The sequence below is a fragment of the Aegilops tauschii genome, chromosome 1, assembly GCF_002575655.3.
Source record: "Aegilops tauschii subsp. strangulata cultivar AL8/78 chromosome 1, Aet v6.0, whole genome shotgun sequence".
NCBI classification, from domain to species: domain Eukaryota; kingdom Viridiplantae; phylum Streptophyta; class Magnoliopsida; order Poales; family Poaceae; genus Aegilops; species Aegilops tauschii.
In genome coordinates, this window is record NC_053035.3 from 450,438,763 (window position 1) to 450,697,550 (window position 258,788).

General features: G+C 44.7%; 2 protein-coding genes and 2 pseudogenes across 3 annotated transcripts; all 4 read right to left on the minus strand.

Moving 5' to 3' along the window:
* Positions 1-33,541: 33,541 nt before the first annotated feature.
* On the minus strand, positions 33,542-34,724 carry LOC141042476 (uncharacterized). Its single transcript, XM_073510909.1, has one exon. It carries the CDS (start codon positions 34,651-34,653, stop codon positions 33,796-33,798), a length of 858 nt encoding a protein of 285 aa, XP_073367010.1. The 5' UTR covers positions 34,654-34,724; the 3' UTR covers positions 33,542-33,795.
* A 5,878-nt stretch (positions 34,725-40,602) lies between these two features.
* Positions 40,603-217,120, minus strand: LOC120972804 (uncharacterized; annotated as a pseudogene).
* LOC109781012 (uncharacterized) lies at positions 105,183-110,086 on the minus strand (annotated as a pseudogene).
* Positions 217,121-234,301: 17,181 nt separating the features above from the next.
* LOC109744310 (chaperone protein dnaJ C76, chloroplastic) lies at positions 234,302-237,110 on the minus strand. 2 transcript variants are annotated; one of them, XM_020303417.4, is made up of 9 exons: positions 236,737-237,110; positions 236,397-236,525; positions 236,178-236,307; positions 235,953-236,073; positions 235,682-235,763; positions 235,406-235,456; positions 235,164-235,202; positions 234,911-235,007; positions 234,302-234,691 (listed from the first exon to the last, which is right to left on the minus strand). In XM_020303417.4, exons 1-9 carry the CDS (start codon positions 237,004-237,006, stop codon positions 234,564-234,566), a joined length of 1,047 nt encoding a protein of 348 aa, XP_020159006.1. In that variant the 5' UTR covers positions 237,007-237,110; the 3' UTR covers positions 234,302-234,563. The 2 variants fall into 2 exon arrangements, with proteins under 2 accessions (XP_020159006.1, XP_020159005.1); XM_020303416.4 differs by having other exon boundaries at positions 234,302-234,694; positions 236,737-237,108.
* Positions 237,111-258,788: the final 21,678 nt, after the last annotated feature.

Consider the following 258,788-nt stretch of genomic DNA (forward strand, 5'->3'; position numbering starts at 1 on the left):
TTTACCTATGTTAGCTCTAAAATGACCCATTTTACCTAGGTTAGCTCCAAAATGACCCATCTTACCTAGGTTAGCTCCAAAATGATGCATTTTACCCAAGTTAGCTCTAAAATGACCCATTTTACCAAGATTAGCTCATAAACGATCCATTTCACCTAGGTTAGCTCACAAACGATCCATTTTACCTAGTTTAGCTGCAAAATGACCCATCACACCTAGATTAGCTCTAAAATGATGCATTTTACCAAAGTTAGCTCATAAACGATCTATTTCACCTAGGTTAGCTCATAAACGATCCATTTCACCTAACTTAGCTAAAAAACGATCCATTTCACCTAGGTTAGCTCCAAAATGACCCATCTTACCTAGGTTAGCTCTAAAATGATGCATTATACCTAAGTTAGCTCAGAAACGATCTATTTCACCTAGGTTAGCTCATAAATGATCCATTTCAACTAAGTTAGCTCATAAATGATCCATTTCACCTAAGTTAGCTCATAAATGGCATATACTTCTTCTTCTAGTCACCTTTTTCTAACTTTCTTATTTGCCTTTTTGCAGATTTCATTCACTTCACGGAAGCTAGCTTGCTATGATGGAGTGCTTGTTTTTTCTTTCATTCTCCTCTAGTATTCTTCTAGCTTGCTATGATGGAACTTGCTATCTTGATGAAACTTTGCATTGTAATATGTATGGATGGAACAATGTGTATGTGCAACTTGCTATGTATGAATGGATGGAACTATATATGTATGCACGATGAAACTTATGTGCTGGATATGTCATATGTTTGCTGTTAAATAGCCCTGTGAAATATATATATATATATATATATATATATATATATATATATATATATGTCATATATTTGCTGTGAAAATTGCTGGATTTAAAAAAACCAGAAAAAAGACGCACCTTTGCCGTCAGCCGCTGATGGCAAAGGCGCCTTTGCCGTCTGCCGCAGACGGCAAAGAAGCCACGCGGCGGCCACCTGTGCTCCCTGGGAGCTGACCCATTTGGTCAGTTTGCCTACAACGGCGGACGGCAAAGGCTTTGCCTACAGTGGCAGACGGCAAAGGCTTGTCCCGCAGTGACGTCCAGCTGACGTCATTCGGCGGACGGCAAAGGCCGGATGCTCTTTGTCGTCAGCGGTGGACGGCAAAGGCTACGGTTAGCCGCCTAACGGACTAACAGCACATTTATTGCCGTCGGCTTTCTTTGCCGTTAGCCGCTGATGGCAAAGGCCCCTTTGCCGTCCGCTTCAGAAAGCAGACGGCAAAGAAGCTCTTTAACATAGCCTACTTTGCCGGAGCCTTTTGCCGTCCGCGGCAGACGGCAAAGGCTTTGCCGTCCGCCATCCTTGCCTTTGCCGTCTGCCGTGTAATTTTTATTTTCTGTTCTTAGTTGTTCTCTATCTTTAGTTATGGATATGGAACACGAAATACCAAAAAAACTAGGTTTACTTGCTACTCATGGAGATGGGGAACCTCCTAAAACCCTCGAAGCTAGTTATGTGAAAAATATTATGTACTACTTTGATAATCTTGAGAAAACCCCATTCAATTATGTAATGGGAGACACGTTGGATCAACGTGAATACTTTAGGGATTATCGCTTGATTCAAAAATGGAAACTATTATGGGATCAAATTCATATGTTGCATTGTTATGCTCAGGAACTATGCTTGAGATATGATTATACTTGTTGCTCTCGGATGAAGGCTCCACACCTTTCCTTTTCATGCAAATTTAATGATGATAAAACCTTGGCTTCTTATGCTAATGGTATATATGATTACTATGATGTGGAACAAATAGAAGAATTTGTTGCTTTTATGGGTGCTTATGAAATTGAATATTTGTTTAAAGAGTGTGAAAATTTTGATTATTCAGTTTATAGACCTGAAAATTTAGCTATCCATAAATATTGCTATGAGAATTATGAATCAATTCGATATTGATGATTTTATTGAGAGAGTCTCCGTTGTCCAAGAAGAGACTAATATTTTGCAGGAGTCTATGGAAGAATAAATTAATGACATTGTGAGCTCATTGGATGAAAAAGATGAGGAGGAGAGCGAAGAACAAAAGGAGGAAGAGCGGATTGATCACCCATGCCCACCTTCTAATGAGAGTAACTCTTCGACTCATACATTGTTTAATTTCCCTTCGTACTTACCGATGGATGATTGCTATGATGACTGTTATGATCCCGTTGATTCTCTTGAAATATCCCTTTTTGATGATGCCTGCTATGCTTGTGGCCAAGATGCCAATATGAATTATGCTTATGGAGATGAACTTGCTATAGTTCCTTATGTTAAACATGAAATTGTTGCTATTGCACCCATGCATGATAGTCCTATTATTGTTTTAAATTCGCCCGACTACACTATTTCAGAGAAGTTTGCCCTTATTAAGGATTATATTGATGGGTTGCGTTTTACTATTACACATGATGATTTTGATAGATATAATATGCATGTGCTTGCTGCTCCTACTTGCAATTATTATGAGAGAGGAACTACATCTCCGCCTCTTTACGTTTCCAACACGAAAAAATTGCAAGAAACTGTTTATACTATGCATTGGCCTTTACTTTGTGTGCATCAATGTTCTTTTATGACATGCCTATGCATAGGAAGAGAGTTAGGCTTCGTTTTTGCATGATATATGTTACCTTGTGCTCACTACTAAATTACAAATCATTGCTAATTCGAATTGGCTTTGATATACCTTGGGATCCGGGTAGATCCATTACTTGAGCACTATATGCCTAGCTTAATGGCTTTAAAGAAAGCGCTGCCAGGGAGACAACCCGGAAGTTTTAGAGAGTCATTTATTTCTGTTGCGTTCTTTTATAAAGTTTAAAAATAAAAATAACGTGCCAAGGTTTGCCTTTAGGATGTTTTAGATTACTTGCTGGTTTGTAGGTCCAGGACAGAAACTTTGGCTGTAGTGCGCGATTTTACATTTTTTAATGGAACGTCAAATGGTTCTGAAACTTTTTGCATTGTCTTTGAATACAAATTTTTTATTTTTCCTAATTTTCGTAGAATTTTTGCAGTACCAGAGGTATTGTGAATGTTCAGATTCTTACAGACTGTTCTGTTTTAGACAGATTCTGTTTTTGATGCATACTTTGCTTGTTTTGATGAAACTATCAATTTCTATCAGTGGTTTAAGCCATGAAAAAGTTATATTAAAGTAGCTACAAGGCAAAAACAAAATATGAATTGGTTTGCAACAGTACTTAGAGTAGTGATTTGCTTTATTATACTAACGGATCTTACTGAGTTTTCTGTTGAGTTTTGTGTGGATGAAGTTTTCTTAGATCGAGGAGGTCTCGATGTGAGAAGAAGGAAGAGAGGCAAGAGCTCAAGCTTGGGGATGCCCGAGGTACCCCAAGTAAATATTCAAGGAGACTCAAGCGTCTAAGCTTGGGGATGCCCCGGAAGGCATCCCATCTTTCTTCAACAAGTATCGGTATGTTTTCGGATTCGTTTCGTTCATGCGATATGTGCAATCTTGGAGCGTCTTTTGCATTTAGTTTTCATTTTTCTTGTATGCACCATGCTGGTATGAGATAGTCCTTGGTTGATTTATAGAATGCTCTTTGCACTTCACTTAAATCTTTTGAGTATGGCTTTATAGAATTCTTCATGTGCTTCACTTATATCATTTGAAGTTTGGATTGCCTGTTTCTTTTCACATAGAAAACCGCCATTTGTAGAATGCTCTTTTGCTTCACTTATATTTGTTAGAGCGTGGGCATATCTTTTATAGAAAGAATTAAGCTCTCTTGCTTCACTTACATCTACTTAGAGAGTTGACAGGAATTGGTCATTCACATGGTTAGTCAGAAAATCCTACATAAAACTTGTAGATCACTGAATATGATATGTTTGATTCCTTGCAATAGTTTTGCGATATAAAGGTGGTGATATTAGAGTCGTGCTAGTTGAGTAATTGTGAAATTGAGAAATACTTGTGTTGAGGTTTGCAAGTCCCGTAGCATGCACATATGGTGAACCGTTATGTAATGAAGTTGGAGCATGAGGTATTTATTGATTGTCTTCCTTATGAGTGGCGGTCGGGGAAGAGCGATGGTCTTTTCCTAGGGGCATGCGTAGTAGTACTTTGCTTCGAGGGCTAATAAACTTTTGCAATAAGTATATGAGTTCTTTATGACTAATGTGAGTCCATGGATTATACGCACTCTCACCCTTCCATCATTGCTAGCCTCTTCGGTACCGTGCATTGCCCTTTCTCACCTCGAGAGTTGGTGCAAACTTCGCCGGTGCATCCTAACCCCGTGATACGATACGCTCTATCGAAGTGTGTCAGTTTCTCCATGCACCTACCTCAGCTCATTGGACTGCTGCTAAGCGCATTTTGAGATATGTAAAGAATACCCTGAGTGTTGGACTTACTTTCAGCAAGTCCTCCTCTACTCTTGTTAGTGCTTTTTCTAACTCTGACTGGGCAGGATGCTAGGATGACAGAAGGTCCACATGTGGTTTTGCTGTTTTCTTTGGACCCAATATTATTTTCTTGGTGCGCCAAGAAGCAAGCAATAGTGTCACGATCTAGTACTGAGGCAGAGTACAAAGCACTGGCTAATGCAACAACAGAGATCATATGGGTTAAGTCTATGCTCACGGAACTTGGAATACATGCTCAAACACCATGTCTGTGGTGTGATAATCTTGGTGCCACATATCTCTCTTCGAATCCTGTGTTTCATGCGAGGACTAAACACATTGAGATTGACTATCACTTTGTCGGAGAAAGGGTTGCAAGCAAGGAGTTGGAGATTCAATTTATTCCTTCAAAAGACCAAGTTGCAGATGGGTTTACAAAGGCCTTGGCTACAAGACAATTTGAATAGTTCAAACCTAATCTTAACTTGAGAAGTTCATATTAAGGGAGGGTGTTTGCTACCTCTTGAGCACTGCATTGGTTTTCCCTTGAAGAGGAAAGGGTGATGCTGCAAAGCAGCGTAAATATTTCCCTCAGTTTTTTAGAACCAAGGTATCAATCCAGTAGGAGACCACGCGCGAGTCACCTCGTACCTACACAAACAAATAAGAACCTCGCAACCAACGCGATAAAGGGGTTGTCAATCCCTTCACGGCCACTTGCAAAAGTGAGATCTGATAGAGATGATAATAATAAGATAAATATTTTTGGTATTTTTATGATATAGATTGAAAGTAAAGATTGCAAAATAAAATAGATTGGAAACTTGTATGATGGAAAATAGACCCGGGGGCCATAGGTTTCACTAGTGGCTTCTCTCAAGATAGCATAAGTATTACGGTGGGTGAACAAATTACTGTCGAGCAATTGATAGAAAAGCGAATAATTATGAGAATATCTAGGTATGATCATGTAAATAGGCATCACGTCCGTGACAAGTAGACCGACTCCTGCCTGCATCTACTACTATTACTCCACACATCGACCGCTATCCAGCATGCATCTAGAGTATTAAGTTCATAAGAATAGAGTAACGCCTTAAGCAGATGACATGATGTAGAGGGATAAACTCATGCAATATGATGTAAACCCCATCTTTTTATCCTCGATGGCAACAATACAATACGTGTCGTTTCCCTTTCTGTCACTGGGATCGAGCACCGCAAGATTGAACCCAAAGCTAAGCACTTCTCCCATTGCAAGAAAGATCAATCTAGTAGGCCAAACCAAACTGATAATTTGAAAAGAATTGCAAAGATAAACCAATCATACATAAAAGAATTCAGAGAAGATTGAAATATTGTTCATAGATAAACTTGATCATAAACCCACAATTCATCGGATCTCAACAAACACATCGCAAAAAGAATTACATCGAATAGATCTCTAAGAGAATCGAGGAGAACTTTGTATTGAGATCCAAAGAGAGAGAAGAAGCCATCTAGCTACTAACTATGGACCCGAAGGCTCGGAGATACCTCTTCGATACACGGAGTGACAAATCCTAATCTCGATCTATGCCAACTCAACAAACACCATCGGAGACACCTGTAGAGCATCTTTATAATCACCCAGTTATGTTGTGATGTTTGATAGCACACTAAGTGTTCCTACGGTATTCATGAGTTGCATAATCTCATAGTCAGAGGAACATGTATAAGTTATGAAGAAATCAATAGCAATAAACTAAATGATCATAGTGCTAAGCTAACGTATGGGTCTTGTCCATCACATCATTCTCTAATGATGTGATCCCATTCATGAAATGACAACACATGTCTATGGCTAGGAAACTTAACCATCTTTGATTAACGAGCTAGTCAAGTAGAGGCATACTAGGGACACTTTGTTTTGTCTATGTATTCACACATGTATCAAGTTTCCGGTTAATACAATTCTAGCATGAATAATAAACATTTATCATGGTATAAGGAAATATAAATAACGTCTTTATTATTGCCTCTAGAGCATATCTCCTTCAGTCTCCCACTTGCACTAGAGTCAATAATCTAGTTCACATCGCCATGTGATTTAGCACCAATAGCTCATATTACCATGTGACCAACACCGAAAGGGTTTTAATAGAGTCAATAATCTAGTTCACATTGCCATGTGATTAACACCCAAAGAGTACTAAGGTGTGACATGTTTTGCTTGTGAGAGAAGTTTAGTCAACGGGTCTGCCACATTCAGAGCCGTATGTATTTTGCAAATTTTCTATGTCTACAATACTCTGCACGGAGCTACTCTAGCTAATTGCTACCACTTTCAATATGTATCTAGATCGAGACTTAGAGTCATCTAGATCGGTGTCAAAAGCTTGCATCGACGTAACTCTTTACGACGAACTCTTTTATCACCTCCATAACCGAGAAATATTTCCTTAGTCCTCTAAGGATAACTTTGACCGCTGTCCAGTGATCTACTCCTAGAGCACTATTGTACTCCCTTGCCAAAATCATGCTAAGGTATACAATAGGTCTGGTACACAGCATAGCATACTTTATAGAACCTATGACTGAGGCATAGGGAATGACATTTCATTCTCTTTCTATTTTCTGCCGTGGTCGGGTTTTGAGTATTTACTCAACTTCACACCTTGCAACACAGGCAAGAACTCCTTCTTTGACAGCTCCATTTTGAACTACTTCAAAAACTTGTCAAGGTATGTACTTATTGAAAAATTTATCAAGCGTCTTGATCTATCTATATAGATCTTGATGCCCAATATGTAAGCAGCTTCACCAAGGTCTTTTGCTACCTCTTGAGCACTGCGTTGGTTTTCCCTTGAAGAGGAAAGGGTGATGTAGTAGAGTAGCGTAAGTATTTCCCCCAGTTTTTGAGAACCAAGGTATCAATCCAGTAGGAGACCACGCGCGAGTCACCTCGTACCTACACAAACAAATAAGAACCTCGCAACCAACGCGATAAAAGGGTTGTCAATCCCTTCACGGCCATTTGCAAGAGTGAGATCTGGTAGAGATGATAATAATAAGATAAATATTTTTGGTATTTTTATGATATAGATTGAAAGTAAATAAAGCAAAATAAACGGCGCCAGGAATAGCTTGTTGACGGGAGATTAATATGATGGAAAATAGACCCGGGGGCCATAGGTTTCACTAGTGGCTTCTCTCAATATAGCATTAGTATTACGGTGGGTGAACAAATTACTGTCGAGCAATTGATAGAAAAACGAATAATTATGAGAATATCTAGGCATGATCATGTATATAGGCATCACGTCCGAGACAAGTAGACCGAAACCATTCTGCATCTACTACTATTACTCCACACATCGACCGCAAATCCAGCATGCATCTAGAGTATTAAGTCCATAAGAATAGAGTAACGCCTTAAGCAAGATGACATGATGTAGAAAGATAAACTCATGCAATATGATATAAAACCCATCTTTTTATCCTCGATGGCAACAATACAATACGTGTCGTTTCCCTTTTTGTCACTGGGATCGAGCACCGCAAGATTGAACCCAAAGCTAAGCACTTCTCCCATTGCAAGAAAGATCAATCTAGTAGGCCAAACCAAACTGATAATTCGATGAGACTTGCAAAGATAAACCAATCATACATAAAAGAATTCAGAGAAGATTCAAATATTGTTCATAGATAGACTTGATCATAAACCCACAATTCATCGGATCTCGACAAACACACCGCAAAAAAGATTACATCGAATAGATCTCCAAGAGAATCGAGGAGAACTTTGTATTGAGAACCAAAGAGAGAGAAGAAGTCATCTAGCTACTAGCTATGGACCCGAAGGTCTGAAGTAAACTACTCACACATCATCGGAGAGGCCATGGAGTTGATTTAGAGGCCCTCCGTGATCAATGCCCCCTCTGGGGAGCTCCGGAAAAGGCCCCAAGCTAGGATCTCTTGGGTACAGAAGGTTGCGGCGGTGGAATTAAGTTTTCGTGGTGCTCCTGGATGTTTGGGGGTATGTGGATATATATATAGGAGGAAGAAGTACGTCGGTGGAGCAACGAGGGGCCCACGAGGGTGGAGGGCGCGCCGAGGGGGGTAGGCGCGCACCCTGCCTCGTGGCCTCCTCGATTGTTTCTTGACGCCCACTCCAAGTCTCTTGGATCACGTTCGTTGAGAAACTCACGTTCCCGAAGGTTTCATTCCGTTTGGACTCCGTTTGATATTCCTTTTCGGCGAAACACTGAAATAGGCAAAAAAACAGCAATTTGGGTTGGGCCTCCGGTTAATAGGTTAGTCCCAAAAATAGTATAAAAGTGTAAAATATGCCCATTAACATCCAAAATAGATAATATAATAGCATGGAGCAATCAAAAATTATAGATACGTTGGAGACGTATCATCTTTCATTGAAAAATTCTTATTCAAATATCCTTTTATGCTATCCAGAAACTCAGTATCATTTCTGATCAACAATATGTCATCCACATATAATATCAGAAATGCTACAGTGCTCCCACTCACTTTCTTGTAAATACAGGCATCTACAAAAGTCTGTATAAAGCTATATGCTTTGATCAACTCATCAAAGCGTATATTCCAACTCCGAGATGCTTGCACCAGTCCATAGATGGATCACTGGAGCTTGCATACTTTGTTAGCACCTTTAGGATTGACAAAACCTTCTGGTTGCATCATATAAAACTCTTCTTTAACAAATCCATGAAGGAATGTAGTTTTGATATCCATTTGCCAGATTTCATAAAATGCGGCAACTGCTAACATGATTCGGACAGACTTTTAAGCATCCATACGAGTGAGAAAATCTCATCGTAGTCAACACCTTGAACTTGTCGAAAACCTTTTTTGCGGCAATTCGAGCTTTGTAGACAGTAACACTACTATCAGCGTCCGTCTTCCTCTTGAAGATCCATTTAATCTGAATGGCTCACTGATCATCGGGCAAGTCAATCAAAGTCCATACTTTGTTCTTATACATGGATCCCATCTCAGATTTCATGGCCTTAAGCCATTTCGCGGAATCCGGGCTCCTCATCGCTTCCTCATAGTTCGTAGATTCGTCATGTTCTAGTAACATGACTTCCAGAATAGGATTACCGTACCACTCTGGTGCGGAACGTACTTTGGTTGACCTACGAGGTTTGGTAGTAACTTGATCTGAAGTTTCATGATCATCATCATGAACTTCCTCACTAATTGGTGTAGGCATCACTGGAACTGATTTCTGTGATGAACTACTTTCCAATTCGGGAGAAGGTACAATTACCTCATCAATTTCTACTTTCCTCCCACACACTTATTTCGAGAGAAACTCCTTCTCTAGAAAGGATCCACTCTTAGCAACAAAGATCTTGCCTTCGGATCTGTGATCGAAGGTGTACCCAACAGTTTCTTTTGGATATCCTATGAAGACGCACTTCTTCGATTTGGGTTTGAGCTTATCAGGCTGAAACTTTTTCACATAAGCATCACAACCCCAAACTTTAAGAAACGACAGCTTTGGTTTCTTGCCAAACCATAGTTCATACGGTGTCGTCTCAACAAATTTAGATGGTGCCCTATTTAACGTGAATGCAACTGTCTCTAATGCATAACCCCCAAAACGATAGTGGTAAATCGGTAAGAGACATCATAGATCGCACCATATCTAATAAAGTACGGTTACGACGCTCGGACACACCATTATGCTGTGGTGTTTCAGGTGGCGTGAGTTACGAAACTATTCGACATTGTTTCAACTGAAGGCCAAACTCGTAACTCAAATATTTTGTCTCCACGATCAGATTGTAGAAATTTTATTTTCTTGTTATGATGATTCTCCGCTTCACTCTGAAATTCTTTGAACTTTTCAAACATTTCAGACTTTTGTTTCACTAAGTAGATATACTCATATCTGCTCAAATCATCTATGAAGGTCAGAAAATAACGATACCTGCCACGAGCCTCAACACTCATCGGACCGCATACATCGGTTTGTATTATTTCCAATAAGTCAGTGGCTCGCTCCATTGTTCCGGAGAACGGAGTCTTTAGTCATCTTGCCCATGAGGTATGGTTCGCAAGCATCAAGTGATCCCAAAATCCCATCAGCATGGAGTTTCTTCATGCGCTTTACAACAATATGACCTAAACGGCAGTGCCACAAATAAGTTGCACTATCATTATTAACTTTGCATCTTTTGGCATCAATATTATGTGTATCACTGTGATCAAGATTCAGTAAACCATTTACGTTGGATGTAAGACCATAGAAGGTTTTTATTCATGTAAACAGAACAACAATTATTCTCTGACTTAAATGAATAACCGTATCGCAATAAACATGATCCAATTATATTTATGCTCAACGCAAACACCTAATAACATTTATTTAGTTCCAATACTAATCCCGAAGGTACAGGGAGTATACGATGGTGATCTTATCAACCTTGGAATCACTTCCAACACACATCGTCGCCTTGCCCTCTCTGTTCATTTTGTAACACCTGTTTCAAGTTACTAATCATAGCAATTGAATGAGTATCAAATACCCATGGGCTACTATTAACACTAGTAAAGTACACATCAATAACATGTATATTGTATATACTTTTTGTTCACTTTTCCATCCTTCTTATCCGCCAAGTATTTGGGGCAGTTCCGCTTCCAGTGACCATTTCCATTGCAGTAGAAGCACTCAGTTTCAGGCTTGGGTCTAGCTTTGGGCTTCTTCATGGGAGTGGCGACTTGCTTGCCATTCTTCTTGAAGCTCCCTTTCTTTCCCTTGCCCTTTTACTTGAAACAAGTGGTCTTGTCAACCATCAACACTTGATGCTTTTCTTGATTTCTACCTCCGCCAATTTCAGCATCGCGAAGAGCTCGGGAATCGTTTTCGTTATCCCTTGCATATTATAGTTCATCACAAAGTTCCAGTAACTTGGTGATAGTGACTAGAGAACTCTGTCAATCACTTATCTTATCTGGAAGATTAGCTCCCACTTGATTCAAGTGATTGTAGTACCCAAACATTCTGAGCACATGCTCACTAGCTGAGCTATTCTCCTCCATCTTGTAGGCAAAGTACTTTGTCAGAGATCTTATACCTCTTGACACGGGCATGAGTCTGAAATACTAATTTCAGTTCTTCGAACATCTCATATGCTCCATGGCGTTCAAAATGTTTTTGAAATCCCAGTTCTAAGCCGTAAAGCATGGTACACTAAACTATCAAGTAGTCATCATACCGAGCTTGTCAAACGTTCATAACGTCTCCATCTGCTCCTGCAATAGGTCCGTCACCTAGCGGTGCATCAAGGACATAATTGTTCTATGCAGCAATGAGGATAATCCTCAGATCACAGACCTAGTCCGCATCATTGCTACTATCATCTTTCAACTTAGTTTTCTCTAGGAACATATCCTAAATAAAACGGGGAAGCTATACGCGAGCTATTGATCTACAACATAGATATGCAAATACTATCAGGACTAAGTTCATGATAAATTAAAGTTCAAAATCATATTACTTAAGAACTCCCACTTAGATAGACATCCCTCTAGTCATCTAAATGATCATGTGACCCATATCAACTAAACCATGTCCGATCATCACGTGAGATGGAGTAGTCTTCAATGGTGAACATCTCTATGTTCATCATATCTACTATATGATTCACGTTCGACCTTTCGGTCTCCAGTGTTCCGAGGCCATATCTGCATATGCTAGGCTCGTCAAGTTTAACCCGAGTATTCTGCATGTGCAAAACTGGCTTGCACCCGTTGTATGTGAACGTAGAGCTTATCACACCCGGTCATCACGTGGTGTCTCGGCACGATGAACTGTCGCAACGGTGCATACTCAGGGAGAACACTTATACCTTGAAATTTTAGTAAGGGATCATCTCATAATGCAACCATCGTACTAAGCAAAATAAGATGCATAAAAGATAAACATCACATGCAATCAAAATATATGACATTATATGGCCATCATCATCTTGTGCCTTTGATCTCCATCTCCAAAGTACCGTCATGATCTCCATCGTCACCGGCATGACACCATGATCTCCATCATCTTGATCTCTATCAACGTGTCATCACTTGGTCGTCTCGCCAACTATTGCTTTTGCAACTATTGCTATCACATAGTGATAAAGTAAAGCAATTATATGGCGCTTGCATCTTATGCAATAAAGAGACAACCATAAGGCTCCTGCCAGTTGCTGATAACTTTAACAAAACATGATCATCTCATACAACAATTTATATCTCATCATGTCTTGACCATATCACATCACAACATGCCCTACAAAAACAAGTTAGATGTCCTCTACTTTGTTGTTGCAAGTTTTACGTGGCTTCTATGGGCTTCTAGCAAGAACCGTTCTTACCTACGCATCAAAACCACAACGATTTTTGTCAAGTGTGCTGTTTTAACCTTCAACAAGGACCGGGCGTAGTCAAACTCGATTCAAGTAAAGTTGGAGAAACAAACACCCGCCAGCCACTTGTGTGCAAAGCACGTCGGTAGAACCAGTCTCATGAACGCGGTCATGTAATGTTGATCCGGGACGCTTCATCCAACAATACCGCCGAATCAAAGTAAGACATTGCTGGTAAGCAGTATGACTATTATCACCCACAACTCTTTGTGTTCTACTCGTGCATACAACATCTACGCATAGACCTGGCTCGGAAGCCACTGTTGGGGAACGCAGTATTTCAAAATTTTACGTACGATCATGCAAGATCTATCTAGGAGATGCATAGCACCGAGAGGGGAGAGTGTGTCGATGTACCCTCGTAGACCGAAAACGGAAGCGTTTAGTAACGCGGTTGATGTAATCGGACGTCTTCGCGATCCAACCGATCAAGTACCGAACGCACGGCACCTCCGCGATCTGCACACGTTCAGCTAGGTGACGTCCCTCGAACTCTTGATCCAGTTGAGGCCGAGGGAAAGTTCTGTCAGCACGACGTCGTGGTGACGGTGATGATGAAGTTACCGACGGAGGCTTTGCGTAAGCACTACGACGATATGACCGAGGTGTGTAACTGTGGAGGGGGGGCACCGCACACGGCTAAAAGATCAACTTGTGTGTGTATGGGGTGCCCCCTGCCTCCGTATATAAAGGGGCGAGAGGGAGAGGCCGCCGGCCCTAGGAGGGCGCCAAGGTGTGGAGTCCTACTAGGACTCCCTTGTCCTAGTAGGATTCCACCTCCCACACGGAGTAGGAAAGGGGCAAGAGAGAAGGAGAAGGAAAGGGGGGGCCGGCCCCCTTCTCCTAGTCCTAATCGGCCTCCTTCCCAAGGGGGGGTGCACCAGCCCCTTGTGGGCTAGTGTGCTTCCCTCTTATGGCCCATAAGGCCCATAACTTTTCCCTGGGGGTTCCGGTAACCTCCCGGTGCTCCGAAAAAATGCCTGAACCACTCGGAACCATTCCGATGTCCAAATACAACCTTCCAATATATGAATCTTTACCTCTCAACCATTTCGAGACTCCTCGTCATGTCTGTGATCTCATCCGGGACGCCGAACAAGCTTCGGTCATCAAATCACATAACTCATAATACAAATCATCATCGAACGTTAAGCGTGCGGACCCTACGGGTTCGAGAACTATGTAGACATGACCAAGACACATCTTCGGTCAATAACCAATAGCGGAACCTGGATGCTCATATTGGATCCTACATATTCTACGAAGATCTTTATCGGTCAAACCGCATAACAACATACGTTGTTTCCTTTGTCATCGGTATGTTACTTGCCCAGGATTCGATCGTCGGTATCATCATACCAAGTTCAATCTCGTTACCAGCAAGTCTCTTTACTCATTCCATAATGCATCATCCCGTAACTAACTCATTAGTCACTTTGCTTGCAAGGCTTATAGTGATGAGCATTACCGAGAGGGCCCAGAGATACCTCTCCGATACATGGAGTGACAAATCCTAATCTCGATCTATGCCAACTCAACAAAAACCATCGGATACACCTGTAGAAGTTATGTTGTGACGTTTGATAGCACACTAAGTGTTCCTCCGGTATTCGGGAGTTGCATAATCTCATAGTCAGAGGAACATGTATAAGTTATGAAGAAAGCAATAGCAATAAACTAAACGATCATACTGCTAAGCTAACGTATGGGTCTTGTCCATCACATCATTCTCTAATGATGTGATCCCGTTCATCAAATGACAACACATGTCTATGGCTAGGAAACTTACCCATCTTTGATTAACGAGCTAGTCAAGTAGAGGCATACTAGGGACACTTTGTTTTGTCTATGTATTCACACATGTATCAAGTTTCCGGTTAATACAATTCTAGCATGAATAATAAACATTTATCATGATATAAAGAAATATAAATAACGTCTTTATTATTGCCTCTAGAGCATATCTCCTTCAGCTCTCAATGCGTTGGCTCTTTTCGTGTTATCCTAGGTGGTGCAAGAAAATTAGAGACAACCGCCACAATGCATTGTTTCTTATGTGTTGTGTTCTAACTAAGTGAATTGCATTTAATGAGTTTAGTTGCGTCTTGACATTGTGGCCAAGTTGTAGAGAGATGGAAGGAAGATGAACATAGGGAGAGAAAGTCACACCGGATCAAGGCATTAGTTACACCGTGTAGGGAAATGTGCTTTTTTGACGAAAATGTCGCAGAGCAGCTTCTTACCGAAAAAGGAGTTCGTCCCACTTTATATAAAAAGAAACGCTAGCATACAAACGATCCAAACAACATGACACCACACACATCCAAGACAAGATACATATGTGTTGAGATTCAGCAACACCACCCCATACAACTCCAAGATAATCAACATATGTACTATAAGCATGACTATGGTGACAATGGAGGTCTCAACCGGGAACAAGCACCGCAAAGAGACGAAGCTGAGTGCTGACGTACCATGAGCTTCAAGACGGTGCCTTTATGAAGGGCACGACACCAAAGCGTCGCCACCGCCCGACCCAAAGGGTCAAGATTTTCATCTAGAGCAACATGAAGGGAAAGGAGCAACCGCGACGAAGCCTTCAAAAAGGGGGCGACACCCAAGGACGCCGCCATCTTCGGTCTAGCCAGAGGTAGACAAGGTTTTCACTAACGGCGGAGCAGCTTATTATCTGTATGAGCTCCATTGTCTCCATCGGTGCAGCAGCTTTTCATTGATGATTAGAGGGAAACATAGTAAGACAAGTTATAAAGGCGATGATGCGTCAAGCAAATGCCGAGGAGGCATTCTCCGCCTGTAGCCCATAGGCATTACAAACACTCGGTTTGGTTCTAAAGGTCTGTGGATTAGAGTGCTGATCTTATTTCTACCAGCCATTGCGCAAGTGGCATGTCCTCCGCTAGTCTAGAGAAAGTTTGCATCGTGGTAGACCATTTTTTCTCGAAAACAGTCTTGCTAAGTTTTAGTCGACTAAGACTTCATTTTGTCTCAGTCGATGCTATATTCGTAAGATCTTACATTAAGATCTATGTTCCAGGAGCTAGATGGTAGTATTAAATTTGGTTTAAACTTTAAAAACTCGTATGTTACATCACAAAGCAAAATCATAAATGTTTTTCATAATTTTTGAAAACTTCGACGTGCCTCCACTGATATCCGGTCTATACAAGTTTAAAATCTGCATTCCCACAAGAATAAAAGTTTGAAAATATGCACACTTCGAAACTTAACTTCGATGAAGCCCATGCGAGTGATAACCCTCTCACCCGTGCTCTCCATGCTTGGGAGCAAATCACGACCGTCAGATCAGAGAGGCTGCAGATGAGTCTCTGCGAAACTGAGGAACCAAGAACCACCAGAGAACATGCTCTCGGATATCCTACGTATCACCCGCCTTTCTTGCTCGTGCTATATTCCGCCCTTATTTATTCCAGTGGTCTCAGTTGAGAGGAATAAATCCGCAGGATCTATCCCGGAAAGTAGCTAGCGATGCTCAGAGATCAGTCTGCTGCTAGATCCCGTTTACTTTGCTCCAAATCTGGATTACATATTCCATTATTACAGATTAAAGTCCAAATCCGAAAGTTAAACTTCGATGAAGTCTATGGAGTATAGTTAGCAGTATATCACTAACCTGTCGTGCGGCCACGTCTGAATGTCGGAGCAAAGTTGCAGCGGCCGAACCGAAGAGCGTGGACGAGTTTTCGCGTTCGTGCAGTGTCCATCCAAAGAACATGCTCTCGGATATCCAATTTCCTTTCTCGCTAGCAGATAGTGTCGCCTTTCGCCTTTCCACGATTCCATTCCAACTTTATGCATGTGAGGTGCTCTGGGGGAATAATAAAGGCGCGCGCTAGGCGCCGGTCAACCGGCCCAAAATTCGGCCGGTCAACCCTCGACCGTGCGATTAGCGCATCCTGTGTTGTTCAGATCTTACCCCCCCCCCCTCGCATCCTGTTTTCCTCCTTGCACCTTCGGTATACCTTGCGTCGCGCACCAAATTCAATGTGGCACGCCGCTCCTCCACACACTCCCCTCGCCACACGTCAGACCATCGTGGACCTCCACCCCTTGTCTTCGTAGGTCGTGATGGTCACGGGACCACGCCGCCGTCCTTGGAGCACCAGCAGACCGAAATAAATAGAACCTCCATATATGGCTTAAAACAGACAAGCTTATGATATTTATTGAGACGTTACCACTGTAATACTACACTTTATACTATCACTTTCATTACTAAGTGTTTGACTGTCAAGTATAGTAAATAAACTTGTTCTATGCTTTGTGCTAACATGCTTATGGACAAACATCGTTATTGTTGTGACTTTTTAGTGTACTGCATAACGCACTTTTTTTTGTAAGAGTGTTTTGTGTAGTGCAACTAAAATGTCACATAAGGGGGTGTTTCTCTATTTGAGATGCACTAAATAAAAAGTTTCAACCAAATCGCACAACCACTGCAGTTTGAGTTAGGCCCTTGGCTATTTTTAAAGCAACCGTAAGTTTGCCCGTTTACTTTAGTTCCTCTAATTTTATCAAGTTGCTATTTATTATGCATTGCCGATTACCCACTTGAAACCAACCCAATCCTCCTGAAACTCAAGCGAGGGGGAGGGGAGTCTATGCATAGCCCAGTGGGACGCACTCAAATTTCACTAGAGCTACAGTGTATTTCAAAGAAAACCGGAACTCAATATGGGTCTTAGGTCCACATGCTCCCATTACCTGAGCTTGAGCTGTTGACATGTCTCGGGTACTTAATATTTTTAGATTTATACAGTTCTTTTTTGCAATGAGATTTGTACAAGTAGTTTTCTCCACTAAAAACATACGAGTCCATATGGTTTTCACTTTCAATTTCAGAAATATTTCAGCAACAACCGAAATCACCGCAGTGAATTTAGTGATCTCTGTATTCACAGGCTACCAAAAATCAAACATCACCCCTTACATTATAGATTTACAATCCTGCTATATTGCTTGGACGTGCTATTACTGTGCTAATTGTCATGGCCCCGCCCTTTAATGATAACTAGCATGGTGTCCGCACAATTGTGAGGAAAACGGTTCTAATTGTCTTAGAACAAAGGTCTGGCGTATTTACTTATTTGTGATTTTTCATAATCATGCGCAATTATAGTTCATGGGGAAACTACACATCATTAAAGTTAGACGATGGAATTTAGAGGACACTACCCATCATTAGATCGATACACGGAATTAGAGCTCGCATATCCCGCAAAAAAGAACATAGCAAGGGTCGCAAAGCTCTGGCTGATTGTGTTTTTGTACATTAGGTCATCAAGATTTCTGCATGATGTTAGATCACGACGCTAAATTAGAGACTAGCTTTTACGATTGTACTTAGGAAGCAGATGGATTGAGGAGATGCCCATAACCTGATTTCTTAGCAGGTATCTGATTCTTCTTTACATGCCTCTCCTATTCAGCCTTGTATGAAGCATCATTCAGTCTAGGCCTGGCATTGTCCTAGAGTATATCCTCAGTTCGATCCTCATTGTCCCATTTGCAGCCAGAGCACAAAAAGGTGCATAGCTGCTGCAAAGCACGTTGTTGCCTTGCACCGTGCAACACGAGAATGGGTATAAATGCCCCTGCTGCCGGATGATCCCTAACCATGTGTGCTCCCCAGATGAAACATAGTGCCACACGAGGGGGAGCACGGAGAGTTGGCTGTGATCATGATTGGATAGAAGATGTGCAGCTGAATTGCTGGGCAGGGTCTCCTTTGGCAGATGTTGGCGCCGTCCGACACCAATGTGTGTCGGTGGTTGGCGGCCGGGCTGCTGCCAAAGGAAATTTGTCCCGGAATTCATCTGCACAAACACAGACCGGAGAAGAGAAGATGGGTCTCAAGTTGCCTATGTGTGAATGTACATTATATATATTTGGTGTTACATTCTGAATGTTTTACAATTTGGTCTGTGTACTCTACAGGTCGTCAACATGGGCTGCATTACCATTTACAGATGAAAAATGAGAATCTTGGCAGAAAGAAAAAGGGAGCTACATCTTCTTGGTTATCTATCTCTACACACCATTAGACTATACTATGCAGGTAGCTAAATGTGATGAAACGATATAAGTAGGAATCAAAATAAATATTCCTCTGTTCTGCTACTACTCTTTGTTGCCTACTGCATCTAGAAGTTTGTATCCCGGAGGCCTATCGGCACCTTTCATTTAGTATTCTCTCCATGGACTAGCAGCTGTCATTGCTTTGTTCGCTCTCTCTGATGCTTCTTCGTCTTCTGTTTGGTTTTGATTAATCAGACTCAGCAAGACAACCATATAGGAATGGATGGACAGTAAAGGGAACACATTCGTTTCGAGGAAGGTGTTCCGTTATCGCGTCGGAGATCCCCAGATATCACTCCAAGGGCTAGTCACGTCTGAATTACTTTGGTTTATCATTGTGTTCTGATTCTTTTCTGTAAACACAAATAGGTATACATACTTGTTTTAGTTGCTTTGTTAACCATGACACATCTTACGTTCTGGTCAAATATATTGAAAGTGGGAAACCATCATGAAATTCTGAAGGGCATATCCTCATATGGTATCATAAAGATGAACAAAACAGGAAGGGAGTATACAAAGACTTTTGCTTGTCTCTTTTCCCAAGTCCCAACTTGCATTTGCCTGCCAGATAAAAAGCATCCTTAACCAATGTCGTCTTACATTCGCCCTCTCTATTCTTCCGGTTTCATTCTTGAGGAGTGAATGTTGTCGAGCAGAAGTCTAGCGAATACAGTCAACTGGGATGTAAATAGATATATAAGAAATTTCAGTGCAACAACCTGAACATGTGCCCTACTTCATGGAAATGGCAATAATACATTCAGTAAAATTATTCCGAATCCGAACATCTTGCAAGAACTTCAATATAGTGGTGGGGATAATTGGCAGGCTACAAACTCCTAATTATAAAATAAAATATCATGGTGGGCATTGTATTCTCACCAACTATCAATGGCATCCGACATCCTGAATCAACTCCATGCTACCCGTCTAGGAATAGACTCTTGCCCTCCCAAAGTCATCCCCAATTTTAAAGGAATTGGGGCACACATTGGCACAAAAATTTCATCACACACGCAAAAGAAAAAAAAAGTTGCATCCTAAAACGGAGTGAAATGGGAAAAAAAACACCCAGTACATGCGTCACTAGGAGAAAAAAACACCACAGTACATTTGGTGACAAACTGCACCGCACACGATGCTCAACAGCAGAAAAAACACTAACACGTGGACCTAGAGGTTGATTGATTTGATGACAAATATTGGCTAGTTCTTGGTTGGTTACCATATTAATTTACTTGCCAACCTCACAGGAAGTTATCAATTTTTAGTAACTTTTGATATTGTCAATTGTTGGCTTGCCAAGTATTGGCAATGCCAAGTGTTGGCATCAAACCAATTATCCTTCTAATTTCTTTGGTAATGATTCTGACTATGGGGCCTGCCCATCAGGCTGAGTCGACAAAGAAAAGTGCCATGTGGGCGTGTTGACTTAGTCTTCTTATTCCTCCTCCTCACTGGCTGGGGCATTACATCAAGCACCTCACATGCATCAGAGATGGCAGCACCATCCTCGCTCTCGTGCCCGACCCGACTGCTCCGGCCAGTCCAGGACGCTGCCTCCGTCCCTCTGCGTCATAAACTCCATGCACCCACCTGAGCAGCAAGATACTGTGAGGCTGTGCACATCCATACGTCCATGGCTTGGGCTCCAGGCACGGATGCATACGTGCATGGCTTGGTCATCCGCTACGGACCCAACTGCATCGCCACGTCTGTGACCCAAGCACTCCGACACTAGCGAGCGACAAGGATGCAACGAGAAGCATTGGAATCATGTTCCATCACAAGTCAAAGTGATCGGTGCAAGCATGCGTCAAGGAGTGAAGCACATCCTGGTAACATGGGACAGACTTGAGGCTAAAGATGGGATATCCCTAAAGATGTCATGGAGGTGGAGTCTTTTTTCCCAATGCCGCTCATACATAAACATGGTTGTGTTAAAATAGCAATTGCAACAGGGTTTTTTCTCACTTGCAAGATAGGAAGCTCGGGCAAACAGATGGAGAGACCGTCTGCATATTTGTTTATGTGGGTCATGTCACCACTCACGACTCTAGTATATAAACAGGACAAAGGTATATATGATGATAGGACTAGTAGGAGTTGCAACTTTACTGATTGCATCAGAGAAATGGAGGGCAAAAAATCCATTGTATTTACTTTTTCAAGTACAATGATTGCCACGTGTACCATGCTCATACCCACGAGGATAAAACACACCCACCGGCGATTCCCGCCGTCGTCTACCGTATCTGCGGAAGAGTTATGCTACAGCTATACACTAAATCATTACTCCTACAAAAAATGTTGGAGTATCTGGGGACTTCGTGGGCGAGAGTGCCCTCAGTACCGTCCGTTCCCACGTGGCATGCCGCGGGGGCCTCTCGGGGTTTCTCTGCGACGTATGATTTGCCTAGACAGCATGCACCCGGGCGACCCGCCTCGAAGGTCCATCACGGGTGTATCGCAAGCACGTGCGGGTCGACCATCGTGTGGGTTTTTCAGTGCACCCGCATGTGAGGCCTCGTGCATGATCGACCATTCGGACCCGGCTATTGGCGTCTTCGGCCACGCTAGGCTAGTTCAGCCGCGACAAGTGCGTCACGCCACACTCACGTGTTGCCCGGTACACGCAGGGAGAGGCCACAGTCTTTTCCTTAAGACGGTTGTGTTGTCTTGTAAGTTCACTGGTTTATGCCGCAAGCTAGGTGCCGCCCACACTGGGCTTCCTCTAGACTTCACTCTACTCCTGCCGGCGGCGAATGCAACCACGAGGTGGACATTCTTAGGTGCAATGGCGGGCAGTTAACGGCCCACCAGGGGTGGAACAAGTCATCACCATGGAGGTCGGCATGGCGCCAACATGGCATGTCACTGATGATGAAATATTACTGTTGGCGTCGGACACATGGCACGCCATGAGTATTTGTATTACGAGTGGCTTGGGTTACCAACGTCACCACTGTTTTTATCAATGGCACCATATTGATAGTGTGGGGTGTCCATGCCACCAAGTCATTTTTTGCCACGCCACCAATGGGCTTTTCTCTACTAGTGTCATAGAGTGAAAACTGAACGTAACTCAGATGGTTATGTTCCTTGTGGTTGAACTGGACCATCAGCGTTCAAGTCTTAGACTTGACACTCATGGTTGCACTATTCTGGATTTATTTCAAACCTTTCGGCGATGTGTATTTAGTGGGTGTGTGTGGGGGGGGGGGGGGGGGGGGTGTTCCGTCAACTATGAAGGCATCTTTGGCGAATTCATCAATCTCAAGATGTTATGCCGTCATGGTATTTTAGAGGTGCTCAAAGGAATATTGTGTGTGTGTGCGTACATTCGTATGGTCGAGTATATGTGTGTGTTGTGAGCATCTGCGTGTTACGTACCGCTCTAAGATGATTCAATTATCTCTCTCATGATACAAATCTGAAGAAGTTTGGGGCAAGGACAGGAATAATAGAGGGGGAGGCCAGGCGGAAGGAAGATTGGGAAGGGGAAAGAGCCTTTCAGTCTTTACATCACCGTAACCCCACACACAAGAGCACAGCTCCCAGGTGGCTAGGTCGAACCCGGAGCTGAACCTTCTCTCCTCTTAGGCCGTGCCACACCGGTAGTTACTAATGGGTCTTCATGTGTAGCCAGGGTCGTGACACTACGTTCGTAATGTGTTAAAACATAAATTCATCGACTGTGACTCCATGCATGACGCTGGCGGATGAACACGTATAAATGTCGAAGAAGAAAAAAAATGGTGCGACCGAATCGAAGAACGCGGACAAGTCTCTGCGCGCGAGAGAGGAGGGTCCATCCGTGCAGGGAACCAAAAGCCAGCCCGCGGAAACATGCTCTCGGATATCCAATGGAACAATAATTTCCTTTCTTTGTCACAGATCGTCGCATCATCTTCCGCCTTTCCGCGATTCGGTTCCATCTTTATGCCATCAAAGGTATGTAGAGTGGTTGATAAGACATTCTTATCTTAAGAGGTAATAGCACTGCAGGTCCCTGAACTTGCACAACATGTGATGGTTTGGTCCTTGTACTTGCAAAAGCAGATTATTTCATCCCTGAACTTGTCATAGAGGTGCAAGTTTGGTCCTAGGCCAATCATAGCGCGCCAAGTGGATGCCAAGTGGACTAGTTGATCAGCACGCCGCATTTTGCATTTAGGCCCCTGCCTTCTTTTCTTATCAACCCGCAGTGCACCATCAAGTGGCACCTGTGTTCTTTGAAATTATGTTGAAAGGTGTATGTTGAAGCTTTCTGAAAGGTATATGCCCAGTTGAGGTGTGCTTGCCAAGTCGCCATATATATACACATATACTAGGTACCAAAGAGAAAATTAGGCCCTGATGCATGCCTTTCAGTGAAAAGTACTATATGTGATTTGTCTAACTTGGTTGGTGTTGCTGGCGGCAGATACAGCGGAGGCTGCAGGTGAGGATCGAGGAGCAGGGCAAGAGGGTGCAGAAGATGTTCGAGGACCAGCTCAAGGCCAGCGGCAACAGCGCGCCGGCCGCGGACCCAAACGTCGTCCTCCTCCCGATGGCGGTCCCGGCCGAGCAGTACGGGGAGGAGGAGGATGCCGTGTTCATCGACGTCATCCACGACGACGACGACGGCGAGGTGCAGATCAGCTCCGTGGCCAGCGGCAGCTACGCCTACGATGACGAGTTAGCCTTGTGAAAATTGCAGATGCTCTGTTCTGTAGTGATCTAGGCTTTTTGATTTGACAAATGTTTGATGTTGTAGTTGTCGATGCATATTAACGATGATGGGTTGGCCATGTCTGTGTGCATAGATCGATGCAGAGGCCGGGGTTCTTCTTTTTTTAAGGTGAAAAAAGGAAAATACCGAGTGTGCTAGTGTAATTTGCCAGGGCAGGGGAAACCCACGCCCACGCGTTTCTGAACAATTCTCCGTCGATGTTTTCCGTCAGAGTTTTAAAACTCAAAACAGGAACGCACGACGTGTACAGTAAGGGCTTTGGTTCAGTTATTAGGTGAGGTGTCAGCTCAGTTAACAAACACTGCGAGCGAGGACCCGTGGAAACTCTGCCTGTGCCTAGCGTGTAGTAGTAGATTATGACGAAGAAAAATGCATATAGTAGTATAAAACCCAGCCACCCCAACATAGAAGAATTGGACCGTCTACTAGTAACATTCAGTTCAATTTTTTTGGTGAACCCCTTTGTCAACATGCACTAGTTTAACTAGCTCATCACAGCACAACTAGTGCTACCTTATTATCTTGACAGAGCACGAGCAGCTGCTACAGAGAAGATGCCGTCCCTTCTCCATCTTATTTTTGGGGAACTACAAGAGTACAGGTTCATCTGATTCTTTCGGACGCATCGAGAGAACACTAGCTCTGGAAACTAATATAAGACCGTTTAGGTCTGTTATGTTTTGTCCATCTTATAAATAATCTTGGTTAAGTACAGGTTCCATTCCTAGAGACAAGTGGACAGGTTATCTGTTGTTCAGCAATTCTGCAAGAATTGCAACAAGGGAATTAGTTAGGACCTAATCGGTGACAATGGAAGGCCGAACGAAAACTTCAGCATGCACCTTTCAGAAAACTTAATTGGGCATATACCTTTCAGAAAGCTTCAACATAACCTTTCAACATAATTCCAAAGAACATTCCAAAGAATATACCAACACAGGTGCCACTTGGTGGTGCACTGCGGGTTGATAAGAGAAGAAGGCAGGGGCCTAAGTGCAAAATGCGGCGCGCTGACAAGTTAGTCCACTTGGCATCCACTTGGCGAGCTGTGATTGGCCCAGGACCAAACTTGCACCTCCATGAAAAGTTTAGGGATGAAATAATCTGCTTTTGCAAGTACAAGGACCAAACCATCACATGTTGTGCAAGTTCAGGAACCTGCAGTGCTATTACCTCTTATCTTAAGCCTTGCATATAATTTAGAGATCACAACAAAAGCATGTCTACAATGGTTATCTCTTAGCTTTATCTTAAATAATTAATTATTCCTAAAACCATGGTGAGACATGTTGTGCTATGAGATCATCTCTTAAATAAGAGAAGACAAGTCTTTTCTTATGATTTCTCTCTCCTTCACCCTAACACCCTAATATTTATCCTACTTGATACTCATAAGATAACATCATTGTATGCCCTAACAAATCCGCGGGGCTTGGCTCTCTAAATTCGCTGGTCCAGAGAGGTGTTTGCGACAAAACAGTGACACGTCAAGATCCCCCTAAAAAAAGGCATGTCCAGCTTTGGATCACCGGCTCTCTTCTCATAATTGTTGTTGTTTACTTTGTTTTTTTATAGCGATAGCGAGAGAAAGAAACAGGGTCCATTGAAATTGTCCAATATGCCCTGGCGCACACCAACTGGTGCATGGGCAAAACACTAGTAGAAAACAGGGCTTTGGTCACAGGGCAGTTTTTACATTAGTCCCGGTTCAGTCACGAACCGGGACTAATGTGAGCATTTATCCTGGTTCGTGCGGCTAAGGCATTAGTCCCGGTTCACTTGGGCCCTTTAGTCCTGGTTGGTGCCACGAACCGGGACTAAAGGGTGCGATGCCCATTAGTCCCGGTTGGTGGCACCAACCGGGACTAATGGGCTTTGAGGCATTAGTACCGGTTCATGGCACGAACCGGTACTAAAGGTCTCATTTTCAAACTCTAACCCCCCCCCCCCCCCCCCCCCGTGGACCGCCTTTTCAGTTTTAGAAAAAACAAAAGAAAATGATGGAAGTGTCCCATGTGATATGTGGTATAGTTGTTGGGAAAATTAACAAATATGAATTTCGACTTTATTTGCAAAACCTCTCTGGAATTCCTTAAAATGGGCATAACTTTTGCATACGAACTTGGATGAAAAAGTTTTTTATATGAAAAATCATCTACTCGAAAAGTTACATCCGAATTTAACCGGGGGAACCCCGTTAAACATTTTCAAAATCCTCAAAAACCTAACAAAAAAAAAGATACGAGGCTTTTAAGATCTGGAGAGGCAAAAAAATTCAAATTGTGGTCAAACTGTGGTCAAACTAATTATTCTAGAATATTAGTGTTACTAAATAATTATTTCAGTTGTTTTGAATTTTGGTCAAATCTGGTCAAACTGTGGTCAAATCTGGTCAAACTGTGGTCAAACTGTGGTCAAACAATGGTCAAACTAATTATTCCAGAAATATTAGTGTTACTAAATAATTATTGTTTTTTAAAACAATAGTTTCAAACTCAAACAGTGAAATGTGTCACTTCATGCTCAAGCTAAAATCCTGAGGGTTAATAGGATTGACATCTTACTATTGTCAGGAAAACAACATGTGCAGACTTAGAAACGAGGGAGAATAGAACCCGGAAGTTAAGCGTGCTCAGGCTGGAGTAGTGAGAGGATGGGTGACCGTCCGGGAAGTTAGATGATTTGGAATGATGAGGGGTGATTAGAGATTAGAGGATAAATTGAGCAGTGATGAGGGGTGGTGATTAGAGATTAGAGGTTAAAATAATTCAGAAATTTGAAAATAAAAAAAATTAAAAAAAATTCGCAAAAGAAATTTCAAAGAAACATCACTGAAGCCCGCTGCTGGGATATGGAGCAATGGAGCATAGCTGGAGCAAAATGCATCGAGCACCACTTCAGGGACATACCATGAGAAATCGCGATCAGACAAAATCGCTAGCTTAGGAGCCCGCGAAGCTGGCAATGTACTTTTCTTTTTCAACCCACTGATCTCTTGATCAACACTTGTTTTCTGCTCTCTTCATGCTAATGAAATGAAAGCCAGCAATGGCCCTTTCAAAAAAAATGTGTATTACATATTTTTAGGGATGAGACCGGATTGGATTCGGATAGGTAATCCTTTTACCGTATCATACTTCATATTTATTTTTGAATTTGAAAGCTGAATGAACGCGGATTCCAATACTGGATTACGTTGATTCAGGCGTCGTGCAGTAACGGAACAGCGTCAGATCGGAAATAATCATTTACCATATTCATATACGAGGAATACATAAATGCTTCAAATAAAATTATACATAAACACTAGATGGTATTAAAGTAAGCCAAATAAATCACTAACAATCATTTGTCCTGTATCATAAGCAGCATTCATGTATTGCTAGCTAATACTAAAAACTTCACCCATAAATCGGTTTACGAATTTAAAAGGTTGATTACCCGGCTAGAAAAAAGGATTATCCTACTGCATCGTATATTAGCAAGAACATATCCTATACCGTATCCAGATCAGAATGTTGTGGGATGTCAAAATCTCTTACCGTATCCTATAAAAACAGATCCGGAACAGTTTCGAGCGGAAATTATCCTAATCACTTTGGAGTTGTGCCAAATAATAGTTGATTTTTCCATCACAACTGTTTTGTTGTTGTTGTTGTGCTAAATCATACTTGAATTTGGTCTTTTATTTTATTAGATTAGTTTAAGAAAACATTTACAATATATTTATAGCATTAGTTCGTAAATTATTTATACATCTGGATTTATTTATGTGCCCTTGTCCATAGTATTTGGTAGAGCATACTAGATTGCACAAATCAAATACATTGTTTGATACAAGTTTCTAGTGCAAGAGTATCAAATTTAGGAGTAACTAAATAATGAATTCTAGTTGACTGCAACAAATATTAATGAACTCTAGAGTGTTTATGAGTTGCCAATATTAGGTTTCCCCTCAAGCCCCTTCTACGATCTCGCTCATTGGTGGTACCCCTTTGTACATCCAACTGCTTAACTAGGGGTCAACAGTTAGTCATGGTCACATGCCTATTGTCCATTGTGTTTGTATGAAAATCTTTATTTTGTAATAGGCCCATATATTTAGAATTGGAACAATAAATTATTGTAAGCTACCTACAATGTGTACTCAGCCTAGATGATGCGGAGCATCCCTCGACCATCCCCGTGGACGTCACACCATCACCGCAAGCACGGAGTGGACCTAGGACGAGTGCACACGCACGTGCCGTCGAAACCGAGGTTAACTCTTTCCTCTTCGAGTTTCATTCAGATTCACACGAAAGTCGGATTCTACATCAAATGGAAACTCTATGCACTCTTAGGTACCAAGAAGAAGACCGTGAAGAGGCAAGGACGGAGACACAAGAACCTATGGAGGAGGAGAAGAAAGAAGGATGCACGAGGCGCGAGGAAAGAGAGGTCTCGGACCTCCTCGGGTGCCCGGCCACCCTCAGCCGCCGGCTGGCCTCGTCTCTGGACAACCCGGGTGCCCGGTCCTCAGCCCCGGGTGCCCGGCCTCGGCCTGGGCCGCGCCCCTACCTGCCCCGGGTGCCCGGCATTTTGGCCCCGAGTGCCCAGCCCCTCGCCCAGCCGCCGCCTGGGCCTCACCCCGGGTGCCTTGCCTTTGGCCCCGGGTGCTCGGCCTCCTCTCCTGCCGCCACCCCAGGTGCCCGGGCCATCACCCCCGGGTGCCCGGCCCTGACCGCGCCTAGGCCTCGGCCCTCCTGACCGGTCCGGGTGCCCGGGCCATCAGCGCCCGGGTGCCCGGCCCCCTCCGGCCACCTCCACTCCGGATGTGCGGGCCCCTTTACCCCGGGTGCCCGGACACGTCCGATTTGTGCCTGCGTGCACTAAGGGCAAATGACCCATGTACCCTTATTTTACCCTCAATTCGTCCCTAGCCTATATATACTCGTCACCTAGCTCATTAGAGGGGATAGCAAAGTAGTTGATAGACAATAGAGAGCTTTTCTCCTTGTATCCACTCCTCTAGGAGATCATGACCTCCTTGGAGAAGATCCCCTTGGGATTCAAGACCCCCTCTTGGGGAAGACTATCATCAAGACCTCATTCCTCATAGGATTGGGATGAACTAGTTACCTTGTATCTTTCCTTTGTTTTCCTTGAATCATTGTGACCTCTTGTATGTTCTTGGAGCTACCATATGTGTGATTGGATCTAGTCAATTTGAGTGTTTCCCCTCTCTTGTGTTCTTCGTGTTCTTGGGGATTTCCTCTCCAATTCGTGAAAGATCCCCATCTAGAGTTCCACCCTACAACATCTTGGTATCATGAGCCATGGTTTCTCACGAAATTAGAGCCCCCCTTCTTGTTCTCTAGCCTAATTTTGTTGTGTTCTTCCCCAATTTCGAAATTTCCCCTCCAAAAATAGCCTCAAATATTTTTGTGATTTGTTGGTTTCATGAGGTTTTGTTGGATTTGATCCATGGATTTGCTTGGTTTCAAGTGGATCTAGCCTTCCCCCCATCCATCTTCACCTTTTCCTCAACGAAATCCACCAATTTCTCCCATTTTCCCACAAATTTCCGCCCAATTCCGTGACCCACGGGCACCCGGACCCCCCGCCCATCCCCGCTGACCACCCCGGGTGCCCGCACCCCTTCCTCCCGGGCACCCGGACCCCCGGGCCACTTCTTCCGCCCAACCCCGCTGACCACCCCGGGTGCCCGCACGTCCGACCCCCGGGCACCCGCACCTCCCAGAATTAGCCCACCAACAAAAATCGTTTCGGCCATAACTTTCACTCCCGGAGCCCGATTTTGATGTTCTTTAGCTCGTTGAGTAGCTATTGACATCTCCCATCCATCTAGATAGGTTCCAACACCATTTGAATCCATCAAAATGTTAGAATTTTAGCATCTTTGCCTAGGCCATCCACCATATCATCCGCAAAACCACCATAGCTTTCCGGAACCTAACCCATTTTGATCCATATAGCATTTATGGTTGCTTGAGGGGTGACTTGAGTCTCCTGAGGTGTTTCGGCTACTTAGGGACGGTTGCTTCTTCATCAACCATCGCCACCACTTCCACATCGCTAACTCCGGAACCACCAACGCATTCCGCTACCACCATTTGACATTTTCCTTTGAGATTTTGAGTTTGCGGTTTTTCCGTTTCCTAGGGTGTTTCGGCTAACTAGGAACGGTTCGACTTCGACAACACCGCCGCTCACCTTCGACAAGGATTCGACATCGACCAATTCACCATTTTGACACCCTAACCGTAAGCAAGAACTGTAACCTCTATATTATCATGTTATCGTGGTATCCCATCATTGTACATTCTTGCCATTACATTGTTAACGCCTTAGCCCATTTTTCGTCACTTGCCTATCGAGACTAGCCTTTGAGTATTGCCGGCCGGCAACGTTACTTGTGCACATTACTGATCATTGATCTACACCTTCCATTGCATACATACCATATATATCATATTGCTATCATCTTGGTATCATATCATCCCTTGTGTCACAAGATTGTTCCCGCATATACACAATTGCTATCTTGGTTTGTACATTTCGCATAAGTGGCCATACAAAAACAAAAGAGAATAAGCTTTTCAGCTAAAAAAACAAAGAGCTTGTAAGCAATAGCCATAGCATCGCCACATTGCGTATCATACTACCATATTGATCATCTTGGATCATCGTGTGCGAAACATCGGAACATCATACATATATAGCATATTGGGATAGAAAGTTGCTACACTTGGCATCTAACTTCCCGGCCGGTCACCCATCCTCTCACTACTCCAGCCTGAGCAGGCTTTAACTTCCGGGTTCTATTCCCCCTCGTTTCCAAGTCTGCACTTGTTGTTTTCCTGACAATAGTAAGATGTCAATCCTATTAACCATTAGGAGTTTAGCTTGAGCATGAAGTCACACGTTTCATTGTTTGAGTTTGAAACTATTATTCTAAAAAACAATAATTATTTAGTAACACTAATATTTCTTGAATAAGTAGTTTGACCATAGTTTGACCACAGTTTGACTGGATTTGACCAAAATTCAAAAAAACTAAAATAATTATTTAGTCACACTAATATTCTTGAATAATTATTTAGTAACACTAATACTTTTTGAATAAGTAGTTTGACCATATTTAACCAAAATTCAAAAAAACTGAAATTTGAGCATAACTTTTTTTCCTCTTAGAATTTGAGGATTCTAAAAATTTGCAAACAGGCCTACAGCAGTCAAAATTGGATGCGGATTTTCATGCTCAACATTTTGATATATTATACGTTTTTTTCAGACATCGTATGCAAAAGTTATAGCCGTTTTACTTTTTCATAACACTTTTTTGCAAAACATGTCCAAATATAAGTTTTTTAATTTTCCTAACTAGTAGATGTAGTAATATAACTACATCTCGAAGGATTTTATTTTTTGAAGTTTTTATCATTTTCTTTTGGTTTTTTCAAAACTAAAATGGCGATAAGGGGGGTAGAGTTTGAGACACGAACCCCTTTAGTCCGGTTTGAGACACGAACCGGGACTAAAGGGCATCGCACCCTTTAGTCCCGGTTCGTGTCTCAAACCGGGACTAAAGGTCTAATCTTTAGTCCCGGTTTGAGAAACGAACCGGTACTAAAGGTCATCGCACCCTTTAGTCCCGGTTCGTGTCTCAAACCGGGACTAAAGGTCTACCAGGACTAATGCCTTTAGCCGCTCGAACCGGGACTAATACTCACATTAGTCCCGGTTCGTAATGCAACCGGGACTAATGTGTATATTGAGCTGTGACCAAAGCCCTGTTTTCTACTAGTGATTGATGGCAATCATACCAGGCTGATTAACGTGACCCGAAGATGGAGCATGATTATGGGAAATCAAATGATCCGATGCAGATCTGTAAGTGCTATGATTTTGAGTGGAGTAGATACCTGGCGATCTAAGAGCTTGGAGGTATGATTTCCTAGGACGTTTACGGTAGATATGGGTCGATTCATCCTCCTTTTCTTGAATATATTGATCTAGCTCCTAGGCGGAGTTAGGACCCCCATTACCCCATAGTAAGAAATTGACATTTAGGATGGGGAGTGATATGTTACCTCCTTTGATGATAGAGAAACCCACTTCCTTCAATAAGACAGAGAATTTGAAGGACCAGTTCTGAAGGCGTTGGACTTTGAAAAGGGATCCTCTGCCTCCAAAACATGAAAGCATAATAGTGCCAACGGACTATTCAGTGAGTCGAATTTGAGAACGAGTGAATTCGGTGAGCAAGAGGAACTCCTCAAGATCTTTACCTTCTTCATAGTTGATCGGGACTCCCCACTTATTCCAAACTTCTGCTGCAAAGTCCTGACTGTTGTCAAAATTGAGATCTGCCAGCGCCATGAGGAGTTGATGAATCCGATGTGAAATGTTGTGGATATGGGTTGGGGAAAGGGAGTGTCCGCCAAACTCCGGCAGAGCTTTTTGTGGACGCCGGGGCTGGAATGGCCACCGGCGGGCTGCGTCTGGGGCGCCGGGGCTGGAATGGCCACCGGCGGGCTGCATCTGCAGAATCTCTATCCAAGAAAGTAGCTATCGTGGCTCACAGGGATGAGTTTGCTGTTATATTCCGTTTACTTTGGCCCAAATCTAGACTACATATTGCATTATTACAGAGTAAAGGCAAGTATGGCCTTATTAAGTCAAAGAGATGAGATTATATGGTAACATGATCTCTTTTTAGTTAGCACCTAGCAGTATATCAGTAACCTGTCTGAGAATGTGCACATCGATGTGTCGTGCGTGTACGCTGGCGTGCAGACACGTCTGAACATCGGAGCAAAAGTTGCAGCGACCAAACCGAAGAGCGGGGGCGATTCTCCGCGCGCGTGATATAGCCTGGAACATGCTCTTGGATATCCAGTCGTGATTTCCTTTATCGCTCGCAGATCGCATCATGTTTCACCTTTCCGCGATTCCGTTCCATCTTTATGCCGGTGTGTTAATCCGAGGGTAATAACAAATCTGCAGGCCTGTCTTTCTTAAATCACGAATCCGGAGAGGCGTTTGCGACAAACCAGTAACCTGTCCAACTCTGGGTCACCGGCTGGTGGGTGGGTTTCACTTACTAGCCTCCCTAAGATCAGCTCTCTTCTCATTAGTGTTGTTGTTTACTTCGTTTTTCGTAAAGAGGCGGAGAGGACCTTGTACCGCAAGAGATGTTCTCGCCATGTCAAGTGTGAGCCCGTTCACACTACTCTCTGTAAATTGTTGTAAATGGAACAAAATATGTTGCTGTTGAAAATAACAGTTCCATTGAAACTCTCCAATATTTGTATTACGTATTTTGGAGTAGACGCTCATAGTTACATCTTTCTTGACTGAGCGATCTGACCCATCTGATCTGAAACTACAGCTTTGACTGAGCCATCTGAAGTTAAACTACCCCCTTGATTCCAGAACATATATTTAATTCTGGATTTCCAAATTTGTTGCTAAGATGCAACGTTCTTCAACTTTGACTATTTCGCTTCCTTTTACACTATGTGCAAGTGATTTTCTACAAGAGAGCACCATGTGTTCGCGCAGCCCTAGCTAGCTCTCTCTCATAGCTGGACAGAGGTAGAAGAAAGAAGAACGAGAAGGACACAGCAGGATTTTGCCCGGCGCACGAACGCCGCCGGCCGCACGAACGGCCACTTAGTTTCTTTCCTGAGCACGAACTCAGCTGCAAAACCACCTGCCGATACACAGAGGCTAGCGAGCCTTTATACGTGCGCTCGTACGCACGCCACGCCGCTCCATACGGCGCTCCAAGTCGCCCACATCCCGCGTCCCACGCCATACCTGGCCTGCGCTCCCGTCGCGCCCGTACGCGGACGACGCGGCCACCAACAGCCCTGGACGCGTTCTCCTCCGGCTCCATCGGCAACAAGCTCACACACGCGCACGTACACGTGCTGCTACACACACAGGCAGCTACGGCCCTGACTATGCCCGGCTCGTCTGGCACCCGCACGCACGTGCGCCTGACTCGCCCTGGCCGAGCCACGGTTTATTTGTCTAACATTCACCCCCTAAGCCGTGGCTCAGAGGAGTCCGCCGTCTTCGACCCCGACGACGTCCGCCAGCAGCGCGCGCTCCGCCGCCGGTTCCCTCCGCAGCTGGGGGCAGTCGCGCTTGAAGTGCCCGCGCTCGCCGCACTTGTAACAGCGCCCGCGCCGATTGCCGCCGAAGCCCGACGCCTGGCTCCGCATGTCGTCGTCGTCCCGAGCTCCGCCGTGCCGACGCTCCCGCGCTGCCCACTGCGCCGCCGTCATGAGAAGCTTCTCCTCGCCGCGCTCGCCGCCGTCTTGTGCACGGCGCCGAACACGCTCGTCGAACGCGCGCAGCCGCCCGAGCGCCTCGTCGAACGCCATCGTCGTCACGTCGTGGAACTGCTCGATGCCGGCGACGACGGGGAAGAGGCGATCCGGCACCGTATCCAGCAACTTCTTGACAAGTGCTGCGTCGCCCAGCGTCTCCCCGAGGTTGGCGTACCTCGCCGCCATCGCCGCGAGCCTCCCGCCGTACACGTCGAGCTCCTCGCCATCCGCCATCTTCAGGCGGTCGAATTCGCCGCGTAGCGTCGCGAGCCTCGCCGCACGGACCCGATCGGCGCCGACGAACCTCACCTTTAAGGAGTCCCATACCTCCTTGGCGGTGAGCTTCGTCGACACCTGCAGCAACACGTCCTCCGGTAGCGCTCCGAGCAGCAACGCGCGCGCCGTCTTGTCCTTCCGCGCGTTCACCGCCGCATCACCCGGCGCCACCGCCTCCCACACGGTGTGCACGTCGAGGATGGCCTGCGCCTTGATCGCCCAGACGGTGTAGTTGTCCACCGTGAGCATCGGCATCGCTATCGACGCCGATCCGCCCGCGCCTCCGCCATGTGGGACGAGCGCCATGGTCGCCGGTGATCGCCCGAACCGAAGCTCTGTATACCAATTGTTGGCGCAGCCCTAGCTAGCTCTCTCTCACAGCTGGACGGAGATAGAAGAAAGAAGAACGAGAAGGACACAGCAGGATTTTGCCCGGCGCACGAACGCCGCCGGCCGCACGAACGGCCACTTAGTTTCTTTCCTGAGCACGAACTCAGCTGCAAAACCACCTGCCGATACACAGAGGCTAGCGAGCCTTTATACGTGCGCTCGTACGCACGCCACGCCGCTCCATACGGCGCTCCCAGTCGCCCACATCCCGCGTCCCACGCCATATCTGGCCTGCGCTCCCGTCGCGCCCGTACGCGGACGACGCGGCCACCAACAGCCCTGGACGCGTTCTCCTCCGGCTCCATCGGCAACAAGCTCACACACGCGCACGTACACGTGCTGCTACACACACACGCAGCTACGGCCCTGACTATGCCCGGCTCGTCTGGCACCCGCACGCACGCGCGCCTGACTCGCCCTGGCCGAGCCACGGTTTATTTGTCTAACACCATGGACTGAAGCACATAAGGTGACACAACTGAGTTGTACATCTACACTAAGTTGAATCATTTTTCCCAATGCCGCTCATCCCTAAGTCACGGTCAAGCCAAAATAGTGTTACGAGCAGAGATTTTTCTCATATAAAAATATGAAAGTTGGACTTGCCGATAAAATGGTCTGCTTATTTATTTGCTTTGGTCACGTCACCCTTCACATCTCTAGCATGTAAAGAGGGAATGCTCAAGAGGAAAAGAATAGCCATATATAAAGACACACATGCGCGTGCGTGTGTATATATGATGGAACGTAGTAGGCGTGGCTTTACTCATTGCATTATCAGGGGTACAATAGCCATTAATTGATTTTTTACTTTCACAAGTAAAGTGGTTGGCATACTGCTAATACCCCCGAGGGTAAAACACAACACCCATCGGCAATTCAGACTGCCCGTCACACGCATCAACCTTACTTTGAGTTGCTTTCTTCAGCATATGCTAGTGGGCATAGAGGTTATCCAAGATCTATGATCGATCACAAGTTCACAGCTAGCAAGCCTGATCGTTCAGCCGGTCACCCAATCCAAACGTGATGTACTAATGTGTAGTTGTGCACACAGGGCCGTCGAACAGTAGGGATAGACGTTTTGTTCAAGCCGGTCAGCACATATACTTTGTAGGAGATCTTCCCTTTCTTTTACGTACCAGAAAAACTAGCTAGCATATCTTCGGATATATCAAGCTACCTTGTGCTGCGCATAATGTTGGTTCCATCTCCCGTTCTGGAAAACACGGCCGTGCGCACCCTACACCTATAAATTCCTTGATCAATGAGGAGAAACCTCAAAGCATACAATGGTGAGCTTGTAGCAACCGCGGAATGGGCCCATGCATTACTGGGCGGGTCTCCTTTGGCAGTGGCCTCATCAAATAACCAACCACTGCCAAAGGAGACTTGCCCAGCGATGCAGCTTTTGCGCCCCATGGAAAGGTCATGCGCGGTGTATGGTTTGCATAGCCACATAGTGCTTCCTTTCAGTATTTTGTGATATGTGTAGTTGCAATTTCAAGTGTTGCTCAGGCCTGAACAGTCTAGAACCTGATCAAGGTGTGACAAGAATTGGTATGCTCCTATACGTACGCAGGCCGGCTGTAGACAGGTGCGGTTGCGGTTGTTATCAGCAACTTCGACAAGTGACACATTGTTGAGCTAACATCTCAGTGTGCATGTAATCAGTACTTTGTACTTGTGGAAGCTACAAACGTTTCCCAGACTTTTTGTGATACAAACCATGCTAAGTTGTATGATTAACACATACGACAATAATGGCGACCTCTAAATTTGTGAGTGTAAGACATAGAGAACAAGTGCTACAAAAATGTTTGACCGAAAGTGACCCCGCAAAAAAAAAGTTTGACCGAAAGTGACTTTTGCCCTGTTTTAAATATAAGCAACAACCAAGCATTACAACCAGCATTATGATACCAGAGTGCACCACACAAACGACAAAGAAAACTGCAAAATATTAAAGTGATGATGATGGCAAGAAAGCCCCAAAACAACAAGCAAACAACAAAATGAAGATTAAAGCACCGCTTGGAGTCCTAGGAGCCCGTATCCACGATCAGGTAACCAGAGCCGAGAATGGAGCCAATTTGAATGGGGGACTAGCCGTCCCATGAGCCAAGTGTTTAGTTGTTCTTCTACCCGATTGACCTATGTTTAGTTGGGGCTGAGCAACCATTTAGTTCTTTCGCTCATGCAACACTAGCTTTGCATGTCAGTGTACGTTGCTAGTTGTTGCCCTTACAACCCAACTTCTTCTTTCTACCTACCAATGAAATAATACGCATTCTGTGTATTCGCGATAAAAAATCCTTTTCCCAATGCCTCTCGTTCCTAACTCATGGCCATGCCAAAATAGCGATGGGAGCAGGATTTTTTTTCTCAACTGATTATATGAAGCCTGGAGAGAAACAGTAATAAAGAGATAGTCTGCATATTTGTTTCCTTAGCTACATGCATGGCTCACGGCAGCACTCACATAGTCACATCTCTAGCATATGTAAAGAGAGGATAGAGATATATATACAGCTTTACACTCATTCTACCAAAATTCTTCAAGGGCAAACTGACCATTGGTTTTTACATTTCAAGTACAAGTACAGTGCTTGGTACGGTGTACCATGCTCTCATCACGCAAGAGTAAAACACACCCAACAACAATTCCCACTGTCTTCGTCACATGCAGCAGTAAGTTGCTTTCTTGGGGATATTCTAGTGGACGTCGAGCATATCCAAGATCAGTGATCGATCACAAGTTCACCTACACGTATGCATGCAGATTGATTTTTCCCAGGATCAACATCTAGCAAACCAGGTTGACTGGTCACCGAATCGAAACAAAATATAGTACTACAATTGGCTGTGCAATGCAGAATCCTCAAACAGAAGAGAGAGATGTTAGCTAGCATGCACAAACTTCATGGGAAGATCTTCTTTTTCTTCCACGTACCGGAAACGCCAACGTATCTTTAGATACAACTATCCAGCTTGTGTCGAGCATAATGCTGGTTCGATCTCCCGGTCCGGCGAACACGGCCCCACGTGCCATGTTGCCATGCGCCTATATATTCGCAAGCTGAGGAGGATAAACCTTGATCTTGGAGAGTAGGTAGCGTGAGCCTAACATACGCAAGCCGCGGCGAAGGACCCAACGACCGACATATGGGGCCATGCTTTACTAGGCATGTCTCCTCTACTCTGTGCATGGGGAGCAAATCACGACCGTCAGATCACAGAGACCGCAGATGAATCTCTGCGAAGCTGAGGAACCAAGAACCACCGGGGGACATGCTCTTGGATATCCTACCTATCACCCGCCTTTCTTGCTCGTGCTATATTCCGTCTATTTATTCCAATGGTCTCAGTCGGGAGGAATAAATATGCAGAGTCAACCCCAGAAAGCAGCAATCGTGGCTCAAGGATCAGTCTGCTACTAGATCCTGTTTACTTTGGTCCAAATCTGGATTACATATTGCATTATTACAGAGTAAAGTCCAAATCTAAAAGTTAAACTTCGATGAAGTCTATGGAGTATAGTTACTAGATCCTGTTCACTAACCTGTCGTGCGGCCACGTCTCAACGTTGGAGCAAAGCTGCACCGACCGAACCGAGGAGCGTGGACGAGTCTCCGCGTGCGAGATCGAGCAGGGTCCATCCAAAGAACATGCTCTCGGATATCCAATTTCCTTTCTCGCTAGCAGATTGTGTCGCATTTCGCCTTTCCGTGATTCCGTTCCAACTTTATGCCGGTGAGGTGATCTGTGGGGAATAATAAAGGCACGCACTAGGTGCCGGTCATCCCTCGACCGTGCGATTAGCGCATCTTGTGTCGTTCAAATCTTACCCCCTCGCGCCCTGTTTTCCTCCTCGCGCCTTCTGTATACCCCGCTTCGCGCAGCAAACTCAATGTGGCGCACCACTCCTCTACACGCTCCCCTCGCCACTCGTGAGACCACCACGGACCTCCACCCCTTGTCTTCGTAGGTCGTGATGGTCACAGCACCACACCGTCGTCGTTGGAGCACCAGCAGACCAAAATAAGTAAAATCTTCATACGTAGCTTAAAACAGACTAGCTTATGATATTTCTTGAGATGTTATCACTGTAATACTACACTTTGTACTATCACCTTCATTACTAAGTGTTTGACTATCAAGTATAGTAAATAAACATGTTATTGTTGTCACTTTTTAGTGTACTGCGAAAAACATTTTTTTTCGTAAGAGTGTTTTCTGTAGTGCAACTAAAATGTCACATAGGGGTGCGTTTCTCTATTTGAGATGCACAACACAAAAAGTTTCAACCAAATCACACAACCTGCGGTTTGAGTTAGGCCCTTGGCAATTTTTAAAGAAGTTATAAGTTTGCCATTTACTCTAGTTTCTCTACTTTTATCAAGTTGCTATTTATTATGCATTGCCTATTACCCACTTGAAACCAACCCAATCCTCCAAAAACCCAAGCGAGGGGGGGGGGGGTACGCATAGCCCAGTGGGACCCACTCAAATTTCACTAGAGTTAGCTTGTATTTCAAAGAAAATCGGAACTCAATATGGGTCTTAGGTCCACATGCTCCCATTACCTGAGCTTGAACTGTTGACATGTCAGTTCTTTTTTGCAAGGAGATTTGTACAAGTAGTTGTGTCCACCAAAAACATACGAGTCCAAATGGCTTTCACTTTAAATTTCAGAAATATTTCAGCAACAACTGAATCACCTTAGTGAAATGAGTGATCTCCATTTGCATTTTGTCCAAAGGGCCAAAACATTTACTTGAATTCAACCAAATATTTGGAATTTCTTAAAAATATCTTGAAAAATATTGAAATTCCTGTGCACTACTAACATTGTTGAAATATTTTAACCGAAAAAGTGTTTTGTGTACTACCCATAATTAGATAGATACACAGAATTAGAGCTCGCATATCCTGCAAAAAGAAATAAAGCCAGGATCGCAAAGCTCTGGCTCATTGTGTTTTTGTACATCAGGTCGTCAAGCTTTCTGCAGGATGTTAGATTAGGACGCCGAATTAGAGACTAGCTTTTACGATTGTACTTAATGAAGTAGATTGACCGACGATATGCCATAACCTGATTTCTTAGCAGGTATCCAATTCTTCTGTACAGGAAATGAGGTTGACTTGCAATGCCCTCTCCTATTCAGCCTTGTATGAAGCATCATCCAGTCTAGGACTGGCATTGTCCTAGAGTATATCCTCAGTTCGATCCTCATTGTGCTTTTGCAGCCAGAGCTGAGAAAGGTTGCAAAGGACATTGTTGCCTTTCACCATGCAAGACAAGAACGGGTATATATAAATGCCCCTGCTGCAGGGATCCCTAACCCTGTGTCCTCCCCATATGAAACAGAGTGCCACACAAGGGGGAGCAGGGAGAGTTGGCAGTGAACCTGTGATCAAGATTGTGTATATTGTAGAAGATGTGCAGCTGAATTGCTGGGCAGGGTCTCCTTTGGCAGATGTTGGCGCCGTCCGATACCTGTGTGTGTCAAGGGTTGCCGGTCGGGGATCTGCAAAAGGAAATTTGCCCCGGAATTCATCTGCACAAGCACAGACTGGAGAAGAGAAGATGGGTCTCAAGTTGCCTATGTGCGAATGTACATTATATATACTTGGTGTTACATTCTGAATGTTTTACAGTTTGGTCCGTGTACTCTACAGGTCGTCAACATCAGCTACATCATCATTTACAGATGAAAAATGAGAAGCTTGGTAAAAAGAAAAAGGGAGCTACATCTTCTTGGTTATCTATCTCTACACACCATTAGACTATACTATGCAGGTAGCTAAATGTGATGAAACGATATAAGTAGGAATCAGAATAAATATTCCTCTGTTCTATTTTTACTCTTTGTTGCCTACTGCATCTGGAAGTTTGTATCTCGGAGGCCTGTCGGAACCTTTCCTTGAGTACTCTCTCCATCGCCTTGCAGCTGCTGCCCCTCTACTTGCTCTCTCTGAAGCTTCTTCTTCATCTATTAGGTTTGGTTAATCAGATTCAGCAATATAAACCATATAGCAATAGACCGACAGTAAAGGGAACACGTTTGTTGTGAGGAAATATTAACCCATCTACTTCGTTGGGAAGGTGATGCGAATTTATCATGGTGTCGAGGTGTTGCTGCAATATATGTTATTTGCAGAAACATTACCGTTGCTTTGGTATCATGTTGGGGATCCCCACATATCACTCCAAGGGCTAGTCATGTCTGAATTATTTTGGTTCATCATCCGTGTTCTGATTTCTTCCTGTAAAAACACACAGGTTAACATACAAAACATGTTTTAGCTCCCTTGCACTTCTTCAGTTCTGATCATACAATGAAAGTTGGAAATAATCATGAAATTCTCAAGAGCATATGGCATTATAAATATGAACAAAATGGAAAGGAATTATACCAAGACTTTTGCTTGTCGCTTTTCCCAACTCGCACTTGCCTGCCAGGTAAAAGGTATATTAATAGCAAGTAACGACATAATAAAGCAGGCAGTATTTGCAGAACCCCAGATATTGAACAGAAGTAAACGGCATTTGTATTCAGGTAGCCTGAAGCCCTCGACATTGAGAAGGAATACATAATTTTGGGAGGATGCCTAAAGAGTAAATTAGATAAGAAAATAAACTCACATGAATGAAGAGACTATTACCATACGAAATACGTTGACTGAAACTCCCATCCCAGCATTCATCAGCCCAATCTGCCCAAATACGATACACACTTTGCATATTAGCGATTAAAAAATCATTTTCCCAATGCTGCTCATCCCTATGTTATGGTCATGCCAAAATAGCTATGGGAGCAGGATTTTTTTTCTCAACTGACGTATGAAGCTTGGAGATAAATGAATAGAGATAGTTTGCATATTTATTTGCTTAGCTACATGCATGGATCACGGCATCACTCACAGATCTAGCATATGTAAAGAGAGGATAGAGATATATATAATGGTAGACTAGCAGGTGCGGCTCTACACTCATTGTACAAAAATATTGAAGGGCAAAATAGTCATTGATTTTCATGTTTTCAAGTACAAGTACAGTGGTTGGGGTACCAGGCTCTCATCATGCAAGGGTGAAACATACCCATCGGCAATTCCCTCTGTCTCCGTCACATGCATCATCCTTAATTTGAGTTGCCTTCTTCAGCATATGCTAGTGGACGTCGAGCATATCCAAGATCAGTGATCGATTACAAGTTCACCAACACGAATGCTTGTAGAACCATCGAGCCCAGAATCGACAGCTAGCGGACCCAATCTCCTGGTCCGACGGACACCGCCTATATATTTGTCGGCCGAGAAGGAGAAACCTCGGATTTGAAGAGTAGGTGGCGTGAGTCTAACATGTGCAAGGCACGGCAAAGGTCCCAACGACCAATGTACGAGGCCATGCATTCCTGGGCGGGTCTCCTTTGGGAGTAGCCTGATAAAAAATCCAGCCACTGCCAAAGGAGACTTGCCCAGCCATGCAGCTTTTGCGCCCCCATATGGAAACGTCATGCACGGTGTCTGGTTTGCATGGCCACGTAGTTGCTTCCTTCACTAGTAGAAAAAGGGCCTATTGTTCCGGTTCGTAAGGCCCATTTGTCCCGGTTGTTGAACCGGGACTAAAGGATCGTTACTAAAGTCCTAGGCCTTTAGTACCGGTTCTTACACGAACCGGACAGATGGGCCTCCACGTGGCCGGTGCGGCAAGCCCAGGCAGGAGGGCCTTTGGTCCCGGTTGGTGGCACCAACCGTGGACCAATAGGCGTCCACGCATCAGCAGCTGGCAGGAGCTGAGTTTTTTTTGAAAGGGGGTGGGTTTAGGGGGTTTGGGGGGGGGGGGGGTAATTTGGGTGTTTCATATATTGTGTTAGCTAGCTAATTAATAGAGAAGTGTCCTCTCTTATCTCCGTGCTTGGTCGACGCTACGTGCTATACGTATAGAGAGGACTCGACACGCTAGCTAGTAAGCAAATGAAGGAAACAGAAGATCGTCATGAACATATGCATACAGACATAAGTGATATCGACCTCTCCTTCCCCGAGAGATTGGTCGAACAACAAGTTTCGCATATCTATCCGACGCTACTGGCTACATATATACAATATAAGATCTCCTACAATATAATCCCCTAATTATATATGAACTCAGGGTCCACATGGTGTTCTCCATCTTTATTGATCACGTGGTCAAGAAAGAATGCCGCCAATTCCTCTTGAATTGCTCGCATGCGATCTGGTGGAGTTCATCTCGCATCTGAAACATCTAATTTGAAGAAGGTGGTCAATACATATATATGAATAAACGAAACTCAACACAAATGATGGTAATAAAATAAAACTGTGAATATTATTGCTTACACACTTCATATTGTTTGTTAGAGTAGCCCCGCTCACAGGTCGTGTCGTCGATGGACTCGCAAACGTAGGATCCACAGTAATTATTCCCGGCTTCCTGCCAACAACCACTTTACAAGAAATAGAGGTCAATCAAACTGATAAGCAAGCATGCTATAAATGGTATTGATGAAACTAGCGCTTGAATCACTAGGAGATGCGCGGAACATGCTAGTAGTACTTACTTTCGGGTGTCTAAATTGCAGCTTCTTCGGTAGTCTCGGAGCTTTTGAGGTGAATTTTGTCCAAACCCTGCCAGACAAAGAAATAATTACTTGATATCAGGAAATGAACAAAGTTGCCGATATAGTGCGATAATGATCGATTTAACTTACTTCTCGAGCATTTCAGCCATGTCCGCATACTCCTGTGGATCTTTTCGTCTCGAGTCTAAGACGGTTACTAGTCCCTGCTCAAGCATAATCTCTAGGAGAATACAGTGGACCGTGCGCACGCATGCATAACTCATCAACTACATTACTATAACCTGGACTAATAAGGGAAACCGAATATGCACAAGATAGTAACACTCACTTGAAGTTGTAAGGAAAGAGTATTGTATCTTTGTTTTCATTTATTACCAACGATCGTAGCAAGTTGGCCTCGGTCTCTGTGGCCTTAAATTCAACCGTATATGCATCTATGAGTTTTGTGTTAATGAACCCAATATCACCGATTTATCTTTTCTTCAATTCGGCGATCTTCAATCTGCATAATATAGTGAGGATAATTATATATACATGCAATGAAAGAGCTGACCTATATATAGAGACTTAATGACTGAAGTAGTACTTACAGACAATAGCAAGTGACCATTAATTTATCGAGGGCCTTTTGATTGAAAAACTGGAAAAACACCTCAAATGGAACATTCAACAGATCAATTCCAACGAGGTCATGCTCCTCTTTAACTCTCAGCATCAAAATATTCATCCCCCAGGCTCTCTACAAGTTTTCATGTACCAATCATGGAATCTTCGCATCATCGTTGTTAGAGATCTTTCATCTTTGACGAGAGGCTTCCCGTAATGGTATCTGTGTTCATCCACCTCCAAGAAATCATAATGTACATCGTCGGGCAGGTAATCTCCAAGATTGGTATAACCGGGCACCATCCTCGGATCATTAGCGACGATATCGCTAGACACCTTCAGCGGGGGGCACGATTGGTTCGCTTGTTCGCCGAGCTGGGCAATTTTATTCCCAGCTCGTCGTTCTGCTAACCTTTGATCACTGATAGTACTTCCCGACCGCTCCGCTTCGATAAATGACCTTTCAATAATGCGCTCATAGTTGCCTTTCGGCGGAGACTTTGGTGGTTTCTTCAGGGCAGCCAGAGTGCGCTTCGCTTTCACCGGATCTATCTTCTCCTCCGGAGGTGGATGTTTCTTCGCTTTCACCCCCTTCAAAGAAGTTCGTCACTTCGGCTTGCACGATCTTCGTGTTTTACGCCACGCTCCTCTCGTATGGTAACTTCTCCAGAGCCTTGAGAGATGGACCGAATTTGTATTGCATCCCGCCTCTGGCTGTACTGCTAGACGCCGGAGCAGATGGAGCGGACGAGGCGGAGAAGGAGGAGGCTGGCTGCTCGGGCGCGCCGGCGCAGGCGGATTGCCGCCACACGCCGAAGAAGGAGGCTGAGTGCCCTGATCAGTCGCCGGAGGAGGAGGCGGAGTGCCCTGACTCACCGGAGGAGGAGGAGTAGGCGTCCAGTTCGGAAGGTTGATGAGTTCCTTCCGCCATAGGCATGGAGTCTTCAGAGAAGAACCCAGCCGAGTCTCCCCTTCACCCGTAGGGTGGTCAAGCTCGAGGTCCTCAAATCCGTCCGTTATTTCATCCACCATCACCCTAGCATATCCTTCTGGAATCGGCCGGCAGTGAAAAGTTGCGCCAGGTTCAGGAGGTGCAACAGAGCCAACAGCCGCCTTGACTTTAAATTTCATCCATTGCGTCATAAGGTGGCAAAGTTGAGACTCCGTGGTAGCATCCACGGGATAGCTAGCAGGAGCCGTGAAGACAGGCTCCAGCTGAAGCTGCTCGGTGGAAGCCACGCTGCTTCTCCGCTGAGATGGCGGGGTAGCTTCGGGGGATGCTTCGGCAGGTCGTTTCCTGCGATCTGCTTCTCGTTCCTCTATCGCTTGTACCCTTGCGTGCAACGCCTGCAGCTGGGTATGCTCCACTTTCTTCCTCCTCTCCTGGCATTTGTAACCGCCTGCGTCCGGAAACCCAGCCTTCCATAGAACGGAGCCTGGCGTGCCTCGTGTCCGTCCAGGGTGCTCAGGATTCCCGAGGGCCATTGTGAGCTCGTCGTTCTCTCTGTCTGGAACGAACGTCCCTTCTTGCGCTGCATTGATATACTCCTGAAGCCTCGTGATGGGTATTCTCAGTTGCTCGTTCGTCCAAACGCACTTCCCTACTACAGGGTCCAAGGTTCCGCCAACACCGAAGAACCAAGTCCGGCAATGGTCTGGCCAGTTCAATGTCTCTGGTTCGACCCCTTTATCAACTAGGTCATTCTCAGCCTTGGTCCACAACGGCCGGGCTATGAGGTAGCCACCTGACCCCGTGCGATGGTGAAGCTTCTTCTTCGCAGCATTTTTCTTGTTTGTCACTGACATCTTCTTACTCTTGTCCGATGTCTTGTGGGCCACAAATGCGGGCCAGTGATCTTTGATCTTCTCATACCGGCCGATGAATTCTGGTGTCTTTTCTTTGTCGACAAATGTTGTTTTCAGCTCATTCTTCCACCTCCTGAATAGTTCTGCCATCTTCTTAAGAGCATGAGACTTGATTAATTGCTCTTTAACTGGCTTCTCCGGATCCTCCTCTGGCGGTAGGGTGAAATTTGCCTTCAGCGCGGTCCGAAGATCATCTTTCTGCATATCGTCGACATATGACACCTCAGGGTCTTCCTTCTTAGGCTTAAACCATTGGTGGATGCTGATCGGGATCTTGTCCCTAACAAGAAACCCGCACTGAGCAGCAAATGCTTCCTTTGTCCGGATGGGTTCGATCGGCATGCCATCGCGCGCGATTGCTGTGATCTCAAACCTTTCATCCGAGCGCAACTTTTTCTTCGGGCCTCGTCTCTTTACCGAAGTTGTGCTCGATCCGGAGGGCTAGAAAAAAGAAGAAATTAAGACGAGAGTTAATTAATATGTGTACATACCAAAACAATGAATGCATCAATTAGCTAGTCAGCACAGGCTTAACTAATATATATACCTGGCCGGACTCGGTTCGGTCACCGGAGCCGTCATCACGGTCTCCTTCTTGCACCGGCATTGGGTCACCGGAGCCATCATAATCATGTCCTTCCTCCTCCATTGTTCGATCACCATAGCCTGCTTCTTCACCCTGTCCTTCTAGACCATCGGTGTTGTTGAGAAATGACAAGGCGACATCACTTCCGGCTGCGATTATGTCCCCCAACACCGCTTCTGTTGCTTCGTCTCGGGGGTGCTCCATAGTTTCTGCAAATATTTACAACATGGCAATTATTATTCAAACATGACAGATGGATATATTAGTGGCAAACGTAGAACTAGCTAGCTAATCACAATAAGGAATCATATTAGTGGCCTCGACGCTGCTTCTCTAGGGTTTGGAGTGGCCTCGGCAACGCTTCAAGGGTTTGGGGTGGCCTCGACGACAACGCTCTTTTAACTTGGTAAATTTGGGTATCCTCGAGAGAGTTTGTCGGGTAGGGGCGCGACGGGAGGGGGTACGAGACCGACATCGTTTTTTCTAGGGTTTGGGTGTCCTCGAAAGTTTTGGTCGAGCGAGAGGGACGGGGGGTGCTCCCGTGATATATGTTTTGGTCGAAAGAAGGAGAAGAAGAAGAGAAAGAAGAGGAGATGAAGGAGAGGAGAAAAAAATAAGAAGAGGAAGAAAAAGAAAAAAAAGGAGAAGAAGAAGGAATAGAGGAGCTAGGAGAGGAGAAAAAAATAAGAAGAGGAAGAAAAAGAACAGGGTGAAGAAGCAGGCTTTTTTTTCTTCTTCTCCCTTTTTTTCTTTTTCTTCCTCTTCTTATTTTTTTTCTCCTCTCCTTCCTCTCCTCTTCTTCTCTTCTTCTTCTCCTTCTTTCTCATCTTTTTTTTTCTCCTCTTCTTCTCTTTTTTCTCCCCTTTTTCCTCTCCTTCTTTTTCTTCCCTTCTTCCTTCTTCCTAGATAAAACTTTTCTAAAAATGTAACTTTTGTATATATAAAAGTTCTTCTTATCCTTCCTTCTTCCTTTCATCCTATCTAGATATATAAAACTTTTCTAAAAAATGTTATCAGGGAGGGGGTATATCGACCTCCCCTCATGTCGAAGTTATCGGAGAGGGGGTATATCGACCCCCCCCCCCCTCATGTCGAAATTATCGGGGAGGGGGTATATCGACCCCCACCCCCCTCATCATGCATATATAGCTACCACATACATATATACATTCAAAAAAAATTACATATATGCAACAAAAACATTAATGCACATATGGACAAAAAAATACATATATGAACAAAAACATGCTCTGAACAAAAAAATTAGTCTCATAAATCTAATAAGAAATTAATCTAATCAAAAACATGCTCTGAACTTACATATAGCCACATACATACAAATATACATTTTATATATATGAACAAAAAATTAATGTAATACAAAATAAAAAACAGAGCCGGGGCGGCGATGGCGACGGCGGGGGTGGCGAGGGCGCCGGCGCGCGGGGGCGGGCCGCGGGCAGGGGCTCGGGCGCGGGGCAGGGGCTGGCGCGGCGACGGCGTCGGAGGCAGGGACGATAACGGCGACGGCGACGAGGAGCAGCGCTGGGGCGTCGGGCACGAACTGACGATGAAATTGTGAAAATTTCCTAAGTGTTGCTTATATAGACAGAGCATTGGTCCCGGTTGGTGCCACCAACCGCGACCAAAGGTCTATTTTCAGCAGCCCAAAGGGCGGGAAGCGGAGGCCTTTGGTACACCGGGACTAAAGGGGGTGCATTGGACCCGGTTGGTGCCACGAACCGGTACCAATGCACACATTTAGTCCCGGTTGGTGGCACCAACCAGGACCAAAGGCCTCTTGCTGCCCGCGTCGCGGCCATAAGTTTAGTCCCTCCTCGCTAGTTGAGAGGGCTCGAGAGTGGTTTATAAGCGCTGCTGCGCCCACCCTCTCGAGCTCCTCTCAACTGCAGGCTCTCGGGCCTAATCTGTCACTATGTGCTTGTGGGCCTACTGGGCCTCCTGCGGGCCTGAATCCTGGCCCATGGATGGGTTTCTAGCCGTATTCACGCCGCGTTGGCCCAGTAGTTGGCACTTTTTTATTTTTATTTTCCTTTGTTGCTTTATTTATTTTATTTTGTTTCTACTTACAACAAAATACTTACTGTTGCTATTTTTATTTACTTTATTTAGGTTTAGTTAGTTTACTTTATTAAAGTTTATTTTGTTTCTACTTATTTATTTTATTAAAGTTTATTTTGTTTCTTTCTCTTTTTCATGTTTTGAACAGAAAATACTTATAATACTAGAGGTTTATAAAAGCTTTTTAGTTGATTCCTTTTGGTGTTAGAGTTTTATAAAAGTTTTTTAGTTGATATTATTTTTTCTATTAAAGAATATTATAGTTTTGGTTTAGTTGATCATAACAGAATATTTTAATTGATTATTTTTGAGCTAAATGATGTGGCTTTTTAGTTGATCAGGGTTTCATACGGAAACTCATCTGTTACAAAGGGATTTCATTTTTTTAAAATTATTTAAACTCCATACTTTTTGTGTGTTCAAAATGCACCATTCAAAGCCACATCATCAATTTTCAACCCTTTCTGACTTTATTTGTTATTTTTCATGCATTTACTGATTATTTTGAGCTATAAGACCCTGAAATTCAAAAGCATTTCAAATGAACTCTGAAAAGGTTGAAAGTTCGCATGGTATCATCATTTCATCCACATAGCATATGCTAAAAAGTTGAGAGGGTTACGACAAAAACTAGATGCACTTCGTGTACAAAATGGACAATCTCTTTCGAAGTATCAGGGTTTCATACGGACACTCATCTATTACAAAGGGATTTCATTTTTTAACTTATTTGAACTCCAGACTTTTTGTGTGTTCAAAATGCACCATTCAAAGCCACATCATCAATGTTCAACCCTTTCTGACTTCATTTGTTATTTTTCATGCATTTACTGATTTTTTTGAGCTATAAGACCCTGAAATTCAAAAGCATTTCAAATGAACTCTCAAAAGGTCGAAAGTTTGCATGGTATCATCATTTCACCCACACAGCATGTGCTCAAAAGTTGAGAGGGTTACGGCAAAAACTAGATGCACTTCGTCTACAAAATGGACAATCTTTTTCGGAGTATCACGGTTTCATACGGAAACTCATCTGTTACAAAGGGATTTCATTTTTTTAACTTATTTGAACTCCAGACTTTTTGTGTGTTCAAAATGCACCATTCAAAGCCACATCATCAATGTTCAACCCTTTCTGACTTCATTTGTTATTTTTCATGCATTTACTGATTTTTTTGAGCTATAAGACCCTGAAATTCAAAAGCATTTCAAATGAACTCTCAAAAGGTCGAAAGTTTGCATGGTATCATCATTTCACCCACATAGCATGTGCTCAAAAGTTGAGAGGGTTACGGCAAAAACTAGATGCACTTCGTCTACAAAATGGACAATCTTTTTCGGAGTATCACGGTTTCATACGGAAACTCATCTGTTACAAAGGGATTTCATTTTTTTAACTTATTTGAACTCCAGACTTTTTGTGTGTTCAAAATGCACCATTCAAAGCCACATCATCAATGTTCAACCCTTTCTGACTTCATTTGTTATTTTTCATGCATTTACTGATTTTTTTGAGCTATAAGACCCTGAAATTCAAAAGCATTTCAAATGAACTCTCAAAAGGTTGAAAGTTTGCATGGTATCATCATTTCACCCACATAGCATGTGCTAAAAAGTTGAGAGGGTTACGGCAAAAACTAGATGCACTTCGTCTACAAAATGGACAATCTTTTTCGGAGTATCACGGTTTCATACGGAAACTCATCTGTTACAAAGGGATTTCATTTTTTTAACTTATTTGAACTCCAGACTTTTTGTGTGTTCAAAATGCACCATTCAAAGTTGGCATGGTATCATCATTTCACCCACATAGCATGTGCTAAAAAGTTGTGAGGGTTAGCCTCAGCCACTTCCAGAAACATAATTATGTGTGTCTGTCACATTAAAACCAAAGTACATACATAAGTTCACATGGATAGATAAGTGACCAAATCAATAGTAGTTCATCATCACATTAAAACCAAAGTACATACATAGTTCAAATTGAACAACATATAGCTCTCCAGAGCATCTAATTAAACCATACATTGAAACTATGTAAAACCTTTCAATGCAACAACAAATGCGATCAGAATCACAACCAAGGTAACAATTGATCCAACGGCATAATGATACCAAGCCTCGGTATGAGTGGCATATTTTCTAATCTTCAACCACATTGCATCCAACTTGATCTTGTGATCATCGACGACATTCGCAACATGCAACTCCAATATCATCTTCTCCTCCTCAATTTTTTTATCTTTTCCTTCAAGTAATTGTTTTCTTCTTCAACTAAATTTAACCTCTCGACAATAGGGTCGGTTGGAATTTCCGGTTGAACCACCTCCTAGATAAATAAAATCTATGTCACGTTGGTCGGCATAATTGTCATAAATAATAAATGAACCAAATAGTTATAAAAACATAATATATACCACATCCGAATCATAGACAGGACGAGGGCCGACGGGGGCGGATACCAAAACCATCTCACTATATAATAACAAGGAATAATAAAAGTAAGAAAATTAGACAAGTATCTATCTGAAGTAAGAATTTTTTCTTTCAGAAAGAAGATAGGAACAAGAGGCTCACCACGGTGGTGCCGGTGACGAGATCGGCGCAGGCGATCGACGACGGTGAAGACGGGGACGGGACGTGATGGACCGCTAAACCTAGACAAATCTCGGGGAAAATGGAGCTCGGAGGTCGAGTTTCGAGAGGATAAAGATTAACTAGTGTGGCTCGGACATTTCATCGAACACCTCACACTACCAGAATAACTGGCGATGCCGACGGCCGAACCTATGCCGACGGCCCCCATGGGCATAGATTGGCCTATCCCGACGGCCCAGCCCAAGCCGTCGGCATAGAAAAGCCGTCGGCGTACATCCATCTATGCCGACGGCCCCCGTCGGCAGAGCTCAGCCGTCGGTGTCGCGAGAAATATGCCTACGGCGGCCGTCGGCATAGAGGAGCCCGTCGGCATAGAACGTGGGCCCGGCTACCCGGGCAGAAATGGCCTTTTGACGGTGTCAGTCTACGCCGATGGGCTAACGGCGGCCGTCGGCAAAGCCCCCACGTCACCGATCCGCGTTGCCCGCCACGTCATGGATCCGCCTCGCTCGCCGGTCCGTGGGGTGGAAAATCTATGCCGACGGCCTGGCCGTCGGCATACGCCTGGCCCATGGATGTTGCCACGTCATAGATCCCCGCCCTTTGCCACGTCATCGATCCGTGGCCGTGTGCGCAGGTATGCCGACAGCCTTGCCGTCGGCATACCTCTATTTTTTATTTTTTATTTATTTTTTATTTTTTTATTTATATTATTTACTTTTTCCTGTTTTTTTCACAACATAAATGTGCCTTATCTAACAAAAAAACATACCCCGATGGTATATCGATTGCCCCCCTCACGAATGTTGCTGCCGTCGTGCCCCACAGCGACGCCGGTGAGGGAGGGGGCACACCCCGGAGCTGTGTGTCGGGTGCCTGCGCCAGCCACCACGCTTCCACAACCGTAGGAGGGCCCAAAGCAACACCTAGCGGCATTACTACCCCCCCAGGTACACCGTCCCGTCTAACCGGGCCCTCATACATGCGGGGCGGTGTGGTGCCATGTCTGAAGAGGCGGTATGGGGGCCCTGGGGGGATAGCAATACCACCGGAGCGTCGCACCGGGCCCTCATACATGCGGGGTGGTCTGGTGCCATGTCCAAAGAGGCGGCGCGCATCTCCAGGGTGTGCCCCCCTCATGGACGGCGGCGGCGCCGGCACCTGGATGGGGGAAACGGACGCGTCGGGTCTACACGGGCGGGATCTTGCTGTGGGTCTGGCCCGGATGTTGCTCCAAAGTGTTCCAGGAAAATGGCGACAAAAGCTATGTTGGTATCGACCCAAGGTAAGTAATTAAGTAGTACTAGCTAGCTAGCTACCATCTCTTTAATTCTTGTTTCAATACCATTAATTAATTAACATGCTTGATTAATTATTATCTGATTAAATTATATTATCGTAAAGGCCCTGAAGCAGGCACCGGGGACTGAAGTGTGTGCATACTACGTTTGCGAGAACATTCGCATGATGGCGTCCGAAAGGAGCAGATCTGATAGATAGGACTGGGTACGTTTGCCAGAACACTATTCACAAATCTTACATGATTGTCGATATCTAGTCACACAACTAATACACATGCATATTGATCTCCTTCTTAACAGTTCAAAGAGGTGCGGGACAAGCTCCTATCAGAGGAGCGCATACGAGCACTTCAAGAGGAAATAGCGGGATTTTTGCTCGACCAGGTCATAGATCGCAAAGGAGAATACTATTACCCGCTACCACCCCCATGAACCACTTGTCATCGTGCTCCGAAGGCACCAAGGCAACATGTAGGAGAAATTGTGTATATATATATATACATGTGTATGTGTGAATAATTAATGGTGGTTGTGAGACATTCGATTATATATATATGATCAGTTCTACGAGAAAATCTATTTATATACATGCATAACGTGTACAATATGTAGTATCGTAAAATACCAGCAAACAAAAAAGAATTAAATGGAAAACACAAAATTAATGGAAAAATAAAAATTAAAATGAAAATCCCCCAAAACATTTAGTACCGGTTGGTGCTACCAACCGGTACTAATGGTCTACCAGCACCCGGGCCTGGCTCGTGCCACGTGGTGGAACTTTAGCGCCGGTTCGTGCCGAACCGGTACTAATGGGGGGCCTTTAGTCTCCACTCCATAGTGCCGGTTGCAGAACCGGCACTAAAGGCCCTTATGAACCGGCGATAAAGGCCTCTTCTACACTAGTGCACCACAACACCCCGCATGTATGAGGTCCCGATGCGACGCTCCGGTGGCATTGCTACCCCCCCAGGGCCCCCGTCCCGCCTAACCCTGTAGCGTTTGACCACGTGATCTAGCCCTTTGACTTTGCACGGACGGGCCTTGACCAGTGGAACTCTCCACCCGGTCGTGTTAGGTCAGCCCATAGGAACACTTTGGAGCAACATCCGGGCAAAAGCCACAGTAAGATCCCCTCCGTGTAGAACCGACGCGTCCGTTTCCCCCCTCCAGGTGCCGGCGGCGGCGCCGTCTGTGAGAGGGGGCACACCCCGGAGACGCGTGCCGCCTCTTCGGACATGCCAGCACACTGTACGGCATGTATGAGGTCCCGGTGCGACGCTCCAGTGGCATTGCTACCCCCACGGCCCCCGTACCGCCTAACCCCCAGGGTCTCGGTGTCACGGGCGTCGCACCGGGTACCGGGTCCCATACAGACGGTAAACTAAAATTCTAAAAATGTAATAATTGAATTGATTAAACACTCCGGTATTCATCATTGAAAACGTACTATCACTGTGAAACCTTTAGTGCCCGGGCACCTGGCCGGCTGCCCGGGCACTGAAAGTTTCACAGTAATTGTCCGTTTTCTTCATATAAGTCGACATATGTCCACGTTATCCACTCCCCCCGGGTTGCTGACATGTGGGCCGAGCCTATGCCGATGGCCATGCCGTCGGCATAGGGCCAACCTTATCCCCTCGGCCACCCTCCTCCTCCACTCATTTCTCTCCCTCACCGCACCCGACCCCGACCCCTACCGCCACCGCCCACCTCCTTCGCCGCCCACCCTGAGCATGCCACCGCCCGCGCCGCCCCGCCCTGACCCCGGGCCGGCCGCCCCGCCCCGACTCCGCGGCGCCCCGCGCCGGCCGCCCTGCCCCGACCCCCCTCCGGCCTCCCCGCCCCGACCCTGCGCCGCCCCGCCCCGACCCCCCTCCGGCCTCCCCGCACCGACCCCACGCCGGCCGCCCCGCCCCGACCCACCGCAGGCCTCCTCGCCCCGACTCCGTGCCTCCCCGCCCCAACTCCGGCCGACCCTCTTGAAGGTGAAAATTTTATGTATTTTTTAGTGTTTTTTACTAATTTTGTAGCTAGTTAGATAGGTATTTAGATAGATATTTAGATAGTTAGATACATAGTTAGATGGATAGTTATATAGATAGTTAGATAGGTAGATAGTTAGATAGTGAGATAGGTAGTAAAAAAATTGGTTAGATGAGATGCTATATGTTGCATATCTTGCAAAAAAAATTGGTTTGATGAGATGAATCAATGATTATGACGAATAGGTGATAATGATGATGATGAATATGTGATGACGATGATGAATATATTGTTAATGTTGTTATTTTTTTGCCTACATGATGCAAAAATAAATGAATGGATGTTTAAATGTTTTAAATATGCTATATTAGTCGTGATGTTCTAATTTTTTGTCGCGATGGAATTTGTAGGCTTTGTGGTGTCGCATTTCATCGGAGTGACCGTTGTCCAACGCGTTGGTCCCCTTGAGCATCCCTCTGCCGTTCGACTACTTCCTCTACAGCCAAGGGTGAGCTACAAGTCCATCTCCTCCCTTTTTTCATATCACTAGATTTCATTCTCAAGTCACCTGGCGTAACCTAGGCGTCTCCCATACGAAAGCGTTGCATCGATAAATATGCATTCAATTGCATATTTATCACCGCAGCTCTTTCGGATTGTCCAGCGTTTTCCACGGACAGCCCGAGGATGTGTAGATTGGGTATGTTCTCCATGTTCTACCCTGTTTCGAGGCAGGATTTCGGCGGCGCCTCCCCATTGTTCTCCGGAGCACATTCTCTCGGCTATTTGCCGAGACGCGTATCTGGAGAACAGCGGGGAGGTGCTGCTGAAATTTTGTCTCGGAACAGGGTAGAATGGAGAACGTACTCAATCTACACATCCTCGGGTGGGATTAGGACCCATCTTTACCTATTAGAGATGTAGGTGGATTCAACGCGGTAGAAACTAAAAATTTGATGTGATTAATTTAAGTGAATCCTTAATTATGTTGTGTGGCTTGCAAAAAAGCAGAGGATGGCAGATAATCAGTGGATGTACAGTGGTTTTATCCATCGGAATCGAGTAACATCAGAGTGGATCACGAAAACCGATGTGTATTTGAAGGAGATATTCCGTCGTCCAATGAGAATTATCCCACCATGCCCCTGTGCGAGATGTGCCAGACGTCACCGTAGAAATCAGACGGACATGAGTGAGCACCTTCGCACGCACGGATATATGCCAAACTTTGACATGCCGCCGATAAACATAGCCGAGCAGGACCTGGTAGAGAGAAGGTGATGCGACAACGCATCGATGGATATGAGGACGACGGGGTCAGGGACATGCTAGATGATGTCATTGTTGCAGAAATGGCAAATGCGACACCTTCAGAGAATGAACTGGAGGAGCCGGAGGCAACCGCAAAGGCCTTCTTGGAGGTCTTGGCCTCGTCGAAGAAACCTCTTTATGCGGGTGCGAAAATATCTCAGCTGGATGCCATCTCGCAATTGATTGCAGTCAAGGCTGAGTACGGTTGTAGCCAGAAATGCTTTGAAGCATTCTTGGGAGTATGGGCTAACAGCCTCCCTGAGGGTCATGAACTGCCGAAAAGCATGTACGATACAAGAAAATCATGAAGGCACTCTCTATGGATTATGAGAAAATAGATGTTTGCCCAAAAAATTGCCTTTAGTTTAGGCACGAGTATGCGGATGACAAGTACTGTAGGCAGTGCGGTTCGTCTCGGTACATTGAGGTGGTCGATGAGGATGGTGAGAAAAAGCAGCTAACCATCCCCGAACGAAGGAGTCTGCCAAAATGATGAAGTGGCACAAGGAAGGTATAAGGTACAATCCAAAAAAATCGTACATCCATCGGAAGGGGAAGCATGGAAGTCGTTCGATGAAGAATACCCCGAGGAAGCAGCCGAGGCTGGGAATGTCAGAATAGCCATATCAGGTGATGGGTTGAATCCATATGGTATGTCGTCCAATCCATACAACTGCTGGCCCGTGTCTGTAATTCCGCTCAATCTTCCTCCCGATGCCCTAATGCAACGCAAGATCATGTTCTTGTCGCTCATCATTCCGGGGCCTGATTATCCGGGGAAGCAATTGGGTGTGTTTATGCAGCCGCTGGTGGATGCTTTGCACCATTCTTGGTACTTTCCGACGTTGACATACGACCGGGATCTGCAGAGAAATTTCTTGATGAAAATTTGGTTGCACTATTGCATGCATGACTTTCCCGACTATGCTCTATTCTGCGGATGGTGTACAAGTGGGAAGATGCCATGCCCAGTGTGCATGCAGGCTCTGCGAATGATTTGGCTGAGTAAGGGTGGCAAGTATGTAGCCTTTGAACTGCATCGACAGTTCCTCCCTCCAGACCATCTTGGTGGAGGAGGAGGACGAGGAGGAGGAGGATGAGGAGGAGGTTGAGGAGGGGGAGGCAGGCGAGGAGGAGGGTGGTGGCGGGGATGATGGTGGTGGCGGGGAGGGGGTTGACAACAAGGGGTGGCTGCGTGGTAACGCAAAGCTACCAAAGCAGGTTCCTGCTACTGAGGAGCAGAAGTGGCTCATTGAGCCCACGGGGAAAGAGTAAGTGCCACTTTATAATAATTTCATTATTTTTCTTGTCACATGCTCATTCGGTTGTTATTTATTTTGCTTGTCACATGCTAATAGTTCATTCTTTCGCAGCAACTGGATATATTCTAAAGGGGTCCGTATTCCCAATGGCCTCATCACCGTCTTGCTGAAGTTACACTGGCCGGGGTTGTACTGTCTGGACCCAGTCAGGCACCCGGACCATCGGGTCTTGGCCACGAGCTGGGAGCACTGGGAAGCGGCCCTCCACGCGGACCATGGGACCCATGCCAAGGCCGTGATCACCACTTTCTGGGTGAGTTCTCTTCAGAAGCACAAGTCCATTCTAGTTTCATGAATGATTTAACTCATGGCTTCTTCCATTCTTGTTTCATGCATGATTGTAGAAATTCTATCGAGTTCTTCCGGAGCACAGGGCCAGAGCGGACCAGATCGTGCTGCGCCAATGCAAGAAGAAGGCCCGCCAGATGCAGTACGAGGTGCGGTATGTGGCCATCTCAACATACCATCACGACTATCTTGGTGTGAAGATGACCAAGGAAGACGCGCGGAGGATGGGCATTACCTTGGAGAGGGACGAGTTCTTGAAGGTAAGTATAAAAGATTTTTCATTATGCTTTCATTATGCTTTCATAACATTGTGGTACATTTCACCGTTTCGTGTTGACATGCCATTATGCTTTCATTATGTAGGTATTACCAAATTGGTGTTATGGAAAAGACGAGTCCCGGGCGGCATTGGTGGATCTTTGGTAGTTCTATTAAAGGAATAACCCTATCTGCCCTAGGTTGTGAAGCAACCTATATTTCCATCACTCCTAAAATTACCAAATAATTCTCATAAATTGTTTGGATCATATCTTCCTCAAATGTGGCAAAATATTTCATTGGCCATGTCTCCCATCATCCTCAAATAATTCTTTTCATATTCTGTCCTGAATGGCAGATTGTGAAGCAAGTGTCATTTATCTTTTCCCAATTGACTCCAAACTTCTTGGACAACTTTTCATGTCCAAATAATTGCCTCATGACAAATTGCAACTTAATTTGCCTAGTAAATATTCCTGAGCAATTTTTCAAAGTTCCTGTCTGAGGGAATTAGTTGTAAAGGAAGTACTAGCTAGGTTAATCCAATTGAGTTGAATTTTTGCATGGTCTTTCATATCATCAAATAAAAGCTATCCACAAGATTTGAGCTCATGCAATGCATCTATGTGAGCTGAGCATCAATTCTTTGTTTCTGTCCAAATTCTCAGTTAGTGAAGCAAGTATATTTTATCTTGCTCCATTATGGCTGTAATTTTCCTCGGCCTTCTCTTATTCATATATCCTATCTCCACCCAATTTGGGCATATTCCATCTAGCCATTTTGCCTCTAGAATTTTTGCAAGTTTCTGGTCAGTGGAAATGTTTGTGAAGGAAGTACCATTTTGGTTTATTCAATTGGTATGAAACCTTTTGCAGCATCTTCATATGGCCAAATAACCCTGCCTTGCCAAATTTCAGCTCAAGTGGCTTCTCCATTTAAGTGCACCATCATGATCTTGATTCTGGACCAAATATTCAGTTGTGAAGCAACTATGATTTATCTTGGTCCATTTCCCCTAAAAGTCTCCAGGATCGTAGTCTTTCCTATCTTAAACCTCCCAGACATCTCATTTGGCTCTAATCTCACCTTAGTTGATCACTGTTTCATGATCAAGTTTACAACAGCAAACTTCAGACGATCACACACTTCTCTCCTTGGCTCCTTCTCTTGATCTATCAACTCCCTCGGCCTCTATTATGCAGGGACTAGTCAATAGACAGCTTGATGCAGCCTCTTGCGTCCCCTCCTTGCCGGTCACAGTGGTGACCACCGTTTTGGCATGGCGTTTCTCGCACTCTAGCGCCTCTGTCTTCTTCTCCTTCATTGCGCGCTGGTCCCCCCCATTGCCTAGCTATGTCCGGAGCCTTCCCCGAGCAGTCGTCGTCCCTCTGGAGCCCTTGCCCCCCCCCCCCCGTCTTCTTATCGGTGAGCAGTCCCCCTCGCCGCACAGTGCACGCCCGTGACCGCCTCGCCTTCCTCCTCTATGTCTTCTTCCTCCCTTGTCCGCGAGCTTTGCCTCGTCTCCCTGAGCTCTGCCACTCGTTCGTGCCCTCCCTCTCCTCCTGGCCACCACTAGAGACCTCCACCACACCCCTAGAGCCTCCCCGCCGTTTCCCTCCTCCTCTGGTAGCCCCTGGCCGCGATGCCCAACCCCACCCGAGGCCATCTCCGCCGGAGTCCACGCCCTAGTCGCTCCGGTCCTCCTCGGCGTCCGTGTCCTTGCTGACTGGATGCGCCTCGTCATGCCGAGTTCGCCGGGGGGTCGCACGCCACGGGAAGTGGCCGGGATCGCCAGCGAGCCTCGTCGGGGTGAGCTCCCCTGCTCGGCCTGATGCGTCCAGGCAGGAGGAAGAAGACGACCCTAGGCCAGGCTGGCCCCACCTTCCGCGAGGCCCACCCGTCAGCCGCATGAGGGGTTGACCCCGGGCACTGACGTGGATAAGTGGCCGCGCATTTCACGAAATAGGCTTTCACCAAATCAGAAGCGTGTTTTCCCTCTGCTTCAGCTCAAAGTACGTTTTCGTTCTTCTGAAAGCGTATTCCTCTCTGTTTCAGCCCAGAAAACGTTTTCTTAGTCAAAAAGCATATTTCTAATTTTGCGCCTCTATCTTATCCACTCAGGGACCCGGCTGGGAATATTATTTTTACAGAAAAGTCCCTGATGTTGCAACCCTCGTATCTCCGCAATCGTAACTCCGATTGAGGTGAATCCAAAGCCCACTTCTTCGTCTCATCGAGCCCGAACTTTGGTATCATTTTCACTATGTTTGCAAATTCAGAAAATGACCACTTTGCCCTTGCCCTAATCAGCCTCCTCCGAGAGAGTACCCTTTTCGGCGATTCTTTCCGCGGTCGTTCCGCACTTCTCCCCGGAGCCTTCTTCATCCCCAGGCAAGCCAAAACCACCATTTGCATGATAGCCATGCAGAAGCATTGGTTTTCAACTTGAATCTTTAATAACTGTTTGATTGTTTTGCTACTGCTGTCGTTATTTCGGTTATGCTTATGGATCGGTGTTTACCGTCATGTTTTCTTGCACTGTGTTATTATGTTCTTCATGCTAGTATTACGTTAATATTGGCAATGCTTGGTAATAGTACATGTTGGTGATGGTCTTCGGTGCATGACTATCGTCTGTCCCGACTACCGTTGTTATGCATGTTCCTTTGCACCCAGTTGGTAAAATGCTTGCATGGTAGTTTATCGTTATGTTATTACATGGTATTTATTGTTGATGCTAGTGGTCATGTTATGCTTTGAGTAGTGTTCTAGTTGTGATATTCATGCGCGTCAGTATGCCATGCTCATCTGGATAAATGATTAATTGTTGTTGTTATGCTCGTTGATTATGCTGCACCTCCATGCTTATTTTGATATCATGTTCATGCATCATGTTATTTTATCATGGCTCAGCATATTGCATTCAAGTTTAACCGGATTAAATTGAACTTGAACAACTGTTGGCTGAGTCATGGTGCCACCATATCGATCTGACCAGTGCAACCACGCTTACCCTATGGGGGTCCTAACTGGGTCTATTGTCATGCTTCTCACCGGTGCCTCCCGCAAGGGAAGGTTATGCGTGGGCGCTACCCTGATCAGGTAGGACGGCATAAGCCTTGTGTGCCTGTTGTTGAACATGGATCCTTGTCCCTGTTTGGGACCATTTTGCCACGACGGTGGTCGTTGGTGCCTTTGGTAGGCACAGGGCCACCCAGGACTTAGCCCAAAGGGGAGTTGGTCGGAGTGGTTGGGATTGAGAGTGTCATGGCAGTAGGACGGTTTTTTCGGAACGTTTTGGTCCACCCGAATGGGAGTGCGAGGCTAGGGTTCCGTGGTGTGGGTAAAGAGTGCTAACCTCTGCAGAGTGTGTGTGTTAAATCTATCGATAGCCGCACCCGCGGATATGGGCCCAGTTCATAGTTGGTCACACTGTGGGTCAACAGTAATAATAATGTGCTTAATAACAACCCTGGTTCGATGATGAAAGAGGTTGTTTGATATTTATGTGATCATAAGAGGATCACTGTGGTATCGTGACTACCGACTCGTTGTATATTTGTGGTGTTATGCGAGAGTCAAGGGTAAAAGTCAAGCTCATTTTCATCATAAATGATTACTACGGTATTGTTAATACCAAGCTTGATTGGATCCAGAGATGATCGTGTGATGTCCGTGATGGTAAGTGATGCATGTGATGGTTACGAGATAACCCGAGCAGAGTAAGTTGGTGCATGATAGTTGCATGCTAGTCTCATCATGTTCATATGTTTATGCCATGCTCATATTGTTCTAGTTGTATCGTCTTGATCATGCTATGATTCATCTGATAGTATCATGTCAAACCTGGTTAACCTGTAATTGCCATGCTATTGTTTCTCTTGATTGCTTTGGTTGCTGTGAGCTTGCAATTACATTCCATGTACTGACCTGGCGTGTCATGCCAATTTGCAGGTCATGCCGGATATGATTGCTTGTTTGTCGTGGATCTGTTGTTTGCGCGCTAGGATAAGCGTTCCAGCCAGAGTCCCTGCGGAGTGGAGTTCATCACTACCGTCGTTGTTCCGCTGCCAGTAGTCATTCCGCTGCGTCGAGTTGTTCTGCTGTTTACATGGAGCAACCGTGGCAGACGTAGTGTCACCGTGCCGATGTAATCCCATTGTACCCAATATAGCTTGCAATAAAGAGCTAGTTTGTTCTATGCTAAGCATTGTCGTATTCCAGAAGACGTCTCCTTGATCTCTTGGCTGGAATACGGGGTGTTCCGGTTTCTCTGAGCCGGGATGCCACAGGCTTGGTATCAGAGCAGGTCTGGCTGTAGGATGCCCTAGCTCGCACGAACGTTAGAAACGGTAGTATTGACCCTAGTTGGTTTGTTGCACTTGATTGCCGCATTTGTTTGTTGCATAGCATGTATATAGATTATTATCTTGTCGCTAGCGGTTAATCTTGTGAGTGTAGGTGGTATCGGTTTCGATCCACTACCTGTACCCTCCTTCTTTGCATGCCTGCTCTTCGGTGTTTGGCGTCATCTCTGTCCCAGCAGAGTGATGCCCTGGTACCAAGTGTTTGCTACCTCTTGAGCACTGCGTTGGTTTTCCCTTGAAGAGGAAAGGGTAATGCAGTAAAGTAGCGTAAGTATTTCCCTCAGTTTTTGAGAACCAAGGTATCAATCCAGTAGGAGACCACGCTCAAGCCCACGCACCTACACAAACAAATAAGAACCTCGCAACCAACATGATAACGGGGTTGTCAATCCCTTCACGGTCACTTACGAGAGTGAGATCTGATAGATATGATAAGATAATATTTTTGGTGTTTTTATGATGAAGAGTAAATAAAGATGCAAAGTAAAATAAACGGTAATAGAAATAGCTAAGTGTTGGAAGATTAATATGATGGAAAATAGACCCGGGGGCCATAGGTTTAACTAGTGGCTTCTCTCAAGATAGCATAAGTATTACGGTGGGTGAACAAATTACTCTCGAGCAATTGATAGAATTGAGCATAGTTATGAGAATATCTGGGTATGATCATGTCCGCGACAAGTAGACCGAAACAATTCTGCATCTACTACTATTACTCCACACATCGACCGCTATCCAGCATGCATCTAGAGTATTAAGTTTATAAGAACAAAGTAATGCTTTAAATAAGATGACATGATGAAGAGGGATAAACTCATGCAATATGATATAAACCCCATATTTTTATCCTCGATGGCAACAATACAATACCTGCCTTGCTGCCCCTGCTGTCACTGGAAAAAGGACACCGCAAGATTGAACCCAAAGCTAAGAACTTCTCCCATTGCAAGAAAGATAAATCTAGTAGGCCAAACCAAACTGATAATTCAAAGAGACTTGCAAAGATAACCAATCATACATAAAAGAATTCAGAGAAGATTCAAATATTGTTCATAGATAATCTTGATCATAAACCCACAATTCATCGGATCTCGACAAACACACCGCAAAAGAAGATTACATCGAATAGATCTCCAAGAAAATCGAGGAGAACTTTGTATTGAGATCCAAAGAGAGAGAAGAAGCCATCTAGCTAATAACTATGGACCCGAAGGTCTGAGGTAAACTACTCACACATCATCAGAGAGGCTATGGTGTTGATGTAGAAGCCCTCCGTGATCAATGCCCCCTCCGGCAGGGCGCCGGAAAAGGCCCCAAGATGGGATCTCACGGGTACAGAAGGTTGCGGCGGTGGAATTAGGTTTTCGTGGATGCCCCTGATGATTTGGGGGTACGTACGTAGGTATATATAGGAGGAAGAAGTAGGTCGGTGGAGCCACAAGGGGCCCATGAGGGTGGAGGGCACGCCTAGGGGAGGTGGGCGTGCCCCCCTACCTCGTGCCATCCTCGTTGACTGCTTTACGTAGACTACAAGTCCTCTGGATCACGTTTGTTCCGAAAATCACGTTCCCGGAGGTTTCATTCCGTTTGGACTCCGTTTGATATCCTTTTCCTTCGAAACACTGAAATAGGCAAAAAAAACAGCAATTTGGGCTGGGCCTCCGGTTAATAGGTTAGTCCCAAAAATAATATAAAAGTGTATAATAAAGCCCAATAAACATCCAAAACAGAATATAATATAGCATGGAACAATAAAAAATTATAGATACGTTGTCAAGCATCCCCAAGCTTAATTCCTGCTCGTCCTCGAGTAGGTAAATGATAAAAACAGAATTTTTGATGTGGAATGCTACTTAGCATAATTTTCAATGTAACCCTCTTAATTGTGGTATGAATATTCAGATCCGAAAGATTCAAGATAAAAGTTTAATATTGACATAAAAGTAATAATACTTCAAGCATACTAACTAAGCAATTATGTCTTCTCAAAATAACATGGCCAAAGAAAGTTCATCCCTACAAAATCATATAGCTTGGTCATGCTCCATTTTCGTCACACAGGAATGCTCTCATCATGCATAGCCCCGATGACAAGCCAAGCAATTGTTTCATACTTTAGTAATCTCAAACTTTTTTCAACTTTCACGCAATAGATGAGCGTGAGCCATGGATATAGCACTATGGGTGGAATACAATATAATGATGGGGGTTATGTGGAGAAGACAAAAAAGGAGAAAATCTCACATCAACGCGGCTAATCAACGGGCTATGGAGATGCCCATCAATTGATGTTAATGTGAGGAGTAGGGATTGCCATGCAACGGATGCACTAGAGCTATAAATGTATGAAAGCTCAACAAAAGAAACTAAGTGGGTGTGCATCCAACTTGCTTGCTCAAGAAGACCTAGGGCATTTGAGGAAGCCCATTGTTGGAATATACAAGCCAAGTTCTGTAACGAAAAATTCCCACTAGTATATGAAAATGACTGATCATGGTGCTACTTTGAAGCACAAGTATGGTAAAAGATAGTAGCATTGCCCCTTTTTTGGGCCTTTCTTTTTTTCTTTTGGCCTTTCTCTTTTTTTGGGACAATGATCTATGAATGATGATCATCACACTTCTATTTATTTACAAATCAATGATTACAACTCAATACGAGAACCAAGTATGACTCTATATGAATGCCTCTGGCGGTGTACCGGGAATGAATCAAGAGTGACATGTATGAAATAATATGCATGGTGGCTTTGCCACAAATACGATGTCAACTACATGATCATGCAAGGCAATATGACAATGATGAACGTGTCATGATAAACGGAACGGTGGAAAGTTTGCATGGCAATATATCTCGGAATGTCTAAGGAAATGCCATAATAGGTAGGTATGGTGGCTGTTTTGAGGAAGATATAAGGAGGTTCATGTGTGATAGAGCGTATCTTATCACGGGGTTTGGATGCACCAGCGAAGTTTGCACCAACTCTTAAGGTGAGAAAGGGCAATGCACAGTACCGAAGAGGCTAGCAATGATGGAAGGGTAAGAGTGCGTATAATCCATGGAATCAACATTAGTCATAAAGAACTCACATACTTATTGCAAAAATCTAGAAGTCATCAAAAACCAAGCACTACGCGCATGCTCCTAGGGGGATAGATTGGTAGGAAAAGACCATCGCTCGTCGCCGACCGCCACTCATAAGGAGGACAATCAAAGAACACCTCATGTTTCATATTTGTTACACAACGTTTACCATATGTGCATGCTACGCGATTTGCAAACTTCAACACAAGTATTTCTCAAATTCATAACTACTCAACTAGCACAACTTTAATATCACTACCTCCATATCTCAAAACAATCATCAAGCATCAAACTTCTCTTAGTATTCAACACACTCATAAGAAAGTTTTTACTAATCTTGAATACCTAGCATATGAGAACCAATTTCACAATTAAAGCAAATTACCATGCTGTTTTGTAGGACTCTCAAAATAATATAAGTGAAGCATGAGAGAACAATAGTTTCTGTAAAACAAATCCACCACCGTGCTCTAAAAGATATAAGTGAAGCACTAGAGCAAAAACTATATAGCTCAAAAGATATAAGTGAAGCACATAGAGTATTCTAATAATTTCCGAATCATGTCTGTCTCTCTCAAAAGGTGTGTACAGCAAGGAAGATTGTGGCAAACTAAAAAGCAAAGACTCAAATCATACAAGACGCTCCAAGAAAAACACATAGCATGTGGTGAATAAAAATATAGCTCCAAGTAAAGTTACCGATAGACGAAGACGAAAGAGGGGATGCCTTCCGGGGCATCCCCAAGCTTTGGCTTTTTGGTGTCCTTAGATTACCTTGGGGTGCCATGGGCATCCCCAAGCATAGGCTCTTGCCACTCCTTGTTCCATAATCCATCAAATCTTTACCCAAAACTTGAAAACTTCACAACACAAAACTCAACAGAAAATCTCGTGAGCTCCGTTAGCGAAAGAAAACAAAACACCACTTCAAGGTACTGTATTGAACTCAATTTGGGCTGGGCCTCCTGGTAATAGGTTAGTCCCAAAAATAATATAAAAGTGTATAATAAAGCCCAATTAACATCCAAAACAGAATATAATATAGCATGGAACAATCAAAAATTGTAGATACGTTGGAGACGTATCAGTGTTCCAGACACCATTTGCGGGAGTTATGCTCAGGTATCGCGTCGATATCTTTCCGCCACCCCCCTCCCGTATTATTTCGGTGATAGCCATGCCTCTATCCCAAATCGTGCCATCCATCTCGTCCCTTTGGCAATCCTTACTAGTACCTGTTATCTGAAAAGGGCAATGCCATCAAGCCTTGCTTTTCCTCCACTATATTGCCCTGTCATTCCGTTGTTTGGACGTGGACAGTTCCCCTTCGTACGCTTGATGATGACGTGGTCGTGACCTTGTGTCTCGCTACTTGATCACCAAGTCCGTCCTCGCCCCGTATCCATCTGGTTGCGACCGGTGTTCAGCCAGCGCTTGGTGTAGCCTTGGTTACGCCAACTCTTTCCACACACAGACTCACTTTCGTGCACACCACCACAGCATATTAGACCATAGTACCAGAGCTTCAGCGGCAATTGTGTGCTTAGGTATGCATGCATATTATTGTGTGAGTAGCAGTAATATGTGATGTTGCTTGTTTATTTATATTATTTGTATGCTTGTGTGTTTGTTTTGTTGTTTTCGTCGTTTCTTTTGCTTCTTTCTTTGGGCCTTCGATGTGGCATCATTTTCCCCTCATTAAAGTTGCTCGTCAACCGACACCGGACCTGAAGAATCGGTAAGGAATTCAAATACTTGGAAGCTCAGATAAATGGAATGAAGTTATCAGCAAATTGCAGTGAAATTTGGAATATCTCGTCTGAATGCAAAAGGAATCCTGGATGGACAGTCAGTATCATGTTTGCATCAGCGTGCACTCCTTACAACAATACGGATAATCAAGTTTGCCTCAGTGTGCACTCCTTACAACTATGCGCTAGACCAACAGTGCAATTTCAATCAAAGGTATGGTTCAGATACAAGTTTTGATTCTTTGTGGAGGATGATTTTGAAACATCATATGCCTGGAAGAAAGCAAGGATGTGCCACATACTCAGAAAGGAGGATGGTCCAGCAATTCTTGTTTCAGCACAAAACCCAGTCTTCCTCAGCAAGATAGTCTCGATGGTTTTCAGCATAAGCCATCCAATCGTCCTTAGTACGACACTGGTGCAAGATAGTACATTGTGAATTGACAGCAGATGTCAGAATCAGATCCGCAACAGTTGGTCAGAAGCAAGAATCAGTCAGAACACAAGTCTGCCTCGGGAATCAGATTCTCAGATATATGTGAAGGAAGCCAGATATACACCTCAGTGTGACAAAGGACTATGAAGATTGACGACAAAACTGAGCTCTGTACAAGTACTGGTGAACCTAGAATATGATCCTGACGAGCCCTTGTCTTCTTTTCTCTGGTAACGGCGCCACGCCTGTGTTCTAAGCCGTTTTTGGTCGTCCAGGGTGGATGCCGACTTTATATTTCTCTATTCAACAACTATCACGAGTTCTGAGCTGCTTTCTGGCCGTCTCGTACAGCTGTTGAGTTTCTTTTTGTGATAGTGGCCCTATGCTCTGAGCTGCTTTTCAGCCGTCTTAGGGAACTGCCACCTTCTTCTTATCAACACGGTCTCATGCTCTGAGCTGCTTTTCGGCCGTCTTGAGCCGTGGTTGAGCTATTTCAGTGATGTCCTAGATCTGAGTTGTAAAGACCGTTCTGGTGGCTACTGATTTATTTGCCGACTTCTTGCAAGGGTTCAGATGATCATTTTCCCCCGGTCAGAATGTTGCACCCGACAGAACCTATGGTCACCCGAAGAAGTAATATGACCCCGCTCTTTCAACCAGGGATCCAGATCAAGAACACAATAATGAAGGAGCCAGAATGATATTTGTTGCATGACTCACATGGTGCAGATACCCCGGACAGTCTGAGCCAGTATCGACCGCAATGGATATTCACTTAACAGGTCTACTCAATTCCGAACCAACGTCAGCCAAGGATAATGATATTATCATATAAGGTCATACCCCTTATGCTGGCCACGACAGGCGACAATCAAATATTTGGTAGGAATCTGAGACTCAAGACAGTGGAGCCAGTCAACCGGATTCAGAAATTCCTGTGATAAGTCAGAATCTGTGGAAAAAATGGTTATGCCTCAACTCACTGTTTGGAAACCGAAGGACCTGCATTTAGTGGAGAAACCCAATGCAAGGAGTCAGAGCTTGGGTATGCTTCAGGAAAATCTGATCACCAGTTCATGGACAGTTGTCAGTACAAACACAGCAATCGGAAATCACCCTCGGATTTGTGAGACAGACATATATTTCAGTCATGGCAATCTCAGATAAGTCAGCGGATATTAACAGAATTGGAGCCAGTATAAGCAAGAAAATGTGAGGTAAGATCTGTCAGGATATGAATACAGTGAAGCCAACCACTCCAGAGCCAGTCAGATAAAAATTTAGTGGGAGCAATCAACAATGGAAAAAGGATACTCGAGTTGGAAACGGTTTCCTTAAGGCAGTATATTCATACTTGTTCCCTGAGCAACCAAATCTCGAGGACGAGATTTCTTTAAGGGGGGAAGGTTTGTCACAGCCTGATTTTTGGCCCTTTCTTTTTCATTTGATTTTCTGAGAATTTTGCTTGAGTTTCCTTTTTCCATGGCTTTGTGGTCTGGAAACTGAGTAAGATGACCTCTTCTTTGCTTCCAGAGTGGATTGTCGACCCCAAATCCTTCCCTAGACCTTGCCATTTTTATCCTAGCCCAACCCCAATATTCTTTTGCTTGGGAATATTTCCTTTTTCTATTAAAGGAATGACCCCATCTGCCCTAGGTTGTGAAGCAACCTACAGTTCCATCACTCACTCCTAAAATTCCCAAATAATTCTCATAAATTGTTTGGGTCATATCTTCCTCAAATGTGGCAAAATATTTCATTGGCCATGTCTCCCATCATCCTCAAATAATTCTTTTCATATTCTGTCCTGAATGGCAGATTATGAAGCAAGTGTCATTTATCTTTTCCCAATTGACTCCAACTTCTTGGACAACTTTTCATGTCCAAATAATTGCCTCATGACAAATTGCAACTTAATTTGCCTAGTAAATATTCCTGAGCAATTTTTCAAAGTTCCTGTCTGAGGGAATTAGTTGTAAAGGAAGTACTAGCTAGGTTAATCCAATTGAGTTGAATTTTTGCATGGTATTTCATATCATCAAATAAAAGCTCTCCACAAGATTTGATCTCATGCAATGCATCCATGTGAGCTGAGTATCAATTCTTTGGTTCTGTCCAAATTCTCAGTTAGTGAAGCAAGTATTTTTATCTTGCTGCATTATGGCCGTAAATTTTCCTAGGCCTTCAATTATTCATATAACCTATCTCCACCCAATTTGGGCATATTTCATCTAGCCATTTTTCCTCCAGAATTTTTGCAAGTTTCTGGTCAGTGGAAATGTTTGTGAAGGAAGTACCATTTTGGTTTATCCAATTGGTATGAAATCTTTTGCAGATTAAATTAGAGCCAAATAACCCTGCCTTGCCAAATTTTCAGCTCAAGTGGCTTCTCCATTTGAGTGCACCATCATGATCTTGATTCTGGACCAAATATTCAGTTGTGAAGCAACTATGATTTATCTTGGTCCATTTCCCCTAAAACTCTCCAGGATCATAGTCTTTCCTATCTTAAACCTCCCAGACATCTCATTTGGCTCTAATCTCACCTCACTTGATCACTGTTTCGTGATCAAGTTTGCAACAATAAACTTCAGACGATCACACACTCCTCTCCTTGGCTCCTTCTCTTGATCCATCAACTCCCTCGGCCTCTATTATGCAGGGACTAGTCAATAGACAGCCTGCTACAGCCTCTCGCGTCCCCTCCTTGCCAGTCACAATGGTGACCACCGTTTTGGCATGGTGTTTCTCGCACTCTAGCGCCTATTTCTTCTTCTCCCTCGCTGCGCGCTTGTCCCCCCGTCGCCAAGCTATGTCCGGAGCCTTGCCCGTGCAGTCGTCGTCCCTCTGGAGACCTTTCCCCCCCCATCTTCTTCTCCGGTGAGCCGCCCCCCTCGCCGCACAGTGCGCGCCCGTGACCGCGTCGCCTTCCTCCTCTGTGTCTTCTTCCTCCCTTGTCCCCGAGCTTTGCCTCGTCTCCGTGAGCTCTTCCACTCGTCTGTTCCCTCCCTCTCCTCCTAGCCACCACCAGAGACCTCCACCACACCCCTAGAGCCTTCCCGTCGTTTCCCTCCTCCTCTGGTAGCCCCTGGCCACGATGCCCAACCCCACCCGAGGCCATCTCCGCCGGAGTCCACGCCTAGTCGCTCCGGTCCTCCTCGGCGTCCGTGTCCTTACTGACTGGATGTGCCTCGTCGCGCTGAGTTCACCGGGGGTCGCATGCCACGGGAAGTGGCTGGGATCACCGGCGAGCCTCGTCGGGGTGAGCTCCCCTGCTCGGCCCGATACGTCCAGGCGGGAGGAAGAAGACGACCCCAGGCCAGGCTGGCCCCACCTTCCGTGAGGCCCACCCGTCAGCTAAACGAGGGGTGACCCCGGGCGCTGACGTGGATAATTGGCCGCGCATTTCGCGAAATACGCTTTCACCAAATCGAAAGTGTATTTTCCCTCTCCTTCAGCGTATTTCTAATTTTGCGCCTCTGTCTTATCCACCCAGGGACCCGGCTGTGAATATTATTTTTACAGAAAAGTCCCTGACGCAATCGTAACTCTGATTGAGGTGAATCCAAAGCCCACTTCTTCGTCTCGTTGAGCCTGAACTTTTGGTATCATTTTCACTATGTTTCCACATTATGAAAATGACCACTTTTCCCTTGCCATAATCAGCCTCCTCCGAGAGAGTACCCTTTCCGGCGATTCTTTTCCCGGCCGTTCCGCACTTCTCCCCGGAGAATTCTTCATCCCCAGGCAAGCCACAACCATCATTTGCATGATAGCCATGCAGAAGCATTAGTTTTCAACTTGAATCTTTAATAACTGTTTGATATTTTTGCTACTGCTGTCGTTATTTCGGTTATGCTTATTGATCGGTGTTCACCGTCATGTTTTCTTGCACTCTGTTATTATGTTCTTCATGCTAGTATTACGTTAATATTGGCAATGCTTGGTAATAGTACATGTTGGTGATGGTCTTCGGTGCATGACTATCGTCTGTCCCGAGTACAGTTGTTATGCATGTTCCTTTGCACCCAATTGGTAAAATGCTTGCATGGTAGTTTATCGTTATGTTATTGCATGGTATTTATTGTTGATGCTAGTGGTCATGTTATGCTTTGAGTAGTGTTCTAGTTGTGATATTCATGCTCGTCAGTATGCCATGCTCATCTGGATAAATGATTAAATGTTGTTGTTATGCTCGTTGATTATGTTGCACCTCAATGTTTATTTTGATATCATGTTCATGCATCATGTTATTTTATCATGGCTCAGCATATTGCATTCAAGTTTAACCGGATTAAATTGAACTTGAACAACTGTTGGCTGAGTCATGGTGCCACAATATCGATCTGACCAGTGCAACCACGCTTACCCTATGGGGGGGTCCTAACTGGGTCTATTGTCATGCCTCTCACCAGTGCCTCCCGCGAGGGAAGGTTATGCGCGGGCGCTACCCTGATCAGGTAGGACGGCATAAGCCTTGTGTGCCCATTGTTGAGTATGGATCCTTGTCCCTGTTTTGGATCGTTTTGCCACGACGGTGGCCGTTCGTGCCTTTGGTAGGCACGGGGCCACCCAGAACTTAGCCCAAGGGGGAGTTGGTCGGAGTGGCCGGGAGAGTGTCATGGCACTAGGACGGTTTTGTCGGAACGCTTTGGTCCACCCAAATGGGAGTGCGAGGCTTGGGTTCCGTGGTGTGGGTACAATGTGCTAACCTCTACAGAGTGTGTGTGTTAAATCTATCAATAGCCGCGCCCGCGGATATGGGCCCAGTTCGTAGTTGGTCACACTGTGGGTCAACAGTAATAACAATGTGCTTAATAACAACCCCGGTTCGATGATGAAAGAATTTGTTTGATATTTATGTGATCGTAAGAGGATCACTTTGGTATCGTGAATACCGACTCATTGGATATTTGTGGTGTTATGCGAGAGTCAAGGGTAAAAGTCAAGCTCCTTGTGGTCATAAATGAATACTACGGTATTGTTAATACCAAGCTTGATTGGATCCTGAGATGATCGTGTGATGTCCGTGATGGTAAGTGATGCATGTGATGGTTACGAGATAACCCGAGCAGAGTAAGTTGGTGCATGGTAGTTGCATGCTAGTCTCATCATGTTCATATGTTTATGCCATGCTTGTATTGTTCTAGCTGTATCATCTTGTTCATGCTATGATTGATCTGATAGTATCATGTTAAACTTGGTTAACCTATAATTGCCATGCTATTGTTTGTCTTGATTGCTTTGGTAGCTGTGAGCTTGCAAGTACATTCCATGTACTGACCTGGCATGTCATGCAAGTTTGTAGGTCATGCCGAATATGATTGCTTGTTTGCGGTGGATCCGTTGTTTGCGCGCTAGGATAAGCGTTCCAGCCAGAGTCCCTGCGGAGTGGAGTTCATCACCGCCGTCATTGTTCCACTGCCAGTAGTCATTCCGCTGCGTCGAGTTGTTCTGCTGTTTACATAGAGCAACCGTGGCAGGCGTAGTGTCGCCGTGCTGATGTAATGCCCTTGTACCCAATATAGCTTGCAACAAAGAGTTGGTTTGTTCTATGCTAAGCAGTGCCGTATTCCAGAAGACTTCTCCTCGATCTCTGAGCTGGAATACGGGGTGTTCCGGTTTCTCTGAGCCGGGGTGCCACAAGGATGATGCATTATGGAACGAGTAAAGAGACTTGCTGGTAATGAGATTGAACTAGGTATTGAGATACCGACGATAGAATCTCGGGCAAATAACATACCTATGACAAAGGGAACAAGGTATGTTGTTATGCGGTCTGACCGATAAAGATCTTCCAGAATATGTGGGAGACAATATGAACATCCAGGTTCTACTATTGGTTATTGACCGGAGATGTGTCTCGGTCAGGTCTACATAGTTCTGGAACCCGTAGGGTCCACACGCTTAACGTTTGGTGGCGATCGGTATTATGAGTTTATGTGTTTTGATGTACCGAAGGTAGTTCGGAGTCCCGGATATGATCAAGGACATGACGAGGAGTCTCGAAATGGTCGAGACATAAAGATTGATATATTGGACGGCTATATTCGGACACCGGAAGTGTTCCGGGTGATTTTGGAGAAAACCGGAGTGCTGGAGGGTTACCGGAACCCCCTTGGGGAACTAGTGGGCCTAGATGGGCGTTAGTGGAGAGAGAGAGGGGCTGCTAGGGTAGGCCGCACGCCCCCTCCCCCTTGAGTCCGAATTGGACTAGGAGGGGGGTGGCGCCCCCCCCCTTTCCTTCCCCTCTCCCACTCCTTCCTTCCCCCGCCTAGTAGGACTAGGAAAGGAGGAATCCTACTCCTACTAGGAGGAGGATTCCTCCCCTCCTTGCCGTGCCCTAGGGCCGGCCAGCCTCCCCCTTGCTCCTTTATATACGGGGGCAGGGGGCACCCTAGAACACACAAGTTGAATTGTCTTAGTCGTGTGTGGTGCCCCCCTCCACCATAATCCACCTCGGTCATATCGTTGCAGTGCTTAGGCGAAGCCCTGTGCCGGTAACTTCATCATCACCGTCATCACGCCGTCGTGCTAACAAAGCTCTCCCTCGACACTCAGCTAGATCGAGAGTTTGTGGGACATCACCGAGCTGTACGTGTGCAGATTGCGGAGGTGTTGTACTTTCGGTACGAGGATCGGTCGGATCATGAAGAAGTACGACTACATCAACCGCGTATTCATAACGCTTCCGCTTTCGGTCTACGAGGGTACGTAGACAATACTCTCCCCTCTCGTTGATATGCATCACCTAGATGGATCTTGCGTGAGCGTAGGATTTTTTTTTGAAATTACTGCGTTCTCCAGCAGTGGCATCCCAGCCAGGTCTATGCGTAGATGTTATATGCATGAGTACAACACAAAGAGTTGTGGGCGATAATAGTCATACTGCTTACCAGCATGTCATACTTTGATTCGACGGTATTGTTGGATGAAGCGGCCCGGACCGACATTACGCGTACGCTTACGCGAGATTGGTTCTACCGACGTGCTTCGCACACAGGTGGCTGGCGGGTGTCAGTTTCTCCAACTTTAGTTGAATCGAGTGTGGCTACGCCCGGTCCTTGTTGAGGGTTAAAATAGCACACTTGACGGAAAATCGTTGTGGTTTTGATGCGTAGGTAAGAATGGTTGTTGCTCAGCCGGTAGCAGCCACGTAAAACTTGCAACAACAAAGTAGAGGACGTCTAACTTGTTTTTGCAGGGCATCTTGTGATGTGATATGGTCAAGACATGATGCTAAATTTTATTGTATGAGATGATCATGTTTTGTAACAGAGTTATCGGACACTGGCAGGAGCCATATGGTTGTCGCTTTATTGTATGAAATGCAATCGCCATGTAATTGCTTTACTTTATCACTAAGCGGTAGCGATAGTCGTAGAAGCAATAGTTGGCGAGATGACAATGAAGCTTTGATGGAGATCAAGGTGTCATGCCGGTGACGATGGTGATCATGACGGTGCTTTGGAGATGGAGATCAAAGGCACAAGATTATGATGGCCATATCATATCACTTATATTGATTGCATGTGATGTTTATCCTTTATGCATCTTATTTTGCTCAGTTCGCGGTAGCATTATAAGATGATCTGTCACTAAATTTCAAGGTACAAGTTTTCTCCCTGAGTATGCACCGTTGCGAAAGTTCGTCGTGCCGAGACACCACGTGATGATCGGGTGTGATAAGCTCTACGTTCACATACAATGAGTGCAAGCTAGTTTTGCACACACAGAATACTCGGGTTAAACTTGACGAGCCTATCGTATGCAGATGTGGCCTCGGAACACTGAGACCGAAAGGTCAAGCGTGAATCATATAGTAGATATGATCAGGATAGTGATGTTCACCATTGAAAACTACTCCATCTCATGTGAGTATCGGACATGGTTTAGTTGATATGGATCTCGTGATCACTTAGATGATTAGAGGGATGTCTATCTAACTGGGAGTTCTTTAGTAATATGATTAATTGAACTTTAATTTATCATTAACTTAGTACCTGATAGTATTTTGCATGTCTATGTTGTTGTAGATAGATGGCCCGTGCTTTTGTTCCATTGAATTTTAATGCGTTCCCAGAGAAAGCTAAGTTGAAAGATGATTGTAGCAACTACACGGACTGGGTCCGTAACTTGAGGATTATCCTCATTGCTGCACAGAAGAATTACGTCCTCGAAGCACCACTAGGTGCCAAACCCGCTGCAGGAGCAACGCCAGATGTTATGAACGTCTGGCAGAGCAAAGCTGATGACTACTCGATAGTTCAGTGTGCCATGCTTTACGGCTTAGAACCAGGACTTCAACGACGTTTTGAACGTCATGGAGCATATGAGATAGTTTGAGGAGTTGAAGTTAATATTTCAAGCAAATGCCCGGATTGAGAGATATGAAGTCTCAAATAAGTTCTACAGGTGCAAAATGGAGGAGAATAGTTCTGTCAGTGAGCATATATATACTCAAAATGTCTGGGTATAACAATCACTTGATTCAACTGGGAGTTAATCTTCCTGATGATAGTGTCATTGACAGAATTCTTCAATCACTGCCACCAAGCTACAAGAGCTTCATGATGAACAATAATATGCAAGGGATGGATAAGACAATTTTCGAGCTCTTCGCAATGCTAAAGGCTGCGGAGGTAGAAATCAAGAAAGAGCATCAAGTGTTGATGGTCAACAAGACCACCTGTTACAAGAAAAATGGTAAAGGGAATAAGGGGAACTTCAAGAAGAACAGCAAGCAAGTTGCTGCTCAAGTGAAGAAGCCCAAGTCTGGACCTAAGCCTGAGACTGAGTGCTTCTATTGCAAAGGGACTGGTCACTGGAAGCGGAACTGCCCCAAGTATTTGGCGGATAAGAAGGATGGCAAGGTGAACAAAGGTATATGTGATATACATGTTATTGATGTGTACCTTACTAATGCTCGTAGTAGTGCCTGGGTATTTGATACCGGTTCTATTGCTAATATTTGCAACTCGAAACAGGGACTACGGATTAAGCGAAGATTGGCTAAGGACGAGGTGACGATGCGCGTGGGAAATGGTTCCAAAGTCGATGTGATCGCCGTCGGCACGCTACCTCTACATCTACCTTCGGGATTAGTTTTAGACCTGAATAATTGTTATTTGGTGCCAGCGTTAAGCATGAACATTATATCTGGATCTTGTTTGATGCGAGACGGTTATTCATTTAAATCTGATAATAATGGTTGTTCTATTTATATGAGTAATATCTTTTATGGTCATGCACCTTTGAAGAGTGGTCTATTTTTATTGAATCTCGATGGTAGTGACAAACATATTCATAATATTGAAACCAAAAGATGCAGAGTTGATAATGATAGTGCAACTTATTTGTGGCACTGCCACTTGGGTCATATTGGTGTAAAGCGCATGAAGAAACTCCATTCTGATGGACTTTTGGAATCACTTGATTATGAATCACTTGGTACTTGTGAACCATGCCTCATGGGCAAGATGTATGCGGTCCAATGAATATTGAGGCTCGCGGCGGGTATCGTTATTTTCTCACCTTCACATATGATTTGAGCAGATATGTGTATATCTACTTAATGAAACATAAGTCTGAAATATTTGAAAATTTCAAAGAATTTTAGAGTGAAGTGGATAATCATCGTAAAAAGAAAATAAAGTTTCTACATCTGATCGTGGAGGAGAATATTTGAGTTACGAGTTTGGTCTTCTTTTGAAACAATGCGGAATAGTTTCGCAACTCACGCCACCCGAAACACCACAATGTAATGTTGTGTCCGAACGTCGTAATCGTACTTTACTAGATATGGTACGATCTATGATGTCTCTTACTGATTTACCGCTATCGTTTTGTGGTTATGCTTTAGGGACGGCTGCATTCACGTTAAATAGGGCACCATCTAAATCCGTTGTGACGACACCTTATGAACTGTGGTTTGGCAAGAAACCCAAGTTGTCGTTTCTTAAAGTTTGGGGCTGCGATGCTTATGTGAAAAAGCTTCAACCTGATAAGCTTGAACCCAAATTGGAGAAATGTGTCTTCATAGGATAGCCAAACGAGACTGATGGGTACACCTTCTATCACAGATCCGAAGGCAAGACATTCGCTGCTAAGAATGGATCATTTCTAGAGAAAGAGTTTCTCTCGAAAGAAGTGAGTGGGAGGAAAGTAGAACTTGATGAGGTAACTATACCTGCTCCCTTATTGGAAAGTAGTTCATCACAGAAATCAGTTCCTGTGACTCCTACACCAATTAGTGAGGAAGCAAATGATGCTGATCATATAACTTCAGATCAAGTTACTACTGAACCTTGTAGGTCAACCAGAGAAAGATCCGCACCAGAGTGGTACGGTAATCCTGTTCTGGAGGTCATGTTACCTGACCATGACGAACCTACGAACTATGAGGAAGCGATGATGAGCCCAAATTCTGCAAAATCGCTTGAGGCCATGATATCTGAGATGGGATCCATGTATGAGAACAAAGTGTGGACTTTGGTTGACTTTCCCGATGATCGGCAAGCCATCGAGAATAAATGGATCTTCAAGAAGAAGACTGACGCTGACGATGATCGGCAAGCCATCGAGAATAAACGTTTTGATAGTGTGATCAAAGCATATGGTTTTATACAGATTTTTGGAAAACCCTATATTTACAAGAAAGTGAGTGGGAGCTCTGTAGCATTTCTAATATTATATTGTTGGGAAACGTAGTAATTTCAAAAAAAATCCTACGCACACGCAAGATCATGGTGATGCATAGCAACGAATGGGGAGAGTGTTGTCTACGTACCCTCGTAGACCGTAAGCGGAAGCGTTTTATCAACGCGGTTGATGTAGTCGTACACCTTCACGATCCATCCCGGTCAAGTACTGAACATACGACACCTCCGCGTTCAGCACACGGTCAGCTCGATGACGTCCTCGCCTTCTTGATCCAGCAAGAGGGGCGAAGTAGTAGATGAGTTCCGGCAGCACGATGGCGTGGTGGCGGTGTTGGTGAAGAACAATCTCCGTAGGGCTTCGCCTAAGCACTACGAAAACTATGACGGAGGATAAACTGGAGGGGACGGGGTAGCCGGCACACGGCTTGGTGTTTCTTGATGTGTCTTTGGTGCTAGCCCTGCCCTTCTATTTATATGTTGAGCCCTCGGGTCGAAACTTGGAGCAAAACCCTCCTCAAAGTCGGTTTTGCCCGAAAGGCAAGAGTCCCACTCGGACTCCAGGACCAAACGCCACAATCCTTGGCGTCTGGCCCAGACGCCAGGGTCTCCGGCGTTTGGCCCCATGGCCTCCGCAAAACTCCTTTTGCACTGACCTAAAGCCTCGTGGGCTTCACCCCTTGGCCGAACCATATCATCCTATATATCAATCTTTACCTCCGGACCATTCCGGAGCTCCTCGTCATGTCCGTGATCTCATCCGGGACTTTGAACAACATTCGATCACCAACATACATTACTCATATAATACTATATCATCAACGAACGTTTAAGCGTGCGGACCCTACAGGTTCGAGAACTATGTAGACATGACCGAGACACTTCTCTGGTCAATAACCAATAGCGGAACCTGGATGCCCATATTGGCTCCTACATATTCTACGAAGATCTTTATCGGTCGAACCGCATAACAACATACGCTGTTCCCTTTGTCATCGGTGTGTTACTTGCCCGAGATTCGATCGTCGGTATCTCAATACCTATTTCAATCTCGTTACCGGCAAGTCTCTTTACTCGTTCCGTACTACATCATCCCGCAAATAACTCATTAGTTACAATGCTTGCAAGGCTTATAGTGATGTGCATTACCGAGAGGACCCAGCGATACCTCTCCGACAATCGGAGTGACAAATCCTAATCTTGATCTATGCCAACTCAACAAGTACCATCGGAGACACCTGTAGAGCACCTTTATAATCACCCAGTTACGTTGTGACGTTTGGTAGCACACAAAGTGTTCCACCGGTATTCGGGAGTTGCATAATCTCATAGTCATAGGAACATGTATAAGTCATGAAGAAAGCAATAGCAATATACTAAACGATCAAATGCTAAGCTAACGGAATGGGTCAAGTCAATCACATCTCTCTCTAATGATGTGATCCCGTTAATCAAATGACAACTCATGTCTATGGCTAGGAAACTTAACCATCTTTGATTCAACGAGCTAGTCAAGTAGAGGCATACTAGTGACACTCTATTTGTCTATGTATTCACACATGTACTAAGTTTCCGGTTAATACAATTCTAGCATGAATAATAAACATTTATCATGAAATAAGGAAATAAATATAACTTTCTTATTGCCTCTAGGGCATATTTCCTTCAGTCTCCCACTTGCACTAGAGTCAATAATCTAGTTCACATTGCCATGTGATTTAACACCAATAGTTCATATCACCATGTGATTAACACCTATAGTTCACATCGTCATGTGACCAACACCCAATGGGTTTACTAGAGTCAACAATCTAGTTCACATCGCTATGTGATTAACACCCAAAGAATACTAAGGTGTCATCATGTTTTGCTTGTGAGAGAAGTTTAGTCAACAGGTCTGTCACATTCAGATCCATAAGTATTTTGCAAATTTCTATGTCTACAATGCTCTGTACGGAGCTACTGTAGCTAATAGCTCCCACTTTCAATATGTATCTAGATCGAGACTTAGAGTCATCCAGATCGGTGTAAAAGCTTGCATCGACGTAACTCTTTACGACGAACTCTTTATCACCTCCATAACCGAGAAATATATCCTTATTCCACTAAGGATAATTTTGACCGCTGTCTAGTGATCTACTCCTAGATCACTATTGTACCCTCTTGCCAAACTCATGGTGAGGTACACAATAGGTCTGGTATACAACATAGCATACTTGATAGAACCTATGACTGAGGCATAGGGAATGACTTTCATTCTCTTTGTATCTTCTGCCATGGTCGGGCTTAGAGTCTTACTCAATTTCACACCTTATAACACAGGAAAGAATTCTTTCTTTGACTGTTCCATTTTGAACTACTTCAAAATCTTGTCAAGGTACGTACTCATTGAAAAAACTTATCAAGCGTCTTGATCTATCTCTATAGATCTTGATGCTCAATATGTAAGCAGCTTCACCGAGGTCTTTCTTTGAAAAAACTCCTTTCAAATACTCCTTTATGCTTTCCAGAAAATTCTACACTATTTCCGATCAACAATATGTCATTCACATATACTTATCAGAAATATTGTAGTGCTCCCACTCACTTTCTTGTAAATACAGGCTTCACCGCAAGTCTGTATAAAACTATATGCTTTGATCAACTCATCAAAGCGTATATTCGAACTCTGAGATGCTTGCACCAGTCCATAGATGGATCGCTGGAGCTTGTACATTTTGTTAGCACCTTTAGGATCGACAAAACCTTCTGGTTGTATCATATACAACTCTTCTTTAAGAAATCCATTAAGGAATGCAGTTTTGACATCCATTTGCCAGATTTCATAAAATGCGGCAACTGCTAACATGATTCGGACAGACTTTTAAGCATCGATATGAGTGAGAAAATCCCATCATAGTCAACACCTTGAAATTGTCGAAAACATGTTGCGACAATTTGAGCTTTGTAGATAGTAACACTACTATCAGCGTCCGTCTTCCTCTTGTAGATCCATTTATTCTCAATGGCTTGCCGATCATCGGGCAAGTCAACCAAAGTCCATACTTTGTTCTCAACATGGATCCCATCTCAGATTTGATGGCCTTAAACTATTTTGCGGAATCTGGGCTCATCATCGCTTCCTCATAGTTCGTAGGTTCGTCATGGTCAAGTAACATGACCTCCAGAACAGGATTACCGTACCACTCTGGTGCAGACCGTACTCTGGTTGACCTATGAGGTTTGGTAGTAACTTCATCTGAAGTTTCATGATCATCATCATTAATCTTCCTCACTAATTGGTGTAGGCATCACTGGAACTGATTTCTGTGATGTACTATTTTCCAATTCGGGAGAAGGTAAAATTACCTCATCAAGTTCTACTTTCCTCCCACTCACTTCTTTCGAGAGAAACTTCTTCTCTAGAAAGGATCCATTCTTAGCAACGAATATTTTGCCTTCAGATATGTGATAGAAGGTGTACCCAACAGTAACTTTTGGGTATCCTATGAAGACCATTTCTCCGATTTGGGTTTGAGCTTATCAAGATGAAACTTTTTCACATAAGAATTGCAACCCCAAACTTTAAGAAACGACAACTTTGGTTCCTTGCCAAACCACAGTTCATATGGTGTCGTCTCAACAGATTTAGATGGTGCCCTTTTTAACGTGAATGCAACTGTCTCTAATGCATAACCCCAAAACGATAGTGGTAAATCGGTAAGAAACATCATAGATTGCACTATATCCAATAAACTACGGTTATGACGTTCGGACACACCATTATGCTGTGGTGTTCCAGGTGGCATGAGTTTGTGAAACTATTCCACATTGTTTTAATTGAAGACTAAACTCGTAACCCAAATATTTGTCTCTACGATTAGATCGTAGAAACTTTATTTTCTTGTTACGATGATTCTCTACTCACTCTGAAATTATTTGAACTTTTCAAATGTTTCAGATTTATGTTTCATCAAGTAGATATACCCATACCTGCTCAAATCATCTGTGAAGGTGAGAAAATAACGATACCCGCCACGAGCCTCAATATTCATCGGACCACATACATCAGTATGTATGATTTCCAATAAATCCATTGCTCGCTCCATTGTTCCGGAGAACGGTGTTTTAGTCATCTTGCCCATGAGGCATGGTTCGCAAGTACCAAGTGATTCATAATCAAGTGATTCCAGAAGTCCATCAGTATGGAGTTTCTTCATGCGCTCTACACCAATATGACCCAAACGACAGTGCCACAAATAAGTTGCACTATCATTATCAACTCTGCATCTTTTGGCTTCAACATTATGAATATGTGTATCACTGCAATCAAGACCAACAAACCATTTTCATTGGGTGTATGACCATAGAAGGTTTTATTCATGTAAACAGATTAACAATTATTCTCTAACTTAAATGAATAACCGTATTGCAATAAACATGATCAAATCATATTCATGCTCAATGCAAACACCAAATAAGATTTATTTAGGTTCAACACTAATCCCGAAAGTATAGGGAGTGTGCGATGATGATCATATCAATCTTGGAACTACTTCCAACACACATCGTCACTTCACCCTTAACTAGTTTATGTTCATTTTGCAACTCCCGTGTCGAGTTACTACTTTTAGCAACTGAACCAGTATCAAATACCGAGGGGGTGCTATAAACACTAGTAAAGTACACATCAATAACATGTATATCAAATCTACCTATGTTCACTTTGCCATCCTTCTTATCCGCCAATTACTTGGGGTAGTTCTGCTTCCAATGACCAGTCCCTTTGAAGTAGAAGCACTTAGTCTTAGGCTTAGGTCCAGAACTGGGCTTCTTCACTCGAGCAACAACTTGCTTGCTGGTCTTCTTGAAGTTACCCTTCTTCCCTTTGCCCCTTTTCTTGAAACTAGTGGTCTTGTCAACCATCAACACTTGATGTTTTTCTTGATTTCCACCTTCGCCGATTTTAGCATCGCAAAGAGCTTGGGAATCGTTTCCGTTATCACGTGCATATTACAGTTCATCACGAAGTTCTAGTAAATTGGTGATAGTGAATAGGGAACTCTGTCAATCACTATCTTATCTGGAAGATTAACTCCCACTTGATTCAAGTGATTGTAGTACTTAGACATTCTGAGCACATGCTCACTAGCTGAGCAATTCTCCTCCATCTTGTAGGCAAAGTACTATCAGAGGTCTCATACCTCTCGACACGGACATGTTGGAAATATGCCCTAGAGGCAATAATAAATTGGTTATTATTATATTTCCTTGTTCATGATAATCGTTTAGTATCCATGCTAGAATTGTATTGATAGGAAACTCAGATACATGTGTGGATACATAGACAACACCATGTCCCTAGTAAGCCTCCAGTTGACTAGCTCGTTGATCAATAGATGGTTACGGTTTCCTGACCATGGACATTGGATGTCATTGATAACGGGATCACATCATTAGGAGAATGATGTGATGGACAAGACCCAATCCTAAGCCTAGCACAAGATCGTGTAGTTCGTTTGCTAAGAGCTTTTCTAATGTCAAGTGTCATTTCCTTAGACCATGAGATTGTGCAACTCCCGGATACCGTAGGAATGCTTTGGGTGTACCAAACGTCACAACGTAACTGGGTGGCTATAAAGGTGCACTACAGGTATCTCCGAAAGTGTCTGTTGGGTTGGCACGAATCGAGACTGGGATTTGTCACTCCGTGTAAACAAAGAGGTATCTTTGGGCCCACTCGGTAGGACATCATCATAATGTGCACAATGTGACCAAGGAGTTGATCACGGGATGATGTGTTACGGAACGAGTAAAGAGACTTGCCGGTAACGAGATTGAACAAGGTATCGGGATACCGACGATCGAATCTCGGGCAAGTAACATACCGATAGACAAAGGGAATTGTATACGGGATTGATTGAATCCCCGACATCGTGGTTCATCCGATGAGATCATCGTGGAACATGTGGGAGCCAGCATGGGTATCTCGATCCCGCTGTTTGTTATTGGCCGGAGAACGTCTCGGTCATGTCTGCATGATTCCCGAACCCGTAGGGTCTACACACTTAAGGTTCGATGACGCTAGGGTTATAGGGAATAGATATACGTGGTTGCCGAATGTTGTTCGGAGTCCCGGATGAGATCCCGGACGTCACGAGGAATTCCGAAATGGTCCGGAGGTAAAGATTTATATATGGGAAGTCCTATTTTGGTCACCGGAAAAGTTTCGGGTGCTATCGGTAACGTACCGGGACCACCGGGAGGGTCCCGTGGGTCCACCGGCCCCAGAGGGCTGCGTGGGCCAAGTGTGGGAAGGGACCAGCCCCTAGGTGGGTTGGTGCGCCTCCACAAGGGGCCCAGGGCGCAGGAAGGGGGGAAAGGGGGAAACCCTAGGCTAAGATGGGCCTAAGGCCCATCTAGTGGGGCGCCCCCTCTCTCTCCCCCTTTGGCCGCCCCCCAAGTCCCATCTAGGGCTGGCCACACCCCTTTGGGGGGAACCCTAGATGGGGGCGCAGCCCCTCCCCCTCCCCTATATATAGTGGGGGTTTTGGGGCTGCCATACACATGAGACTTCCTCTCTTTTGGTGCAGCCCTACCCCTCTCCCTCCTCCTCTCCCGCGGTGCTTGGCGAAGCCCTGCAGGATTGCCACGCTCCTCCATCACCACCATGCCGTCGTGCTGCTGCTGGATGGAGTCTTCCACAACCTCTCCCTCTCTCCTTGCTGGATCAAGGCGTGGGAGACGTCACCGGGCTACACATGTGTTGAACGCGGAGGCACCGTTCTTCGTGCTTAGATCGGAATCAACCGCAATCCGAATCGCTACGAGTACGACTCCTTCATCCGCGTTCTTGCAACGCTTCTGCATCGCGATCTACAAGGGTATGTAGATGCACTCCTCTTCCCCTCGTTGCTAGATTACTCCATAGATTGATCTTGGTGATGCGTAGAAAATTTTGAATTTCCGCTACGTTCCCCAACAGTGGCATCATGAGCTAGGTCTATGCGCAGTTTCTATGCACGAGTAGAACACAAAGTAGTTGTGGGCGTCGATTTTGTCAATTTACTTGCCGTTACTAGTCTTATCTTGATTCGGCGGCATCGTGGGATGAAGCGGCCCGGACCGACCTTACACGTACTCTTACGTGAGACAGGTTCCACCGACTGACATGCACTAGTTGCATAAGGTGGCTAGCGGGTGTCTGTCTCTCCCACTTTAGTCGGATCGGATTCGATGAAAAGGGTCCTTATGAAGGGTAAATAGAAATTGGCATATCACGTTGTGGCTTTTGCGTAGGTAAGAAACGTTCTTGCTAGAATCCCATAGCAGCCACGTAAAACATGCAACAACAATTAGAGGACGTCTAACTTGTTTTTGAAGGGTATGCTATGTGATGTGATATGGCCAAAAGGATGTGATGAATGATATATGTGATGTATGAGATTGATCATGTTCTTGTAATAGGAATCACGACTTGCATGTCGATGAGTATGACAACCGGCAGGAGCCATAGGAGTTGTCTTAATTTATTGTATGACCTGCATGTCAATGAAAACGCCATGTAATTACTTTACTTTATTGCTAACCGTTAGCCATAGTAGTAGAAATAATAGTTGGCGAGACAACTTTAGGAAGACACGATGATGGAGATCATGGTGTCATGCCGGTGACGAAGGTGATCATGTCGCGCCTCAAAGATGGAGATCAAAAGGCGCAAGATGATATTGGCCATATCACATCACTTTATGATTTGCATGTGATGTTTGTCATGTTTACAGCTTATTTGCTTAGAACGACGGTAGCATAAATAAGATGATCCCTCACTAAAATTTCAAGAGACGTGTTCCCCCTAACTGTGCACCGTTGCGAAGGTTCGTTGTTTCGAAGCACCACGTGATGATCGGGTGTGATAGATTCTAACGTTCGAATACAACGGGTGTTAACGAGCCTAGCATGTACAGACATGGCCTCGGAACACAAGAGACCGAAAGGTCGAACATGAGTCGTATAGTAGATACGATCAACATGGAGATGTTCACCGATGATGACTAGTCCGTCTCACGTGATGATCGGACACGGCCTAGTTTGACTCGGATCATGTATCACTTAGATGACTAGAGGGATGTCTATCTGAGTGGGAGTTCATTAAATAATCAGATGAACTTAATTATCATGAACATAGTCAAAAGGTCTTTGCAAATATGTCATAGCTTACGCTTTAGTTCTACTGGTTAAGATATGTTCCTAGAGAAAATTTAGTTGAAAGTTGATAGTAGCAATTATGCGGACTGGGTCCGTAAACTAAGGATTGTCCTCATTGCTGCACAGAAGGCTTATGTCCTTAATGCACCGCTCGGTGTGCTGAACCTCAGCGTCGTCTGTAGATGTTGCGAAACATTGACATACACGTTTTGATGACCGCGTGATAGTTCAGTGCGTAATGCTAACGGTTTAGAATTATGGCACCAAAGACGGTTTTGAAACGTCGCAGAACATATGAGATGTTCCGAAGACTTAAATTGGGATTTCAGACTAGTGCCCACGTCAAGAGGTATGAGACCTCTGACAAGTTTCTTAAGCCTGCAAACTAAGGGAGAAAAGCTCAATCGTTGAGCATGTGCTCAGATTGTCTGAGTACCACAATCGCTTGAATCGAGTGGGAGTTAATCTTCCAGATGAGACAGTGATGGTTCTCCATAGTCACTGCCACCAAGCTATTAGAGCTTCGTGATGAACTATAACATATCAGGGATAGATATGATGATCCTTGAGCTATTCGCAATGTTTGACACCGCGAAAGTAGAAATCAAATAGGAGCATCAATTGTTGATGGTTAGTAAAACCACTAGTTTCTAGAAGGGCAAGGGCAAAAGGGATACTTCATGAAACAGCAAATCATTTGCTGCTCTAGTGAAGAATCCCAAGGTTGAACCCAAACCCGAGACTAAGTGCTCCTGTAGTGAGGGGAACGGTCACTGAAGCAGAACTACCCTAGATACTTGGTAGATGAGAAGGCAGGCAAAGTCGACAGAAGTATATTGGATATACATTATATGAATGTGTACTTTACTAGTACTCCTAGCAGCACCAGGGTATTAGATACCGGTTCGGTTGCTAAGTGTTAGTAACTCGAAATAAAAGTTGCGGAATAAACGGAGACTAGCTAAAGGTGAGATGACGATATGTGTTGGAAGTGTTTCCAAGGTTGATGTGATCAAGCATCGCATGCTCCCTCTACCATCGAGTTTGGTGTTTGCGTTGGGCATAAACATGATTGGATTATGTTTATCACAATACGGTTATTCATTTAAGGAGAATAATGGTTACTCTGTTTATTTGAATAATACCTTCAATCGTCTTGCACCTAAAATGAATCTCGATCGCACCGATACACATGTTCGTGCCAAAAGATATAAAATAGTAATGATAGCACCACATACTTGTGGCACTGCCATTTGAGTCATATTGGTATAGAACGCATGAAGAAGCTCCATGTAGATGGATCTTTGGACTCACTCGTTTTTGAAAAGATTGAGACATGCGAACCATGTCTATTAGTATATATGCATGAAGAAACTCCATGCAGATGGATCGTTTGGACTCACTTGATTTTCAATCACTTGAGACATGCAAATCATACCACATGGGCAAGATGACCGAAAGGCCTCGTTTTCAGTAAGATGGAACAAGAGAGCAACTTGTTGGAAGTAATACATTTGATGTGTGCAGTCCAATGAGTGCTGAGGCACGCAGTGGATATCGATATGTTCTTACTTCACAGATGATTTGATTAGATGCTGAGAATATTTACTATGAAACACAAGTCTGAATTATTGAAAGATTCAAGTAATTTCAGAGTGAAGTTGAAGATCGTCGTGACAAGAGGATAAAATGTCTATGATATGATCATAGAGATATCTGAGTTACGAGTTTGGCACACAATTAAGACATTGTGGAAAGTGTTTCACAATTAATACTGCCTGGAACACCACAGTGTGATGGCGTGTCCGAACATCATAACTGCACCCTATTGGATATGGTGCATACCATGATGTCTCTTATCGAATTACCACTATCGTTTATGGGTTAGGCATTAGAGACAACCACATTCACTTTAAATAGGGCACCACGCAATTCCGTTGATACGACACTGTTTAGAGAAACCTAAGTTGTCGTTTCTTAAAAGTTTGGGGCTGCGATGCTTATGTGAAAAAGTTTCAGGCTAATAAGCGCGAACCCAAAGCGGATAAATGCATCTTCATAGAATACCCAAAACAGTTGGGTATACCTCCTATTTCAGATCTGGAAGCAAAAGTAATTGCTTCTAGAAACGGGTCCTTTCTCGAGGAAAAGTTTCTCTTGAAAGAATTGAGTGGGAGGATGGTGGAGACTTGATAAGGTTATTGAACCGTCACTTCAACTAGTGTGTAGCAGGGCACAGGAAGTTGTTCCTATGGCACCTACACCAATTGAAGTGGAAGCTTATGATAGTGATCATGAAACTTCAGATCAAGTCACTACCAAACCTCGTAGGACGACGAGGATGCGTACTACTTCAGAGTAATGCGTGATCCTGTCTTGGAAGTCATGTTGCTAGAAAACAATGAACCTACGAGCTATGGAGAAGCGATGGTGGGCCCATATTCCGACAAATGGTTAGAAGCCATGAAATCTGAGATAGGATCCATGTATCAGAACAAAGCATGGGCTTTGGTGAACTTGCCCGATGATCGGCAAGCCATTGAGATAAATGGATCTTTAAGAAGAAGACGGACATGGACGGTAATGCTACCGTCTATGAAGCTCGACTTGTGGCAAAGAGTATTTTCACAAGTTCAAGGAGTTGACTATGATGAGATTTTCTCATCCGTAGCGATGCTTAAGTCCGTCGGAATCATGTTAGCATTAGCTGCATTTATGAAATCTGGCAGATGGATGTCAAAACAAGTTTCCTTACCAGTTTTCATAAGCAAAGGTTGTATATGATACAATCAGAAAGGTTTTGTCGATCCTAAGGATGCTAAAAGGTATGCTAGCTCCAGCGATCCTTCCATGGACTGGAGCAAGCATCTCGGAGTCAGAATATACGCTTTGATGGAGTGATCAAAGTTTTTGGATTTATACAAAGTTTGTTAGAAACTTATATTTACAATAAAGTGAGTGGGAGCGCTACAACATTTCTGATAAGTATATGTGAATGACATATTGTTGATCCGAAATGATGTAAAATTTCTGGAAAGCATAAAGGGTTGATTGAAAGGAGTTTTTCAAAGGAAGACCTGGATAAAGCTGCTTACATGTTGGCCATCAAGATCTATAGAGATAGATCAAGACGCCTGATGATACTTTCAAAGAACGCACACCTTGACATGATTTTGAAAGAGTTCAAAATAGATCAGCAAAGAAGGAGTTCTTGGCTGTGTTACAAGGTGTGAGTATTGAGTAAGACTCAAGACCTGACCAGAGCAGAAGAGAGAGAAAGGACGAAGGTCGTCCCCTATGCTTTAGACGTAGGCTCTACAGTATGCTATGCTGTGTACCGCACATGAAGTATGCCTTGCCATGAGTTGGTCAAGGGGTACAATAGTGATCCGGGAATGGATCACATGACAGCGGTCGAACTTATCCTTAGTATCTAGTGGACTAAGGAATTTTCTCGATTATGGAGGTGAAAAGGAGTTCGTCGTAAAGGGTTACGTCGATGCGAACTTTGACACTAATCCGGATGACTCTGAGTAGTAAACCGGATTCGTATAGTAGAGCAGTTATTTGAAATGGCTCCAAGTAGCGCGTGGTAGCATCCACAAGATGACATAGATATTCGCAAAGCACACACGGATCTGAAAGGTTCAGACCCGTTGACTAATAACCTCTCTCACAAGCATAACATGATCAAACCAGAACTCATTGAGTGTTAATCACATAGTGATGTGAACTAGATTGTTGACTCTAGTAAACTCTTTAGATGTTGGTCACATGGTGATGTGACCTGTGAGTGTTAATCACATGGTGATGTGAACTAGATTATTGACTCTAGTGCAAGTGGGAGACTGTTGGAAATATGACCTAGAGGCAATAATAAATTGGTTATTATTATATTTCCTTGTTCATGATAATCGTTTATTATCCATGCTAGAATTGTATTGATAGGAAACTCAGATACATGTGTGGATACATAGACAACACCATGTCCCTAGTAAGCCTCTAGTTGACTAGCTCGTTGATCAATAGATGGTTACGGTTTCCTGACCATGGACATTGGATGTCGTTGATAACGGCATCACATCATTAGGAGAATGATGTGATGGACAAGACCCAATCCTAAGCCTAGCACAAGATCGTGTAGTTCGTTTGCTAAGAGCTTTTCTAATGTCAAGTGTCATTTCCATAGACCATGAGATTGTGCAACTCCCGGATACCGTAGGAATGCTTTGGGTGTACCAAACGTCACAACGTAACTGGGTGGCTATAAAGGTGCACTACAGGTATCTCCGAAAGTGTCTGTTGGGTTGGCACGAATCGAGACTGGGATTTGTCACTCCGTGTAAACGGAGAGGTATCTCTGGGCCCACTCGGTAGGACATCATCATAATGTGCACAATGTGACCAAGGAGTTGATGACGGGATGATGTGTTACGGAACGAGTAAAGAGACTTGCCGGTAACGAGATTGAACAAGGTATCGGGATACCGACGATCGAATCTCGGGCAAGTAACATACCGATAGACAAAGGGAATTGTATACGGGATTGATTGAATCCCCGACATCGTGGTTCATCCGATGAGATCATCGTGGAACATGTGGGATCCAACATGGGTATCCAGATCCCGCTGTTGGTTATTGGCCGGAGAACGTCTCGTTCATGTCTGCATGATTCCCGAACCCGTAGGGTCTACACACTTAAGGTTCGATGACGCTAGGGTTATAGGGAATAGATATACGTGGTTGCCGAATGTTGTTCGGAGTCCCGGATGAGATCCCGGACGTCACGAGGAATTCCGGAATGGTCCGGAGGTAAAGATTTATATATGGGAAGTCCTGTTTTGGTCACCGGAAAAGTTTCGGGTGCTATCGGTAACGTACCGGGACCACCGGGAGGGTCCCGGGGGTCCACCGGCCCCAGAGGGCTGCGTGGGCCAAGTGTGGGAAGGGACCAGCCCCTAGGTGGGCTGGTGCGCCTCCACAAGGGGCCCAGGGCACAGGAAGGGGGGGAAGGGGGAAACCCTAGGCTAAGATGGGCCTAAGGCCCATCTAGTGGGGCGCCCCCCTCTCTCTCCTCCTTTGGCCGCTCCCAAGTCCCATCTAGGGCTGGCCGCACCCCTTTGGGGGGGAACCCTAGATGGGGGCGCAGCCCCTCCCCCTCCCCTATATATAGTTGGGGTTTTGGGGCTGCCATACACATGAGACTTCCTCTCTTTTGGCGCAGCCCTACCCCTCTCCCTCCTCCTCTCCGGCGGTGCTTGGCGAAGCCCTGCAGGATTGCCACGCTCCTCCATCACCACCATGCCGTCGTGCTGCTGCTGGACGGAGTCTTCCCCAACCTCTCCCTCTCTCCTTGCTGGATCAAGGCGTGGGAGACGTCACCGGGCTGCACGTGTGTTGAACGCGGAGGCACCGTTCTTCGGTGCCTAGATCGGAATCAACCGCGATCTGAATCGCTGCGAGTACGACTCCTTCATCCGCGTTCTTGCAACGCTTCCGCATCGCGATCTACAAGGGTATGTAGATGCACTCCTCTTCCCCTCGTTGCTAGATTACTCCATAGATTGATCTTGGTGATGCGTAGAAAATTTTGAATTTCCGCTACGTTCCCCAACAGGGCATGAGTATGAAATACCAATTTCAACTCTTGGAACATCTTATATGCTACGTGGCGTTCAAAGCATTTTTTATGTCCCGGTTCTAAGCTGTAAAGCATGGTGCACTAAACTATCAAGTAGTTATCATACCGAGCTTTGTCAAACGTTCATAACGTCTGCATCTGCTCCTGCAATAGGTCTGTCACCTAGCGGTGCATCGAGGACATAATTCTTTCTGTGCAACAATGAGGATAATCCTCAGATCACGGATCCAATCCGCATCATTGCTACTAGCATCTTTCAACTTAGTTTTCTCTAGGAACATACCAAAAATAAAACACGGGAGCTACACGCGAGCTATTGATCTACAACATAGATATGCTAATACTACCAGGACTAAGTTCATGATAAATTAAAGTGCAATTAATCATATTACTTAAGAACTCCCACTTAGATAGACATCCCTCTAATCATCTAAGTGATCACGTGATCCATATCAACTAAACCATGTCCGGTCATCACGTGAGATGGAGTAGTTTTCAATGGTGAACATCACTATGTTGATGATATCTTCTATATGATTCATGCTCGACCTTTCGGTCTCAGTGTTCCGAGGCCATATCTGCATATGCTAGGCTCGTCAAGTTTAACCTGAGTATTCCGCGTGTGCAAACTGTCTTGCACCCGTTGTATTTGAACGTAGAGCTTATCACACCCGATCATCACGTGGTGTCTCAGCACGAAGAACTTTCAACGGTGCATACTCAGTGAGAACACTTATACCTTCAAATTTAGTGAGAGATCATCTTATAATGCTACCGTCGACCTAAGCAACATAAGATGCATAAAAGATAAAAATCACATGCAATCAATATAAGTGATATGATATGGCCATCATCATCTTGCGCTTGTGATCTCCATCTCCGAAGCACTGTCATGATCACCATCGTCACCGGCGCGACACCTTGATCTCCATCGTAGCATCATTGTCGTCTCGCCAACTATTGCTTCTACGACTATCGCTACCACTTAGTGATAAAGTAAAGCATTACAGGGCGATTGCATTGCATACAATAAAGTGACAACCATATGGCTCCTGCCAGTTGCTGATAACTCGGTTACAAAACATGATCATCTCATACAATAAAATATAGCATCATGTCTTGACCATATCACATCACAACATGCCCTGCAAAAACCAGTTAGACGTCCTCTACTTTGTTGTTGCAAGTTTTACGTGGCTGCTACGGGCTGAGTAAGAACCGTTCTTACCTACGCATCAAAACCACAACGATAGTTCGTCAAGTTAGTGTTGTTTTAACCTTCACAAGGACCGGGCGTAGCCACACTCGGTTCAACTAAAGTTGGAGAAAGTGACACCCGCCAGCCACCTCTGTGCAAAGCACGTCGGAAGAACCAGTCTCGCGTAAGCGTACGTGTAATGTCGGTCCGGGCCGCTTCATCCAACAATACCGCCAAACCAAAGTATGACATGCTGGTAAGCAGTATGACTTGTATCACCCACAACTCACTTGTGTTCTACTCGTGCATATAACATCTACGCATAAAACCTGGCTCGGATGCAACTGTTCGGAAACGTAGTAATTTCAAAAAAAATCCTACGCACACACAAGATCATGGTGATGCATAGCAACGAGAGGGGAGAGTGTTGTCTACGTACCCTCGTAGACCGTATGCGGAAGCGTTTTATCAACGCGGTTGATGTAGTCGTACACCTTCACGATCCGTCCCGATCAAGTACCGAACATACGGCACCTCCGCGTTCAGCACATGTTCAGCTCAATGACGTCCTTGCCTTCTTGATCCAGCAAGACGGGCGAAGTAGTAGATGAGTTCCGGCAGCACGACGGCGTGGTGACGGTGTTGGTGAAGAACAATCCCCGCAGGGCTTCGCCTAAGCACTACGAAAACTATGACGGAGGATAAACTAGAGGGGACGGGGTAGCCGGCACACGGCTTGGTGTTTCTTGATGTGTCTTTGGTGCTAGCCCTGCCCCTCTATTTATATGTTGAGCCCTGGGGTCGAAACTTGGAGCAAAAGCCTCCTCAAAGTCGGTTTTGCCCGAAAGGCAAGAGTCCCACTCGGACTCCAGGACCAAACGCCACAATCCTTGGCGTTTGGCCCAGACGCCATGGGCCTCGGCGTCTAGCCCAGGGCCAGACGCCAGGGTCTCCGGCGTTTGGCCCCCTAGCCTCCGCAAAACTCCTTTTGCACCGACCTAAAGCCTCGTGGGCTTCACCCCTCGACCGAACCATATCATCCTATATATCAATCTTTACCTCCGGACCATTCCGGAGCTCCTTGTCATGTCTGTGATCTCATCCGGCACTCCGAACAACATTCGGTCACCAACATACATAACTCATATAATACTATATCGTCAACGAACGTTTAAGCGTCCGGACCCTACAGGTTCGAGAACTATGTAGACATGACCGAGACACTTCTCTGGTCAATAACCAGTAGCGGAACCTGGATGCCCATATTGGCTCCTACATATTCTACGAAGATCTTTATCGGTCGAACCGCATAACAACATACGTTGTTCCCTTTGTCATCGGTATGTTACTTGCCCGAGATCGATCGTCGGTATCTCAATACCTAGTTCAATCTCATTACGGGCAAGTCTCTTTACTCGTTCCATTATACATCATCTCGCAACTAACTCATTTGTTACAATGCTTGCAAGGCTTATAGTGATGTGCATTACCGAGAGGGCCCAGAGATACCTCTCTGACAATCGGAGTGACAAGTCCTAATCTCGATCTATGCCAACTCAACAAGTACCATCGGAGACACCTGTAGAGCACCTTTATAATCACCCAGTTACGTTGTGACGTTTGGTAGCACACAAAGTGTTCCTCCGGTATTCGGGAGTTGCATAATCTCATAGTCATAGGAACATGTATAAGTCATGAAGAAAGCAATAGCAATATACTAAACGATCAAATGCTAAGCTAACGGAATGGGTCAAGTCAATCACATCATTCTCTAATGATGTGATCCTGTTAATCAAATGACAACTCATGTCTATGGCTAGGAAACTTAACCATCTTTGATTAAACGAGCTAGTCAAGTAGAGGCATACTAGTGACACTCTGTTTGTCTATGTATTCACACATGTACTAAGTTTCCGGTTAATACAATTCTAGCATGAATAATAAACATTTATCATGAAATAAGGAAATAAATAATAGCTTTCTTATTGCGTCTAGGACATATTTCTGGATGACATATTGTTTATTATTTCCTTATATCATGATAAATGTTTATTATTCATGCTAGAATTGTATTAACCGGAAACTTAGTACATGTGTGAATAGATAGACAAACAGAGTGTCACTAGTATGCCTCTACTAGACTAGCTCGTTGAATCAAAGATGGTTAAGTTTCCTAGCCACAGACAAGAGTTGTCATTTGATTAACGGGATCACATCATTAGAGAATGATGTGATTGACTTGACCCATTCCGTTAGCTTAGCACTTGATCGTTTAGTATGTTTCTATTGCTTTCTTCATGACTTATACATATTCCTATGACTATGAGATTATGCAACTCCCGAATACCGGAGGAACACTTTGTGTGCTACCAGACGTCACAATGTAACTGGGTGATTATAAAGGTGCTCTACAGGTGCCTTCGATGGTGTTTGTTGAGTTGGCATAGATCGAGATTAGGATTTGTCACTCCGATTGTCGGAGAGGTATCTCTGGGCCCTCTCGGTAATGCACATCACTATAAGCCTTGCAAGCAATGTGACTAATGAGTTAGTTGCGGGATGATGCATTACGGAACGAGTAAAGAGACTTGCCGGTAACGAGATTGAACTAGGTATTGAGATACCGACGATTGAATCTCGGGCAAGTAACATACCGATGACAAAGGGAACAACGTATGTTGTTATGCGGTTTGACCGATAAAGATCTTCATAGAATATGTGGGAGCTAATATGGTCATCCAGGTTCCGCTATTGGTTATTGACCAGAGACGTGTCTCGGTCATGTCTACATAGTTCTCGAACCCGTAGGGTCCGCACGCTTAATGTTCGGTGACAATCGGTATTATGAGTTTATGTGTTTTGATGTACCGAAGGTAGTTCGGAGTCCCGGATATGATTACGGACATGACGAGGAGTCTCGAAATGGTCGAGACATAAAGATTGATATATTGGACGGCTATATTCGGACACCGGAAGTGTTTCGGGTGATTTCGGAGAAAACCGGAGTGCCGGAGGGTTACCGGAACCCCCCGGGGAACTAGTGGGCCTAGATGGGCCTTAGTGGAGAGAGAGAGGGGCTGCCAGGGCAGGCCACGCGCCCCATCCCCCTTGAGTCCGAATTGGACTAGGAGGGGGGTGGCTCCCCCCCTTTGCTTCCCCTCTCCCACTCCTTCCTTCCCCCTCCTAGTAGGACTAGGAAAGGAGGAATCATACTCCTACTAGGAGGAGGATTCCTCCCCTCCTTGGCGTGCCCTAGGGTCGGCCGGCCTCCCCCTTTCTCCTTTTTATACGGGGTCAGGGGGGACACCCTAGAACACACAAGTTGAATTGTCTTAGCCGTGTGCGGTGCCCCCCTCCACCATAATCCACCTCGGTCATATCGTTGCAGTTCTTAGGCGAAGCCCTGCGCCGGTAACTTCATCATCACCATCATCACGCCGTCGTGCTGACGAAGCTCTCCCTCGACACTCAGCTGGATCGAGAGTTCGTGGGAGGTCACCAAGCTGTACGTGTGCAGATCGCGGAGGTGCCGTACATTCGGTACTAGGATCGGTCGGATCGTGAAGACGTACGACTACATCAACCGCGTTGTCATAACGCTTCCGCTTTCGGTCTACGAGGGTACGTAGACAACACTCTCCCCTCTTGTTTCTATGCATCATCTAGATGTATCTTGCGTGTGCGTAGGAATTTTTTCGAAATTACTGCGTTCCCCAACACAAGCATGACACAACATTAGAATGAAAGGAGGAATGAAATGTTTGATTAATGATTATCATAGCTATTTTCATTCATTGTAAAGGTACAACGAATGACTCAACATTATAATAATAAAGTACAACTCCAAATATGAGAGGTCACCCCAATAATGCTAAGCATAGAAAGGTTTCTGTAGTTACCATTAATGTAATCAGCAAGCACCAACTATTGCTTGATGCATATATAAATAATAAGAAGGTTGTCTACATAAATCTTCCTACCTAAATTTCCTTTACCAGCAAGGAGGAACTGTTATTTTGCGCATATACAAACAATAAGAAGATAGAAAAAATCCAAGTGACTATCAATAAAATCACACTTATATCCACACTCGATTACCTGAAAGTGTTTATATGTGAGTTATTCTTGTGCTAATGGAGAATAAAGGAGCTATAACTAAAACTACTTGGTCCATTGGCATGGGCGGCAAGTAGAGACGGCCGAGCAAGCATTTGGGCTAGCACCATAGTCAACTAAGCAAGGTTCCTATATGCTAATGTTCTTTCATGGTCATAATCTGTAACCACAAACCCATGAATACGCTATAAAAGCATAGCCACTTGGATAGCAGCATGATCATAAAAAGAACTCAACCCCTTACACGTGCAACCCCCAGAAAAGGTACTCCACTAATGTAGTGATCTAAACGTTGTTATATTTCTTTACAGAGGGAGTACTCAACAGCAAAACATGGGAGTGTATCAGCTACCATACTGGGATCATATTAGAACCATACGAAGGAAAAATTAAAATCTTTATTATGGAGAGCATAGTATTTATGAAATCTCTTACAGAAACCTAAGATTTTGAATATAATGAATTATAATGTGTGGTTGTACATGCAACAATATCTCTCTCACGTTACAACTATGAAATACTATTGGATTTCATATGAACGCTTGTTCACATTTAGAATGTAGTAATAAAAGAAAATACATTTTTATTTCGGCCACATCATTGTGAAATAGGCCATGGAACACAGAGGGGGATCCTGCATGGGTGCGTGATACTCTCTTACATGAGCTCGTGCTACTGGTTCTCGTCAGTCATCACACCTTCCGATCTTGTGCCCACGGAGGCAACCTATGGCTCAAACTACAACACCTCGACACCAGCAAAGAGCCATACTCATCATTAATTTCACATTGCCAAGTGCACAAAAGGGTTGGTTGACTACTACAAAGTTTCCAATTATATAACAAAACATAAAATACACCAAAATGTCTTGATGAACAGAAGGTCAAACACAGACTTCCATTAAATAGTAACAACATGAAAATATTAAACTTATACCTCCATTTTGTTTAGAGCGAATTGTAGATATGAGTTTTTCTCCTCCAAAGGATCCCCAACACTTATTTTTAGAGGATGAGAAAAACTCTTATATTAATTCTCAAGCTTCTAATTTGCTTTTTGATCCCCAACACTTTTTGATTCTCATGCTCATTTCCATTTTGTGATGCTAATGATTTGTGGACAAAGCTTCAAGATAAATATGGTGTGTCCAAGATTTGTGGGGATGATTTCTCTCCCTCCACCTCTGGTCGTGTAGTGTTCTCAACTTCTTCTACTTCACCTACATGTGGATTTCCACAAGGTAATGACGTGGTGAGTAGTGTTGGTCATTCCAATGAGTTTAGTGGGCTTATTGTTGATTATCCTTCATCACTATCTTATTGTAATGCTTGATGTTTGGACTTCAACACTTCGAGCACCCGAGATGTTTCACATGCTTGTGTTGATAGTCCTTGCATATCATGTAGAAATTGCTTGACTAAATTTCATGATGATATGCTTGCTATGTCTTGTTGCCATGATAAAAATGCATATATTTCCTCTAGTTGTTGTGCTAACAATGTAGAGGGAACCCAATGCTCTATGGTACAAGATATGGTCTTGAATGGCGCCTCACGGGATTCTACATCATCATCCCTTGTTTTCCACTTTTGCCTTATGGCTAAGGCTTTAAAGGTATCTCCTACTTTGAGACTCAATTTATCTTGTGATGATGATGATGAAGGTAATGAGCATGATTATAATGATGAAGAGTATGATAATGTTTCTTCTTTAAAGATTAAGGATGAAATTATTTACCAAGCTCTTCATAAGAATAAAATTGCTCGTTCTAACTTCATTGAAATTTTGTTTATTGCTATTGGGAGAAGAAATAAATTGAGGAGTTGGATTCTCATCTTGAGGAGCATCATAACACCATTGAGAAAATGGAAGGTCATGAGCGTGATTACGCAAATGAGATCGCATATCTATATGAAGCTTTTGAGGAGAATTTTGCTCTAGAATTATCTAAAGTGAAGGAATCCCGTGATATAGCCCTTGAGGTGGCCAATGATTTCAAAACTAAAAATGACAAGCTTGAAGTCGCACATGCTAAACTTCTTGAGGACTTTGAGCACCTCGAAAATGGCTCAGGGGTCATTAAGAGTGAGCTCATCGAAATCACCGGGTCTCGTGCTCAACTTAAAGCTTTATATTTAAAAGAGCTTGCCAAGGTGCCTTTTTCTCTTGATATTCATGATGATGCGTGTTCTACTAACTCTATTTCTTGTGAAGCATCCATATTGAAGGAGAATGTTGAGCTACGGTCTCAAATTGCGTTTCTGTCTAGAAATTATGGGGATTTGGAAGAAAGTCATGAAAAGCCCTCAAGCTCCCATGGTGATCTTATAATCTCCTATAATGTGCTAAAGTTAGCTCATGAGGCTAGTACTACAAAGGTAACATCTAGTGAGCCTCATGTGGACATAAGCACTACTTCTACTATAAATGCTATCTTTCCTTGTGCAAGTCCTAGTAATTCATCTACTCATAACATTGGTACATCTTGTGATGAATTACTTTCTTTGTCGTCTTGTTCAAACAACGAAGTTTATAGTTCCTCTAGTTCTTGTGCTGATACTAACCATGCAGAGGAAATCAAAGAGCTAAAGGCCCAAGTCACTTCTTTGAAGAAAGACTTGGAAAAGAGTCATGAGGGGAAGTCCACACTCAACAATATCCTGAGTGTGCAAAAATCTCCCAATGACAAGGGTGAACTTGGATTCAACTCAAATAATAAGAAGTCCAAGATCAACAAGAAGAAGGACCAAGAACAAGTCAAGAATTCGGTCAAGATTGTTTGCTTCAAGTGCAATATTGAAGGTCATCTTATTAGATCTTGCCCATTGAAGAAGAAACCTCATAGTGACAAGCAACAAGGGAAGAGGCCTCAAGTTCAAAGTCAAGTTGAAGAAAGGCCACTTCCCAAGAAGACTCAAGTTAATGATCTTCAAGTTGAGAAATCAATTAAGAAGAAACAAATTTGGAACATACACCATAATCTCTAACAGACAAAAGGTAAGTAAACAATCACTTGTGTTTTCTTATATTTGCAATGTTTACAAATGGCTAATGGGGAATAACTTTTATGAATACATAGAGTCTGCTTAAGGCAATAAATAAGGTGTTCCCTGACTATCCTCAGAGATACTGTCTTATGCACATCTATGCAAACTTTCAATCTGCTGGTTTTAGATCTGAAGAACTAAAGAAGTGTGTGGACAAGGCAAGGTATTCCTACAGTAAACATGGCCATGAAATGGACATGACAGAGCTGAAAGCAGAGTGTGAGGAAGCCTGGGTGTGGCTAAAGAAAATTCATGTTTCTTCTTGGGCTAGGTTTGCTATGGATCATGATTTCAAGACTGATCTGGTTCTGAACAACCTTAGTGAAGTGTTCAACAAAATTATATTGTCTTTGATTGTATGTTCCGATAGCCATATTTGGAAGTACCAATGCCATCTTATTTTTGTTGTACTCCCTCCGTAAACTAATATAAGAGCGTTTAGAATACTAAAGTAGTGATCTAAACGCTCTTATATTAGTTTACAGAGGGAGTAATATTTATTTTATGATGTTCGTAACATCTATAATAAACAAGCAAGAAATTATACAATGTATAAATTAAGAATCACACAATTACACTCCATGTATTTTTCTTCTAAAAATAAGCTAAGGGACAGAAGAACTGGTAACACAGTTTCTCAGGGCTTCTCTATGCCACAGCTCCTGTGGGTAGAGAAGCTTAAATTGGTTCCTAGAGTAGTCTGGGCCGAAAACAATTGTCTTTAAGTACGTTTTATTCATACGCATCTCCTACTCGAGGAATAAATAATGTCTTAAGTATTTGCGTGTACTCTGAACTTCTATCTCACTGCAGTAATTCATAATTTGCTCCATTTTCTTACTTTGATGTTGTGAATATAGGGATGAAATATTGTGTGAGTCAAGAGCTCAAAGATGAACAGGGGAAGATTTTTAAGCTAGCTAAGGGATTCAGAGGCAGGGCTAAAAACTGCATTAGAATTGCCAGGGAGCGTGTAGAAAAGGCATTGCAATATTCGTATAGGGATCGGCGCATTAAGAAAAGGGACATGCGATCTCTCTGGATCGCGCGCATCAACGCTGGTACACGAGTCCATGAGGTATGTAGTATCTATTTACATACGAGTTTTGACAAGGAAATGTGTTTGTTGCATTCTCATGTTAATTTTTTTCTGAAATAAACAAGCAGAATACGATAACCAAGTGGCAAATATAAGTTATCGGGTTTCTAGTTTTGCTACTATACGCACATACATGAACGTGTGTTTGATATATTGTCTGAACTGACTGCCCAGGTGAACTATGGCAACGTCATGCATGGACTGATGAAGGAGAATGTCCAACTCAACAGGAAGGTACTTTCGGAGCTGTAGATGCATGAGCCATACAACTTCAAGGCTCTCATTGATGTATCTCGCACTGCATTCCCTGGGAACAGGCCGGCTGCCAAGAAGGAAGGACTAGCAAGTATTCTATAAGAAATTTCCTCATCGACAGTTCAGTCTACTGGCTACCGTTTCATCTGAAAGTAACTGCTAAATGTTACCCCCCCCCCCCCCCCACCCCCCGTCTTCCCTAGCTTGAAACCTTGCAATGAACTCATGTGATGGGTATATCATCAACTAGTATGTTATTCTATCTTTTAGCCTGTTGAACAGAGGTAACATGAATTACCTGCTGCTGGCAGTATTTCATGCATGGCTCTGCAGTTCTGTTCATTTATTTACATCCTTTTACCTGCCTACCTCTGTAACCCTGCTGCTTTGAACTTCTCCCTTCTGCTGATCACTACCGGAATCACGGCCGATGCCGACGGCCTTTTGTTGGGGCCGTCAGCATACCCGGACATATGCCGACAGCCTGGTCGAAGGCGTAGGCACAAATAAGCCGTCGGTGTAACTCCGTCTACGCCGACGGTAGCCGTAGGCATAGATAGGTCGTCGGAATACCTCCTTGTATGCTGACGGCGGCCGTCGGTATATATCGGCCGTCGGCACATATGTGGGCCCGCCGACCCGGATACAGACGGCAGGCCGACGCCGTCAAATCTATACCGACGGCCCCGACAGCAGGCTATCGGCATAGATATTATATGTTTTCTGTCCACTGTCGGCACCACGTGCCACAAATGCCGACGGCCTTGCCATAGGCATATATATTATCTGTTTTCTACATTTTTATTTCAATTTTTGTAAAGCTAAAATTAGATTAATTTTAATCTAACTTACCAATACTTAACATAAACAAAGTATATATCGATTTGGGGTAGAATTTTCCATAGATTATGAATATGCAGTATGTTTTTGTTTTTCATTATATTAGAATTTTTTGATTCGTTTGCAGTAATTGGAACGTTCATGGAAAGGGCCGTAAACCGAACAGCATTATCACTGTCCCATTGAAGGTTTTTTGGCCGAGCCTATTCTGCCCGCGACCAGACTGGGACCCGGAGCTGCGGGTTTTGGCCATGACCTGGGACCACTACGAGGCTCCCAGCCTCGCGGAGTACGGGACGGCCGCTAAGGCCGTGATCACAAATTTTTGGGTAAGTTCTCTTCAGAATCATTTGTCTTGAGTTTTGTTCATATTTTATCAGCGAATCACTCAACTCATGCCTTGTTTGATTATGGTTTTATGCATGATTGTAGCAATTATATAGGGTTCTTGAGGAGCACAAGGCCAGAGCCGACATGGTCTTGCTGGCGGCTGCGAGCAAGAAAGCTCGCCAGATGCACTACGAGGTGCGCTGGGTTGCTATCTTGCACTACTACCATAACTACCGTCATCAAAAGATGAGCAAGAAAGAAGCACAAAAGCAACGACTTACCTTGAACAAGGAGCAGTACATGAAGGTAAGTATTACATACTTTTCATTCCGGCGTATAAACAGTCAATTTCATTGTTTTGTGATGACATCTCATGCTTCCATTATTTAGGTTATTCCTACTTGGTGCTACGGAAAGGATGAGGGATGGACGAGTTTGGTGGATAGGTGGCTCAGTTAGGATGCAGAGCTTTCTGCCAAGAGCAGCAAGAACCGGTCTAACCGTGGAAAAGATGAGCTACAAGGCCATGAAGGTATATCTATATGCATGATGCATTCTTTTTCTTCTTTTTCCATCATGTTCTTATGTATGGCTAACTTCTGTTTGACATTGCAGGAGGACAAGTTGAACAAGCCGCTCTCAGACATGGAGTCGTGGAAGCTGGCCCGTGCACGAAGTAAGCGCAAGGAAGGCGAGAGCGAGTACTACGGCAATACCGAGGAGAACCTAGAGTCTTACAAGGAGTCATTTGAGAGCTTGCATCTTGGTCCGGATGCTCCTGACGTCGTCCAGCTGTCTCAGCTCGACGAGACGGCGGTGGTGGCCATCCAGCTGAAGTACCATGGCTGCTACCCGTGCTTCGATGGCTTGATCACTCCTTCTATCTCCTACACACGGCTTCGAGCTTCCAACCCGAGCCCGAGCGGCGATACGGGCCATTCGCGCCTAGCTTAGCCAGCCAGCATGATGTAAGTATTTCCCGCCTTGTTTCTTTCTCACGTTCTCACTTTATTTTCAGCATTGCCCACTTACAAACAACCTAAATTTTTTAGGCATATCAGGCCTTTGTCGAGCTTAAGGATGTCCAGGTGCGGGAGTACGTGCAACGAGTAAAGGCAAACTAGGATTACAACCGTCGGATGATGATGGTTAGTTTTGCCCACTTATAACCAAGCTAAAATTTTCACTTTCATTTCTTCTGACCTTCCTGTTTTCTTAGTTAACAAACATCCAGGCTATGTTCTCGTCTATGCAAAACCACATGGATCCACCATCAATGGGACCCCAACCACCACCTTCTAGAGAACCCCCATATGTGCCCATGTTCGATGAATGGGTGGCACTAGGCGGTGGGACTCCGGTTAGTACATTGCCTAACTATTCACCAACTAGTTCTCATTGATTCAATACTATCATACTTACCCTTACAATCTCTTTTCAAATATTGGCCCCCACGGTTAGCATCATCGGTTTTTCCAACTGGTGTTGGTGGCTCGACTCCTGCTTCAGAGAGCCCAGTCACTCCGATCTGGCAAAGTGGTTCTGGTCTTGGCGGTGCTCATGGCGATGATCCTAGTCTTGGCCGATGATGTGTTCCATGTCTTGCAATATTTTCCATGTTCCATACTTCTTAGCGTTCTTTAGATGACGATTATGATGTCTGTGTCTCATACTTATGTTCATGAAGTTTCGCCGATGATGATGTTGATCTTTAGATGATGATGATGTTGATCTTTTGATGATGATGATGTTGATGATCTTTAGATGATGACGTTGATGATCTTTCATATTTCTGTCTAAATATGGTTTGATGTGAATTCAAATGTTGTCAATTTGAATGGAAAATGCAAAACAAAGCCTATTTAAAAAAACAGAACAGAACTATGCCACGCCTAGGAGAAGCCAGAGGCCACCACGTGGCAGGGGTATGCCGACGGCCTGGCCGTCGGCATATCCCGCTGTTAGAAACAACCAGAGACCGCCACGTGGTCAGGGTATGCCGACGGCTTGCCAGAAGCAACTAGAGGAGGCCACGTGGCAACGATAAGCCGACAGCCAGGGCCGTTGGCTTATCCTTGCCATGTGGCCTCCTCTGGTTGGTCACGCTCGGTGACGGCGCCGTCAGTTGCCGTCTGGTGGTTTTTTGTGCCGGCAGCGTTTCTATGCCGATGGCCGTACCGATACCGTCGGCATACACCTCTAAGCCGACGGTATGACAAGACTACGTCGTCGAGATGGATGCCGACGGGCCTATGCCAATGGCAGCCGTCGGCATAGGTGTACACCGGTATACGGCCTATGCCCGGTAGTGACATGGTCGCTGTATCTCCTGGGGCTCTTTCAGCAGCCAAAAGCTATGATTCTTGAGTTTCATGTCATTATTTGACAAGTTAAATACTAGCAAAAGATACTGGCAGGAAATACTTGGAAGGAAATTGTACTTGAAGTCTAAAACAAGTTGTACTGGCAGGAAATGCTCAGATAGTTTCAAGTTTTCTCACAAACCCACACAAGGGCTCAACAATTGTACTGGAGTCTCAATAGCCCATACACACATACAGTACACTACTACAAAGTTCAGCACACACCGCCGTCCCATGCATATATAGTCACGCACGGCTGCCATCAGTTGTCGACATGAGCCTCTCCGTCGGTGACCGGGACGCCGTCGCCGTCTTTGTTCACCGCCTCTGGCGCTGCCTCCGATGCCCGCTTCTCCTCGGCGAGACGGGCTCTGCGCCAGTGGTCCCTGGTGTAGATGTGATTGATCATGCCGCGCTTGTCACAGACGTGCACAGCACACAGACCACACGAGAGGCTGTCGTCCGCCTGGCGCAGCGTGACGAACAGCTTGCCCTCCGCCTTGATGTAATACTCCTCGCCGGTCACGGCGGGGCCTGCGTCGATCTCCACGGCTCCCTCTTCCTCGGCATCAGCTTTCTCTTGTTCTTCAGCTTTGGCAGCACCATCTCCGGCCTCTGCACCTTCATCTACTTCCATGGGAACCACGGAGGAGACATGGACGCAGACCGGGGCGGCGACATCCACTTGAGGCGTTGCCGATGACACTACCACCTCCATCTCTCCCGCTGCTGGTTTCTTAACGGAGTCATCGCTGCCGTTGACGACAATAGAGGCGGCCTCCTTGGATGAGCTGCCGACCGTGGCGGCGGCGGCAGCCTTCTTCACCTCCTGTCCTGCGCGGGTGTCAGCGGTGGCCTTCTGTTTGTTGGTGTGCTTCCGGCCGGACAGGTGAGTCCGCATGACACACTCCGACGAGGCCTTCATGTCACAGAGCTCGCATAGCAGGATGCCGCCGTCCAGTCGGCGCACGCCATTGGCCTCCATGGGCACAGTTTTTGACCCTGACCCGTTGCCACATGCACCGACAGCAACTGCGACCACCTTCGCCTTGTTGGTGTGCTTCCGGCCGGACAGGTGGGACTGCATGGCACACTCCGACGGCACCTTCACGTTGCAGAGCTCGCAGAGTAGGGAGCCACCGTCCACCCGGCCCACGCCATTGGCCTCCATTTCTGATCCTGGCCCATCGCCATCAGCAGCGACGGCAGCCGGTGGTTCCACGGCTTCGCATTGCTTCTGCTTGGCCTGCTTGGATATGTGCTTGCTCCCCTCGAGGTGGCACATCATGGTGACGCGGTCGGGGCCTCGGGGGTCTGCTTGTCACACACCTCGCAGATGACGGAGCCGTTCAGCTTCACCACCTCGCACAATGTCCCGGAGTCGGTCAGCATCTCGAACTTCCACGGCTTGTAGCCGCCTTCCACCTCTGCCTCTTCCTCCGCTTCCCCAGGCGCAAGCGAGGCCGCCATATTCATGTGAGCCTTCCCTTTGAGGTGATCCTGCATGCCCTTCTCGCTGGTCGCCGTGCAGGTCAAGTCTTGCTTCTGATTCTTGCTGCTTGGCCCAGCTGAAAGGGTTGATGAGGCAGGGACAACGTTGGAGTTCTTCCGCTTGGCCGGTAGCACGGCTGCTGATGCATTTGGTTTTGAGCAGACCTGCATGAAAAAAACACAAACTCCACTAAGCAGACACTCGTTTAGGTTATGGAGACCCGAGGAAGAACAGAGGCAAAATCCCTCATTGTAACAAAAATGGTGTATTCAGACATATGCCACTAATGTTTTCATAGCTTTGTGCTAGTGCCATATCAGTCCCGTTTCTATCACTCTCTCCTTCTCCGACCATGTGATGTTTCATGTTTTGCTGTCTTTTCAAACCGTTCAAATCGATCAACCTTGCCTGGTTTTTCCTGATCACGTCTTGATAAATGACAAGATGTCAAAATATAATGTCGGATAAAACCAAACAAGGTTGATCGATTTGAACCGTTTGAAGGGACGGTGCAAAACCGAAACATCATATGGCCAGGGAAGGAGAGATTGACAGGAAAGGGACTGAGATGGCACTAGCACAAAACTTGAAAAGACACTGGTGGCACATCCCTCGCTGCAACATTGATAGTGGAATTTCCTGAAATACCAAGTTTTTGAAGTGGCATTGACGATGAATCTATGTTTTTGAACTTAAAGCAAGACAAGAATCATGGAATGAAGGGAGTACATCTGAACCTTATACACCCTAAAAATATGCGCATAAGTTTAGGAAAATTATGACATAAATATGCACGTGCAAACTTTAAAACTTAAATGACTGTATGAGACCTAGATGAACAGGGAACGGTGAAAATTATGACATAAATCATGCAATTAGGGATGGATACAAGTATGAATTTTAGATGCATATACTTGTACCCATCCTCTATGAGCATGATTTATTTAGTATTTTATCCAACTTCTACAATAATGATTTTTAGCCGTATAAGGCTATAGGGTTCATATGTCCCTAGGTTTAGAAAACCCCTTCTCGCAAGCTCCCGTGCTTCTCACGCCTCTTAATGTTCAAAGATAATGGAAGAATGCAAACACTTTACTAGACTAGAAATTAGCACCAAAGACATTTGTAAGAACATATAAAATTGGTTTCTCCGCAATCATGCTTAAATAGCCTTTGGGACCTCTTTATATATGTTCAAGAAATCGTGATACACTTTGGCCTTGTATTATTACTGGATTTGCAGTTTGGGCCCTTTTGTATACAAAAGAAAGAGCACTATTCACTAATAGGATCAGAATAATACCTGATTTCAAGCATATAAGACCCTCTCCAACTTTGAGCCTAACTTAAACAATAAATTGGACTAATAAAATGTCAGCTATATGCCACAAAAACTATAGAATTTGTAACTTCTTTTACATACAAAATCAATGATATATTTTTTATGGCATACAACTCAGATTTTATTAGTCAAATTTGTAATCAAAGTTAGGCTCAAAATTTGAGGGGGGTGTTACATATTTGTAAGGAGGCAGTATTGTGGTCAATAAATGAGTTGGAAAGACAACCGATTCAAGCAGCCTCCTATGAAATTTTGAATATTATAGTTAACCATGCTACCGTAAAACACATATGTTGTTTTGTTGAATTTGGGTAGTGTTGGAAAAGTCCAAACCATATTCCTTACCCCATTCTCCTTGGGATATGGCTGCGCGAGCATGGCAGTCTTCCTCATATGAATTTTCCCTTTGAGGTGATCTTGCATGTTGTTCTGAGTGCTTGCTATGATGCCGCAGACCATGCAGTTCAAACCCAAGTTGTTGCAACTTTTTTCAGCGAGAGCCATCGAAGCGACAACAACACCAGGGTTTTCCCCCATGGCTGGTAAGGCTGGCGACCCATTTACCTTCAAGCTGAACTGCATCAAACACAAAACCGGTCAATTCTTTGGCACATATAAGAAATAATCTTACGTCTATCTGTAGATATAGAATTGTTGTATGTATTCATGGTGAAATTAGAAGCAGTCGAGACCTATTTATGTTTGTGATTTACTGGTTTTACAAGTTACACCTAACCAAGCCACTCTAGCTAGCAGGGCTGTAAAATGAAGGTAATCCAAGAATACTAGTGAATTCAACAACATTGCTAGTAGGGTATCAAGGTGTCAACAAAAAAAGAATTGCAGTGGTCTGGACTATGGACTCAAGCCCAGACCAAATACGTGTTCATGTATTCTTTTTTCTAAGATACGCACAATATACCTGGCCATACCTCGGCCGGGACGGGCTTCGGGGCGGGCCTAGCCAAGCCCGACGCAAAAAACCCAGGCCTGAGCCCGGTCCGGCCCGGCCATCGGGCCTGTTTTCTGGGCCCGAGCCCGGCCCGAACACGTAAAAGCCCGTCGGGCTTCGGGCCGGCCCGGCCCGTCCTTCAGGAAAACGTGAAAACGATGGGCCCGGGCCCGGCCTTCGGGCTCAAAATCTAGGCCCAAGCCCGGCCCGGGAGCGGCGTCGGGCCGGGCTGGGTCGGGCTTTTTCGGGCCGGGCTGCCCATGGCCAGGACTAACGCACAAGCATGCGTATCTTTCATTCATAGGAAAACAAACATGAATTCATATATACTTACGAAAATGTAAGGCTAGTGCAAATGGAAACCCAATTCAGGTGGGTTTGATTTGGAGATAGTATGATGCTTTTAACTATATATATACTAGCACACTTGACCATTATTCTATCTTTTTTTTTCACCTAAAGAGCATGTTAGTTCGACCAATCAGATATATGGATATCGCAATGAAACATATATTTTACATTCTTATTAATTCCAGTCCGGATACGAGACTAGATAAAACTGAAATGTGTATATATATGATGTATTTTATTACCACATCCTCCTCTGGGTGAGGCTGCGCAGGTTTACCGGCCTTCCACACGTGGCTCTTCCCTCTGAGGTGCTCTTGCAGGGCAACCTCACTGGTTGCCGTGATGTTGCACACCGTGCAAGTCAGATCAGGCTTCTGTTTCTTTTGCCTGTGGCCGCCGAAACAACGGATGCAGCAGCGACATGATGGGTTTTCCGCTTGTTGGCTGGCACGGCCGCAGACACGTCTACTTTGGATCCAACCTGCACACACTGAACAACACGCATATTCCAATAGTTAAGTGATGAAAAAGATCCACGTGATGAAATCCTCAAGAGGACAGCAGAGCAGAGCAGCAGACCTGGTGATCGATCGGCGCCGTCTTCAGCGGTGGCACCGCCGGCGCTGCCCTAGTTTCCGACCCGCCGGCCAACCGCGCGAGCAAACTGGCGCGCTCTTCCATGAGCTCACGCCGGACCTCGAACTCGAGCGCCATCGCCTCCGCCTCCTCGCGCAGGATCCGCTCCCTTATCCTCTCCTTCGCCGCCCGGCGCCGCAGGCCGTCCGGATCCGACGCCGGCGGCGGTAAGCTCTCCCCGTGGTACCCCGTGCCGTCGCAGCCGACGAGACCGTCATGCACGCGCGTGGCTTCACCAAAGGGAATAAGATCAGCGGGAGAGAGGCATCAAGACCAAGAGTCGGCCGTCATCAGCGAGGAGAAGTCACCTGCTGTCTCGGACTTGGCCGACGTAGCCACGGCCCCCATCGACGGACAGCGCTCCTCGCCGGCGGGGAAGTGGAACTCCATGGTGCGGCCTCGTGATATACACGAACATAATATTGTAGGAAATTCAACCATCTCGTGCATATCAGAAGTTGAGAACCGGCTAACGCGTACCAAGTGCAAGTGTATGAATTAATGAACGTACACAAAGCGCGCGACTGCAATCACACTGTGGTGTGTGGACACATATAGACCGTCGTAGCTAGCAAAAGTTACAGCCAACGCGAAGAGCACAGCGCCTTTGGCCTTAATTTGACCTTTATTCCGGCAGGTGGTCTCAGTGGAATAAATATAGAAGATATTTGCATTTACTCTGTCAAGTTTCTGCAGTGTATGGACTAGTACTAGTGTACTAGTGTGTTGCCTGTAGGTTGCATCGATCGAGCTGAAGCAAACTGCAAACGCAAATGTAACAGCTAATGGTTTCGCAGCTGGCGCCCAATGCTGCTTCACATGCATGTTTGAACCATCCTAGGAGCAAAAATCACAGCCACCGAATCAATTCAAATGGCACATATATAAGAGCCTTCACGCATGAAACCTGTCAACTGGGCTGTAAATGGAAATATAAGAAAGTTCACTGCAACAACCTGAACATGTGCACTACATCATGAACATGTCTGTTGAATCATTTTTCCCAATGCCGCTCATACCTAAGGCATGGTCCTGCCAAAATAGCAATTGTGATAGTGTTTTTTCTCACTTCAACGGCGAACAGGTGCAGAGATATTCTACATATTTGTTTATGTGGGTGATGTCACCATCACATCTCTAGCATATAAACAGGCCGAGGTATATATTGAAAGTTGGAGAAGGAATAGACCACACCTGGGCCTTTCCATTACGTTATATAGACAAGTATATGCAATCCTACCTAATCTTACCATAAATGGGAGATCACAAATATTCGATTCTCCTCAATTTAGGCGATTAGGATTATATCACGATCCCGTGATATATTAGTCTAACACTCCCCCGCAGTCACAACGGGAGGAGAGCGGACGTTGATACTGGACAGAAAATCCAGAAACAACAGTGACGTAAGACCCTTCGTGAGGATGTCGGGAAACTGGCGAGACGATGGAACATGCAATACACGCACTTGCCCCAAGGGTCGATCTCGATGTGCACTGGTAGAAAAAAGCCTTTAGTCCCGGTTCGCAACAGCCTTTAGTCCCGGCTGTGCAACCGGGACTAAATATGCGCGACTAAAGACCCCCCCCCCTTTAGTCGCGCCTCTTATGGACCGCGACTAAAGGCTTTAGTCCCGGTTCTTGTGGCTGACCGGGACTAAAGGCCCGTCCACGTGGGCGCCCGTGGTCCGTCGGGGCGGAGGACCTTTAGTCCCGGTTCTCGTGGCCAACCGGGACTAAAGGGCTCCTCCACAGGTTTAGGGTTTTAGCCCCCCTAAACCTGGTTTCTTTTTAGTTTGGAGTGTTTTATTTCTTTTATATTATATTTTGTGTTTTATTTTAATTTTGATAAAGTTTCAGTACACATATTTTACGCTACTATATACATGCATATGAAATTTCAAACAAGAAGAATTCAAGAGGAATATATAATATATATTCAATCTCGGGTGACCATATACAACTTCGAACAAGTTTCCATACACAATTAGGATGGATGACCATATACAACTTCGTACAAGTTTCAATCTCGGGTATGCATATAAATTTCTTCGTCCTCGGTATAGTGTTCTCCTTTAGGATTGATGACTTCCCTCATGAAAAATCCTGCTAATTCTTCTTGAATTGGTCGGAAGCGAGCTTCTGGACTAAGCCTCCTCCGCAAGTTATCCGTCGCGTTCCGCACGCTATCTGATGCCTTCCGCTCAGTGGTGTGTCTCCGGATGTTCTCACAAACATAGTATCCACATAGATTGGTCCCCGGTGGCTGCTTATCCACATTAACTAACCTTCTGAAATCTAGCTCATGTTTGAATTCACCGACAATTTCTTCTGAGAACCGTCTCCAAACCCTACAGGGCAAAGAAAATTAAATGAATAAGGGAGTTATTAGTTACTTGATATTAGGAAATGAACGAAAGAGACCGATCGATATAGAGCTCAAATGATTGAAAATAATTACTTTTGCAGCATTTTTCTCATGTCGGCCCAACGCTTTGGATCCGAATCCATAGAGTCCATGATTAGAACTCTGGAGGTGTGAAGTTTAATATTTAGCAGAATCCAGAGGAACCTGCGGACACGTTACATGCACAGTCATGCATAACTCATCGATTAGACATACCATGCATGGAGTAAACAAAAGAGAATGGGCACAAGAGAGAAACACTCACCAAAAATGGTAAGGAAATAGAATATGACTTTTGAGTTGATGCTTTCTAAGAAACTTGTACAGGTCTTTCTCCACGTCTTCGGAGTGATGTTGTAACACATATCCATTAACGATATGTGGGTCAATGAACCCAACATCATGGATGTTTCTTATTTTGCATTCCCAAATCTTCAATCTGCATAATAGCGTACGCAACAATATAGTTAGGACAATATATATATATATAGTGCAGGCAATGAAGAACGAGATGAGGTAGAAATAAATCACTTACAGAACGTAGCAACTCAGCATAGATTTGTCGAGGTCGCGCAGATTGAACAGCTGGAACAATTCACTCATATGAACTTCTACAGAGTACCGTTTGGTGTGATGCTCATCTGTAACATCCGCATAAACATATTCTTTGTCGGCCCATGTTATGAATTGCTTGTACCAACGTAGCCGATTTCGCATTTGTGGTGGTAGACTCTTTTCCCGCGCAGGCTCGACGAGAGGCCCATTCCGCACATATTGTAATGCTATCTCACATACTGGCGCATCCTCAAGGCCTAAGAAGGCACGAAGAGTCAAACCCATCTCGGACGCTTGTTTCATGGCACCCGCTACAGTCAATCCAAGTGCTGCCGTAGCTGCTATGATCTCGGGGTCCTCTTCCGGACCGGCTTTCACTATGAGCGGGGGGATCGATTGTTTCTTCTGCATCCCGAGCTGGTCAACTTGTTTCCCGCTTTTTTTACTTTCTTCTTTCTCCTCCTTCAATATTTTTGCTTGCCTACGAAGTTCATGTCCATAGTCGTCAGGCATATTCAGCTCGGCTTGGGACGGTGTCGTCAAAAAATCCTTAGCCCACTTCTTTTGCTTCTCAGTGAATACTTGCTTGGGCTCAGGCTCTTTTTTCGCCTTCATATCCGCCTTTCATTTCTCATAATCAGCAGACGCGGCCAATTTGGTTTCAGCTTCACTAAGTTCCCCAGGCCTTGGGAGGAGAGGCTTCAGTGATGGCTCCGGTGCCCTTGTGGTCTTAGGTACATAAGGGTCCGGGTTAATAGTCCAGGAGCGGGTTTCCTTGCTGTCCGCCTGCTTCTGCTTCTTCGCCGGAGGTGGATTGGGGGGCGTCGTACCCGCCGGAGGAGGATTGGGGGGCGTCGTACCCGCCGGAGGTTGTGGATCGGGGGACGGCGTCGAATGGCGTGAAGGAGGTGTAGGTGAACCACCACGACCACCACCACCGCCACCACCACCACCATCGGAGGGGGGTGGACTTGTTAGCCTTGGCGCCTCGCCTGGAAACACTATGTACTTCTTTTTCCATAGAATGAACTGGCGCTTGACATCTCCAAGTCTTCTCTCCCCTTCGGGTGTAGGTTTGTCAATCTCCAGGTCCTCAAACCCTTGGACTATGTCTTCCACCGTGACACGAGCATAGCCATATGCAATGGGGTTGTTGTGGTGGAGTGCTCCAGGTGTACAGGGTAAAGCACTGCCGCTAGCTACCTTCGTGGAAACGTTCCCCACGGGATAATGCACATCACATTCTTTCATCTCCTTTACATCATCCACGGGGTAGTGAGGCTCCGGTGCACGAATCTCGATCATCGGTGCACTAGCACCAGGCGGGGCATCCGTGGAAGCCACGCTGCTTCTCCGCTGCTGGCTTCCGCGATCCGCTTCATGATCTTCATGCGGCCCTGCAGCCGATTTTTCTTTCACTAGTTCATGCACGGTCTGCTTCAACTCATGGAGTTCCGATGCAAACTTCGTCATAAGATCTGCATCCCGGTCCGTCTTTCTCTTACGGCTTCTATAACAGTACGGGTCATTGTCCTGGGAAAACCCTACTTTCCACGGAACTTTGCCTTTGCCTCGTACACGTCCTCCGTGTTCATCATTCCCGAGGGCTGTTGTCAGTGCGTCTTTCTCTCTGTTGAACTTGATCAAGCCCTCTTGAGCTTGGGTCATTGCGTCAATAAGGGCTTGGGTGGGAGCAAACTGTCTCTGCCGGTGAACACACACCCCTGTCTCCGGGTCTAGCGATCCCCCATGCCCGTACCACCAGCTTTTGGCCCTTGGGTCCCATCCCTCTGTACCTAGAGGGATTCCTCGCACCCTCAGGTCCTCCTCCATCTTCTGCCACCTAGGCTCCGAAAGGCGGTATCCTCCTGGCCCCATAATATGATGGAACTTTTTCTTACTCGCATTATCCTTATTTTTTTCGATATTTCCTTGAAATGCTCCGATTGCTTTTGCCTCACAAATTCTGGCCAATCATCTTTCAGTTTCTCATGTTGTCCATTGAAATCCGGAGTCTTGCCCTTGTTGACATAGTCACGGGTTAAATTTTTCTTGAAGTTCCGGAATGCTTCGCCCATCTTCTGAAGAGCGAACTCTTTAACTAGCCTCCTCCTCTGACGTCCACCCGGAACCTCGTTACCGAATTCATCGACTTTGTTGTATTCCGGAGGTAGAATGAAATGTTCCATAAGCTTTCTCCAGCAATCCTTTTTCGTTCTCTTGTCGACAAAACTGAAACCAAGACGTGCCTTCTTTGGCTCCTTCCATTCCTGGACGGTGATCGGGACGTTGTCTCTAACAACGACTCCGCATTGGTTGATAAACTTTGAGGTGTGCTGTAGGGGCTTGCCGGTTTCACTGACAAACTCAATGGCATATGTTTCTCCTGTTTTCATCGCCTTGGATTTGCCACGCTTTGTCGTACTCGATCCGGAGGGCTAAAAAAAGAAAGAGAGTCGCGCGCGTTAATACATATGTATTCACATTTCAGTAAGTTTGTATCACGAGAGGCTCTCAATGTATATATATACCTCGCCGGAGGTGGTTGCTACTTGCAATTCGAGATCGTCGGTTGTTGACGGTTGACCTCCGTCGACAATGTCCGTTCCTTCACCTTCTTGATCATCGACAATCTCTGTTCCACCGTCAAGGTTCAGATAAGAAGAGACTACATCCTCTTGTTGCTCATATTCTGAGCCCGGCACATAAGGAATCTCGTTGTTGATGATGCCCATTAAATAACGTTCAGCCTCCGGATCCCTAAGCGGCTCGGTTCTATCGTCCGCCATATGTCACTCCTGCATGTAGTAAAAATTCTTTAAGTATAAAGGAATTAAAAAATAAGATTAAGGGGACATAGAGGAGGAGGAATTAAAAAATAAGATTCTTTAAGTAAAAATTCTTTTTTTTCTTCTTCTTCCTTTCTTCTTCCTCTTTCTTCTTTCTTTCTTCTTCTTCCTTTCTTCTTCCTCTTTCTTCTTCTTCCTTTCTTCTTCTTCCTTTTTCCTTTCTTCTTCTTTCTTCCTTCTTCTTCCTTTCTTCTTCTTCCTTTCTTCTTTCTTTCTTCTTCTTCCTTCTTCTTTTTTCTTTCTTTCTTCTTCTTCCTTTCTTCTTCCTTTCTTCTTCTTTTTTTCTTCTTCCTTTTTCTTTCTTCTTTCTTTTGGTTTTCATTTGGTTTTCATTTTTTTCTTCTTCCTTTTTCTTTCTTGTTTTTTCTTCTTCCTTTTTCTTTCTTCTTTCTTTCTTCTTTCTTTTTTTCTTCTTCCTTTTTCTTCTTTCTTTTTTTCTTCTTCCTTTGTTTTTCTTCTTCCTTTCTTTTTCTTCTTCCTTTTTCTTTCTTGTTTTTTCTTCTTCCTTTTCTTTCTTCTTTCTTTCTTCTTTCTTTTTTTCTTCTTCCTTTTTTTCTTCTTTCTTTTTTTCTTCTTCCTTTGTTTTTCTTCTTCCTTTGTTTTTCTTCTTCCTTTTTTTTCTTCCTCCTTTGTTTTTCTTCTTTCTTTTTTTCTTCTTCCTTTGTTTTTCTTCCTCCTTTTTTTTTGTTTTCTTTTGTTTTTTTCTTCTTCCTTTGTTTTTCTTCTGTTTTTTTGTTTTTTTTGTTTTCTGTTGTTTTCTTCCTTTTTCTTTTTTTTCTTCCTTTTTCCTTTTTTCTTCCTTTTTCTTGTTTTTCTTCTGTTTTTCTTTTGTTTTCTTCTTCCTTCTTTCTTCTTCTTCCTTTTTCCTTTTTCTTTCTTCTTCTTCTTCCTTTTTCTTCTTCCTTCTTCTTCTTCTGCCGACGCGCGGAGGACGGCAGGCAGGGCCAGCGGGCGGCGGGCGGCAGGGCGTCGGGCGGCGGGCGGCGGGCCGACAAGGGCGCAGGGCACGGGCGGCGGGCAAGGGCAGGGCACGGGCGGAGGCGGCGCTCACTGGGGACGGGGACGGCGGCGCGCAGGGCTTCGGCGTCGGCGTCGGCGTCGGGGCAGGGCTTCGGCGTCGATCGGCGTCGGGGCAGCGCTTCGGCGTCGAGAGAGAGGAGAATGGGAAGTGGCGAAACTGCTAAGTGCAGTATTTATAGACGCACCTTTAGTCGCGGTTGGGGAGGCGGACCGCGACTAAAGGTACCCTTTAGTCGCGGCTGGCCACACCAACCGCGACTAAAGGGTACCCTTTAGTCGCGGTCCGCCTCCCCAACCGGGACTAAAGGGTTTTGGCGCCGCTTTCGCTCCCGCGCAGAAAGACCCTTTAGTCGCGGTTGGAGACAACAACCGCGACTAAAGGGTACCCTTTAGTCGCGGTCCGCCTCCCCAACCGGGACTAAAGGGTCTGTGCTGGAACTGGCGCGGTGCGGTGGGATGTTTAGTCCCACCTCGCTAGCCGAGAGGCTTCGACAGTGGTTTATAAGCGCGGCTGCGCTCACCACTTCGAGCTCCTCTCAAATGCAGGCTTACGGGCCTATTCTGTCACTGTGTGCCTGTGGGCCTACTGGGCCTTCTGCGGGCCTGAATCCTGGCCCATTAATGGGTTTCTAGTCGTATTCAGGCCGTGGTGGCCCAGTAGGTGGCATATTTTTTATTTTTTGCCTGTTTTTTGTTTTATTTATTTTGTTTTGTTTTTCTTCTTTTTTTCTTCCTTTTTTCCTTTTTCCTTTTTTCTTCTGTTTTTCTTCTGTTTGTTTTTTTCTTCTGTTTTTTTCTTCCTTTTTCCTTCTTTCTTTTTTGCTTTATTTATTTTGTTTTGTTTTTCTTCTTTTTTTTCTTCCTTTTTTCCTTTTTCCTTTTTTCTTCTGTTTTTTCTTCTGTTTTTTTCTTCTGTTTGTTTTTTTCTTCTGTTTTTCTTCTGTTTGTTTTTTTCTTCTGTTTTTTTCTTCCTTTTTCCTTCTTTCTTCTTCTTCCTTTTTCCTTTTAAAATCACAAAAATAAAACTAATTCATTTTAAAATCTTAAAAATACAATTATATATCAAAAAAATCAGAAAAATAAAACTAATTCATTTTAAAATCCCTTGAAGGTTTGACAAAAGGTTTGATACATCATTCAGTTCATCGACCAAATACAAAGTTTGGTACAATAAATTATTACACATCAATTCTTCCCTTGTGTCCCTGCTTGCTTACGATTGTGCCGTATCCATGGAGCATCCTCATCATTTAACTTAATGCTTGGGTCAGTGTTCACTTTGAAGGGCGCAATTTCACCAAACATATTATAATCTTCTGACATGTCTGTCTTGTCCTCCACTCCCACGATGTTTCTTTTCCCTGAAAGAACAATGTGGCGCTTTGGATCATCGCATGATGTACTGATCGTTTTCTTATCTTTCCGTTTCCTCGGTTTGCTACTCATGTCCTTCAAATAAAAAACCTGAGCGACATCTTTGGCAAGGACGAATGGTTCGTCAAGGTAACCAAGATTGTTGAAATCCACCATTGTCATTCCGTATTGCTCGTCCACCTTTACCCCACCTCCTGTTAGCTTGAACCATTTGCACCGGAACAAAGGGACCTTAAAGGAGGGTCCATAGTCAAGTTCCCATATCTCCTCTATGTAACCATAATATGTGACCTTTTGCCCATTCTCGGTTGCTGCATCAAAGCGGACACCACTGTTTTGGTTGGTGCTCTTTTTATCTTGGGCGATGGTGTAAAATGTATTCCCATTTATCTCGTACCCTTGGAAAGTCGTTATAGTCGAAGATGGTTTCTTGGCCAACATGTACAGCTGATCTCCAACATCATTGTCATTCATTAAATGTTTTCGCAACCAACTGCCGAAAGTCTCCATGTGGGCCTTTCTAATCCACGATTCAGGCTTCCCCGGGTTGTCCGAGCATAAAATATTCTTGTGTTGCTCGAAGTACGGAGCCACCAAGCTGGAATTTTGCAGAACTGTGTGGTGTGCTTCAGTCATAGAATGACCGTCCATACATATCGTGGATTCCCTTCCGATCTTGCCTTTTCCACTTAGTCTCCCCTCGTGCCGCGATTGAGGAATACCAATCGGCTTAAGGTCAGGAACATAGTCAATACAGAACTCAATTACCTCCTCATTTCCATAGCCCTTGACGATGCTTCCTTCTGGCCTAGCACGGTTATGAACATATTTCTTTAATACTCCCATGAACCTCTCAAAGGGGAACATATTGTGTAGAAATACAGGACCGAGAATGGAAATCTCTTCGACTAGGTGGACCAGGAGGTGCGTCATAATATCGAAGAAGGATGGTGGGAACACCAACTCGAAACTGACAAGGCATTGGACCACATCGTTCTGTAACCGTGGTAGATCTTCTGGATTGATTACCTTCTGAGAGATTGCATTGAGGAATGCACATAGCTTCACAATGGCTACTCGAACATTTTCCGGTAGGAGCCCCCTCAAAGCAATCGGAAGCAATTGCGTCATAATCACGTGGCAGTCGTGAGACTTCAGGTTTTGGAACTTTTTATCCGCCATGTTTATTATTCCCTTTATATTCGACGAGAAGCCAGACGGGACCTTCATACTGCTCAGGCATTCAAAAAAAATGACCTTCTCTTCTTTGGTAAGAGCGTAGCTGGCACGACCTTGAAACCATTCCGGATGCCGGTCATCTGGGTCTTTCAAAAGTTGCTGGTCCTGCCGTGCTTCCTTTGTATCATTTGTCTTCCCATACACGCCCAAGAAGCTTAGCAGGTTCACGCAAATATTCTTCGTAACATGCATCACATCGATTGCAGAGCGGACATCTAGGACTTTCCAATATTCTAGCTCCCAAAATATAGATTTCTTCTTCCACATGGGTGCGTGCCCGTCAACTCCCCGCGGAACTGATTGTCCGCCAGGACCCTTTCCAAAGATGACTTTCAAATCCTTGACCATATCAAATATCTCAGCACCAGTACGTTCCGCAGGCTTCGGCCGGTGATCTGCCTTGCCGTTGAAATGCTTGCCTTTCTTTCTTACGTTATGATTTTGGGGAAGAAATCGACGATGACCCAGGTACACGTTCTTCTTACAATTAACCAAACGTACACTTTCAGTCTGATGTAAGCAGTGCGTGCATGCATTGTATCCCTTATTTGTCTGTCCCGAAAGGTTACTGAGAGCAGGCCAATCGTTGATGGTTACAAAAAGCAACGCTCGTAGGTCAAATTCCTCTCCTTTGTGCTCATCCCAGACACGTACACCAGGTCTGGCCAACAACTGTAAAAGTTCTTCAACTAATGGCCTTAGGTACACATCGATGTCGTTGCCGGGTTGCTTAGGGCCTTGGATGAGAATTGGCATCATAATGAACTTCCGCTTCATGCACAACCAAGGAGGAAGGTTGTAGATGCATAGAGTCACGGGCCAGGTGCTATGGCTGGAGCTCTGCTCGCCAAAAGGATTCATGCCATCAGTACTTAGACCAAATCTTATGTTCCTTGCGTCAGCTGCAAAATCTTTGAACACTCTGTCGATCTTTCTCCATTGTGTTCCATCAGCGGGGTGTCTCAACTCCCCGTCGGACTTACGGTCCTCTTTGTGCCATCGCAACGACTTGGCATGCTTTTTGTTCATGAACAGACGTTTCAACCGTGGTATTATAGGAGCATACCACATCACCTTGGCGGGAACCCTCTTCCTGGGTTTCTCGCCCTCAACATCGTCACCAGGGTCATCGCCTCTGATCTTATAACGCAATGCAGTGCATACAGGGCATTCATTCAAATTCTCGTATTCACCGCGGTAGAGGATGCAGTCGTTAATGCATGCATGTATCTTCAGAACCTCTAAACCTAGAGGGCAGACAACCTTCTTTGCTTCGTACGTACTGGCGGGCAACTCGTTATTCTTCGGAAACATATTCTTCAACATTTTCAGCAAATTTTCAAATGATGAGTCACCTACACCTTCCTGTGCCTTCCATTTTAGCAAATCCAGTGTGCAGCCCAGCTTTTTCAGACTATTATCGCATCCTGGATACAACGACTTTTTGTGATCCTCTAACATGTGATCCAAATTCTCCCTCTCCTTGTCAGTTTCGCAGCGTCTCCGTGCATCAGCAATGGTCCGACCAAGATCATCAGCGGGCTCATCATGTGCCTCTTCTTCACCTTCACCTAACCCTTCCCCACCTTCAGCATCATCCTCCATGAAAGTATCACCGAAATGATCATGATAGTTGTCATCGATATCATCCCCTTCTTCATCATCTTCCATTCTAACCCCTCTTTCTCCATGCTTGGTCCAACAATTATAGCTTGGCATGAAACCGTGCCGAAGCAGGTGCATGTGAACGTCTCTTGAGGAGGAGTAACCCTTCTGATTCTTACAGACAGCACATGGACAAATAATAAAACCTTGCTGCTTGTTCGCATTTGCCACTACGAGGAAAACTTTCAAACCAGTAGTGAACTCGCCGGAGACTCGGGGACCGTACATCCATTGCCGATTCATCTGCATTATTATTATATAAAGTATATAATTAACCATCATGCATTTGTTAAACTAACTAGCTAGAAATAATACAAATTAAACAATGAACTACACACATGCATATTTTATCAATGACACATGAAAGGTTCAAGTTGCTAACCGCGATCGCGGAGGAAAAATAAATGAGAAAGCTCAAGTGTGGCTCGGACACTTCATATCATGTTTGTTTCAGGCTCTCGGGCATTTCATCAAACACCTTGTGTGCATAGGAGGAACCAAAAGCAAACCCACCACCCCCTTCTGAAAATTGTGAAGTGAGCTGAGTGAAGTGAAGTGAGCTGAGTCCTATATATAGGGATGGGCCTTTAGTCCCGGTTGGCCTGGCCAACCGCAACTAAAGGCCTTCGGGGACCTTTAGTCGCGGTTGGCCAGGCCAACCGGGACTAAAGCCCCTCCCGTCCGCCAGCTGGATGGGCCTTTAGTCCCGGTTGGCCTGGCCAACCGCGACTAAAGGCCTTCGGGGACCTTTAGTCCCGGTTGGCCAGGCCAACCGGGACTAAAGCCCCTCCCGTCCGCCAGCTGTCGACCGAGCGCGCTGGGCCCAGATAGTTGGTCGCGGGTCTCCTCCCGAACCGCGACTAAAGACCCCTTTGGTCGCGGTTCGATTGTTTTGGGGACTAATGGGGGCGTATGGAAGCCTCTTTTTCTACCAGTGGTGCTTGGTGCGCTGATGCTGGACAGGGTTCGTTGACATGTAGACGGCGCTGACGTTGTCACAAAAGACAATCGTGGCGGTCGGTGAAGGGCGATGGAGCTCGTGGAGATGCTGCCGAATCCAGCTGGCCTCAGCAACGGCATTGGCCACAACTCGATATTCAGCTTCGGCACTAGAACGAGACACCGTATGCTGGCGTTTCGACGACCAAGAGACGTGGTTATCATCAAGAAAGACGCAGAAGCCCGATGTGGAACGACGAGTGTCAGGGCATCCAGCCCGGTCGGCGTCGGTGATCATGGAATCCGACAATGTAGAGTAGAGCTGGAGGCCATGAGAGAGCGTGCCCTTGATGTACCGCAAGATTCGCTTGATGGCCGCAAGGTGTTGTTCACGAGGATCATGCATGTGGAGGCAGACCTGCTGAACAGCGTAGGCGATATCGGGGCGCATGAAGGTGAGGTGTTGCAATGCCCCAGCAAGACTCCGATACTCTATCGGATCAGCCACAGGAGGGCCAGCGGTGGCGGCAAGCTTCGGTGACATGTCAACCGGTGTCGTCGCGGACTTGCAGGCAGACATGCCGACCTTGTAATGAATCTCCGCGGCATACTTGGCTTGCGAGAGATGCATGCCACAGGAGTCGCGGGTGACCGCAATGCCGAGGAAGTAGTGGAGACTGCCCATGTCCGTCATGGCAAACTCGGAGCGGAGGGAGGCCGTGATCTTGTCGAGAATCCAACTCGACGACGTGGTGAGCACAATGTCATCCACGTAGAGTAGGAGGAAGGCCGTGCCCGCCTCACACAGGAGAACAAACAACGAGGTGTCGAACTTCGCGCACGTGAAGCCGGTCGAGATGATGAAGGTCGCGAAGCGGTGGTACCATGCGCGGGGTGCCTGCTTGAGACCGTATAGGGTTCTAGCGACATACATGGTGAGGACGTGTAGAGTCGATGAAGCCGGATGGTTGTCGACTGTAGACGACCTCGGAGAGAGTGCCACGGAGGAAGGCGTTCTTGACGTCGAGCTGGCGAGTCTCCCAATTGAGGGAGAGCACGATGGAGAGAATAACCCGCACCGTCGCCAGTTTGACAACCGGCTGAAGGTCTCATTGAAGTCAACACCTTGCTCCTGAGAGAAACCACCAAGTACCCAACGAGCTTTGTAGCGATCTAGAGAGCCACCCGGTTTGAGCTTGTGGCGATAGACCCATTTACCGGAGACGACGTTCGCATTCTTGGGAGGAAGCATAAGATCCCAAGTATTGTTCACGAGGAGAGCGTGATACTCCACGTTCATGGCATCTAGCCAATTAGGATCCTTGAGAGCAGCACGGACGGACGGACGTGGGAACCGGCAAGTACCTGTTAACAGAAGTAACATGCAGGTTAAGCCGCTCGCGGGCGGCCACATGGATGCCAGAACGGCTGCGTGTGCGCATGGTATGCGAGGGTGCAGGCGAGGGCGTCGGCCGCCGTCTTTTGTATATGGAGATACTCGCTGACAGACCGGTCACCCTGCTTGATGCTGCGGAACTCCTCAGCGAGGTATATCTCCCGCGTCTTCTTGTTGTAGTTGAAGAGCGCATCGACGTCAGTCCAGACCGTGTAGGCGCTGGCGTCGGCCTTCATGACGAGATCGACGATGTCCAGCGCCATGGAGCCGTACAGCCAGCAGAGCACGGTAGCGTCGAGGCGAAGCCATGTGGGATCGGACGGGGCCGTCTCCGTGGTGAGGTGGTCCTCGAGGGCGTAGGTCCTGATGGCGACGTTGAAGAAGCAGCGCCACTTGGGGAAGGATGGCACCTTGAAGTCGAGGGTGACTGGGACGAGAGAGCGGACGCTCTGGATGGCCGTGGCCTGCGCCCATAGGTGGGCGTTGGGGTGGACCTCCGTCTCGGTCGTGGTTTTCGTCTCGGGCGGGGCCATGCAGGGCGGTGGAGAAGAGAAGCCGGCGGCTGGAGCTGGAGGTAGAGAAAGAGCAGCGGAAACGATCAAGATCGATCGCAAACTGATACCATAAAAGTTGGAGAAGAATAGACCACACCTGAGCCTTTCCATTACGTGTTAATTATATAGAGAAGTATATGCAATCCTACCTAATTTTACCATAAATGGGAGATCACAGATATTCGATTCTCCTCAATTTAGGCGATTAGGATTATATCACGATCCCGTGATATATTAGTCTAACATATATGATGGTCGGAGTAGTAGGTGCGGGCTTGGTCATTGCACCAAAAATTTGAAGGGTAAAATAGCAATTGTATTTACCTTTTCAAGTACATTGGTTGGCATGTACCATGCTCATACCACAAGAACACACCCACCATCCATTCCTACTATATATCATAGCTACAAAATAGTTTCCCACATCTACAGTCTAAATCAAACATAATTGAACTTATTGAGTGAGATGGCAACATCTAGTGGAAATAGGGGGAGGGGGACCCGCACAATAAAAATCAAGGTGGAAGCATTAGTGAGGGTGATAACATATACATCTGTATCCTACATCAAGATGGAAGCATTAAGGGAAACTCTAACACGGTTCACCAAAACGGAAACCACAAAATGTTTGTGGACACGTCCAAATGTGTCCGCATATAGGAATGGGGACGGAGGCCATGCAATCGCAGGCATCAAATCTGGACCGTTTGACATGGCTAATAGTGGGTCAAATGGACCAGGCGAAAAAAGAGACAAAGCAGGGTAGCAGTTGAACATGACCGTGGAGGGGCGCGGTCCAATCAATGGACCATGCGGGTTGGCGGACTCCCCGAAACCACTTTTAGGCGGCGGGGGGGGGGGGGGGGGGGGGGGGGGGGGGTTTCAAAATATTGTTTGGTCTGGTTTGAGGGATTTGAGGCAACCGGATTCCATACTGGTCGACGGACATTTCGTGACTCCTGTTGATTAACCAAAGTGTTTGGTCTGTCCGGTCAAGACATTTATACATCTATCTACCTTGTGTTGTGCATATCGGTGCTACGATCTGCCGGCCCGACGAACGTGGCAATTCGTCGCTAGAGGAGGAGCAACCTTTATCCTGTAGAATAGATGGCGTGAGCTTAGTGCAGTGTCTAACGACCAATGTACTCATTTGGCAATGGCCAGATCAAACAACAGCCACTGCCAAAGGAGATTTGCAGGTCTGAACCCGCACCCGCGTCGCTCTCCAGGGGGGCGGCTCGGGTGACCTAACCCCGCCGCCGCCGCCACCCCCTCCTGCTCCCTCCCCCTCGCCGCCGTCGGGCGTCCCCGCCGGGTAAAGCCCGTGCGGCTGCCGGCGGCGGCGGGCCTTTTCTCTCCCGTCACGCATGGAGGCCAGCCCTGGACGGCGCGCCGTGCGTCGCGGAGTTGCACGCCGGCGTGGATCTGCCCTCCGGCCTCTTCTATGGCACGGTGGCGCTGGATGCTGGGGCGGCGGCCCCCTCCTCTCTTCCTCGCGGTGGAGGAGCGGCGGCTGACTGTTTTGGCGGCGGATCGGGGCGTTTATGCTCGGATCTGGTGGGCGTGCGCCGTCGGCGGGATGCGGCGGTGCTGGCCGTCCTGGGCCGCGTGGGTGGCAGGGCGGCTGCGCGTGGTGGAGGCCCCGGCGCCTCTGGCCCTTGGCGGCATGGAGGGCCTGGTGGTTGGGTCGGCGCCATGTGTGGTTTGCCCTCCAGACAGATCTAATCTGGCCGGTGCGACCTCAATGTGCGGCGGCTCAGATCGGCGGCGACCCGTGCACACAATGCTTGATGGAGGTTCCTTCAGCGGATCCGGGTGAAAACCTAGTTCTCGGCTTGATGCCAAGACCGGCGTTGGCGACACTCTTTTGTGTCATTACCTTCTTGAAGGCCTCGCCATGGAGAAGCTCCAGACCTCTATCTGCTACCTCCGGGGCAAACCCTAGATCAGTAGATCAGATGACGGCAGCGCGTTGGCGTCGTTTCCTCCTTGGGGGCGTCATTCTTGGAGGCGTACACGGGTTCGAGGGACCAGTGGGCGGCTTTTTTTGGTGGAGCGGTGCTTCATCCTGCACATTGATGACGGCGGATCTCGACGGCGTGGTGCAGCGGAGACTCGGCGCCCGATGCGCGGTGCTGGACTCGCGCAGGAGGGGGTTGCTGTCTGACGTCATGGTGGCGTCGATGGCCGAGTGGCCTGACAAGGTAGAAGCCTCAATATCTGCTCTGAAGACGGACCAGTGGAAGATGACGGTGACGACACATGTGAGTGCGTCAAACCAGTTCATGCCCCAGACCCGGTATGTGGCTCGGCTGGGGCCACTGGCTTTTGATGATAGGCTTAGGTGAGTGGACTGGGTATTTGGCCCAGCTAGCGCCCGCGCCCCTTCATCATATGGATAGGAGTAGTGGCATATGATGCCAAGATGGCGGATTCAAGCATATTGTTGTAATACTTTGTAAGGTCCTCAAGAATAATCAATAAAGTGGCCGCATGCATCTCCCAGATGCAGAGGCCGGGGCTCATCCTCCTTTTCTAAAAAAAAAGACCTGATCAAGGTGCGGAAAGAATTGGTATACCCTACACGTACGTATACCGGCCATCGGTCGGCGCACACGCTATTCATTTCAGTAGCTTGGACAATTGAGACACTGTTGCATTCATGTCCCAATGTGTATGTTCTCAGTGTTCTGCACTAGTGGAAATTCTAAATGTTTTGAGATGTTTCTTCTTATGCCGCAAAATTAACCACGCTAAGAGTGTGATTAACAAATACAATGGCAAGACAAGGTTAACGAAGGTACAGGATGTGAGATTAGAGTCTCTCGTTGTGGTACAGGATGGCAAGATTTGGTGTCATATGCTTCAGACCATTTCAATGGTTTGATGGTGACGATGTGTTGGTCCTTAGCAGCACGTGCACAAAGACTTTATGACCGCCATTGACAATGTCAGGCTGGCTCTGGTAAGGGAGCGCCGACGGCGGCACCTTGACGGCTTGTCCTGATGGCGGTAGTTGTCTAAGGACCATAATATAATTATTAATATGTTTGGGTGCTTTGCACCAACCTTTACAATAGATCCGAGTGTTTCTTGCAAAAAGCAAAACAAATACAATGATAGTACAGAACCCCCAACCCCCCCCCCCCCCCCCCCCCCCCCCACCCCCCAAAAAAATTTAGTGTTATAAAAATTTACACATATGACATGCGTGTACACCAATGTTTTAAATAGCCGGCTATAGCTCCGCTATAGCCTGCTATATAGCCTTTTCCCTAGGGTGCCGCTAAATAGTCCCATGTACAAATAGCCCGCTATAGCCTGCTATAGCTGATTTTGAGGTCCGCCGCTATTTAGCAATAGCCCGCTATTTAAAACATTGGTGTACACTGGTGTGCGAACACGTCTGAACGTCGGAGCAGAAGTTGCAGCGACTGAACCGAAGAGCAGGGACAATCCTCCGCACGCGAGATAGATCTTGGAACATGCTCTTGGATAACCAATCGTGATTTCCTTTCTCGCTCGCAGATCGCATCGCTTTTCGCCTTTCTATGATTCCGTTCCATCTTTATGCCGGTGTGTTGATCCGAGGCGATTAACAAATCTGCAGGACCTGTCTTTCTTAAATCACGAGTTTGGATAGGCGTTTGCGACAAACCAGTAACATGTCCAGCTCTGGGTCACCAACTGGTGGGTGGGTTTCACAGACCTCCGTATGATCAGCTCTCTTCTCAATAGTGTTGTTGTTTACTTCGTTTTTCATAAAGAGAGGGAGAGGACCTTATACTACGACAGATGTTCTCGCCATGTCAGGTGTGAGCCCTCTCGCACTACTCTCTGTAAAATGTTGTAAATGGAATAAAATCTGTTGCTGTTGAAATAAACAGTTCCATAGAAATTCTCCAATATTTGTATTACGTATTTTGGAGTAGACAGTGATAATTACACCTTTTTTGACTGAGCCATCTGACGCATCTGATCTTGAACTACAGCTTTGACACACCTTTAATTTTGGATTTTCAAATTTGTTGCTAACATGAAACGTTCTTCAACTTCGACACTATTTCGCTTCCTTTTCCACTATGTGCAAGTGATTTCCTACAAGAGAGCACCATGGACTGAAGCACATAAGGTGACATAACTGAATTCTGCAGCCGAAGAATCTCACTAAGTTGAATCATTTCTCTCAATGCCGCTCATCCCTAAGTCACGGTCAGGCCAAAATAGCGTTTGGAGCAGAGATTTTTCTCATATAAAGATATGAAAGTTGGACTTGCAGATAAAATTATAGTCTGCTTTTTTGTTTACATGGGTCAGGTCATCCTTCACATCTCTAGCATGTAAAGAGGGGATGCTCAAGAGGGAAAGAATAGCCATATATAAAGACACACACGCGCGCGTGTGTATATATGATGGAAAGTAGTAGGTGTGGCTTTACTCATTGCATTATCAGGGGTACAATAGCCATTAATTGATTTTTACTTTCACAAGTAAAGTGGTTGGCATACTGCTAATACCTGAGATGGTAAAACACAACACCCATAGGCGATTCAGACTGCCAGTCACATGCATCAACCTTACTTTGAGCTGCTTTCTTCAGCATATGCTAGTGGGCTTAGAGCATATCCAAGATCTATGATCGACCATAGGTTCACAACTCATGCATGCAGATCATCCAGCCCGGGTCGACAACTATAGCGAGCCTGGTCGTTCAGCCGGTCACCCAATCCAAACGTGATGTACTAATGATGAGCTGTGCACATAGGGCAGTGGCGTAGCCAGCCCAATACGCCAGGGTGGTCCATTGATAGAAATATTTACATAAGATTATTTATTTTTAAAGAAATATTTTTTTACTGCACTATATACAAGCTATGGGGAAATTCCAGGGTGGTCCATGGACCACCCTGGCCACCCCCTAGCTACGCCACTGACATAGGGCCGTCGAACAGTAGAGATAGACGTTTAGTTCAAGCCGGTCAGCACATATACTTTGTAGGAGATCTTCCCTTTCTTTTACATACCAGAAAAACTAGCTAGCATATCTTCGGATATATCTAGCTACCTTGTGCTCCGCATAATGCTGGTTCCGTCTCCGGGTCCGGCAAACACGGCCGTGCGCGTGCTACACTTATAAATTCCTTGATCAACGAGGAGAAACCTCAAACAAGCATACAACGGTGAGCTTGTAGCAACCGTGGTACGGGCCCATGCATTACTGGGCGGGTCTCGTTTGGCAGTGGCCTCATCGAACAACCAACCGCTGCCAAAGGAGACTTGCCCAGCGATGCAGCTTTTGCGCCCCATGGAAAAGTCATGCACAGTGTATGGTTTGCATAGCCACGTAGTTGCTTGCTTTCAATACGTTGTGATATGTGTAGTTGCAATTTCAAGTGTTGCTTCTTGTCTGTAGGCGCGAACAGTCTAGGACCTGATCAAGGTGTGAGAAGGTACAAATGTTTCCCAGATTTTTTATTACACAAACCATGCTAAAGCGTATGATTAACACATACAACGATAATGTAGACCTCTAAATTTGTGAGTGTAAGACATACAGAATAAGTGCTATATAAAACAGTTTGACCCAAAGTGACTTTCGCCCCGCTTTATATATAAAGCAACAACCAAGCATTATGATACGACAACGCACCACACAAACGACAAAGGAAACTGCAAGATATTACGGTGATGCATGATGATGGCAAGAAAGCCCCAGCACAACAAGCAAACAACAAAATAAAGATTAAAGCACCGCTTGGAGTACTAGGAGCCCTTATCCATGATCAGGTAACCGGAGCCGAGAATGAAGCCAATTTGAAAGTGAGACTAGTCGTCAGATGAGGATATGCTGTAGCCAAGTGTTTAGTTGTTCTTCTACCCGGTTGACCTATGTTTAGTTGGAGCTGAGCAACCATTTAGTTCTTATGTTCATGCAACACTAGCTTTGCATGTCAGTGTACATTGCTAGTTATTGCCCTTATAACCCAACTTCTTCTTTCTACCTATCAATGAGATGATACGCATTCTGTGTATTCGCGATTAAAAATCCTTTTCCCCATGCCTCTCGTTCCTAAGTCATGGCCATGCCACGATATCGATGGGAGCAGGATTTTTTTTCTCAACTGATGATAAGAAGCATGGAGAGAAAAATTAATAAAGAGATAGTCTGCATATTTGTTTGCTTAGGGGGGCCTTGGCATTGAGAATCTTGAAGTCAAGAACAAATGTCTTCTCAGTAAGTGGCTGTATAAGTTATCAGTTGAGACTGATGCCACGTGGGCGCAGATTCTCCGCAGTAAGTATCTGCAGTCCAAAACTTTGTCCCAGGTGACAGTGAGACCGACGGACTCGCCTTTTTGGAAGGGGCTCATGGGAGTCAAAGCAGCCTTCTTCAATAGGACAAAGTTTATAATCGGTAGTGGCACTACCACGCACTTCTGGGAGGATACTTGGCTTGGAGAGACGCCGCTGGCGCTTCAGTATCCGTCCCTGTATAGTATTGTTCAACGACGTGATGCTTATGTTGCAACGATACTGCAGTCCATCCCCCTTAATATTCATTTTAGGAGAACGCTTGTTGGCAACCGGTGGGAAGCGTGGCTTTATTTAGTGAGTAGACTGATGGAGGTTCAGCTATCTCATCAGCCCGATCAGTTGTGCTAGAAGCTTACTAGGTCTGGAGAGTTCACAGTTAAATCGATGTATATCGATGTCATCTATTCTACCGCCATTCCTAGTTCCAAATATGTTTGGAAAGTCAAATTGCCTTTGAAAATTAAAGAGTTTATGTGGTTTGTACATAAACAAGTCATATTAACAAAGGATAACTTGGTAAAGCGCAACTGGACAGGATCTACTAGGTGTAGTTTTTGTGATCGGGATGAAACTATCAAACACCTTTTTTTATTGCCCGTTGGCCAAAGTTTTGTGGCAGACGGTGCACATTGCCTTTAACATTACTCCTCCGAATTCTGTCAGTACGTTATTTGGAACGTGGCTTGTTGGGATAGAGTCCGAAACAACTAGACACATTCGCGTAGGAGTATGTGCTTTGTTGTGGGCAATTTGAAACTTCAGAAATGATTTGGCTTTTAACAGAACAACAAATATTCATGTTTTGCAGGTTATATTCCGAGCCACTGCGCTGATCCGTATGTGGTCGTTACTCACTCCGACGGAGGCCGGGGAGCGTTTGGTTACTGGATCTATCCGGTGGGAGATGGTAGCACGGGATATCTTCAACCGGTTTGGATGGCGGTCATGTAATAGGATAGGCGATTAGTTTTCCTATCTTTGTTATGCCAGCCGGTTGTGGCCTCTTGGCTTTTGTGTTTTCGGCATTGTGGCTCTTTGTGAGCTTGCCGTTACTTTGTTTCAGACTGTAAGACCTTGTTGAACCTATTTGCTTATTTATAAAGTTGGCCGTATGCATCGTTCTGATGCAGAGGCCGGGGAGTCCCCCTTTTCGAAAAAAAAGAAAAAAAAGCTACATTCATGGATCACGACAGCACTCACATCTCTAGCATATGTAAAGAGAGGATAGAGATATATACGACGGCTTTACACTCATTGTACCAAAATTCTTCAAGGGCAAACTGACCATTGGTTTTTACGTTTCAAGTACAAGTACAGTGGTTGGTACGGTGTACCATGCTCTCATCACGCAAGAGTAAAACACACCCAACAGCAATTCCCACTGTATTCGTCACATGCAGCATTAAGCTGCTTTCGTCAGCATATACTAGTGGACGTCGAGCATATCCAAGACCAGTAATCGATCACCAGTTCACCAACACGTCGCCGAATCCAATCGAAATGTAATACACTAACAATTGGCTGTGCAACGCGGAATCCTTGAATATATCTTTCACGTACTGGAAACGCCAACATATCTTTAAATACACCTATCTAGCTTGTGCCGAGCATAATGCTGGTTCATTCTCCCGGTCTGGCAAACATGGCCCCGCGTGCCATATGTGCCTATATATTCGTCGGCGGAGGAGGATAAACCTCGATCTTGGAGACTAGGTGGCGTGAGCCTGACATGCGCAAGCCACGATGAAGGGCCCAAGGACCGACGTACGGGGCCATGCATTATTAGGCGGGTCTTCTTTGGCAGTTGCCTGATCAAACAACCAGACATTGCCAAAGGAGACTTGCCCGACGATGCAGCTTTTGCGCCCCATGGAAAGGTCATGCACGGTGTACGGTTTGCATAGCTAGGTAGTTGCTTCCTTTTAGTATGTTGTGATATGTGCAGTTGCAATTACAAGTGTTGCTTTCTGTCAGCATGCCTGAACAGTCAAAGACCCGGTCAAGGTATGAGAAGAATTGGTATGCCCAGCATAAGTAAGCCATCTGTCGGCAGGTGCGCTCTCGGTTGATATCAGTAACTTGGAAAATTGACGCATTGTTGAACTCGCATCTCAGTGTGCATGCAATTGGTATTCTGTCCTAGCAGAAACTACAAATATTTCACAGTTTTTTTGTGACACATTTATTTTGACACAAAACACTGCTAAGTTGTATGATTAACACATACAATGATAAATGTAGACGTCCAAATTTGTGTGTAAGACGTAGAGAAAAAGTGTTACAAACAAGTTTTTGACAGAAAATGGCTTTCGCCCCGCTTTATGTATAAAGCAGCAACCTAGCATTACAACACGACACTGCACCACACAAACGACAAAGGAAATGACAAGATATAACGGCGTCAAGGATGGAAAGAAAGCCCCAAAATGACAACCAACAACAAAAGAAAGATTAGAGCACCGCTTGGAGTCCTAGGAGCCCTCATCCACAATCAGATAACAGGAGTCGAGAATGGAGCCAAGTTGAGAGGGAGACTAGACTTCGGACGAGGCTATGCCATCACCAACACCTGGAAGTCAAACACCATTGTGCCAACCAGCTCCATGGCCGAATGAACACTCTGCCCTCTCACCCTGGATCGAAGGGTGCCACATCGTTGGATGATGAAGACACTCACCCCAGAGCTGACTAGGAACGATTGATGGGATCCCAAGTTGAGGCCTCCGAACATAACTCCTCGTCGAACTAGCTCACGCTGAGAGCATAACCGTCGCGGTGACGGAACAATCAATGTGAGGAGAACATGCTATAATAAACAACCGCACCCGATCACAGGCAAGTAGGAACCTTGCTCACAACGGAGCCTCAAAGGACGGAATGACATCGTAGCGCCACCGCCGTCAGTACGAAACTATATTTACTTTCCTTTAAAATAGAAATATTATACAGGAGTATGATTTTATGCCTACCATAAAAGGCTTTGGCCCCGCTTTATAAATAAAGCAAACCACCACAGCCACAGAGTATCACAAAGGTCCACACACACACCCAAGTCGCACGAATAGTACAGAAGGAGCAGCTGAGGGCACAACTCAACAAGCCCTTAAAAAGGAAGAAGAAGAAGAAGAAGAAGAAGAAGAAGAAGAAGAAGAAGAAGAAGAAGAAGAACAACAACAACAACAACAACAACAAAAGCGGTAACACTGCGGCCCCGCGACGAAGGGGCTAATCTAGCTCAGGTGGTGGCGGAGGGAGCAGCGGCGCCAAGCGTAGAGCCATCGCACAAAGGTCAGCAATGATGATGTTGATGGCGTCCCGGTCCTGGGGGCAGCTAAGCGGCCGCCAAAACTACAAGTACCCACACAATTTGAACACTGCGTCAGTAGCACGTCGAAGAGGAACACGCTGGATCACAAGCTTATTCCGAACCGTCCAAAGCGTCCACGCAAGGATCCCAATGATCAGCCACCTAATGTGGCGGTTCGGAGGGGGCAAGGCCTGGATTTCGGCAAAGAGATCTAGGAAGTTGGTGTTGCACCAACGACCACCAATCACCTCGCGCAGGCAGCTCCAGAGAAACTGAGCGGAAAGGCAAGAGAAGAAAATACGATTGGAGTCTTCTGCGGTCGCACACAGAGGGCACGTCCCATCACCCGGTCCATTTCGTTTTAACACCTTTGGTTTGTAGGCATAGAATTCCAAAGTGTCCCAAAGGGATACAAATCCTACTCTTTAGAATTCTTCCAAAATTTCCCAAATCAAAGGACGCCTAAAATTTGGTTCTTGATCAAAGTTAAGCCACAAACCATATAAAATCACCGTATTAGCAAGACACCCGAAATGATAAGTTTATTTGGGGTTTTGTTTAATTTAGCATCTCAAGGTTCCAATAATAAAGTGCAAAAAATCAAGAAATCTCATAAATGCTAATTATGTCCGGGGTCAAGAACACAATAGTGTAGCAAATTCAAGTAGTTCATTCGACTTGAGCCATGAACTATGATGATGAAATTGTTCGTGCTAGCAAGAAACATGAAACTGACAGCTTTTGGGGGTTTTGGTTAGTTTTGTGCCTCCAATGGTTCCAAGATAATAATATTATACATGAACATAATAGTGTATGAAATTCAACTATTTCATTCGTATGAGAATCGTCTAACGCGTACCAAGTGTATGAGTTAATGAACATACATAAAGCACATGACTACGGTGACATTGGTCTGCGGGCACATATAGACCGTCGTAGCAAGCAAAAGTTACACACAACGAGAAGAGCGCTTACGAGCCTCCGCGCGCGAAAAGGAAGCGCATATCATGCTCTTGGATATCCTATCCTTCCTTTATCTCACTAGCTTGCACATCGCAGAGCCATTGGCCTTATCGCAGAGCCATTGTATTAAACGGAAACTTAGTACATGTGTGAATACATAGACAAAACAGAGTGTCCCTAGTATGCCTCTACTTGACTAGCTCGTTAATCAAAGATGGTTAAGTTTCCTGACCATAGACATGTGTTGTCATTTGATGAACGGGATCACATCATTAGAGAATGATGTGATGGAAAAGACCCATCCGTTAGCTTAGCATAATGATCGTTTAGTTTTTCTGCTATTGCATTCTTCATGACTTATACATGTTTCTCAGACTATGAGATTATGCAATCCTCGAATACCGGAGAAACACCTTGTGTGCTATCAAACGTCAAAACGTAACTGGGTTATTATAAAGATGCTCTACAGGTGTCTCCAATGGTCTTTGTTGAGTTGGTATAGATCGAGATTAGGATTTGTCACTCCGTGTATCGGAGAGGTATCTCTGGGCCCTCTCGGTAATGCACATCACTATGAGCCTTTCAAGCAATGTGACTAATGAGTTAGTCACGGGATGATGCATTACGGAACAAGTAAAGAGACTTGCCAGTGAAGAGATTGAACTAGGTATGATGGTACCGACGATTGAATCTCAGGCAAGTAACATACCGATGACAAAGGGAACAACATATGTTGTTATGCGGTTTGACAGATGAAGATCTTCGTAGAATATGTAGGAGCCAATATGAGCATCCAGGTTCCGCTATGGGTTATTGACCGGAGATGTGTCTCGGTCATGTCTACATAGTTCTCGAACCTGTAGGGTCCGCACGCTTAACGTTCGATGACGATTTGTATTATGAGTTATGTGATTTGATGAACGAAGTTTGTTCAGAGTCTCGGATGAGATCACTGACATGACGAGGAGTCTCGAAATGGTCGAGACATAAAGATTCATATATTGGAAGGTTGCATTTGGACATCAGAATGGTTCCGAGTGGTTCGGGCATTTTTCTGGAGTACCGGGAGGTTACCGGAACCCCCCGGAAGAAGTATTGGGCATAGTGGGCCTTATTGGAAGAGAGGAGAAAGGGCCACAAGAGAGGGGCGCGCCCTCCCCTTGGCCAAACCGAATTGGACTAGGGGAGGTGGTCGCCCCCCCTCTTTAATTTCCTTCCCCCTACTCTGGCGCGTGGCGGCACTCTGCATCCTTCTCCTCCTCCTCCGGCGCATCCGAGCAGCCCGCCTCCTCCTCCGCCTCGTCAGCAACAGCGAAAGACAGCCGCCGCAGATCCGGCTGCTCCGGCGCGTCGTAGCACTCCGCCTCCTTCTCCGCCTCGTAAGCAACGAAGGAAGACAGCCGTCGCCACTCTGGCTGCTCCGGCGTCTAGTAGTACAGCCAGAGGAGGGAGGCAATATAGATTTGATCCGTCTCTCAAGCCTGTAGAGAAGTTACCATACGAGATGACCGGGAAGGAAAACGCGGAGATCTGTCAAGCCCAAGTGAGGGACTTCTTTGAAACGCGAAGAGCTATGAGGCATCCACCTCCGGAGGAGAAGATAGATCCCGTGAAAGTTCAACGCACTGTCGATGCCCTGAAGCGACCACCACCGTCTCTGCCGCAAACCAACTATGAGCGCATTATTGAAAGCTCGTATATCGAAGCGGAGCGGTCGGGAAGTACTTGAAGTGATCGAAGATTAGCAGAACAAAGAAGTGGGAAAAAATTCCCCAGCTCGGCGAACAAGCGAACTAATCGTGCCCCCCGCTCAAGGTGTCTAGCGATATCGTCGCTAATCATCCGAGGATGGTGCCCGGTACCAATCCTGGAGATTACCTGCCCGATGATGCACATTTTGATACAATGGAGGTGGACGATTTCAAATACCGGTACGGGAAGCCTCTCGTCAAATTTGGTCATCCTCCTCTAAAAACGATGATGCGAAGATTCCATGAGTGGTACATGAAAACCTGCAGCGAGTCTGGGAAGGATACTTTGACGGTGAGAGTTAAAGAGGAGCACGACCTCGTTAGAAATGATCTGTTGTCTGTTCCATTTGAGGAGTTCTTCCAGTTTTTCAATCAAAAGGCCCTCGATAAAATAATCGTCACTTGCTACTGTCTATAAGTACTACTTCTGTAATTAAGTCTCTATATATAGCTCAGCTCTTGCATTGCATATATATATATATATATATATATATATATATATATATATATATATATATATATATATATATATATATATATATAATTATCCTCACTATGTTATGCAGATTGAAGATCGTCGAATGCAGAAAAGCAGAAATCTATGATGTTGGGTTCATTAACCCAAATCTCATAGATGAATGGATGGTTAAATATGATGCCGCACAAACCGAGGCCAACTTGCTACGACCGTTGCTCCGAAATCAAAATAAAGATAAAATACTCTTTCCTTACAACTTCAAGTGAGTGCTACTGTCTTGTGCATATTCGGTTTCCCTTATTACTCGAGGTTATAGTAATGTAATTGATGTGTTATGCATGCGTGCGCAGCTTCCACTTTATTCTCCTAGAGATTAAGCTTGAGCAGGGACTAGTAACCGTCTTAGGCTCGAGACGAAAAAATCCCGAGGAGTATGCGGCCATGACTAAAATGCTCGAGAAGTAAGTTCAATCGATCATTATTGCACCATATCGGCAACTTTGTTCATTTCATGATATCAAGTAATTGTTTTCTTTGTCTGGCAGGGTTGGCAAAAGTTCACCGCACAAGCTCCGGGACTGCCGAGGGAGCTGCGATTTACACACCCAAAAGTAAGTACTACTTGCTAGCTAGTTCCGCGCATCTCCCGTTGATTCTAGCTCCTTTCATCAATACCATTTATAATGCTTCATTATCGGTTTGATTGACCTCTATTTCTCGTAAAGTGCTTGTGGCAGAAACCGGGAATGATTACTATGGATACTACGTTTACGAGTTCATCTACAACGCAACGGCCAAGAATAAGCATGGCTACTCTAAAAGACAATTTGAAGTGCGTAAGCAATAATATTCACAATTTCATTTTATTACCATAGTTTGTGTTGAGTTTCATTCATGTATATGTATTGACCCCCTTTTCCAAATTAGATATGGCAGCTGCGGAATGAACTCCTACCACAAGATCGCATACGAGCAATTCAAGAGGAATTGGCGGGATTCTTTTATGACCACGTCATCAATAAAGCCGGAGAATACCATGTGGAACTTGAGTTCAGATGTTAGGGATTGTAAGAGATCTTATATTGTATATATGTAGCCAGTAGCGTCGGATAGATATACGAAAACCTGTTGTTCGACCAATCTCTCGGAGAAGGAGAGGTCGATCACTTCTCTCTATATATGTTCATGACGATCTTCTGTACTTAATGGTTTCCTTCATTTGCTTACTAGCTAACGTGTCGAGTCCTCTCTATACGTATAGTACGTAGCGTCGACCAAGCACGGAGATAAGAGATGTCACTTCTCTCTATTAGCTAGCTAACACAATATATGAAACCCCTAAATTAAAATTAACCCTACAAAACCCCCCAAACCCCCATCCCACCCCCGCCCCCCCCCCCCCCCCTTAAAAAACCCAGCCCCTGAACTGCTGACGCGTGGATGCTTTTTGGTCCCGGTTGGTAGACAAAAGGTCCTCCTGCCTGGGCAAGCCGCAGCGGCCACGTGGAGCCATCTGTCCCGGTTCGTAGGCGAACCGGGACTAAAGGTAATGGGCTTTAGTACCGACTCTTTAGTCCCGATTCCGGAACCAGGACAAATGGGTCTCTAGAACCGGGACAAATGTGCCTTTTTTCTACTAGTGTACCCGGATTACGGTTGCCCGGGGCGGCCGACCATACCAGCCCCTATGGTGGCATCGCCCTTGTACCTATCAACAAAATGATACGCACTTTGCGTATTAGCAATAAAAAATCATTTCCCAAATGCCGCTTATCCCTAAGCCATGGTCATGCCAAAATAGCTATGCTGGGTGCATGATTTTTTTCTTTCTCAACTGACGATCTGAAGCTTGGCGAAAAGGATGAATAGATATAGTCTGCATATTATTTGCTTAGCTACACGCATGAATCACGGCACCACTCACACCTCTAGCATATGTAAAGAGAGGATATATATATATATAATGGTAGACTAGTAGGTGCGGCTCTACACTCGCTGTACAAAAATTATTCAAGGGCAAAATAGCCATTGATTTTTTATGTTTTTTTTTTGCAGGGAGATTTTTTATGTTTTCAAGTACAAGTACAGTAGTTGGCGTACCATGCTCTCATCATACAAGGGTAAAACATACCCATCAGCAATTACCACGGGTTCCGTCACATGCAGCATCCTTAATTTGAGTTGCTTTCTTCAGCATATGCTAATGGACGTCGAGATATCCAAGATCAGTGATCAATCACAAGTTCACCAACACGTATGTAGTGACGGAGCTTCATGGGGCTAAAGGGGGCCATTGTCCATCTACTTAAAAAAATCTTAAGTGTACATCTAATTATTAGATTTGAATATTAAAGATTTCTCAGAGTTCATGCATAACTTATCTTCTTCACCTCTTGAAGATTTGCCCCCTGAACAATCGTCATCAAGCTCGCCATTGCACGAATGCATGCAGAACGATAGAGCCAAGAATAGACAACTAGCGAGCCCGGTCGGTCGGCCGGTCACTGAATCCAAACAAAATGTAGATCTAATGATTGGCTATGCAACGCGGCGTGGTCGAAGAGAAGACAGAGACGTATTGTCCAAGCTGGCACACAAAAACTTCATGGGAAGATCTTCCTTTTCATTCACGCACCGGAAACGCCAACATGTCTTCAGATACATCTACCTAGCTTGTGCGGCGCACAATTCTGGTTTGATCTCTTGGTCCGACGAACCCGGCGCATGCACCATGCGCCCATATATTCGTCGTCCAAGAAAGAGAAACCTCAGAGGTGAAGGGCCCAACGACCGACGTACGAGGCCATGCATTACTGGGTGCGTCTCCTTTGCGAGTAGCCTGATCAAACAACCAAACACTGCCAACGGAGACTTGCCCAACGATGCAGCTTTTGCGCCCCCATGGAAAGGTCATGTACGGTGTATGGTTTGCATAGCCATGTAGTTGCTTCCTTTCAGTATGTCGTGCAGTTTCAATTTCAAGTGCAGCTTGTCTGCAGGCCTGAACAGTCATGGACCTATTCAAGGTGTGAGAATAATTGGTTTGTGTCCTGCATACGTAAGCCGGTTGTCAGCAGGTGCGCTCGCCCGGTTATATCAGCAACTTGGACAACTGACAAATTTTTTAAGTCACGTCTCAGTGTGCATGTAATCGACATTCTCTGTACTAGTGGAAACTACAGATGTTTCACATATTTTGGTGACACATTTATTATGACAAAAAACAATGCTAAGTTGTATGATTAACACATATAATGATAATTTAGACCTCCAAATATCTAAATATGACACATAGAACAAGTGTTACAAAAAAAGTTTGACGGAAAAATTGCTTTCACCCCACTTCCCCACTTTATATATATAGAAACAACCGAGCATTACAATAGGACACTGTACCACACAAAAGAACCAAGGAAACGACAAGATACAATGATGGGGAGGATGGCAAGAAAAGCCCCCAAATGACAAGCAAACAATTAAAGAACAATTAGTGCACCACTTGGAGACCTAGGAGCCCTCATTTACAATCAGGTAACAGGAGCCGAGAATGGAGCCAAATTGAGAGGGAGACTAGCCTTCGGAGGAGGCCATGCCATCACCAACGCCCAGAAGTCAAACAACACTGTGCCAACCAGCTCCATATAGATTGTCGAATTGACATCCTGCCCTCTCGCCATGGATCGAAGGGTGCCACGTCGTTGGACGATGATGAAGACACTCACCCCAGAGCTTAGGAACGGGTGATGGGATCCCAAGCTGAGGCCTCCAAACATAACTCCTCGTAGAACTAGCTCACGATGGGAGCATAGACGTCACGGCCACGGAACCCTCAACACAAGGAGAAGTTGCTATAATCCGCAACCACACCCAGTCATAGGCAAGTAGGAACCTTGCTCACACAACGGAGCTTCCAAGGACGGAATGACGCAGTAGCGCCGCCACCGTCACTATGAAACTATATTTACTATCCTTTGAAATAAAAATCTTATACATGAGTATGATTCTATTCCTACAAATCAAAGGGATCCAAAGGGCTACAAAACCTATTCTTTAGAATTTTTACAAAATGTCTCTAAATCAAAGGACGCCTAAAATATGGTTCTTGATCCAAGTTAAGCCATGAACTATATTAAATCATCGGTATTAGAAAGACACCTGAAATGATAAGCTTGTTTGAGGTTTTGTTTAATTTAGTATATCCAGGTTCCAAATTAATAAAGTGCAAAAATTCATGAAATCTCAGAAACGTTAATTATGTCTGTGGTCAAGAACACAATATATCGTGTAGAAAAATCAACTATTTCATTCAACTTGAGCCATGAACTATGAAGAAGAAATCGTTCATGCTAGCAGGACACATGAAACCGGCGCGTGAAATGCAAGAGCGGATCATGCTCTTGGATATCCTATCCTTCCCTTTTCTCACTAGCTTGCAGATCGCAGCGCCTTTGGCCTTATCGTGATTTGACCTTTATTCTGGCCGGTGGTCTCAGTGGAATAAATATAGAGGATATTTGCATTTACTCTGTCAAGTTTCTCCACTATATGGACTACTACTAGTGTACTACTGTGTTGCTTGTAGGTTGCATCGATCAATCTGAAGCAAATTGCAAACGCAGATGTAACAGCTAATGGTTTCGCAGCAGGCGCCTGATGCTGCTTCACTTGCATGTATGAACCATCCTAGTAGCAAAAATCACAGCCACCAAATCGAATCGAATAGCGCATGTATACGAGCCTCCGTGCGCGAAACTTGGATTCGAAGAGAGGAACATGCTCCGGAATACCCACACCCTTCGTTTTTCTCGGTACCTCGCAAATTGCAACGGACGCCTTTGGCCTTTCCGTGGTTCCATCTTTATTCCTGTGGTCTCAGGGGAATAAGGATGAAAGAGATTTGCGTCTGCTCCGCCCAGTTTCTGGAGCATGCATCCATCCTCGATTAGCCTGGGCTGTCATGCATACAATGCACTGCTGTGACCTCCCAGGCTCTCACATTTTGCCTTTGTTCTTCGCTCTCATTCCGGGTATTGTTCTGCGGCATATCAATCCATCCTCGTTCAGATTTTCTGCCCTTGCAGTTGGGTCGAGTAGATTACATGGGTTGAGCGTAGCTGCTGCCTCCCATATCATGCAAGATGAGCAGAGCTAGCGGGTATAAATACCCCTGTTGCGCCGCGGTGATCACTAACCTTGTGTGATCCATGCATGAAACAAGGTGGCACGCAAGTGGGGAGAGTTGGCTGTGATCATGATCAGGTAGAAGATGTGCAGGTGAATATTTGAGCAGGGTCTCCTTTGGCAGATGTCGCCCCCATCCAACACCGGTGTGTGTTGGAGGTTGCCGGCTGTCTGCTGCCAAAGGAAATTTGCCTCGGAATTCATGTGCACAGATGGAAGAAGAGAAGATGGGTCTCAAGTAGCCTAGATTACATTCCGAATGTTTTACTGGTCGGTGTGTACTCTACAGATTTAGCCACATCACCATTTCAATGAGAAATGAGATCTTGGCTAAAGAAAGAGGGAGCTACATCTTCTCGGCTATCTATACACACTGTTAGACTATATATACAGGTAGGCGAAATGATCAGATGATGTAAGCAGGAATAAGAATAAATATTACACTGTTCAGTTATTACTCTTGGTTGCCTATGGCATCTATGTTGGGGGCTTGTCGACACCTTCCCTTGAGTACTCTCTCCAATGCCAGCAGCTGTTGTTGCTCCCTTCGCTTTCTCTGATGCTTCTTATTCTTATGTTATATTTTAGTTAATCAGATTCAACAATATGACAAAACAGGAATAGATTGATAGGAAAAAGAAAGGGGCGTGCTACGCGTCGGTCGGATGATCTTTTCCGGATCGTAAGCCGTAAGATTTGCCGCATTGAGCGAGCCCAGCGCGTCTCCACCACTATAACACAGGTCTTGTTGCAAACTTATTTCCGCAATATCGGTCTTGTTGCAGAATGTTTTTGCAACAACTGTTTTGTTGATATTTTTTTACAATTCGGGTTTTGTTGCATTTTTTTGCAACTAAGGTCTACTTGCAGAAAAATTGCGCAACAAAGATTTTGTTGCAGAACATAGACTCGTCGTGGACCATTGCAACACCACCCATGTTTCAGAAGCATAGCGTCTGTTGCAGAAGCGTGTTCAACGAAGGACAGTATGCGAGCCCTCACTTGGACACGTGTCATGCAAGGGAGGTGGCAGATGCAACCTCTGCGATCCGCCGGGTGATAGTAAGTTTTTCTGAAAAGGAAAACAATTATTTTGAGGAAATATTGTTCAATCAGGGAAGTGATGCAGTATCATTATGGTATCCAGGTATTGCCAAAAAAATTCTTTTTAAGGAAATGGAAGCATTTTAATGATTATATGTTATTTGTAGCAACATTACCGTTGTTTTAGTGCAACGTTGGGGATCCCCTGATATCACTCCAAGAGCTTGTCGTGTTTGAATTTTGGTTCATCACACATGTGTCCTGATTTTTTCCAGTATAAACAAACATATTTAAAGATAAAACATGTTTTAGTTTCTCAAGGCCATATCTACATATGGCATTATAAGATGAAAAAAGGGCATGAATTATACAAGACTTTTGCTTGTCTCTTTTCCCAATTTTCATTTGCATGCCAGATAAAAAGCATCTTAATAACATAAGTCGTCTTACATTTACCCTCTCTATTCTTCACATTTCATTCTTGAAGAGTGAAAGTTGTGCAGACTGAATACTGTCAACTGGGCTGTAAATGGAAATATAAGAAAGTTCACTGCAACAACCTGAACATGTGCAGTACTACATCATGAACATGTCCGTTGAATCATTTTTCCCAATGCCGCTCATACCTAAGGCATGGTCCTGTCAAAATAGCAATTGTGATAGGGTTTTTTCTCACTTCAACTTATGAAGCTTGGGAGAACAGATGGATAGATATTCTACATATTTATTTATGTGGGTAATGTCACCACCACATCTCTAGCATGTAAACAAGATGAGGTATATATGATGGTAGGAGTATTAGGTGCGGGCTTAGTCAATGCACCAAAATTTTGAAGGATAAAATAGCAATTGTATTACTTTTTCAAGTACATTGGCTGGCATATACCATGCTCATACCCACGAGGGTAAAACACACCCACCATCTATTCCTACTATATATCATACCTGCAGAATAGTTTCCCGCACCTGCAGACTAAATCAAACATAATTAAACCTATTGAGTGAGATAGCAACATCTTACTGGAAATAGGGGGATGTGGATCCGCACAATAAAAATGAAAGTGGAAGCATTAATGAGGGTGATAACATATACTCCCTCCGTCTAGGTTTATAAGTCACCTTACGAAAACCAAATAATCCCAAAACACTAAGGCGCGAAAGAGTAGTACTAGTTGCATGCATATTAATTAGACCCCATCTATTAATTGAAGGACAAATGCATGCAATTTCTGCGGCATGCTATTGGTATTTGAAGAGGACTTCTAATTAATAGCACGTTTTTAGTTGAGAAAAGAATGATGTGATTGGCTTCATCCGCCATTCAATTATTTTTCCTAGTCGAATCTCTTTGCGCCTAGGTTGCGCTGCACCTTCTAAGATGACTAATGCACCTAGACGGAGGGAGTACATATGTATCCTGCATCAAGATGGAAGCATTAAGGGAAACTCAAACACGGTTCACCAAAACGGAAACCACCGAATGTCCGTGGACACGTCCAGATGTGCCCGCAGACAGGAATAGGGAACGGGGCCATGCAATCGCAAGCATCAAATCTGGACTGTGTGACATGGCTAATAGTGGGTCAAACAGACCAGGAGAAAAAAAAGAGACGGAGTCGGATAGCAGTTGAACATGGGCTGGGGGGCGACGTGGTCCAACTGATAGTGGGCTCCGCGGGCTGTTGGACTCCCCAAAACCGCCCGGCCTGGGGGGGGGGGTGGGGAGGGGGGGTCAAGAAAACTTCTATGTTTGATACGCTTTGAGGGATTTCAGACATCCGTACTGGTCCACAGACATTTTGTGACTCCCATTGGTTGACCAAAAGTGTTTAGTTTGTCCGTTCCGGAGATTTAGAGGCGATCTGAATTAATGAAGTACCAAAAACATCAATATATCTTCAGATACATCTCGGCCCGACGAACGCGGCAATTCGTCGCTAAAGGGGGAGCAACCTTTGACCTGTAGAATAGATGGTGTGAGCTTAGTGCACAGTCTAACGACCAATGTACTCATTTGGCAATGGCTAGATCAAACAACAGCTGCCAAAGGAGATTTGCATATCTGAACAACCAAGGACCTGATCAAGGTGCGAGAAGAATTGGTATGCCCTACACGTACATACGTATATCGGCCATCGGTCGGCGCACATGCCATTGATATCAGCAGCTTGGACAATTGACACATTGTTGCATTCATGTCCCAATGTGCATGCTGTCAGTATTCTGCACTAATGTGGAAGTTATAAATGTTTTAAGATGTTTTTTCTCACACATTTCTTATGCCACAAAATTAACCATGCTAAGAGTATGATTAACAAACACAATGGCGGTACAAGGTTGACATAGGTCCGGCTTATATCCTGACATCTCCTCGGGATGGTGAGGTTAGGGTCTACCATTTTGATACAAGATGGCAAGATTTGGTGTCATATGCTTCAGACCATTTCAATGGTCCTTAGGAGCACGTGCACAAAGACTTCATGACTGCTATGGACAATGTCAGGCTGACTCTGGTTAGGGAGCGCCGACGGCGGCACCTAGACGGCTCGTCCTTACGACGGTAGTTTTCTAGGGACGATAATGTAATAACAATTATGTTTGGGTGTTTTGTACCAACCTTATAATAGATCCGAGGGTTCCTTGCAAAAAGAAAAACAAATACAATGATAGTACAGAACACCAAAAAACATAGTTTAATAAAAAAAATTACACATATATATGTAGAACACATTTGTATACACTTGTGGAGCGGGGTTTTCAGTCTCTGCACTTCTAAGTATGGATGTCAAATTTTTTTGGTAAAAAATGGCTCCCTGGAGCTAGGGCTTCAAAACATTTGCACCTATAATTTTTTTTAAATATTACTTGTTGTGGTGTAGCGACCAGACCTCAAACAGTCTGATCTCTGTGCATCAGTGTCATCCCTGGATCGGTAATACTGATACGCACAGTACTTGAGGATTTATAACAGAGTAGCAATCACACACTTATTACATCGCATGTCTCAAAAGAGAACTTATTACAATAAATATGGCTTAAGTCCATCTAATACGATAACAGCGGAAGGCTTGGAAGATAAAGTGAGCCCATCAACTCCAACGGCATCACTGAGTGAAAGACCACTACCTAAGGCACCTTACTCGTCGTCTGAAATGTCTGCAACATGATATGTTGTAGCCCGAAACGGGTCAGCACATGGAATATGCTGGCAATGTAACACAAAAGAGTAATAAAACGGAAATAATGCTATCACTACATGCATATATGGTTGGTGGAGGCTGTATGGTTAATATGTTTTGCGAAAAGCCAATTTTTCCCTACAACTCAATCCCAATTAACCATCATCATTAAACCCAATCAAATTATATTAAGAGTGATGAGATCCACATAATAATCCAAGAACTAGATACTCAAGATGTCCATAACCAGGGACACGGCTAACCATGATTAGTTTGTACACTCTGCATAGGTTTGCGCACTTTTCCCCACAAGACTCGAATACATCCATGGTCGGAGATTCGAGACACAGTCTTTCTGAAGCATTAACTCTCTACTCTGGATAGACAGTACCACCTACAACCCACTACATCTGCTAGTCTACCTCTTCGAGAGCTTCACGCAACTTACTCAACTATGCCAGAGCCCATAATGGCTTGTGGCTGCACACGGAAGTTTCTAGCATGAATAATCTTATGATCCCTTTGAGCCTGGGTGGCGAGCCGTAGGATGATCACACGGGTCCTCCGGGATATCCTTAGGACAACACTGGATTCTCCAGGTGCCCGCAACCAATCCACCCAGATGTGTATTTAAGTTGCCACCTTAAGTCACTAGTAGAAAACTGGGCTTTGGTCACAGGGCAATATTCACATTAGTCCCGGTTCAGTCACAAACCGGGACTAATGTGAGCATTGGTCCCGGTTCGTGCGGCCAGGGGCCTGCCGGGCCTCGTGGGGGCATTGGTCCCGGTTCGTTCGGACCCTTTGGTCCCGGTTGGTGGGACAAACCGGGACCAATGGGCCACGCTCCTAGCCCACCACCCTTTAGTCCCGGTTCATACCACAAACCGGGACTAAAGGGCTGGTCCTAGTTGCGGCCAGTGTTTAGTCCCACCTCGCCAACCGAAGGGCGCTCACACCAGTTTATAAGCCCGTCCCTCTCTGCCTTGTTGAGCTCCTCTTAAAGTGAAAATAGATGCCCTTATACAGGGAATTTGACCTAAATTCACAGTAAATTTCATAGAAATTTATTATGAATTTAGGTTGAATTTCCTCTATAAGCGCATCTATGTTCATTTTTTTATAGTAAATAAAATAAATAAACCTTAATAAAATAAAATAAAATAAACTATAGTAACTAAAATAAATAAACCTTAATAAATTAAATAAAAATAGCAGCAGTAAAATAAATAAAAATAGCAGCAGTAAAATAAATAAAAATAAAATAATTAAAGTAAAATACATAAGTAATTAGAAATAAAATAAATAAGTTTTTTGTTGTAAGTAGAAACAAAACAAAACAAATAAAGCAAAAGAGAAAACAAAAAACAGAGAAAAAAATTATGCCACCTACTGGGCCACCACGGCCTGAATACGACTTGAAACCCATCCGTGGGCCAGGATTCAGGCCCGCAGAAGGCCCAGTAGGCCCCACAGGCAAAGAGAACGGTTAGGCCCGAAAGCCTGCAGTTGAGAGGAGCTCGAGAGGGTGGGCGCAGCAGCGCTTATAAACCACTCTCGAGCCCTCTCAACTAGCGAGGTGGGACTAAACTTTTGACGCGGGGCAGCACAAGGCCTTTGGTCCCGGTTGGTGCCACCAACCGGGACTAAAGGGGGCATTGGTCCCGGTTCGTGGCACCAACCGGGACCAAAGGCCTTTAGTCCCGGTTGGTGCCACGAACCGGGACCAATGAGTTCCCTATATATACCCCATCGCCACAGCAGAGCACTCCACAGTGCTCTGTTTTTTCTGGCCGGCGAGGGGAGGGCATTTGGGTGCTCTAGCTCACCTCCTATGCACATGAGGTGTTCGATGAAATGTCTGAGCCACACTAGTTAATCTTTCTCCTCTCGAAACACGACCTCCGAGCTCCATTTTCCCCGAGATTTGTCTAGGTTTAGCGGTCCGTCACGTCCCATCCCTGTCTTCACCGCCGTCGATAGCCCGCGCCAATCTCGTCGCCAGCACCACCGTGGTGAGCCTCTTGTTCTTATCTTCTTTCTGAAAGGAAAAAATTTCTTACTTTAGATAGTTACTTGTCTAATTTTGTTACTTTTATTATTCCTTCTTATTACATAGTGCGATAGTTTTGGTATCCGCCCCCGTCGGCCCTCGTCCTGTCTATGATTCGGATGTGCACTAGTAGAAAAGGGGGCTTTTGTCCCGGTTGGTAAGGGGACTAAAGGGTCGTTACTAATGCCTCCACCCTTTAGTCCCGGTTCTTACACGAACCGGGACTAAAGGCCGTCCACGTGGACGCAGCCTGGAGCTGCACCTTTAGTCCCGGTTGGTGTTACCAACCGAGACTAAAGGAAATTTTATGATATTTTTTTTGAAATTTTTTTTTGCGAATTTTTTTATTTTTTTTTATTTTCAAATTTCTGAATTATTTTAACCTCTAATCTCTAATCACCACCCCTCATCACTGCTCAATTTATCCTCTAATCTCTAATCACCCCTCATCATTCCAAATCATCTGACTTCCCGGACGGTCACCCATCCTCTCACTACTCCAGCCTGAGCACGCTTAACTTCCGGGTTCTATTCTCCCTCGTTTCCAAGTCTGCACTTGTTGTTTTCCTGACAATAGTAAGATGTCAATTCTATTAACCCTCAGGAATTTAGCTTGAGCATGAAGTGACACATTTCACTGTTCGAGTTTGAATATTGTTTTAAAAAACAATAATTATTTAGTAACACTAATATTTCTGGAATAATTAGTTTGACCATTGTTTGACCACAGTTTGACCACAGTTTGACCAGATTTGACCAAAATTCAAAAAAACTGATATAATTATTTAGTAACACTAATATTCTAGAATAATTAGTTTGACCATTGTTTGACCACAGTTTGACCACAATTTGAAATTTTTTGAATTTTTTTGCCTCTCCAGATCTTAAAGGCCCCGTATCTTTTTTTTGTTAGGTTTCTGAGGATTTAGAAAATGTTTAACGGGGTTCCCATTTTAAGAAATTCCAGAGAGATTTTGCAAATAAAGTCGAAATTCATATTTGTTAATTTTCCCAACAACTAGACCACATATCACATAGGAAACTTATTTTATTTTATTTTTTTGACATTTCCATCATTTTCTTTTGTTTTTTCTAAAACTGAAAAGGCGGTCCACGGGGGGGGGGGGGTGGTAGAGTTTGAAAATGGGCCCTTTAGTACCTGTTCGTGCCATGAACCGGTACTAATGCCTCAAAGCCCATTAGTATCGGTTGGTGGCACCAACCGGGACTAAAGGTCTAACCTTTAGTCCCGGTTGGTGCCACCAACCGGGACTAATGGGCATCGCACCCTTTAGTCCCGGTTCGTGGCACCAACCGGGACTAAAGGGCCCAGGTGAACCGAGACTAATGCCTTAGCCGCACGAACCGGGATAAATGCTCACATTAGTCCCGGTTCGTGACTGAACCGGGACTAATGTGAAAACTGCCCTGTGACCAAAGCCCTGTTTTCTACTAGTGGTGGTATATATTATCTTTTTATAACTATTTGTTTCATTTATTGTTTATGACAAATATACCGACCAACGTGACATAGATTTTATTTATCTAGGAGGTGGTTGAACCGGAAATTCTAACCGACCCTATTGTCGAGAGGTTAAATTTAGTTGAAGAAGAAAACAATTACTTGAAGGACAAAATAAAAAAAATTGAGGAGGAGAAGATGATATTGGAGTTGCATGTTGCGGATGTCGTCGATGATCACAAGATCAAGATGGATGCAATGCGCTTGAAGATTAGAAAGATTAGAAAATATGCCATTCATACCGAGGCTTGGTATCATTATGTCGTTGGATCAATTGTTACCTTGGTTGCGATTATGATCGCATTTGTTTTCGCATTGAAATGTTTTACATAGTTTCAATGTATGGTTTAATTAATTAGATGCTCTGGAGAGCTATATATATGTTGTTAGATGAGAACTATGTATGTACTTTGGTTTTAATGTGATGATGAACTTCTATTAATTTAGTCACTTAATAATCTATTCATGATGTTCTGTAATGGTTTTTGACACACTTAATTATATATAATGCACGCAGATGAACCGGCAATGGATGTACGGTGACAGACACACCTCCGAGTACATTAAGGGCGTGCATGATTTTCTCGAAGTGGCTGAGGCAAACAAGCAGAATGGTTTTATGTGTTGTCCATGCCCTATATGTGGGAATACGAAGTCTTACTCTGACCGGAAAATCCTTCACACCCACCTGCTTTACAAGGGTTTCATGCCACACTATAATGTTTGGACGAGGCACGGAGAAATAGGTGTTATGATGGAAGACGGCGAAGAAGAAGAGGACGATGACAACTATGTGCCCCCTGAATACGGTGATGCTGCAACGGGGGAAGCTGCTGAAGATCAAGAGGAACCAGACGATGTGCCCAATGATGCTGCAAGGGGGGAAGCTGCTGAAGATCAAGAGGAACCAGTGCCCGATGATGATGATCTCTGCCGGGTCATAGTCGATGCAAGGACGCAATGCGAAAGTCAAAAGGAGAAGCTGAAGTTCGATCGCATGTTAGAGGATCACAAAAAAGGGTTGTACCCCAATTGCGAAGATGGCAACACAAAGCTCGGTACCGTACTGGAATTGCTGCAGTGGAAGGAAGAGAATGATGTGCCTGACAAAGGATTTTGAGAAGCTATTGAAAATATTGAAGAAGAAGCTTCCAAAGGATAACGAATTGCCCGACAGTACATATGCAGCAAAGAAGGTCGTATGCCCTCTAGGATTGGAGGTGCAGAAGATACATGCATGCCCGGTATGCGGTGCATTGCGGTATAAGATCAGACGAGATGACCCTGGTGATGTTGACGGTGAGCCCCCCAGGAAGAGGGTTCCTGCGAAGGTGATGTGGTATGCTCCTATAATACCACGGTTGAAACGTCTGTTCAGAAACGAAGAGCATGCCAAGTTGATGCGATGGCACAGTGAGGACCGTAAGAAAGACGGGAAGTTGAGAGCACCCGCTGACGGGTCGCAGTGGAGAAAAATCGAGAGAAAGTACTGGGCTGAGTTTGCAGCTGACCCAAGGAACGTATGGTTTGGTTTAAGCGCGGATGGCATTAATCCTTTCGGGGAGCAGAGCGGCAATCACAGCACCTAGCCCGTGACTCTATGTATGTATAACCTTCCTCCTTGGATGTGCATGAAGCGGAAGTTCATTATGATGCCAGTTCTCATCCAAGGCCCTAAGCAACCCAGCAACGACATTGATGTGTACCTAAGGCCATTAGTTGAAGAACTTTTACAGCTGTGGAATGGAAACGGTGTACGTACGTGGGATGAGCACAAACAGGAGGAATTTAACCTGCACGCGTTGCTGTTTGTAACCATCAACGATTGGCCCGCTCTCAGTAACCTTTCAGGACAGAAAAACAAGGGATACCACGCATGCACGCACTGTTTAGATGACACTGAAAGTATATACCTGGACAAATGCAGGAAGAATGTGTACACTGAAAGTATATACCTGGACCAACCATCAATGTCGAAAGAAAGGCAAGCATTTCAAAGGCGAGGCAGATCACCGGAAGAAGCCCGCCATGCGTACCGGTGATCACGTACTTGCTATGGTCAATGATTTACACGTAATCTTTGGAAAGGGTCCCGGCGGACTAGCTGTTCCGAATGACGCTGAGGGACACGCACCCATGTGGAAGAAGAAATCTATATTTTGGGACCTACCCTACTGGAAAGAGCTAGAGGTCCGCTCTTCAATCGACGTGATGCACGTGACGAAGAACCTTTGCGTGAACCTGCTAGGCTTCTTGGGCGTGTATGGGAAGACAAAAGATACACCTGAGGCACGGGAGGACCTGCAACGTTTGCACGAAAAAGACGGCATGCCTCCGAAGCAGTATGAAGGTCCTGCCAGCTACGCTCTTACGAAAGAAGAGAAAGAAATCATCTTTGAATGCCTGCTCAGTATGAAGGTCCCGACTGGCTTCTCGTCGAATATAAAGGGAATAATAAATATGCCAGAGAAAAAGTTCCAGAACCTAAAGTCTCATGACTGCCACGTGATTATGACGCAACTGCTTCCGGTTGCATTGAGGGGGCTTCTACCGGAAAACGTCCGATTAGCCATTGTGAAGCTATGTGCATTCCTCAATGCAATCTCTCAGAAGGTGATCGATCCAGAAATCATACCAAGGCTAAGGAGTGATGTGGTGCAATGTCTTGTCAGTTTCGAGCTGGTGTTCCCACCATCCTTCTTCAATATCATGACGCACGTCCTAGTTCATCTAGTCGACGAGATTGTCATTCTGGGGCCCGTATTTCTACACAATATGTTCCCCTTTGAGAGGTTCATGGGAGTCCTAAAGAAATATGTCCGTAACCGCGCTAGGCCAGAAGGAAGCATCTCCATGGGCCGTCAAACAGAGGATGTCATTGGGTTTTGTGTTGACTTCATTCCTGGCCTTAAGAAGATAGGTCTCCCTAAATCGCGGTATGAGGGGAGACTGACTGGAAAAGGCACGCTTGGAGGGGACTCAATAATATGCAGGGACGGATATTCTTGGTCTCAAGCACACTACACAGTTCTACAGAACTCTACCTTGGTGACCCAGTATGTCGATGAACACAAGAACAATCTGCGCTCCAAACACCCGGAGCAGTGTGACGACTGGATTACATGTGAACACATCAGGACTTTCAGCAGTTGGTTGGAAACACGTCTCAGAGGTGACACCACTGTTTGTGATGAGTTGTACTCGTTGTCCAGGGGACCATCGACTGTATTGACTTACAAAGGATACGAGATAAATGGGAATACATTTTACACGATCGCCCAAGATCAAAAGAGCACCAACCAAAACAGCGGTGTCCGCTTTGATGCAGCAACCGAGAGGGGAAAGGACACATATTATGGTTACATAATGGACATATGGGAACTTGACTACGGACATGATTTTAAGGTCCCTTTGTTTAAGTGCAAATGGGTCAATCTGTCAGGAGGCGGGGTACAGGTAGACCCCCAGTACGGAATGACAACAGTGGATCTGAACAATCTTGGGTACACTAACGAACCGTTCGTCCTAGCCAATGATGTGGCACAGGTTATCTATGTGAAGGACATGTCTACCAGACCGAGGAAAAGAAAAGATAAGGAAGCGAATACATCATACGATGAGACAAAGCGCCACATAGTTCTTTCAGGAAAAAGGGACATTGTGGGAGTGGAGGGCAAGACAGACATGTCTGAGGATTATGAAAAGTTTCATGAAATTCCTCCCTTCAAAGTCAAGGCTGACCCAAGCATCCTGATAAACGATGAAGATTATCCATGGTTACGGTGCAATAAGCAAATGACACAAGCGAAGAAAAAGTGAAGACTTTCTCCCGCAACTATTATGATGATACCATGCCAACTTTGTAACAGACGAGTATGATACCATTATCCGTTTTGTACAAGAAGTGCATCTAGTTTTTGCCGTAACCCTCTCAACTTTCTTGCACATGCTATGTGGACGAAATGATGATACCATGCAAACTTTCAACCTTTTCAGAGTTCATTTGAAATGCTTTTCAATTTTAGGGTCTTATAGCTCAAAATAATTAGTAAATGCATGAAAAATAACAGGCCAAAAATTAAAAATTATGCCACCTACTGGGCCACCACTGCCTGAATACGATTAGAAACCCATCCATGGGCCAGGATTCAGGCCCGCAGAAGGCCCAGTAGGCCCACAGGCATGTACAGAGAGGTTAGGCCCGTAAGCCTGCTTTAGAGAGGAGCTCGACAGCTCAGGCGCACCGCACCTTATAAACATGTGCGGCTCTCTCTCAGCTAGCGAGGTGGGACTAAACTCACCACCACGCCACTGTGCAAGGCCATTGGTCCCGGTTGGTGGCACGAACCGGGACCAATTCCACCCTTTGGTCCCTGTTGGTGCCATGAACCGGTACTAATGAGGTCTTGGCCCCACGAGCACCTTTAGTACCGGTTCGTGGCACGAACCGGTACTAGAGTTTCTTAATAAGCAATTTTTTAGTCCCACCTCACTAGCTGAGAGGCACTAGGAGCGGTTTATAAGCCCTGAGTGCAGAGACGATGAAGAAGAGGCGCAATGCTCACGTTGCTTAGCTTCAAGCCTTGAGGAATAAGGTAGACTGCATGGAGCTATGTGCAGTGCAGTCTACACTATTCCGAAAGGCTTGAAGCAAATCAACGAGCATTGCGCCTCTTTTTTATTTTTTATAACATATTACAACTCCGGACTTCTTGTGTTCCGACAAAATAAAATAAACTTTAATAAAATTTATGAAACTAAAATTAACAAAGTATTTTCTGTTCAAAACATTATAAGAAACATCTATTATTATTGAAACTAGAATCATATAAAATTGATGCAACTAAAATTATCGAAGTATTTTTTTGTTCAACATCATTAAAAGCAAAAAGAATTTTCATAAAGAACTTTTTTTGATAGAAACTTTAATAGCAAAAAGAATTATCATAAAGTAAAATAAATAAGTAATTAGAAACAAAATAAAATAAAATAAATAAGTTTTTTGTTGTAAGTAGAAACAAAACAAAATAAATAAAGCAAAAAAGAAAACAAAAAAACTAAATACAGCAAAAAGATTTTTCATAAAGAACTTTTTTTGATAGAAACTTTAATAGCAAAAAGAATTATCATAAAGTAAAATAAATAAGTAATTAGAAACAAAATAAAATAAAATAAATACGTTTTTTGTTGTAAGTAGAAACAAAACATAATAAATAAAGCAAAAAAGAAAACAAAAAAACTAAATACAGCAAAAAGAATTTTCATAAAGAACTTTTTTTGATAGAAACTTTAATAGCAAAAAGAATTATCATAAAGTAAAATAAATAAGTAATTAGAAACAAAATAAGATAAAATAAATAAGTTTTTTGTTGTAAGTAGAAACAAAACAAAAAATAATGCAAAAAAGAAAGCAAAAAAACTGGGAAAAAATTAAAAATTTGCCACCTACTGGGTCACCACGGCCTGAATACGACTAGAAACCCATCCATGGGCCAGGATTCAGGCCCGCAGAAGGCCCAGTAGGCCCATCAGGCATAGCAGTCACAATTAACCCGTAAGCTTGCAATGGAGAGGAGCTCGAGAGGGGTGCGGCAGTGGGGCTTATAAACCACTGCGCGCCCCTCCCAACTAGCGAGGTGGGACTAAACTCCCACCACCACCCCGCTGTGCAAGTCCTTTGGTCCCGGTTGATGGCACCAACCGGGACTAAAGGGGGGCATTGGTACCGGTCCATGGCACCAACCGGGACCAATGCCCCCCTTTAGTCCCGGTTGGTGCCACCAACCGGGACCAAAGGCCGCCGCTTCCCACCCTTTGGGCTGCTGAAAAGAGGGCTTTGGTCCCGGTTGGTGGCACCAACCGAGACTAATGCCCACCTTTAGTCCCGGTTGGTGCCACGAACCAGGACTAAAGGCTTCTCTATATAAGCAAACACTTAGGAAATTTTTCAGAGTTCATCTACAGTTTGCCCCGACGACGCCGACGCCGCCAGGCTGCCCCGACGCCGCCCGCCGCCCCGACGCCGCTAGGCTGCCCCGATGCCGCCCGCCGCCCCCGCCGTTGCCGTCGTCGTCGCACGTGCCCGTCGTCGCCGTCGCCGTTGCCCGCGCCCTCGCCGTCAGCCGCGCCCCTGCCCCGACGCGCCGCCTCAGCCCGTCCCCGTCGTCGCCGTCGCCCTGCCCCGCCCTTCGCCGCCGTCGCCCCCTACCCCGAGCGCGCGCCCACTGCCCCGTCGCCATCCTCGCCGCCGACCCCGCGGTCCTCCTCACCTTCGTCCGGCCGGCGCCCTTTTTTCATATATATGCTTGTTTTTTCATATATATTATGATATGTTCATGTATGAGTATATGTATGTATATATGTTCTCTGTGTATATATATGTTCATGTATATATGCAAAAGATAGATTTTTAGAAAAGTTAGGATTTTTTTCTGTTCATAGATTTTTTTGGTGATATTAATTATTGTAGAATATGCAAATGTTTGTATATTCATATGAACAATGCATTAGGCAAAACATTTACTTTTTTCGAAATTTTCTATTTGAACATTTTTTTATGAATGAGAGGAAAAAGGAAAATAAGAAGAGGAAGAAAGGAGAAGAAGAGGAGAGGAAGAAGAGGAGAAATAAATAAGAAGAGGAAAAAAGAAGAAAAAGAAGAGGAGAAGAAGAAAGGAATAGAAGAGAATAAGAAAAAATAGAAAAAATTCTATTTTTCTTCTTCTCTCCTCTATTCCTTTCTTCTTCTCCTCTTTTTCTTCTTCTTTTTTTTCTTCGATCTTCTCCTCTATTCCTTTTCTTCTTCTCCTCTTTTTATTTCTTCTTCGTTTTCTTATGTTTTATCGGGTCTGTCGTCGTCGATATACCCCTCTCCCGATAACTTCAACACGAGGGGGGGTCGATATACCCCCTCCCCGATAATATTATTTTCCCATGTACGTATGTCGTCGTTGTCGATATAACCCCCTCCCGATAACTTCAACACGTGGGGGGTCGATATACCCCCTCCCCGATAACATTATTTTCCCATGTATGTATGTCGTCGTTGTCGATATATATAACTCCCTCCCAGATAACTTCGACATGATGGACGATCGATATTTATAACCCCTCTCGACCGTGATAACTTATACCACAGGAGCACCCCCCGGCCCTCTCGCTCGACCAAAACTCTCGAGGACACCCAAACCCTAGAAAAAAAAGATGTCGGTCTCCTACCCCCTCCCGCCGCGCCCCTACCCTTGAAGCGTTGCTGAGGCCACCCCAAACCCGGAATAAGCTAGGTCTACGTTTGCACTAATATATCCACCTGCTGTCATCTTTGTGTAATAATTGCCATGTTGTAATATTTGCAGAAACAATGGAGCACGGACGAGACGAGCAAGCAGAAGAGGTGTTGGGGGACATAATCTTAGCCGGAGGTGATATCTTGTCGTATCTTAACGACAATGATGGTCTGGAAGAACAGGGTGAAGAAGCAGGCTACGGTGATCGAAGAGTGGAGGAGGAAAGACATGATTATGATGGCTCCGGTGACCCAATGCTGGTGCAAGAAGGAGCCCGTGGTGACGGCTCCGGTGACCGAACAGAGTCCGGCCAGGTAAATATATTAGTTAAGCCTGTGCTGACTAGCTAATTGATGCATTCATTGTTTTGGTATGTACACATATTAATTAACATTCGTCTTTCTTCTCTAGCCCTCCGGATCGAGCACAACTGCGGTAAAGAGACGAGGCCCGAAGAGAAAGTTGCGCTCGGATGAAAGGTTTGAGATCACAGCAATCGCGCGCGACGGCCAACCGATTGAACCCATCCGGACAAAGGATGCATTTGCTGCTCAGTGCGGGGTTCTAGTTAGGGACAAGATCCCGATCAGCATCCATCAATGGTATAAGCCTAAGAAGGAAGACCTTGAGGTGTCTTATGTCAATGATATGCAGAAAGATGATCTTTGGACTGAGCTGAAGGCAAATTTCACCCTACCGCCAGAGGAGGATCCGCAGAAGCCAGTTAAAGAGCAATTACTCAAGTCTCATGCTCTTAAGAAGATGGCAGACATATTCAGGAGGTGGAAGAATGAGCTGAAAACGTTTGTCGACAAAGAAGAGACACCAGAATTCATCGGCCGGTATGAGAAGATCAGAGATCACTGGCCCGCATTTGTGGCCCACAAGACATCGGAAAAGAGTAAGAAGATGTCAGCGACAAACAAGAAGAATGCTGCGAAGAAGAAGCTTCACCATCGCACGGGGTCAGGTGGCTACCTCAAAGCCCGACCTAAGTGGGCCAAGGCTGAGAATGATCTGCTTGAAAAAGGGATCGAACCACAGACAATGAACTGGACAGACCGTTGCCGGACTTGGTTCTTCGGGGCTGGCGGAACCTTGGACCCTGTATCAGGGAGGTGCGTTTGGACGAACGAGCTTTTGAGAATACCAGTCAAGAAGATTCAGCAATATATCGATGCAGCGCAGGAAGGGACGTTCATTCCAGACAGAGAGAACGACGAGCTCACAATGGCCCTCGGGAATCCTGAGCACCCTGGACGGACACGAGGCACGCCAGGCTACGTTCCGTGGAAGGCTGGTTTTCCGGACGCGGGCGGTTACAAAAGCCAGGAGAGGAGGAAAAAAGTGGAGCAGATCCAAATTCAGAAGCTGCATGAAAGGGTTCAAGCGCTAGAGGAACGAGACGGCAATCGACATGCCGAAACTGCCCCGAAGCTACACCGCCATCTCAGCGGAGAAGCAGCGTGGCTTCCACCGAGCTGCTTCAGCTGGAGCATGCGGCTCCTGCTAGCTACCCCGTGGATGCTATCACGGAGTCTCAACATTGCCACCTTATGGCGGAATGGTAGAACTTCGAAGTCAAGGCGGCTGTTGGCTCTGTTTTACCTCCTGAACCCGGCGCAACCTACCACTGCCGGCCGATTCCAGAAGGATATGCTAGGGTGATGGTGGATGAAATAACGGAGGGATTTGAGGAGCTCCAGCTTGACCACCCTACCGGTGAAGGGGAGACTCGGCTGGGTTCTGCTCTGAAGACTCCATGCCTATGGCGGAAGGAGCTCATCAAGCTTCCGAACTGGACGGCTCCGGCGAGTAAGGGCACTCCGCCTCCTCCTCCGCCTCCTCCTCCGGCGAGTGATCAGGGCACTCGGCCTCCTTCTCCGGCGCGTGGCGGCACTCCGCCTCCTCCTCCGCCTCCTCCTCCGGCGAGTGATCAGGGCACTCAGCCTCCTTCTCCGGCGCGTGGCGGCACTCTGCCTCCTTCTCCGCCTGCGTCGGCGCGCCAGAGCAGCCAGCCTCCTCCTCCGCCTCGTCAGCAAGGGTGGAAGAGACCCGCCGCCGCTGCGGCTGCTCCGGCGCGTCGTACTCCTTCTCCTCCGCCTCGTAAGCAAGGAAAGAAGACAGCCGCAGCCGCTCCGTCTGCTCTGCCGGTGTCTAGCAGTACAGCTGCCAGAGGCGGGAGGCAATACAGATTCAGTCCTTCTCTGAAGACTCCAGAGAAGTTACCATGCGAGAGGACCGAGGAGGAAACAAGGAAGATCGTGCGAGCCGAAGTGACAAACTTCTTTGAAGGGGTGAAAGCAAAGAAACATCCACCTCCGGAGGAGAAGGTAGATCCGGTGAAAGCAAAGCACACTCTGGCTGCCCTGACAAAACCACCAAAGTCTCCGCCGAGAGGCAACTATGAGCGCATTCTTGCAAAGACATATGCCGAAGCGGAGCGGTCGGGAAGTACTGTCAGTGATCAAAGGTTAAAAGAACGACGAGCTAGGAAAAAAATTGCCCAGCTCGGCGAACAAGCTAACCAATCGTGCCCCCCGCTCAAGGTGTCAAAAGACATCGTCGCTAATGATCCGAGGATGGTGCCCGGTTATAGCAATCTTAGAGATTACCTGCCCGACGATGTACATTATGAAATCATGGAGGTGGACGAACACAAATACCATTACGGGAAGCCTCTCGTCAAAGATGAAAGATCTCTAACAACGATGATGCGAAGATTACATGATTGGTACATGAAAACCTGCAGAGAGTCTGATGGGACGAGTACTTTGACGCTGAGAGTTAAACCGGAGCATGACCTCGTTGGAATTGAACTGCTGAATGTTCCATTTGAGGATTTCTTCCAGTTTTACAATCAAAAGGCCCTTGATAAAACAACGATCACTTGCTACTGTCTGTAAGTAGTACTACTTCTGTCATTATGTCTATCTATATAGGTCAACTCTTTCATTGCATGTATTTATAATTATCCTCACTATATTATGCAGATTGAAGATCGCCGAATTGAAGAAAAGACAAATCGGTGATATTGGGTTCATTAACACAAATCTCATAGATGCATATACGGTTGAAAAACATCCCAAAGAAGCCGAGGCCAACTTGCTACAATCGTTGGTATTAAATCAAAACAAAGATATAATACTCTTTCCTTACAACTTCAAGTGAGTGTTACTGTCTTGTGCATATTCAGTTTCCCTTATTAGTCCAGGTTATGGTAATGTAATTGATGACTTATGCATGCATGCGCAGCTTCCACTATATTCTCCTAGAGATTAAGCTAGAGCAGGGAGTAGTAACCGTCTTAGACTCGAGACGAAAAGATCCCCAGGACTATGCGAACATGACTCAAATGCTCAAGAAGTAAGTTAAATCGATCATTATCCACCATATCAGCAACTTTGTTCATTTCCTGATATCAAGTAATTGTTTTCTTTGTCTGGCAAGGTTTGGAGAAAATTCACCACAAAAGCTCCGGGACTGCTGAAGAAGCTGCAATTTAAACACCCGAAAGTAAGTACTATAGTAGCATGTTCCGCGCATCTCCTTGTGATTCAAGCGCTAGTTTCATCAATACCATTTAGCATGCTTGCTTATCAGTTTGATTGACCTCTATTTCTTGTAAAGTGGTTGTGGAAGGAACCCGAGAATAATTACTGTGGATACTACGTTTGCGAGTCCATCCGCTACACGACCTGTGAGCGGGGCTACACTGAAGAACAATATGAAGTGCGTAAGCAATAATATTCACAATTTTATTTTATTACCATCATTTGTGTTGAGTTTCATTTATTCATATATATATGTATTGACCCCCTTCTTCAAATTAGATGCTTCGGAAGCGGGATGAACTGCTAGCACCAGATCGTATGCGAGGAATTCAAGAGGAAAGTGTGGCATTCTTCCTTGACCACATGATCGCTGAAAACGGAGAATACTATGTGGACCCTGTGTTCTTACAATTTAATTAGGAGATTGTATGGTAAGAGATAATTATTGTATATATGTAGCCGGTAGTGTCGGATAGATATACGAGAACTTGTTGTTCGACCAATCTCTCAGAGAAGGAGAGGTGGTCGATATCACTTCTCTCTGTATGCATATGTTCATGACGATCTTCTGTTTCCTTCATTTGATTACTAGCTAGCGTGTCTAGTCCTCTCCATACGTATATAGTACGTAGCGTCGACCAAGCATGGAGATAAGAGAGGACACTTCTCTCTATTAATTAGCTAGCTAACATAATATATGAAACACCTAAATTAACCCCCCAAAACCCCTAAACCACCCCCTTTCAAAAAAACAAAAACCTCAGCTCCTGCCAGCTGCTGACGCGTGGATGCCTATTGGTCCCGGTTGGTGACACCAACCGGGACAAAAGGCCCTGCCTATTGGTCCCGGTTGGTGGCACCAACCGGGACCAAAGGCCCCCCTGCCTGGGCTGGCAGCAGCGGCCACGTGGAGGACCTTCTGTCCCGGTTCGTGTAAGAACCGGGACGAAAGGGTTAGGGCTTTAGTAACGACCCTTTAGTCCCGGTTCGAAAACCGGGACAAAAGGCCCTTACAAACCCGGGTAAAAGCCCCTTTTCCTACTAGTGAGTTGAACCATTAATTAACAAACTCACATCTGTCATGAATACACTCAAACTCAAACCACGTCTACGAGCATAGCATAGCAGTATAAGCAACGTAGAAGTAACTCCCAAGGGTTTGATAATAAACAGGTGAATAGGTACTACCTCATCTACTTCCCAAACCCACAATTTAATCAGATCCTAACCATGCAATTGTTTGAGGATTGATCTAATTCAATAAAACTAGGTAGTAAAGAGGTATGATCAAAGTGTTACTTGCCTTGCTGATGATCCACGAAACCTAGAGACTCGTAGTAACACGCTTCGCACTCCGGGTACACTATCGCAAATAAACAAACATACAATAAGCAATCAAGCAAGAAGCACGGCAAAACTCAAATAAGAGATCTAACCAGAAAGTTCAACTTAAGAACTTCGGTTTGCAAAAAGAATCAAATCAAACGAAATAACGAAACTCAAACTGCGAAAGAAACAAGATCCGATTACTAATCTGGACCAAAGTCAAATTTTACAGTGGCCAAATCTTGTTCAAGTTGGATAAACAGAAAGAGGGCTTCGAGACGAAACTCTAGGCGCTTGAATCGCCTGATTCCGATAAATCGGGTCAGAAATCTTGATCAAAAATAATCGCGGAAAGCCCTGGAAAAAGAAAACTGACGAAGAGGCTAACGAACGAACGTTCGCTGTCTGCGATTAAACGATGAAAACCATTCGCTAAAACGAACGTATGGACGAACGTCCGCTATTTAACCGAACCGAAATAAAAAAACCGATCTAATAATAAAAAAACCGAAACTAGGGTTTAAAGAAAAACCGAACGGTTTTAACAGAAAAACAGGCGGCTACCTCGGGTCCGGCGGGCGGCGGCGGCGAGCAGATCCGGCGGCGGGGCGGCGGAACGGGGCGGCGGTGGCGGGAGCGGGGCGGCGGCGCGGCGGCGCGAGCCGCGAGGCGAGGCGAGGAGACGGATGCGCGGGCGGCGGCGGCGCGAGGCTGGCGGTGGCGGCGCTCGGGCGGCAGGGCTAGGGTTTCAGGAGGCGGGGCGGCTGGGCTGGGGTCTCGTTCCCCCGGCTTATAAGGGCCGGCCGGGCCAGGAGTCCTAGACGGACACGGCCCAGTTAGGTCGGTTGACTTTTTTTTAATAATTCCGCTCAGAAAAACGAATAAAAGAAATACTAAACGGACTCCAAAAATTCTGAAATAAATGTTCTCCGTCCTCTAAAAATCTACCGGACAAGGTGAACATTTATTTGGGACTCTAATGCAATTTTGAAAAACGCATATTTTCCTAATTCAAATAAAATAGCGATAAAACTCCGAATAAAATCTTATTTGATTTTAATATTAAATCTCCAATATTTCTTTATTTTTGAGGAAGTCATTTTATCCCCTCTCTTTTATTTTCATAAAAGAAATATTCGAAGAGAAAATAATTAAAATCAAACGATCCTCTTTTCAAAATTTGAGAAAACTCAAATATGAAAATAACGAAATCCCCAACTCTCTCTGTGGGTCCTTGAGTTGCATAGGATTTCTAGGATCAAGCCAAAATGCCATAAAAATATGATATGCAATGATGATCTAATGCATAACATTCCAAATTGAAAATTTGGGATGTTACAAACCTACCCCCTTAAGATGAATCTCGTCCTCGAGATTCGGGTTGGCTAGAAAATAGGTGAGGGTGATCCTTCCGTAGGTCTTCCTCTCGTTCCCAGGTGCCTTCATCCTCGGTATGGTGGCTCCACTGAACCTTGCGAAACTTGATAACTTTGCTGCGTGTAACTCGGCTGGCAAACTCGAGAATCTTGACTGGTTTCTCCTCATATGTCAAATCACTATCCAATTGAATCGCTTCCAGTGGCACTGTATCTCTCAGAGGGATATCAGGCATCTCTGTGTGGCACCTCTTTAACTGGGAAACGTGGAAGACATCATGAACTCCAGACAATCCTTCGGGCAATTCCAACTTGTAGGCAACTTCTCCCATATGTTCCAAAACACGGTAAGGTCCTACAAATCTTGGGGCTAACTTTCCCTTAACTCCAAAACGCTTCACTCCTCGAAGTGGTGATACACGAACATACACCCTGTCTCCAACTTCGTAAACTGTTTCCTTGCGTTTAGAATCCGCATAGCTCTTCTGCCTTGACTGGGCTACCTTGAGTCTATCGCGTATCAACTTAACCTTCTCTTCAGACTCTTTAATCAAATCGGGTCCAAACAACAGGCGATCTCCAACTTCATCCCACAACAACGGTGTCCTGCACCTCCTTCCTACAATGCTTCGAAAGGGGCCATCTTCAAACTGGCTTGATAATTGTTGTTGTAAGAGAACTCTGCATACGGCAAATTATCGTCCCAACTACATCCATAGTCTAGCGCACAGGCTCTCAACATGTCCTCCAGAATCTGATTGACTCTCTCAATCTGTCCATCTGTCTGCGGGTGAAAAGCTGTACTGAACTCTAGCCTGGTTCCCAAAGTCTCATGCAACTGATTCCAAAACTTGGAGGTAAACTGGGTTCCTCTATCTGATACAATGGTCCTCGGAACTCCATGCAGACACATGATCCTGGTCATGTATATCTTTGCCAACTTAGCACTGGTGTAAGTGGTCTTCACTGGGATGAAATGAGCTACCTTCGTCAAACGATCGACTACAACCCAAATCGAGTCATAGCCTGAACAAGTCCTGGGTAATCCCGTGATAAGGTCCATGCCTAGTTTATCCCACTTCCATCCGGGTATCGGCAATGGTTGTAGCAATCCAGCTGGCTTCTGATGTTCTGCCTTCACTCTCTGACATACATCACAAACTGCTACATACTCCGCAATGTCCTTCTTCATTCCGGTCCACCAGAAACTATCCTTTAAATCCAGATACATCTTGGTATTTCCTGGGTGAATCGAATACGGCGAATCATGGGCCTCTTGCAGAATCAACTTCCTGATCTCCGGATCATTTGGCACATAAACGCGGAACTCAGACCATAGGGTATCGTGCTCATCTTCACGAAATCCCTTAGCTTTTCCTTTGCTCATTCTTTCCTTTATCTCGGCTATCTCCTTGTCCGTCTTCTGAACTTCCCTGATCTTATCCATCAAAGTTGACTGAATTTCCAGTGCTGCTACATAACCTCTCGGAACTATTTCCAAACATAGCTCACGAAGATCCTCCGCTAACTCCTTGGGTAACTCTCCGGTCATGAGTGTATTGACATGACTCTTGCGGCTCAATGCATCGGCTACTACGTTAACCTTTCCGGGATGGTAATGCAACTTCATATCATAATCCTTAATGAGCTCTAACCATCTCCTCTGCCTAAGATTCAACTCCTTTTGCGTGAAGATGTACTTCAAACTCTTGTGGTCCGTGTACACCTCACAATGGTTTCCGATGATAAAGTGTCTCCACGTCTTCAACGCATGCACTACGGCTGCTAACTCCAAATCATGTGTAGCATAATTCAACTCATGGGGTTTAAGCTGTCGGGAGGCATATGAAACAACTCTTCCCTCCTGCATAATCACTGCTCCAAGTCCTCGACGAGAAGCGTCGCAATACACCTGGTAATCCTTGCGTTGATCTGGAAGAATCAACACTGGAGCTGTAACCAAGCGTTTCTTCATCTCCTGAAAACTGGCCTCACATTCCTCAGTCCATTTCAACTTGGTGTCCTTCTTCAACAACTCCGTCATGGGTTTTGCAATCTTCGAGAAATTCTCAATGAACCTCCGGTAGTATCCTGCGAGTCCAAGAAAACTCCGGATCTCTCCAACTGACGTGGGTGCTTCCCAATTTGTCACAATGACAACTTTGGTGGGGTCTACCGCTATTCCTTCTCCGGATATAACATGTCCAAGAAATTCAACTTCCTTCAACCAAAACTCACACTTGCTGAATTTGGCGTATAGCTGATGTTCTCTGAGCTTCCCAAGTACCAAACGCAAATGCTCCTTATGTTCCTCTTCATTCTTCGAGTAGACCAGAATATCATCAATGAACACCACAACGAACTTATCCAAAAACTCCATAAACACTTTGTTCATCATGTTCATAAAATAGGCAGGTGCGTTAGTCAGACCAAATGACATAACGGTATACTCATATAGCCCGTACCTTGTGGTAAAAGCTGTCTTAGGTATATCCTGCTCTCGAATCTTCAGTTGGTGGTACCCTGATCGCAGATCGATCTTGGAAAACACCTTAGCTCCTTGCAGCTGGTCAAACAAGTCATTTATCCTCGGCAGTGGGTACTTGTTCTTGATCTTCACCTCATTCAATCCTCGATAATAAACAACCATCCTCAACGATCCATCTTTCTTCTCCACTAGAAGTACTGGTGATCCCCAAGGTGACGAACTTGGGCGAATATAGCCTTTATCCAGTAACTCCTTAATCTGCTTCTTAATTTCCTCCAAATCCTTTGCGGGCATTCTGTACGGTCTCTTAGATATTGGCCCTATGCCTGGCAAAAGCTCGATCAAAAACTCAATGTCTCTATCCGGTGGCATGCCTGGCAACTCTTCTGGAAATACATCCGGAAAATCCTTCACCACTCGTACTTCCTCCTGTACAACTCCTGCTAAGGAATTCACTTGAGTCCTACTCGGCACATGCCGGGATACATACTTGATCCTTCTTCCTTCTGGGGTGGGAAGCAAAATCGACTTACTGGCGCAGTCAAAGTTCCCTCCATACTTTGATAACCAATCCATGCCTAATATCACATCCATTCCTTGTGACTCCAATACTATTAGGTCCGAGGGAAACAGGTAGTTACCAATCCTTAATGGTAATCGATCACACCATAAGCTAGCCATATACTCTGCTCCTGGCGAGGTTACTAACATGGGTGACCTAAGGGCTTGGGTTGGCAGTTTAAACTTATCCACAAATCCCCTTGATATGTACGAATGCGATGCACCAGTATCAAAAAGAACGATTGCAGTAAATGACTTAACCAAAAACTTACCTATTACAGCATCGGGTTGCGCTTCAACCTCCTCCATGCTAACGTGGTTTACTTGTCCCCTGTCGAAAGGGTTGGGCTTCTTCCCAGAGCTTCCATTGCCATTTCCATTCTTTGCTTCAGAACACTCCGTGGCATAATGTCCATTTTTCCCGCACTTGAAACAAGTAATGTGACTTAGATCCTTCTTGGCGGGCGTTGCTGGGTTGGAACAGTTCTGTTCGTTGCTTCCTCCATTACCATTCCCGTTCTTGGGGCTACTATGGTTGTGTGACATCCCTCCATTGTGATTGTGGCCTCCATGGTTATGTTGAAGGGGTCCTCCCGAGTTCGGGGTAAAACAGGGTCTCTGCTGAGCTCCAGAATTGTACTTCCCTTGTCCATACTTTCTCTTGCGGTTGCCAATCTGCTGCTGCTTCCCTTCAATCATGAGAGCTCTATCTACCAACTCCTGGTAGTTATTAAAATTTGCCACCATCAACTTCATGCTCAACTCATCATTCAGTCCTTTCCGAAACTTCTCCTGCTTAGCTGCATTCGTAGCAACGTCATCTGGGCATAATGTGCTAGCTTACTAAAGTCATCCACATACTAGCCAACGGTGCGTCCTTCTTGGCATAAGTTGGGAAACTCGGGCTTCTTGTAGCGACCAGACCTCAAATGGCCTGTGCTGCTGTGCACCAGTGTCATCCCTGGATTAGTAATGCTGACACGCACAGTACAATGGAGGATTTATAACAGAGTAGCAATCACACACTTATTACATCGAATATCTCCGAAGAGATAAGTATAATAAACATGGCTTAAGGCCATCTAATAACGATAACAGCGGAAGACTTGGAAGATAAGTGAGTCCATCAACTCCAGCGGCATCACTGAGTATAAGACCACGACCTAAGGCACCTTACTCGTCGTCTGAAAAGTCTGCAACATGAAACGTTGCAGCCCGAAAACGGGTCAGCACATAGAATATGCTGGCAAAGTAACACATAGAGAGCAATGAACAATGGTAATGCTATACTATATGCATATATGGCTGGTGGAAAGGCTCTATGGTTACAGTTTTGCGAAAAGCCAATTTTATCCTACTGCAAAAGAATAAATTTTATTTAACTATCATGGTGGTTGAAACATTGAGAAGGTACCTCCAACTCAATCCCAATTAAGTAACATCATTAACCCAACAAAATTAATTATAGGTATCACGGTGATGAGATTCAAATGATAATCCAGATACTAGATACTCAAGTTGTCCATAACCGGGGACACGGCTAATCATGATCCGTTTGTACACTCTGCAGAGGTTTGTGCACTTTTCCCCACAAGACTCGATCGCCTCCGCTTGATTCTCGCACTGCATGATGTTTGAGAAACGGATGACCGAGACACAGTCTTTCAGAAACAGTCACTCTCTACTCTGGATGGACCGGTACACCTACTTTCCCCTACATCTACTACTCCACCTCTTCAAGAGATCCTGTAACCTACTCAGCTATGCTAGAGCCCATAATAGCTTGCGGCTGCACATGGAAGTTTCCAGCATGAATAATCTTATGATCCCTTTGAGCCTGGGTGGCGGACCTTATACATACAGACAACACTGGGTTCTCCAGGTGCCTCAGTCCACCCAGATGTGATTTTAGTTGCCACCTTAAGTTGAACCATTAATTAACATCTCACATCTGTCATGGATATCACTCAAACCCAATCCACGTCTACGAGCATAGCATGGCAATAATAAAAGCAACGTAGAAGTAACTCCCAAGGGTTTGTTAGAAAACAGGTAATAGGTACTACCTCAACTACTTCCCAATACCCACAGTTTAATTAGATCCTAATCATGCAATGTGTTTGTGGAAAAAGATCGAATGCAATAAAACTGGGTATGAACGGGGTATGATCAAAGTGTTACTTGCCTTGCTGATGATCCGCAAAACCTAGCGAGTCGAAGTAACAAGCGTCACACTCCGGGTACTCTATCGCAAACAAACAAGCATACAATCAGTACTCAACTAATGCACAGGTAAAACTCGAATGAAAGGTCCAACCAGAAAGTTCAACTTAAAAACTCTGGTTTGCAAAAAGAATCAACTCGAAAGAAGCAACGAAAGTCAAACGGCGAAAGAAAGAGACTTCGTTTGCTAATCTGGATCTAGGTCAAATTTTACTGTAGCAAAAACTTGTTTGAGTAGGTTAAACGGAAAGAGAATTTCGAGACGAAACTCTAGGCGCTTCAATCGCCTGATTCCGATAAACGAGCGAAAAGTTAAACAGATTCGAAAATTCGATCAGAAATCGAATCTGAGAAAATAACGAGAAAATCCGACGAAAAAGAAAAACGGACGAACGGTTAAATAACGGATGTTCGTTAACAGAGAAAACCGATGAACGCGTTCGTTAAAACGAACGGTTCGGTGAACGCTCGCGAAATAAGAAAACCGAAAAAAACCGATCTAGGGTTTTTTTTTAAAACAAAAGGTTTTTTTTACAGAAAACCGGTCAACAACGAGACGGCCGGCGGCAGTACCTCGACGGCGGCTCGGCGAGGGGCTCCGGTGGCGGGGCTCGGGCACGAGGGGCGGCGGGGCTCGAGGGTGCTCCGGCGGCGAGGGGGCGGCGGCTCCGGCGACTCCCGGCGGCGGCGGCGAGGCAAAAAGCAGCGGCGGCGGCGGGCTCCTCCGGCGGCGGTGGTGAGGAAAACGGAGGGGGGGTCTATTTATGGAAGGGGGGCTAGGGAGGCTTGGGGAAGGGGCATCCGAGGCGGCGGCGGCTACCGTGGCCATGGCGGACTCCGGCGGCGAGGCGTGCGGAAAGAGGAGAGAGGCGACGGGGCGGGCCGTCGGCTTGGGCTCGGCCCAGCCGGCGCGGGCGCGTGTTTTTTTTTAAATAAGTTCCGCGGAAAATATTGCGTAGAAAAATAAATAAAAATCAGAAAAATATGAAATAAATTTTCCCCGTCTAGTTAGAAAATCTAGAATAGGGTGAACATTTTTTAAAATCAAAAATAAATAATTTGAAAACATGCATATTTTTTTAAATGCAATAAAAATTGCAAATAAATTCCAAATAAATTCCAAATAATGTTTTTAACATTTTTCCTCCAGTATTTCAATGTTTTGGAGAAGTCATATTTTCTCCTCTCGTTTATTTAAAATGAAATATTTTTCCGGAGAGAAAAATAATTAAAACCAAAATCCTCGTTTGAAAAATCAAATTTGAAAATACGAGAAAATCCCCAACTCTCTCCGAGGGTCCTTGAGTTGCTTAGGATTTATCGAGGATTTGTCAAAATGCAACAAAACATGATATGCAAATGATGATCTATGTATAACATTCCAAATTGAAAATTTGGGATGTTACAAACCTACCCCCCTTAAGATGAATCTCGCCCTCGAGATTCGGGTTGGCTAGAAAACAGGTGGGAGTGGTTTTTCCGTAGATCTTCCTCTCGCTCCCAGGTGGCCTCATCTTCTGTGTGGTGACTCCACTGAACTTTGCAAAACTTGATAACCTTGCTGCGGGTAACTCGGCTGGCATACTCGAGAATCTTAACTGGTTTCTCCTCATAGGTCAAATCACTTTCCAACTGAATCGCTTCCAGTGGCACAGTATCTCTCAGCGGTATCTCAGCCATTTCTGCGTGGCACTTCTTCGACTGCGAAACATGAAATACATCATGTACTCCAGACAATCCTTCGGGCAATTCCAGCTTGTAGGCAACCTCTCCCATACGTTCCAACACTCTGTATGGTCCGATAAAACGAGGCGCTAACTTTCCCTTAACTCCAAAGCGCTTCACTCCTCGAAGTGGCGATACTCGAAGATACACTCTGTCTCCGACTTCGTGAACTGTCTCCTTTCGTTTAGAATCAGCATAACTCTTCTTCCTGGACTCGGCTACCTTGAGCCTATCGCGAATCAACCTTACTTTCTGTTCAGACTCCTTAATCAAATCCGGTCCGAACAACTGACGATCTCCAACTTCGTCCCATAACAACGGTGTTCTACACCTCCTTCCGTACAAAGCTTCGAAAGGGGCCATCTTCAAACTGGTTTGATAGCTGTTTTTATAAGAAAACTCCGCATATGGCAAATTTTCGTCCCAACTAGATCCATAATCTAGTGTACATGCTCTCAACATGTCCTCCAAAATCTGGTTGACTCTCTCGGTCTGTCCATCTGTCTGCGGGTGAAATGCTGTACTAAATTCCAGCCTGGTTCCCAATGTTTCATGTAACTGCTTCCAAAACTTCGAGGTAAATTGGGTTCCTCTGTCTGATACAATGGTCCTCGGAACTCCATGCAAACATACTATCCTGGTCATGTATATCTTTGCCAACTTAGCACTGGTGTAAGTGGTTTTCACTGGAATGAAATGAGCCACTTTCGTCAAACGGTCGACTACAACCCATATCGAGTCATAGCCTGAACGAGTCCTGGGTAATCCCGTGATAAAATCCATGCCTATTTTATCCCACTTCCATTCGGGTATCGGCAATGGCTGTAGCAATCCTGCTGGCTTCTGATGCTCTGCCTTCACTCTCTGACATACATCACAAACTGCTACAAACTCCGCAATATCCTTCTTCATTCCGGTCCACCAGAAAGTATTCTTCAAATCTAAATACATCTTGGTATTCCCTGGGTGAATCGAGTACGGTGAATCATGGGCTTCTTGCAAAATCAACTTCCTGATCTCCGGATCATTTGGCACATATACACAGTCTTCAAACCATAAGGTATCGTGCTCATCCTCACGAAATCCCTTGGCTTTTCCTTTGCTCATCTTCTCCTTTATCTCTTCAATCTCCTTGTCTGTCTTCTGAGCTTCTCTGATCCTTTCCATCAAGGTAGACTGAATCTCCAATGTCGCTAAATAGCCTCTAGGGACTATCTCCAAACATAGCTCACGTAGGTCCTCGGCTAACTCCTGAGGTAACTCTCCTGTCATGAGGGTGTTGACATGACTCTTGCGGCTCAACGCGTCTGCTACTACGTTAGCCTTTCCAGGGTGATAATGCAATCTCATATCATAGTCTTTGATGAGCTCCAACCATCTCCTCTGTCTGAGGTTTAACTCCTTCTGCGTGAAAATGTACTTCAAACTCTTGTGATCCGTGTACACTTCACAATGGTTTCCAATGAGAAAATGTCTCCATGTCTTCAATGCATGCACCACGGCTGCTAATTCCAAATCATGCGTAGCATAATTCTTCTCATGGGGTTTAAGTTGTCGTGAAGCATACGAAACAACTCTTCCTTCCTACATAAGCACTGCTCCAAGTCCTCGACGAGAAGCGTCGCAATAAACTTCATAGTCTTTGCGTTGATCTGGCAGAGTCAACACTGGTGATGTAACCAATCGTTTCTTCAACTCCTGGAAACTAGCTTCACACTCCTCAGTCCAATTGAATTTGCTGTCCTTCTTCAATAGCTCAGTCATGGGCTTAGCAATCCTTGAGAAATTCTCGATAAATCTCCGGTAGTATCCTGCAAGTCCAAGGAAACTCCGGATTTCACCAACTGTCGTGGGCGATTCCCAACTTGTCACTGTGTCAACCTTGGCAGGGTCTACTGCTATTCCTTCTCCAGAAATAACATGTCCAAGGAATCCAACTTCCTTCAACCAAAACTCACATTTGTTGAACTTGGCATATAGCTGATGTTCTCTGAGCTTCTCAAGTACCAATCGTAAATGCTCCTCATGCTCTTCTTCATCCTTGGAAAAGATTCAAATATCATCAATGAACACCACGACGAACTTATCCAGAACCTCCATAAACACTTTGTTCATCAGGTTCATGAAATAGGCCGGTGCGTTGGTCAGTCCAAATGACATAACGGTATACTCATACAATCCATATCTGGTGGTAAAAGCCGTCTTAGGTATATCCTGCTCTCGAATCTTCAACTGATGGTATCCCGATCGTAGGTCGATCTTGGAAAATACTTTAGCTCCTTGCAAGCGATCAAACAAATAATTTATCATCGGCAGTGGGTACTTTTTTTTGATGGTCACTTCATTCAATCCTCGGTAATCAACAACCATCCTTAGTGATCCATCTTTCTTCTCTACTAGAAGTACTGGTGATCCCCAAGGTGACGAACTTGGGCGAATGTAGCCTTTATCCAGTAACTCCTTGATCTGCTTCTTAATTTCCTCCAAATCCTTTGCGGGCATCCTGTACGGTCTCTTAGATATTGGCCCTGTGCCTGGCAAAAGTTCAATCAAGAACTCAATGTCTCTATCTGGTGCCATGCCTGGCAACTCTTCTGGAAATACATCCGGATAGTCCTTCACCACTGGTACTTCCTCCTGTACAACTCCTGATAAGGAATTCACTTGAGTCCTCTTCGGCATATGCCTCGATACATACTTGATCCCTTTTCCTTCCGGGGTGGTAAGCAAAATAGTCTTGCTGGCACAATCGATGTTTCCTCCATACAACGATAGCCAATCCATTCCCAAAATCACATCCAAACCTTGCGATTCCAAAACAATGAGGTCTGAGGGGAAAACATGCCTTCCAATGGCCAACGGTATCTGAAAACATCCTTGGGTGGCCATATACTCTGCTCCTGGCGAGGTTACTAACATGGGCTTTTGAGGACTTGGGTGGACATCTTAAACTTGTTTACGAATCCCCTTGATATGTATGAATGTGATGCACCAGTATCGAAAAGAACAGTTGCAGTAAATGACTTAACCATAAACTTACCTATTACTGCATCAGGCTGAGCTTCAATCTCCTCCACGCTCACGTGGTTCACATGTCCTTTGTTGAACGGGTTCGGCTTCTTCCCAGAGCTTTCATTGCCATTTCCATTTTGGGCTTCGGGACAATCAGTAGCGTAATGTCCCGTCTTCTGGCACTTGAAACAAGTAATGTGACTTAGATCTTTCTTGGTTGGGGTAGATGGGTTGGTGCGGTTCTGTCCGTTTCCTCCTCCATTCCCATTACCAATCTTGGAGCCATTATGGTTGTGCGAACTACCTCCTCCATGGGTATGCTGAAACTGTCCTCCCGGCTTCGGGGTAAATCGTGGCTTCTGCTGGGCTCCAGAATTGTACTTCCCTTGTCCATACTTCCTCTTGCGGTTTTCAATCTGCTGTTGCTTCCCTTCAATCATGAGAGCTCTATCTACCAGCTCCTGGTAGTTGTTGAAAGTTGCTACCATCAACTGCATACTCAGCTCGTCATTCAATCCTTCCAGAAACTTCTCCTGCTTGGCAGCATCCGTAGCAACGTCATCTGGTGCATAACGTGCTAACTTACTGAAATCTTCCACATACTGGCCTACGGTGCGTCCTCCTTGGCGTAGGTTGCGAAACTCACGCTTCTTCATAGCCATAGCTCCTGCTGAAACATGAGCTGTACGGAAAGCTTGCTGAAACTGGTCCCATGTGACAATGTCAATAGGGTGCGTGGCTGTATAATTCTCCCACCATGATGCTGCGGGTCCATCAAGCTGATGTGCGGCAAAACGCACTCTTTCCGCATCTGTGCATCCTGCAGTGGTCAACTCCCTTCCAACTTTGCGGAGCCAATCATCTGCAACAATCGGCTCGGTGCTACTGGAAAACACCGGCGGGTTTAGCCTTAAGAAACGGGCTAAGTGATCAACAGGTGGTGGTGGCGGTGGGTTATTGTTGTTGTTGCCTTGGTTCTGAACTAACACTTGCATCAGGGCATTCTGTTGCTGAATCAACTGGGTGATCTCTGGCGGGAAAACAAATCCGGGGTCGCGTCTCGGAGGCATCTGATAGGTTTAGAAAAGATGAGAATTAAGAATAGAATGAGGTCTAGAGAGAAAACACTACCCATATGCTCATGAGACAAATTCAATCAATATCACTCAATCAATCCAAACAAGGCAAAACAATCGATCTAACTAGCGTTACAAAGTGATTGAGCTATACTACTAAATGGGGGAAAAACTACTACTGATATGGTGGTCTACTAAAAATTCTGATCCGTTGAAGACTCCATGATGTCTGCCCCAGCTTCATCAATCCATTCGTCTTCACTTGGTTCCGAGTCGGTGTCGTCGATGATGATGTAGTTATCCGGACAAGTGCATTCGTCGACTTCTGCTTTTGGCACTGGATTTCCCACGAATGCTCCAATCTTATTCTCCAGGTCGTCAATCTTCCCGACTAGTGCGTTGATTTCCTGCAAATAATCTTCGCGTGTAGCCTTGAGTTCTTCTTGGAGCTCCTTGATCTTCGTGAATGCCTTCTTTAGTTCTTCCTTGTCCGTGCACATCTGGTTCTCCTGGCGTCGAATATGTTGGTTCTGCTCCTGGATGAAAGCTGCAATTGATCCATCCTTCTTGGTCTTGATCATCTCCCATTGCGCGTCTCGACGTCCACAAATTTGGTAAATTGTATCCTTAAGCTCCTGGTGGTAGACTTCTCCAATGCGTCCCATGGCGATATGTGCGGCCATGCTCTTCCCTAAACTCCAAGTTGGTGCTTCGAAAACCAATCTCATGGGTTCCGTAATTGGCGCAAACGTTCTTCCTGGAATGATAACTTGAAACTTCCAGCTCTCCTCTTCAGGTAATGTAGCGTTGTAGGTTCCGGTGACGCTTGGTATTCCTATGTTCAAGTACTTGGTGACTTCCTTCAAATGTCGTCCAAATGGCGTATCTTCATCTGGTTGCATGAACTTGCTCCTTGCATTCGCCATTCCTAAAAGAGAGAAAGTGGAGAGGGGTCAGAAATAAGAAGAGAGAAGTTTTCTAGGGCTTAAGCTTAGTGGTCGTGTCCTATTGTCAGCGTGTGCTCTGATACCAACTTTGTAGCGACCAGACCTCAAATGGCCTGTGCTGCTATGCACCAGTGTCATCCCTGGATCAGTAATGCTGACACGCACAGTGCAAATGGAGGATTTATAACAGAGTAGCAATCACACACTTATTACATCGAATATCTCCGAAGAGATAAGTATAATAAACATGGCTTAAGGCCATCTAATAACGATAACAGCGGAAGACTTGGAAGATAAGTGAGTCCATCAACTCCAGCGGCATCACTGAGTATAAGACCACGACCTAAGGCACCTTACTCGTCGTCTGAAAAGTCTGCAACATGAAACATTGCAGCCCGAAAACGGGCCTGCACATATAATATGCTGGCAAAGTAACACATAGAGAGCAATGAACAATGGTAATGCTATACTATATGCATATATGGCTGGTGGAAAGGCTCTATGGTTACAGTTTTGCGAAAAGCCAATTTTATCCTACTGCAAAAGAATAAATTTTATTTAACTATCATGGTGGTTGAAACATTGAGAAGGTACCTCCAACTCAATCCCAATTAAGTAACATCATTAACCCAACAAAATTAATTATAGGTATCACGGTGATGAGATTCAAATGATAATCCAGATACTAGATACTCAAGTTGTCCATAACCGGGGACACGGCTAATCATGATCAGTTTGTACACTCTGCAGAGGTTTGTGCACTTTTCCCCACAAGACTCGATCGCCTCCGCTTGATTCTCGCACTGCATGATGTTTGAGAAACGGATGACCGAGACACAGTCTTTCAGAAACAGTCACTCTCTACTCTGGATGGACCGGTACACCTACTTTCCCCTACATCTGCTAGTCCACCTCTTCAAGAGATCCTGTAACCTACTCAGCTATGCTAGAGCCCATAATAGCTTGCGGCTGCACACGGAAGTTTCCAGCATGAATAATCTTATGATCCCTTTGAGCCTGGGTGGCGGACCTTATACATACAGACAACACTGGGTTCTCCAGGTGCCTCAGTCCACCCAGATGTGAGTTTTAGTTGCCACCTTAAGTTGAACCATTAATTAACATCTCACATCTGTCATGGATATCACTCAAACCCAATCCACGTCTACGAGCATAGCATGGCAATAATAAAAGCAACGTAGAAGTAACTCCCAAGGGTTTGTTAGAAAACAGGTAATAGGTACTACCTCAACTACTTCCCAATACCCACAGTTTAATTAGATCCTAATCATGCAATGTGTTTGTGGAAAAAGATCTAATGCAATAAAACTGGGTATGAACGGGGTATGATCAAAGTGTTACTTGCCTTGCTGATGATCCGCAAAACCTAGCGAGTCGAAGTAACAAGCGTCACACTCCGGGTACTCTATCGCAAACAAACAAGCATACAATCGGTACTCAACTAATGCACAGGTAAAACTCGAATGAAAGGTCCAACCAGAAAGTTCAACTTAAGAACTCCGGTTTGCAAAAAGAATCAACTCGAAAGAAGCAACGAAAGTCAAACGGCGAAAGAAAGAGACTTCGTTTGCTAATCTGGATCTAGGTCAAATTTCACTGTAGCAAAAACTTGTTTGAGTAGGTTAAACGGAAAGAGAATTGCGAGACGAAACTCTAGGCGCTTGAATCGCCTGATTCCGATAAACAAGCGAAAAGTTAAACAGATTCGAAAATTCGATCAGAAATCGAATCTGAGAAAATAACGAGAAAATCCGACGAAAAAGAAAAACGGACGAACGGTTAAATAACGGACGTTCGTTAACAGAGAAAAACCGATGAACGCGTTCGTTAAAACGAACGGTTCGGTGAACGCTCGCGAAATAAGAAAACCTAAAAAAACCGATCTAGGGTTTTTTTTAACAAAAGGTTTTTTTTACAGAAAACCGGTCAACAACGAGACGGCCGGCGGCAGTACCTCGACGGCGGCTCGGCGAGGGGCTCCGGTGGCGGGGCTCGGGCGCGAGGGGCGGCGGGGCTCGGGGGTGCTCCGGCGGCGAGGGGGCGGCGGCTCCGGCGACTCCCGGCGGCGGCGGCGAGGCAAAAAGCGGCGGCGGCGGCGGGCTAGATGCGGGCGGCGGCGGCGGGCTCCTCCGGCGGCGGTGGTGAGGAAAACGGAGGGGGGGTCTATTTATGGAAGGGGGCTAGGGAGGCTTGGGGAAGGGGCATCCGAGGCTGCGGCGGCTACCGTGGCCATGGCGGACTCCGGCGGCGAGGCGTGCGGGAAGAGGAGAGAGGCGACGGGGCGGGCCGTCGGCTTGGGCTCGGCCCAGCCGGCGCGGGCGCGTGTTTTTTTTTAAAAAAAAATAAGTTCCGCGGAAAATATTGCGTAGAAAAATAAATAAAAATCAGAAAAATATGAAATAAATTTGTCCCGTCTAGTTAGGAAATCTAGAATAGGGTGAACATTTTTAAAATCAAAAGTAAGTATTTTGAAAACATGCATATATTTTTAAATGCAATAAAAATTGCAAATAAAATCCAAATAAATTCCAAATAATGTTTTTAACATTTTTCCTCCAGTATTTCAATGTTTTGGAGAAGTCATATTTTCTCCTCTCGTTTATTTAAAATGAAATATTTTTCCGGAGAGAAAAATAATTAAAACCAAAATCCTCGTTTGAAAAATCAAATTTGAAAATACGAGAAAATCCCCAACTCTCTCCGAGGGTACTTGAGTTGCTTAGGATTTATCGAGGATTTGTCAAAATGCAACAAAACATGATATGCAAATGATGATCTATGTATAACATTCCAAATTGAAAATTTGGGATGTTACACTTCTTCATGGCCATAGCTCTTGCTGATACATGGGTAGTGCGAAAAGCTTGCTGAAACTGGTCCCATGTAACAGTGTCAATGGGGTAAGTGGCTATGAAATTCTCCCACCATGATGCTGCGGGTCCATCAAGCTGATGTGCGGAAAAACGCACTCTCTCCGCATTTGTGCATCCTGCAGTGGTCAACTCCCTTCCAATCTTGCGGAGTCAATCATCTGCAACTATCGGCTCGGTGCTACTGGAGAACACCGGCGGATTCAGCCTTAGAAAACGGGCTAAGTGATCAACGGGTGGTGGTGGTGGGTTGTTGTTGTTCCCCTGATTCTGATTCTGGACTAGTATCTGTATCAATGCATTCTGCTGCTGGATCAACTGAGTGAGCTCCGGTGGGAAGGCAAATCCATTGTCGCGTCTCGGAGGCATCTGCTGGGTTTAGAAAAGGTGAGAAAACAGAATAGAATGAGGTCTAGGGGAAAACACTACCCATATGCACATGAGACAAACACAAACATATCACTCAATCAATCAAGCAAGGGCATACAATCGGTCTAACTGTCGTTAAAAAAAGTGCTCGGACTATACTATATACATGGGGGAATAATACTACTGATATGGTGGTCGACTAGAAAAAATTGCTCGGTGGAAGACTCCATAATATCCGCTCCAGCTTCATGAACAAAATCATCATTGTTATCGTCAGGGTCCGAGTCGGTGTCGTCGATGATGATGTAGTTCTCCAGGCAAGTGGAATCGCCGTCTTCTCCAACTGGCGCGGGATCTCCCATGAATACTCCTATCTTCCTTGTCAGGTCGTCATTCTTCTCCACTAGTACGCCGATTTCCTCCTCATAATCTTCGTGAGTAGCCTTGAGTTCTTCCTCCGGCTCTGTGATCCTGGTCATTGCCTTCTTCAGATCCATCATGCCTGCGCACATCTGATTCTTCTGGCGGCGAATGTGTTGGTTTAACTCCGGGATGAAAGCTGCAATAGATCTACCCTTCCTGGTGCTGATCATCTCCCATTGCTCATCTCGGCGCCCACAAATCTGGTAGATAGTATCCTTGAGATCCTTGTGGTAGACTTCTCCAATGCGTCCCATGGTGATGTGGGCTGCCATACTTTTGCCTAGACTCCAGGTGGGTGCGTCAAAGGAAAACTCTATGGGCTCAGTGACTGGCGTAAATGTCCTTCCTGGAACTTGAACTTGAATCATCCAGCGCTCCTCTTCTGGTAAAGTGGCGTTGTAAGTCCCGGTGAAGCTTGGTATTCCGATGTTCAGGTACCTAGTGACTTCCTTCAAGTGTCGTCCAAAAGGTGTGTCTTCATCCGGTTGTGCAAACTTGTTCCTTGCATCCGCCATCCTAAAGAGTAGAAAATGGAGAGGAGTCAGAAATGAGAAGAGAGCAGTGATCTAGGGTTTTAGCTTAGTGGTCGTGTCCTACAGTCAGCGTGTGCTCTGATACCATCTTGTAGCGACCAGACCTCAAACAGTCTGATCTCTGTGCATCAGTGTCATCCCTGGATCGGTAATGCTGACACGCACAGTACCTTGAGGATTTATAACAGAGTAGCAATCACACACTTATTACATCGAATGTCTCAAAAGAGAACTTATTACAATAAATATGGCTTAAGACAATCTAATACGATAACAGCGGAAGGCTTGGAACATAAAGTGAGTCCATCAACTCCAACGACATCACTGAGTGAAAGACCACGACCTAAGGCACCTTACTCGTCGTCTGAAAAGTCTGCAACATGATACATTGCAGCCCGAAATGGGTCAGCACAAGGAATATGCTGGCAATGTAACACAAAAGAGTAATGAAACGGAAATAATGCTATCCCTACATGCATATATGGCTGGTGGAGGCTGTATGGTTAATATGTTTTGTGAAAAGCCAATTTTTTCCTACAACAAAGGAATAAATTTTATTTAACTATCATGGTAGTTGTTAAACATTGAGAAGGTTCCTCCAACTCAATCCCAATTAAGCGTCATCATTAAACCCAATCAAATTATAGTAAGAGTGATGAGATTCACATGATAATCCAAGAACTAGATACTCAACCGGGGACACGGCTAACCATGATTAGTTTGTACACTCTGCAGAGGTTTGCACATTTTTCCCCACAAGACTCAAATACATCCATGGTCGGAGATTCGAGACACGGTCTTTCTGAAGTATTAACTCTCTACTCTGGATAGACAGTACCACCTACAACCCACTACATCTGCTAGTCTACCTCTTCGAGAGCTTCACGCAACTTACTCAACTATGCCAGAGCCCATAATGGCTTGTGGCTACACACGGAAGTTTCTAGCATGAATAATCTTATGATCCCTTTGAGCCTAGGTGGCGAGCCGTAGGATGATCACACGGGTCCTCCGGGATATCCTTAGGACAACACTGGATTCTCCAGGTGTCCGCAACCAATCCACCCAGATGTGCATTTAAGTTGCCACCTTAAGTTGAACCATTAATTAACAAATTCACATCTGTCATGAATACACTCAAATCGAAACCACGTCTACGAGCATAGCATAGCAGCATAAGCAACGTAGAAGTAACTCCCAAAGGTTTGATAATAAACAGGTGAATAGGTACTACCTCATCTACTTCCCAAACCCACAATTTAATCAGATCCTAACCATGCAATTGTTTGAGGATTGATCTAATGCAATAAAACTGGGTAGTAAAGAGGTATGATCAAAGTGTTACTTGCCTTGCTGATGATCCGCGAAACCTAGAGACTCGTAGTAACACGCTTCGCACTCCGGGTACTCTATCGCAAACAAACAAACATACAATAAGCAATCAAGCAAGAAGCACGGGTAAAACTCAAATAAGAGAACTAACCAGAAAGTTCAACTTAAGAACTCAGGTTTGCAAAAAGAATCAAATCAAACGAAATAACGAAACTCAAACTGCGAAAGAAACAAGATCCGATTACTAATCTGGACTAAACTCAAATTTGACAGTGGAAAAATCTTGTTCAAGTTGGTTAAACAGAAAGAGGGCTTCGAGACCAAACTCTATGCGCTTGAATCTCCTGATTCCGATAAACGAGCGAAAAGTTATACTAGAACGAAAATCGGGTCAGAAATCGCGATCGACAATAATCGCGGAAAACCCTGGAAAAAGAAAACTGACGAACAGGCTAACGAACGAACGTTCGCTGTCTGTGGTTAAACGGTGAAAACCATTCGTTAAAACGAACGTACGGACAAACGTCCGCTATTTAACCGAACCGAAATAAAAAAAGTTCTAATAAAAAAACCAAAACTAGGGTTTAAAGAAAAACCGAACGGTTTTAACAGAAAAAACCGGCGGCTACCTCGGGTCCGGCGGGCGGCGGCGCGGCTCCGGCGAGTCATCGGCGGCGGCGGCAAGCAGATCCGGCGGCGTGAGCGGCGAGGCGAGGCGAGGCTGTCGGCGGTGGGGCTAGGGTTTCGGGAGGTGGGGCGGCTGGGCTGGGGTCTCGGGCCCCCGGCTTATAAGGGCCGGCCGGGCCAGGAGTCCTAGACGGACACGGCCCGGTTAGGTCGGTTGACTTTTTTTTAAATAATTCTGCTCAGAAAAACAAATAAAAGAAATACTAAACGGACTTCAAAAATCCTGAAATAAATTTTCCCCGTCCTCTAAAAATCTACCGGAAAAGGTGAACATTTATTTGGGACTCTAATGCAATTTTGAAAAACGCATATTTTCCTAATTCAAATAAAATAGCGATAAAACTCCGAATAAAATATTATTTGATTTTAATATTAAATCTCCAAAATTTCTTTATTCTGAGGAAGTCATTTTATTCCCTCTCTTTTATTTTCATAAAAGAAATATTCGAAGAGAAAATAATTAAAATCAAACGATTCTCTTTTCAAAATTTGAGAAAACTCAAATATGAAAATAACGAAATCCCCAACTCTCTCCGTGGGTCCTTGAGTTGCGTAGGATTTCTAGGATCAAGCCAAAATGCAATAAAAATATGATATGCAATGATGATCTAATGCATAACATTCCAAATTGAAAATTTGAGATGTTACATGTGGTCTACACGAAAAAACAAGCTTTAACTTAATAAATAACAGAATTTAGAGTGTTATAACTGTTTTCATTTCCTATGGTCTTAAATTTGGTTCAAAGTTAAAAAACTCATGTGTACATCACGGAGCAAAATCACAGAAGTAAATCACGGCCACATCGGAAAGACCGCAGACGAGTCTCCGCGAAACTGAGGAACCAACAAGCACCGGGGACATGCTCTTGGACTACGTCATCCGCCTTTCTTGCTCGTGCTATATTGCGTCTTTATTTGTTCCAGTGGTCTCACTTGGGAGGAATAAATCTGCAGAGTCTAATTCTCTATCCCAGAAAGTAGCTACCGTGGCTCGCATAGATCAGTTTGCTGCTAGATTCAGTTTACTTTGGCCAAATCTAGACTACATATTGCATTATTACTGAGTAAAAGCCAGTACGGCCTTACTGAGTCAAACATGATGTCCTTTCGGTTAGCAGTATATCACTAACTTGTCTGAGAATGTGCACGTCGATGTGTCATGCGTGTACACTGGCGTGCGGACACGTCTGAAGGCCGGAGCAAGAGTTGCAGCGGCCGAACCTAAGAGCAGGGACGATCCTCCGCGCGTGAGATAGAGCCTGGAACATGCTCTTGGATATCCAATCATGATTTCCTTTCTTGCTCGCAGATCGCATCGCCTCGTGCCTTTCTGTGATTCCGTTCCATCTTTATGCCGGTGTGTTGATATCTGAGGGTAATAACAAATCTGCAGGGTCTGTCTTTCTTAAATCACGAGTCCGGAGAGGCGTTTCCAACAAAGCAGTAACATGTCCAGCTCTGGGTCACCGGCTGGTGGGTGGGTTTCGAGAGATGTTCTCGTCATGTCAAGTGCGAGCCCTTTCACACTACTCTCTGTCAAATGTTGTAAATGGAATAAAATCTGTTGCTGTTGAAAAAACCAGTTCCATCGAAATTCTCCAATATATGTATTACATATTTTGGAGTATATGCTCATAATTACACCTTTTTTGACCGAGCCATCTGATATGAAACAACAGCTTTGACTGAGCCATCTGAACTTAAACTACCCCTTGATTCCCGAACTCACATTTAATTCTGGATTTCCAAATTTCTTGCTAATATGCAACGTTCTTCAACTTTGACACTATTTCTCTTCCTTTTCTACTATGTGCAAGCGTACAAGAGAGCACCATGGACTGAAGCACATAGGTGATATAACTGAGTTGTGCAGCCAGAGAATCTCAGTTAGTTGAATCATCTTTCCCAATGTCGCTCATCCCTAAGTCAGGGTCAGGCCAAAATAGCGTTTGGAGCAGAGATTTTTCTCATATAAAGATATGAAAGTTGGACTTGCAGATAAAATGATAGTCTGGCTTATTTGTTTCCTTGGGTCAGGTCACCCTTCACATCTCTATCATGTAAAGAGGGAATGCTCAAGAGGTAAAGAATAGCCATATATAAAGACACGCACACACACGCACGCGCACACGTGTATATATATATGTGATGATAAAGTAGTGGGCGTGGCTTTACTCATTGCATTATCAGGGGTACAATAGCCGTTAATTGATTTTTACTTTCACAAGTAAAGTGGTTGGCATACTGCTAATACCCGCGAGGGTAAAACACAACACACATGGCGATTCAGACTGCCATTCACAATTTCACAACTCATGCATGCAGATCATCCAGCCCGGGATCGATAGCTAGCGAAGTAGCGAGCCTGGTCGTTCAGCCGGTCACCCAATCCAAACGTGATGTACTAATGACTAGCTGTGCACACAGGGCCGCCAAACAGTAGAGATAGACGTTTTGTTCAAGCCGGTCAGCACAGATACTTTGTAGGAGATCTTTCTTTTCTTTTACCTACCGGAAAAACTAGCTAGCATATATCGGATATATCTAGCTACCATGTGATGCGCATCAGGAATGCTGGTTCCATCTCCCGGTCCGGCAAACACGGCCATGCGCACCCTATGCCTATAAATTTCTCGATCAATGAGGAGAAACCTCGAACAAGCTAACAATGGTGAGCTTGTATAGCAGCCGTGAGCCGCGGCGCAGAGTCTGTCCGCCGATGTCGTACGGGCACATGCATTACTGGGCGGGTCTCCTTTGGCAGTGACCTCGTCAAACAACCAACCACTGCCAAAGGAGACTTGCCCAGCGATGCAGCTTTTGCGCCTCATGAAAAGGTCATGCACGGTGTATGGTTTGCATAGCCACGTAGTTGCTTCCTTTCAATACGTTGTGATATGTGTAGTTGCAATTTCAAGTGTTACTTCCTGTCTGCAGACCTGAGCAGTCTAGGACCTGATCAAGGTGTGAGAAGAATTGGTGTGCTCCTGTATGTACGCAAGCCGACTGTACACAGGTGCAGTCGCGGTTGATATCAGCAACTTCGACAAGTGACCCATTGTTGAACTAACATCTCAGTGTGCATGTAATCAGTATTCTGTACTAGTGGAAACTACAAATGTTTCCCAGATTTTTTATTACCCAAACCATGCTAAGGTGTATGGTTAACCCATACAACGATAATGTAGACCTTTAAATTTTTGAGTGTAAGACATAGAGAACAAGTGCTACAAAAAAGTTTGACCGAAAGTGACTTTCGCCCGATTTTATATATAACGCAACAACCAAGCTTTACAACCCGCATTATGATATGACAGTGCACCACACAAACGACAAAGGAAACTGCAAGATATTACGGTGATGAGAATGGCAAGAAAGCCCAACACAACAAGCAAACAACAAAATAAAGATTAAAGCACCACTTGGAGTCCTAGGAGCCCTTATCCACGATCACGTAACCGGAGCCGAGAATGAAGACAATTTGAAGGGAGACTAGCCGCAAAAAGAAGGGAGACTAGCGGTCCGATGAGGCTATGCCGTAGCCAAGTGTTTAGTTGTTCTTCTACCCGGTTGACCTATGTTTAGTCGGGGCTGAGCAACCATTTAGTTCTTCTGCTCATGCAACAGTAGCTTTGCATGTCAGTATACATTGCTAGTTCTTGCCTTTATAACCCAACTTCTTCTTTCTACCTATCAATGAAATGATACGCACTATGTGTATTCATGATAAAAATTCCTTTTCCCAATGGCTCTCGTTCCTAAGTCATGGCCATGCCAAAATAGCGATGGGAGCCGGATTTTTTTTTCTCAACTGATGATATGAAGCTTGGAGAGAAAAAATAATAGGGATAGTCTGCATATTTGTTTGCTTAGCTACATGCATGGATCACGACAACATTCACATCTCTAGCATATGTAAAGAGAGGAAAGAGATATATATATGACCGCTTTACACCCATTGTACCAAAATTCTTCAAGGGCAAACTGACCATTGGTTTTTACGTTTCAAGTACAAGTACAGTAGTTGGTACGGTGTACCATGCTCTCATCACGCAAGAGTAAAATACACCCAGCAGCAATTCCCACTGTCTTCGTCACATGTAGCATTAAGCTGCTTTCTTCAGTCCACGCAAAAAAAAGCTGCTTTCTTCAGCATATGCTAGTGGACGTCGAGCATATCCAAGATCAGTGATCGATCACAAGTTCACCAACACATGTGCATGCAGATTGATTTTTCCAGGATCAACGTCTAGCAAGCCAGGTCGACTGGTCGCCGAATCGAAACAAAATACAATCCTAACAATTGTTGTGCAACGCGGAATCCTCAAACAGAAGAGAGACATGTTAGCTAGCACGCAGAAACTTCATGGGAAGATCTTCTTTTTCTTTGACGTACCGGAAACGCCAACATATCTTTAGATACACCTATCCAGCTTGTGTCGAGCATAATGCTGATTCGAGCTCCTGGTCTGGCGAACACGGCCCGCGTACCATGCGCCTATATATTTGTAGGCCGAGGAGGATAAACCTTGATCTTGGAGAGTAGGTAGCGTGAGCCTAACATGCGCAAGCCGCGGAGAAGGGTCCAACGACCGACGTACGGGGCCATGCATTACTAGGAGGGTCTCCTTTGGCAGTAGCCTGATCAAACAAAACCAGCCACTGCCAAAACTTGCCCGGCAATGCAGCTTCTGCGCCCCCATGGAAAGGTCATGCACCGTGTATGGTTTGCATAGACACGTAGTTACTTCCTTTTAGTATGTTTTCATATGTGCAGTTGAATTTCAAGTGTTGCTTTCTGTCTGCATGCTTGAACAGTCAAATACCCGGTCAAGGTATGAGAAGAATTGGTATGCCCAGCATAAGTATCCCGGCTGTTCGCAGGTGCGCTCTCGGTTGATATCAGTAACTTGGACAACTGACGCATTGTTGAACTCATGTCCCAGTGTGCATGTAATCGGTACTAGTGAATTAGTTTATTTATTAGTATAGTGCATATGGAAGATTTGGAACTTTACAAACTGAGTCATTAGTGGCTACCTATTCTTTTCAAACTTTATTGGATAGCTATTCTTTTTGTGGGTAACGAAAAGCGAATCCGCTATCAGTCGTCGATGCACTATGCTAGTAGTTTTCTCTTGTTTAGTTTCGGCTTGTGAACGAAGGTCCTCTTAAGGCTTGTATCGAACTTATTTCTTTTCTGTTTTTTATTTCGGACCTAACTTGTATAATGCTTTAAGGGATTCAGTTTGCTAAAGCCGGGCAAACGCTTATTCTCAACATGGGTGTGCTGCCATCCTCTCTACAGACAATTGTTTACAAAGGGGTGAATGTATCTCATTAATCAAATTAAAGAGGTAGATCTGCAATTTGGACCAGATAGTACATGGGAACTTTATATAGCTGTAAAGGAAGTACAGCGTGCAGCATTCCGTCGGGAGGAAAGCACAGCCATGCAACTGGATGTGGCCCTGGCGCGCTGGTGCTCGGTGGCAATCAAGAAGCAGGCGCCAGCAGCTGTACATGTAATCCTGCTCACTCGACGAGGGATGCGGCGGCCTATGAGAAGCTTTCCCCTCGCCCTGATTCTTATGTGGACAGTCGGTCTTCAGGGCTAAAACTGATCTCCACCAGTATTGAAGATCGATGGACCAAAATACCCTTGTAGAGATATTGAAAGGGGGTGTATTGTGTCCGCCTGCCCGATACCTGCTGTTCCCAAATATAGTGATAAGAAAATTTGGTTTATATTTTTAGCACCTTGCATTTGATTTGGCTCTTAGCTAATCCCAGCTATGCATAGGTGATTTTATAGCCACTAGCAGGCAGAAGGCGCGGCACGCCGCGCCCGTGGTTGAGCCTATGCGTATGTGTTGTTTTTATATTTTGAAGTAATAGAAGCCGTGGTGGTGGTATAGTGGTCGAGCTGGGGGCAGACACTATTCTTATTTATTACATCAAGAAAACAAAGTACATTCAACTTAAGTAATTTATAATTCTGCATGGTACATCCAATAAAAATAAGAGTATTAATTAACGATATTCAAACCCATCACCATTAACTCTAAAATAAGCATAATACTAGCAAGATGCCCGTGCATTGCACGGAACATCAAGATGCATTTTTTTTACAAAACACCTGTTGTGATTGCCCTATGCAGGAGTAATCCCATGTGTAAAAACTAATGATATCTGAATAATGTTATCGGAAAAATAGTATCTCAAGAATTTCATCGAAAAAATGAAAGATGAGAGATAAGGTGAGCAGGAGTGGGGCGTGGTGGTGACTGGTGATCGGACTGGGCGAAAGCATGGGGATGGACGTCACCGGCAGGCGGCACGGGCCACCATGCTAGATTGTTCCAGAGACATCTTTTTTTAATTGCTCAGCAATGAGGTTGTGGGAGATAAGGATGAACGAGGAAAGGCCTTATCTGTAAATGTGGAGGGAGGTGCGGTTATCTTTTATAAAATTGTCATAGTTTGCTTTCTATCCGTCAGATATAGATCGAACGGTCTATATTACAAGATGGCAGGCACACCATCATCACCAACTCGATTTTTTATAAGAGTAGAGATATGGGACTGAACTTTTTAACATATATGCAGAGGGCAAAAACTTTTTACATTCTTTCTCTCTATCCCTCTGCATATATGTTAATGTGAATGTCATTTGAAGCAAATGGATTATTTCTACCTAGAGAATAGCCCCTCGTGGGAATCACAAGGACAACCATTCCTATTCTTTTCTAATTATGTGTATTATGGAAACGCTAGCCGGAACAGTAAGAGCTTCTCAGCGAGCATGTGAGCAAGCTCCTGGATAATCAATAATTCAAATAGGACTTCCAGTAGGCATGATCTTGCCATTGCAACTATAACTACTCAATACCTTTTTGGATTTTGAATATACTCCATGGTTCTATTTATAGAGACAATAGATTAATGATAATCTTATGAGAAACCAAGTTGTCTGGTAAGAATGATCAGCAAGCTGCAAAACAAAAATGCACTTTGTCATTTCAAAATGAAAACAAAAAGAATTGGACAATCAGCATGAACCATACAAAACACCTACATTTTGTCTTCCTCTGAATTTCTATTGATCGGTTGCTTTCTCTTAATGAACAGACACAAAACGCAACAAAATTGACCCTAGAGTAACAACGGTGCACGAAATAACAACAAGGAACATTGAGCAAGGTAACCTTACCCTTCATTACAAATAGTATTCTGGTGACCTATGCCTGAAACTACTGTCAGGATAAAACACACAAATTTGTAATACTGTGGGTACTCAATATATTGTTTTCCAAAGATATCAGGACTTCTCAGTTTTCTCTTTCTCTTGACTCACCCAAACGGAGTATATTAATCTAGAAAGATATCTAGAGCAAAGAATATCACATAGTGGGATTATAGAAGACTCCTAATATATGTTGAATGTACACAAATATGGTGCTTAAACAATAAACCATGAGACATAGGATTTATGTGCAAATCAAAAAAAAAACTGATGGATACATCAAAGTTTTTCTTTTCATAAATATGCAAGGGCATCTGTGCTTGGGTACCTAAAACAACCTAAACTGAAGTTCATAACCCTTCATAACCCAGATGTTCCTTTCTACCTATCCCTCCCTATCTTAAAAAGGACCACACCATACCAACAGATTGAGAAACTTGGTTAAGGTAAGTCCTTAACTTCTTTATTTAATATGAACATGATGCAATCTTGATTTAAATTAGTTCTTGGTCACATCTTATCTTAATATATTTTTTCTCAAAGCTGGTAATTTGATGTTGATAAATAACACCAAAGCCAAGTTATGATTAAACTAAATTGAAGCTTATAAAGATCATGAATGGGGATGTCATGGGAACCAACTCCTCCTTTGTCGTGTTGGTGGTGGCGGGCGTTCAATGTTGGTGCAAACACAAAGTGAAATAAGGCGTGAATAGTGTTTCTCTGATTTTAAGGGCAAAGGGTGAACCTTTACCACATACCATACGAAACATTAATTTGACACTCTGGTGCACCAAACTTGAACTAATTTTTTTTTACTTGTTCCATAACTATTTAGTTTCCATAGACATCATTTATTGTTAAACCGAATGCATACAATGATACGGTGACTGCTATCTTCTATAAGAAAATTTGGAGCCAATTTGGTCGTAATGACCTCACATCTTTTATACTACATTCCAGAAGAAATAACTCAACATAGTGTATGTTGTCTTTTTAGGATCCTTCCGAAGCTACTAACGGGGCAAAGGTTGGGTGTTGGTATTATGAGATGACACAAATGAACTTTTCCCAAGTGGGTAGGTACTATGAGATGACTCAAATGAACTCATGTTCGTGGATGTCGCCGAGGAGAAGGGCCTCATGTGTGACACCGCCGTGCCCCCCCCCCCCCCCCCCCGCGCCCCACGCGTATAGCTGCTCGTCAGCGCTGAGCAGTGAGGCCGCCATCGCCGGGTATACCGGGTTACGCTGGGTGAGGTCGGCATCAGTGGTCGTTGACTGGCGGCACCGTTCACTGCTCGATCTGGACCCAAGTCACTGGCCGCGGATCGGGTGGCTAGTAGTGCTTCGGGGTAACGCGCGGCACTGACGATGTGGTCCGCGGAGAGTGTGTGTGTGTGTGCGCGCGCGCGTGTGTGTGTGGGTTTCGAGACGGGAGGAGGACTCTCGAGAGATAAAACAAAGTGGTGAGTGGACATGCATCTTTTGTTTGGCTCGGTTGCCTGGCTATAGAAAAACCGTTGCGCAAAATACACCGAGAAGCTGCCTACCGAGTATACCGCGGTGAGTGTATGTGTGTATATATGGGCGTCTGCGTGTGTACTGTTTCTAAAAGAGAAGTTGCCCTCCCATCATCCCAAGTAAATTCCTTAAGAGGCAGTAAAAATATAAAAAAGTCCTGCCGGGTAATACCGCGGTGAGTGTATGTGCGTATGTATGGGCGTCTGCGTGTGTACTGTTTCTAAAAGAGAAGCTGCCCTCCCATCATCCCAAGTAAATTCCTTAAGAGGCAGTAAAAATATAAAAAAGTCCTGCCGGGTAATACCGCGGTGAGTGTATGTGCGTATGTATGAGCATCTGTATCGGTACTGTGTTTAAAAGAGAAGCTGCCCTCCCATAATCCCACGTAAATTCCTTAAGAGGCAGCAAAAATATAAAATCAAAAGCCTGCTAGGTATACCGCGGTGAGTGTATGTGTGTATGTATGAGCGATTGCATGTGTACTGTGTTTAACAGAGAAGCAGCCTTCCCATTATCCCACGTAAATTCCTTTAGAGGCCGTAAAATATGTAAAATAGAAAGCCTAGCCAACGGTTTGGTGTGAACACGTGGCAGCTAGTGAAGCATCAACACCCAACACTTCAAATGCTTAGCATTGAGGCTAGCTTAGCCACTTTAGTTCTTTTATGCATATTCTGTACTAGCAGAAACTACAAATATTTCACAGATATTTTGTGACACATTTATTTTGACACAAAACAATGCTAAGTTGTATGATTAACACATACAATGATAATGTAGACGTCCAAATTTGTGAGTGTAAGACATAGAGAAAAAGTGTTACAAAATTTTTGACCGAAAATAGCTTTCGCCCCGCTTTATATATAAAGCAACAACCTAGCATTACAACACGACACTGCACCACACAAACGACAAAGGAAATGACAAGATACAACGGTGTCAAAGATGGAAAGAAAACCCCAAAACGACAAGCCAACAATAAAAGAAAGATTAGAGCACCGCTTGGAGTCCTTGGAGCCCTCATCCATAATCAGGAAACAGGAGTCGAGAATGGAGCCAAGTTGAGAGGGAGACTAGACTTCGGATGAGACTATGCCATCACCAACACCTGGAAGTCAAACATCACTGTGCCAACCAGCTCCATCGCCGAGTGAACACTCTGCCCTCTCGTCCTGGATCGAAGGGTGCCACGTCGTTGGACGATGAAGACACTCACCGTAGAGCTGACTAGGAACGGATGATGGGATACCAAGTTGAGGCCTCCGAACATAACTCATCATCAAACTAGCTCACGATGGGAGCATAACCGTCGCGGCCACGGAACCCTCAACGCGAGGAGAAGATGCTATAATCAACAACCGCACCCAATCACCGGCGAGTAGGAACCTTGCTCACACAACGGAGCCTCCAAGGCGGCAATGACATCGTAGCACCACCGCGGTCACTACGAAACTATATTTACTATCCTTTGAAATAGAAATCTTATACATGAGTATGATTCTATTCCTCCAAAACAAAGGGTTCCAAGCGGATACAAATCCTATTCTTTAGAATTCTTACAAAATTTCTCCAAATCAAAGGACACCTAAAATATGGTTCTTGATCCAAGTTAAGCCATGAACCATATAAAATCATCGGTATTACCAGGGCACCCAAAATGTTAAGTTTATTTCAGGTTTTGTTTAATTTAGCATGTCAAGGTTCGAAATTAATAAAGTGCAAAAAATCATGAAATCTCATAAATGATATCACTAGTAGAAAACAGGGCTTTGGTTCGGGCCTGGCCAGCCCATTAGTCCTGGTTCAGTCGTGAACCGGGACTCATAGGGGCATACATCCCGGTTCGTGAGCCCAGGGGGGCGGCCGGGGCCTCGTGGGCATTGATCCCGGTTCGTCTGGACACATTTGTCCCGGTTCCTGGCACGAACCGGGACCAATGGGCCTCGCTCCTGGCCCACATACATTGGTCCCGGTTCGTGCCACCAACCGGGACAGAAGGGGGAGCTTTAGACCCAGTTCCAGCCACGAACCGGGACAAATGAGTTGCCTATATATACCCCATCGCTGCAGCAGAGCACTCCACAGTGCTCTGTTTTTTCTGGCCAGCGAGGGGAGGTCATTTGGGTGCTCTAGCTCACCTCCTATGCACATGAGGTGTTCGATGAAATGCCCGAGCCACACTACTTAAGCTTTCTCCTCTCGAAGCTCGACCTCCAAGCTCCATTTTCCAAGAGATTTGCATAGGTTTAGCGGTCCGTCACGTCCCGTCCCCGTCTTCACCGCCGTCGATCGCCCGCGTCGATCTCGTCGCCGGCACCACCGTGGTGAGCCTCTTGTTCTTATCTTCTTTCTGAAAGAAAAGAATTCTTACTTTGCATAGATACTTGTCTAATTTTCTTACTTTTATTATTGCTTCTTATTATATAGTGCGATGGTTTTGATATCCGCCCCCGTCGGCCCTCGTCCTGGCTATGATTCGGATGTGGTATATATTATCTTTTTATAACTATTTGGTTCATTTATTGTTTATGACAATTATGCCAACCAATGTGACATAGATTTTATTTATGTAGGAGGTAGTTGAACCAGAAATTCCAACCAACCCTATTGTCGAGAGGTTAAATTTAGTTGAAGAAGAAAACAATTACTTGAAGGAAAAATAAAAAAAATTGAGGAGGAGAAGATGATATTGGAGTTGCATCTTGCGGATGTCGTCGATGATCACAAGATCAAGATGGATGCAATGCTTTAAAGAGAAAGATTAGAAAATATGTCATTCATACCGAGGCTTGGTATCATTATGCCGTTGGATCAATTGTTACTTTGGTTGTGATTATGATCGCATTTGTTGTTGCATTGAAAGGTTTTACATAGTATTAATGTATGGTTTAACTAGATGCTCTGGAGAGCTATATGTTGTTCAATGAGAACTATGTATGTACTTTGTTTTTAATGTGATGATGAACTTCTATTAATTTGGTCACTTATCTATCCATGTGAATCTGTAATGGTTTTTGACACACATAATTATATATAATGCACGCAGTGCATCCAGTTTTTCCTGTAATCCTCTCAACTTTTTATCTTAAGCTATGTGGGTGAAATGATGATAACATGCCAACTTTCAACCTTTTCAGAGTTCATCTATAGTGCTTTTCAATTTTAGGGTCATTTAGCTCAAAAAAATCAGTAAATGCATGAAAAATAACAAATGAAGTCAAAAAGGTTGAAAATTGATGATGTGGCTTTGAATGGTGCATTTTGAACACACAAAAAGTCTGGAGTTCAAATAAGTTCAAAAAATGAAATCCCTTTGTAACATATGAGTTTTCCTCCGAAACCCTGATACTTCGAAAAAGATTGTCCATTTTGTACACGAAGTGCATATAGTTTTTCCCGTAACCCTCTCAACTTTTTAGCACATGCTATGTGGGTGAAATGATGATACCATGCCAACTTTCAACCTTTTCAGAGTTCATGTGTAGTGCTTTTCAATTTTAGGGTCATTTAGCTCAAACAAAATCAGTAAATGCATGAAAAATAACAAATGAAGTAAGAAAGGGTTGAAAATTGATGATGTGGATTAATGGTGCATTTTGAACACACAAAAAGTCTGGAGTTCAAATAAGTTCAAAAAAATGAAATCTCTTTGTAACAAATGAGTTTTGGTCCGAAACATTGATACTTCGAAAGAGATTGTCCATTTTGTACACGAAGTGCATCCAGTTTTTGCCGTAACTCTCTCAACTTTTTAGCACATGCAATGTGGGTGAAATGATGATACCATGCCAACTTTATACCTTTTCAGAGTTCATTTGTAGTGCTTTTCAATTTCAGGGTCATTTAGTGCAAAATGAATGAACTAATAGCAAAAATAATGAACTTAAAATAATCAATTAAAATATTATGTTATGATCAACTAAAAAAAACCATAATATTCTTCAATAGCAAAAACAATCAACTAAAAAGTTTTTATAAAACTCTAATAGCAAAAGGAATCAACTAAAATTTTCATAAAGAATTTTTTTGATAAAAACTAAAATAACAAAATCTGTTTTTATAGAAACTAATATAATGATAAAACACAGTAATATTAAATAGCGGGAAAAAGAATCACTCAAAATATATTTTTATAGTGAAGTTATTCACAAACTAGTGATTCACACAAATTTCAAAGAATTCAAATTTAAACTATTCAAATTTGGAAACTAATGGCACTAACAGAAAGTTTATAATTATTCTGACCTAGAAGTAAAAAGAATAAAAAATTAAAGCAAAAATCAAAAGAAAATAAATAAAGCAAAAATCAAAAGAAAAAATAAAAAAATACCGCCTACTGGGCCACACGGCCTGCATACGACTAGAAACCCATCTATACATGTGCCAGGATGCAGGCCCACAGGCCCAATAGGCCCAACATGGCAGTGACAAGGGTAGGCAAGTACTGCCTGCATATTAGAGAGGAGCTCAGCACCTGAGCCGCAACACAGCTTATAAACAGGTGCTGAGCTCTCTCAGCTAGCGAGGTGGGACTAAACTCCCACTACACCACCGCTGTGCCACCCTTTGGTCCCGGTTGGTGGAACGAATCGGTACGAGTACCCCCCTTTGGTCCCGGTTCGTAGCACCAATCGGGACCAATACTCCCCTTTGGTCCCGGTTCGTGCCACCAACCGGGACCAAAGGTCTCTGTTTCCTGCCCTTTGGGCTGCTGAAAAGAGACCTTTGGTCCCGGTTGGTGGGACGAACCAGGACCAAAGGGCGGCATTGGTCCCGGTTGTTGCCACCAACCGGGACCAAAGGGTTTGCTATATAAGAAACACTTGTGAAAAATTTGGTTTTCATCGCCAGTTGCCCCCGACGACGCCGACCTCCTCGACGCCGCTAGGCTGCCCCGACGCCGTCCGCCGCCCCTGCCGTCGCCCCCGGCCGCGCCGTCGCCGACGTCGTCCCCGAGCCCGCGCGCCCCTGCCCCCGCCCCCGAGCGCGCCTTCGCCGTCCGGCGCACCCGAGCCCGCTCCTCGTCCCCGACGCCACCTCGCTGTGAGCGCCGCCCCGATCCCCTCCTCCTCCTCCCTGGACTAGCGGTCGTCGCCGCCGCCGCGCGCCGCCCCTACCCTGGGAGGCCGCTGTGCCGGCGCCCCTGCCCTGCGCTGGCGCCGCGCGCCGCCCTGCCCTGCATTTTTGTTTCATATCATTTTTTCATAAATGTATTTTTTTTTGTATATGCATGTGTGTGTATGTGTATATATGTGTGTACATGTTCATAGCATTTTTTCATAAATGTATTTTTTGTCAATTTATGTATATGTTCATATATATGTGCATATTGTAAAACAATTGTGTATGTATAGGAAATTTTATGTATATGTTTTTGTGCATATTTTTTGTCAATTTATGAATATGTTCATATTTAGAAGAAAAAGAAGGACAGGAAAAAGGAAAATAAGAAGAGGAAGAAGTAGAAGAAGAAGGAGGAGAAGAGGAGAGGAAGAAGAGGAGAAATAAATAAGAAGGGGAAAAAAGAAGGGAAAAAAGAGGAAGAAGAAAGGAATAGAGGAGAAGAAAGAATACTATTCCTTTCTTCTTCTCCTCTATTCCTTTCTTCTTCTCCTTTTTTTTTCTTCGATCTTCTCCTCTATTCCTTTCTTCTTCTCCCCTTTTTTTTCTTCTTCCTCTTTTTTTTTTGTTTACATGTTTTTAGATGTTCTTATATGCTGTTTTCAGATGTTTTTAGTTGTTCATAAAAGAAATTTAGATGTCAAAAATGTTTTTTGTTCATATATAGAAATTTTTATATATGACTATGGATATATGAGCAATGATGATCCATGGATTTATGCATTGATATAGAAATGGTGTTCATAGAATATTTACCAAGTATATATGTATTTTTGTTCATATATGTATTTTTTTCATAGCATTTTTTCTATTTATATATGTATGTGACTATAGATGGATATATATGAGAAATGATGATCCATGGATGTATGCATTTTTTTCCAATGATGATCCATAGATGGATGTATGTATGTATAGATGTATGTATGTGGATACATGAGGGGGTCGATATAGAAGGAAAATAAGAAAAAAAATAAGAAGAGGAAGAAGGAGAAGAAGAAAGGAGAAGAAGAGGAGAGGGGAACAAAATAAGAAGGGAAAAAAGAAGAAGAAAAAGAGGAGAAGAAGAAAGGAATAGAGGAGAAGAAGAATAAATAAAATGATATTCTATTTTTTCTTCTTCTCCTCTATTCCTTTCTTCTTCTCCTCTTTTTTTCTTCTTTTTTTTCTTCGATCTTCTCCTCTATTCCTTTCTTCTTCTCTTTTTTCTTCTTCGATCTTTTTCCTCTTCTTACATGAGGGTGGGGGTCGATATACCCCCTCCCCGATAACTTCGACATGAGGGTGGGGGGTCGCCGAGGGTTCGAGGGGCGAGGGTCGGGAACTAGGGTAGACGTTCGAGGGTCACCGAGGGTTCGAGGGTCGCCGAGGGGTCGAGAGGTTGCCTAGTGTCAAAGTATTGAAGAAATCCATGGCTTCATCATTAGCCGGAAGTAACCGGGGCATGATGATACGAAGTTGTGCAAAGTTGTTTTGGAACGGAGTTCTGGATAGAATAATTTGCCTTTTTGTACGAATTTCAGCAAAGGCCTTCCAAATAGCGATATTCGGAAGGCTCTTGCTGAACTTTGTACCAAAAAGCGAATTATCCTATCTGGGACTCCGTTCCAGCACAACTTTGCAGAACTTCGCACCATCAAGCGCCTATTACTTTTGCCTAATGATGAAGACATGGTTTTGTTGAATCCTTTGACACTAGACAAACGTGACAAGTTGATCCAAACCCTAGAAGCGTTGCCGAGGCCACCCCAAACCCTAGAGAAGCGTCGAGGCCACTAATATGATTTCTTGTTGTGATTAGGTAGCTAGGTCTACGTTTGCCACTAATATATCCACCTGCTGTCATGTTTGTATAATAATTGCCATGTTGTAATATTTGCAGAAACAATGGAGCACGGACGAGACGAGGCAGCAGAAGAGGTGTTGGAGGACATAATCTTAGCCGGAGGTGATGTCATGTCATATCTTGACGACAATGATGGTCTGGAAGGACAGGGTGAAGAACCAGGCTACAGTGATCGAACAATGGAGGAGGAAACACATGATTATGATGGCTCCTGTGACCGAATGCCGGTGCAAGGAGACCGTGATGACGGCTCCGGTGACCGAACAGAGTCCGGCCAGGTATATATATTAATTAAGCCAGTGCTGACTAGCTAATTGATGCATTCATTGTTTTGGTATGTACACATATTAACTCTCGTCTTTCTTCTTTTTTCTAGCCCTCCGGATCGAGCACAACTTCGGTAAAGAAACGAGGCCCGAAGAAAAAGTTGCGCCCGGCTGAAAGGTTCACGATCACAGCAATCGCGCGCGGTGGCCAACCGATTGAACCCATCCGGACAGAGGAAGCATTTGCTGCTCAGTGCGGTGTTCTTGTTAGGGACAAGATCCCGATCAGCATCCAGCAATGGTTCAAGCCTAAGAAGGAAGACCTTGAGGTCTCTTATGTCAATGATATGTAATAACCCACAAGTATAGGGGATCGCAACAGTTTTCAAGGGTAGAGTATTCAACCCAAATTTATTGATTCGACACAAGGGGAGCCAAAGAATATTCTCAAGTATTTGCAGCTGAGTTGTCAATTCAACCACACCTGGATAACTTAATATCTGCAGCAAAGTGTTTAGTAGCAAAGTAATATGATAGTAGTGGTAACGATAGCAAAAGTAATATTTTTTGGGTTTTATAGTGATTGTAACAGTAGCAACGGAAAAGTAAATAAGCGAAGAACAATATAGGAAAAGCTCGTAGGCATTGGATCGGTGATGGAAAATTATGTCGGATGCGATCGATCATGTAACAGCCATAACATAGGGTGACACAGAACTAGCTCCAGTTCATCAATGTAATGTAGGCATGTATTCCAAATATAGTCATACGTGCTTATGGAAAAGAACTTGCATGACATCTTTTGTCCTACCCTCCCGTGGCAGCGGGGTCCTATTGGAAACTAAGGGAAGGCCTCCTTTTAATAGAGTACCGGACCAAAGCATTAACACATAGTGAATACGTGAACTCCTCACACTACGGTCATCACCGGTAATGATCCCGATTATTGTCACTTCGGGGTGAATGGATCATAACACATAATAGGTGACTATAGACTTGCAAGATAGGATCAAGAACTCTCATATGTTGATGAAAACATAATAGGTTCAGATCTTAAATCATGGCACTCGGGCCCTAGTGACAAGCATTAAGCATAGCAAAGTCATAGCAACATCAATCTCAGAACATAGTGGATACTAGGGATCAAACCCTAACAAAACTAACTCGATTACATGATAAATCTCATACAATCCATCACCGTCTAGCAAGCCCACGATGGAATTACTCACGCACGGCGGCGAGCATCATGAAATTGGTGATGGAGGAAGGTTGATGATGACAATGGAGACGGATTACCCTCTCCGGAACCCCGAACCGACTCCAGATCAGCCCTCCCGAGAGAGTTTAGGGCTTGGCGGCGGCTCCGTATCGTAAAACATGATGAATCCTTCTTCCTTATTTTTTTTCTCCCGGAACACGAATATATGGAGTTGGCGTTGAGGTCAGTGGAGCATCAGGGGGCCCACGAGGCAGGGGGCGCGCCCCCACCCTCGTGGACAGGGTGTGGGCCCCCTGACGTGGATTCTTCTTCCAGTATTTTTAATATATTCCAAAAATAATCTCCGTTGATTTTCAGGTCATTCCGAGAACTTTTATTTCTGCACAAAAATAACACCATGGCAATTCTGCTGAAAACAACGTCAGTCCGGGTTAGTTCCATTCAAATCATGCAAGTTTGAATCCAAAACAAGGGCAAAAGTGTTTGGAAAAGAAGATACGACGGAGATGTATCAACTCCCCCAAGCTTAAACCTTTGCTTGTCCTCAAGCAATTCAGTTGATAAACTGAAAGTGACAAAGAAAAACTTTTACAAACCCTGTTTGCTCTTGTTGTTGTAAATATGTAAAGCGAGCATTCAAGTTTTCAGCAAAGATTATGAACTAACCATATTCACAATAACACTTAGGTCTCATGTTTACTCATATCAATGGCATAATCAACCAGCGAGCAATAATAATAAATCTCGGATGACAACACTTTCTCAAAACAATCATAATATGATATAACTAGATGGTATCTCGCTAGCCCTTTCTGAGACCGCAAAACATAAATGCAGAGCACCTTTAAAGATCAAGGACTGACTAGACATTGTAATTCATGGTAAAAGAGATCCAGTCATACTCAATGTAAACTAACAGTAATGAATGCAAATGACAGCGGTGCTCTCCAACTTGTGCTTTTTAATAAGAGGATGATGACTCAACATAAAAGTAAATAGATAGGCCCTTCGCAAAGGGAAGCATGGATTTGTAGAGGTGCCAGAGCTCGGTTTTGAAATAGATATGAATAATATTTTGAGTGGTATACTTTCATTGTCAAAATAACAACCGAGAGATCTCGATATCTTCCATGCTACACACATTATAGGCTGTTCCCAAGAAGAATGGTAAAGTTTATACTCCCCCACCACCAACACGCATCAATCCATGGCTTGCCCGAAGCAACGGGTGCCTCCAACTAACAACAATCCTGGGGGAGTTTTGTTTGTAATTACTTTGATTTTATTTGCTTAAAGCATGGGACTGGGCATCCCGGTGACCAGCCATGTTCTCGTGAGTGAGGAGCGGAGTCCACTCCTCTTGAGAATAACCCGCCTAGCATGGAAGATACCGACAGCCCTAGTTGATACATGAGCTATTCGAGCATACAAAACAGGATGTTTATTTGAAGGTTTAGAGTTTGGCACATACAAATTTACTTGGAACGGCAGGTAGATACCGTATATAAGTAGGTATGGTGGACTCATATGGAACAACTTTGGGGTTTATGGAATTGGATGCACAAGCAGTATTCCCGCTTAGTACAGGTGAAGGCTAGAAAAATACTGGGAAGCGACCAGCTAGAGAGCGACAACAGTCATGAACATGCATTAAAATTAATCAACACCGAATGCAAGCATGACTAGGATATAATGCACCATGAACATAAATATCGTAGAGGCTATGTTGATTTTGTTTCAACTACATGCGTGAACATGTTCCAAGTCAAGCCACTCGAATCGTTCAAAGGAGGATACCACCCCATCATACCACATCACAACCATTTTAATAGCATGTTGGCACACAAGGTAAACCATTATAAACTCATAGCTAATTAAGCATGGCATAAGCAACTATAATCTCTAATTGTCATTGCAAACATGTTCCTTTCATAATAGGCTGAATCGGGAACGATGAACTAATCATATTTACAAAAACAAGAGAGGTCGAGCTCATACCAGCTTTTCTCATCTCAATAAGTTCATCATATATCGTCATTATGCCTTTCACTTGCACGACCGAACGGTGTGGATAATAATAATAGTGCATGTGCATTGGACTAAGTTGGAATCTGCAAGCATTCAATTCATGGGAGAAGACAAGGTAATATGGGCTCTTTGTTAGATCAACAATAATGCATATAAGAGCCACTCAACAATTTAATCTTGGTCTTCTCCTTTCGACCCCCAAAGAACAAAAAAGAAATAAAAATATTTACACGGGAAAGCTCCCAACAAGCAAAATAAGAACGAGAAATCTTTTTGGGTTTTCTTTTTAATTACTACCACTACAGGCATGGAAAGTAAACTAGCTAAAAGCTACAACTAATTTTTTTTGTTTTTCTTAAGGTTTATTAAACACTCAAGAAGAAAGCTTAAAAAGAAATTAAACTAGCATGGATGATACAATATAAAAGTATGACCACCGGCAATTGGCATGAGTGTGTGAACATGAATGTAATGTCGGTGAGAAATACGTACTCCCCCAAGCTTAGGCTTTTGGCCTAAGTTGGTCTATGCCCATGGATGGCCTGGTGGATATCCGAAGTTGAAGCTGGGGTCGTACTAAGATGCATCAGCTATTGCCTGACGAGCTGCAGCTTGGAGGCGAGCTGCCTCTGTCCTCCTCTCGTACTCGGTCGCCTCCTCCCTGGTTATAACATATCTCCCTTTTGCCTGAAAGTCAAAGAAGGCAGGAGCAGGGAGAGCGAAGTGATAGGTGCGTCGTCTGTCAAAGATTAGTCGGTACTGGCGGAACTGATTGTTCCTCTCAACAAACTGATGACGAACCATGGCATTATAATCTAAATAAGCAGGAGGCAACTCAATATCATCTCCACGTATGGGCATCTCAAGAAAATCAGCTAAACGGGTTGTGTAAATTCCACCAAAGAAATCTCCATTAATTTTGTTGTTATGCAGCCTGCGTGCAACAATGGCCCAAGTTATATTGTCTATCTCCTAATACAGCACTCTTGAGAACACTAAGATCTGGCACACACATGTGACATGCCTCATCCTTAACATTTATGCATCTACCTATAAAGAGAGCAAAATAATGTCTAGCAGGAAAATGAATGCTCCCTATGGTAGCTTGTGTGATTTCCCTAGATTCCCCCACAGTTATACTAGCAAGAAAGTCTCTATATTCAGATTTGCGAGGTTCACTAACATTACCCCACTATGGGAGTTTACAAGCAGTGTTAAAATCTTCTAAGTCCATGGTATAAGATTTATCATAAAGATCAAACAGGACAGTTTGAGAATTGCGTGATGATGAAAATTCAAACCTTCTCACAAAGGAATCAGTGAGGTAGTGGTACTGACGGCACTTATCTGCCATGAAGCTCTCAAGATCGGCATTACGCACATATGCTTCAAATTCCTCCTTGATTCCTGCTCGAACCATGAAGTCCTCTGACGGCCATTCACAAGGCCGCACTTGAGCATCCCTTGGTGGTTCATTGTCCAGCTCGCGTATTGCGGGCCTGGGTCCTTGCTTCCTTGAGGAACCACCTTGGTACGTTTTCCTAAACATATTTCTTCCTCTAAAAATTTTCTGAAATTTTTAGTAACTTAAAAATAAAAGTGAACCAAACTCAACAAAATAGATAGCAACTACTCCTACAAGTGCCTTGAGGCCATATCATGCATTAAAACTACTTTTGACCACATAAATATGACATGCATGCTCAAGAACAGGGTCACCTAAGCAGCAAAAATTTGCAATAAATAAAGCACTAGAACAAAAACTAATTGGACCATTGGAGGAGTCACATACCGAAGAACAATCCCCCAAAGCAGTTTTGTGAATGGAGCTTTGAGCAAGGAGATCGAAAATGGCAGCAAGATGAGCTAGAACACGGGTTTGAGCTAGGTGGTGATTTTTTGGGAGGAAGAAGGAGTGTGTGGTGGCTGGAATAAGTGGAGGGGGCCACCAGGGGCCCACGTGGCAGGGGGCGCGCCCTGGACCCTCGTGGCCAGGTGCTGGCTCCCCCTGATGTGTTCTCAGTACCAGATATTCTCAAATATTCCAGAAAAAATCATATTAAATTTTCAGGGCATTTGGAGAACTTTTATTTTCGAGGTATTTTTTATTGCACGGATAATTCAGAAAACTGACAGAAATTACTATTTTTGCTTTATTTAATATAAATAACAGAAAAATAAAAAGGAGCGTACAGAAAGTTGTGTTTTCTAAATTCACCCATCTCATGTTCTTCAAAAAGGAATCCACTAACAAGGTTGATCAAGTCTTGTTAACAAACTCTTTTCTAATAACATGGAACCGGAGAATTTTCGAATAACACTAGGTTACCTCAACGGGGATATGCATGTCACCAACAATAAGAATATCATATTTCTTCTTGACAGTAGGAAGAGGAAATTCAAAACCTCCAATAGTAATAGTTGGAATTTTTTCAATAGAATTGATAATGTGGACTTGAGGTTGTTTCCTCAGAAAGTGTACCGTATGCTCATTACCATTAACATGAAAAGTGACATTGCCTTTGTTGCAATCAATAACAGCCCCTGCAGTATTCAAAAAGGGTCTACCAAGGATAATCGACATACTATCGTCCTCGGGAATATCAAGAATAACAAAGTCCGTTAAAATAGTAACGTTTGCAACCACAACAGGCACATCCTCACAAATACCGACAGGTATAGCAGTTGATTTATCAGCCATTTGCAAAGATATTTCAGTAGGTGTCAACTTATTCAAATCAAGTCTACGATATAAAGAGAGAGGCATAACACTAACACCGGCTCCAAGATCACATAAAGCAGTTTTAACATAGTTTCTTTTAATGGAGCATGGTATAGTTGGTACTCCTTGATCTCCAAGTTTCTTTGGTATTCCACCCTTAAAAGTATAATTAGCAAGCATGGTGGAAATTTCAGCTTCCGGTATCTTTCTTTTATTTGTAACAATTTCTTTCATGTACTTAGCATAAGGATTCATTTTAAGCATATCAGTCAAATGCATACGCAAAAACATAGGTCTAATCATTTCAGCAAAGCGCTCAAAATCCTCATCATCCTTTTTCTTGGATGTTTTAGCAGAAAAGGGCATGGGTTTCTGAACCCATGGTTCTCTTTCTTTACCGTGCTTCCTAGCAACAAAGTCTCTCTTATCATAACGTTGATTCTTTGATTGTGGGTTATCAAGATCAACAGCAGGTTCAATCTCTACATCATTATCATTACTAGGTTGAGCATCAACATGAACATCATCATTAACATTATCACTAGGTTCATGTTCATTACCAGATTGTGTTTCAGCATCAGAAATAGAAATATCATTGGGATTCTCAGGTGTGTCAACAACAGGTTCACTAGAAGCATGCAAAGTCCTATCATTTTTCTTTCTCTTCCTTTTAGAAGGACTAGGTGCATCTATAGTAGTTCTCTGAGAATCTTGCTCAATTATCTTAGGGTGGCCCTCAGGATACAAAGGCTCCTGAGTCATTTTACCACCTCTAGTCATAACTCTAACAGCATTATCATTCTTATTGTTTAATTCATTGAGCAAATCATTCTGAGCTTTAAGTACTTGTTCTACTTGAGTGGTAACAATAGAAGCATGTTTACTAATAAGTTTAAGTTCACCTTTAACACTAGCCATATAATCACTCAAGTGTTCAATCATATAAGCATTATGTTTCAATTGTCTACCAACATAAGCATTGAAGTTTTCTTGTTTAACAATAAAATTATCAAACTCATCTAAGCATTGGCTAGCAAGCGAGATTTCAGCTTTATCATATCTATAGAGAGAATTTACCTTTACTACCTCTGTCGGGTTATCAAGACCATGTATTTCTTCAACAGGCGGCAAATTAAGACCATGTATTTCTTCAATAGGTGGTAAATTCTTAACATCTTTAGTTTTAATACCTTTTTCTTTCATAGATTTCTTTGCCTCTTACATATCTTCGGGACTGAGGAATAGGATACCCCTTTTCTTCAGAGTTGGCTTAGGAGTTGGTTCAGGAAGTGTCCAATTATTTTTATTTGTCAACATATTATTCAATAGCAATTCAGCTTGATCAACAGTTTTTTCCCTGAAAGCACAACCAGCACAACTATCCAGGTGGTCACTGAAAGCATCGGCTAGTCCATTATAAAAGATATCAAGTATTTCATTTTTCTTGAGAGGATGATCAGGCAAAGCATTAAGTAATCGGAGAAGCCTCCCCAAGCTTGTGGGAGACTCTCTTCTTCAATTTGCACAAAATTATATATTACCCTTAAAGCAGCTTGTTTCTTATGAGCGGGGAAATATTTAGCAAAGAAGTAATAAATCATATCCTGGGGACTACGCACACAACCAGGATCAAGAGAATTAAACCATGTTTTAGCATCACCCTTTAATGAGAACGGAAATAACTTAAGGATATAATAATAGCGAGTTTTCTCATCATTAGTGAACAGGGTGGCTATATCATTTAATTTAGTAAGATGTGCCACAAAAATTTCAGATTCATAGCCATAAAAAGGATCAGATTCAACCAAAGTAACTATCTCAGGATCGACAGAGAAATCATAATCCTTATCAGTAATAAAGATAGGTGAAGTAGCAAAAGCAGGGTTATATTTCATTCTAGCATTCAAAGAATTTTCTTTAAGCTTGGCTAATAATTTCTTAAGATCGGATCTATCATTGCAAGCTAAGAAATCTCTAGCAGTTTCTTCATCCATAACATATCCCTCAGGAACAACATGCAATTCATATCTAGGGGGAGAATCTTCATCATCACTTTCATCACTAATATCAGTTTCAATAATTTCATTCTCTCTAGCCCTAGCAAGTTGTTCATCAAGAAATTCACCTAGTGGCACAGTAGTATCAAGCATAGAAGTAGTTTCATCATAAATATCATGCAAAGCAGAAGTGGCATCATCAATAACATGCGACCTATCGGAATCAATAGCAAGTGTAGGTGTCGCAAGTTTACACAAAACAGAAGGTGAATCAAGTGCAGAGCTAGATGGCAGTTCCTTAACTCCCCTCGTAGTTGAGGGAAAAATCTTGGTTCTTTGATCTTTCAAGTTCTTCATAGTGACCAGCAGATATAAATCTCAAGTGACTTAAAGAATAGATCTATGCTCCCCGGCAACGGCGCCAGAAAATAGTCCTAATAACCCACAAGTATAGGGGATCGCAATAGTTTACGAGGGTAGAGTATTCAACCCAAATTTATTGATTCGACACAAGGGGAGCCAAATAATATTCTCAAGTATTTGCAGCTGAGTTGTCAATTCAACCACACCTGGATAACTTAATATCTGCAGCAAAGTGTTTAGTAGCAAAGTAATTTGATAGGAGTGGTAACGATAGCAAAAGTAATATTTTTGGGTTTTATAGTGATTATAACAGTAGCAACGGAAAAGTAAATAAGCGAAGAACAATATAGGAAAATCTCGTAGGCATTGGATCAGTGATGGAGAATTATGTCGGATGCGATCGATCATGTAACAGTCATAACATAGGGTGACACAGAACTAGCTCCAGTTCATCAATGTAATGTAGGCATGTATTTCGAATAGTCATACGTGCTTATGGAAAAGAACTTGCATGACATCTTTTGTCCTACCCTCCCGTGGCAGGGGGGTCCTATTAGAAACTAAGGGATATTAAGGCCTCCTTTTAATAGAGTATCGGAGCAAAGCATTAACACATAGTGAATACGTGAACTCCTCACACTACAGTCATCACCGGTAATGATCCCGATTATTGTCACTTCGGGGTTAACGGATCATAACACATAATAGGTGACTATAGACTTGCAAGATAGGATCAAGAACTCTCATATATTGATGAAAACATAATAGGTTCAGATCTTAAATCATGGCACTCGGGCCCTAGTGACAAGCATTAAGCATAGCAAAGTCATAGCAACATCAATCTCAGAACATAGTGGATACTAGGGATCAAACCCTAACAAAACTAACTTGATTACATGATAAATCTCATCCAACCCATCACCGTCCAGCAAGCCTATGATGGAATTACTCATGCACGGCGGTGAGCATCATGAAATTGGTGATGGAGGAAGGTTGATGATGACGATAGCGACGAATTCCCCTCTTCGGAGCCCCGAACGGACTCCAGATCAGCCCTCCCGAGAGAGTTTAGGGCTTGGCGGCGGCTCCGTATTGTATAACGCGATGAATACTTCTTCCTTATTTTTTTCTCCCTAAACACGAATATATGGAGTTGGAGTTGACGTCGGTGGAGCGTCAGGGGGCCCACGAGGCAGGGGGCGCGCCCAGGGGGGTAGGCGCGCCCCCCACCCTCGTGGACAGGGTGTGGGCCCCCTGACGTGGATTCTTCTTCCAGTATTTTTAATATATTCCAAAAATAATCTTCATTGATTTTCAGGTCATTCCGAGAACTTTTATTTCTGCACAAAAATAACACCATGGCAATTCTGCTGAAAACAGCGTCAGTCCGGGTTAGTTCCATTCAAGTCATGCAAGTTAGAGTCCAAAACAAGGGCAAAAGTGTTTGGAAAAGTAGATACGACGGCGACGTATCAATATGCAGAAAGATGATCTTTGGACCATGCTGAAGGCAAATTTCACCCTACCGCCAGAGGAGGATCCGGAGAAGCCAGTTAAAGAGCAATTGATCAAGTCTCATGCCCTTAAGAAGATGGCAGAACTATTCCGGAGGTGGAAGAATGAGCTGAAAACATCGTTTGTCGACAAAGAAGAGACACCAGAATTCATCGGCCGGTATGAGAAGATCAGAGATCACTGGGACGAATTTGTGGCCCACAAGACATCGGAGAAGAGTAAGGAGATGTCAACGAGAAACAAGATAAATGTTGCGAGAAGGAGCATCACCATCGCACGGGGTCAGGTGGCTACCTCAAAGCCCGGCCTTTGTGGGCCAAGGCTGAGAATGACCTGCTTGATAAAGGGGTCGAACCAGAGACATTGAACTGGCCAGACCGTTGCCGGACTTGGTTCTTCGGGGTTGGCGGAAGCTTGGACCCTATAACAGGGAAGTGCATTTGGACGAAAGAGCAATTGCGAATACCCGTCACGAAGCTTAAGTACTATATCGCCGCAACGCAGGACGGGACGTTCATTCCAGACAGAGAGAATGACGAGCTCACAATGGCCCTCGGGAATCCTGAGCACCCTGGACGGACACGAGGCACGCCAGGCTCCGTTCCGTGGAAGGCTGGGTTTCCGGACGCACGCGGTTACAAATGCCGGGAGAGGAGGAAGAAAGTGGAGCAGACCCAACTGCAGGCGCTGCACGCAAGGGTACAAGCAATAGAGGAACAAGAACGAGAAGCAGTTCGCAGCAAGCGACCTGCTGAAGCTACCCCCGAAGCTACCCCGCCATCTCAGCGGAGAAGCAGCATGGCTTCAACCGAGCTGCTTCAGCTGGAGCCTGTCTTCACGGCTCCTGCTAGCTACCCCGTGGATGCTATCACGGAGTCTCAACATTGCCACCTTATGACGCAATGGCAGAATTTCAAAGTCAAGGCGGCTGTCGGCTCTGTTCGACCTCCTGAACCCGATGCAACTTTTCACTGTCGTCCAATTCCAGAAGGATATTCTAGGGTGACGGTGGACGAAACAACGGAGGGATTTGAGGACCTCAAGCTTGACCACCCTACCGGTGATGGGGAGACTCGGCTGGGTTCAGCTCTGAAGACTCCATGCCTATGGCGGAAGGAGCTCATCAACCTTCCGAACTGGACGTCTCCGCCTCCTCCTCCGGCGAGTCAGGGCACTCCGCCTCCTCTTCCTCCTCCTCCTCCTCCTCCGGCGAGTCAGGGCACTCCGCCTCCTCCTCCTCCTCCTCCGGTGAGTCAGGGCACTCCGCCGCCTCCTCCGCCTCCTCCTCCGGCGAGTGATCAGGGCACTCTACCTCCTTCTTCGGCGCGTGGCGGCACTCTGCCTCCTTTTCCGCCTGCGCCGGCGCGCCAGAGCAGCCAGCCTCCTCCTTCTCCGCCTCGTCAGCAAGGGCGGAAGAGACCCGCCGCCGCTCCGGCTGCTCCGGCGCGTCGTACTCGTTCTCGTCCGCCTCGTAAGCAAGCAAAGAAGACAGCCGCAGCCGCTTCGTCTGCTCCGGCATCTAGCAGTACAGCCAGAGGCGGGAGGCAATTAAGATTCGGTCCATCTCTAAAGCCTTTAGAGAAGTTACCATACGAGAGGTCCGTGGAGGAAAACGCGAAGATCATGGAAGGCGAAGTGAGGGACTTCTTTGAAGCGGTGAAAGCAAAGAAACATCTACCTCCGGAGGAGAAGGTAGATCCGGTGAAAGCAAAGCACATACTCGATGTCCTGAAGAAACCACCACTGTCTCCGCCGAAAAACAACTATGAGCGCATTATTGGAAAGTCATTTATCAAAGCGGAGCGGTCGGGAAGTACTATCAGTGATCGAAGGTTAGCAGAACGACGAGCTGGGAAAAACATTGCCCAGCTCGGTGAACAAGCGAACCAATCGTGCCCCCCGCTCAAGGTGTCAAGTGATATCGTCGCTAATGATCTGAGGATGGTGCCCGGTTATACCAATCTTGGAGATTACCTGCCCGACGATGCAAATTTTGATATAATGGAGGTGGACGAACACAAATACCAGTACGAGAAGCCTCTCGTCAGAGATTGAACTATTCTGACAACGATGATGCGGAGATTCCATGATTGGTACATGAAAACATGCAGCGAGTCTGGGGGAAGAATACTTTGACGCTGAGAGTTAAAGAGGAGCACGACCTCGTTGGGATTGAACTGTTGACTGTTCCATTTGAGGAGTTCTTCCAGTTTTTCAATCAAAAGGCCCTCGATAAATTAGCGGTCACTTGCTACTGTCTGTAAGTACTACTTCTGTCATTAAGTCTCTCTATATATAGCTCAGCTCTTTCATTGCATGTATATATAATTATCCTCACTATATTATGCAGATTGAAGATCGCCGAATGCAGAAAAGCAGAAATCTATGATATTGGGTTCATTAACACGAATCTCATAGATGAATTTACGGTTAAAAAGAATGCCAAAGAAGCCGAGGCCAACTTGCTCCAATCGTTGGTAATAAATCAAAACAAAGATAAAATACTCTTTCCTTACAACTTCAAGTGAGTGTTACTGTCTTCTGCATATTCGGTTTCCATTATTACTCGAGGTTATAGTAATGTAATTGATGAGTTCTGCATGCGTGTGCAACTTCCACTATATTCTCCTGGAAATTAAGCTTGAGGAGGGACTAGTAACCGTCTTAGACTCGAGACGAAAAGATCCCGAGACCTATGCGGACATGACTAAAATTCTCAACAAGTAAGTTCAACCGATCATTATCGCACCATATCGGTAACTTTTTGTTCATTTCCTGATATCTCAAGTAATAATTATTTTCTTTGTCTTGTAGGGTTTGGGAAAAGTTCACCGCAGAAGCTCCGGGACTGCCGAAGGAGCTGCGATGGACATACCCGAAAGTAAGTAGTACTAGCTAGCTAGTTCCGCACATCTCCCGTTGATTCTAGCTACTTTCATCAATGCCATTTATAATGCTTCATTATCAGTTTGATTGACCTCTATTTCTCATAAAGTGCTTGTGGTAGGAACCCGGGAATGATTACTGTGGATACAACGTTTGCGAGTTCATCTACAACATGACTTGCAAAAAAACCCGGGGCTACTCTAAAAGACAATTTGATGTGCGTAAGAAATAATATTCATAACTTCATTATATTACCAACATTTGTGTTAAGTTTCATTCATATATATGTATTGACCCCCTTCTTCAAATTAGATGTGGCAGATGCGTGATGGTCTCTTACCACAATATCGCATGAAAGCAATTCAAGAGGAATTGGCGGGATTCTTTCTTGACCACATCATCAATAAAGCCGGAGAATACCATCTGGAAGCTGACTTCGTATATAATTAGGGGATTATATTGTAAGAGATCTTAATATTGTATATATGTAGCCAGTAGCGCCAGATAGATGTACGAAAACTTGTTGTTCATCGGAGAAGGAGAGGTCGATATCACTTTCCTCTGTATGAATATGTTCATCACGAACTTCTGTACTTAATGGTTTCCTTCATTTGCTTACTAGCTAGCGTGTCAAGGGCCTCTCTATACGTATAGTACGTAGCGTCGACCAAGCACGGAGATAAGAGAGGACACTTCTCTCTATTAATTAGCTAGCTAACACAATATATGAAACACCTAAATTAACCCCCCCCCCCAAAACCCCTAAACGTACCCCCTTTCAAAAAAAAACCTCAGCTGCTGACGCGTGGATGCCTATTGATCCCGGTTGGTGCTACCAACCAGGACCAAAGGCCCTCCTGCCTGTGCTCGCCGCAGCGGCCACGTGGAGGCCTATCTGTCCCGGTTGGTGCAAGAACCGGGACTAAAGGTTTAGGGCTTTAGTAACGACCATTTAGTCCCGGTTCTGCAACCGGGACAAATGGGCGTTACGAACCAAGACAAATGGCCCTTTTTCTACTAGTGTATGTCTGGGGTGAAGAACACAATAGTGTAGCAAATTCAACTAGTTCATTCGACTTGAGCCTTGAACTATGAAGAAGAAAGGTTGGTGCTAGTAAGAAACATGAAACCGGCAGCTTTGGGGGGTTTTGGTTAGTTTTGTGCCTCTCATAGTTTCAAGATAATAATATTGTACACGAACATAATAGTGTAGGAGATTCAACTATCTCATTCATATGTGAACCGGCTAACGCGTACCAAGTGTATGAATTAATGAACATACATAAACCGTGTGACTGTGATGACATTGTGGTGTGCGGACACATATAGACCGTCGTAACTAGCAAAAGTTACAATCAACGAGAAGAGCGCATACGAGCCTCCGTGCCCGAAATGGAAGCGCGGATCATGCTCTTGGATATCCTATCGTTCCCTTATCTCACTAGCTCGCGGATCACAGCGCCTCCTTTGGCCTTATCATGATTCGACCTTTATTCCGGCCAGTGCTCACAGTGGAATAAATATAGAAGATATTTGCATTTACTCTGTCAAGTTTCTGCACTGTATGGACTAGTACTGGTGTACTACTGTGTTGCTTGTAGGTTGCATCGATCGAGCTGAAGCAAACTGCAAATGTAGATGTAACCGCTAATAGATCCGCAGCAGGCGCCTGATGCTGCTTCACATGCACGTATGAACCATCCTAATACTCCCTCCTATCCATATAACTTGCCGCTCAAATGGATGTATCTAGACATATTTTAAAGCTAGATACACCCGTTTGAGCGACAAGTAATATGAATCGGAGGGAGTAGCAAAAATCACACCCACCGAATCAAATCGAATAGCATATATACGAGCCTCCGTGTGCGAAACTCGGATTTGAATAGTGGAACATGCTCCCGGATATCCACACCCTTCATTTTTCTCGGTAGCTCGCACATTGCAACAGACATCTTTGGCCTTTCCGTGATTCCATCTTTATTCTTGTGGTCTCAGGGAATAAATATGAAAGAGATTTGCGTCTGCTCCGCCCAGTTTCTGCAGCATGCATCCATCCTCGTTTAGAGCATTTCTAGCCGTTGGCCCCCCAGGGGCGCTTAAAATCGCCGCCTGGGGTGGCCAGCGCAAAAAAAGGGCCTGGGGGCGAGTTGGTCCCCAGCCGCCGGCCCCAGGGCCGCCCCCAGACGCGTCTAAATTTTTTCAAAAAAGGAAACGTTCGGCGAAGTTTGGCTAAAACACGTCTAAATTTCGGCAAACGTTGGCATATATTAGACATGTTCGCGGCTTTTTACATAGCAAATATATCTAAAAAAAGAACTTCCTGAACGCGGAGTAGTCGCCATCGTCATCGTCGGCCTTCTCCTCCTTGACGCGGCCGTCCCTGGTGGACCCCTGACCGGCGTCGCCATGGCGGACTGGAGGCGGCGGCGGCGCGTCGTCGTTGAGGACGACGACTAGTCCTTCGTCGCGGCCCCGGCGGCGCTGCTCGAAGCGCCGCAGGGCGGCGCACTGGCGCTCCCTCGCCATCTTCAGGGAGTCCTTGCGCGCCCATTCCAGGGCCGCGTCGTTGTCGAGCTCTACGTCGCTGTGTTCCGTCTTCACGGCGGGGAGACCCGGCTCCGTTTTCACCGGCGCGAGCCCCGGCTCCGTCTTTGGCTTGACGAAGCGCGGAGGAGCCGACGAGGAGGCGCGCCGGCCGCCCTCGTTGATGACGATGCCGGCGTTGCGAGTGCGCCGGCCGAGCGGCGTCTCCGCCGCGGGCTCGGCCTTGACGCCAAGCAGCGCCGGAGAGCCGGAGGAGTGGGAAGAAGACCATGAGGAGAGTGCGAGGAGGAAGACGAGGAGGAGCCGAACATCCTGGGCATCCATTGCCCAGCGCGTCGGCGGTGGGCCGGGACGGCCGCCCTCGCCGGGGGAGGGTATGCCAGCGGCGGGTTGTTGCCGCCCTCAAGGTGCGTCAGCACGCCCTCGAGCGTGCGGCCGGGGACGCCCCACCACAGGTGGTGCCCCTCGCTGTTCTTCGTGCCGCCCATCACCGGCGCCCCGTTGGTGGACGCCAGCCTCTCCTGCTGACTGCGCTCGAAGTACGCCGCCCACGCCGCGTGGTTGTCGGCGGCGTACTGGGGGAGGGCGAGCTGCTCGTCGGTGAGGGGGGCGCGCACGATCTCTACCTCGGCGGCGAAGTAGGGGCGCGCGCCACGGCGTCGGGCAACGGGGGAATGGGCACTCCCTCGTTGCTGAGCCTCCACCCCGTCGGCCCGACGCGCATGTCCGGCGGCGCCGGGATGTTGGCCTCGAACAGGAGCCACGACTCTTGTTCGCGGAGCGAGCGGCGGCCGAAGCCGTTGGTCGCCGCCTCGTCGCCGGGGAAACGTTCGGCCATCGGGGCTGTCGGAGTGAGGGAGGGGAAGGGCTCGAAGGCGGCGCACGGGAGAGGGAGAGGGAGGGCTCGGCGGCGGCGCACGGGAGAGGGAGAGCTCGGCGGCTAGGGCTGGTGTGGCCAGGGGCAAAGGAGGCCACCGGCTTATATAGCCGCGCCTGTGTGTACGCGTGGCGGGAGGGGAGGCGTCGCCGCGCCGCCCCCTGACGCGCCACCCGTGAGGAATCAATGGCAAGGCTGACCGGCGGCGGCAGCGCGGCAGCCTTGGCATTGATTCCCGCGGGAACCGATGCGATAAGGGCGACGAAGCGCCCGTCTCACTGACTCGCGGGCCCGCGGCTGTTTCGCGCCAAAACAACTCGCCCCGGCACGTCGGGTTTGGCCTGGGTCCACCGGCGCTGATTTCGGCCCAAGCCGGTGAAAAACCGGCTCCTAGAGGCGCGACTGGGCCGTTTTTTCGACGCCGGCGCACAAAAATCGTCTGGGGAAGCCGTTCTGAAGGCGCGGCTGGAGATGCTCTTAGCCTGGACTGTCATGCATGCAATGCACTGCTGTGACCTCTCACATTTAGCCTTTGTTCTTGGCTCTCCTTCCGGGTATTGTCGTGTGGCATATCCATCCATCCTCGTCCAGATTTTCTGCCCTTGCAGCAGGGTCGAGGAGATCACATGGGCTGAGCGTAGCTGCTGCATTCCATATCGTGCAAGCTGAGCAGAGTTAGTGGGTATAAATACGCCTACTGCGCCGCGGTGATCACTAACCCTGTGTGCTCCATGCATGAGACAAGGTGGCACGCATGGCGGGGAGGGAGAGTTGTTGTGATCATGATCAGGTAGAAGATGTGCAGTTGAATTTCTAGTCAGGATCTCCTTTGGCAGATGTCGCCACCGTCCGACACCGATGTGTGTTGGGGTTTGCCGGCTGGGTTGTAAATGAAAATATATGAAAGTTCAGTGCAACAACCTGAACATGTGCACCACATCATGAACATGTCAATAACACATTTAGTGAAATTATTCTGAATCTGAACATCTTGCAAGGATTTCAATATAGTGGTGGGGATAATTGGCAGGCCACAAACTCCTAATGATCAAATAAAATAGTAAAGTGGGCTTTGTATTCTCACTAACTACCAATGGCATCCTGAACCAGCTCCATGCTACCCATCTAGGAATAGACTCTTGCCTTCCCAAAGTCGTCCTCAATTTCAAAGACATTGGAGCAAGAGTTAGCAGAAATGTTCCATCCTAAAACAACATGAACGAGGTAAAATACACAGACTCTACACCAACTCTCTTACAAATAACTAAATGTTTAATGAAATAATCATCAGTACCTATGCAGCTAATATCATCTAAGAACACATGATCCTTGACTACACTATCATCAACGAAAGGATTGTTCGTTGTTGCCGTGTACCCATGGTCCTCATTATACACTGCATGTTGCACTGGATCGCTCAACACCTTATGTTCAATTCCACACTCTTGTTAGCTTTGTCAACAAAGACCATTTCAGTGCAAAAGCAAGCATTTTCGAGAAGATATGCATGTTAAGTACAAAAATATAAACATTATTGTTCACTGAACATTTTCGATGGAACACGTACTAAGTAAAAGATGTAATCATCAAAAATTATGTCTCTATGATACACATAATATTTTTCTTCTATAACTGAGAATATGATGAGAAACATTGGAATCACATTTCAATTTATAATATATACACCTAAAGTCATACAGTACTTTATTTTGATCGAACAGGTAGTATATACGGAAGTATATATTCAAAGATGGCATTATATCTCTTAAATTATTTGCTTTTAATTTTGTTATACTTACCATATTTGTATACCACAATATATCCTTGACAAGTCGAGAGTTGAGATTAAATTATCCCTCTTCGGAAACAAATGGAGGTCTTCAAATTCCTCTTGCAAAATATATGTCACCCACACATCTAAGAATTCAAAGTTAGCAAGCAATTAGGCTAATAAAATTTGGTTCATGTAACAGAAAATCATATAATTGGAGTATAATCTGAATGAGCTATCATGCTATTTCAGTATGTTACAATTGTCCAATACATGTTATTTAAGCTTTCCAAATCTGTGCCATTTAAGCTTTTCAACTCTCAGACTAACTTCACATTAGCATTCCACTTTGTACCATATATACATGATCCTTCTGAAGAAATACAGGATGGTGTTTCCTCTAGTCCAATGTAGAGCTTTCGATGACCGAGGATGGATGTGGCAATCCATCACAAGTCAAAGTGATCAGCGCAAGCATGCGCTAGAGAGTGAAGGATATCTTGGTAGCATGGTAGAGGCTTGGGGCTAAAAGCTTCCATGGTCGTTGAATCATTTTTCCCAATGCCGCTCATACATAAGGCATGGTCTTGTCAAAATAGCAATTGTGACAGGGTTTTTTCTCACTTCAAGATATGAAGCTAGGGTGAACAGAGGGAGATATAGTCTGCATATTTGTTTACATGGGTAATGTCGTCAATCACACATCTCTAGCATATAAGAACGATGAAGGTATATATGATGGAAGGACTAGTAAGTGCGGGTTTACTCATTGCACCAAAATTTCCAAGTGTGAAATAGCCACTTTATTTACTTTTCAAGTACAGTGGTTAGCATGTACTATGCTCATACACACAAGGGTAAAACACACCCACCAGCCATTCCCAATGTATCATAGCTACAGAAGAGTTTGTCCACACCTACAGATTAAATAAAATGGAGTTAAACATATTGAGTGAGATGGCAACATCTTACTGGAAATAGGAGAAGAGAGACCCGCATAATGAAATTTAGGACGGAAGCATATACATCTGTATCCTACGTTCATAACAACCATCACATAGGTTTAGGATTAATGATGTGCCGAAAACTCCAATATGTCTTCAGATACATCTATCTACCTTGTGTTGTGCATAATGGTGCTTCGATCTCCCGGTCTGGTGAACATGGCAATTGGTCGAGAGAGGAGGAGAAACCTTTGACTTGTAGACTAGGTAGCGCAACCTTAGGATGCTCTCAATGCATTGGCTCTTTTCCTTTTATCCTAGGTGGTGCAAGAAAATTAGAGACAACCACCATAATGCATTGTTTCTTATGTGTTGTGTTCTATCTAAGTGAATTGCATTTAATGAGTTTAGTTGTGTCTTGCCATTGTGGCCAAGTTGTAGAGAGAAGGAAGGAAGATGAACACAGGGAGAGAAAGTCACACCGGATCAAGGCATTAGTTACACCGTGTAGGGAAATGTGCTTTTTGACAAAAATGCCGCGGAGCAGCTTCTTAGCGATAAAGGATTTCGTCCCACTTTATATATAAAGCAACGCTAGCATACAAACGATCCAAACAACACGACACCACACACATCCAAGATAAGATACATAGGTGTTGAGATTCAGCAACACCACCCCATACAACTCCAAGATAATCAACATATGTACTATAAGCATGACTATGGTGACAATGGAGGTCTCAACTGGGAACAAGCACCGCGAAGAGACGAAGCTGAGCGCTGACGTACCATGAGCTCCAAGACGGTGCCTTCATGAAGGACACGACATCAAAGCGTCGCCACCGCCTGACCCAAAGGGTCAAGATTTTCATCTAGAGCAACATGAAGGAAAAGGAGCGACCGCGACGAAGCCTTCAAAAAGGGGGCGACACCCAAGGACGCCGCCATCTTTGGTCTAGCCAGAGGTAGACAAGGTTTTCACTAACAACGGAGCAGCTTATCGTCTGTATGAGCTCCATTGTCTCCATCGGCGCAGTAGCTTTTCATTGATGATTAGAGGGAAACATAGTAAGACAGGCAAGTTATCAATGCCGAGGAGGCATTCTCCGCCTGTAGCCCATAGGCGTTACAAACACTCGGTTTGGTTCTAAAGGTCAGTGGATTAGACTGCTAATCTTATTTCTACCAGCCATTGAGCAAGTGGCATGTCCTCCGCTAGTCTAGAGAAAGTTTGCATCGTGGTAGACCATTTTTTTCTCTAAAACAGTCTTACTAAGTCTCAGTTGACTAAGACTTCGTTTTGTCTCAGTCGATGCTATATTCGTGAGATCTTACATTAAGATCTATGTTCCAGGAGCTAGATGGTAGTATTAAATTTGGTTTGAACTTTAAAAACTCGTATGCTACATCACAAAGCAAAATCATAAATGTTTTTCATCATTTTTGAAAACTTCAACGTGCCGTGCCTCCACTGATATCCGGTCTATACAAGTTTAAAATATGCATTCCCACGAGAATAAAAGTTTGAAAATCTGCACACTTTGAAAGTTAACTTCGATGAAGCCCGTGCGAGTGAGACCCCTCTCGCCCGTGCTCTCCATGCTCGGGAGCAAATCACGACCGTCAGATCAGAGAGGCTGCAGATGAGTCTCTGCGAAACTGAGGAACCAAGAACCACCAGGGGACATGCTCTCGGATATCCTACGTATCACTCGCCTTTCTTGCTCGTGCTATATTCCGCTCTTATTTATTTCAGTGGCCTCAGTTGAGAGGAATAAATCCGCATCTATCCTGGAAAGTAGCTAGCGATGCTCAGGGATCAGTTTGCTGCTAGATCCCGTTTACTTTGGTCCAAATCTGGATTACATATTCCATTATTACAGATTAAAGTCCAAATCTGAAAGTTAGACTTCGATGAAGTCTATGGAGTATAGTTAGCAGTATATCACTAACCTGTCGTGCGGCCACGTCTGAATGCCGGAGCAAAGTTGCAACGGCCGAACCGAAGAGCGTGGACGAGTTTCCGCATGCATGCAGTGTCCATCCAAAGAACATGCTATCGAATATCCAATTTCCTTTCTCCCTAGCAGATCGTGTCGCCTTTCGCCTTTCCACGATTCCATTCCAACTTTATGCCAGTGAGGTGCTCTGGGGAATAATAAAGGCGCGCGCTAGGCGCCGGTCAACCGGCCCAAAATTCGGCCGGTCAACCCTCAACCGTGTGATTAGCGCATCTTGTGTTGTTCAGATCTTACCCCCCTCGCATCCTGTTTTCCTCCTTGCACCTTCGGTATACCTTGCGTCGCGCAGCAAACTCAATGTGGCGCGCCGCTCCTCCACACACTCCCCTCGCCACTCGTCAGACCACCGTGGACCTCCACCCCTTGTCTTCGTAGGTCGTGATGGTCACGGCACCACGCCGTCGTCCTTGGAGCACCAGCAGACCGAAATAAATAGAACCTCTATATATGGCTTAAAACAGACAAGCTTATGATATTTATTGAGACGTTACCACTGTAATACTACACTTTATACTATCACTTTCATTACTAAGTGTTTGACTATCAAGTATAGTAAATAAACTTGTTCTATGTTTTGTGCTAGCATGCTTATGGACAAACATCGTTATTGTTGTGACTTTTTAGTGTACTGCATAACGCACTTTTTTTGTAAGAGTGTTTTGTGTAGTGCAACTAAAATGTCACATAAGGGGGTGTTTCTCTATTTGAGATGCACTACATAAAAAGTTTCAACCAAATCGCACAACCACTGCAATTTGAGTTAGGCCCTTGGATATTTTTAAAGCAACCGTAAGTTTGCCCGTTTACTTTAGTTCCTCTAATTTTATCAAGTTGCTATTTATTATGCATTGCCGATTACCCACTTGAAACCAACCCAGTCCTCCCGAAACTCAAGCGAGGGGGAGGGGAGTCTATGCATAGCCCAGTGGGACCCACTCAAATTTCACTAGAGCTACAGTGTATTTCAAAGAAAACCGGAACTCAATATGGGTCTTAGGTCCACATGCTCCCATTACCTGAGCTTGAGTTGTTGACATATCTCGGGTACTTAATATCTTTAGATATATACAGTTCTTTTTTGCAAGGAGATTTGTACAAGTAGTTTTCTCCACTAAAAATATATGAGTCCATATGGTTTTCACTTTCAATTTCAGAAATATTTCAGCAACAACCGAAATCACCGCAGTGAATTTAGTGATCTCCGTATTCACAGGCTACCAAAAATCAAACATCACTCCTTACATTATAGATTTACAATCCTGCTATATTGCTTGGACTTGCTATTACTGTGCTAATTGTCATGGCCCACCCTTTAGTGATAACTAGCATGGTGTCCGCACAATTGTGAGGAAAACGGTTCTAATTGTCTTAGAACAAAGGTCTGGCGTATTTACTTATTTGTGATTTTTCATAATCATGTGCAATAATAGTTTGTGGGGAAACTATACATCATTAAAGTTACACGATGGAATTTAGAGGACACTACCCATCATGAGATCGATATACAGAATTAGAACTCGCATATCCCGCAAAAAAGAACATAGCAAGGGTCGCAAAGCTCTGGTTGATTGTGTTTTTGTACATTAGGTCATCAAGATTTCTGCATGATGTTAGATCACGACGCTAAATTAGAGACAAGATTTCTGCTTTTGCGAAGCAGATGGATTGAGGAGATGCCCATAACCTGATTTCTTAGCAGGTATCTGATTCTTCTTTACAGGCCTCTCCTATTCAGCCTTGTATGAAGCATCATTCAGTCTAGGCCTGGCATTGTCCTAGAGTATATCCTCAGTTCGATCCTCGTTGTGCCATTGCAACCAGAGCATAAAAAGGTGCATAGCTGCTGCAAAGCACGTTGCTGCCTTGCACCATGCAAAACGAGAACGGGTAGAAATGCCCCTGCTGCCGGATGATCCCTAACCATGTGTGCTCCCCAGATGAAACAGAGTGCCACACGAGGGGGAGCACGGAGAGTTGGTTGTGATCATGATTGGATAGAAGATGTGCAGCTGAATTGATGGGCAGGGTCTACTTTGGCAGATGTTGGCGCCGTCCGACACCAATGTTTGTCGGTGGTTGGCGGCCGGGCTGCTGCCAAAGGAAATTTGCCCCGGAATTCATCTGCACAAGCACAAACCGGAGAAGAGAAGATGGGTCTCAAGTTGCCTATGTGTGAATGTACATTATATATACTTGGTGTTACATTCTGAATGTTTTACAATTTTGGTCTGTGTACTCTACAGGTCGTCAACATGGGCTGCATCACCATTTACAGATGAAAAATGAGAATCTTGGCAGAAAGAAAAAGGGAGCTACATCTTCTTGGTTATCTATCTCTACACACCATTAGACTATACTATGCAGGTAGCTAAATGTGATGAAACGATATAAGTAGGAATCAGAATAAATATTCCTCTGTTCTGCTACTACTCTTTGTTGCCTACTGCATCTAGAAGTTTGTATCTCGGAGGCCTATCGGCACCTTTCATTGAGTATTCTCTCCATGGACTAGCAGCTATCATCGCTCTGTTCGCTCTCTCTGATGCTTCTTCGTCTTCTGTTTGGTTTCTATTAATCAGACTCAGCAAGGCAACCATATAGGAATGGATGGACAGTAAAGGGAACACATTCGTTTCGAGGAAGGTGTTCCGTTATCGCGTCGGAGATCCCCACATATCACTCCAAGGGCTAGTCACGTCTGAATTACTTTGGTTTATCATTGTGTTGTGATTCTTTTCTGTAAACACAAATAGGTATACATACTTGTTTTAGTTGCTTTGTTAACCATGACACATCTTACGTTCTGGTCAAATATATTGAAAGTGGGAAACCATCATGAAATTCTGAAGGGCATATCCTCATATGGTATTATAAAGATGAACAAAACAGGAAGGGAATATACAAGGACTTTTGCTTGTCTCTTTTCCCAAGTCCCAACTTGCATTTGCCTGCCAGATAAAAAGCATCTTTAACCAATGTCGTCTTACAATCGCCCTCTCTATTCTTCCGGTTTCATTCTTGAGCAGTGAATGTTGTCGAGCAGAAGTCTAGCGAATACAGTCAAATGGGATGTAAATAGATATATAAGAAAGTTCAGTGCAACAACCTGAACATGTGCCCTACATCATGGAAATGGCAATAATACATTCAGTAAAATTATTCCGAATCCGAACATCTTGCAAGAACTTCAATATAGTGGTGGGGATAATTGGCAGGCTACAAACTCCTAATGATAAAATAAAATATCATGGTGGGCATTGTATTCTCACCAACTATCAATGGCATCCGGCATCCTGAATCAACTCCATGCTACCCGTCTAGGAATAGACTCTTGCCCTCCCAAAATCATCCCCAATTTTAAAGGAATTGGGGCACACATTGGCACAAAATTTGCATCACACACGCAAAAGAAAAAAAAGTTGCATCCTAAAACGGAGTGAAATGGGAAAAAAACACCCAGTACATGCGTCACTAGGAGAAAAAAACACCACAGTACATTTGGTGACGAACTGCACCGCACACGATGGTCAACAGCAGAAAAAACACTAACACGTGGACCTAGAGACTGATTGATTTGATGACAAATATTGGCTAGTGCTTGGTTGGTTACCGTATTAATTTACTTGCCAACCTCACAGGAAGTTATCAATTTTTAGTAACTTTTGATATTGTCAATTGTTGGCTTGTCAAGTATTGGCAATGCCAAGTGTTGGCATCAAACCAATTATCCTTCTAATTTCTTTGGTAATGATTTTGACTATGGGGCCTGCCCATCAGGCTGAGTCGACAAAGAAAAGTGCCATGTGGGCGTGTTGACTTAGTCTTCTTATTCCTCCTCTTCACTGGCTGGGGCATTACATCAAGCACCTCACATGCATCAGAGATGGAAGCACCAGCCTCGCTCTCGTGCCCGACCCGACTACTCCGGCCAGTCCAGGACGCTGCCTCCGTCCCTCTGCGTCATAAACTCCATGCACCCACCTGAGCAGCAAGATACTGTGAGGCTGTGCACATCCATACGTCCATGGCTTGGGCTCCAGGCACGGATGCATACGTGCATGGCTTGGTCATCCGCTACGGACCCAACTGCATCGCCACGTCTGTGACCCAAGCACTCCGACACCGGCGAGCGACCAGGATGCAATGAGAAGCATTGGAATCATGTTCCATCACAAGTCAAAGTGATCGGTGCAAGCATGCGTCAAGGAGTGAAGCACATCCTGGTAACATGGGACAGACTTGAGGCTAAAGATGGGATATCCCTAAAGATGTCATCGAGATGGAGTCTTTTTTCCCAATGCCGCTCATGCATAAACATGGTTGTGTCAAAATAGCAATTGCGACAGGTTTTTTTTCTCACTTCCAAGACATGAAGCTCGGGCAAACAGAAGGAGAGACGGTCTGCATATTTGTTTATGTGGGTCATGTCACCACTCACAGCTCTTGTATATAAACAGGAAGAAGGTATATATGATGCTAGGACTAGTAGTTGCAGCTTTACTGATTGCATCAAAAAGATTGAGGGCAAAAAATACATTGTATTTACTTTGTCAAGTACAGTGATTGGAACATTTACAATGCTCATACCCATGAGGATAAAACACACCCACCGTCATCTGTCCTATTTACAAAAAAGTAATGCTACACCTACAGACTAAATCATTACTCCTCAAAAGGATGTTAAAGTACCCGCCTCCTGGGGGTTCGTGTGCGAGAGTGCCCTCCACGCCGTCCACATGCTGCGGGGGTCTCTCGGGGTTGATACCAGCAACTTGGTATGTCCCGAAAGATGTCAAGGAGCTGGAGTCTTTTTTCCCAATGCCGCTCGTACATAAGCATGGTTGTGTCAATATAGCAATTGCGACAGAGTTTTTTCTCACTTCAAGACATGAATCTCGGGCAAACAGATGGAGAGACGGCCTGCATATTTGTTTATGTGGGTCATGTCACCACTCACGGCTCTAGTATATAAACAGGAGGTATATAGGACTAGTAGTAGTTGCAGCTTTGCTGTATCAAAAAAATTGAGGGCAAAAAAGCCATTGTATTTACTTTTTCAAGTACTCCCACCGATTGGCACATGTACCATGCTCATACCCACAAGGATAAAACACACCCACCGACGAGTCCCGCCGTTATCTACGAAATAGTTATGCTACACCTATAGACTAAATTATTACTTCAATAAAGAATGTTGGAGTATCTGGGACTTAATGGGTGAGAGTGCCCTCGGTACCGTCAGTTCCCAGGTGGCATGCCGTGGGGCCTCTCAGGATTTCTCTGCGGCGTTCAATTTGCCTGGACAGGGCGCACCCGGGCGACCCGCCTCGAAGGTCCATGACAGATGTATCGCGAGCACACATGGGTCGACCATCCTGTGGGTTTTTCAACTCACTCGCGTGTGAGGTCCCGTGCATGATGAGCCAGTCGGACCCGCCTATTGGTGTCTTCGGCAACACTGGGCTAGTTCAGCCGCGACAAGTGGGGCGTGCACCATGCCACCCTCATGTGTTGCCCCGCACATGCAGGGAGGAGGCCACGGTCTTTTCCTTAAGACGGTTGTGTTGTCTTGTAAGTTCGCTGGTTTATGCCGCAGGCCAGGCGCCACCCACACTGGGCTTCCTCTCGCTTCACTCTATTCCTGCCGGCGGCAAACACAACCACGAGGTGGACATTCTCAGGTGCAATGGCAGGTAGCTGCTGGCCCACCAAGGGTGGAACAAGTCATCACCATGGAGGCCGGCATGGCGCCAACATGGCATGTCATTGATGATGAAATATTACTGTTGGCGTCGGACACATGGCACGCCATCAGTATTTGTATTGCAGTATTTGCATTACGAGTGGCGTGGGCCGCCAACACCACCACTTTTTTTTATCAATGGCGCCATATTGATGGTGTGGGGTGTCCAAGCCACCAAGGCATTTTTTGCCACGTCACCACTGGGCTTTTCTGTACTATAGTGTTATAGAGTGCAAACTAAACGTAACTCAGATGGTTATGTTCCTTGTGGTCGAATCAACCCATCAGGGTTCAAGTCTTAGACTTGACACTCGTGGTCACACTATTCTGGATTTATTTTAAATCTTTCGGCAATGTGCGTTCAGTGGGGGCAGAAGTTTCCGTCGACTATGAAGGCATCTTTGTCGACTTCATTAATCTCAAGATATTATTCCGTCTCAGTATTTTAGAGGTTCTCAAAGGAGTAGGATGTGTGTATGTGCGTTCATAGGGTTGAATGTATGTCATGTTGTGAGCATCTACATGTTACGTACTTTATGTAAGTTGATTCAATTATCTCTCTCACGATACAAATCTGGAGAAGTTTGGAGCGAGGACGGGAAGAATAGAGCGGAAGGCCAGGAGGAAGGAAGAGTGGGAAGGGAAAAGAGCCTTTCAGTCTTTACATTACCGTAACCCCACACACAAGAGCATAGCTCCGAGGTGGCTGAGTCGAACCTGGAGCTGGACCTTCTCTTCCTCTTAGCACGTGCCACGTCAGTAGTTACTAATGGGCCTCCATGTGTAGCCAGCGCAAAGTCATTTTGCGCGGTTGGTACATCTGAGGTCATCCATTTTTTCTGAGATTTGTGAGACTGTATGGCCCACCTAGATGTATATTATTAGTATATTTCTTGTATCTTCCTTTCTAGTCAAATCAGTGACAGCATAATGGACCTCAAAGTACACCTTTTGTTAGGGGAAGGTATGCATGCAGGTCTCTGCTCTCACTCTACCTACAGAACAAATCCATAGATTTATTTTCTCTCAGACAATTTAAATCAACCATATCTTTTAAACAATACACTCGTTTTTGAAACTTTTTATATATTTGGACTCGTGGCGTCAAGAACTTCAAAATTAGACCAATTTTGGATACATTTCGAACACATTCAATTTTCAATGTTGCACATTTCATATGTGAAATAAACCCATTTCACTAGAAAAATCTAAAACAAACCTATTTCATTAGAAATATGTGATAATAAATTTTTCACATAAACCTATTTAACTCAAATATCAACTTGTGAAACTAATTATTTGGAAGTGTGTAACATTTTATTTCAAAAGAGTAAAATATGTTATTTCAAAAAATGTGCAATTGAAATAGATGTGATTTATGTGAAACAAGCCAGTGAAAAGTAAAATGCATCTACTGAAAGTGAAAAAAAATGTGAAACTAAAATCTCAACTTGTGAATTTGAAAATTATGAAATGTATAATGGTTTACTTCAAAAGAGCAAAATATGCTTCTTCAATTATATGAAATTGAAATAGATGTTTTTATTTAAACAAGCTAGTGCAAAGTGAAATGTAGGTTCTGAAAGTGAAAACCAATATGGACTGAAATGTCAACTTATGAAACTGATTTTTTTTAAATGTGTAACAGTTTATTTCAAAAAAGTGAAACACCATCTTATTTAAAACATGTGCAATTGAAATATATGTGTTTTTGTGAAACAAGTCAATGGAAAGTGAAATATAGGTTCTGAAAGTGAAAAATAATATGAAACTAAAATGTTAACTTGTGAAACTGATTATTTTGAAATGTGTAAAAGTTTATTTCAAAAGAGTGAAACATGTTATTTCAAACATGTGCAATTGCAATATATGTGTTTTTTTTTTTTTTGTGAAACAAGCCAGCACAAAGTGAAATGTAAGTTCTGAAAGTAAAACAATATGAAGTGAAAAATCAACTTGTTAAACCGATTATTTTGAAACGTGTAACATTTTATTTCAAGAGTGTGAAACATGTTATTTTAAAAAATGTGCAATTGTAATATATGTGATATTTGTCAAGCTAGTGAAAAGTAAGATATAGCTTCTGAAAGTGAAAAACAATATGAACTGAAATGTCTACTTCTGAAAGTGATCATTTGCAAATGTGAGATGGTTTATTTTAAAATTGTCAAATATGATCTTCCAAAAATGTGTAATTGAAGTAGATATGATTTATCTAAAACAAGCAAGTGAAAAGTGAAATTTAAGTTCTGAAAGTGAAAAACTACATAAAACTGAAATTTGAACTTGTGGAACTGATTGAAAACATTTTATTCATAAGATTTCAAGCGGGTGAAATATGTGAAAAGTGTTTCACGAATTTTAAACTTGTTTTAAATGTATCCAAAATTGGTCTTGTTTTAAAGGTCTTTGCGACATGAGTTCAAATATATATAAATCGGAAGTTTGGTTTAAGAGATATGAATGATTTTCATTTAGCAAAGGTGAAATAAATGGATGGATTATTTTGGGAGAGAGAAGAGAGAGAATGGGAAGCTCATGCATGCAAGACCATGTGTTATCTGACCAAAAGCTGACATTGGTGGAACCCGTGTACACTATTTGCAGGTTGTATCTATGTATTGCTGAAACAGAATGCTTTGCTTTTTATACTGCACTAATCTTCAGATTGCAATGAGTGGCTTCAGATCTATCAGCACATGCCGGAACCGCTCAATTTTCCATTTTGGTGTAGCCAGGGTTGTGACACTACGTTCGTACTATGTTAAAAAAATAAATTCATCGACTCTGACTCCATGTATGACGCTGGCGGACTAACACGTATAAATGTCGGAGAAGAAAAAAATGGTGTCTCTGAATCAAAGAACACGAACAAGTCCCGCGCGTGAGAGAGGAGGGTCCATCCGTGCAGGGAACCAAAAGCCAGCCCGCGGAACATGCTCTCAGATATCCAATGGAACAATAATTTCCTTTCTTGCTCGCAGATTGCATCGTCTTCCGCCTTTCCGCGATTCAGTTCCATCTTTATGCCACTAAAGATATGTACAGTGGTTGATAAGACATTCTTATCTTAAGTCTTGCATGTAATTTAGAAATGACAACAAAAGCATGTCTACAATGGTTATCTCTTAGCTTTATCTTAAATAACTAATTATTCCTAAAAGCACGGTGAGACATATTGTGCTAAGAGATCATCTCTTAAATAGGAGAAGACAAGTCTTTTCTTATGATTTCTTTCTCCTTCACCTTAATATTTATCCTACGTGACACTCATAAGATAACATCATTGTATTCCCTATCAAATCTGCAGGGCTTGTCTCTCTGAACTCGCTAGTCCAGAGAGGCGTTTGCGATAAAACAGTGACACGTCAAGATCCCACTAAAAAATGGCATGTCCAACTTTGGGTCACCGGCTCTTTTCTCATAACTGTTTTTGTTTACTTCGTATTTTATAGAGATGGCGAGAGAAAGAGACAGGGTCCCATTGAAATTGTCCAATATGTGTATTACTTATTTTTAGGGATGAGACCGGATTGGATTCGGACAGGTAATCATTTTACTGTATCATATTTCATATTCAGTTTTGAATTTGGAAGCTAAATGAATGCGGATTCCAGTACTGGATAATGTTGATTCAGGCGTGGTGTAACGGAACGGCGTCAGATCGGAAATGATCATTTACCATATTCATATACATGGAATATATAAATGCTTTAAATAAAATTATACATAAACACTAGATGGTATTAAAATAAGCCAAATAAATCAGTAACAATCATATGTTTGTATCATAAGTAAAGATAGCATTCATGTATTGCTAGCTAATACTAAAAACTTCACCCATAAATCGGTTTAGGAATTTAAAAGGTTGATTACCCGTCTAAAAAACGGATTATCCTACTGCATCGTATATTAGTAATACCATATCCTATACCGTATCCTATCAATCGGTCTCGTATTCAGATCAGATTGTTGTCGGATGTCAAAATCTCTTACCGTATCCTATAAAAACAGATTCAGGAACAGTTTTGAATGAAAATTATCCTAATCACTTTGGAGTTGTGCCAAATAATAGTTGATTTTGTCATCACAAATGTTTTGTTGTTGTTGTTGTGCTAAATCATAGTTGAATTTTGTCTTCTATTTTATTAGATTAGTTTAAGAAAATGTTTACAATATATTTATAGCATTAGTTCATAAATTATGTATACATCTGGATTTATTTATGTGCCCTTGTCTATAGTATTTGGTAGAGCATACTAGATTGCACAAATCAAATACATTGTTTGATACAAGTTTCTAGTGCAAGAGTATCAAATTTAGGAGTAAATGAATTCTAGTTCACTGCAACAAAAATTAATGAACTCTAGAGTGTGTATGAGTTGCCAACATTAGGTTTCCCCTCAAGCCCCTTCTACGGTCTCGCTCATTGGCGGTACTCCTTTGTACATACAATTGCTTAATTAGGGGTCGACAGTTAGTCATGGTCACATGCCTATTGTCTATGAAAATCATATTATTTTTTTGTAATAGGCCTGAATATGTAGAATTGAAACAATAAATTATTGTAAGCTAGCCACAATGTGTACTCTGCCTAGAGATACCAGCAATTTTGGCAATACCCACTTGAAACCAACCCATATGCTCCCATTTATATGAGTGGCTGACATGTCTCAGGTACTTAATATCTTTAGATTTATTCTTTTTTGTGGGGGATTTGTAGAAGTAGTTTTCTCATTAAAAATATGGGTCCATGTGATTTTCACTTACAATTTCAGAAATATTTCAGCAACAACCGAAATTATCACAATGACTAGTGATTTCGGTTTGCATTCTGGCCAAAGGGCCGAAACATTCACTTGAATTCAACCAAGTATTTGGAACTTCTTAAAGATACTTAAATTCATATGTACTATTAAAATTATTGAAAGATTTTAACTGAAAGGTATATATTTTAGTGTCTACAGAAATTCGGTGAACATCATCGACGTCTCATCTCACTAGAAGTGAAAACCATCTGTTGAAACCAACAGACTCAACAAGATTTGCATATTCACAGGCTACCTAAAATCAAACATCGACCCTTAAATTATACATGTACAATCCTGCTATATTGCTTGAACTTGCTATTACTGCACTAGTAGTCATGACCCTCTAATATGAACTAGCATGGTGTCCACACGATTGTGAGGAAAATGGTTCTAGTTACCTCTGAAAAAGGCCTGGCGTATTTATTTAATCAAGATTTTCTATTATTATGTGCAATAATACGGGGGACTGCACATCATTAGATATAGCCGATGGAATTTACAGGACACTACACAACATTAGATCGATACACAGAATTAAAGCTTGCATAGCCCGCAAAAAGAAATAGAGAAAGGGTCGCAAAGCTCTGGCTGATTGTGTTTTCGTACATTAGGTAGTCAAGCTTTTTGTACATTTTTTTAGGACAGTAAAACTGATCCTAAAGCGAGTCCTCTGAACGTTTCACATTTCTGGCCGTCCGTTTTGCCGATCTGATCGCTACTGTCCGTCAGATTTGCTCCAGCTACCTCCTGGGCCAGCTGTCCTAAGAGCAACTCTAGCAGACCCCGTATCCCACCCCCGACCCGTAAAATAACCGCCAAAATGCGGGTCGGGGCGGAAAAACCCGCCCGATCAGACCCCGCATCCCGCCCCGGCCCGCAAAAATTTTTAGAGAGCGTGGCAAAATCCCGAGCCCAACCCGGGAAAACGCGGGTTTCCCCCTCGCGGCTGCGGTGCCCTACATATAAGCGGAAGCTGTTGGTGGGGGACATTTCATCCCGCGCTTTCTCCTACCAACCACCTCTCCTCTCCCCTCTCGCGCCGCCGCCGGCCTCCGCCCAAGATTCCGGCGACCGCAGCCGGCAGGAGCACGCCGGAAGGCCGCCACGCGCACGAGGCCTCCCCCCTGCGTCGGCGGGCCGCCAGATTTGTAGATCTGCGGTAGTTCATAGCGAACCGCCGGATTTGGCTTTTTCCGGCCGCCGGTTGCTGCCCCAAGCTATGGAGTGGTCGGGGAGCCTCTCCCGCAGCCCAGGCAAGGGCGCATTGCCGCATGCAGGTGTGAGTTCGTCCGCCCGCCGTCGCCGAAGGTTTGCGGGCATGGACTCGTCCGGCCGTCCACCGGGCTCGGCGCTCGCGCAGCGTCTTTGTGGCTTGCCGATGCCGCTCATAGAGTGTGACGACTGCACGCGGAAAGTGTTGCGGCTCACTTCGAGCACGCCGAAGCACCCCGGATGGGTGTTCTTCAAATGCGAAAACGACGGGGTACGTGCACTTGCGGTAGCTCGTTTCACAGTCCATTCTTTAGCTAAACTGCGGTGGCTGACTTCGAGCTTGCTCATTCTTTTGTGTAGGACGAAGGATGCTCATTTTGGTTTTGGGAAGAGCAATACATTGATTTGTTGATACAATCAAAGGCAATTTAATTGATACATTGATTTGGACAAGAAATTTAATAGATGTTAGTGCACTCCTTGGTACAATCGAAGGCAATGATGCGGCTGCATGTGCAACTAGAGGGGCAGCAACATCTACTTCTTCCGAACCAAAGATGAAGAAAGAAGAATGCAAAATCAAGAATCCACAGATCAACAACGAATGCATGGAGAAGATATTAGTCCAACTAGTGGGAGCAGTTATGGAAATTGGAAATCTTCTAAAATGCATTCTTGTAGTTCTTGTTTTCTTTGGGCTTGCTATTCTAGCAAAGATTTGGTGATGCTTTTTGTATCAAATGTTGTCATAAAACAAAGCAATGCAATATGCTAGATCAAATTGAGTTACAAATTTAAGTTTTGCGGGCCGGGAGTAAATGCGCCAGATCAGACGCCGCGACCCCGACCCGTATCCTTTTTTACGGGTCCATTATGCGGGGTCTGCAACTGCGGCCGTCCGCACCGACCCGCAAAGACGTTTTTCCGTGAACTGCAAAACCGTTTTGCGGGTCGGGAGGATGCGGGGTCTGCTAGAGTTGCTCTAAGGGGCTGCTGCTCCAGAAGAAAAAACTGAGCCCTCTCGTATATTGGGCCTCTTTTGCCAGCCCGGTTAGCTACTGAGGACGGTCCAATTTATGGCTCGACGTACCAGAAACTGATCGATCGATGCTCGATACAGAGGGGATCCAGCCACGCTTGATGCGGGGCGACGAGGGCTGATCCACAGATCCAGCCGACGTGCGCGATGTGGGCGATCGGTCTTCGAGTCCAGGTTCTCGCAGGCGAAGAGGCGAGCTGGGCAAGCAATGCCAGCGACACGGTCCCTTCTTCGGGCTTCAAGGACCGCACTCCTGAATCGGCGTTCGGCTATTGGATGAGTGAAACTGATCCGCTGTCATTTTAAGGAAACAATCAATCTTCAGTTTCTGTGGGCATTCATGGAGGATGATGTGCCTTTCAGCTTTCCTAAGACTAGCCATAATGGGTAGTAACATAGAGTGGGGAGTAACAGATGTGTGGAGTAATATGCAACACTTCATTTATTATGCTATAGACTCATCTTGTCTTGATATGTGTGATGTTACTCATACTAGTAGTAACTAGCTATGTTACTACATGCCTCTCTTCCTTCATTTATTGCTTGCCACATTATTTATTTTATCTAGATATATGTGATGTTACTACCTATGTTACTCCCATTGTGGGTAGTCTAAGTCCTAACAAACTGCATCTGTATAAATGCTTCATCATCCGACAGTCTCGCGCCACCGATGTAGCTGGAGGCTGGAGGTTCCGTCACCGGACAAGTAATTCTTCCAGCCCAACGATTACATTGTGCTAATATCCTCGCAATCCCTATTTGTGTACAGGTGGTTTTCATAGTGTCCATGGTCGATTTGATTTGGCAAATCGTGGAAATCTGTTTTCATATTTGATTTGGGGAATTCTTCGCTTTACAATCTCTTATGGCTGCTGGACCTTCACCTGTATGATTATTTAATTCTTATGCAAGAACCGTTCAAGCCAGAAATCCCGAAGCTGAGGAAAAACGTCCCCTTCCTTTCGCAAAACTGCCTGAAGTTCATCACTTGGAACGAGTAAGGAATCACTTCCAACAAATCTGCTGCATATATCGCCGCAGATCAATATACGTACATTTTGTAGTTGCCAATTCTAAATTGAATGCTCACTAACTACTCAATCTCGCTCATGTACCCATATTTTAGTCATCCTTTCCTGACGCCATACAACTTTTGATTCCATAATTTGGTAGCAGCAAAAGCCAATGTTTCTAGACATTTGTTGTTAACACACAGCACTTGAACACTTTGATTGACTTTCTACTCTACTGGTGCTGTCCATGTGTCAGACTCAGATATAAGATGTTGTGTTGATATAGAAGTACTTCCAAGCTGTGTTTTGATTTTTGGCCGAAAAAACGGATTTGGGCCTGGGGCGAAAAAAATTCTCAAACCGAAAATCAAAACACTGCTTCCAAGTAAGGGTAATCTATACGCAGAAAATAGAGGTTCTATGGACAGACTGCGTGTTACCCAAATCATGCATTGGAAAGTGTATGCCAAGATGCTATCACACAGCTGATGACACAATGTAATGTTGAGGTCGATGACACAAATACAGTTAAGTTACTGCTCCCCATAGAAAATTATATGGAGCAGCAACCTTTCTGAACATATTCAAAGAAAAGGATGGAGTTGGCATGAGGTATATAGCTTCCAAAAAACAATCACGCAACATTAAAATGCAGTACAGTGGACTTGTTCTAGCTACAGAACAAAAAGGAGAGCTTGTTGTCGCACTTGCAGATTTAGCATCAATGGAACTTATTGCTGGTATTTTGTCGACCAAACCAGAACATGTAAGTGCACAACATCATATACTAAATAGCTTTGGGAATCGGTTTTCACACTACTAACAACTTCAGTTGGAAACTTTTCCAGGAAGGATATTGACTGTGGCCATTTGGAGCGCTCTTAACTGATATTCAAGATATCTTCTCCAACATATGACTAATGAATCCTTCAATATTTGCATACATGAAAGGTTACACATTGTCTTATTTTTCCAAGTAGTTTGCATATTATTTAGCTCAATAAAAGTGTACTGTTTCAGAACATATATTTGTGTGTTAGGAGTAATGCACATGAATGTCAAACTGACCTAGATGGAAGAGACCGCAAAGATTATAAATCTTTCTATTTCTAAATTCCACACTTAGTAACAAGTTTACGCGAAGGAATATGTGCCAGCAGAAGAATGTAATACTGGATCAATACTTAAGGTATGACATGATAGATAATTATATACAATAAAGCAAAATGATATACTGTTTATTTCATGATGTCTCTTCTTTAGCTACAAAGTACACATGAGAAAACATAATCTATCATTCAGCCCTGATGTTTATCTCTATTAGGTCAGACTTCTCTCATATATATTCCATTCTATCCAATCTTCAGGCAACGCACAGTCACCATCAAAAATATTTGATGCCTCCACATATTTGTACCAAGCACTAACATAACATTACAATAGACGGGCGCAGCAACGCGCGCCATCGATGATCTAGTGATGTTACATTAGGACGCTGAATTAGAGGCTAGCTAATACAGTTGTACAAGGTAGTCAGAATCATGATTCTGAATCAGATCAGAGCACCCCTGCCAGGATCTTAAATTGTAGAATCTTCACTATTAGAATCATGGAAATGTAGATTCTACTAACCAAAATCGTAGAATCATAGGAGTTAATTTGGATCTTAAAGTAGTTGTAGAATCATACAGTAAAATTGCAGTTCTGTCTACCCTGAGTTGTACTGTCCCATCGTTTCCTCTCTGTCTACACTGAATTAGAGGCTGGTATGGTGGTACTGAGCGAAGAAGACTGATTGCTTAGATGCTGTCACATGATTTCTTAGCCGTGTATCTGACAAAATGAGCTTGACCACTCATACATTGCAACGGCCTCTCCTATTCAGCCTTGTATGAATCATCATTCAGTCTAGGCCTGGCATTGTCCTATAGTATATCCTCAGTTCGATCCTCATTGTGCCTTTACAGCCAGAGCTCAGAAAGGTGCATCATGCAGGACCAGAACGGGTATAAATACCACTGCTGCAGGGTGATCACTAACCATGTGTGCTCCCTGGATGAAACAGAGTTCCACACAATCGAGGGGGAGCAGTGAGAGTTTGCTGTGAACCTGTGATCATTATTGTGTAGAAGATGTGCAGCTGAATTGCTGGGCAGGGTCTCCTTTGGCAGATGTTGGCGCCGACCGACACCAGGGTGTGTCGGTGGTTGCCGGCCGGGCTGCTGCCAAACGAAATTTGCCCCGGAATTCATCTGCACAAGCACGGGTAAGAGAAGATGCATGGGTCTCAGGTTGCCAAGGCGCGAATGTACATTATACACTTGATGTTACGCTCTGAATGTTTTACAGTTGGGTCTGTGTACTCTACAGTTCGTCAACATCAGCTACATCACCATTTACAGATGAAGAATGAGAATCTTGGCAGAGGAAAGAGGGAGCTACATCTTCTTGGTTATCTATCTCTGCACACCATTAGGCTATATACACGTAACTAAATGTGATCAAATGATATCAGCAGGAATCAAGAAGAAAATTCATCTGTTCTGTTGCTACTCTTTGTTGCCTACTGCATCTGGAAGTTTGTATCTCGGAGGCCTGTCGGCACCTTTCCTTGAGTATTCTCTCCATCGCCTAGCAGCTGCTGCCGCTCTGTTCGCTCTCTCTGATGCTTCTTCATCTTCTGTTTGATTTTGATTAATCAGATTCCGTAATACAACCATATAGGAATGAACAGACAGTAATAGAACACATTTGTTCTGAGTCAATATTGTTCTATCAGCTTCGTAGGAAAGTGGTGCAAATTCATTATGGTACCAACTAAAGAGGTATTGCTATAAGATATGTTTTTAAAAATGGAAAGATTTTATTGAGGATATGCTATTTGCAGAAACATTACCAGTGTTTTGGTATCGTGTTGGAGATCCCCAGATATCACTCCAAGGGCTAGTCGTGTCTGAACTATTTTGGTTCATCATCCGTGTTCTGATTTTCTCCTGTAAAAGGAGATAGGTTTACATACTTGTTTTAGTTCCTTTGCTAACCAATGACATGTCTTCAGTTCTGGTCGAATATATGACATTGGGAAACAATCATGAAATTCTCGAGGGAATATGGCATTATACAAATGAACAAAATGGGAAGGATTATACCAAGACTTTTGCTTGTCGCTTTTCCCAACTCGCACTTGCCTGCCAAATAAGAAGTATCTCAATAACAGCATATTGCAGCAGGCAATATTACATACACATGGATTTGAACAGAACTGAACTGCATTTTGTACTACGGTAGCCAAAAGCCTATCAACATTGAGAAGAAATACATAATTTTGGGAGCATGCTTAGAGAGTAAATTAGATAAGCAAATAAAGTCACACGAATGAAGCGGCTGTTACCATTCGAAACACATTGATTGAAACTCCCATCCCAGCATTCATTAGCCCAACCTGCCCAAGATTGGAAACCAGAATTAATATACTGAAACTATAAATTATCTAAAATAATAAACCAGAGTAAACACAGGAACTTTCTTATGTATACTTTTATTTGCAGTTCTGAGAATAATACACATTTTGCTACCAAAGTGAACTACAAGGTCCTCATAAGTAACCAATAGCTTATATGATCATATAGAGATGTAGAACTTTATGACTGAAAGAAAATCGTCTTACATTGACCCTTTCTATTCTTCGTGTTTCACTCTCAAGGAGTGAAAGTTGTGCAGCAGAGGTCCAGTGAATACAGTCAACTGGGCTGGAAATGGAAATACGATAAAGTTCAGTGCAATAACTTTAACATGTGCACTATACAATATAATGATTAATGAAAGTGTAAAATAAAATCTGAAATCTGAAAATTTTGCAAGGACTTGAATATAGTGATGGGGATAATTGGCAGGCCGTAATCTCCAAGTAAATATTATGCTGGCCTTTGTATACTCACCAACTATCAATGGCATCCTGAACGAGCTCCGGGTTACCCCTCTGAGAGCAGACTCTTGCCCTCCCAAATTCGTCCTCAATTTCAAAGACACTGGGGCACACGTTGGCGCAAATTCTGCATCCTGAAACGACGCGCACAAGATAAAATACACTGACTCCCTTAAGAAGATCCAAACTTCTTATGAAAAAAATTATCAATAATTCCTCAAATAAAATTTATCAATACCTATGCAAGTAAACTCATCGACGAACACCTGATCCTTGACTGCACTGTCATCAACGAAAGGGTTGGTTGCCGTTGCCGTGTACCCATGGATCTCGTCATACACCGCACGCTGCACCGGATCGCTCAGCACCTGCTCTTCGAATCCCACGCCTCTTGTTAGCTTTGTGAACAGAGACCATTTCAATGAAGCAACACAGAACTAGTACTGAAGGCTCCTACCGTGTAAACCTCGTTGATGAACATGGAGAAGTTGGTCACATCAGGATGGCCTCCACTGAGGTCCGGGTGGCACGTTTTCATGCAGCTGTAGTATGCCTTCTTGATTTCCTCTGAGGTTGCATCTGGCATCTGGTGGTGTAACAAGCACACATATCAGCAGCAGACAACGACTTATTCAGAAATAGCAAGCATCATTTCCAACCCTGATCTGGGAATTTTTAAGTAATATGAGTTCCAACTGACATTTCTTTGCTCTTAGATTAGGCATCTAATTTTCCATTGTAGTAAACACTAATTAACATACTTGCAGAATTCGTAAGGATTGTTTCAGAGCACTTACGACGCCAAGAACAGAGTAGAAATCGTCGGCCACGTCCTCCTCCCACCGCCCGTGTTCAGCTTCGGCCGTGTAGGCACAGATCCTCAGGCCCCTCCGTCCCCGCCTACTCCGGCTCCGGCGCCGGTCTCTGCGCGCGGCTGCCCCCAGCCCAGCGGAGGCCAACGGCCGGGCGCGGCGGCACCAGCGGAGAGACGGCACCGGTGACACGATGCGGAGCGTCGGGATCGGGGTGGTGGAGATCAGCGCCGGCGAGGGGAGAGGAGGAGCCATTGGGTAGTGCGAGAGGAGAATGCCAATCGGAGGCGACGGAGAACCGGAGAAGGCGGCGACAGAGTTGGGTTTTCTTGCCGATCTCTTCTTGCGTGTAGCTCTGCTTCAGTCAGAGTTCAGACTTAAGCGCTTAACAGAGGCTCTTTTGCACGACGATCCTTTTGGTTTTTTTTTTAACACAGTACAGACGCAAGCGCTCATGTACACGCGCATACACTCACCCCTATGAACGCACATAAGCACACCCTATCCCTATGAGCATGTCTGAAAGACTGAGCCGGCATATCATCTTGAAATTTACGAAGTAATCGTAGGCACCTCGTCGTCGACGGAAACGTCCCCTCCCACTGAATGCGCATCGCCGGAAATCCTGAAATAAATGCGAGCATCAGGATTTGAACCCTGATGGGCTGGGGATACCACGGTCCCTCTAACCATCCAAACACAGGTTGATTCGTTCATCCTTTTAGTATCTAGTGCCTACTTCCGATTGAAGAATTTTGAAAGAAATTTTGTAGACTTTAAATTCATGATATAGGATATTTTTCTATCAAGACCTTTCAGAGCAAAGAGGTGTGGTTATCAAAAAAAAAAAAAAAAATGTTGACTTATCTTCCACGTCCCAGTTCCATAGGATCTCTATCTGGATGTTGGTAGATCTTGTTGGGTGTTACATGAGCTTGTTCTTTATTCGAATTTCTGCAAAAATGGTAAAGCTTTGGAACAAGCATATTTTGGGGTGAAACTTTGTGCTCTGAATTAGGAGGAAAAGGGAAGGAGATTGGCGGACAACATGGCATGACGGCGTCCCAATTTGACACGGGGAGACTGGTCCCAACATGACATGAGGAAACTTTGTAAAAATTGATCTAGTTTATGAGAAAAATCAAACCAAAAATCAAAGCCATCGCCGGACTCTTCTGCTAAGTGTGGCAACCGGGTGTGGCTTCAAAAACTCCCAACATCGTTCGATCCAGCAAGACTAGCATGGATTTTCACCCCCGGAGAACAGGACCACCACGATCAGGGGTGGAGTCTCCACAACGACATGGTCAATATAATGAGGGAATGGCGCCCGAGAAGGTCACATCAACGACACTAACATAAACCGGTCAGTTCATTTGCTCGGAACAACAACACCACAATCACGGAATAGTTTGACACGCCCAGAATTGCACTCATCTCTATGGAAATCTGACATACACAAAATCAATGTTCAGTTGCTTGAGAACTAGCAAATCCAGAGGTTTATCCATCCAATGGGCATTGTTCAAACGAAACGGTGAAGGCTGCAATTAGTTGGTGAAACGTTGCAAGCTTGCAATTGATTGGCGCAAAATTGTCAAAATGTTTGGCGCTCAAGGGTTCAGCATTTCTACATGGAATGGAAGTAGCAGGCGAACACGTCAGTCAAGGATGACTACAGTTGCGTGAAGCCATGTGAGATCGATCTCCCCGGCCCGTGCCCGTGCCCGGATGGCGACGCCGTACGTCGTTGTTTGCTTCCCAGTGGTGGCCGACGTGCGGCAGCCACGGGCTGCAACGTTGCATATGCGTGCACGGTACGTGTGGCCGCATGGTCGCACGCACGTTGCATATGCGTGCACGGTACGTGTGGCCGCATGGTCGCACGCACGTTGCATATGCGTGTGACTCGTGGCACGGAACAGCTGCCCGCAAGGTTGGAGAGGGGTGCCAACAACGGGAGATATCTCAACTCTGGTAGCATCTTCCGTTAGAAAAACTCTGGATGTGAGCAACTCCAGATTCTCCAAAGAATCCAATTTCAGTTGTTGAGGTGTCGTACTACAAGATAACAAGAAGGTCACGTACTGGAGCAAATTTGCAAACTCAGATTCGTCGTATCCCAGTTTTATAAAATTTCCCTTCTCACCGAACTCGCATGTCAGGGAGACATCTCTTTTTTCCTTCCCTTTTCATCTCTCTCCTTCCCTGCCCGCTCTCCCGCGTTTACCCCTCCTTCCTCACCAACCAGGGATCCAGAACCCATAAGAGCAACTACAGCTGGACTCCTTGAACGCTTCCTGTACGTCTAGGCGGACGGCGCGATCAGTGTCCGGTCACAAATTTGACCCAATGCACCCCTCATACTTGCAATATACGTCTGGGCTGACAGACACCCTCCACGCTCCGTCACGTCTAACCCGGCCTATCTCGACCCCACATATTTTCGTCCTCATCTGCATCTCTGACAAAACCCTAGCAACTCCACTCCGCCCTCAAGCTACGTTTCGGAGTTCTACAGCCTTCTCCATCATGACGGCCAGTGGATTCGTCAAAATGCTTGTTTAACATTTTTCAAATACTTGTGCAATCTTTTTTTTAATTCTTGATTAACATTTAATATACATGAATAAAAAATTCGTCTTTTTTTAATACATGATAACCAATTTTTCTATACACGTTCAGCGCTTTCCAAATGCTTGATTCAAAATTTTCAAATATTTGTTCAATATTTTCCACATGCTTAATTAACATTTTTTTTCAAATACTTGCTCAAATTTTTACAAATATTTGTTCAGCATTTTCTGAACACTTAATTAAAAAATTTAAATGTTTATTCAGCATTTTTCAAATACTTGTTCAACATTTTCGAAATTTCTTTCATAGAGAGTTTTTTGTCATATATATTTAGAATATTTTAAAGCATAAACAAAGTACAAATGAAACAAAAAAGGAAAACTGAAAAACGTTAAAGAAAACAGAAAAACAGGTTGTAGCCTCGCTCGCCGGCCTATCTTGCTCGCCCCCTTCAGCGAGTCGGACGTTACACTCGCTGAAGGCGAGGTATAGGAGCACCGGCCAATTGTGGCCCTCAAGCTTAATGTACACTAAATGAAAAGCTTGTGAATGGGCTGCAGTTAGTGCGCCCCATTTAGCACACGTTATTTTTTTAAAATGTAATAAAAGGTTTGTAAATTATAATCACGGTAATACAAATATAGTCCAACTATTCATGTGTTATAAATGTTTCATTATACATGAAACTAAAATAACTAACTTTAAAAATGAATATATAGATGCATACTTTAATAATTCATATGTATGTTGTTTATTAAAATGTTTGTATAATTTAAAAATTATTCGTAATTTCAAATTTAAAATATTAATATGAATATTCACCCATGGATTATATTTACAGTATATAAAATATAAGCCACAAGTGAAATTATACACCAGTGAATATTCATAAATATTTAGTAAATGTAGTTATCCACAATTTTGCATAATTTAAATATAAGCCATACGTGTATGAATTTTTTTGTATTCCTTAAACAATTAATTTTTATTTAAAAAATGTGATAATTGTATATTTAAATTGTGTTTATTTACTAAACATTTTTTAATACTCATAGATTAGATTTAAAATAATATTCTCTAAATAGTAACTGAATATTTTTAAAACTGACAGCAATATTTTCTAGTAATTTATTTCATTGCATACCTCTATATATTTATGTTGTGTGCACATGAATATTTGTGTACCACAAGATTATTACTTATGTACCACAAATATTTATAACCCAAAGCATGGCATGGGGCCTGGTTTATATATTTTTCTAAAATAATACATGCACAAAAATATTTGTGTACCGCGAGGTAATTGTTAATAACACACAAATATTCGAATCCAACTTTGTTGTTGTGATTATAATTTACAGAATGTTTACATTTTTAAAATATTGTAAAAAATGGGCCAAGCCCATTTAAGTAGCACAAACTTTATCGTTTACAATGAATTTAGACTGAGGGGCCACACTTGGCATGAAAACTTGTTGGGTAGAGTGGCTAGCATCTGTATGGACAGGCAGCACCCACTAGTCATAGAGACATATAGTATTCAAGTAATCTTGTCTCGTCAGTACAAGTGGGCCCCATGCCACGTCAGCCAAGTACAATGCCATGTCAGCACACTTTACATCTACGAAGTGATTAGCATCGTATTTGCACATTCGTGCCAAGTTTTAGAACCAATTCAACGTATTTTTCAAATTAAAACACTAAAGTGAACATCCATTGCAAGTTCAAGCACCACTGCTGTAATTACCCTTATTCTTATCCAATGGGTACAAGTGTCCGCCTAGCTAAGGCAGGATGAAGAAGGGAATAAGAGCAAGAGCGGTGCTATACGGACGACAAACCTGCAGCCGACTCGTGCACGATCCCATGTGGCAGCTCCAATATCGTCCGTGCAAGCAGGAGGTGATTGGTTTTTTAGCTGATGTGTAGAGAAAGTATCGTTCACAGATCGTTCAAGTTGTATCGTGTGTGAAGTAATTTCATAAGAGCAAACACCTGTGCAGGTTGTGCTTATGGAAGAAAGAACACGGCCGGAGGCCATGATCCCCCTCTAGAAACAAACAAGAAAACACACAAAGCTGACAAGCATGCACATCCCTGTTGCATCTTTCCTTTTTGAAAAAATAGAGCTCTCAAAGTTGCTTGGAGCTACATCTCCTTCATCCTTCTCTTTTGATCTAGATAGTATCTTCATTGGCTCCCGCCTGACGGAATCACAAGTTCTCTCTATATCTAGGCCTTTTTTCTTTGGATGAGCTTCGCACAACTATTCTTGCCATGAATGAATTTTAAAGCAAGCCCTAGACCGGACGGTTTTGGACTTCCACAGGGGACTGCTGAGTTAAAACGTATTAATAAAGCTTTCATTGTGTTACTACAAAAGAAAGTTGGTGCCACGTCTCCGGACAACTTTTGTCCTGTCTCCTAACAAAATTGTGTGATCAAGCTGAACTCTAAATTCCTTGCCTCTAGATTGCAACCTTTCATCTACTCTCTCATCCATCAGCATCAATCCGGTTTTACCAAGGGAAGAGGCATCGCTAATAATTTTACTTATGTTGCGAATATAGTTCAAACGTGCTTTAAGCGCAATAAATCCACTATAGTTCTCAAACTTGATTTTCAAAAGGCTTTTAACTCGGTGTCCTGGTTGGCTTTGCCAGCCATCATGCAAGGTTTTCCCGTGGTCTACTGTGAGTGGATCCAAAACATGAACCTTTGAAGCTTGCGGTTGTTCTAAATGGGAAGTCAGGTCCATGGATTAACTGCAAAAGTGGTCTGCGCCAGGGAGATCCGTCGTCCCCCTATCTATTTATAATTGTGGCTGACGTCCTGCAATGATTGATTCTTCAAGCTTCTTCCGATGACCTGCTAACACACCCCATCCTGCAATGATTGATTCTTCAAGCTTCTTCCGATGGCCTGCTAACACACCCCATTGACCCTGAGATCCATGCCCGGTCCTTCAATGCGTAGAAGATACGGTGTTCATTCTCCAGGCAGATTCTTAAAAGCTTCAGACGCTCAAGTCTATCCCGCTCCAATTCTCGTAGGCAACAGGTTTGCTTATTAATTTTCACAAAAGAACTTTTGCTCCTATCCACATTGAACTTGAGATCGCCAAGGATTAAGATGATATCTTTTGGCGTACTGTTGCTGTTGGGGAACGTAGTAATTTCAAAATTTTCCTACACACACACAGGATCATGGTGATGCATAGTAACGAGAGGGGAGAGTGTGTCCACGTACCCTCGTAGACCGAAAGCGGAAGCGTTAGCACAACGCGATTGATGTAGTCGTACGTCTTCACGATCCGACCGATCCAAGTACCAAACGTACGGCACCTCCGAGTTCAGCACACGTTCAGCTCGATGACGTCCCGCGAACTCCGATCCAGCAGAGCTTCACGGGAGAGTTCCGTCAGCACAACGGCGTGATGACGGTGATGATGTTGCTACCGACGCAGGGCTTCGCCTAAGCACCGCTACGATATGATCGAGGTGGAATATGGTGGAGGGGGCACCGCACACGGCTAAGAGAGCAAGAGATCAATTGTTGTGTCTAGAGGTGCCCCCCTGCCCCCGTATATAAAGGACCAGGGGAAGGAGGCAGCCGGCCAAGAGGAGGGCGCGCCAGGGAGGAGTCCTACTCCCTTTCCTAGTTGGAGTAGGAGGGGGAAAGGAAGGGAAGGAGAGAGGAGGAAGGAAAGGGGGGCGCCGCCCCCCCCCCTCCTTGTCCAATTCAGACTAGAGGGGGAGGGGCGCGCGGCCTGCCCTAGCCGCCCCTCCTCTTCTCCACTAAGGCCCATCTTGGCCCATTAAACTCCCCGGGGGGTTCCGGTAACCCCCCGGTACTCCGGTATATGTCCGAAACTCCCCGAAACTATTCCGGTGTCCGAACATAGTCGTCCAATATATCGATCTTTACATCTCGACCATTTCGAGACTCCTCGTCATGTCCGTGATCACATCTGGGACTCCGAACTGCCTTCGGTACATCAAAAAACTCATAATACAATCGTCACCGAACTTTAAGCGTGCGGACCCTACGGGTTCGAGAACTATGTAGACATGACCGAGACATGTCTCCGGTCAATAACCAATAGCGGAACCTGGATGCTCATATTGGCTCCTACATATTCTACGAAGATCTTTATCGGTCAAACCGCATAACAACATACGTTGTTCCCTTTGTCATCGGTATGTTACTTGCCCGAGATTCGATCGTCGGTATCTCAATACCTAGTTCAATCTCGTTACCGGCAAGTCTCTTTACTCGTTCCATAATACATCATCCTGCAACTAACTCATTAGTTACAATGCTTGCAAGGCTTATAGTGATGTGCATTACCGAGTGGGCCCAGAGACACCTCTCCGACAATCGGAGTGACAAATCCTAATCTCGAAATATGCCAACTCAACAAGTACCTTCGGAGACACCTGTAGAGCACCTTTATAATCACCCATTTATGTTGTGACGTTTGGTAGCACACAAAGTGTTCCTCCGGTAAATGGGAGTTGCATAATCTCATAGTCATAGGAACATGTATAAGTCATGAAGAAAGCAATAGCAACATACTAAACGATCAAGTGCTAAGCTAACGGAATGGTCATGTCAATCACATCATTCTCCTAACGATGTGATCCCGTTAATCAAATGACAACTCATGTCCATGGCTAGGAAACTCAACCATCTTTGATTAACGAGCTAGTCAAGTAGAGGCATACTAGTGACACTATGTTTGTCTATGTATTCACACATGTATTATGTTTCCGGTTAATACAATTCTAGCATGAATAATAAACATTTATCATGAAATAAGGAAATAAATAATAACTTTATTATTGCCTCTAGGGCATATTTCCTTCAGTCTCCCACTTGCACTAGAGTCAATAATCTAGTTCACATCGCCATGTGATTTAACACCAATAGTTCACATCACCATGTGATTAAGACCCATAGTTCACATCGTCATGTGACCAACACCCAAAGGGTTTACTAGAGTCAATAATCTAGTTCACATCGCTATGTGATTAACACCCAAAGAGTACTAAGGTGTGATCATGTTTTACTTGTGAGAGAAGTTTAGTCAACGGGTCTGCAACATTCAGATTCGTATGTATTTTGCAAATTTCTATGTCAACAATGCTCTGTACGGAGCTACTAGCTAATTGTTCCTACTTTTAATATGTATCCAGATTGAGACTTAGAGTTATCTGGATCAGTGTCAAAACTTGCATCGACGTAACCCTTTACGACGAACCTTTTGTCACCTCCATAATCGAGAAACATATCCTTATTCCACTAAGGATAATTTTGACCGCTGTCCAGTGATCTACTCCTAGATCATTATTGTACTCCCTTGCTAAACTCAGTGTAGGGTATACAACAGCATGGCATACTTTATAGAACCTATGGCTGCGGCATAGGGAATGACTTTCATTCTCTTTCTATCTTCTGTCGTGGTCGGGTTTTGAGTCTTACTCAATTTCACACCTTTGTAACACAGGAAGAACTCTTTCTTTGACTGTTTCATTTTGAACTACTTCAAAATTTTGTCAAGGTATGTACTCGTTGAAAAAACTTATCAAGCGTCTTGATCTATCTCTATAGATCTTGATGCTCAATATGTAAGCAGCTTCACCGAGATCTTTCTTTGAAAAAACTCCTTTCAAATACTCCTTTATGCTTTCCAGAAAATTCTACATTATTTTCGATCGACAATATGTCATTCACATATACTTATCAGAAATGTTGTAGTGCTCCCACTCACTTTCTTGTAAATACAGGCTTCACCACAAGTCTGTATAAAACTATATGCTTTGATCAACTCATCAAAGCGTATATTCCAACTCCGAGATGCTTGCACCAGTCCATAGATGGATCGCTGGAGCTTGCACATTTTGTTAGCACCTTTAGGATCGACAAAACCTTCTGGTTGCATCATATACAACTCTTCTTTAAGAAATCCATTAAGGAATGTAGTTTTGACATCCATTTGCCAGATTTCATAAAATGTGACAATTTGCTAACATGATTCGAACAGACTTAAGCATCGCTACAAGTGAGAAAATCTCATCGTAGTCAACACCTTGAACTTTGTCAAAACCTTTTTCGACAAGTCTAGCTTTGTAGATAGTAACACTACTATCAGCGTTTGTCTTCCTCTTGAAGATCCATTTATTTTCTATGGCTTGCCGATCATCAAGCAAGTCAACCAAAGTCCACACTTTGTTCTCATACATGGATCCCATCTCAGATTTCATGGCCTCAAGCCATTTCGCGGAATCTAGGCTCATCATCGCTTCCTCGTAGTTCGCAGGTTTGTCATGGTCTAGTAGCATGACTTCCATACCAGGATTACTGTACCACTCTGGTGCGGATCTTACTCTGGTTGACCTACGAGGTTCGGTAGAAACTTGATCTGAAGTTTCATGATCATCATGATTAACTTCCTTACTAATTCATGTAGGCATCACTGGAACTGATTTCAGTGATGAGCTACTTTTCAATTCGAGTGAAGGTACAATTACCTCATCAAGTTCTACTTTCCTTCCACTCACTTTTTTCGAGAGAAACTCCTTCTCTAGAAAGGGTCCATTCTTAGCAACGAATGTCTTGCCTTCAGATATGTGATAGAAGGTGTACCCAACTGTCTCCTTTGGGTATCCTATGAAGACACATTTCTCCGATTTGGGTTTGAGCTTATCAGGATGAAACTTTTTCACATAAGCATCGCAACCCCAAACTTTAAGAAACGACAACTTTGGTTTCTTGCCAAACCACAGTTCATACGGTGTCGTCTCAACGGATTTAGATGATGCCCTTTTTAACGTGAATGCAGCTGTCTCTAATGCATAACCCCAAAAATGATAGTGGTAAATCGGTAAGAAACATCATAGATTGCACTATATCCAATAAAGTACGGTTATGATGTTCGGACACACCATTATGTTTTGGTGTTCCAGGTTGCGTGAGTTGCGAAACTATTCCGCATTGTTTCAAATGAAGACCAAACTCATAACTCAAATATTCTCCTCCACGATCAGATCGTAGAAACTTTATTTTCTTGTTACAATGATTTTCTACTTCACTCTGAAATTCTTTGAACTTTTCAAATGTTTCAGACTTATGTTTCATCAGGTAGATATACCCATATCTGCTCAAATCATCTGTGAAGGTCAGAAAGTAACGATACACGCCGCGAGCCTCAACACTCATCGGACTGCATACATCAGTATGTATTATTTCCAATAATTCAGTTGCTCGCTCCATTGTTCCGGAGAACGGAGTCTTAGTCATCTTGCCCATAGGGCATGGTTCGCAAGCATCAAGTGATTCCAAAATCCCATCAGCATGGAGTTTCTTCATGCGCTTTACACCAATATGACCTAAACGGCAGTGCCACAAATAAGTTGCACCATCATTATTGACTTTGCATCTTTTGGCTTCAATATTATGAATATGTGTATCACTACGACCGAGACCCAACAAACCATTTTCATTGGGTGTATGACCATAGAAGGTTTTATTCATGTAAACAGAACAACAATTATTCTCTAACTTAAATGAATAACCGTATTGCAATAAACATGATCAAATCATATTCATGCTCAACGCAAACACCAAATAACACTTATTTAGGTTCAACACTAATCCCGAAAGTATAGGGAGTGTGCGATGATGATCATATCAATCTTGGAACCACTTCCAACACACATCATCACTTCACCCTCAACTAGTTTCTATTTATTCTGTAACTCCTGTTTCGAGTTACTAATTTTTAGCAACCGAACAAGTATCAAATACCCAAGGCCTACTATAAACACTAGTAAGGTACACATCAATAACCTGTATATCAAATATACCCTTGTTCACTTTGCCATCCTTCTTATCCACCAAATATTCAGGGCATTTCCGCTTCCAGTGACCATTTCCTTTGCAGTAGAAGCACTCAGTTTCAGGCTTTAGTCTAGCTTTGGGCTTCTTCACGGAAGTGACAACTTACTTGCCATTCTAAATGAAGTTCCCTTTCTTTCCCTTTGCCCTTTTCTTGAAACTAGTGGTCTTGTTAATCATCAACACTTGATGCTCTTTCTTGATTTCTACCTTCATCGATTTCATCATCATGAAAAGCTCGGGAATCGTTTTCGTCATCCCTTGCATACTATAGTTCATCATGAAGTTCTACTAACTTGGTGATTGTGACTAGAGAATTCTGTCAATCACTATTTTATCTCGAAGATTAACTCCCACTTGATTCAAGCGATTGTAGTACTGTAACGCCCGGATAATTAGGTTACAGTAAAACTCTTTTAATGATGCCATGTCATCTCCGTTACTGTTGCTAATCAAGTGTTAGTTCAAAACATTTCAAATTCAAAAATGAATTGGTCACAAACAACAAAAGTTTTCAAAAGTTGAAACAAAAATGTTCGGAGAGTGCCAAATATGGCATAGGTAATTATGGTGTAGAAGACACAATTTTATAAAATAATTAAATGCTCTAAAATAAATAGAACAGAAAACAAAACTAAAAAGAAAAGGAAAAAGGAAAAGAAACAACCCCCCTCCCCCTGGCCAACTGGGCCAAGGCCCAGCCGGCCGACCCATCCGCCCCCCCACTCCCTCCATAACCCCCTGGTCCCGTAACCCTAACCCCCACCCCCACACTCTCCCACTTCCCCGCCCCCACTCGCTCGCTTTTCCCCTCCCCCGATCTGGATCGAGATCGGGGCGAGGACTCGAAGCCGCCCGACGCCGCCCCACTGTGGTCGCCGTCACCTCGCCGCCCGGAGCATCCTCGCCGGCCTGCCTCCTCTTCCTCCTCCTCGCCGGCCTGCTACCTCTCCGACGTCGTCGTCCCCGTCTCTCCCTCGCGCCCCACTGCCTTGTCCCCACGACCGCCGGTGAGGCCCCGGCCTCTCCTCCTCTCTCCCCCCGCCCGCGTCAGCTCCTCGCGCCGTCGTGCACATGCGCGCCGGCGCGGCCACAACCACGCTCATCGCCGCACCGTCCCGCTGCTCCCTCGTCCCGTCCGCGCTCACCGCGCGGTGTCGACGCTGCGGGCGGCGCACCCCCCTCCCCGGCTCCCCTGCGACCACGCGCGCCCGCCGTGGCCGCGCTCGGCCACCGCACTCCGCCCTGCCTCGTCGGGTCTCTCCCCGTCGCCCAGGCTCGTCGTCGCCCGCACTCCTGGGATTGCTGGCCGCGCCCAGTGCCCCGTCGTGCTCACCGCCCCGCCTCGCCCACACTCGGCGCCGTGACCCGCGTCCCCCGCTCGCTCACCGTCGCCCAGGTTCTGCGCCCGCTCCGTGACCCGCGCCCACACCCGTCGCCCGTTAGCCCGATATGTGGCTTAAGCCACCGACAGGTGGGGCCCAGCCCCTGTTAAACGAAAAGAAAATGAAAATAAATAAATAAATGAATATATGTATATTAAATAATTAACCTAATTAAGTTTGCTTAATTAACTTAGCATTAATTAAACTGTATAATTAAACATTAATGGAAACTAACTCAATGGCAGCCAGGACCCACCTTTACTATTTACCTTTTGACCAGTCAAAAGTTGACTGGGTCAACTCTGCTGACTAGACCCCCCAGGCCCCATTGTCATACACTCTGGCTAGAGTAGGACTAGGTGACAAGAGTTTCTGCTCTATTTAATTCGAATTAATATTAATCCAGTAATTTCAGAAATTCAAATAAACTTTGAAAAACATATAAAATAATCTGTAACTCGGATGAAAATATTTTGTACATGAAAGTTGCTCAGAACGACGAGACGAATCCGGATACGCAGCCCGTTCGTCCGCCACACGTCCCTAGCATAGTGAACCTGCAACATTTCACCTCCGGTTCATCTGTCCGAAAACGCGAAACACCGGGGATACTTTCCCGGATGTTTCCCCCTTCGCCGGTACCACCTACCACCGCGATTGGGCACCCCCCTAACAACGCTCATTGTCATGTCATGCATATGTTTGCATTATATTTATTGTTTCTTCCCCCTCTTCTCTCGCTAGACTCCGATACCGACGCTGCTGCTGCCTAGTTCGACTACGGAGTTGACGACCCCTCCTTGCCAGAGCAACCAGGCAAGCCCCCCCCCCCCCTTGATCACCAGATATCGCCTATTCTTCTCTATACTACTTGCATTAGAGTAGTGTAGCATGTTACTGCTTGTTAATCCTATCCTGATGCATAGCCTATCCTTGCTACTACTGTTGTTACCTTTACCTGCAATCCTACATGCTTAGTATAGGATGCTAGTTTTCCATCAGTGGCCCTACATTCTTGTCCGTCTGTTGTGCTATACTATCGGGCCGTGATCACTTGGGCGGTGATCACGGGTATATACTTATATACTCTATACATGACACCTGTGGTGACTAAAGTCGGGTCGGCTCGTAGGAGTACCCGCGAGTGGATCTTTGTGGCGGAGCGACAGGGCAGGTTGAGACCGCCTAGGTGAGAGGTGGGCCTGGCCCTAGACGGCGTCCGCGGTTACTTCAAAATAACACGCTTAACGAGTTCTTGGTATTTGATCTGAGTCTGGCCATTTGGTCTATACGCACTAACCAACTACGCGGGAACAGTTATGGGCACTCGACGTCGTGGTATCAGCCGAAGCCTTCGTGACGTCAGCGACTGAGTGGCGTGCGCCGGATTGGACTGGAACGCCTACTAGGCTAGGTCTGCTTTCGGCCGCGTTCGCAACGTGCAGGTGTGCAATGGGCGATGGGCCCAGACCCCTGCGCCATAGGATTTAGACTGGCGTGCTAACCTCTCTGGTGTGCCTAGGTGGGGCTGCGACGTGTTGATCTTCCGAGGCCGGGCATGACCCAGAAAAGTGTGTCCGGCCAAATGGGATCGAGCGTGTTGGGTTATGTGGTGCACCCCTGCAGGGAAGTTTATCTATTCGAATAGCCGTGTCCCTCGGTAAAAGGACGACCCGGAGTTGTACCTTGACCTTTTGACAACTAGAACCGGATACTTAATAAAACACACCCTTCCAAGTACCAGATACAACCCGGTGATCGCTCTCTAACAGGGTGACGAGGAGGGGATCGCCGGGTAGGATTATGCTATGCGATGCTACTTGGAGGACTTCAATCTACTCTCTTCTACATGCTGCAAGATGGAGGCTGCCAGAAGCGTAGTCTTCGACAGGACTAGCTATCCCCCCTTACTCTGGCATTCCGCAGTTCAGTCCACTGATATGGCCCTTTACACATATAACCATGCATATGTAGTGTAGCTCCTTGCTTGCGAGTACTTTGGATGAGTACTCACGGTTGCTTTCCTTCCTCTTTTCCCCCTTTCCTTTCTACCTGGTTGTCGCAACCAGATGCTGGAGCCCAGGAGCCAGACGCCACCATCGACGACGACTCCTACTACACCGGAGGAGCCTACTACTACGTGCAGCCCGCTGACGACGACCAGGAGTAGTTAGGAGGATCCCAGGTAGGAGGCCTGCGCCTCTTTCGATCTGTATGCCAGTTTGTGCTAGCCTTCTTAAGGCAAACTTGTTTAACTTATGTCTATACTCAGATATTGTTGCTTCCGCTGACTCGTCTATGATCGAGCACTTGTATTCGTGCCCTCGAGGCCCCTGGCTTGTATTATGATGCTTTTATGACTTATTTATGTTTTAGAGTTGTGTTGTGATATCTTCCCGTGAGTCCCTGATCTTGATCGTACACGTTTGCGTGCATGATTAGTGTATGATTGAATCGGGGGTGTCACAAGTTGGTATCAAAGCCGACTGCCTGTAGGAATCCCCCTTTCCACACTCCTTGGCCGAAGTCGAGTCTAGAAATTGCAAAACTTTTTACTAACATGGCTGTGTGTCTTACGGGCCCACGTCGCCATTGGGTGGTACTAGGATCTTTTACTCCTCGACCTTTACTCTGGGACTCTGAACTCTCTTCTACTCAGGTTAAACGAATTTACTAACTCTAACACTAGGATCCCGTGACCACATTCACCCCAAAGTTGGATAAGCCATAGTTATTTCTTAGAATAGTATTTTGAACAATTCACACACTGTCATTTGACTCCTTTGAAACATTTTTGCTTTCAGATGGAACCCACGAGGCAGGTCGTGCGCCACACGACGGCCATTGGTGCCTCGGGATCACCTGTTGTGCTAGCTGAGATGATGACCTACCTGGGTTATCGCTGGCACCCTGAGTACACCGTCTACGAGGAGTACCGGGACTTTAACCAGGAGCAGTACCGTGCCATCGTCCACCTCTACTCTCGAGAGTATGACTCCACTACTGTGCTGCACACCGCTCATGGTGTTGGAGTGACCATCGATATGGCTGTCCATGATGCTGCTTATGCTGCTCTGACATGTCTTCGTGGAGAGTATCAGGAGTTGGACACCTCCCCTTTCAGGCACATTGCTATCGCATCTGATGTTGGTGCGGAGGGATACTATACTGCTGCCTACTCCACTGTCACCCGAGAGCCCTTCTACCATCAGAACCTGGTTCTGCATGCTGATGGGCTGGATCGAGCTAACCGAGCTCTTCGCCACGAGTTGTACACCACCCGTCAGCACCTTTACCGTGCTCTGACGCTGTTGCACCCCTTTGTCCGATCTAGAGGGATGCCCCGTTCTGCGATCTACCCAGCCAGGACTGTGATGCCCCAGGGTGTCGACTGGCCAGATGTGGGAGGCTACTCTCCCGCACTTGGTCCTCTTCTGCCACCTGAGCGTCAGGTTCTGCACCAGAGTATTCACAGACCCCAGGTTGCTGACGTGGAGTTCCCGATGCGACACTACCAGCTTTCAGGCTACACCTACCTCCACAGTACCTCTTGGGACTGATGTAGGCTTGCTTGTTAGTGTTAGATGCATTCGCCGCGAGCCTGTGTGCCGCCTATGGTGTTTTAGTCTATGTACTGAACTCTGTGTACTGAACTCTATGCATGACCCCTTTTGTAAGTTATGCCGACTACTATGTAGTAGCTATCGTGCTCCTTTCATTATGCATGTTTCATCATGAATGATTCTTGTCTTTGCAAATTTCTCAATGCTGAACTACCCCTGTTATATATTAGCAGGATGGTTAGACCAGGTGGTCGTGGTAGTGGTGGCAATGCCCCACCACCACCTGAGTACATGGCTGGTATGATCCAACAGTTCGAACTGAACCGCCAATTCATGGAAAATATGATGGCACAGTTTCCTCGCCCCAATATGGACCAGCAGCCAACCCTAGTAACTCTGCAGGATTTCATGCGCTTCAACCCAACTGTGTACCGCACCTCAACTCAGCCTCTGGATGCTGATGACTGGCTCCGTGACATCACCTATGAGATGGAGTCTGGCGATGTAGCCCCTGCCAGCTATGTCACCTTTGCTTCCTTCTTCCTGAAGGGACCCGCAGCTCAATGGTGGGACAGCCATAGGCGTACTCTGCCAGCTAGAACAATCATCACCTGGCCAGACTTCCAAGCTGCTTTCCGTGCCCGCTTCATTCCTCAGGGAGTCATGGACCGGAAGAAGCGTGAGTTCCGCAACCTCACCCAAGGCAACAAAACTGTTGAAGCTTATCAGCGGGAGTTTCTGGACTTGTCTCGCTATGCTGAAGAGGACATTGCAACTGATGCCTGTAGACAGGAGAAGTTCCGTGACGGCCTTCAAGCTGACATCAAGCTCGCACTTCTAGTGCATGACTTTGCTGATTTCGCCACCTTGGTGAACAAGGCCATCAATGTCGAAACTGGTCTGCAGGAATACCAGAGCTCTCACAGGCGCAACCGTGACACGGGCTCATCTTCGGGCCCGCCCTCGCAGAAGCGTAAGATATGGATTCCCAACAGCATGTACCAGCCAAATGCATCTGCCCCAAGGCAGACCTATGCTGCACCTCGTCTGCCTCCACCACCATCTAGGCAGCCAAGACTTCCAGCTCCACCACCCCAAGCTCCTGTTCCCACTCCCAATAATGGTTTGTGCTTCAGGTGTGGTCAACCAGGACACCGTGCTAGAGAATGCAACCAGAACCAGAATCAACTGGCCCTTCCAGCAACTGGCCATGGAAGCAACCAGCCCCGCAGCAACAAGGCCAAGTCTTATGGTCGTGTTCATGCCAACCACGTTGATCTCAATGAAGCTCAAGACCAGGCTGCTACCGTGATGGGTACTCTTCTCGTAAATTCAGTACCAGCATCCGTTTTATTTGATACAGGAGCATCCCATTCATTCATATCAGCAGAATTTGCATTCATGCATGGCATTAAATACGAAGAGATGAACACTCCGCTAGTGGTACACACCCCTGCGGGCCAATGTCAAACCTCTATGGTTAGTCACGACGTTCCTGTTGAAATTGAAGGACTGGAATTTCTTGTCTCTCCCATCGTACTGAAGTCCTGTAGCATTGATCTCATTCTGGGAATGAATTGGTTAAAAGCGCATACTGCTTCTATCGTTTGCGCCACTAAGACCGTCCATCTGCTACACCCTTCAGATGAAATAGTTACTTACCAAGCTCATCTGGTGCAAAATGCCGAGGCAAGGCTCTATGCATTGAATGCATTGAACGCTGCACCACTCGAGGGCATTGAAAACATTCCCGTCGTGCGTGAATTCCTCGACGTCTTTCCTGAAGAACTTCCAGGGATTCCCCCTGCTAGAGCTGTCGAATTCATCATCGACTTGAAACCAGGCACCACTCCTATAGCCAAACGACCCTACAAGATGCCGTCGCATGAACTCCTTGAGCTTAAGGAGGAAATCGACAAATCTCTTCGCAAAGGATTCATTTGCCCAAGTTGCTCTCCTAGGGGAGCACCTTCTCTCTTTGTCAAGAAGAAGGATGGGACAAACCGATTAGTTCAAGACTACCGTCCTATAAACCAAGCTACCATTCAGAATAAATACCCTCTTCCTCGGATCAATGATCTGTATGATCAACTGGTGGGTTCATCAGTGTTCTCTAATCTCGACTTGAGGTTGGGTTACCACCAGATCCGTGTTCGCGAAGAGGATATCCCAAAGACCGCCTTCGTGACTCGATATGGTTCATACAAGTACACCGTCATGTCTTTCGGTTTAACCAATGCTCCAACCACCTTCTCTCGTCTGATGAACTATATATTCATGGATTACCTCGACAAGTTCGTCGTGGTTTATCTGGATGATATCCTGGTATTTTCCAAGAACGAAGAAGAACATGCTGAACATCTTCGTCTTGTGCTAGAAAAGCTACGAGAGCATCAACTATATGCCAAGTTCTCCAAATGTGAATTCTGGCTACCCGAAGTAACCTATCTTGGGCATGTCATCTCTAAGGATGGTATTGCCGTCAACCCTGAACGAGTCCAGGCTATCCTTGATTGGACTCCTCCCAAGAACGTTAAGCAAGTCAGAAGTTTTCTCGGTCTCGCCAGCTATTGCCGTCGATTCGTCGAGAACTTCTCCAAGATCGCCAGGCCTCTGACTAACCTGTTGCATAAGGGCGTCAAGTTCCAATGGACAGACAAATGTCAGGAAAGTTTCCAGGCACTCAAAGACAAGTTGACTTCTGCCCCAGTTCTAGCTCCACCTGATACTAAGAAGGACTTCGTCATTTACTGCGACGCTTCCCGTCAGGGATTAGGCTGTGTCCTAATGCAAGACTGCAAAGTGATTGCTTATGCCTCTCGGCAATTGCGCCCTCACGAAGAGAACTACCCAGTTCACGACCTCGAACTTGCTGTTGTCATTCATGCGCTGAAGCAGTGGCGACATTACCTTCTCGGTAATCATTACGAGATCTTCACTGACCACCAAAGTCTGAAGTACCTGTTTACTCAGCCAGACCTGAACCTCCGTCAGCAGAGATGGATGGAGATTGTTGCAGACTTTGACTTGGGTATTTCCTATACGCCAGGCAAGGCTAATGTAATGGCTGATGCCTTGAGCCACAAGTCTTACTGCAACCACCTCCAGGTTCACAAAGTTCAGCCCTCGCTTGTTGAAGAATTCAGAAAGCTGAACCTCCATATTGTTCCTCCGGGTGCACTCGCTCCCCCTCCTAAGGAGTTTCGCAAGATGAACCTCCGTGTTGTTTCCCAGGGTTCCCTCAATACCCTGGCCGTCAAACCAGATCTCTTGGACTCCATCAAGAGGATACAGGGATATGACTCTGAAGCCCACAAGATTAAGCGCTACCTCGCAGAAGGAAAGCCCTCATTCTTCACTATTGCTGAAGATGGCACTTTGTACTTCAAGGGCCGCCTAGTGGTGCCATGTGCAGAGAAAAACCTGGATATGACTCAGGAGTTATGAAAGAAGCTCATGATACGCCTCTATGTATCCATCCTGGTAGTACAAAGATGTACCAAGACATCCGTCAGAGATTCTGGTGGTCTAATATGAAGCAAGACATTGCTCGTTATGTTGTTGAGTGTGACGTTTGCCGTCGTATCAAAGCAGAACATCAAATGCCTGCTGGAACTCTGCAACCTATCTCTATTCCTGAATGGAAATGGGACCATGTTGAGATGGACTTCGTCACTGGATTTCCCAAATCACAGAAAGGTAATGATGCTATTCTTGTCGTCATTGACCGGCTTTCCAAAGTTGCACATTTTCTGCCGGTCAAAGAAACGATCACTGCTAGTCAGCTGGCAACGCTCTATATGTCCAGGATTGTTTCACTCCACGGTATTCCATTGGTTATCAGCTCAGACCGTGGCAGCTTATTCACTTCAAGATTCTGGGCAAGTTTCCAAGAAGCTATGGGAACTCATCTGTCATTCAGTACTGCGTTTCATCCTCAGTCGCAAGGGCAAGTTGAACGTGTCAACCAAGTTCTCAAAGACATGCTTCGAGCTTGTGTTATTTCCTTCGGCAAGAAATGGGAGGAATCTCTCCCATATGCTGAGTTCTCTTATAATAATAGCTATCAAGCTAGTCTGAAGATGGCCCCCTTTGAAGTGTTATATGGACGAAAGTGCCGAACCCCTCTGAACTGGTCAGAAATTGGGGAACGTCCACTTTTTGGTCCGGATATTATCCAACATGCCGAAGAACAAGTCCGCATTATTCGTGAGAATCTCAAGACTGCTCAGTCGTGTCAGAAGAGTCAGTATGACCGTCATCATAAAGACATGGTCTATCAACCTGGCGAAAAGGCTTATCTTCGAGTCACACCAATGAAGGGTGCTCACCGCTTCGGAATCAAGGGCAAACTAGCTCCTCACTATATTGGCCCATTCACTATTCTCGAAAGGCGTGGAAAAGTGGCATACCAACTGGAGCTTCCGCCGAACCTTTCTCAGGTTCACGATGTGTTCCATGTGTCACAGCTCCGCCGTTGCTTCAAGGACCCAATCCGAGTAGTGGATCAAGAAGTGCTCGAATTGCAGCAGGACCTCTCCTATAAAGAGCATCCGGTCCGCATTCTCGACCAAGCTGAACGCCGCACACGTCAGAAGGCGATCAAGTTCCTCAAAGTCCAGTGGTCGCACCATTTTGAAGATGAAGCCACTTGGGAACGCGAGGATCGCCTACGTGATGAATACCCCGCACTGTTTCCTTCTACCTCCTAAATCTCGGGACGAGATTTCTTGTAGTGGAGGAGATTTGTAACGCCCGGATAATTAGGCTACAGTAAAACTCTTTTAATGATGCCATGTCATCTCCGTTACTGTTGCTAATCAAGTGTTAGTTCAAAACATTTCAAATTCAAAAATGAATTACTGACAAACAGCAAAAGTTTTCAAAAGTTGAAACAAAAATGTTCGGACAGTGCCAAATATGGCATAGGTAATTATGGTGTAGAAGACACAATTTTATAAAATAATTAAATGCTCTAAAATAAATAGAACAGAAAACAAAACAAAACTAAAAGGAAAAGGAAAAAGGAAAAGAAACAACCCCCCTCCCCCCTGGCCAACTGGGCCAAGGCCCAGCCGGCCGACCCATCCGGCCCCCCCACTCCCTCCATAACCCCCTGGTCCCGTAACCCTAATCCCCACCCCCACACTCTCCCACTTCCCCGCCCCCACTCGCTCGCTTTTCCCCTCCCCCGATCTGGATCGAGATCGGGGCGAGGACTCGAAGCCGCCCGACGCCGCCCCGCTGTGGTCGCCGTCACCTCGCCGCCCGGAGCATCCTCGCCGGCCTGCCTCCTCTTCCTCCTCCTCGCCGACCTGCTACCTCTCCGACGCCGTCGTCCCCGTCTCTCCCTCGCGCCCCACTGCCTTGTCCCCATGACCGCCGGTGAGGCCCCGGCCTCTCCTCCTCTGTCCCCCCTGCCCGCATCAGCTCCTCGCGCTGTCGTGCACGCGCACGCCGGCGCGGCCACAACCACGCTCGTCGCCGCACCGTCCCGCTGCTCCCTCGTCCCGTCCGCGCTCACCGCGCGGTGCCGATGCTGCGGGCGGCGAACCCCCCTCCCCCGGCTCCCCTGCGACCACGCGCGCCCGCCGTGGCCGCGCTCGGCCACCGCACTCCGCCCTGCCTCGTCGGGTCTCTCCCCCTCGCCCAGGCTCGTCGTCGCCCGCGCTCCTAGGATTGCTGGCCGCGCCCAGTGCCCCCTCGTGCTCACCGCCCCGCCTCGCCCACACTCGGCGCCGTGACCCGCGTCCCCCGCTCGCTCACCGTCGCCCAGGTTCTGCGCCCGCTCAGTGACCCGCGCCCACACCTGTCGCCCGTTAGCCCTATATGTGGCTTAAGCCACCGACAGGTGGGGCCCAGCCCCTGTTAAATGAAAAGAAAATGAAAAAATAAATAAATGAATATATGTATATTAAATAATTAACCTAATTAAGTTTGCTTAATTAACTTAGCATTAATTAAATGTATAATTAAACATTAATGGAAACTAACTCAATGGCAGCCAGGACCCACCTTTACTATTTACCTTTTGACCAGTCAAAAGTTGACTGGGTCAACTCTGCTGACTAGACCCCCCTGGCCCCATTGTCATACACTCTGGCTAGAGTAGGACTAGGTGACAAGAGTTTCTGCTCTTTTTAATTCGAATTAATATTAATCCAGTAATTTCAGAAATTCAAATAAACTTTGAAAAACATATAAAATAATCTGTAACTCGGATGAAAATATTTTGTACATGAAAGTTGCTCAGAACGACGAGAAGAATCCGGATACGCAGCCCGTTCGTCCGCCACGCGTCCCTAGCATAGTGAACGTGCAACATTTCACCTCCGGTTCATTTGTCCGAAAACGCGAAACACCGGGGATACTTTCCCGGATGTTCCCCCCTTCGCCGGTACCACCTACCACCGCGATTGGGCACCCCCCCTAACAACGCTCATTGTCATGTCATGCATCGTCATGCATATGTTTGCATTATATTTATTGTTTCTTCCCCCTCTTCTCTCGCTAGACTCCGATACCGACGCTGCTGCTGCCCAGTTCGACTACGGAGTTGACGACCCCTCCTTCTTGCCAGAGCAACCAGGCAAGCCCCCCCCCCTTGATCACC

Coding starts and splice junctions, on each gene's coding strand:
- LOC141042476 (XM_073510909.1), bottom strand. CDS start 34,653: ATGGCGCTCGTCCCACATGGCGGAGGCGCGGGCGGATCGGCGTCGATA.
- LOC109744310 (XM_020303416.4), bottom strand. CDS start 237,006: ATGGCTCCTCCTCTCCCCTCGCCGGCGCTGATCTCCACCACCCCGATC. Junction 235,764..235,952: donor CAGGATGCCATTGATAGTTG/GTGAGTATACAA, acceptor TTCCATTTCCAG/CCCAGTTGACTGTATTCACT. Junction 235,457..235,681: donor GAAGAATAGAAAGGGTCAAT/GTAAGACGATTT, acceptor AATCTTGGGCAG/GTTGGGCTAATGAATGCTGG.